A 288,358-nucleotide genomic window follows, 5' to 3' on the forward strand; every position below is an offset into this window, starting at 1 on the left:
TCCTGCGTGTATCTCCTTTCTTTGTCCTGACTCTTGCCTTCTCTTGGAATCCACGACCATCGGTTACCTTGACTTCGCATTACATGCCCTGCCCATGCCTATTCCTTCCTATTGCTTTCGACTAGGATGTCATTTCAAATCATTTTGTGCGACTACCCTCTTGTTTAATAATCAGCTGATATGATCGTATTCTACTTCAGGGTGCAGCCGCGATGCGTACGGAGAGAGAGCCCATATTACAGAGCGGGAAGTGGTGCGATGTATGTCTGATTTCCAAACAATTTGGCCGCAAGATCGCAACTTGTCGTCCTCATAACCTTCCTCGCAATTGCTCGTTACGTGCTGAGTGCAGTTGGCTCGTTACATCTCGTATTCTCATTAGAAAGGCTGTTAGGGCAACATTCACACTATTTGTATCTGACGCTCGTGCCAGCGTCTTACCCTCTGCCGGAGGCAACGGTTAAGAGGCTCCCACAAGAAAGAAAAAGGATTCCGGTTACTGCCCCATTTCTCAAGTGTTTGGGGTTCGCTGACTCGAACTCGCCGTAAACAAAGAGAAAGGCACTTATCGAACCGCTGCGAAAAGAATAAAAGCGGCACTTTGTCTATAGGCATCCATATAACAAACAATGGCAATGTTTATCTGTTGTAACAACACGTAAACCGCTTCTAGGATTTCTAATCGATTTATCAGTATCCTTCAGCAGGGAATTTTCGAATCTAATCATGCTACCTAAGATGCTGAGGGGGATATGAAGCGCAGCGGAATGGCGTGTATGATATTGCGCGCTGCTGCAGTGAAAACAGCTGTGAATCCATAGCCTTGATGGGGCAGGCACTCCACCGTACAGTCACGTCGACTGCCGTTTTTTTTTTCACATCAAGTTCTCGTAGATAAATTATGTAAGCAACTCTGAAAATGTAACAGTTAAAATAACTTGCTCACTTTTTCATAGTTTAAACGTGTTAGGGATGATGGTACTTCGTCGACACGCAGAACGTCGAAGAGGACGACAAATCAAGTGAATAAAGTCCTATGGACCGAAGAAATTAGCCTCTCATCCTGCCAGTATTTTAAGAAGACAATATAAGGAAACGAAGAAAGAGTGTGGTACGTGAGGTTGAATTAACCACCAAATGGTATACACGTGTGCCATCAGGGGCGCAGTGCTTGTGGGGTACCGATTAATTTCGAGCACCACTGTAAACAAGAACACGCCTATATGGGAGTAAAAAGGGGAGTAATCTGTCCTCTAGCGCACTCTCTTTTGGGGGTAGGGTATGGTGCCCAAGTTCAGGAGGAGATCCCACTGCAAAGCATAATAACTTAATGTAGTTAGCAGTAGGATGACGCTTTTACGTACATACGTCGACTGCGGGATCCCTCCAATTAACCATGTGCTATGCCAGCTGCGGCCACCTTATCCCCGCAGACTTCTTAATCTCATCGCCCCACCTAACTCTCTGCCACCCCCTGCTACGCCGGCCTTCTCTTGGAATCCACTCTGTTACCCTAAACAACCATCGATTATCCTGCCTTCTCATTACATGCCCTGTCAATGCCCATTTCTTTTCCTTGTTCAACCAGGCTACCATTAGGTCTCACGTCCCTTAACCACTCTGCTCTCTTCCTGTCTCCTAGCGTTACACCTATTACTTTCCTCTCCATATCTCGCTGCGCTCTCCTCAATTCAAGTTCAACCCTTTTCGTTAGTGTCCGCGTTTCTGCCCCATGGCTGAATCCTGGCACTCTGAGTACAGCGGGTTTTTCCACACAGCTGCGCGTACTGAAATAAAAATTAGAAGAACGCTCAGGGATCACAGGAAAGCTCTAATTGCCTAGATTTGAGTTGCTGTTTAGCGTAAACAAAAGTAATCAAAGCGTTGCAACTGCGAAAAATAAAACCATAACGGGAGGAAGCGGCACACCGCACGAGGATGGTGAGGGCCCGATTGCGTCTGTGACTATATTGTTATACCCTGTGGGAAGATGCACCTCATGGCGCCACCTCTCACCTTACAGCATGAAATGGCAACCTCTATACGCGGTCGCTACAAATTGTGTACCAGCTTAGCAACACGCCGCTGCTTCCCACCTGGTTCCAGTGCTGCCCGGTGTAGGTCTTGGCAGTGCCGCAGTTCGCGTCCATACCCGTAGAGCGGCTCCGGTCGTGTACGCGCCCGAAAGCAGGAAACAATGCGCGCGACCGGTGCGCAGCCACCGCACAGAGGGCCGGGATATCGCCGAAGCTGGGCGAGCAGCTATCGCGTTATCTTCGCTTGATTTGAGGAAATGCCCTCTTAATTGGAGAGCTCGTGAACTTCGCATCGCAACCAATCCGCAAACACAACTCGTTCCTCCCAGATAGAGTTCTCGTCAAGAACGATTATCGAATGCGGCAAACAAAACTTGTTCGTGAGCAAAAAAACAAAAACGCTCCGTTGCCCACCGGTCTTCGGAGACAAAATGAGTCAGGGATGCAAGATACAGAGAGAGAGAGAGAGAGAGAGAGTTGGCAGCGAAAGTCGGCTTGTACAATTAGGACTGTACGGTATATCGCAGTTCAAGGATTAAGGTTCGGTTAACTTCTCATTATACTCCGGTGCCGAAACCGAGCAGTAACTTCTGAAGGTTAATTTCTTTCAAATACATAGGCTGACAAGGGAAGAGAAATTAGGGAAATGACGGAAGGGAAATATGTAGTGAAAAGCTCAGTGTTCATTGCATCGTTATGGGCCGCGAACAGGACATGACAGGCTGTGAGCAAGGGCAAAGAAGACGCGCGAGTTTATTCATCTGTAGCTTGTATACATAAAGTGGGAAAGGGTGCGAGTCCCTCAACGTGACAAGCGTGTTGTTTACGTCATGAACAATGCTGACGCGTGGCGCGCCAGATACGACACTCATCAAAAAGCTGAGGAAGGCGTTGTTTAGTTCACCAACTGCAGTAGTGGGGCCTAAGAAGCTGAAAATAAGTATAGACCATTGGCAGTAAGAATTTCCTATAAACAACCACAGTATTATTTATAATAAGACAAAATTTAATCGAGCCCTATTTTGCAAAGATGTAATCACTAAAGCAGGTGCATTTAGTACGCTGCATTCATAACTTATTTGCATTTATTTCGCAAAGAACCAAAGACAAAAAATGCGAACAATGCACAAGTTCATTCGGTGATTTCTAAGGCGTTTCAGCAGCTTCTTGTGAAATTGTCGCTGTTTACTACGGAAGCGATACTGTCAAGAATCGACCAACTGAGCTTTTTTGACTTGCCCTGACGTCAGAAGGCATGAGGGCGGCAATAAAATTATCCACAATGATGAATATCACACAATTATGTACAATTTTCGTCAGAGACATACGCACAACCTTTGTTGGAGTTATCCACAATGCTCAGATACACAAAATTATTGCCTCCCGCATGCCTTCTGACGTCAGCGCAGGTCAAAAAAGCTCGGTTGGTCGATTCATGACGGTATCGCTTCCGTATGCAAACAGCAATAATTTGACAAGAAGCTGCTGAAACGTTTTAAAAGTCACCGAATAAACTTGTGCATTGTTCGCATTTCTTGTCTTTGATCTTTTGTTGTACTTTGCCGCTTTCTTTTTAAGATTCCGTGATACTTGCATTTGTTAGCATTGTTTAACGATGTACTATCGGGGATAAAAGTAATTGACCCCTGCTCCAAATATGCAAATAGATAGCAAAGTCGGCAATCACGGCAGAGTTATTTCTTGCTGACTGTAACGAGGGAACGATGAGAGAAGTGCTTCGTCAGGTGGCGCCCACATGCAGCGGGGCACGGTTCGGAGCTTCGAGGGGAGCTCAGTTACTTTTGTCCCCGATAGTGCTTTGTTTACATTTCCTATCCATTTTTTTTTTTGCAACCTGATAAGTTGTTCTTGCACTTTGCAGTAAATAATAACATGTTGCCCCCTAATGACCTAGCGAGTCTTTGAGGCGCATTAAAAATTTTCCTTTAGGGTCGTTGCGTATATGAGGAAATTCAGCGGGAGCAAATACAAACGTTGTCATTTTTTTTATCCCTGCCACTATCCCCTCTTGTTTGACCCCTCCCACCACGAAACGACCCACTGTAACACTGCCATTGAGCTATTTATTTCCTTATAACTACTTGAAAACCACTACACAGGTGCATACTCTGTGTGACTTCGGCAGAACTTGGACACGCGTGCCTCCATTAATGCTACGAATCTAGTGTGAAGCGCCACCAGCGCGGACAGACTCGGACACGCGTGCCTCCATTAATGCTACGAATCTAGTGTGAAGCGCCACCAGCGCGGACAGGCGATACTGCTATTGAAGAGTTTCACGCACTATGCGCCATAGCGTAAACCTTGTTTGTGAAATGTGTGGGCTGCACGTTAGCGGATAGCGTCCTGAGAGCATGCACCTGTGCTCATTAAGCTACATGTTTGAGGGTTCTCGCCTCCCGGCTACGTGCAGCATCCGATAGGCGTTTCGTAGCGTTTGTTTGCGTCATTCTGCTGCGCGTCCCGGTCGGTGACGACAAAGGCTGCGCGAAGCACTAAGCTCGGGGTGCGTTCAGGGGGTGGTCACGTGATCATGCGGGAGCGTGCACACCGTCCGAAGACAACAAAGGTAGCGCTAGGCACCACTGCTCTCACCCCGTGTTTTCCCTCACCCGCGATGCCATCCACTACGGCATCTCTCGTGGGGGTGGTGGCAGCAACTTTTATCTGTTATCTGAAAGAAAAATATATAAGGGTGGGCTCCTATTTGTCCAGGAGTCCATGGGCCTGTGCTTCACGGAGGGCAGTCATATTTGGCCAGTTGGTTGAGCAACCCGCAGAGCGACCTCCCATGAGAAGAGGGATGGGTTGGGTGGGGGGGGGGGGGGGGGGGGGCACTGCCATGAGTTGGGGACATTCCCACAGGTACTGTAAGAGGGTGGCCTTGGCCGCCCCACATGTGGAGCAGAGTGGAAGGGTCAAGGTAGGGTGGGAGCGATGATGGAGGTGGAGTGAGATGCAGAAGTTTGTCTGCAGTTGTCGCCAAACCGCACTGTAATTTGAACCTAGTGTGCGATGAGGTGGTGGGAGTGTGGCACGGCTGTGTTTGTAATGGGTAGTGCGTCGGGTAGGCTGTCCGATATTCCGGGGTCGGGAGGTATAGTTCTCGGACCAGCACATGAAAGCGCTGATTACCGGAGATCGAGGCAAGCTCAGGAACCCACTTGAGGATTATCTCCGGGGTAAGGGTGTGTCCGGGTGTAAGAATGAGTCGGATGGCTGAGGTGATGATACCTTTCTGATATTCGTGGTACACCTATTAAAAGTCGGTGCAGATTTCCGGTGGCGTTGTTATCTTGGGTAGCGTGTATGAGCGCCAAGGCGATGGCCACGCCCTCAGCCTCCGTATAGGGTTGTGGGCGGTGAGTGTGGCTGCGGCCCCGGTGGTGTCATCATCGTACACGGCGATTCCGGTATAAAATCCGGGTTGGGTGTGCTGGGCCGCGTCTACGTAGATGTCGCTTCTGCCTCTTTAGTGTTTGTTGCAATATTCAGTTCGGGTCTTGCGTTTGGCCGATGTAGCTGGGGGTCCATGTTTCTGAGTAAGAGTTTGAGGCGTAGTTGGCCCTGGTGCCAGGTGGCATGATTTGATAGTTGGGGGCAGGTGAGGAGGCGATAGAAGTCAGGTGGAGATGCCGCAGGAGGTGTTGCCCGGTTTCTCTGAAGGAAAGTTAATGTTATTTGGTTGCTTCCCTGGGCTTCGAGTAGTTCCAAGAGAGTATGGTATGTGTACGTTGCGAGTAAGAGATCTGCGCGAACCGATTGTGGTCAACATGCAGCGTCGGGCCGTTAAACCCTAAATACGCGTACCATACCACCCCACACATGTGGCGACTTTCCTTGCACCATCCCGTTACCTTAACTAACAAGGGAGGGCGCCCGTGTCACAGCGACACGAGCAGCACAGACGGCATGAGTACTGCGCGCGCACGGGAGACAGCTCGCTCTCTTCGGCTGGCGAACTCGACTCGCGCTGACGTTCCGGCGCGGCGCTCCGCTCACCGCCAGCGAGGCGAGGCCTCGTGGGAGCTTTTTCCCGCGAGCTCGTCCCGTCCGGCCTCGGAATTTCTCCCCTGGCCTAGCGTTGGCGAACATTGGCTCGTACCCTTGCTGGTGAGCCAGATGACTTCGATCGTATGGTGTTGCTAGCTGCCGTCAATGTTGTTTCAGCAATAAATGCCATTTTGTGTCAGCTAGTGTCGTTCCTTTATTTCCCTCCGAGCAAGGCCCGCTTTGGATGTGCGTTCGGTAGCGCACGCCTTCACGGGGTGGGGATCGGCGCCTTTTAACTGTCAGCTGCGGTTAAGCGCTGAGAACGTGTTTACCCCTCTGTTCCAACCCCGCACACCATACCATATCGTAAGAGTGACCAGGTATGTTAAGTGGCAATGAACAAAGCTGCTGTGAAGAGTGAAATGCCATTCAAGTGGAAATATGCGGACCAGTTAGTATAATGAGTCACGCAGTTTGGCTCAGTAACGTGCTTCTTCTATGTTAGCTTCACCCAAAGTAAAACCAACAAGTACCATCTCTCGACTCATTGAAAGAGGCAATTATTATCTTGAGTTTTGTATTTTTGATTTTCAATATCATGTATATGTTTTTAGAGGCGTTCACACTTAGCTGTTTAACATGGAACCAGAGTGTTGATTTTTACTCTTGCCTCCGCTGTTTTATAAATCCTAATTTCGTTCTGTGTCAAAATGTTCATACCGCCGTTATACAGGGTGTTTCACCTATGATTTTTCGCACTGCTTAAAGATAAGGTTTTCAGTTAGAAGAATGCTTTTTCGGCATAACATTGTCAACGGTATAGTACGTCAGAATACAGCTGAGACGTGCTACCTAGCAGGCTGGTTAACTAATAGTGAATAGTTAACTTTTTAACTATTAGTATTGGACTCATTACTTATTGAGAGGCGCGTAGCCCGCCATAAGTAATAACCATATATGTTTTTTAGAATTTCTAACATGCGGTTCCCGTCAGCGCTGTGGCCCAACAAATTTTGTCTATTTCGACGAGTTACGTGCAATGGAGAGGTTGTTTCGCCTGCAAAATTACCGAAAGCGCATGTATTATGGCACGATGTATCCAAAATTTGTTGGGCCACAGCTTCGAGGGTAACCGCTGTTTCTAAATTGTAAAAGCTGATATGGATATTACGGTGGGCTACACGCCTCTCTATAATTAAGGAGCCTAAAAGTTATACTTAAAAAGTTAAATATTCTATATTATTTAACCAGCCTGCTAGCTAACATATCTTAGCTGTATTCTGATGTATTACATCGTTGACAATGCAATGCCGAAAAAAGCGATCTTCTATCTCAAAAAGCCTAATTTTAAAAATTGTATAAAGTCTTAGGTGAAACACCCTGTATAAGACACATTCTTGACTGAAGTGCGCTGTACTTCAACCTGTCGGGTAGTTGAAGTGCGTCAGAATAAAGGTACAAAAGAGCAGTCTACGAAGTATTGACCTCTGTGTTATTTTTCTACCATACCTGATGGTTAAAGCAGATAAGGGTGAAATCTCATGAAACCGTACAGAGCGCGAGAAGATTGGTTTCATACAGCAGTAGTTCAGGATAGCCTCCCCTGCGTTCTTTTGTTCTAATGGGCTGTGAAGAGAACTGTCGAGGAAAAATCGGGACGAAAAAAAAATAAAGGAAAGCCGCGAGACATCAAGCAGTAAAACAGACGATTACACTAAACCAAGTTTGCGCCCCAACAGCTTCAAAGATCGCAGGTTATGTGTTCAATGTAAACGTATGCAAAATTTCTTGGAAAAATGATTTAAATTACGAGCACGTAATAGAAAAAGGTACCTTCGCACGCGATGTCCTGGCATTCAACAAAATAAGTTTTGCGCCAAATTCGAAACAAGTACTGCTTCCTTTGGCCTCCAGTGGTCAGGTTCGTGCCGTTTGCCGAGCTACTGTGGAACTGCGCGATCAGCTGACCTCTTCTTCGAAAGAGGCACGACATCAGACGCAGTGTTGGTGGGGGCCGAAGATGACGCCCGGAAGGACTCCTCTTTCCCTTCGCGCACGCGGATGCTGTCAAACACCGAGTCCACTCACTCGACATGAACCGTGAGGGACACAGGTAAACGAAACAATTGTTTCAGTGTTGTGAGTACTTACTTTACTTGCAGTACGTTGACTCCCGATATAATGAGCGGGCCCCTGGATGTCTTCTTTATAGCCATTGTACCGTTACTGCCGTAGCTGACTTTGGCCAAAAGTTTCGCATGCGTGCAGTCTTACGTGCCACCGTGCAGACCGAGAACAACCTAACTAGTGTTCGGCATGCTACCGATATGTGCTGAGGAAGCCTTGAACACCCGCACCGAGCGCTCCCAGCGATGCCGAATACAAGTACACCAACGGAATCTCTGCCTTTCCAACGCGCGCCCATTTTTTCCGCAGTCCGCATTGCCTTCAGCGCCCATAAAACGCGCCTCGTAGGAATTACATCGTAGATGAACGCAGGAAGCGTATTCAGGATATTCTCCGTTTCCTAACCGGTGAAGCCGATAAGGGCTGCTTTGGAAGAGGGCATGCAGCGACGATTTGGGCTCAAGTACCCGCTTTGGTTGGCTTCGCCGCAAAACTGAAAAGCACGCATTTCGCTACACTTCACTGCATGACTGCAGTGTCTTGTGGAGGTGGGCACGCCAGACAGGGGGTTAAAGAAAACAGTTAAAAAAAAACTCAAATGCTTCGATTACAGGGAATCTCAGCTTCTTTCTGCTTCATTTGATACAGCGGGTAGCGTAGTTTTTTATTGCCTCTTAGTTGCCGAGGATTGTAGACAACGTGCTCACAGCTACGTCAAAGTCCTTCGCCGTCTGCTGTTTCTTCTCACCCGATGCAAATACTTTTATTATGAGCAGCTTCTGGTCAGTGGAAATCGGTTTGGTTTGGTTTGGTTTGGTTTGGTTTGGTTTGGTTTGGTTTGGTTTGGTTTGGTTTATTAGGATTTACCGTCCCAAAGCGACTCAGGCTATGAGGGGCGCAGTAGTGAAGGGCTCCGGAAATTTCGACCACCTGAGGTTCTTTAACATGCACTGACATCGCACAGCACACGGGTCTCTAGAATTTCGCCTCCATCGAAGTGGAAATCGACTTGCACCGCTGTCGCTAATGTCGATACCGTCAAGCGTATCAAACAGCCACACCATACAACCAGTCCATGAAAACGGAATCGTATACTGCACACGTCGCCTCAAAGCGCAGTACGCTTGCAGCGAGGAGGTTAGAGATCAAGGAAAGTCCAGTTACCTTGGCAACCTTCGATGCGCAGCCGCGCAGCATCGCACAACACGTCGTTCAGCGAGCCGCGTACCCGAGTTTCGGCGAAGATAGCTTCGGTGTCAAAATTTTGTCGCGCCGAAGCCGACGAATCGTCCGAAGAAGCGCACCACGCGAGCCTCGCTAGAGGGGGATAAAGTTTTTATGAGCGTTTTGTATGGTGCTCCATAAAGCGGATTATGCGCGGTTTTGCAATCTGCCGCGTCAAACGGGTGCGGAAGTGTTCATCGTCGTCGGAAATCAATGTAGCCTACTCAGCGCGGAATGGCCAATGGGGTTAGTTTGGGGTTCGTTATGCATGTATATTGTAACGACGAAGAAGTTCCTGTTCAAGCGAAGACGACGACGAACTTCTGACCGTTGTGTTGAGCGCCATTGCCATCGATTTGGGTGTGTGCTCGTGGTGCTCGACCTCTGTGTCTACGAGGCCTGTGTCTCTGTGTCTACCGCCGGCGCACAGTACTGTAACCATCCCAGTACCCATCTTACATTATATATATATATATATATATATATATATATATATATATATATATATATATATATATATATATATATATAAGCTCTGCCATATATATGCAGCTCCTCGCAGCTCTGCCAGAGCTTCGAGGAGCTGCGCAAACAGCGGTTACTGACTCGGCAACACCAAGCCCAGGTTGAATCGCTTTCTGGACTGGCGCCTGCAGCTGACAACACCTCTATGCTGCAGCAAATCAAAGATTTCGTCCGTGAAGAGGTAGCTCGGCAACTTTCTCTTCTGCCTAGCCCTCAACAGGCGCCGCCTTATTTGTCCCCGGCTCTTCGACAGGCCATACAACACCAGGTTACTGAGGCGCTTCCATCCTTCCATCCTCCGCCACCTGTCGCCGCACCCTTGATTTACGCCGATGCTGCTCCAAGGTCTGTCACCAGTCGTCGTCCTATCCTACAATGTACGTGCCTGTGCAAGCGTCTTCACCTTCCATGCGACCAGCTAGAAGAGCAAGCAATCCGTGGCGCACGAGTGACAACCGTCCTGTATGCTACACTTGCGGAGTGCCTGGCCACGTCGCGCGCTACTGCCGTCGCCATCTCCAAGCGCCAGCACCACGCGCGCAATCTTCGGGGTACTGGCCTCCAACCCGTCAATATTCTGAGGCTGTCGACCAAACGCCAAGTCGTCCTTACTCCCCTGATCGTTCAGCCCTCTCCAGCCGCCGCTCCCCTTCGCCACGACGCCGCTCTATCTCCCCCATGCGACGTCGCTCTAATTCTCCTCAGCAGGGAAACTAGGCGCCGCAGTTACGGAGGCAAGAACTGCGCCCCCGTCGAAATTTCGAAGACCTCATCGATCACCTGCGAATCTTATTGATGTTTTTGTTGAGGGCGTGTCTGCGATGGCTCTGATAGACACCGGTGCAGCGATTTCGGTAATGGACGAAAAGTTATGTACTTCTTTAAAGAAAGTTAAGACGCCACTTTCGGGACTAACGCTGCGCACGGCCAGCGCACAGCCGATTACGCCGTTAGCAACATGCACCGCTCGAGTTCGAATCCAGGACACACTATACTACATCGAGTTCGTCGTGCTGCCTTCTTGCTCACATTCTTTAATTTTAGGGTGGGATTTCCTGTCGCGTCACGAAGCTGTCATCGACTGCGCTCGCGCAGAAGTTGGGCTCTCCGCTTTGCCTAATGTCTCGCCAGACGCTGCTCCTTCTGTTCCCTGCGCTAAAGCCGTCGTCACCGAAGACATCGTCCTTCCTCCCAGCTCCACTGCGCTTGTAAGCATCTCTTGTGACTCTGTTTGTGATGACGTTGTTCTCTTCACGCCGGCCTGCACTTTCCTGCGCCGCAAGTCCCTCCCGCGGCCCTACGCTGTGCTCACTATTTCTGCTGGCCTCTCCGTGCTATGGGTCTCTAACCCGTTTTTCTTTCCTACTGCATTGCGCCATGGCGAATGTCTCGGCAGTGTACAATCTATTGCGTCCATTCTCACCTGTGAGGACCCCGCCGATTCGCCTCATATAGCCATGACTGCGCTCAGCCCTCCATCTTCTGCGCCTGATTCCTCCGCTACAGACCTCTTGCTTCGCTCTATCGCCACCGATCTTCCTTCCCCGCAACGGACGCAGCTTCTTAACCTCCTTCACCAGTTCCGCTCCTCCTTCGACTGTCATCGGAGTTCCTTGGGCCAAACTTCAACGGTCACCCATCGTATCGACACCGGCAACCACGCACCAGTGCGGCAGCGCCCCTATCGTGTATCTGCCACCGAGCGCCATGCTATCGAAGAGCAAGTTGATAAAATGCTCCAAGACGGCGTGATCCAGCCCTCCAGTAGCCCTTGGGCTTCGCCTGTTGTGCTGGTCAAGAAGAAAGACAGCTCCATCCGATTTTGTGTCGACTACCGCCGCCTTAATAAGATTACGCGGAAGGATGTCTACCCTCTTCCGCGCATCGATGACGCTTTGGACTGTTTGCAAGGGGCCGAACCATTTTCTTCCCTCGATCTTCGTTCCGGATATTGGCAGGTCCCCATGGAAGCGGCCGATCGCCCCAAAACCGCTTTTGTAACCCCCGACGGCTTATACGAATTTACAGTTATGCCATTCGGCCTTTGTAATGCGCCTGCAACATTTGAGAGGATGATGGCCACCATTTTGCGGGGATTATAATGGAAGGTATGCCTCTGCTACCTCGACGACATCGTCGTCTTTTCTGCGGATTTTGACACCCACCTCCATCGCCTGAGGCACGTCTTGAACTGCCTTTCTGACGCCGGTTTGCAGCTAAACTTGAAGAAATGCCGTTTTGCCGCTCGTAAGCTCACTATCTTAGGGCACGTTGTCTCCAAGGAAGGCGTTTCTCCAGACCCAGGCAAACTTCGTGCGGTCGCTGCTTTTCCCAAGCTTACATCTGTCAAAGAACTGCGCAGCTTCCTTGGCCTGTGTTCCTACTTTCGTAGGTTTATTCGAAACTTTGCATCGATTGCTGCCCCTTTAACACAACTCGTATCCAGCAGCTCCGACTTTTCACAGTGGTCACCCGCATGCGACAACGCGTTTTATACCTTACGCCGCATCCTCACCGCACCACCTATCCTGCGCCATTTCGACCCGACGACCCCTACCGAGGTCCACACCGACGCCAGTGGTGTTGGTCTCGGGGCTGTACTCGCGCAGCGCAAACCAGGCTTTGCTGAGTACGTTGTCGCCTATGCAAGCCGCACCCTGACGAAGGCAGAGTCCAATTACTCAGTAACGGAAAAAGAGTGTTTGGCTATCGTTTGGGCTCTTACCAAATTCCGCCCTTATCTCTATGGTCGTCCCTTTGACGTCGTGACGAACCACCATGGGCTTTGCTGGTTATCCTCACTGAAAGACCCCTCCGGCCGCCTCGCAAGATGGGCTCTTCGTATACAGGAATACGACGCCCGCGTAGTTTATCGCTCCGGACGCAAGCACCAAGATGCCGACGCCCTTTCTCGCTGCCACTTTCCGGTTGAGCTCGCCGGCCTCTCAACACTCGAAGACTCCCCTCCGCTGCTTCACATCGACGACATGCCTTCAGCGCAGCGCATGGACCCTTGGATTGCGTCTCTGCTTGATTTCCTCTCTAACCCTACGGCGGCTTCTCCATCACGCGCTCTCCGTCGCCAAGCTCCTCACTTCGCCATTCGTGATAATCTCCTTTACCGCCGCAACTACAGCGCAGATGGTCGCAAGTGTTTATTAGTTGTTCCTCGCCATCTCCGCTCGCAAGTCTGTGATTATTTCCACGCTGACCCACAATGCGGACACGCAGGAGTCTTCAAAACATACAATCGGATCCGGCTGCGTTACTACTGGCGCGGAATGTATAACTTCATCCTTAAGCACATCCGCTCATGCCTGCCCTGCCAACGTCGCAAGTACCCTGCTCACCATTCTGCAGGCGAGTTGCAGCCGCTACCTTGCCCACCGCGCCCATTCGACCGCGTAGGCATTGATTTGTATGGACCTCTTCCCTACACTGCAGCCGGTAACCGTTGGGCTATCGTCGCCGTTGACCACTTGACGAGGTATGCAGAAACCGCCGCCCTTCCATCCGCCTCTGCGTCTGACGTAGCCTCCTTCATTTTGCGACGGTTCATTCTTCGCCACGGCGCACCGCGCGAACTGCTGAGTGACAGAGGCCGCGTTTTCTTATCGGAAGTTGTCAAAGCCTTGCTCCGCCAGTGCAACATCATTCACCGATCAAGCTCTGCCTATCACCCGCAAACTAACGGCCTTACAGTAAGATTTAACCGTACCCTCGGTGATATGCTCTCTATATACGTCTCATCAGACCATTCCAATTGGGATCTCGTCCTTTCTTATGTGACGTACGCCTACAACACCGCAACGCAGTCGACTACCGGCTTCTCACCGTTCTATCTTCTTTACGGCCGTCATCCTTCTGCTCCACTCGATACCATTCTTCCATACCAGCCTGACGCATGTGAGTGTACTCCTATTTCGCAAGCTGCACGACACGCAGAAGAGTGTCGCCAAATCGCCCGTTCTCTCACAACTGAGGCCCAATACCGTCGGAAATCCCGCCACGACAGCCATCACACGTCCCCGCACTTTTCTTCTGGTAGCCTCGTGTGGCTCTGGATTCCATCCAGTACTCCGGGCCTCTCCTCGAAACTTCTTTCAAAGTTTCACGGCCCCTACCGAGTTGTGGAACGCACCTCGCCCGTCAATTACGTGGTGGAACCGCTGATACCGTCTCCTGATCTTCGCCGGCGCGGACGCGAGACTGTTCACGTCCAGCGCCTAAAGCCGTATTATGACCCGGCCATCCCACCTACGCCGTAAGTCGCCAGGGTGGCTCCTCTTCTCCCCGGGGGGCAGTTGTAACGACGAAGAAGTTCCTGTTCAAGCGAAGACGACGACGAACTTCTGAGCGTTGTGTTGAGCGGCATTGCCATCGCTTTGGGTGTGTGCTCGTGGTGCTCGACCTCTGTGTCTACGAGGCCTGTGTCTCTGTGTCTACCGCCGGCGCACAGTACTCTAACCATCCCAGTACCCATCTTATAATATGTAGGAAAATTTTACTTCGTAAAAACGAGATTTCAAATAATATCAAGTATATGGACTTCTATGGGAGCTTCCAAGGAGGATAACCATTCCTTCCTTATGTCCATTATTTGTTTATAAACCGTTTTGTTATATCGAGGCTCGACTGCATATCCGAACATAGAGTTGGTTATGAGCAGTGTGTTTTGATTTGACCTCACACAGTGGTGGGTGTTGGATACATGACCAGATTAGCTGGAGCATAGTTGTTTTGGTTGGACCGAACGCATTTGTGCATTATGGACTCTATGCGTAAAGAATAAGTGCGTAAAAGGTCATTCACAGACAAAAAAAAAGAAACTACTAACTTAACTGCAATGTGGACACCGTGGTAAATGAATGTTACCGATAATGACCTCTAATGAGAAACAGCTGTGGCAGGTGTACGATGCCACTGCACGATTTCAGTCGTCCGAGAAGTGCACGCAATGTTCCGTTATTGTACGACATGTCACCGACACATACGTGTATGACAAAACGTGATGAGAAATACGCCAGTAATTCATTGCCCATGGGTATGCGATAAGGAACTACTGGGGCAAACAAAGAGCGTGCAAGTTCCTGACGTGGGTACCTATCAAGATACGGCCTGGTTATCTTCGGTGGTCGTCAGATACTGTGACTCGTGGATCAGATTTGCTGAGTCATTCAGAACCGTTCCTGCGTGTTAAGCAAAGTTCGCCGCATAAAGTCCCCTACTGGTATCCCATAATGATTGCTGTGAAAGTTAAATGAAGACAGGAAAAAGCGCAATCGTGTGGCTGATTTACATACATCTCGACACCACGGCTTCGTGCATACAGCCTACGCTTTAGTTGTAAAATCACTTGTGCTTCAAAAAATATTCGAAAACTCCTCGTGAAACACCTCCCTTAAAAGCCGTTGCTGGTACCCCCCTTTAGATTTGCATTATATTCGGTTTTAATATGTACACTTTACCGCACAGACGCGCCAAAAAAATAAACTTTCAAAGAACGGAAAAAAGCACCGGAGCCCAAACAATCCACGCCGGCTGTTTCACGGAGGTCATGAGCCATCGGCTTCTCGCAGGCGAGTAATGGTCGCTGGACGCCGCGAAGATGCGCGAAGCAGACGAAAGGACTCATTTCGGAAACAAACGAAGGCAGACTGCATCGCTAGTTAGTTAGTTGGGACTTTAATGGCGCAAAGTTGACTGAGCTCAAAGAGCGCCAAAGAAATGTTCAAGTTTGTGTTATATTAGGTGAACCGACTGGATAATTATATGCTCTGTACTAAAAACTAGACTAAATATCCAGTGTAAACGGCTGAAATTAAATAAAGGGAATCTAAAATGACATAAATGCAGCGTTGTGAGCTGGGCATAAAAAATATAAAGCATAAAATTTAAATGGCAGTTAATGGCTGGGTTTTGCCACGAGCAAGAGGGCGAGGAGTTCTCTTCCACCGTGCTTGGCGACGGCGTCCACTTGTCAGTGCCAGGCAACCCTTTTCAAAAGTTATGCTGACCAAAAATTAAAATTTTCTATGCCCATAAAATTACGATTCTATTTAGTACGCTTGGCAGCGCGTCTTCCGCCATTTTTTTTGGTGACAGATTTTGCCAATAGTACTAATGCTTATTCTTTTTTTCTTGATTTCTTGCTCCTCAGTGCGCTGGCTACACTGAGAGGGGACAGAAGTAATAGCGCAGGGCCGAGTTCGACCTCCGGCTGTCCACAGCTCCTACAACGAGACCAAGATCACCACTTCTGAAGTAACGAGGTATTCGGCGGAGTCAGAACCGGAGGAATGGTGGAGTGGGACAAGACGGGGCCCTCAGAAGGAATTGGCGCACTCTTCGCCACCCTTCGGTGAAAAAGAGTGACAGCGGCTTGTTAACGGCCCTTTGCAGATGGTACGCGTTTCCAAGCTTCTCTTCAGCAACGAGTTCGATGGTCTAGCCATATGCGTGGCAGGCAACGAAACGCGAGGCAAACTCCGATAACGCGTTGCCGGAGCATGCTATGGAAAGAATAAATGGGATAACACGCTATCCTATTAAGGGTGCTTCACCGTCCTGTCAGTGCCCTTCCTTTCTTCTGTGTTCGTCCCGTAAAGTGTAGCGCATAATAAGCATCATGCACAACCAACTAGGCCCCGACCTCACCCGCTTAGAATACACTTAGCAATATTTAATGTTTTTTTTAGTTAGCAGGATGTTTTCTTCGGCATCATTTAGTCAACTGTTGCAAACAATAGAAACCGCTAAAGCGTGTTAATAGCAAACTGGTTAAGTGGAACCTGATTTCAACCTTTTAACCCATTTTCGGCAGGGGTGGGCAGTTTGCACAAAATAACGATATTTTGTTTGTACTTCAACAGTGAAGTTCAAAATGTCTAATAGGTATTGACCGTACAGAAGAAAACTATTCAGAGCAAAGAAAAAGGTGTGCTTCTTGATTGAAAGCGAGTGATATGTTCCATTTCATTATGGTGCTGTACCTGTACATTTAAAAAAGGGGTGTTTCTTTTTTCTTTTTTTTTCTGGGGGGGGGGGGGGGGGGGGGGGTTTATAATCGATGGCCAGTACGTTGCATAACCTCGAGGCAAACTGTATTTGAATGCAGTAATGTCAGCTGGTGAGTGCAAATAACGGCTGCCTGCGTGCGAGTACAACGTGATTCGAGCTTCTGTCAGGACCTGCAAAGCTTAGTATCACAGTTACACGCATATGTGTAGTATTTAAAACTGCGCAATGATGCTGCAGGCAAACGTAATGACAACAAAAGAATGAGCCTGCCTGGATTCGAACCTGGAATCTTCTGATCCGTAGCCAGACTAGTTATCCTTTGCGCCACAGGCCCCTTTTTCTTCCTTTACGCATGGCATTTATTACACTGAAATTATGTTCTGGTTTCATGGCTTCATGGGATTTAACGTCCGAAAGCAACTCAGTCTATGAAGGACGCCGTAGTGCAGTGCTCCGGATACCTGGGGTTCTGGTATATGGCAGTACACGGGCTTCTAGCATTTCGCCTCCATCGAAATGCCACCGCCGCGGCCGGGACCGAACCTCTATCCTTCGGGTCAGTAGATGAACTCTACAACCACGTAGCCACCCCGGCGGCGCCGAAATTATACTCTGGAAACATGAACTAGCCTCCATTTTTTTGTATGTGTTGCTGGTTATTATCGGAAAAGACAGGGGTGAAAATGGGAGCGGTTTACCTAGTTTCCCTTCGCAGGGTTCACTTACCCCTGCAAAAGAACATAGAAAGAGTAAAGAAGAAAGAGAGGGCGGAGAAGAGAGGAGAGGTGCTTAAAGACAAGTGCACCAGCTCCACACGGGCGCAGGCGGCCCTAGAAGTAGATTTTTTGGCTTTTGTGGGGTTTAACGTCCCAAAGCGACTAAGGCTATGAGAGACGCCGTAGTGAAGGGCTCCGGAAATTTCGACCACCTGGGGTTCTTTAACGTGCACTGACATCGCACAGTACATGGGCCTCTAGAATTTCTCCTCCAAAGAAATTCTAGCCGCCGCGGCTAGAAGTAGAGAGGGAACTTTATCGCATAAAATGTCAGAAGGGATTACCATTGTGGGAAATGGCAGCGCTAGGAAAACGGCGAAGACATCTAAGAAACATTGGCACCGATCCTGCGGCCAGCGCCTGTCCTGTGGTCTATGTTTTCCGATGTCGCCCACGTTCCCTCTGCGCTGCCATTTTTCATGATGAATGACTGACCAGCCAAAACGAGGAAACTAAGGGATTAGCATTACTCGCTCAACGCGTCCCAGACGTAATGTGCTAGGAGCGGCAGGAGGCATATGATTCAGTCCGCGGAGTTAGAGCGAGTCGGCTCACCCAGTCCACGGGGTGCGTCGCCGTACGCACTGCCTACAGGGGCTGTAGGGGATAAACTTTCATCACTTGATCGCACCCCCACTGCTCTCTGCGCTGCGTTGCTATGGCGACAGAAGTCGCGCGTGGTTTGCTTCACACGGCGTAGCGGCCGTCGCGGCCCCAAAGCCGTCAGCAGTGCTAGTATGCGCTGCAAGTTCAAGTTCTCGAGTATTCTGCTTGAGCAACGTCACAGGAGAAGGCGGCAAGAGTGGAGTCGTCTGCTTCCATGGTGGCTTTAACTAAATATGCACCTGTGTAGCGAGCGTTGCCGGATCGCATAGATGGCTTTGCAACAGCAGTGACGAAGGTCTACGCAGTCCTCCCTCTTGTCGCCTCGGCGCGCGCATTTGTTTTGTTTTGATTTGCTTTCGTTTGCATTTCTTTGCGAAAGGCAAGACTGCGTTGCTCCCCTCTAGCACTGAAAAGCCGCGCGGTCGCAGCGTCCTGTCGCTAAATAATCGCGCTTGTGGCACACTGTACGAGCAGCCGAGGTGGGACGACCGGCTGCATATCGTCCGAAGTATCACAAACGAAGCGCGGGGCAGAAAGCCGAAATTTCCTAACCCTAGGCGACTGACTGACTGAGGCCCCGCAGTCCAGCGGGCCTCCTCGCTCCGCACCCTTTCCCCGGGTGCTCTAGCAGAGAGGAGAAAGGGCAGGACCGGTTTCACCGGTTTTGAAGACGGCAGCACGGCTGTGTCCTCGGCGCGCGGATGTAGGTCACTGCGCTTTTTTTTTTTATATCCATGCTGTTATTTTTACCAATGAACTCGTAAAATTTCGATGGTGGCGCCGCACTGCGGCGGTGGCAGCGATTGGCCGTTGCTTTGGCGCCAAAAGCAGTAGGTCTTGGCCAAAAGTCTGTTCTTGGCGGTCGGTGTGCGCGGGCAGCGCGGGCATGGGCGCTCAATGGAAGTGTAGCGGCGTGCGCGAAAGTGGCTGTAGTTTCGCAGGCAAGCAAAGGATCCCATTCCGGTGTCTCACGTTTTCAGGTAAGCGATCATTATTCTAACACGTTGTTGCAGGAGCTGCCGTTTGAGCTCAAAAGTATATGCCTTCCGCGGGCGTTATTAATGAACTTGCGTGTTGATGTACTAGGAATCTTCCATGCCTCGCTTATCTGACGCTCGCTGCGAATTAAGTTTGCAAGCGTTAGCTCGAACGTGTTCCAAGCTCCCGATATAGTTACTTCGTGGCAGCGAAGCGTTCAAGTATTATCTACCCTAAATGAAAATGCGTGCGCGCTGTTTTGTCAGATGGCATGTTGTCCCCCGTCGCGACGTGCATTGACGACCCACTTCAAAGTATGTGAGGTGTTATTAAAGGTGGCACCAAAATTTGATTGTGTTGTCTCTCTGTGATGGTACGCAAGACATGAGTGAAATGATGCCACGTTGCGACTTTTGCATGCACATGGATAAGTGGCTACTTGCGCATGGTATTCGACTGCACTAGTGAAATAATTTGTTCTCACGAGCTGTTTCTGTTCCTGGTTTCGCGACAGTATCTCTTAATTGTTATTACTACGGCTTATAGGGCAGGCTGTAAGAGTCGCAGTGATTTTAAGTTTGAAAGATGCCGCGTTTTAGAGCGCAGCTCTTTGGCGTCCGTTCCTGGGTTTCGCGTCGTCGTGGGCGTTGTCGTCGGCCTCGTAACCAGCTCCGCCCCCCTTTCATCCGCAGCTGGGTTTGACTCACTATCGGCGTCAGCGGCATCAGTCAGTCGCTGCTATCTCTTCCCTCCTCCCTTTATCGTGTTGTCCGCTTGCTGCGCGCGCTTCTGCCCCCATCGTTTGCCGCTGGGTGTACACGCCGCCCCCCTCCCCCCTCTTCCTGCGAGTCTCCGGTTGTCAAAGCGCCGGCTCGAACTTAATTCCTTTCTTCGCTCCTCCTCCAATGCAACCCCTGTGCGGTGGCAATCAGAGAGCCAGATCGGTGGCGGCGGATCTGTATATGTGCACCGCCCGAGCCGAAATTGCCGCTGCCGTTCGCCCTGTGCGGTGGCAATCAGAGAGCCAGATCGGTGGCGGCGGATCTGTATATGTGCACCGCCCGAGCCGAAATTGCCGCTGCCGTTCGCCACTGCGAAATTATCTGCCAGTTCTTTCTGAGCCATGAGCGAGACGACCGATGGAAGTCCTCCGTCTGCTAAAAAAAAAATTCTGTGATAGCGCACACATGTGTTGCTCGATTTCTTTGCCTCAATCTATCGAAAAGGTGAAACAGCTTATTTGCTGCGCTCAAATTTCGCATTAGGAAGTAACGTAATCGTCGGTAATTTTTTTCGTTTTGTTTTTCTCTCACGCAACCTAAAGTCCAAGGAGTGATATTACGGACACATTTTAGCTGTCGAAACCGAAATAGCATGTAAAAATATATATATATATATATATATATATATATATATATATATATATATTCACCGCGCGTATGCGGAGAACATGTCGTGATTCATGCACCGTATATACTCGCATATTAGCTGACTCGTTGTATGGGTCGCTCCTGTTGCTTTCCGCGCTATCTGGGATTATACTGGTAGGGTTATGCGGAATGTATGCTTGTCATTATGCTTGTGCAGTGCTGTACCCATGCTCATCTTCGGAGATAATCAGAAGAATTGAGACCTTCATGCATATGTCACTTCTATTCTGCGCTTAGTCTTATCTTTGCTGTCACATTGTACTTTGTTATGCCATTTCGTCAGGCATAAAGTTGCCTCTTTTCAAAAGCCTACTCAGCCTAGTGTGATATGAGTGTTGGGAACCTAACTGTACTGTACGTATGCGCGTCAGCGCAATTTTCCAATGAACTTGCATATGCATGTGTTGCAGGTTGTGCATGAGGCAGCTTTCCAGATGCAGCACTGGCCCCAATCGGTCACACGATGGCTTACGGGAACCCAAGACATGGAGGGTGTTCGTAATAAATAAAGACAGTGCCAGGACCAGCAGCGGTAGCACAGGATAAAGCTAAGTAGCCCCAGACTCTTCCAGCCTCAAGCCCAAAAAGAGTGTCACTTTTTGTGTGCAGAACCGTCATATTTTTTTTTTTTTTTGCATAAGTGAAATGTTCTTGCTTAATATGTTTTAAAAAAACTGTTAAGTATCTAATATGCAAAAGAACCAAGCAATGAGTTAAGCAAAGAAAGCATCGACGAATGTATTTTACGCTCATGCAGATGAGAGGAGGGAGTTAGTCGCATGGCCATTTCGATAGAGATGATTTTACACAAAGTAGAAAGAACAACCAAGTGGTTTGAGTGGGATCCACACCCATTGACCTGCACTTGTTACTTGTGGGGCTCAACCACTTTAGGTAGAAGGCAAAGCAGCCGCCACCTTATTTCATGTTGGCCTAGCACTGCATGCAGCGAGCGTAGGTCATGGGTTTAGATTCCACCGGTGCCAGGTGGCTGTCTTAATTTTTTATGGAAAATTATCTCCTCTTACGCGACAGCGTACACAGTTCGTTCGTTCGAAAAGCCGTCGGCTTCATATATAGCTGTCGGCACCGCGCGTCGGAAAAAATCGCATCAAGCCAACTGTTTGCCGCAGAATGTTCCGGGTAGTGTCATACGATTCAGCGTTTCGTGCCGCATAAACTGGCTAGTTAAGTTAGAACCTAGCTCGCGCAGGGATTCGAACCTGCGACCTATAATCGGGGACTGTGCATCAAGCGCGGTTCGAGCGTCCAAAACAGGTTAGACTGTTAATGCGACATTTCCTTTCCTAAAAAAAAAAACAACAATTTTCGATTTGTCCTATGGGCAAGGCGTCGCGCCGAACGGGCAGTGGCGTTCCATGGACTCCCTGGCAGCGCTGCAAGACTCTGTCGCTTTCTACTCTTAAAGGCGAACCTTAAGCGTCCTCCAAATTTTAATAACGCTTATCAATCAGCACTTTCGTTAAATAGCAATCCTCCGTGCTTTCCTTGCTTTCTATTGCTGATAGCCTCTTTTGTATACATATATCATAACAAACCCTTCACTTCCATGTCATTGTCTCCTGCTGTGTGTTCTTCATGTGCATTAAAGAGGCTTTTAAAGCCACTGGGGTGTTTATGGAGGAATATTTCGTTTAGCATTGTATATAGTTCCATTTGTAAATGTGCTAGTGTTCTATGTCGTGAGTGCCTTTTATAGATATGTTTTGTGGTTCAGTCCTTTAAATGGTGCAATCTTCTTACAGGTAATCATATTTGGAGCCGTCAATAATTGTTTGTTGATGCTGCTGTTTTTCTATTCTTTGATATTGAGCTTTTTTAGTTGTGGTTTCTTTTCAAATATTTAGGACACATCTGGGGCATTAATGTAACAGGTTTTTAATGTGTACATTTTGGAAGTCTGCAGCTGGTGAGAAAGACGTACTTGCAGATTAAATCCTAATCACCCAGTTCTCCCATACTGCTCTGCTTCTGCTGCTGGTGTATGTAGACTGTAGTCACTGAATTTCCCCAGGTTGTTTTTGCTGCTACTTAGTTGTAAGCCTTCTTTTCCACACTTGGTGCTCCCTTTTTTGTGGCTGGTGTGTGTACATTGTGTGATTCAGTGCTAACAGGATTGTGTTCATTTCAACAGTGTATAACATGAAAGCATATTTCTTTCTGGTGCATCATAACTTCCTTTTTATCCCAAATATGACTTTAGAACTTTGGCTATTTAGTGACCCATTATATAACTATAATTGCACTACAGGTGGGACCAACAGAGTATAAACGTGCTCCCTATACTGCGGCTGGCGTGTGTGCATTCCAATTATACAGTGCTCAGCATTATATTCACTGTTTGATGCTAATATCATTTAATTGCATTTGAAAGTGCAGTTACTTGTTACCACTATTAATTAAAGCATGTATTCGAGTCATCCAGTATGTTTCAACTCAAGCTGTTCTGATTGACATGTGGTTGTGCTAGTCATTGTAAGTGTGTGTGGTTGTATTTCGAAAGCTCTGTGGCCCTTAGTTTTATGGCGCGTATGGTCCAGGTCTGTTCAAATAAAACTTTCGAAACAAAAGAATCTTGCTGTTATTTGAACCGTTGCTAACCAGAGTGGAATTACTGAGGTGGCGCTGGTAAACTATGAGGTCCATGTTTACATTTTGCGTAATCATCATCTGATACTCAAGTGATTAACAAATCTAAGTTCCAATCAAATACCATGTATCTGCAGTACTGAATGCCAGAACAAGGCACGCGCTAGGGGGCGGGCCGTCTCTACCCCGCCACTGGGCCATGCACCGCCAAGAGAGAGAGAGAGAGAGAGAGAACAACTTTATTGCCACTTGAGGGTTGGGAGTTAGGGCAGGTGGGCTGAGTGTGGCCCCCAGGTGGGGGCGCCCAGGCACGGCCACGGTGCTGGCCCGATGCCCATTGCCAGGCGGCTGCCGGTCATCGGCAAATGATAGGCCACGAACAAAAACCAAGCACTGCGCGGGAAAAGCAGCCAATTGAGTTCTCCAGTGACTGTTGGTTCAGATCTTTCCCCTCTCACCCCTCTCCACCACTAGACCGAACATTAAACAATCCACATCCAACGGCACGGGGACAAAAGCCCATATTCTTCCTTTTCCTGGCTAGCCTCTGCGGCATTGCCAAAAAAGTTATCCCTGAGTGTAGTACCCACAGGGAGGAAGGGATTGCTGAAAAACTGTGGAGAAGGCGTGATGGCTTAGTGAGCAGGCGCAAACTGCTGCCGCTGATAAAACAAAAGGGGGGGGGTATAGTGGGAATGATGGCACTGAGGTGCGGACTGTGACTTGGACGCGACAGCAGGTCGCGCACTGAGAAGCTGTGGAAAGTGGGAATACGCAGGGAAGCGCGTGGTCACTACGGCTGTGTAGGCCAACAAAATGGGGATGAGCTGCGGCGCAGCGCAATCCAGAACAGGGTGGAGGAACTCCACTGTGTGCCCCAGGGCAATTAAGCGCGCGCTCGATGCAGGAGCTCGATGCAGGGCGAAAGCCTTTCCGCATCCGTCGATTCCGACTTCTGCAAGGCTTCTGGCGAGAGAGCACTGCGCCCGACAGTGGCGCCACCTTAGCGCATGCGCAGTAAGCCACCAACGAGACGACTGCCGTAGGCACACACGAGGCGGCTATGGGGCGACTTTGGTTTGGTTTGGTTTATTAGATTTCACGTCCCAAAGCGACTCAAGCTATGAGGGACGCCGTAGTGAAGGGCTCCGGAAATTTCGACCACCTGGGATTCTTTTAAAGTGCACTGACATCGCACAGAACACGGGCCTCTAGAATTTCGCCTCCATCGAAATTCCACCGCCGCGGTCGGGATCGAACTCGCGTCTTTCGGGCCAGCAGCCGAGCGCCATAACCACTGAGCCACCGCGGCGTCTATTGGATAGTCATGACTAAATTCATGATCCATGACTAACTAGTCGTGAATGGTTAATAACTAGTCATGACTGGTTAATAACTACTCATGACTAACCTGTCATGACTGCTTAATGACTAGTTAGCCATGACTAATTAGTTGACTGGTTAATGGCTAGGTAGGCATGACTTGTGGCTAGTAATGCTTAGTTATGCTTTCACTTCAGATCTAACGGACGGACAGTCATGGCCGCGAATATGAGCCAATAAAGGCTTTCGCTTTAAAAAGCAACAGCATATAGAAAGGGGACAGGGTTGAAAGGAGACAGACATGAAAGCTGAGAGGAAGGTGAAAGAAAATGAGCATAAGTGCTGCGCTACCCCAAGTGCGCAGTAAAGGCAGAAATGGGGACGAAGAGTACGGCGACGCCGTTACAAAGATTTTGAAAGTTGCGGCCAATCAGCGTCGTGCTCACCTACGCTGGAACAGCCAATCACGACAAAGCCCTGCAAAAAAAAAATTTGCTGCGGACTAGTCTGGCGCATCCGTTATGAGCGAAGCCAATTGCGAGACATTCTTGGACGCTTCGTGAGCTCAAGGACGATGGCCAGCGGGAGCAGAGGGTGAGTACAGTGATTAAATGCGCTTGTTAGAAGGCTTATGTGCGCGAATTCGTGGCCTCTGCGCTACATACATAACGGCTGTTAGCGGTGCTTGAAAGTCGGCGCCAAGCATGTTGGTTACGATGTCCAAAGCTTGCCAAAATGCCGAACTCGTTAGACTAGCACTGCTGACTGAGCCTGAAGTTTCTGACAGCTTTGCTTTTAGCCAGCTTGTTAAAAAGCCCTGCGTACGCGGCTAGGCTTTGTGCCACCTGACGCCAGCCAGCACTCGCAATTTCTGGCGGTCACGTCGTTGAGCCCTACGAGTCGCTCAGTTGACCGCCTCGGGACGGTGACGCCTTGAGGATGACCACTTTATGCTTAGCCTACAAGTTCTCAGGCGCGGGTTAACTTTAGCAGAACGGTGAACGAAATACACAATCATGGCGAGCAGCTTGATTCCCCTATTCGGCAACATAATTTTTGCTGCTAAGTGACCGTCACAGTCACTAGCAAAAATTTATTAGCCCTTTGCGGCCGAAACGGGAGCGAGCCTTCGACTCGATTTTGACTAAGCTATAGGCAACTAGCTCAGATCAGCGTTGCATTTGTTTGTGCGACGGGAAGGCCCCACGTCGTCTGAAGTAAGGTAACGTTAGGGCCAAAAGCATGGTGCTTGCGTAAACATGCTGCTGTGGTAGGCGCTGCATTTTTGTGCGTACTATATGTAGAAGAATAGTTCTCGACTTCTGCATGTCACTCCGCCGTCTTTCGCCTCCCTCGTAGGTGATGCGCGGCGCTGGTTAGTGCGTCAGGGTTTGCGTTGGCCGTGACGCTTGAAGAACATCCGCCAAGTGATTTGCGTGTGCTACATATCATTCTTCGCTTGAAGCAACACCTCGGCTGCCAACTTACGTCAGTAAGACGTTTATTACTGACGTAAGGCCGCCATATGTGTCAATCCGGCTCGTGATGGGGGAGTATGGTGGAAAGGAAAATACGTGTTCAGTAAATACGTTTGATCACCTATGTATTGAACCATGCTCTCAGATATGAGCACACGAGCATTCTTGCCTTCGCTTCCATCAAAATGTGGCCTTCGCGGCCGTAGATATATCGATCACGAATTAGCTTTCCAGTACGTAGGACGCCACAGTTTAATACCGGCCTCGTTGGCCGAGTGGTTTTGGCGCTCAGCTGCTAAGGCTTCGGTAGCGTGTCGAATACCGGCTGCAGCGGCGTGTCCTGTGCGATGTCAGTGCGCATTAGAAAACCATAGCCGGTTTAAATTGATCCAGAGCACGCGATTACTGTGTCCCTTGCTGCCACGGTGTCACTGGAACTCTGATTTCCAGTGACTTTAGGGGGCTTTAGGGGGCCTTAAGTAGAGCATTTCTGTGAACTTCGCCGCCGCGCCACGAACCCTCGCACATCCTCCCCGCCCGTGTCTCTGCTCGGCACTTTTCTGAACGATGATTGGCCCCTTCCGGTAGTCGCCCTGGAAACGCGCGCGCGGAAGATTCGTTTTTCTTCGCCGCCATGTGCAGGCCGTCTGTCCGTGCTGCACGTCGAGCTCCCTTGAGTTGCGCGCTGGAAATTCGAACTATACTTTTAGTGCCGCGTTATACCCGTTTGCAGCGCATTGCAGTGCACAAGCCGGCGTGAAAATGGCTTCGTACTGTTCGCGATTTTTCGAGAAAAAAGTGACATCAGCCGCAGAATAAAGTGAATCTACAATATCGGCCTTGACGACTTCATTCCGACTAAGTACACAGTCATCTGCTAGGTGCTGGACATTTCTTGGTATGGAAAGTGTAGTGTGTCTACTTGAAATTTTTTTCGAGGTCATCGGGAAGCTGATAATCTTGCTTAATTCGCTAGTCATTGTGTGCATTTTCGAACGCTATTCCTTCCATTCGATGGCATTGCTCTGCGTGTTCTATTCGCGATTGTTGGCGTATGTAATGCGCATTTAATAGTCGCTTTAATTTCTGTATCTCAGGGTGTGCTTCCGCGAAAAACGGATGTATCGTAGACATTAATTTTTTGTTAGTAAACACGCGGGCTTCTGATGTGGCGCGGAATAGAAAACATGTTGATTTTCGTAGCGTATACGCGGTATCTCCCGTGTGCCCAAGAGCTCTAGTGTACTAGTAGCTGTAACGACGTTATACCATCGTCTGGTTAGGGATGATAGGAGTTGATAATCTTTAAAGCAATTAAGGTGCTCGTTCGAACGCCGCGACTGCGCAACTCTACCACGATTCTGAGGTCTATGATGCCACGCGAGGAGCGAGTAACAGAAAAGATGTTTTTTAATGTGAGCTTTGACTTGTCATGGGTGAAATCGTTATGATATACAACAGGGAATGATGTTTTCAAACTACCACACCAGATACTTCAACTTCATACTTTATAAAATAGTACGGATTGTTTCCGTGAAGTTGATTCTGTCACACGATGACTACATCGTTTCCGATCGTTATTTACAGTGCTGAATATTGATTCAGCATGGGCATTAGAAGCACTCCTTAAATTCCTTTGGGGAACTATTCTAGATGAGTCATCGAGAGAGCATCATCTCTTGGCTCCAGCAGTCATCCAGAAATTTTAAGCCAACCCTGGCCAGGCACACTTCTGCAGTAGTCAATAAAATTAACGAAAAAAAATAGAAAATAAAACTGTCCTCTTTCAAGTAGCCGTGAAATTTGCATTCACCAGGCAATAACGCCGCTGCATGTGCATCACTCCAAGGAGCCAAGCTTAAATGTTTCGGTCCTAGACTTTCTTAAAAAATGCATACTGCGCATTAAAGAAAATGTCCCAGCATTTTCGTAGCCATTATCGTGCTTCTGAGACTTCTCTCGTGAAACGACATCTTTGACTAAATTACCAGAATCTTTGCTTTGCTCGATTGCAAAAGAACGGCGTCGTAAACAATAGTTTCTCCAGAATGCAGCGCTAAGTAAAACCTGCTTTTAGCGGAGTGTCATTGTGCCCAAAAATATTGAAGAATACATATCTAACGTTACTTTGGTCCTAATAAAATGTGTGCCGTATTTAGGAGGACGGAGTGCGCTTTGACTGTTCTTGCCGCAAGCGCTCCCGTTTAGCGCTGTCATTGCTCAAACGAGAAGGTGATAACTGTGGCTCGTGGTAGAGTCAAGCATGTCGCATCACTTTATGGTGATTGTGTTTAATAATAGACCGTGAAAAAAAGCGCACACTTCATCACGTTCACGTGTACAAGCGTACACATTGGGACGGCGAGCGCGCGCGATAGCCTTCAAAGCGTGCCGTGCGCAGCGCGCACAGCCGGCGGGCGAGGAGAATCGAGGAGGAAAGCGCGGGAGTGGAGGAGAGTGTCGCTACTTTCAATATCACGGGGTTTTAGGGGGCCTTGGTTAGCGCTGCCTGCACCGGTTACAGCACATGTGGGCGCGTATCTTCAGTTTTGTGCGCGTTGCTTTCTCGACAAGCATGCAATTGTTAGCAGAAGTGTTCCTATCAGGTACCTATCAAGGTACCTGTTGAAAGACTGCAGTTTCAAATACGTCTTAATCGGAAAATTTAACCAAGACGTGCTCGAACGCTTCTGCGGTGTTATCCGGCAAGCTGGAGATCAAAATGGCCATGCGTCTATGCCCACATTTCTGCAACTTTACAATATGCTATCAGTCTATAGCACCGTGCTTGCCGCTCAACATTGTACAGGTGGAGGTCGAGGGGCGACGCGTGCTGGGGGTGGACGTTTTCCATCTTTCCGCATTACTTAAACCGCGCAGTGGAGTAGATATTTCCAACTGCACTACGCCGCACTGTACCGAAGCTTTTGTGGGATGCGTTGCTGTATGCGCGTTGTGCGATAATTCATGTGACCTTTTTCAGTGAACCCATACCGTGGTCTGGTAGCTATTCCTTTGAACAAAGCACAGCATGAGTTGAGTTTTCCGTGCAAAAGGTCGCCATAATTTTGACAGTTGCCGTTTTCTGCATGTAAATGTGGCGCTATAATGTACATAGATTTTCATGCTTGGTTCGCATGTGTGCCAATTAGACTGCATTCGTACCCGTTACGGTGTCAATACTGCAGCTGGCAATTTGAATGGGAAAGCACACGGGAGAATTTGTAAACGTTTCTGTTGGCAGCGATGCCAAAGTGCCACGATGGATGCTTACCCCAGCCTGTCCTGCCTGCAGGCGCACGCTCGAGTATTGGTTGTCAGCGTTTAGTGCAGGGCATTGTCACGTGCCTAGCCCATTTCCCAGTGTCGGATACAACTTAAGTCTGCAGTGAAGCTCCGCCCAGATTCAGCCTCCGCGCACAGGATTCCTCCACGACAAAAAAGTAGTCCGCTGCTTAAACGTTTCTTGTTACCTAAATAACAAACTTTTCACGCGAAAAAAATTATGAGCTCTAGAATTTTGATACACGGATTGTTTGATATAGTCAAGCATTAAAAAGCTTATTTCGTTTACTGTTGCGACTGGCCAGCGAAGTAATACAAGACGCCGCGGACCGTCGCCAGTGCAACTGCTGTTTTTTTTTAAGTTGTATCCTACTATAGACATTAGTGAAAGCTGAGCAAGTTACTCACGCAACAACGTTTCTAGATAAAGACAGTTGGGAAACTGCGCCGGCGAGCCAGAGAGCAGAGCGGCCCCACGCGATCGCCGTCTAGGCGGTGGCGCTGCAGTCGCTTTAGGATGAGCGCGTCGTCTGCTACTCCCAGCTCAACGTTTTTAGATAATATTATCAGCATAAACTACGAGGAGGCAAGCGGCACGTCATGTTTCTCTAAACCGCGGAAAGAAGGGCTTCCAGTTTTTTCCGATATTTACAGCCAGAAGCTCAACCTCGAGCATCCTGCCCTCACATACCCCAGACGTAGAGCGCACGCGGACTTCGCAATTCGTAGATGAGCGTCTAGAAGCAGCCGCCCCCCCCCCCCCCCCCCCCCGGCGCAGACGATGCGAGGCGCGAGCTAACGGTAATCATTCGCGCAGCAAACTGTGACCAAGCGCAGCCAATGGGCGCCGCGGCGAAGAGAAATCGTGGCCTCTGAGATCAAGCGCGACGATGCTCGAGCTGGTCACGGAGGCCATGGGAAAACAAACGCGGTACTCCTACTAACCGAGAGATGGCGCTGGCATCTCTTTGAGATGAAATCGGCGACAGAAAGGGGCCGCATACCCGGAGCAAGTTTTCCAACTGTCTTTATCTAGAAACGTTGTCACGCAACTCATCCGAGATACAAGTACTCGATGCCCTCAGAAATATATATATATATATATATATATATATATATATATATATATATATATATATATATATATATATATATATATATATATATAGAGAGAGAGAGAGAATTTTTATTGTCTAGCTTTTTTGTGTCGATTTCAGCTGTTTTTGCTTTTAAAACTTATGAGTTTATGGGCGTACCAAAGGATATGCGTCGGGTTTTTACGCAACAACGTATGCACTTCGTTCGATCGAAAAGCCATAGGCGAAGTCGGCTCCGCGTGTCGGAAATAATCGGGGCTGCGTAAAAAAAAAATCGTATTGCCAACCGTTTTTCGCAGAATATTCCGGATGGTGTCATACAATTCAGCCTTTCGTGCAGCATAGTAGAGCTTTGCATCGCGGCAGGGATTCGAACCGACAACCTATAACTGGGGGCTGCGTTAAAAAAATGTGTCATGGTAATATGTGGTTTTAGTGATTGATGATTGATTGGTGTGTGATAGGCGATGACGAGTTAATGAAATCATTGTAATTAATTTATTTATTCAAGAAATTAAAAAAATTGAAAAAAGGGGGTTCAAAGGCGTCAAAATGCTCATAATGAAAAGCCAATGCTTGATGATGATAGTTAAGAAAATTTACAGTATGTAATTCAATTAATTAATTGAACAATATGAAAAACGCATTGAAAGGTGTCAAACTGCTCAGAATGGAAAGCCTAACCCGTGTCATACCCTTAAGGCAGAGCTTAAGTGTCCTCTCCAATTTTTAAAAAAATTTTAGTCTATACAGATTTTTCAGTGTGCTAACACTAAACCTTCCACTCAACTACTTAGCCATTGTCTGTGCAGTCCCTCAGTGTGGGTAGGTTGTGATGACGGCACAAGGTCACGTGACCTATAGCTGGCCTACCAGCTACGTAGGTTACTGCTCCGGGGATTTTAGTACGCTAGCACTAGAGCCCCCTTTTGCCGATGTTTGTATGGTCCCTCTGCGACCTTGAAAAGCTGGTTGGAAGGTGGCCCACCGTGTCACGTGACCTTGTGACGTCATCACAACCTGCATACCAGATTGTGAGCAAACTGCCCATCATGGCAGGTGGCAGCTCAATTAATCGTTAGTCATGAGAGGTTGCTTGGGATATCACCAGCCGCACTGGTGGCAGCACCTGCCATCGCAGAGCAGTGGCACATCGCTTAACCACTGCACCCCTGCGCCAGGAGTGGTATGAGGGCTCTCAGGAGTCTAGAATAGGTAGAAAATTATCAATGAGAGAATGAAAACCAAAATGCTAGCGCATCTAATTCGCATCTGACCTAACCGCGCTAAATTGTCCATTTCTTTTTTTCTTTTTAGCCATTACAATCTGTACAGGTGGATTGCATGCAAGACAGCTATGTAAAGTTCGATTAAAAGACGGTTAACTACAATTAATTATTCACCTTTTTAATTTCTTTTTTGTTGTTCTAGGGTGCAAGGTTATATTGCAAAATTGAAGGCTGTCAACCCTGAAGGCAAGAGCATTCTTTAATTAAAAACTTCCGATGTCCGATTAACACGGACATATTTGCCTAATTGTTGTTTTCATACCTGGTTTTAAATGTTTTTAAGTGGTCATTCTGATGTATCTGACCTAGTGTGCGCTCGTTTAGGCCACCTGGCTGTTGAGGCACACTCAAATAAACATATCTATCTACCTATAACGATTTTGAAAGCTCTTTAAGCTGGCTTTCCCACGTTGCACATTGATAAAATGACGCCGCTGCATGTGGTACATGGAGGAAAAAAAACTGAGGAGGGAGCGTCCGGCGACAACCTTGAAGCCTAGTCTTTACAAGTAAAGATATAGCAAAAAAAAAAAGAGTGTGTGTCCCCCCGTGATCGCACCACGTGATAGCGTGCGGTAAAGTCTGACTCGGAGAGCGAAAAACTGAGGGAGAACACGACTTCAAAACACTCGGCTTGCGAACGCTGGCCGCGTGACGTCACGCTCCCTCCTTAGTTTTTTTCCTCCATGATGTGGTATCATCAGGGGAATTACGTCAGCATCTTCTACATCATAAAACACATGAACTGCATCTGTATTTCCTGCATTAAAAATTCAAGCGCCGCCGATTGTCATTCAGCTTGCACGTGCGGCTTGCCCACACGCAGTCTCGACGTCTCGACAGCAGCAGGCTGCTATCAATACAAGCGTGTGCTTGTTCCATTTGTTTGAATTGTTGCGAGAAAAGATTGCTCCAGCCACGTTGTGCAGTGTCTGATTTCGGTGGTGCGCCACTTGCTCGTGCAGCGTCCCCCAGGAAAGCCAGCAGCGTGCACGTGCGGAAGACAGTTTGTTGTACAGTAGCAGCAGCAGCAGCAGCAGCAGCTCCCAAGAGGAAGGCCAGGGCTGCTCCCATATATTTCATGATTTCCTTCTGCCAAGATTGATTAACTGTTGTTTTAAAGATGACTTATCATGGTCAAGCGTTGAAAAAGGCTCATTCCGAGTGAGGAAAGAGCCACTTCCCGCCGTGAAGGATCATTCCCAGCCCAACCAGAGCCTTTTTATGGTGACTCATGCACTTTCATGCTCACTTGCTTGTGGGGACAGCATGCACTTGCACATTTTGTGGGCGTTGTGCATCCTGGTAACTCGAAATAGCCAGGCAGATGGGGAAAAAAAAAAGAAAAATAGTGACAGTTTAGACATCAGCAGTTCTGCTGAACATTTAGTGTATACAGAGCTGAATTGCGCGCGCAAACGCACGCAGTAAAGGCCCCCTGACTTCAAGCAAGTTGCCATTGCGCTGTTGTTACCTTTGGCCTTCTTAATTTCTTTGAGCAACTGCTTTAATATATTGAGGGGGGAGGTAGGTGGTCTAACCTAGTTCAACCGTACTGCTGCGACCAAAGTGTACAAACCAATTCGACTACAGGCTGCTTCATACTAACATTGATAGAAATTCTCTGCTGTTAAAACTATAAAAACAAGAAAAACTTGATGATTGTGCCGCCTCTGGCATGGATCAAGCTGTTTTTTTAATTCTTATTAATAATGATCACTTGCCGCACACTCCCTTCAACTATTCGTGTACTCCGATGTCACCGCGGCAGCTAGGATGTGGGTAGCAATGTTCTCATCTTGGTGTTTTCAGCAGGTATTCTGCCACACGTAGTTTCCGGCCACTCTGTTATGAGCGCGTAGCAGATGTGCACGGACGCTCATGTCATGAGACTGGTACAGACGTACGATGGCGGCGCATTCTACCCATGCTCGATCGTGTGAGACGCGCGCACTGAAGAACTGCGCTGAACCATCCAATATACATACACCGCTAGCACATTCACCCGTGCACTGTCGAGGTCCTGCTAGCACTTATACCATCTATAGTACACAGCTGGCAGCATATTCTACATGCAATAGCCATACTTCATCTCATGGTTTTCGTGGGAGCCACTTCCTCATGGACGCAGAGTTCTGCGCGTGCTTGCATGCGTATACAGAAACAAGCAAAGTAATAGGGCTCTTGAGAATGCATACAAAAAGCTCAACAATCTCTGAAAACAGCTGAAGTACACAACACTTGCTGTTATCTGTTTATCGAAGGGCTCAATTCTTTCCCTAAAAAAAATCTACACTTTTCTTGGTTTCATAAACAGTTGGCTGCTTTCATAAATGTGTATTTATTAATGTGTGTGTGCACCTAGATGTATATATTTGCAACAAAAGCTTGGTTTGGGCTCGTTCATTTGTGCTTCTAGGAAACATAGCACAAAAAAAAGGCAAGGATGACACAAAAGACAGGACTGGAGCTAGTCCTGCCAGTCCCATCTGTGGTGCCGTCCTTGTCTTTTTTTTGCTGTTCCCTAGATGCATAGTACGTGTGTATATGCAATATATAGGTCCGCAGAAGTTTTGTGGCATGAGAGCTGCAAAAAAGCTTCATTTCCTTGAAGTCTAAGCATGCAGCCGTAATCTGAAGGGTGCGCTCTGCCCTGCATACCTGCACAGTGTACCTCTCATAGTGAGGCCACACCTCAGGCAGCAAAGAGTCCACTTTTCTGTGGCTTCCGTGTTCTACATAAAGCAGTTGAACCTCTAAACTAGTGAAAATCCGGATTGTCGGCAAACTGTCCACCGTGGGAGGTGGCAGTTAAATTAATGATTGGTTGCGAGTGGTTACTCCAGAAGAGCAGCCAAAGTTGGGTGGATGAGTGGATGGAAGATTGGAGCGGCCTTTTTGAAATGGGATGGTGGCAATGGCCGCCATGCTTGGCTTTTTTCCTTTTTATTTCTTTAATGGTGTTTTAAATCGGTCTATAGGTTCGCCATTTTCTTTAAATCCATTTTTAATCCTACACTTCTAACCTTATATGTCACCTCTCTGCTTTTCAGCCACCAATCTTCCAATCGCTTTTTGCCAACTTCCACCACAGCTTTATTTACATCACCATTGTTATCTCTAGTGACTGTGTCTGCGTTGACATCCATATATGGATACCGTCACGTTCGAGTATAAGATGTTCAGTTGTTTCTAAGATTTACCACACACTGGACATGTGTCACCTTCTTGGTTAAATTTCTTTTTGTAGCTTCGCGTTTTAAGACACTCTGATCTAGCTTCAAAGAGTAGGGCACTGCCGAGTTATCGTAGAAAAATTCTTTCCTAATCTGCCTTTTCCAGTATCGACATAGTTCTACACTGTGCTTCTTTTTCATTGAATTAATCCAATTTTTAACTTCCGCGTTTTTACAAAACGGTCGTTTAATGCTCTTTCTTTCTCCGTCCTCGTGTCCGGCATACTTACTGGTTAGTTTCCTAGCTAGTTCTTTTCTGCCACTGTGAGTCAACGCTCTTTCTGTATAAGTATTTAAATATCTTAGCTGCCAACCTGTTATCGTCCAATTTCCTCCAGCGTTCTTCATATAGTATTTTAATCTTAGCTTCCCATGATTCGAACAATGCCCAGCCCATATCCCCTTGTACTGCCTCGTTTGTGGTTTTGCTGTGGGCACCTAGTGCTAATCCTCCAACAGCTTTCTGATTTACGTCTAATCTTGACTGAACTTCTGCCCTTAGGCATAGAACCGCATTCCCGAAAGTAAGCCCCCGGCACCATTATTCCTTTCCAGATACCTCTTAGTACTTCATATTTGTTGTACCCCCATAACGCCCTATGTTTCATTATCCCGGTGTCTCTTAGCCCTTTTGCCCTAAGAGACTGTTCATGCTTTTCCATGTATATCTGCCCTTCGTTTAGCCATATCCCGATGTATTTGTATTTGGCCACTCTTGGTATTTCATGGCCTTGTACTGTAAGCACCTGATCAGTTGTATCGTTGAAAATCATCACACCTGACTTAGTTGCGCTAAAACTGAAACCTAGAACGTCTCCTTCGTCTCCACAACAATTAACCAAAGTTTGCAAATCGTCCTGGCTATCTGCTAACAGTACAATATCGTCCCGGGAGAAGCTGCTCAACTACATTTCCGTCCAATCTGTACGACAGATTATAACCCAGATTACTGTCTTTTAGCCTTCTTTCCATGAGAGCATGAACAGCAGCAGTGATAGAGGACAACCCTGCCTTACTCTTGCTTGCATCAACAGTTGTACTTCTTATCCCTTCCCAGTAATTTCAACTTTATCATCTCAGTATATTTCCTGTAGGAAATCAATTATCTCTTCATGACCAATATCTTCATCTTTTAGTATGTTCCACAGGAGTTCCCTGTTTACATTGTCGTATGCACCGATTATGTCCAGGAAGGCTAAATACAGAGGCCTATTTTCTGCCCTATTTCTATGCATCGGGTAAGCATAAACAGGCTATCATATATAAGCCTACCACTCCTGAACCTGTTCTGAGGTTCTCAGCGCATCTTATTACTTTCTACCCATGACTGCATTTTTAATTTCACCACCTGCATTGCCAACCTGTATATAACAGATGTTATTTGTAATCAGTCTGAAGGAGTTTATGTGCATCCTATCTCCTTTATAAATCAAATTAATTTTACTCTGTCACGAGCGGTCCAGAATTCGCTTATTTGTTATAACTGTTTCCAATGCTTATAAGAATGTTTCCTAGCTTCTTGGACCAAGTTTATTAATCACCCTGATAGCAATTTCGTCTGTCTCTGCGAATGTGTATTTAGGCATATTTGCTTCAGCCTTTTTCCAGTTAAGTTTGGTCACTTCTAAGTTGCTTTCTATCATGCTGTCCTGTGTTGCTCCCTCATTTGGGGAGACCTCAGATCTAACTGATGCAATGTAGTTCACAGCATTGTCTTCCTTTAAGCATTTTCCTCGGCAGCTTGAATTTGTTCCTGCTTTCTTTGATTCTTTTCACCCAGCTAGTTTATGTGGTTCCAGAATTTTCTTGGTCCACCTTTAATTGCACTACAAACTTCAGCCATCCAGTGATCAGTGGAGTGCTTTAATTTACCCTGGACAAGGACCTGTACTTTCAATTTCTTTTGTCGATAAGATTTTCACTTTTGGTCTATTTCCTCTTGAGACAACTGTGCCTTTTTTGCCTCTCTGTGTTCTCTTAAGGCCACAATTGTCATTGTTCGATGGCCTCCTTAATTTCCTTATTCTACCAGCTTCATGGCTTTCTCTTTCCTTTCCTGTGGTTCGCCATTTTTACTTGTTGCATTTTCGTACTGCTGAGTAATTCTAAGTGATTATAATCCCACTTTTCCATGGAGCACTTCTCTATTGTTCCTCAATGCCTGCTGATATTAGTGCTATTTGTTTAATTTTGTGTTCCATTTTTGTCTTTCCTGCGCTTCTCTATTGATCAGAGCTCCCATCTGCAGACTAATACATTTATGATCACTTCCCAGACTCCACTCCCCCTCTTCATCTATTTCCATTTTTGCGAGCTTGCTATAGATTCCTTGTGACATTAGGCAGTAGTCAATGGTTGTCTGCCTGTTCCGGAATTCCTACATGATTTGTCTCCCATATTTAGTTTTTCTATTTACAATAGCTAGGTTGCACCGCTCACAGAAGTCTAGCAATAATTTCCTGCTACAATCTGTATATCCATCCAGATCCTTGATGTGGCTATTAATTCGAGAAGAACTCTAGTTTGGGCGAGTTGGTTCATGGATTCACAAAGAAAACGGCGTGAAATACGGGGACAAAAGAGAAACATCGTACACACCTATTTATGTTTGAAGCAGCCACCTGCCGGGGCAGTGGCACATCGCTTAACTGCTGGGCCACTGCTCCAGGAGTAGTGCGAGGACTCCCAGTGATCCGAGCTTAAATGTCCCCTCAAGAGTTTTATTTATTTATTTATTTAATCATTCTGAGTGCACTTTGCAAGACAGCTTAAGCATCGATGTGATGAATCCAAGGTACCGGGGTTCTCTGGGTGATGATGTGCAACTGTGCAATGTCTCTAAGGTGGGTGCAGCAGGGTTCTTTAGAAATCGAAAGAAGGACAATCGTGAAGCGGATTTTTATTTCGTGTTACTTGGTGGTTTGTTCACAATTTCGAACAGTTCAAGATCCTGGGATGCTGCATGTTTCTCATGCAGCACCTTGCAGATGCAAATAACTATGTGAAAATGTTCTTACTCCTGACACCTCTTTCAAACATGCATCAAGTCATCCCGTACCTTGCGTGCACAGCTTGCATCATGGTGATTCCCAAGTGCAAAGCTGGGGACTCTTGCAACTTTAATGCTTTCATGGTAAAAGCTTGTTGCATCATCAGAATTCAAATTATCTTAGTGCAGCAAAAGAGCATCTTTGTAAAGAATCTTTGCGTAGGAGGAGGGAGGAATTGGTCCTCTCTTGAAACCATTGAAAGTACGAGAAATGTAATCAAACTTAAGCAACTGAAAGTGCGAGAAACATAATCAAAATTAATCAACTGCAAATCGTTTGAAACTAGTGTTTGCAAGTGGTTTCAACAGTGTTTTCTACCTTTCAATGTTTTGCCTTATCAGGCCATGACATCAATTGCTGCAGGTTGCCTGCAGTGTATGTTCCATTTTGAGCGACACATAGTCACAATATTGGAAATTGGTGGACTTCTTAGTTCAGGACTCTGGTGGATTGCGCTTTTGTCTTTACCCGTCAGGTGGTCTGACATTGGTGCTCCTCCAAATCATTGCTGATCAAGGCTGTGTCCAACTGCTTTTATGAGGTTCTTATGTTGGATGGTTCACTCATTATTGCTGCACAACCCATCCTCACGAAGAGTCCAGCATGCACCACAAGTCGCAGGGCGTGTCCACAATAGTTGTCGCACATCTGTCTTTGAGGGTGGTGCCACAGGTCAGTTGTAGGTAGAACTGGCTGTACCATAGTATGATGGGGTCGGGGGCAGGATTTCTTGCTTCGTAGAGTTTTGGAGAAACAGACTGAAGAACTGCAGTTTCCTATACATTTGATAATAAACTTCATCACAGTCAATTACGCCAGCGCCAGCTTTCTTCAAGCCCCTGAACTCAAATTATACCCTACCATAAAATCAGCATTCAGTTCCCTGTGTTGCCACTTCATCTGTACAACCTTTGCTCTTTGACTTCTGTTTGTCTTTTTGTTTTGTACTGAGTTTGGTAATTCATTTACATTTTTGAAAGAGTTTATAATCCGTCTGTAAATTTTGAATAGTTAGCATACTATGGAAATGTTTTTACTGCTCAGTGTTTTCTACACACTGAGAGTTTAAAATCTTTTTAATTTTTCAATTGCTGGGTTTTTCTGGAAATGTTTCTATTGCCTATAGTGGTTTTTACAAATGAAGAGTTTATAATGAGTTTTTTTAATAATTGAATTTTTAGCTTGTTGTGGAAATGTTTGTGTTGCCCAGTCTTTTCTCTCAGTTCACTCTCACTCAGTTCTCTCAGTTCAGTTCACTCAGTTTCTCTCAGTTCAATTAAGGTCGTTATAAATGCCTACCAAAAGTTTATGTAATTTTCAGTTTCTTCTGTTCATTAATTTATTTAGTATCTTAAGAACCATGGGGTAATTTTTTTTACATATTCACTTGACTAGAGACAAATAAAACTGATGTTTACGTATGTAGCATCTCCACCTGTGTATATAAGAAGCATGCGGGGGAGAGGGGGGTGCAAAGGAACGAATGAAAAGAGATGGTGCTAATCAATCCCAGCCCCCCCCCCCCCAAGCAGAATGATAACTCAACGACTATGGTGAATCATCTCAAAACTGAGCCATTCTGGGCAGACCCTCTCCACTCTAGTAAGATTGTAGGGAAGCCTAGGGGGTAAGTGGGTGCCATACACTGGCTGAGGGATACAGAGGATGTTAGATGAGTAAGGAGTGGATATGTAGGGAGGCAGTTGGGGACGATAGAGGGATATCTGGTTTACGTGAAATAGCATTGGCTGCGATGTTCAACTCTGTGAGCCTGCACCCAGTAAATAGATTTGGCAATGGGGTACGAGCAGCAAGCAGCATGAATTTATTCCACAGCTGTACCAAGCTTGAGTGCCTCTTGAGAATCAGCGAAGAGATGAACTTGGTGACATGGAGGATTTGCAGGTAGAACTGTGATAGTTTATAAAATTTCATGCTTGCAATTACAGGGCAAGGAAGTCTCAATGCTGTAAACTTAGTGGCTATTTAGGTGACAGTGTGTAGGGCTAACAAAAGCACTAGAACCTTTTGAAGTGGTAAGCTTAGCATTCGTATAAAGAGCACAACCATCACTGCATTTAATTCTGATCAGAATATTTTGGCTAAGCTGGGCAGCAGCAGCACCCATTTGTTTACTTTCAGATGTTCTTTCCGCATGGCATGTATGAACATGTCTCCATTGTAAAAGAAACCTGAGCTTCTTGTCGCACCTTGAAACAGGCTGTATTGTCTGGTGCTGCCGCTGAGTTTACCGTGCTTGAAGGGCAGCTAAGGAATGAGGAGAAACCACAAAATGAAGTGCATTGAAATAGGGAGGTTGACAATGTAGCTATGGAGTGCTATTGGTTCCTTGGATTTTGATACACTATGCAAACCATACAGTCGTGGGATGTTTTACAGCACTATAGGTGTGTTAGTCTATAATTCTGCCTGTTTTGCATCGTCATAGTCGTCCTGTCCACATGCCCCATTCCTTCCAGTGTAAAATGCACCAGCGCTGGAAGACTGAGAGCAAAAAGATGGGCAACTACTATATAAGCATGTGCAAAGCTGCCAGATCAGGGGTACACACTGACAAGGGCCAGCTTTGGTGATCAGATTGAAACCAGAGGCCCTAATCTGGATTATATTGGAAAGTATACTTCACCTGCTCAATCAGTCATGGGCTAGTGTGGCTACTTGTGCTTGATCAGTGGCAGTTAAGTGGCAATGCAAAGGAGTTCAGTGTCAGTGGCAGCCATGCCCACATTGGAGTTATCATTTTGTTAATGATTTCGCAAACCAGCTAGTGGCGATCACTTGTCATACCTTAAGGATAAGTGGCTGGAACTTTTTGATGTAGAGGTGACTTGAAACAGCTTTTGCTCTGTCCTGTCTTAGATGCATTTTCTCGTGTAAGTTTGAGTTGAGTGCATTTTAGTGATGGACAGTATATGCAGTGCTTGAAAAAATTTTTTAAATCTTAACTTGAGGAATTCTTTTCGTCTGTGTATAATTACTTGATAAGTCGTCCGTATGCTTTCAGTACTATGCTCTTGACTGCATTTTTTTCTTGACCTAGGATTGGATGGAAGAAAACTCGCTGTGGAATGAAGAGGATCCCAACATCATTACAGAGGCAGGAAAAATCCTCCACTCAGCACTGACAGAGGACTGTTGCATTGTACTAAGAACCGCTTCAGAATTTTACCTGTTCTTTCAGGTTATATGCCCCAAACGTGAGTTTTGAAATATCGGCATGCATACTTTTTCCATTTCCCAAATCAGTAACAAAATAAACTTTAAAGTTAGCTTGCCTTTATACACCTGGCAGTGCAGAGGAACATGAGGTGGCTATGTTACTAAAGGTATCAGTTCCGTTTGCCTCTGATTGCTGTTTTAGAGAGAAGATGCAGTAGCAAAAGTCGCCAGAAAGTCACTTGTACTATCGGCAACAAATTAAATGCGAACAAGACATGGAAAGTCACGAACAGACACATGAGAAGATATTAGCCAGGGAAATTTAGCTCAGTACTAGCGCAGGTTAATTTTGCTTCGGAGGCGTGAAGACTGTCCTTTAAGAGTGTTAATCAGTGTGACTTTTATTTTCTGTCCAGGAGCTAGTATGTTTGTATTTTTGTGTTGGCAGTTCAGTTATCTTGCTCACATTTCATTTTTTGCTGATAATACACTCATGAAAAAAACAATACATTTAAAATCCCACAAGGCATCTTGAACTGGGTTTGTATGCAACTTAACAGCACTGCTGTTGTATGAGGGTCACTTAATTTGGTTTGGTTTATGGGGGTTTAACATCCCAAAGCAATTCGGACTATGAGGGAGGCCTTAGTGAAGGGCTCCTGCAATTTCTACTACCTGGGGTTCGTTAGCACGCTCTGACATCGCACAGTACACAGGCCTCCAGAATTTCGCGTCCATCGAAATTCCGCTGACACGGCCGGGATCAAACCAGCGTCTTTTGGGTCAGCAGCCAAGCCCCATAACCACCGAGTCACCGTGGCAGCATACGTTAATTTAAACACTGCTGTTGAATCTCTTCAACTTCAGCTAATTCAAACCTGGGTTTATTCAAACTTATGTCCCATCAACATCGAGTGCATTAAAAAGGGTCCCCTCAATTTGAACGTCACATAATTCAAACAGTTTCAGTTCAAATTATCAAGAGTCAACTGTACATCAGGTACAAAAAGTGTGACATTACTTTTTTTCATAATGCCCTCCTCACCTGACACTTCACCACTCATTTTTTTAACATAAGTAACATCAGTGGCTATGCATTTTCACCAGTGATAAACACACCACGTTGTGCTGGTAAAATGTGCGCAAGTAAACAGTACCCATCACTTTACAGCATGCGTGATGGCTTTGTTGCCAGGAAAATGGTCCCCACACACTGAGAGCTGGATGTTTGGCTAATTCGGTACCATCCAATGTTTGTGTCCTCCATGGCTTTCCATCCTCGTTTGTGTATTATAAAAGGAAATGCCCCTGATTTTAGTTCGCTACAGTGTTTTTTTTTCATTACTCTGCGGAGACCACAAAATGGCTGTGTTAAAAATTTGGACCAGTTTTAAGACTGTGAGTGTGGAGAACAGTCCAGCCAAAATTGGCAAGTGCTGCCTGGTCTTAAAACTGGTATCAGGCCTGGCATCTTTTTCTGCAGTGTTTCCACTGCATGGACTACCATTCTGACTTAAGGTTGCAGTGGTGACACCAGACTCTATCTAGAAAACTCCCACCCTAGTCAGGTATGGGTTAGTTATGAGCCTGGGAATGTGTTGTCAGCCCTGGAGAACTTGCTTGCATTGTTCTACCTGCTCCTGTGTGAGCATCTGGGGGATCCATTTGTCAGAGTCTTTGCAGTATAGCAAAGTTTGCAACTCTGTTTCCATTCCATTGGTGCTCTACTCATAATCCACTGATATGTACGGATAACTTGGTTGAGATGCTCTTTATTTTATGGTGTGATGCCCCTGATTGTGGCACATATTTCATGTCACTGTTTTCATTCCTAAAGCATGCTGCTGCCCATTTTCTCGCTGCCGAGATTCATCATTTTCCCCCTGTGAACATTACACTAGTGTTGGTGAATGTCAGGAGGTGAATTATGTTTTCTGTGCACCTGAATCTATATTGCACTTCTTTGCATTGTACACGTTTTGAGTCAGCATTTTATCACACTGCCTCTGTGCTGCCGACTATTGTTGGGAAGGTTCCATCCCTGCTTCCAAACTACCAACACTGTCTGTGGTGTTTTAGAACAACAATAAAATAGGAGGTATTGTTTCATAATGGAAACAATCCAGTCCACTCAAGATAGGGGACAGGTGCCTGTGCTGATGTGTATTCCTCTTGCATGTCCTCTATCTTGAATGTGCTGGTTTGTTTCTATCTTGAATTTAAACCTAGCCCCACCTACAGTTGTAGCACAGGCTTGAGGCATTACTTTCACAGCGATCCTTAATTGTACCATGTTTATGATGCAGTGTTATTGATTGCAAGCTAGAATTGCAGTATGGTTAAAAATGCAGTAGGGCAGTTCACTCTTGGCCATTTGTACTGGCAAACCACTGCAGTGGAGTGTATCTGTTTTTGTGGTTGCAGCATCAGGAGGTAAAAGTGATATGTGTCGTTGGAATGAAAATGGTCAGTTGTCTGTCAGGTACAGAACATGTGGTCTGCACATCAGTTGTTTCTGTGAGAACTGAAATTTTTCTGCATTCCTCTGTGGTGAATAGCATGTGGTGCTTGTGAAGAAGGTTAGCCAATTGTGCATGCGATTTAATCTAGGCACATGCATTAGAAGGGGACACAGCAAATTTAATGGTTATTTGGTCAGAATTTTTATTTTATTTTATTTTAATTTTTTTTTTCACATTGCTCGGGTCTTCACCTGTGTTGTGCAAAAAAATATAAGGAAAATGCAATAACAATTTAGAATATTTTTTTATGCGTGATCATCAAAAATTGTATCATGCTTCTGATGGTTTTGGCGCATCGCAGATTTTGCAGATTTCCAAACAAGGAGCAGAATCAGCATAGCTGCATTATGAAGAGGAAAGATCAGAGCTTCTGCTTCTACTATAAATGAGGCAAATGAGGGATAAACGTTAGGGTTCATTTTCTCAGCATTCATTTTTTCTGGGATTGCTATCACTCATTCCTTAGGCATTTCGTAATGAATGACAGTGGAAAGGTTCTGGTTCTTGTGCATGAAATCCGAGACGCAGAGAAGTGGACAAAAGCGCTCTATTTTTTTTTGTGTGTGCAGCTGTGCAATAGTTTTTGAAAGTTATTTTGTAGCGAGAGCTATGCTAGGATAGTGCTGTGAGCCCCTGAATGACCTTGAAACGACCTTGAGATTAGTAATAGTTGCACATCTGCCTTACCGTGTGTGCTCCACCTTGGTGCTGCACCACTTGACCTTTGACTTTGACCTTTCCAGTTGTCGGTAGAGGGCCGTATAAGAAGCCAAGTGGTAATCCCGTGGTGTCACGTGATACAATTTTAACTTCAAGGAAGAAGGCTTAGGCGACCAGATGAAGCAAGAATTTGACTTTAATCTAGTCTCGGATCCTGACATTCAGACCACACAGTGGGGGAACGACTGATTTGGTTTACCGACGAGGAACTTGCAAGTCTAAATTCGGTGTGTCCATGATTGAAACGGCAGCCAACTACAGACCATCGATCAGTCTTTGCTTTTGCTACGTGAAAACTCAGTTCAGCAGAGTTGAACCACTGCCTAACTTTTTTTGTAGGAAGCGTTTGCATGTAATTATGCATGCTGGAGTTCAGATTTTATTTTGATGAGTACTGGGCTTTTAAAAAAAAAAGAACTAATAACTTTATTGCACAGAACAGGGCTTTGTGAACGTGCTGATATCAAGAACTTGTGCACTTTCTCGTTACTTTACTTACTCTTTACTTCACAAGGGTGTTAGTTACAATTACTCAGAAATGCCAACAGCTTAAAATAAAATAGTTATGAAATCAACATACTGTCACGTTGTAGTGACGGCAGTCCAGCGGTCAGGAAGACACCAACCAGTCTTGGAAACGAAGCTCTTTATTTGGGCTGACTTGCGCCCACAAAAGAACTGAATCACTCGGCGGCGGCGTAAGCAACAAACGTGCTCATCGGTCGTCGAACTACGAATGTCCGCCACTCGCGGCATCGCTCAATTTAAAGCCGGCAAGGAAACTTCCAGATAACAGGTCAAGATCATCTACGGTAATCTGGAAAAACCTAGATGCAGCCTTTCATGGCTGCGAACAATCGAGATTAGTCTGGTCGCTTCTCGCGCCACGAACAAAAGTGATAACGACCCTTTCCTGCTGCTTTGAGCGCGAACGAACACACACTGCAATGATACGTGGCATTACCCCCCTTCCAAAGAAGCATCGTCTCGATGCTTTGAAATGAAAATAAACACGGACAATGAACACTTCCAGTCCTTTAGCGTTCATAATATGGCTTCAGGCGTACGACATGTACGACTTCCGGGCGTATGCGGCGTCGCTGAGATGCTGTCGTGCCGTTGGGGATGACTTCGTAGTCGAGGTCACCGATGCGACGGAGAACCTTGTACGGGCCAAAGTAGCGTCACAGCAACTTTTCACTCAATCCACGGCGGCGAACTGGCGTCCATATCCAAACACGATCACCTGGCTTGTAATGCGTGTCTCATCGGCGCAGATTGTAGCGTCGGGCGTCGGTGTGCTGCTGGTCTTGAATGCGAAGTCGCGCAAGTCTTCGGGCTTCCTCGGCGCGATGAAGGTAGGTGGCGACGTCGAGGTTGTCTTCGTCAGAAACGTGCGGGAGCATTGCGTCGAGTGTTGTCGTGGGCTTCCTGCCGTATACCAGCTGGAATGGGGTAAACCTGGTTGTCTCCTGGACGGCAGTATTGTATGCGAAGATCACGTAGGACAGAATGGAGTCCCATGTCTTGTGTTCGGCGTCGATGTACATGGAGAGCATGTCTGCGATGGTCTTGTTCAGACGCTCTGTGAGACCGTTGGTTTGTGGATGATAGGCAGTTGTCCTCCGATGGTTGTTCAGAACAGTGCTAAAACTTCGGAAGTGGTTTCTCCGTGCTCTTTAATATGGGTTTCCTGAGTGCTGTCGTTTCAATTACTATGTTGCCCTGCTCTTGTGTTGCCAATTTCAGCTTGTCGCACTATTTTACAATTTTTTACTTATTCGCTGTAAAGATTTTCGATAATATGGCAGCATATGGCGCCTACACAGCATGCAACAGTCACAAGATTACAACGTAATGCACTGTGTAAGCCAAAAGTTTTCAGGACAACATTCTTCAAGAATTGTGACATGCTCTAAATTGCCGACCTGACTGATATTTAAAGGCACTGGGTTTTCCTAATCTAGCCTTGTAATGCGCGCGATGCGAATTTTGGTAAATTTGCTTCTTGCTCTGAGGTTGTCTCAGGACAATGTTCATGAGGACTTGTTATGAATCTTATGAAAAATTCTTCCCAAATTTCTCTGTGCCACTAACTACTTGATTTAGCCAGGGCAAAAGTGCATGTTAACACAGGTTCACATTTGTAATTTCTGCAGTGTACTGAAAGGCTTCTCACTGCTGTGTCCAACTGCTCATGTGCATATCTGTGGTGTTTTAGTTGTGGTGGCAATGTCAAAAACAGGTCTACTTGTGAGCCACATGTACATGAATGCACACATTTTCTGTGCAGTCATTGTAGTATGTTAGTTCCATCATTAAAGGACAACGCTTGCAAATGATGACACATACGTACAGCTTTGACTGCGACAGTGCCCTACACTAAGGGCTGATGCAGGGATGTATCACATTGTCTTTTTTTTTTTTACGACAGATTACTATGCTGAGAACTTCTACTTGCTGAGAACTTGCTGAGAACTTCAGTCATGTTTCTCAAGTGTTGCAATCTCATGAGCCGCTCTATTTTTTGATGCAGTGCAAGGGTACATCAACAGGAAGATGTTGGAACAAAAAGAAATGGGTCCAGTCGTCATTGACTGTTGGCAATGTCGCATAAAAGACAAAGGTTTCTCAGTGGACAGTGGGTGTAGGTGCTGGCTTGGCAAGAATGCATCACCGCTTGACTTTCCAATGGATGACATTTTCCGGCAAGAAAGCACTAATATTCGTGATGCTTACGAGATCTTCAGCACACAGGTAATTTTATGACATGGCATTTTCTTAACGAAAGCTCAAAAAAGATTCATTTTATGTGCTAAACTTTCCTTGTCAAGTTTTTGGAGGAAATGTGCATTCATTTGCTGAATAGTGGTAACTGAGGAATGGAGAATATAGGTCTACAAGAAACTTTTGAGTTTGCCATATGTTACGCTTTCTTTTTTTTACATGTGAGGGGCGTTCACTGTTGTGCCTGACATATGATCTCACTTAGGGAGACCTAGGCCCTTTGAGCTTAAGCCTTTCGCAACCTGAACACAAAATTTTGTTGAAGCGTATGTGGAACAGACATCACACAAGTAGAACACAGAAAGTGTTGGTGTAAAGAAGCCCAGTCACTTTCAAGCTACTTTGCATAGTTTCATCTGGAGTCTGTCTCCCTTATGAAGGCAAATAAATTAAGATCCCTAGTTTTCCACAGTTCCATGAAAATTCATGGATCTTGGCACTTTCGTGGGATTGCGTGTCAGTAGCGACATCCTTTTTACTGCGTTAACATTAGAACTCCCGGTAGGAAAAATCTGACCATTCATCTTGGCAGGTGTGCAAAATGGAGAGGGAAATCCCCCTCCACTTTTAAAAGAGAGGGGGAGGGAAAACAGAGGGTGGGGAGGTGGTTGGTGCTGAAATGGAGAGGGAAGGCAGAGAGGGTGGTAGGCTGACAGCGCTGATTGGCGGACTGGATCATGGGTCACTCGCACATTTTGAACCTGCCAGCAATGACGGCTCCTCTGTCTGGGGGGAACATTATAGCCAACATATACTCTGTGGCATCAAATGCATTGATCGTGTATTTTTCTTTTTTTTTTTTATCATGTTGCGTTTGTGGACTTCAACAGGAATAATACAATTACATAATTTGTTTATTCAGTTGTCTGAATTGTCTTTAAAGGCTAAACTTATTAACCTACAAACTTCTGTGGATATGCCTTTGCATGCTTGCTCCCCCATACACTCAAGCAAGCTAACACATCAAGCGCTGTGGCTTGGACCAGCAGCATGTCTACACACATATGTAAATAGTCACGGTACTAGTGCCTGTTGAAAGCAATATTAGCACGAATTTAACTGAGCTTTCTCGTCAAATTGCCTGCTTCAGAGAGCACCTCACAATGTATTTGAAACCAAGGTGCAAATATCACACTTTTTTTTTTCGCTGTTTGTTGAGGTAGTCACAGTGAGCTCATCCACCGGGCTCATCCACCGTGAAAAAAAGCAATCTTCTTGGCAACCTTGGGTCATTGAGGCAAAGTGCGCGGCATGCATTGGTGAGACAGAGTTCCTACAAACGTGGAAAGAAGGCAGTGCAGGCTGTTGAGAAGCAAGAGGAGGTAGTTCAAGAGATGCGAGGAATAAGGAAGGAAAGAAGGGGTGAATGGGCGCTGAACTATGCAGTACGAAACACAAAGCACCGAGGCGAAAAGAAGCAGCATGGGAGCCACTGCTGCGCTAAAGGCATCTCATAGAATATTGCAGATCCTCTGTTGTCAGTTCACAGAATTTAAAATTTCCTGCCACAGAAAATTGGCAGCCTTACTCATTACTCATATGCACTGCTCATAATGGAAATAGCTTTGAAGTAACGTTCATTTAAGAGCAGTTTTTGCCACACGTGGAAGGCGCTATGCATAAGCACTGCTGGAAAGTGATTACCTCATATGAATGTTAAACAAACCATTGAGTAGCAAAGTTTTATTTACAGAGGCTTACTTTTATTCTTTTTTTAAAGCAGATGTGAAACACACTAAGAAAGTTGCAAAATAGTTTCAGCATAAAGTGGCACTACCTGAGTCGCCTACACTGAGTGTTTGAAAACTTTAAGAATGAGCTGAGTCATCAGTGATCAAAAGCTGCTTCTCAGTGCCTGCGAGTCTCTCCTTATTGTCATTCTTATTATGCTGAAAGCTATGCATCTATAATTTGTGTTACTCAAGCTATAATTTGTGTCACTCCTGGGACATTTACAGTGCACATTAATGTCTATTTCTAATCTAAGGTCTGTTTTGATCTAAGTCTAGTTTCATGTTTGTATTTGGATCTATGTGGTCCCAACAGACACAAACTAGTTTTGAGTCGGGCATTGTATTTCCAGCTGAGAAACTGCTGGTTTTTATTTGGGCATGCCAGTCCCGATAAAGAAAACTGGTTTGATCTGGGATCTGGGTTGAATTAATTTCAAGTGCTGCATCGCAGTGATTTTGTATGCTTTACACAGCAGTGATGGTCACTAACAGAATTTTCCAATTATGCTTGCTGCAAATTGCACATATACTGGTAAAACTTAATTATAAAACTTTGCTTCTTAACACTGCACCAGCAACACCTGTGGAACACTGTTCATGTATGGTCATACTAAGCATGAGCCCATAGTATCATTTGGAAAGCAAGCATGAGTTTCAAATATTGTGCTGGGTTTTAGTATGTTCTGTTGCCTTTACTGCAGCTTGCTCCTTGCAGAGTATATATTGAAATTGGATGCAGGCAGGGCCCCCAGATATGGTTCCGCAGGGCTACTTTACTATTGTAGCAAATGTTGTACATGGTGTTTGTTTTGTGGGTATTTAAAAGATTTAAGAAATTTGACTCTGAAGCTTACTGTTTTCAAAACATTCTATCTTGCTAGTTTGCAAAGGAGGTCTGTTAGAGTTCTTTTTAAGCTCAGTACAAAAGTTATATAGAAGCAGTAGGCCTTTCCCTTTTTGCAAACGTGACATCAGGGAATTAAGCACGTTGGTAAGGGGGCGCGGTGAAAGAAAGCAGGCTTGGTTGGCAAAAGTGACCTTTCCAATCTGTCTACCTGCTGTGTGTAGCATCATGAGCTGTCCAACGTGTACTTTCTGCCTGAAACTGTGCATTATTTAGATAAGATCAAAGTATGCGGCACTCCAGTGCCCACACCTATTAGTGATTGGCAACTGGGAAAATGGTTTCAAGTGCCCAGCAAATGTGGACTTCGGAGATATTTTCGAGTACCTAGTTAGAACAAGCCTAGCCCATGCAGTACGCCGGTACTGAAATCCTACGAACCGCTTGAAGAGTATGGGACTTCGCAATGGAAGAGCATGTTGGCAAGAGGGTTATTTCAGACCTTGGTACTGGTTACTGCATTCTAAGGGCCCTTCACAGAGGCGACTGCAGAGCCCTGCGAAGTGCAGGTGGGTGCTCATCAGCGAAGACAGCAGCATACGCACGAGCACCAGGCTTGGCTGGCTGATATTTATCTCAAGTACAGACATTTCTAGTTTGTCTTGCTTAGATACATTCTGCTTGACAAACATACACCATCCAGGGTAAATGCAGACAACCAGTGCGATGTGCATTGGTAAAGCGTACTTATATTTAAAAGCACACCTAAATGATGCAAACAGCACAACTTTTTGACTCTGAAACAACCGCGCTTGATCAAGCGCAGTATGTTGGTTTCTGGTTTGGAATGGAGATGTGCTTGAGCGGCCAAGGTACTGGCAGGCCCTTGTGAGCCATTTCGTGACTGAAGCTAGCTTCTTGAACACAATCTGCTGCACTAGAATAAACTACAAATGCCTATCTAGAACTTCTTAGAGTACTTCCGGCAGTCACATGCCATCTGGACCTTGAGCGCTTGATTGGTCATGATTTCAGTACAATTCATTTGGGAGAAAAATAAAGCAAACTAAGTGCTTCCTTGTTCACGCAAAAAAGACATGGGCGCATGAGTAACCGAGTAAATCTTGCAATCACGTGCATGCTGCAGATCCTGATGGCGCTTGATGTATGTCACTTTGCTCTTTGCACGGCTCCAAAACCCATTTTTCGCCGGTTTTCGTTACTTGGAAAGTGGAGGGAATATATGCAGCTGGTCTTCGATCGACTAGTGCATTCCACCTTGCAACAACTCGACGGCATTGAGAAAAACACAGTAAATTGTCACTACACGAGACCAAATCCACTGCACCATGCCGCTAGTAGTGAAATGTTTTGCCAACCAAGCGTAGCCACGCCCTTCGCCCCTCCTTTAATTGAAACGTCATCTGACTATTTAGGCCAGGAAAGGTCTATTCCTACTGCACACCTGAGAAAAATGTCTGATAAGGAGCCTGAGAGACCTAAACGTCAGTAATGCTTTAATGGGGCTAGTTGGCTATCCATATTAACTCATATGCGCACTCATATGTTAATAAACCTGAGAGAAATTAAAAAGATATGCATTGAAAAAAAAAAACTCTGCATGCATTGCAGCATGCAATATAGATCTCATGCGCAAAACTAAAACTGGATGTGCAAGGAAAGTCCAGTGCATAAAAAAAAAACACTACACCGCAACTTACGTGTCTTGTGAACAAAATTACTGGATGTGCAAAGGATGTCCGTATTGTTGCAACAGCAATATTCATTGCATACCCACCACGTAAACTTCCAAGCAGAACTTATTATAGATTTTATGTCATTTTGTGTATCAAACGTGTGCTTCTTTCAGGTAAATTTAATGAATATTTGTGGTTTGCTGGGTGATCATTTTGTACCTAATGTGGCATAGTTGGTCCATGCACGCAACTTTCCTTATTTGCTCAACCTACTTTCTCTATTGCTTTGCCTACTGTGGCATCTGTCTTCCATAATGCTGAAGGAATCCAACCAATAGCAGATATTCAGCCAAAATGACTCAGTAAGTCATGAAAAATCGCAGGGATTTCAAACAGGTGCAGGGGTTGTGTAGCTATATATCTTCCAAGTGATACAGAAAAACCTGCCCTGTTCTGCCTCATTATTCGCAAATCTGGATAATTTGGACTGCAGGCGGGGTCCCACCAACGCTCATGTATGTTTGTGGCGTCAGAAGCTTGACAGTTCAGACGCAGCTGAGTTTACACTATTTAATTCAGATGGACTCATGATGGAATGCCACATCGAGGTATGACTGGCACTGTTGGAACCAACTGGGAACTGTTCCATAAACCATGCAGTTAGGACAGAATTTCACCTGGGCGCCATTAGTACGTGGCTAAGTAGCCCTCCTTAAACCTGAAATTCATGGTGCAGTCTTGCCCGGGCACCTCAGACTTGCATGCAGCTGTGACGACGCTAGGAGGTCATGTTGCTAAAAAATAGTGCGGCCACGTAGTTTCGATTTCAGCCAGGCTGCGCGTCTGACGGCCAGCTGAGTGCAGTTTGCGCAGTTTCAGATGCTGATTGGCACGTTGCTGATTTTTCCTTTTCCCAGCAGAAGGCATTTCGCCATTCCAGAACAGACGCAGTTCCCTCGCTTTCATCTGCATGGTTCTCCCGTTGTTCCTGCGTGGTCGTCATGCGCTGTTCGCAAGTTTATGTAGCATAGCTTCATCACACGTGACAACATTGCTTGTGACGAGGCTGCTGCCGCGTCGCACCATGAAGGAGGCCACGGCAGCCTTTACCTATTTGGAGCAGTTCTGTGCTGACATTTCCTACAGTGCGCACACAATAGAGCATCTTGTGCAGCATCGAAAAATAGCCATTGGCACGCATTTTTACCTCAAAAGCAGATGACCAACTCCCTGGATTTACCAAATGTTTTCTGTGATGAAAACTATTTTTTGCCTTGTTTTGGAGCCATACGTTATTCAGAGCTCGCAGTAAATAGGTTCCCTATGTGTAAGGAGATGCTATATGTTTCTTAGCTGCTTATCAGTGCATAATTTAACTCTAGTTTATCTGCAATTTTCAAAAAGTGTTCAAAGCCCCTTCGATGCAAGCTTCCCTGAACTTGCATGCCACCTCATTCATGCTTTTATGTGGAACACGCGCACGCACACACGTGCACGCACACGCACAGGGACACAACTGCTGAAGCTTTTATGCAGATGCACCTTATTGTCTTTTATTACTCATAATCGCACTAAGTGAACAATGTTTTCAAGAGGCCTAATGTGTGGAATTCTCCCAGAAGAAATTAAGCACATATTTGGAGTCTGTGAATGAAGTTGGTTGTGTGTTGAAATGCAGCTGTGTTTTAAGCTGCACTACATTTGCACTTGTTGTGGGGCTTGCTATTTCTTCCAGACTTACCCTTATGGGACCTGCTGGTATACGGTATGTATTGCATTATGCTTTTCTGTAGCCTTGTATTTAAGCTTTTTTGACAGAATTCATAATAGGAACATGAGCCCTGCTAGCCAGCTTAGCATAAATCCCTGACATGTTACAGTGGAATTATTTGCAGTGTTCTGTATTATGTGGGTAGCTTATCCCACTTACTGAAGGCAGTGTAAATATCACCAGTACGTAAAATTTTGTTCGCCATCACAAGCTGCTTAGTATTTGTTCAGCTAGTTCTTCATAAATAGTCAGCAGCACTGAATTAAAACCCTACAAATTTAACAGCATACAAGTCACTACAGTGGCTGTAGAGGAGTTCACGTTTCATTTGTGTCGCTAGAAAAACAGTAATTTTTTAAAAATGACACACAAAATATTACAGAGGACAGTAGCAGGATGGCTGCAGTAAATAAGTTTTGAAGAAAAAAGTTATGTATTGTGATGTCATATCTGGCCTGATAAGCGTAGATCTGCCCAGCTAGTAAGCCCAGCTAGTAAGCAGGGGAAAAGAAAGGAAGTTGGCAAATGATTATAAAAATAGAGAATCGAATCAATGAGAATATGTGAAGTTCAAGTTCGATAGCAACCATGTAGACCACAAGCGTTCCATTACACTGCAAAGAATTGCCACACATGCTATCAAAAACACGAGCATCCGGCTGACAGCATAATGATGATTATGTAGTCCGCACCCATCATCCCTATGGAGCCATGACTACCAGGGGATACTTCCCAAGCTGACAAAAATGGCAGGCAAAAGATGGATCCTACAAATCTGACCACTTTGCTGAAGTCAGCTACCACGTTTTGTCCAGCTCTGGAGTGCAGGGATGGCGCTAGAACCCTGGCGGCGGAGTGGCGCAGAGGAGAAGTGGGGTTGGGGCAAATGTTGGGTAGGCATGAGTAGCATTATTCTTCATAAAAATAAAATAACTAAACCAAATGCAATGGGTCTCAGTGTGGTCTCGCTGTGGAAATTTGGCAGGTTTCTCTGTGCCTAGAAAATTTTGGCGATGGCAACTGCCATCCTCACCTCCCATTAGGGCCGTCACTGCCCTGAGGTTTCACACTCACTTGAGACTGCATGCCGAGAGTAAGACATCATTGTACTTAGGATGAGGCGATGTTATGGTGGTTAGAGATGCAAGCCAGTCGCGCGCTTTTGGTTGTTTTAAAGATTGAAGGTATGCCCCATCGTGCAAGGGGGGGTGGTCGCCCCCCCCCCCCCAATTTTTGCAGAGCGGCCAGTGCCCCACCGGACTCCCACCTGTTTGTGTTATTAATGTAGGGCATCATGTAGCTGATCTAGTTGGCTAAATTTCATATAGTCAGTCTTAAAGGGAGCAAACACTGAATTTTTTTTTTGGCATAATGAAAAGCTTGCTGCCTAAGATGCTCGATTCCACTACGGTTTTGTTGGAAACGCTGCAGAAGATTTTTACTGAGAATTTTTAAATCAGTGCATGCATCTGTTTTTATGTACTTCGATACTGCAAACCATTATCAGCAAGCGCAATGACGATTGTACATCATCAACAGTGCTGCACCAAAAACTGATATAATTTTACCTGCCAGACAGTAATAAGGCCTTTTTACTATAGAGTAGAGTCCATTTGTTCCCGTACTCTGAGCTGTTGCGACACAGTGATATACGCCTTGCTGAAGAAAGTTTCAGTGGATCGTGGTTGATGCTCCATCCAAGAGATTCTAAACACTGTGGCACCATCTAGCAATGAAAGCTAAAATCATTGCTTTCCATCGAAGGACGCACTGTCTCTCTCGAGAGTGTAAACTATAATTTAACATGAGACTCCTGAAAGATGCACTTAAAACAAATAAGCGATATTTTACCGAGATGTGGTCACGTTGTGGGCTACACTGACAATGATGGGTTTCATGCAAGACGGCTTTTTATACAATTTTAAGTGTCAGATTAAAATTATAAATCCTCGCTTCTTTGATATTGTAGTGCTCAGTGCTTACAATATGAGGCACGGTCTTTTCATTTTAGCCATAATCTCATGATACGATTTAGTCAGTGTTCAGAACCTTTAAAGGTTTTTCTTTGAGTAACCTAAACCAATGATGTCCCAGCAGAGGTCAATGATTGGCTGGCCCCTGTTCATGACCACAATTAGCAGAGTTTGAAACGGACGGTGCGCCAACTTTTTCAATGCAGTTAATCACTTCAGATGTATGTATGCTTATAAAGCTGACCATGCCGTAGCTCAGAGGCAGAGCACCGGACGCATAATTCGGAGGTCGTGGGTTCGGATCCCACCAGCGGCATGTGGTTGTTTTTTCTTCTGCTTTTCTAATCAATTAGCTTTAAGCGTTGACATATTCAGTAATATTCTAAATTGATCAACACCACAAAATAAATAAATTAATTTTAAAAAAAATCCCCTGTGCCCCTTGGTTTCTGTGGCTGTTGGCTTCTGTCATGTCATTATGAGTATCATATAAATTAAACAAATACGCCTTTGAACAGCACAGGTAATAAAAATATTTAAAAAATTCAACTACTTAAATATATAACATTGAATAAATAAAAAAGAAATTCGAAGTCTTGCCCCCCTTCCCCAACTAAAAAAAGTTCCAGGTCCCTGGCATAGTGCGATAAAGAAATATACAAAAAAAAAGTTTTTATGCCGAACTCAACAGTGTAACACATGCCAAACTTAGTTTTTGCTCCAGTTTAGACACCTACAGTCATTTACGCCCATACGAGTCTGTAATGTGCGTAGTTCTTATGCCGAATCAACTTCCTGTTATTTCTGCAGTAATCACATTGGCTGACATTCTGCACTCATGCATTACAAAAAAATCTAATCTGCTTAGAGGCTCCACTTTAAAGCTACTTTAAGTTTGCTCAGTCTCCTGCCTCGGAACAAGTTTTATTTGACCTTGTGTTCCAACGTGTGACAAAAAGCACTGAAAATTCATTACAACTCCCAAGGCTGACCGACATGGTCAGCAAACAAATACATGCCTACCTTTGCCCACCGCATTTCTCTGTCAAAAAAAGAAAAGTAAAATGACCACAGTATATCTCTTTCGAGACCCTGTTTGCATGTGACACCAGTTCCACCTTCGTCATGTTCACTCGAAGGTCATTACTAGTTGCAGTCTGTCAGTTACTTAACAAGCGGTGCCCTCGCTGGCAAACAAATTTGGGATCCTTTAAATTCTCGTCACCATCTTTCATATATAAACGTGGGTTTCATCCCCGTTCTTCCAGCACCCCTTCAATGTCGCATTATGCCGGTTGTTTCACCTAACGTGTTTTGCAATTTTTAAAAAAGGGCTTTTAAGTTAAGAATGCTTTTTTGGCATAGCATTGTCAGTGGTTTAGCACATCAGAATACAGCTAAGACATGATAACTAGTAGGCTGTTTTACTAATACTGAGTAGTAGACTTTTTAACTATTACTGTTAGTCTCCTTATTCATTGAGAGGCGTGTAGCCCACCATAAGTGATATACATATCAGTTTTTAGAATTTCGAAAACACATTTACCCTCAGCGCTATGGCTGGACAGATTTTGCCTACATATATACATGTCAAGATACATGCCAAGGTAGATGCGCTTTCGAGAAGCTTTCAGGCAAAGCAACCTCTTCAGTGCATGTAACTCGTCTAAATAGCCAAAAGCCTATTTTTTTAAAATTGCAGAACGTCTTAGGGGGAATACCCAGTATGTGAGCTGGAGCCACCATCACATTTGGAAGCAGCAGCATTGCTGTTGGCAGGCTTATGGTTCCTGCCACAGTGCTGCTACTGCATAGGTGTGGATGTTCAGGATATCTCGTGTTGCTGGTTAATGAGATTAATTTGATGCAACATGAAGCTGTGGAGCTGTGCCAGACTCCGAGGATGACTTGTAATGCTCCTAGCCTTCATACGCATGATCGCCTGTCTCACGTGACAAAATAGTAGTTTCGTAGACGAGCTCTCGTTCCAAATGCAAGTGTCCTTTGTTAAACGCCTAACCTGCCAAACAGGAAATACCAGAGCACAGGCCAACCCTAAGCATTGCTTCAAGTCAAAAAAGGCCATTATAGTATGTTAAGTTCACACAGATTTTTACGTATGTATGAAAGAATTTGGCTTTTCATACACGATGCAGCCTTTCTTCTACTAGTTCTCCAGAGCTACCCTAGAGTTGTTCAATGGATATACTTACGGTTTGCCTCAAAAGTTTACAGGCGCAGGGCGCGGGAAAAAAATAGTATTTTGGCACCACCATGCAGATAAATTGAAATCTGTGCAGGTATTAGGGAACGCGCATGCTCCATTCGCTTATATTTGTACTAGGAAATAAGGTTGCAAGGTAGCACTACAATAAATTTGTTCTTGAGTGCATTGATCCCACAAACGTTTGCTGCCGACTCCATTTCTAGAACATCTGGGAAGTTTTTAGTCTGTCTGAATAGGAGTGTGCGAAAAAGGACTTTTTCAAAACTGAATAGAATTGTTTAGTTTTGATGCCAAATTGAATACGAATAGTGTAGCTAACAACTGAATCGAATACAAATTGGATGTTTTCATGAATATTCACTACTTAAGCGAATGTTCATACAAACCAAATATTCATGCAAAACAGAGAAAGCTGTAGTGGTGGCACAATAACTGATCGGGTTAAAGCTCCAGCTGCCGAAAGATGCAACCCTGATTTCGACTATGGGGCACTGTACAAGAAGTCAGTATATTAACTCTATGAGCGTCATGTCATAAGCGCAGGAAAATAACCTTTTGAACCTGATGACGACAGCAAAAAAAAGTGCCACATCTCGGTTCATGAGAGAGACAAGAGTTATGAGCCATGGCCTACTAGACTGGGTGTGAAGGTAGAGTTTTACCAATTCATAGTGCTGTGGCACCACAAGGACAAGGACGTAGACCTTGTTGTGGTGCCACAGCACTATGAATTCGTACCAACTCGCCCAATTCACAACCCTTTTGAGTTTTACCAAACCTGGCTGAACCTTGTTGCGTCACCCAGTCTTGAAGGCATGAGCATTATTAATACCGTCGCACCACTGGACCGCGTCCCGGTGCTAAACCCGCCTTCCCATGCAGGCTGGTCGTGGCAGCATGCTACGAGGAGTCTGAGTGGGCCCTGTTTTTGAAACAGTCATTGAAAAAAAACTATGGCGTGCCTATTCCAACTTTGCACCGGTTATTCGAAAACTGTACGAAAACTATTCAATACGTTTTGAATAATTTTGAATATGCACTATACTTGATTCGTTCAGCAAATTGAACAGGAGAGTATTCGATTCGGTATTCGAAAATTTCGAATATTCGCACGCTCCTCTACTTATACTGATACTTATACTTGCTGCTCCCACGTCTGAAGATTTTTAATTACTGCTGCTTTTGTCTTGAGTTATTGCATGGCTTTGGTGCGAGTGCATAGCAGCAAATTAGTCATTGTCAAAAATTGTTTATGTGCACCTACGTATGGGCAGCAGCCTCAAGGATGGCGTACTGTCTGTCTATGGCACGTCTATATAGACACTACTGTTAAACTTTCTGCTTTATCTCTGTCTGCTTGTGATAGCTGGATGACAATGGAGACCTGCATATGACAACGTAAAGGTGCGTCTCACTTTACCAGTATCACTTTCCCATTCTGAAATTCTAGTACCCTCTAATTTTTTCTGCCTTTTTTTTTTCACCTCAGGGTACTTCGCCATCAAGAGCCTGGTCATCGCATGAATCAAGAGTGGCTTTGTTTTATTAGCGCAAGCGAAGAGCATGTTGAGCTTTTTTTCTTGGCCACGTTGCAATCGACAATTGATCATTCCATGCTTCAATAGCGGTTTCTTTTGTTAGGACAGGCAAAGCACATTTTTAGTTTGTTTTTTTTCATACTTTTTAATTGTGCGTGTAAGATATTGTAAGATATATTTTTAATTGTAAGATATAGTGCATGACCATTTTATATGAAAGGTTGATTATGAATAAAATGTTCAAGTGAGTTTCTGATGCACTGCGTACTCGTACCCTTCTCTTCAGTTTCACTGTTGCAGAATCACCAAGTAGTAAATACTGGTTCGTGTCGTTCAACTACAGAGGACGGCTTAGTGGAAGCTTTAGACTGGGGCTGTACAGTTGTGAATTACTTCAAATACAAGCTGTGTGCACTGCATACAGAAAAAGGTACCTAAAGCTAGACCACTACACGCGATCGGTAAATACGTTAACGGTGCTAGAACACGAAGCACCACATCCTGCTCAGTGGAGCCAATGGTGCATAGCACTTTGACAATGGTAGGAACCTATTCAACTTGTCCACGGAGCCTGCTTTTGTTAACGGATCGAATGAGCTGTTATTTCTAAGAAATTAAATTAAAACTGGCATATCATGTTTTTTATTTATTTATTTATTTTGACCATAAAGGATATTCATTGGAACATGATATTTCACTGGTTAAAGTTACGCATGCAAACTTCAGCTGTGGAAAAATGCATGACTGCAGCAGTGCCATGCGGCAGCTCCCACCCACAACCGGCTTTGCTCCCGCCCAACAGCGGTCCTAGCTGCCTCCAGTGATTGTCACAGGTAGCCAGAGCGGAACTGGCTTACGTAATGGGACCCCCTCCCCGCAATGGAAAAAGACAAACTGTAGCAGTGAAAGATGCGAAGGTCCAAAAATTCCCAGTTATTATTCTTCAGGTAATTGGGATTTCAACGACAGGGCAATGTGAAATGATGCCAGTTGCGGATGCATCTTCAAAGCTGGCATATCTATCACGACAGTTAACATCGGCGGCACACGCTGTAGTTCCTCAAAGCGCTTGCAATGAAGGTGCTTTATTAGGTCTCGACACAAGACAACGCATCACCGGTTACCCTCTGCGATCCACCCGATGTAAGACTTTATCCCTGACAGCCGCATTCCTATGCGGCAGTTCGAATTCCGAAGATGCCTCTGTGGCTTTTCCTGGCCCATGCATTCACTGTGGCAAACAGCGTGGAGGAGGAGAGTCAAGAAAAGCAGTACACTGGATGAATGCTAGTGTTTAATCCTCTGCGCTGTTTGGCGCACAGCTGACCCACGAAACACAAAAAGTGCTTGTAGAAATCTACAAGTCATCTACACGAAGATGTTTTGACGCCTTATAGAAGCATAGTCGAGATTTTATATAGCCGTCCAAAGTCTTGAAGACCTCCTGTAGCCTAGGCTAATGCAACGCTATCTGTCGGCTACAAGAGGTTTTTGTTGACATCTTGTAGACTTCTAGCTGATACCTTGTTTAGCTGTAAATCAGTTTTTAGCTCTTCTGTAGCTGTGGTATCCGATGCTAGTAGTTGGCTAATAGAGGTCTTACCTAGCTGTATATAGATGTATTTTAGGTGTTTTGTATCAGTGCTAATGTAATGCTGTTCAATGAAAGGCACTTTACGAAGAGCCTGTCCTTGACGCCTCACAAGCAATAAGAACTGAAGAAAGCACAAACATTTTCCATGTTTGGGGTACAAAATGTGGATTGAGGGTGCGCGAAAACTTGTTGCTTTGGTGTCTCTTGCCCCTCTTGTCTGACATTTGGCTTGTTGTCTGCAGACTAAAAGTATATTTTCTTCAGCAGAAGTCTAGGTACCAGATAATTAATTCATGGATAATGCAGCAGGATAATTATTTGCAAGAAAATTTTGCATATCAAGAGTGCAAAAGAAACTGCTGCATCATTTCATGTATTGACTGCCTGGTAGCTAGACTTCTGTTAAATGCAAACACTCCTTTAATCTGTAGACAACTGGCCAAATGCATCAAGAAGGAAAAGAGAGCACACAGCAGCAACTTTTCTCCCAAGCGTGCAAGAGATTTGTACCTTCTCTTAAACTGAGCTCTTATTGCTCATGAGACATCAAGATGAGGTCTTCGTAAAGCACCTTTAACTTTGGCTGCTGCATAAATATAAGTAAATTGTGCAAATCTGAGTCTTCCAATGCTTACTGCAAGATGAGGTCTTCGTAAAGCACCTTTAACTTTGGCTGCTGCATAAATATAAGTAAATTGTGCAAATCTGAATCTTGCAATGCTTACTGCAAGATGAAAGCTTTCGGCAGGCAAACTGTCTTAATTAAATTCATTCATAGTTGAACTACAAGCAAAATTCAGACTAAAGAAAAAAAAAGAGCCAATGTAGTTGGTTCTTAATGCAGGATCTGTTCTGAGCGCAAAAAAAAAGAGCAAGAAATGGCTTCAATCCAAGAATCAAACATTTTATTGCCTCAGTAATACATACCTGCTTCTTAGGATTAAAAAAATTACACATTGAATCAAAACACATGACAAATACCTCAAGAGAACAAAAAGTGCCACATGGCAGGAACAGTTGACACCTGTCTGCCATATACATGGTAGGCACCAGGCAGTCTCCCATGATGACTCCAACAAAGATGTTTGCAGTCGCACTCCACAGCGGGCATAAAAAAGGCCATGGTTACTGGGTGAACAGAAAAATTAATGTCAATTTCCAGCACTCAATATTTTTTTCCCACTTAAGTGCACGTAAGCAGACGAAAAATACATAAGACAGCCAGCAACTAATAACTGTATATCATTCACAAGGATAGAAACTTGGGCGAGTCGGTAACGGTGATCCATAGTATGAGAGGTAGCGCAAAATGGGACAAGGGACAGAGAAAGAAGCACACAACACAGGCGCTAACTTCCGACTGACAGAGCCCAAGCGACCAAGACGAACGTAAACCGTGAGGGCAAACAGGCGCATGCGCCCGGAAAAAAATGAAAATCAGGTGAATGAGGAACTACGGACACGTACACCTCAGCGATTGTTTAAGAAGGCCAGTTCTCTTTTGGACAGGGAGATAGATGGTTTGCTGACACATTTATCTTCCAAAGCAGCGCTACACGCTACTTCAATAATTTCATATGTTCACTGATTCCGGTGTCTGGCCACGATCGAGCACTTATCCAAAAATGGCACACAACCCCACTCCTTACAGTGCAAAACCAGATTACTGCCAGTAAAAGTTTTCAAGTTGTTTTTGTGTTCACGAAGCCTCTCATTCAAGCAACCACCAGATTGACCAACATACTGCTTGCCACAAGAGAGTGGGATGTCATAAACAATGCCTTCAGTACATTTCACAAATTTTTTCTTGTGATTAATGGTGCCCTGCAGCTTTTGCGGATGTTTACTGGCGGGCAAAGTTTTTTTGGATAGCGCACTTAGTTTTTCAAAGGCTGAAAAAAGCACGCGTACATTCGTTTTAGTCCCAGTTTTCTTGAGATTGTGGGACAGGCAATGAATGTAGGGAATGATGGCAATCCTGCCTTTCTTTCTTTCTGAAGGCACAGACAGCAGTTGATCTTCCTGGCGCTTCTTCTTCAGTATGCCTTCAGGGACAAAAACACAGATATCAGCTGGGTAGCCTGCTTCACTGAACCTTGCGAGTTGTTCGTGAAAGCTCTGGCTGATGAGGTGGGGGCTTGACTTTTCCAGTTCATTTTTCAAACATAAATTAATAATGCCTAATTTTACGAGTTTAGAATGTTCAGAAGTGTAAGGGTGTGCAGGCTGAAGGTAGGTTATTTCAGTGACGACTGAAATAACCTATCTTCAGCCTGCACTCCCCTACACTGCTGCACATTCTAAACTCTTAAAATGAGGCATTATTTTTTATGTTTGAAAAATGAACTGGAAAAGTCAAGCCCCCACCTCATCAGCCAGAGCTTTCACGAACAACTCGCAAGGTTCAGTGAAGCAGGCTACCCAGCTGATATCTGTGTTTTTGTCCCTGAAGGCATACTGAAGAAGAAGCGCCAGGAAGATCAACTGCCGTCTGTGCCTTCAGAAAGAAAGAAAGGCAGGATTGCCATCATTCCCTACATTCATTGCCAGACCCAAAATCTCAAGAAAATTGGGACAAAGCGAATGTTTTTCAGCCCCTCAAAAAAAAGGTGTGCTATCCAAAAAAACTTTGCCCGCCGATAAACGTCCCCAAAAGCTGCAGTGCACCATTAATCACAGGAAAAAATTTGTGAAATGGACTGAAGGCATTGTTTGACATCCCAGTCTCCTGTGGCAAGCGGTATGTTGGTCAATCTGGTCGTTGCTTGAATGAAAGGCTTCATGAACACAAAATCAACTTGAAAACTTTTGATGGCAGTAATCTGGTTTTGCACTGTAAGGAGTGTGGTTGTGTGCAATATTTGGATAAGTGCTCGATCGTGGCCAGACACTGGGATCAGTTAACACGTGAAATTCTCTCTGTCCCTTGTCCCATTTTGCACTACTTCTCATACCATGGAACACTGTATACTGTGTTCCATTTATGATTTTTATGCGTGCTGCTGTAAGTAGAGTGAAAGAATAAAATAACGGAAATTTTGCTTTACTTCTGAAACTTGGATGAGATCAGTCGAAATGCCCTCGCTTTATAAACCACTGTTATTTCTGAAAGGCTTACATATTTGACTTCTCTTAGTTGAGCCATTATAATGACACTGCTATTATCCCTTCAGTATTCCAGTTATTACTATCTAAAAACTCGAACAATGTAAAGTTAAGTTTCCAGTGTTCATAATCTGCTGGCATGCATACCTGTGCTCATGCAGGAATTCATTCAGACAGGTTCACATAGGCACAGTTTTCAATCTGGCCCGGGGGGGAGGGAGGCAATTACCGCTTTCTCTCTTTTCCGTTCCTTCCTTGAAATTAACTAAAGCCCTTGCTCATTTGGCAAACTATACCAGGTCTAACAAAACCAAAAGGTCAGGTCAAGCAAACAACAGAATTCGTTAAATAAATTTTTGCTAACAGCTGGCACCTATACAAGAAAGCATCAAGTGAAGGGGGAAAACACTGTCAGCTGTGAAAAGTGCTTACCGAAACTTTAGAAGTTGAGCAGGCCAGGAGGTTCCCTGGAAACCACTGTTGAACAACTTCTACCTAAAAAGAAATGTACAGGGTGAATTCATCTACAACACCAGCTGTGCACACTGCAATGACAAAACCAAAAGGTCAGGTCAAGCAAACAACAGATTTTGTGAAATAAATTTTTGCTAACTGCCAGCACCTATACAAGAAAGCATGAAGTGAAGGGGGAAAACACTGTCAGCTGTGAAAAGTGCTTACCGAAACTTTAGAAGTTGAGCAGGCCAGGAGGTTCTCTGGAAACCACTGTTGAACAACTTCTACCTAAAAAGAAATGTACAGGGTGAATTCATCGACAACACCAGCTGTGCACACTGAAATGGCTTACGAAAAAATTCAAGGAGGCCTGCCTGCCAAGGGGCTACTTCCTTACATTGTCAAACAGCCAGCACACATACAGAGCAGTACCACCGAGTAGGTTTCCTCAGTGTCGTAGCTATCAATCATAGTGAAACAAACGCTTGACAGATCCAACAAGTCTATGCAGTAATGCATCGGGATTTTCATGGTTCCCTCAACTCCATTATTTTTTCTCTAAGTTCACAACCAACTGCAGACCTAAGGCAAAACACAACAATTCCATAATCTTTAGCAACAAGGCATATACAAGTGCAAACAGCAAATGAAATAGCTCAGGGTAGCCCTGCTCAAATAAACAGAAATCAGGTAATCATAGTTAACTGACAAAGTATTATTCCATATTTTCATGAAAACCTGGAACAAAACAAGCCATCGACAATATATTATGCAGGCAGTCACTGAATTTCATGAAACCAATACAATTTCCGCCACATGATTACTTGTAAACTGCGGCTTTTAACGCCCAGAAGTGATATATGAGCAACGAGGGTCGCCGTAGTGGAGGGCTCCAGATTAATTTGGACGAATAAGGGTTCTCTAACGTGTGCTTACTTAAGACAGCACACAGGCGTCTTTGTATTTTGACTTTAACGACGTGCGGCCGCCTCGGTCGGCGTCAGATAGCTTGCGAACGGCAAACGAACGCACAGCCACACAGCCACCACGACGAGTTTCATGATCACTTCATGATAATGGGCACTGCACATTCTATTCCGCCATTATAACCATAACCAACGCCTTCTTAACCCGAGTGTCACTGGTAGTCATCGAATAAGTTCAATGCGAACATTCGCAAGGACAGAACAGAGTGGTTTGCAACAATAAAATTCCTAAAGGGATGCAATCGAGCACACTTCAATGTGTACAAAAAAATTCGCGCCTTTCCTACCCGTGTTTAAACAAAGCGTGGTCGCTTTGAAGCTATGTCACAAATGATGACACTTGATTTTTCTATGGTTCCAATTTATGGCCGACTTTCGTAAGAAAGCAGCTCATAAAGGATGATGCAAGAGCAACATGGTGGTACCCACTGAACGAGAACTGAAACGCTTGGAAACGCCCTGTTTTCGAACATCGAACGTTATACACTTTGGTATGAAAACACTGGCTTGCTTGAATGTTGACTCATGGGTTGACAGAAACAATGTGACCTCGAGCGTGCTTGCTTTCTTTGAGCTTGAAATGAATTCTTGCCAAGCAGCGTCTTTATATCGTAGACGATGTGAAATCTGCGCTTGCATCAGGGTAAGACTGCAAGCTCGCGAGCTGGAGTGGCAACCTCGATCTCTACCAAAACAGCGCACTAATTTTACACCATGCGCCGTGTTGTCAGATGCAGACACAAAAAAGACACATGACAGTGAAGAAGTGCTGACAAACAAATGTCAGCTAGCTGGTACTCTCGTGTCGCATTTTGTCAACACAGCGCGCACAGTGCAAAAGTGAACTACCTAGCCCAGTTTGCTGCCTTATGAGCGGCCGTTTTAACAGTCTACGACCCCTTTTGTGCAAAAGAACAACTGCTCTAGAGTGGTAAGGCTTCTCAAGTCCGGTCATGTGTATGCGTTGTGTGCAGAGGGCTCCCACACAAAACATAATCGGCGCCTTTTGTCTGAGATTTATCCAAAGTGCTCATATGCACGGCAGACGCACCGCAGCTATCAGGTGGCTCCGAGTCACCAATCTCTAACCCGCGAATGTGCCTGAACATGCGGCTCTCCAGTTTCACAGAATCACTGGTGTCATTGACCACTACCCGAGCTTCAATTCCAGAATCGAGAACCAAACCCATTACCAACTTTCGTTGCTGCGCCTGTTTTCTCAGCTGGTTTGAGCAGCACTAATAAAAGCAGTTGCCCAATCAAAGTGGCAGTTGTTTACGACGTAGTTACGTGCAGCTATCACGCCCAGCGACTTCCGGTCGAATCTTCGCTGCATGCAGATGCCAGCGACCATAGGCCAGCGAACTCATGAGTGGACTCACTCGGGCTCCCTTACGATCACGATCTGAGTCGTGAGTGAGCCCGGTTTCTGATCCGGGGATGATCTGAGTTGTGAGTCCGTACTTAGTCATGTTCAGATCATGATGTGAGTTGCGGTGAGAGTGTGTGCACATTCAGACCGTGATCTGAGTCCAGTAAAGTGTAGGCCTATCAAATCAAATAAGTCCGTGACGTGAGGTTGAACAACCCCACAATCCCAAGTGAATCCATGACACCGTTTGTGCACGAGTTTGTGACGGTCATAAATGAATTTCCTGTGCACTAGCAACACTGAATACGCTTTCGGTTGAGATGATGATGTAGAGCAATTACATTGTTTTATGGTATACAATTTTTGTGGCTGCTGTACTGTAGAACATTACTAAAAGGCAAGAAAAGTTGATTAGTCACCGGGCTAGGTCTCGTCAGATATTAGCTGCGGTTTACTGTATCGTGGTTGCTCTAGTTCTTCCTTTGCTGTTTTTTAATTGATTGCAGGACACATGCAGCGGCCTTAGATCTTTACCTCCCGCGAGTGGCAGCTACAGTCCTCTAAGCCTCTGAGCCAGGCCTGGCTACAGGCTAGCTGCAGTTACGAGCTCATCGCATCGCCGTGTTTTAGAGCGAAAGCTCCCACAAAACACAAAAAGTGCTAGTAGAAATCTAAAATACAGCTACAGCAAGATGTTTTGATGTCTTGAAGTATAGCCAAGATTTTATATAATCGTCCGATGTCTTGAAGACCTGTGGCTTAGGCTAATGCAATGCTATCTGTCGACTATAAGAGGTTTACCCGGACGTCTTATAGACTTCAAGGTGATACCCAGATTCCTGCAATATTCCTGCAATGCCTGCTCTGAGATGAAAGCTTTAGGAGGGCAAACTGTGTTAAATGAAATCATAGTAGTACTTCAAGTAAAAATCACACTAGAGAAATAAAAAGAACCAATGCAGGCACTGTTCTCAGTGCAAAAGAAAAGCAAGAAATGGCTTCTATTAAAGAATTACACTCTTTATTGCCTGTACAAAACATGCCTGCTACTTAAGACTGAGAAAAAAAGTTAAACGCTGAATGAATCAAAACATATGACAAATGATCTCAAGATAAGAAGAAAAGTCACTTGGAAGGAACAGTTGATGTGTATCTGCTGTACATGGTAGGCACCGGACCCCATGAAGACTCCAGCACAAATGGTGCTTGCAGTCGCTTTCCACAGAGAGCATGAAAAAAGCCCATGGGTACTGGGCGAACAGAAAAATTAATGTCAATTTTCAGTAGTCAATATTTGGGTAAACAGACACAAAATACACAGAACAGCTCACAACTAATAACTGTTCATCATGTTTCATTCATGATTCTTATGCATGCAAGCGAAGCAAGTACTGTGCAAGCTGCACAGCTGGCTTACCAAATGTCAGGGGCCCAGCCAGTCAGGCGACTTTTGGAAAGCTTCAAACAACCTGCACACACACACAGCAGCACCACTGAGGCCAGGAGAATAACCAACATACCAAAAGCTGATCTTGAAACAGATCACTTTGTTGCTGGAACTTTCAATACCAATGAAGCAAAAGTCAGACAAATGGCCCACGCAGTAATAGCAGGAGAACTCAGACAGTATATACAAAATGTTCACATAAGCTTCAGGAAAGAGGTATGTAAATCAACAAACAACAGATAAATTAGCCCAAAGCACTCGCATACGATGAGCTCCTTAATCACACTATGGCAGCATTGCTACTACCATGTTTTCCTATCACCTTCTACAAAACAAGCCATCAACATTAAATGCCTTGTGTTCTTGGTTTGCTCTGGCATGTGCTTTAGGTATGCAGTGTCATTTAACAACCATGCACATGCTGCCGCAATGAATCTGCATGAAACAGCGGAAGCCCTTGCTCTTCTGGCCAACTGTAGCAGGCCTAACAAAACAAAATATCAGGTCAAACAAATAGGGTCTGTGAAACAAATTTCAGCAAACAGCCTGCTTCTACACAAGAAAGCATGAAGTGACAGGAAAACAGTACCAGCTCTGAAGACTGCTTACCAAAACTTTACAAGTTGAGCAGACCAGGATGTCCTCTGAGGACCACTGTTGAAGAGCCTGTGCCCAAAAGGAAATGTACAGTCAGGGACAAAAGTCTCCGGACCACGCGTTCCTCTATCGAAGCCGATAGCTCTGCTATTAGTCGGCGGCTGGAGACCACACTTGTGGAGGTAAAAGGTAAATTTTTCTTCTTTCATCTGCACAAGTGCGGTCTCCAGCCGCTGTCTGATAGTAGAGCTATCGGCTTCGTTTGAGAAACACGTGGTCCGGAGACTTTTGTCCCTGACTGTACAAAGTGAAGCAGGGACAACATCACCTGTGCACAGTGCCATGGTTTGCCAAAAAAATTCAAGGAGCCTTGCTTGCAAAGGGGCCACTTCCTTACATCGTCAAACAGCCAGCACACATACAGAGCAGCACCACTGAGTAGACAACTTCAGTTCCGGAGCTCTCAACCGTAATGAAACAAAAGCTTGACGAGTCCATGTATTAATGCACCCAGACTGTCACGATTCCCTCAGCTCTCTTATTTTTCCCCTGCATTCATAACCAACTGCAGGCCTTAGGAAAAACACAAAGCTTGAATAACCTTTAGCAACTAGGCATATAAAAGGGCAAACAGCAGATGATATATCTCGGGGCAGCCCTGCGCAAATAAACTGAAATAAGGCAATCATAGTTAATCAACAAAGTATTTTCATCATGGCCTGCTGCAAAAACAAACCATCAACAATATATTGCTTGATTTCTTGGTTTGCTTAGTTTATGCATGCAGTCACTGAATTTCATGAAACCAATACAGCTTTCGCTTCATGATTAGTTGTCAGTTGTAAATTGCAAGCACCCGGAGACACGACTTTACTGTTTTTGGCGAATATCTCAAGTTCTACTGAGCACAAACGATTCAAAATTTGCACACCTATTTAAATATGTTTTTACTTGTTCCAAATGAAACCTCGAACAAAACAGTCGAATAGCATAAATTTGATGAAAATAAATCAATTTTTTTACTTCGGTCAAGGAACATTTAAAAAATAACTATTTGTTCTGGAGCGACAAAAGTGCTCTCACATCTTTTTTTACAACACAGGGTTTTGACTGAACCAAAAGAAATAAATTTACTAATTGCATTCCTGAAATACAATCTTTTTTTATGTTTTACATTCTAGTTAGGGGGCTTTCGGATGGAGAAAGTAGCAAATAAAATGTTTTCATTGAAAAGTTATGTTTTTGGTTCAGACTCTGCGATTACCACTAAGAAATTATTGATAGAAGTTTCAAATCAAAGCATTTATTCACTGCAGAGAAAATGTTCCTTATACAAGTCAGAACAGGTTTACCAGAAATCTTGTTTTTAAGATTTAACTGCTTGACCATCCGTCTAATATGCACCTGGGGCGTAGTCTGGAGGATCATCTGCATCAGTGCCATACATCACTTCACCAGTTTTACGAGGTTTTCACTGTAAAATTATGAAGTCGAATTCTTCACTTAACAAGTAATATGAGGCCTGGTCCTGTATATACCTGATCCTATACTTGACTATCACTCAAAAGCAATACCTTTTCACCTATAATTCCATACTATGCCGCTTGTTCAAGAGTGTATTGTCAAGAATTTCATCACCGCTGCTCTCCATCTACTTACTGTCTCATACAGGTGATGTTACTTAGGTTTGCCAAGTGTAGAACTCAAGCAACTGATAAATAGCACAGCCTCTTCATTTACCATAGCTTTTTTTTTTCTACTTGTGAATTTAAGGAGTCTAACTGTTGGCCATAGCACCACCACCACATAATGGTCAGCCAAACGACAAAGCCGCTAGGCCACCGCGCCAGGTCACAAGCAGTCACTGAAGTGAAGCACAATCAATATATGAACCAAGAATCTTGTACTACACAGTATGTCAGATGGCATTAAAATGCTGTTAGTACAGAAGTGGCAAATAAGAACTAGATAATATAGGTAAATGGTTTAGTTGAATCCATACTGTTAAACTGCACTAAAACAAATTATTAAGGGCGTAATTACTGAAACTATATCTTTGCTTCCTTATAAGAACAGGTGCTCTGTAATTTTGAAAATAGGCACCGATGAACTTCTCCACACTAAACCACGCTGGTAACATGGTGTGAAGTTACGCTAGACTCATCATTACAGTTCAAGGAACACATTTCTAATACCTGCTAGAAAATTCTCGCTCCTCCCCAATCTGTTCATATCCTCGAGACACTAAGGCGGCTCTATCAGTTTCCTTCGCAACTTGCTACGCCTTCTAACTGCTCAGCTCCTGAGGTTCCTACCTCTTCCCACTCCTGCAGGATTGTCTGCATGGCTGGGCACACTGCCATTTTCAGTAGCAAGCATGCTTAAGTGTTGGTATGAAAACTGCGTTGCCATGTTGGACTGATTGGATCGGCAGTGCCGCACCGTGTAGCTCTGCACTCCGCAACAGACGATCCACTCGCACACTCCCGGCTGAGCAGAGCGTAGGCACAAATACACTCTGCTTGAAGTCGTTCAAATATGGAATACAGTAGAACCTCGTTGATATGTTTCCGGTTCACACGCTCAAAATTGTGGGTAATACATTCCCAGCTAGTACAATACCCCAATAAGTATGTTCATACTTCCATCAAATTCTAGTCATATTGATACAGCTCAGAAGTGGACGAAGAAGTGCTTCGCCATCTCGCTTGTGACGAGGAAGAAGAAGTGTGATAAAGGAAGAAGAAGTGGTTCGCAGACTGGAATAGTTCTTTTATTTGAGAGTCTGTTCAGTAGATTTAACAAAAAAAATTTACCTAGGAAACACTGAAAAAAAAAAACGGAAGAGAACCTTCCATGGAGATCTCTCAGTACGGTGAGTACTTTTCAATAAACTCCTGGGAAATAAACTTGTCATGATCGCTGCTGAGACTCCTCCTGAGCTCCAAGATATACTCCACGGTGAATTCAAACACTGTGGCCTTGTCCGTTTTTTCGCTCAGGCCTGGAACTAGCGAGCGGAGAGTCTCACAGGCGTTCTTAATGCGAGTCCTCCTCTTTCTCTCCTTCTCGTTATGGTCGTCCCGTGCATTGAACGGGACGTAGCACGGCACGTTGTCCAGAGGCCCGACCATGTGCTGAATCTGTCCCATGTTGGCCACGCGGGCCACCCCCATGATGTTGTTGGCGCCGTCCGCTGAGGCCGCCGCCGCGGCGGCGCGCCCGAAGTCTCCCGCCGCGTCGTCTCCGCCCAGCGCGGCGTGCAGGGTGCCGTCGGTGGCTGCGGCTACGCTGGTGCTGGGACCGGCGCCGAGGCTGGCGGCCGCGCTGCCCGCCGCGCGACTGGGCGCAGGCAGTGGCAGGTAGGCCGCCTGCAGAGCAGGGGCACTGTGAGGGCGCCCCGCCGGCAAGCCGCCGTTATGTGGGGGAGCCTGGCGAACCGAGATGGGGGGCGCTTTGCTCGGGCTGCTGCCTCCGAGGTGTCCACTACAGCGAAATGATGCATGGTGACCCCCGGGAAGACCTCCAGGATGGTAATTCTGCTTTAGGTTCATCTGATCAGAAGACCGCGTGTTGGAGATTCCCGGGATGGGGGCCCACGTTGCCCTACTCCACACCAGGTACTGCCTATGGTGCTGGGGCCGCGCCACGTGCACCCGCGGCGAATGCTGTCGGTAGCCCAGGCTGTCGTAGCCGCCCGTGTGTTGCATGTGGCTGGCTGCCGCAGCCCCTGCTGCGTCATGCGTCCGTGGCTGCTGGACGACCGGCATGAGACTGGTGTACGTCATCTTCTCGCCGCCGGAGCAGTCTGCGCTCTCGAAGTCCATCTCCAGCCTCGTGTCCGGTTCTTCGGCCTTTGACACGGCCACCGTTGTCGCGTCGAACGTGGCCATCATGTTCTGCTCCAGGCCGAATGCGTCACTAGGGATCTCCTCCCTGGAAACCACGCCGGCCATGGCTTGGACCGTGTCTAGGGGCACCGACGTGTCTTGCTTGCCGGCCTTCATGTTCACCATGGCACTAGCGTCCACCTCGGTGTAGAACTGCGGCTTGCTGCCACTTCCTGTGTGCTGACTTCCGGTCCTCTGACGGGAACGGTTTGGTTTTGGTTTTGGTTTTGTGGGGTTTAACGTCCCAAAGCGACTAAGGCTATGAGAGACGCCGTAGTGAAGGGCTCCGGAAATTTCGACCACCTGGGGTTCTTTAACGTGCACTGACATCGCACAGTACACGGGCCTCAAGAATTTCTCCTCCAAAGAAATTCTAGGCGCCGCGGCCGGGATCGAACCCGCGTCTTTTGGGTCAGCAGCCGAGCACCATAGCCACTTGCCGACGGTGGCGTGCCTAGATTGTTCACAGTAGAATTACTGTATATATGGTAACTAGTCCACAGAAAAACGCAGTAGTCCTGGCGGTAGTCGATCTTGGATGCGGGGTTGCTGGTCAGACCTGCTCCTTCCGGGTCTGGCTCGGTCTTGTCGCACATGGCAGTCGGATGATGATGATGATGAAAACTTTATTTGAACAAGGGAGTTTTGGACACGTCGGTCCTTGGGCCCCCGCACGACCCCGCTGCACTCAAACGTTCATGTCCCGGAGGCTCATGACGCTGGCAGCCCGGCATGTGGCGATGGTTTGCTTGGCCGGGTCCTCGGAGCGCAGTAGGGTCTCCCAAGCCACCGTTTATAAAGCTTTTTTAGTTTCGAAACGAAACTCCCGAAGCGGCCGCGATTTGCGCCCAGCCACTGAGATGGCGCTGCAGTCAAAGTTTGCGCCATGGTGGTGGTGGAAAACATTTATGTACAGGTATAATACAGGAGGTTATGCATGAGCTGACCCAGAGGGGGCCAGCCCTTACAAATACTAGGTGGAGGTCCCTAGTTCGGGACCCCAGTGGCATCGGCCGCCGCCCGGGCTCGCGCGACCAAGGCCCGTTGGGCCTGCAGGTCAGAGCAGCCGAGCAGGGTCGCCTCCCAGTCCTCCCGGGTGGGGTTGGGGTGAGGGGGGATAGCAGGGTTGGAGGGGCAGGCCCACATCATGTGGTAGATGTCCGAAGACTTCTCCGCACAGTGCGGACAGCTGCCCGAGAAAGAAGGGTCGAAGTGTTTCAGAGCTGCCGGGCACAGCAAAGTATTAGTATACAGGCGGAGCAGAAGCCGCTCCTCCGCCTTTGACAGACCTTTACACGGGCGGGGATAAAGACCATGGCCAGATTGATAGAGTAAAACGATGTCTTTGAAGGTGTAAGCTGGAATAAATTCGAGTTCCTGATCGTCAGGGTCGGAGGGGAATGTCCGGTGAGAGAGCGCGCGGGCGGCGGCGTCAGCTGCCTCATTTCCCTCAAGGCCCATGTGAGCGGGAGCCCAAACGATACGCCGGTGAGCGGGGTCCCCGGTGTAGACGATGTTTTGAAGAATGCGGTAGGCTAGATACGGTACCCAGCCCTGCTCGACGTTCCGATATGCCCCTCGCGAGACGGAAATAATTGTTTTTGAATTGGAATCAGATGCAGCCAACGCAATGGCTACCTCCTCTGCGTGTGTTATGTCACGGGCTCGGAAAGTAAGGCCGTTCACTGTTTTGGATTGGTGGACGACTGCGGCTGTGTACCATCCCCCATGGTGGGGGCCTGAGGCATCCACGTAGAATACGCCGGGTTTCGATCCATAGTGGCGGGCCAGGGCTTCCGCCCGCGCCAGGCGCCGGCCATTATGGTCCTCACGATTCATGTTCGCGGGAAGAGGGCGCACGTGGAGGGCGCATCTCCACTGGGATGAAATACGTACGCGCTCTTCCATGAGAGTGGTGTGTTGGATGTGTAGTCGGGCAAGGAGGCGGCGACCCGACGATGTCTTCGAGAGACGTGTGTATTGGTTAGTCAAGTGGGCTTCCCGGAGCTCCCGAAACGTGTTCACCATGCCTAGCCCCAGGAGGCGCTTGTTGGAGGTGGTCACGGGGAGGCCTAGAACCCGCTTAATAATTTTGCGGAGGATGACTTCGAGTGAATCCTCGTCTTGCTTCCGCAGGTGGAGGTATGGAGTCGAATATAGAATTCGACTGGTTACAAATGCATGCGCCAGCCGCAAGGCGTCCTTACATCGTAACCCCCCGCGCTTGTTAGAAACCCGGCGGACCAAGCGGCCCACCTGGTCCGGGCCCCCACCTGACGGAGTTTGGCCAATGTTGTTTCTGACCGTCTGTCTTGATGTATAAAGAGCCCCAGTACCCGGACTTCGATATTTTCAGGGATTGGACCTGTCTCGAGAGACAATGAAATTTTGGCTGTGCACTTTGGTGAGGGGTGTATGTGCACAAATTCAGACTTTTGGGTGGAGCATTGGAGGCCGCAGCGGCGAGCATAACGGTCCACTATGGTCGCCGCCTCCTGCAGGTTAGCCTCAATATCTCCAAGGGAACCCTGCGTGGCCCACAGGGTGATGTCATCAGCATACAGCGCATGCTGCACACCGGCGACAGCGCCCAGCTGGGCTGGTAGGCGCATCATAGCCAAATTGAATAAGAGGGGAGAGAGCACCGCGCCCTGGGGTGTACCCCTGGTTCCTAAATGAAAAGGGCCATGTTCTTTATCCTGGATCCGAATGTAAGATTGTCTGTCGGTTAAAAATTGCCGAATGTATTGAAAGCCATTTCTGCCGCAGTTAGTTTGAGAGAGGTGGGTGAGAATGATCTCGTTGGTAACGTTGTCGAATGCACCCTTCAAATCCAAGGCGAGTACGACCTTGTCATTGTGAGGGCATTCCACGGGGTCGAGGACAGCCCGATTGAGTTGTAGCAGGACATCTTGTGCAGATCTGTGTGGGCGAAACCCGTACATGTTGTCTGCGAAAAGGTGTTTGGATTCCATGAACTCGGACAACCTGTCACGTACCATCGTCTCCATGAGTTTGCCCGCACAGGAAGTCAGAGAGATGGGGCGGAGGTTGTCCGTGTTGATGGCCTTGCCAGCTTTAGGAATGAAGGTGACCAGGGCGGTCTTCCACTCGATGGGTAGGGGCACTTCCCCAAGCCAGATTGAGTTAATGTAATTCAATAAAGACAGGTATGCTGGGTCGGGGAGGTTGGCTAACAATTTGACTGTAATTTTGTCCCGACCAGGAGCGGTGCCGCGTTTCATTTTTGCCAGGGCCGCCTTCAGGTCGTGGAGCTGGAACGGTTGATCCAGCTCAACGTTCTCAGAACCTGCATAAGAGTACGCCGGCCCGCGGGAGTCCTGGGTGGTGCACAAGTACTGGTCCCGGATCTTGTGCGCCAATTGATTTGTGTTGCCCTGAAAGCTGTGTATTGCTCTTTGGAGGTGTTTTTGAGTTTCCGTGCGTGTTTGCGTTGGGTCAATTAGGGCGCGAAAGAGTCGCCACGTGTTCCGGCTGGACATTTGCCGCGCGGCCGTATTGCATCGGGCCACCCAGTTGGAGTCGGCGAGTTGGGCCGCATACTCAGCCGCTCGTTGAGTGAGCTCGGCGATGCGAGCTTTAAGTTTCCGGTTGTGCTTTTGCCGGCGCCACCGACGGACGAGGCAATGCCGGGCCTCCCAGAGGTGGAGCAGGTGGTTGTCCACATCCGAGACCGCCTCTGAGAGCTGAATTTGAGTTTCTGAGGAGCGAAGGCCACGCTCGACGCCACATTCCACGCTCGACGCTAGCTAGCCAGGCTAGGGTGGCTAGGCTGCGGTGCAGCAACGTTGCTGACATTCCGGTAGTCGTGCGCATTTGCGTCGCGTTTTCTTGTTATCAGGTGATCTTGTCGTTATGAGTTGAGGGTTTGTGCACTACGCTTCAGCAGCCTTCGGTGTGTGGTTGGGTGCGGACGCTCATGGTGTGGGCCCAACCTGCAAGTAGCGTGGGCTGCCGAATGTTCTCGAACGCCAGGTATTGGATTTTTCCGCTGTCAGAGGGTAGGTGGTGTGCGTCATTTATCTTCTTTAGAATGTGCTAGGACTGGCCACCAAATGCCAACGTGTTTCGTGCCGGGATGTACCAGCGGGTACCGGCGCAACACGGAGAAGAGGCGCTTCTTTTCTCTGCCGACCGATCCAATTCTCCTTGCAAAATGGTCGAGAGCGATACCCCGTGCAGACAAGGTGTCGGGGAAAACATGCAAAGTGCGCGACGCCCACTTCCAAGAAGGGGACATTGTGAGGTCATATAAGCATGTAATCAATGAAGAAGTGATTGAAATCGAGCGCGGTGTATGGTCTCTAAGGAGTGATGCAATTCCTACCATATTTCCTAATCTCCCCCTATAGTTCTCCTCAAATCGTAAACGGCGAAAATCTCCGAAAAAGAGAGCAACCGTCTCAAGAAACGCAGTGGCAACGCAGAGCGACGCTGCAGAAGATATCGATATCGAGCGAGAGCAACCAGAGCCCGTGCAAGTCAGCTGCTTGCATGTTAATGAGCTGGTGGAGAAGAGCGCTTCTTTGAGGTTACCTCGTCAGTGGAGATCGGCAGTTCTTGAAGATAAAAATGGGCACCGATCACAGATTGTTTCTTTACAAGGCAGGATTGGAGGCAGATGTATATTCAGTACTCAAGAGTGTCGTAGTTCGCGAAGACATGAGTTATGTTGTATCTGCCCGCGGAAAACTGGTGCCGACGCTGCCCATGGATTTGGCAATCACTTCGTTAGAAGACGTAGAGGCAATTGCGCAGGTTGTACAAACTGTGCAAGCCTGTCATAGTTGCACCTCTAGCAGGGGAGGAACTGTATACCACAAGCAGTGCAGAGTTCTGACTGAGGCTGAAAAAGGAGTCTGTATAAAAGTGTGCGAAAATGACGAAGGACCTCAAAAGAAGAACTGGACTGAAACTAACAAAAGGTGTGCCTTGCAGCACCTGTTTTGAGCAAGAGGCTCATTCGTGCCGCTGCAGCTCGGGAGCAAAAGAAGAAAGAAATTAGCCAACTCAGTAAAAAACTGAAGAAAGCGTTTTCAACAAGTCTAGGTAGTGTGTTTGAGGAGCTTTAATAAACTATAATATGCTAATGAAACTCCACTAAAGGCGTGTGTGTGATTTTTTTTCATTCTATAAGTATTTACCAGAGGCAGCAGAAAAATGTCAGCATGATATCTATCGGGCGCCTCTCTATATGTGCCTTGAAAACTAAGAAGTCGCTTTATGGAACCTCTCGAGACTAGTCTGAGGGTTCTTCTAATCTTTAATAAAATCGAGGCAGACGTTCAGGCTTTGAAACTTCAATTATTGTTAAATCTTGTCTCGCTCAATTTCGCATTTGGAAAGCAAGAGTAAAAATTACTCGCGACCAATGGGATTGATACAGAGGGGTAAGGTCACCGTTCAAGCGCAATGCGATGGAAACGCCGCATTCTACAGACGCACGAAAGCGACTATTCTGCCCAAGACGAAACGTAATCACTGATGCCCATCTTTTTCTAAAGCACTGGTCGCTTCTACGCACACGTAGTTCAACTCCTTAAACTTACGAAGCGCAGATAATAACGCCACGAAGCGTGAGCAATGTCTTCGGTTAAACGCCGTGCGGGAGGACAGCGGAACGGTACGCGTCTGTAGCAGACGACGCACTTCCTTGGCGCAAACTTCGACAGCAGCGCCGCGGTGGCGGGCGCGGCGGCGGGCCGCATGCTGCCTGTTGGCGCGGCGAGGAGATGCGGAACTGAAAAGGATTTATAAACGATGTCCCAAGCCTCCCAAGTGGTAAGGTGCTCCAGGCCCCGCGGGGGAGGATCCGCCGGGCAGAGGAAAAGAATATGGTCGAGAGTGGCTTTGGGGTGGTGGCAGAGGGTACAGGAAGGGTTCGTGTGGACTGGATGATATCCATCCGATTGAGGGCTACTTCGCAAAACACTCCCGGTTCGATACCTAAGGCCTCTAGAACTTGCTTTTTTGCTTTGCTGTCATCACTGTAGGCGCTAACTGCGTCATACACAGCTGCTTGTACTGTGCAAAAGCCTACACATGTTTCGGGGCACCAGATCACCTCCTCCCGCGCTTTTTGTGCGCATCGCAGTACCACTAGCGGCAAATATTTCAACTACTGAAATAGAACAAGTGTCTTTCATTCATTAATTTTAAGACTATGTAAAAAATCGTTTTTATGAGTTGTAATACTTTATTTAGAGCGAAAAATTTGAATGTAAACAAACATTTTAGAAACCGCGCTCACTTTCATGAGCGGGCGTGTACCAGGGGCGCGATTCTTGAATCGCTTGGGAAGCAACTACGAGCACGCCACTTGCTGGACATGTTCTCCATATAGGGAAGTATTTTTGGTCCTAGTTAAAAAAAGCGGTTTTGGGCCCATTTTGGGTACCATCCCACCTTACCATCCCGAAGCGATACATGGTCAACAACGGGCGCCGTAGTGGGGGGCTCCGGATTAATATGGACGACTAGGGCTTCTTTAACGTGCGCTGACTTCGCACAGCACAAGCGTTTCGACCTATGGACACACGGCTGCCGCGGCCGGCATCGAATAACCCGCAACTTTGGGATCACCAGCCGAACACGAAAGCCGCACAGCCATGTGAGTTTCATGATCATTTCAATGAAGACCGCACATTCCATTCCGCAATTATAAGCATAATCGAAGCCTTCTTAACACGAGTGTCACTAATAGCAATCACAGCAAGTTGAATTGTAACACTAAAGAGGACACTGGAGAGCTGCTGGCAAGAATAAAATCCTGCCAGAATGCAATCGAGCAGACTTCAATGTGTAGAAAAAATTAGCGCCATTCTTAACTGTGTTTTAGCAAAGCTGGCTGCTTTGAAGCTATGTCACGTTGTCAGTACAAATGATGACACTTGAATTTACAAGGTTTCAAATTTATTGACAGCTTTCGTAAATAAAGCAGTCCATAACAGACGCTGTGTGAGAGCAACCTGTACCCATTTAACGAAAGCTCAAACACATGCAAACGCACTGTTAACACATCCAACTTTACACTTTGGTATGTAAAACACATGGCTGCATGAGCGTCCGGAAGTGGGGGCAAGAGGGGGGTTCCCCCCCCCCCCCTGGAATTATGGATATTATTTATGCCCTAGTAGAAAACAACTACAAACCTACCGCCTCCTCCATCCCCTGTCCGTGCCCCCCCCCCCCCCCCCCCCCTCTGGAAAAAGTTCTGCGGACAACCTTGCATGGCTGATACTGCTCTGTGATGCTCTGTGATTTGCACATCAAAGGAGCGACAGACTAACCAACGGTTCAGTCGGGGGCATTAGCGGCTTAGCCGCAGTAAGGCTGATGAAGCTTTCACTACACAAAAGAAATGGAAGCTGGCTTACTTTTGCGGAAAAAGAGGTTCATATCACAGCGCAGCGCTGGTAGTAAAAGATATCGCGGGAAAACAGCAAACAACACCGTGAAGCGCCAACCAACGCAAAACAGAGCACGGTAAATACGGACTTCACAGAAAGCGAAGTACACTTTGCAATTCACGAACTCAACAGTAACTCTGCAGCAGGCCCTGATGGTATCACAAATCGGGCTCTCCGAAATTTAGAGGACAGCTCGGTCACGTTCCTAACGCAACAAATCAACGAAGCCTGAAAAATTGGCCATCTTCCTGCCGATTGGAAACATGCAAACACTGTCCTCATCCCAAAACCAGGCAAGCCGCTGGGCCTACAAAACCTAAGGCCCATCTCACTAACGTCCTGCCTAGGAAAGCTAGCTGAACACGTCATACTTATTAGACTATCGGAATACGTAGAAGAAAAGGAGTACTTCCCCTCAAATATCATAGGCTACAGGCAAGGTCTCTCAACGCAAGACGCTATGCTAAGAATCAAGAAAAGTCTGTTGGACCGCCCCACACGAGACACCAAGGCGCTGCTGGGACTCGACGTGGAACAAGCTTTTGACAACATCCAACATCAAGCCATTCTCAAAGCCATATCTGACCACAATCTCGGAACACGCTTCTACCGCTACGTCAAGGCATTTCTGGAGGATCGAACGGCAACTCTCCGGATAGGCGAGCACGTCTCGGAGAGCTTTGAACTGGGCGATAAGGGAACACCACAAGGCTCAGTACTTTCACCATTCTTATTTAACTTGGCCATGACAAAGCTTTCTCGCGCACTGGGTGAAATTGCTGGTGTGGAGCACACCATATACGCAGACGATGTCACCATCTGGAGTACCGGTGGCAGCGACGAGGAATTGGAAGCTCGCATGCAAGAAGCCATCACGGTTACCGAGGCCCATCTCGCCCCAATGGGACTTCGCTGCTCTTCCAGAAAATCGGAGCTGCTCATATACCACCCCCCAAGACCAGGGCGCCCGTCCAACGACTGGCGCAGACACCCCACTCCATGCATAGTTACACGACAGATATGGAAATCGCATACCGGCGGTTGACAAAATACGAATTCTAGGACAAATCATCGAAAGCAACGGGTCCAACTCGGCAATGTTGGACAGCATCACGATCAAGATTGCAAACGCGATCCGGATGCTTCGGCGCATCATGAATAGGCACAGGGGATTGAGGGAGGACAACGCCATTAGAATGGTCCACGCTTTTGTACTCTGTCACATCACATACGTGGTTGCGATGCTCAACTGGAAAAAAGTGCATCGGAAAAGGCTCGAAGTACACATACGTCGAGCTTTCAAGACAGCGTTGGGGCTTCCCGATAATGCCTCCACTGATCTTCTCTTGCAGCTAGGAGTGCACAATACCCTTGCCGAAATCATCGAGGCACAGCACACGGCACAGATCGCACGCCTATCAAGCACTAAAGCGGGCAGAGAGATTCTCGTCAAGCTCGGCCTGAACACCATAGCAGAAAGGGACAACGTCCTGCAGTTAACTAAAGTCGTGCGAGAAGCAATTAAAGTGTTCCCCTTCCCAAGAAACGTGCACCCGATCCACAATCAAGGAAGAAGACTCGCCCGCGCCAAAGCCCTCGCTGCGGACGCGGCAAGGTTTCCAGACCAGACAGCTTTCGTGGATGCAGCGTACATACCGGGAAAGCATGCCTACTCGGTAGCAGTAGTCGACGGACACGGGCGAACGCGTAACTTACTCACACTTTTCACGAAGAAACCAGAGGTAGCTGAACAAGCAGCGATAGCACTAGCTCTCAAAGACTCGAGCTTCACAACTGTGTACAGCGACTCTAGAGCAGCCACTCGAGCTTTCGCCAAGGGCGGAATAGACAAGACGACGCTACGAATTATAGGCGGAAGTAACATCACCGATCACTCGATCGTATGGTTCCCGGCACACATGGGAAGCTTAGGGGGTGGCCTGCGGAATCTCAACGCGATCGCACACGAGGCGGCGCGAGGGTTCATCGGCCGCGTCCCTCCGGTTCCCCCCGCTATCGAGTACAGGGATCAATTATTCACGTACAACGAGCTCACTAAGCACTTTTATCTAGGCAGACGAGCGTTTCCCCTCCCGGATAAGAAATTAACCCGAAGCCAGTCGGTCACGTTACGCTTACTCCAAACGAACTCATACCCCAACCCCTGGCGCATGAAGCACAACGACCCAGACTACGACGGACAACAAGTGTGACCAGTGCAGTGAACGTGTAGACTTGACCCATATGCTGTGCGGTTGTGCATCAAGTGACGCCTACGCCCAGAACAAGGAACATTGGGACAAAGTACTAAAAAGTGCTTCACTTCACGACCAGCTTCGGGCTGTCCAGGAGGCCCGCGCGGCGGCGGAGAGCTTCGGGCTCTCTGTGCCTACGTGGGAGCTGCCCTCTACACCCGGCGCCTAGCCGAGTGTCCTTCAGGACCCCTACTATGGGAAATAAAGTTTTACCACCACCACCACCACCACCAAAACGTTCGCCCCATGTTCCCCACCGTTCGCTTAGCGCGCGTTGCAAGTGATTGCAACTGCTGCGACTACAGCGCCAAATGGCTAAATGAAGTGCTAAATTTTTAAAACTCAAAACAAGCTAAACTACAACATAAAAACAATCAACAAACTCATCTGATACTTCTTTTGTAGCTAGCACAAGGATTTATATTTGCTTGAAATGGTTAAAACAACGCTGACATAGGCTGTATCGCCATAGGGTGCCTTGATGTCCGCGCGCCTCCGCTTTCAGGGTGGGGACACCCTTTGTGTCCAAATGTGCCCACCCCGCGCCGCCGTATCCCCATGGAGGAAAAAAATTGGTGTGGTTTAGCTCTGGTTAAACCTGGTTGGTTGCGAAAGCAACAGAAGCAGTAGCGCAACTAGATTCAGATATAGACCCTTTGTCGGTGTCTTCCATGGCGAGACTCCTCAAGGAGCGCGGCATGACCAGCTGCTCCTGGCTGCGGTGGAGAGAGCAAGCTGACGTCACGCGTCGCCATAGCAACGGAGAGGCTGACGTCACACCACCTGTTAAGGCCGATTCACAACGCAGCACCAGTCGCTGCCGCCTCCATTAGGAGTAGAAACATAGATACGGCCGAGGAGGTCGCAATAGCGCTTGCTTGCGCCGGAACCAAGGCTAGTTTGATTCTTAGTGACAGCAAAACAGCAATCTGCAACATCGGAAAGGGCAGGGTCTCGCCAGAAACGGCTCGAATTCTGTCCGCAGCTAAAATTGATCGCAAGATCACCTTAATTTGGGTCCCAGCACACACATCCGTCCCCGGTAACGAGGCGGCCCACATGTTAGCCCGAGATCTCTACTTCCGGGTAACTGTAGAGCCGCCCGACCGCCAGGGGATGGACGAACGTTTGCAAACGTACGCGGAAATCGCCGTGCACTACAGGTTAGGCAGGCGTCTAATGCCACCACCAGATCCAAACTTAACCAATACAGAGGCCATCGCCTGGCGACGATTACAGGCCGGAAATTTCGTTAACCCTGTCTGGTTATTTCAAACCACGTTAGACGATAAAAAAGGTGACAAATGTAAGACCTGCGGAGCGAGAGGGACCCTCGATCATATAATTTGGCAATGCCCTGGATCCCCGGGTGCTGAGGACAACATTAAAAGTAGAGAAGCCTGGGAGGCCCTTCTGCGAAGCGAGGTCCCCGCCGACCAGAAACGAGCTGTCCGCCTGGCGGCTGAAGCCGCGAAGAGACAATGTATCTTCGCCAGTCTTTAGTCGCGGAGGTCCCGTCCCCCGTCCCCTAGGCCTGCGTGCCAGGGACGGGGAGTAGGGGACCTCCTAAATCGGTGGAAATAAAAGTTATCAATCAATCAATCAATCAAGGCCGATTCACACGACGGTCCGTTCGCCCGCAACCCGCGCACTACGTGTTCATGCGTCAGCACATTGAGAGGCGCGCTGACCAGGCAGCGGGCCGACAGCGCGCCTCTCAATGTGATGACGCATGAGCAAGTAGTGCGCGGGCCGCGGGCGAACGGACCGTCGTGTGAATCGGCCTATAGGCGCGGCGGCGGCTCCTCGAGGAGCAGGGGGGTCCACGGACCACGCGAAGAGCGGTTAGCTGGCGTAGTATTGCTTTCGCAATAAAAAACTGAGGAGGGAGCGCCCAGCAACAGCCTTGAAGCCTAGTCTTAACAAGCAAAAATATAGTAAAAAGGAGAGAGTCAGACCCCCGTGATCACGCCACGTGATAGCGGGCGGTGAAATCTAACCCTGCTGCGCGCGCGCATGCGCCGACCAGCGCGGCAAACCAACACTGTAGATCAACCTCCTTGCTGTAGATGCCCCGCGTCACGGACCGCTCAGACGCGCGCACTAAAACGTACCAGAACCAAAACATAAAGGACTGACTGGAAGAGCGAAAAACGGGAGAGGGATGGCTTCACGAGCACTTGGCTTGCGAAGGCTGGCCGCGTGGCGTCGCGCTCCCTCCTCAGTTCTTTTAGTTTTTTTTTTCTCCATGCGTTTCCCCCTCGCAGCGGCATATTGGGGCCCACGCGCCGGTCGCATACAGTGCGCTATGCGTGTGCATATTTTGTGTGCGGTTGCGTGGTGACTGGAATAATGCGACTGAACTGGAAATATGCAGTACATAGTTGTTTCGCCCGTAGCAATAATATTCTGGCACTTTTGAGTGTTTATTATGCATGGCGCAGTCGCTCTAATCACACAGCAAGCGAAAAGTAATGACGGACTGCTATGTTCCCCAGTCATTGGCTGCACTGAAAAAGGACAGCGGCTATTTGGTGTTTCTTCGTAATTATAGTTTAGAGTGTCATGGTCACTGAATTCAGTAGGATTATGCTGCATTTGTTGTTCGAACATAAGGACTGTTCACAGGTTCTCAATTTTCTCGGGTATGCCAGCTGCGCGGAGGATGACTTGCCAAATATAACCATTTATACGTAGTTAACACCCACTTTTTCAACATTCTTTCGGATACCTTCGTTTTATTACTGCACCATATGGGGAGAATTCCACGCAGTAATGGCAAATTTCTCTTCCAAACAGTCCGTCGCCACACTGCTCTGAGGTGCCCAGCTGTGACATGTCTGAACCCTGTTGGTCATACTTTCTCAACAGCTTATTTCGCAAGAGAGTCATGCAGATGGTTGAGTTTCCCTCTGAATTATGTTGACTACATGTGGATAGATGATACGATGAGACGACGTTTCGCTGATTCGTAGTTGCTAAGTAGCCTTATTCCAGGACAAATTTAACTGACACATTTACTTTTTCTTTTGAAAACTCTAACTAAAAAATCATTAAAAGCGACAGATTCACAAAGTAACCGCACAAAATCTCTCTCTGATAACCACTTCGTTTGAATCCCATTATCCCTGCCAAGCTAAACAAAAAAAAGGTTGCGTTCGGATCCCACCGGCGGCAGGTGGTTGTTTTTTCTTCTGCTTTTCTAATCAGTTATCTTTAAAAACGATAACATATTCAGTAATATTCTAAATTGATTACCACCACAAAATAAAATAACTTAAAAAAAAAATCCCCTGTGCCCCTTGGTTTCCGTGGCTGTTGGCTTCTGTCTAAGAAAAGGTAGTCGGAGCAACGCAAGCCGCCTTCCTCGCTTCCGCGGAACCGTCTGCTCCAGCTTCCAAAAGACGCTGGCTTGTGGCCTCACTCAGTAGTAACAAAACATTGAAGGACTATGGCAGTAGTATAGTAGTAGGTATAGGTCTGGGCTAGTTGGAAAACCGTGTTTGGCGTAAAGCGCGCAACAAGACACGGAGGAGTCAACAGGACCAACAAGCTCTCATCCCCTCAGCTGTCATCAAAAGAGGCAAAATTAAACGTAAACTCTAGGAAATTCCTGCCCAGAAACATGCATGACGAATATTACTGATGTGGCTGCGTGACGCCAACGAAACGAGCCTTTTTTCTTTGTAGTGGAGAAAAAAAGGCTCCTCTCGTTGGCGTCACTCAGTAGCGACTTCTTTGCTTACTGACGCGCAAGATGTATAGGTACGCCACCAGGATAGACGTAGTGAGCTGGCGCAAAGAAGTAGAGGGATGGGGGAGTTGGGCTTCAGAATGCCTTCGTGGCATAAAGATAAATAAATAGAACGAAATATTTGACGAGAGCTCACATAGCGAGAGCGCGCCTAAATAATATGGATGCCTTACTGGGAACCGTCTTTGTGGTCAGGTTCTGTATGAAGCACTCGTCAAATTTGGATATGGCCTGGGCAGTTTTATTCCTCACCTCCCTAGGACGATTAGAGCTTTCCCGACCTACGTCATCGGCGCACGTGCTAGTGGTCTGGAGAAAAACATGCGACTTCTGACAGCACAGTGCACAAGGTTCGATGTATACTGAGGCTGCTACACAGCGATCTTTAAGGAACGAAACAGCTCAACTGAAACGAACGACCAGAAAAAACCAGAAGGTCCTTCGTTTTAGTTGCGCTGTTCCGTTCCTTCAATATGCAAAAATTCAGGGGGGCACTTTGTTGACCTGAAGTGCGGTGAGGCGATAGCCTTAAGCGCAGTGTTGCTGCTTGTGTCACTGATGTGTGGTTAAGATGTTAAGCTTGGCCTCCAAGAGTGGAACGCGACAGCGTCTTGCAACGCTGCCAAAGAGTCGACAGAATGCCATCACCTATTCGGCTCTAAGCCTTGCTCGACGGTTAATTGGTTTTTGAGAAAAGGAAATGTATCTATCTTGCATATCTCGGTGGACACCTAAACCTCGCCGTAAGGGAAGGGAGGAAGATGGGAGTGAACGAAGACGCCGTATTAGGTAGACGCGCCTTTGTTCATTCCAAACCATCGAGCTGGCATGGCGGAGTGATTAGGGTGCTCGTCTCGCACTCCGGAGGCCCTGGTTCGATTCCCCAACTCGACCAATTTCCGACTCGGTTATATTTATTTATGTGGTTTGACTAGAAAGGTTAGTTAGGCTAATTGGTGTTTACCATTTTTCCAATGCCATCCATCATGTCCTGTCACACCTGTCAATTGATGGAACTCTAAAATGTTCGACACAATGTCGATGAAACGTCTAGACACGTTTAACTATTAGTAATGGTTAATAATAGCTAAGCATGACTTGCACATTTTGTGATACTAGTTAATTCCTATGCGGCAGTTCGAATTCCGAAGATGCCTCTGTGGCTTTTCCTGGCCCATGCATTCACTGTAGCAAACAGCGTGGAGGAGGAGAGTCGAGAAAAGCAGTACACTGGATGAATGCTAGTGTTTAATCCTCTGCGCTGTTTGGCGCACAGCTGAGGGGCAGCGCTGCGGTGCGCCGCCACCAGCCGCCATGACTGAGGTGCACGTAGCAGACGAACTCCTGCAAGCATGTTTTCTTCACATGTCGCATTCAGACTGCCGTTTGGAATGCGCGTGCATCGGAGATTCGGCCAGTAGTCACTGGGCGCATTAGCCGCTCGCAACTACATCGTAAACGAGACTGCTCGAGCCTGATAAGGAAAGAGGCGCAGCGACGAAAGGTGGTCGCGGGTTTGGTTCCTCTCGATTCTGGGATAGAAGCTTGGATAGTGGTCAAGTGACAGCAGCGTTCTGTGAAACCACAGAGCCGCACGTAGTTGAGCACATTCGCTGGGAAGAGATCAGTGACCAGGCGCCAGTACATAGTTGCGGCACGTCTGTGGTGCTCCTTGAATAACTGTAGATTGCATATTCCTGCGCAAAGCCGTTGATTTCCGAGCTTTACTATACATATCTTACCTTGATATAATGTTTCAGATTTTAATCTTCGGTTGTCCTGTGAAATTTCTGGACGAAGCGCGTCCTAAACAAGTTCAGGACTGACACCAAAGTTTGCTTGAATGTTGACTCATGGGTTGACAGAAACAATGTGACCTCGAGCGTGCTTGCTTTCTTTGAGCTTGAAATGAATTCTTGCCAAGCTGCGTCTTTATATCGTAGACGATGTGAAATCTGCGCCTGCATCAGGGTAAGACTGCAAGCTCGCGAGCTGGAGTGGCAACCTCGATATCTACCAAAACAGCGCACTAATTTTACACCATGCGCCGTGTTGTCAGATGCAGACACAAAAAAGACACATGACAGTGAAGAAGCGCTGACAAACAAATGTCAGCTAGCTGGTACTCTCGTGTCGCATTTTGTCAACACAGCGCGCACAGTGCAAAAGTGAACTACCTAGCCCAGTTTGCTGCCTTATGAGCGGCCGTTTTAACAGTCTACGACCCCTTTTGTGCAAAAGAACAACTGCTCCAGAGTGGTAAGGCTTCTCAAGTCCGGTCATGTGTATGCGTTGTGTGCAGAGGGCTCCCACACAAAACATAATCGGCACCTTTTGTCTGAGATTTACCCAAAGTGCTCATATGCACGGCAGACGCACCGCAGCTATCAGGTGGCGCCGGGTCACCAATCTCTAACCCGCGAATGTGCCTGAACATGCGGCTCTCCAGTTTCACGGAAGCACTGGTGTCATTGACCACTACCCGAGCTTCAATTCCAGAATCGAGAACCAAACCCATTACCAACTTTCGTTGCTGCGCCTGTTTTCTCAGCTGGTTCGAGCAGCACTAATAAAAGCAGTTGCCCAATCAAAGTGGCAGTTGTTTACGACGTAGTTACGTGCAGCTATCACGCCCATCGACTTCCGGTCGAATCTTCGCTGCATGCAGATGCCAGCGACCATAGGCCGGCGAACTCATGAGTGGACTCACTCGGGCTCCCTTACGATCACGATCTGAGTCGTGAGTGAGCCCGGTTTCTGATCCGGGGATGATCTGAGTTGTGAGTCCGTACTTATTCATGTTCAGATCATGATGTGAGTTGCGGTGAGAGTGTGTGCACATTCAGACCGTGATCTGAGTCCAGTAAAGTGTAGGCCTATCAAATCAAATAAGTCCGTGACGTGAGGTTGAACAACCCCACAATCCCAAGTGAATCCATGACACCGTTTGTGCACGAGTTTGTGACGGTCATAAATGAATTTCCTGTGCACTAGCAATACTGAATACGCTTTCGGTTGAGATGATGATGTAGAGCAATTACATTGTTTTATGGTATACAATTTTTGTGGCTGCTGTACTGTAGAACATTACTAAAAGGCAAGAAAAGTTGATTAGTCATCGTGCTAGGTCTCGTCAGATATTAGCTGCGGTTTACTGTATCGTGGTTGCTCTAGTTCTTCCTTTGCTGTTTTTTAATTGATTGTAGAACACATGCAGCGGCCTTAGATCTTTACCTCCCGCGAGTGGCAGCTACAGTCCTCTAAGCCTCTGAGCCAGGCCTGGCTACAGGCTAGCTGCAGTTACGAGCTCATCGCATCGCCGTGTTTTAGAGCGAAAGCTCCCACAAAACACAAAAAGTGCTAGTAGAAATCTAAAAGACAGTTACAGCAAGATGTTTTGATGTCTTGAGGTATAGCCAAGATTTTATATAATCGTCCGATGTCTTGAAGACCTGTGGCTTAGGCTAATGCAATGCTATCTGTCGACTATAAGAGGTTTACCCGGACGTCTTATAGACTTCTAGGTGATACCCAGATTCCTGCAATATTCCTGCAATGCCTGCTCTGAGATGAAAGCTTTAGGAGGGCAAACTGTGTTAAATGAAATCATAGTAGTACTTCAAGTAAAAATCACACTAGAGAAATAAAAAGAACCAATGCAGGCACTGTTCTCAGTGCAAAAGAAAAGCAAGAAATGGCTTCAATTAAAGAATTACACTCTTTATTGCCTGTACAAAACATGCCTGCTACTTAAGATTGAGAAAAAAAGTTAAACGCTGAATGAATCAAAACATATGACAAATGATCTCAAGATAAGAAGAAAAGTCACTTGGAAGGAACAGTTGATGTGTATCTGCTGTACATGGTAGGCACCGGACCCCATGAAGACTCCAGCACAAATGGTGCTTGCAGTCGCTTTCCATAGAGGGCATGAAAAAAGCCCATGGGTACTGGGCGAACAGAAAAATTAATGTCAATTTTCAGTAGTCAATATTTGGGTAAACAGACACAAAATATACAGAACAGCTCGCAACTAATAACTGTTCATCATGTTTCATTCATGATTCTTATGCATGCAAGCGAAGCAAGTACTGTGCAAGCTGCACAGCTGGCTTACCAAATGTCAGGGGCCCAGCCAGTCAGGCGACTTTTGGAAAGCTTCAAACAACCTGCACACACACAGCAGCACCACTGAGGCCAGGAGAATAACCAACATACCAAAAGCTGATCTTGAAGCAGATCACTTTGTTGCTGGAACTTTCAATACTAATGAAGCAAAAGTCAGACAAATGGCCCACGCAGTAATAGCAGGAGACCTCAGACAGTATACAAAATGTTCACATAAGCTTTAGGAAAGAGGTATGTAAATCAACAAACAACAGATAAATTAGCCCAAAGCACTCACATACGATGAGCTCCTTAATCACACTATGGCAGCATTGCTACTACCATGTTTTCCTATCACCTTCTACAAAACAAGCCATCAACATTAAATGCCTTGTGTTCTTGGTTTGCTCTGGCATGTGCTTTAGGTATGCAGTGTCATTTAACAACCATGCACATGCTGCCGCAATGAATCTGCATGAAACAGCGCAAGCCCTTGCTCTTCTGGCCAACTGTAGCAGGCCTAACAAAACAAAATATCAGGTCAAACAAACAGGGTTTGTGAAACAAATTTCAGCAAACAGCCTGCTTCTACACAAGAAAGCATGAAGTGACAGGAAAACAGTACCAGCTCAGAAGACTGCTTACCAAAACTTTACAAGTTGAGCAGACCAGGATGTCCTCTGAGGACCACTGTTGAAGAGCCTGTGCCCAAAAGGAAATGTACAAAGTGAAGCAGGGACAACATCACCTGTGCACAGTGCCATGGTTTGCCAAAAAAATTCAAGGAGCCTTGCTTGCAAAGGGGCCACTTCCTTACATCGTCAAACAGCCAGCACACATACAGAGCAGCACCACTGAGTAGACAACTTCAGTTCCGGAGCTCTCAACCGTAATGAAACAAAAGCTTGACGAGTCCATGCATTAATGCACCCAGACTGTCACGATTCCCTCAGCTCTCTTATTTTTCCTCTGCATTCATAACCAACTGCAGGCCTTAGGAAAAACACAAAGCTTGAATAACGTTTAGCAACTAGGCATATAAAAGGGCAAACAGCAGATGATATAGCTGAGGGCAGCCCTGTGCAAATAAACTGAAATAAGGAAATCATAGTTAATCAACAAAGTATTTTCATCATGGCCTGCTGCAAAAACAAACCATCAACAATATATTGCTTGATTTCTTGGTTTGCTTAGTTTATGCATGCAGTCACTGAACTTCATGAAACCAATACAGCTTTCGCTTCATGATTAGTTGTCAGTTGTTTGGTTTGGTTTGGTTTGGTTTATGGGGTTTAACGTCCCAAAGCGACTAAGGCTATGAGAGACGCCGTAGTGGAGGGCTCCGGAAATTTCGACCACCTGGGGTTCTTTAACGTGCACTGACATCGCACAGTACACGGGCCTCTAGAATTTCTCCTCCAAAGAAATTCTAGCCGCCGCGGCCGGGATCGAACCCGCGTCTTTTGGGTCAGCAGCCGAGCACCATAGCCGCTGAGCCACCGCGGCGGCAGTTGTCAGTTGCAAATTGCAAGCACCCGGAGACACGACTTTACTGTTTTTGGCGAATATCTCAAGTTCTACTGAGCACAAACGATTCAAAATTTGCACACCTATTTAAATATGTTTTTACTTGTTCCAAATGAAACCTCGAACAAAACAGTCGAATAGCATAACTTTGATAAAAATAAAGCAACTTTTTTACTTCGGTCAAGGAACATTTAAAAAATAACTATTTGTTCTGGAGCGACAAAAGTGCTCTCACATCTTTTTTACAACACAGGGTTTTGACTGAACCAGAAGAAATAAATTTACTAATTGCATTCCTGAAATACAATTTTTTTTTATGTTTTACATTCTAGCTAGGGGGCTTTCGGATGGAGAAAGTAGCAAATAAAAAAGTTTTCATTGAGAAGTTGTGTTTTTGGTTCAGACTCTGCGATTACCACTCAGAAATTATTGATAGAAGTTTCAAATCAAAGCATTTATTAGGTCTGTTCAATTCAGAACTGGTTCTCTGCACTAATTCTGAAAAAGTTCCGTTGGTGCCGGCGCGGTGCAATTCCAGTTTCTTGGTGCAGGTGCAGCACGTCAGCAGCGTCACAAATTATTGGTGCGGAGATTTTCAATCGAGCGCGTGCACGCACAGGCCTTGTCGTCTGCTATCCGGTTCTCGTCCGTCGTGGTGTGTTGTGTTGCGGTGCGTCGCGTCTGTTTTTCGTGCCTCGTGGAGTCATGGACTACGACATCGCCGAATCCACTTTTATGGAATCTTCTGAGTCGTCAGACAGCGAAGATGAGGAAGCCGACGTGGTGCTTTCTTTTGCAGCAACACAGTTCGGACAGACCGCAACAGAATCCCCAACTACTACGAAAGCGTAGTAGCTAGGTATTTCAGCTTCGAATTCAAGAGGCTGTTCAGGCTGTCGCGAGAAACGGGAAAAACTTCCTTTAGTTGGCCATTGATGTTAACAAACAAAACGTCGGCTGCGCGCGTCGTCTACTTACGCCGTCAAACACGCGCACCACTATCCTGCACCTCCGTCTCTGACGGTGCCGCGGTTCTTTGCACCGAAGCGGCAACACGACTGCACCAAAATCAATCGCGGACGGTGGTGCAGGGGGCGCTATGAATCGAGCGCTTTGGTGCAGCGCACCGTGAACCGGTTCCGGCGGTGCAGAGAACCACGGCTGAATCGAATGCAGCTATTGACTGCAGAGAAAATGTTCCTTATACAAGTCAGAACAGGTTTACCAGAAATCTTGTTTTTAAGATTTAACAGCTCGACCATCCGTCTAATATGCACCTGGGGCGTAGCCTGGAGGATCATCTGCATCAGATTTCTTTGCGAAACCTTTTCTGGCGCTTACCTTGGCCTTCCGTCGTTTGCTCTCAGCATAGACCCGAAACTCAGCCTTGACTATTCGAGCATCGTCCATCCGATTGAGGGCTACTTGGCAAAACACTCCCGGTTCGATACCTAGGGCCTCTAGAACTTGCTTTTTTGCTTTGCTGCCATCACTATAGGCGCTAACTGCGTCATACACAGCTGCTTTTACTGTGCAAAAGCCTACAAATGTTTTGGGGCACCAGATCACCTGCTCCCGCGCTTTTTGTGTGCATCGCAGTACCACTAGCGGCAAATATTTCAACTACTGAAATAGAACAAGTGTCTTTCATTCATTATATTTAAGACTATGTAAAAAAATCGTTTTTATGAGTTGTAGTTCTTTAATTAAAGCGAAAAATTTGAATGTAAACAAACTTTTTGGAAACCGCGCTCACTTTCAAGAGCGGGCGTGTACCAGGGGCGCGATTTTTGAATCGCTTGGGAAGCAACTACGAGCACACCACTTGCTAAAAAAAAGCGGTTTTGGGCCCATTTTGGGTACCATCCCACCTTACCATCCCGAAGCGATACATGGTCAACAACGGGCGCCGTAGTGGGGGGCTCCGGATTAATATGGACGACTAGGGCTTCTTTAACGTGCGCTGACTTCGCACAGCACAAGCGTTTCGACCTATGGACACAGGGACAGCCAACTCTGCGACTCCGAAACGCAGCGCGGCCAGAGTGGGACAGAATGCGGGTCGTTCGCCAAACCGAGCGGCGGAAGTCACAGTTCCGTCTAAGAGCAAGCCGACATTTGGGAAGGACGCCGCCGCTGCCAAGAGGCGTCCGCCAAAAAAGGCCTCGGATGTCCCAGGCAGTGAAGATCCCGGGCCTTCAGCCACTCAGACGAAGACCACGGCTGCTCGCCGCAAGGCAAGTCCTTCCCCTGCGGGTTTTCCATCTGCCACCACCGGCGGCAGTGCGAGGCGCCACCGAGGAAGGAGCGTATCTCGGAGTACTGCAGTGGGCAGCCAAAGCGATGGAAGCAGTCACCGGTCGCGCCGCGGTGGGGGCAAGAAGCGTCGCTCGAAGTCGCGTGGGCGATCGCGTTCAAAGTCCTCAGGCCCCAGTGCATCCGGCAAGAGGGCTGGCAGGAAGCGGCGCCGGTCCCGATCGAAGTCCTCAACGCGCAGCGGTGGGCGGAAGCGCGGAGGAAGGCGTCGCCACCGTTCCAGGAGCCACTCTTCTGAAGGTAGCGCCGCAAAGGGCCGAAAAAAGGCCCGGCGCTCCAAGTCTGGAGGAAGCAAGCGCGGAAAACGGGGGGCCAAGAACTAAAGGCGGTAGGCTCCTGGATGAGTTATTCCATCCGACGCAACCAGCCGTACGTTCCTATGGAAGATCAGGCAAGACCCCGGAACAACCCCGCGATGTTTCGATCAATCTATTTTCCTCTCGAGCCTAAATTAATCGCGTGTCTAGCAAGACGGCCAGCAAAACGGACTGCTCTGATTCTCCTATTCACGAGGATTCCTACGAGAATGAAGATTTCTTGCAGCAAAACTCGGGGCCCAGTGATAAGATCTCAAGCTATGCGGGGCCTCCGGATGGATTTGGCGGATGAGAAAGAAAATTCCTCGTTAAACCGCTGAGCTGTTATTAAATTGCTATTTCCTAACTCTAAAACTTGTTTCATTTTTTCATTGCCTTTGTACGGTTTCCATCCAAATTCCGGCCATTTTCATAACGTTGCTCCAAAAAACACTTCCACTGATAAATTTTCCCGGTAACAAGATGCTCTTTTAAGCGATGCAACTGTGCGAGCTGTCACTAGCGCTTCCTTACCGATTTTTTTCCCAAGCTACGGATTTCGCGGCGTTTTGCAAATGAGCCTAACACAGATCGGAATGTCATCCGTTAGAAAGGATGGCGAAAGAATAGCACAGTTGGGAAGGCACACGGGGCTAGAACAGACAATCGAAGCTGGCAGAAGAGTTAAATGTTTGTCCTTTCGTGCTCGCCTTCCCTAAGAAATATCGCGACGGGAGTAGTATGGGGACCACGCAGTCCTGATAATTATTGGATTTTAATCGGGACAGAACAGCCTGACGATAGTGATGTTTTTGTCCACTCGAGATTGGATCAAAAACACGTTATCGCTAGCATTTTACCCCAGAAAAACTGAGCACCAGGGCCGGGGAAAGCTTCTCTCACTGGCATGCAGCCATCGCCCTCGTTTCAAAGAAAGGTTGGCGGAAGGCAGTGCCGTCTAAGGTCTTTAATGCAGTGTTTATTCCGTCAAGGAATGAAAAGTTGAGTGGGCGGGAGGGGTTTTCTTCCGAACATGTGGAAGCAATTGTTTAGACAACATTGTTGCGGTGCAAAAGAGAGGCAACTTTTTATGTACCCACAACAGAGTTTATCTTTAAATAAATAATGCAGAAAATGCGCGATTTAGGGCAACTCCGATTCATAAAACCGTGCTTTTTGGCCCCGCAATCACTGTCGCTCTTGTTGCTTTCTCCACCAGAGTCTTTAAGGAAGACCGTACCCGCATACTACCACGTCTGTGCCGACGTAACGCGGTAAAAGAAGAAGCACTCTGTGAGCAAAAAGAAAAGAAAGAAGCGAAGTGAAGAATGGGACGTGTTGAAAGAGGCTGTTGCCGCCTCTTTTCAGAAACAATAATCATGGCGGGATTAACAGTCCTCCAGTTCAATTCTCGCTCATTCGCATCTTCCTTACATGATTTACAGCAGCTCTACTTCAGCATAGCCCAGACATTGTTTTACTGCAGGAAACCTGACTCTCTCCTAATCGGTCCTTCCACTTAAGAATATCCGCGTGTTTAGAGCTGATCGCACGAACGGCAGGGGCCGGGCTTTGTTAACATTGATTTGATCAAAATTGTTTCATCACGCAAATGTGTCACAAAAAATCTATAACATAAGAGTAGCGCAAAACCAGGACAACGGACAAAAGGGGAGAGAACACAAACCCACAACATAGGCGCTAACTTCCGACAGACGAAGAAAGCCGAAACCAACCAAGTGAACGGAACCTGAGCAAAAGTAGCGCATGCGCGCACCTAAGAGAAAAAATGAGTACACCGACAAAAAATACACCGTCCATTTCATTGTCTAAACGAGAGCTGGCCTTCTTGGGTTCAAAACATCCGTGATCTCTCACTTTTTATCGCATCTTTTTTCAATTTATTTTTTCTCTCAGGTAAGCGCATGCGCTACTTTTGCTCAGGTTTCGCTCACTTGGTTGGTTTTGGCTTTCTTCGTCAGTCGGAAGTTAGCGCCTGTGTTGTGGGTTTGTGTTCTCTCCCGTTTTGTCCGTCGTCCTGGTTTTGCGCTACTCTTATGTTATGGATCAATACCGACCTGCCCAAATTTTCACCCTGGTGTCACGAAAAAGTTATGCGCGCGGATTGCGAGATCCTTGCAGTTGATACCCTTGTACCGCAGCCTGGCGCTCTAGCAGTTGCGAATATTTACTTCCCTGCTGACATCCGTTGGATGGAATGCTTGGATGCTTTATTAAGGCGAAAGGCTTTACAAGCTCATACTCGCGGACATCACTCTGCCCGTCCGTTTGTTACATCTGAAGTGAAAGTCATAACCAGTCATTACTAGTCATCAGTCGTTGCTAACCAGTCATTAACCAGTCATCAACTAATTAGTCATGACTAGTAAGGCATCGGCCAATCATGACTAGTTAGTAATGACTAGTTATTCATGGCTAATTAGGCGCGACTAGCCAATAAAACTCGCCCCATCGCCGCCTCATGTGTGCCCATGGCCATGCAGCCAAACTAGCGAGGAAAGCCTTTCGTCTCGCGCACTTTAGATCGTCAAAGTGCCCCCTGAATTTTTTGTGCAATAGCTCCAAAGTTGTTTTTACTGGAGACTACAGTTGGCATCATGCTATAATGCCCATTGGCCGTGCTATAACTATTATGTGGGCTCATTCGCGTTCGACCATTCGTTTGATTTTCGCTGTTAATGGGGTTGGGATATCTTCATAGTCGCCAGTTTTTACTGTGGTACGTCGAGTGATCACTACCCGGGAACTTTCACTATAGTGTGCAGTACCCTTGGAGTGACCGGTCCCATTCAAAAGTTCGTACACACTTTACAGTTTAAGAAATTCCTCTTTCAGGCGCTTTCCTCTCCTAACCCCTCGCTTAGCTCGGATCGGGCACCCCGAGTATTAACTTCTAAGGTAGAAGCCACTCACCGTTCTGTGTTTACGGTTAATCAGGCTGTTAAGAAGAAGATTCCTTGGTGCTGGTGGAATGAAGACGGCGAAACCGCCCGTCGTCGCCGGAAGGCCGCATCGAAGAGCCTACCAGTCCCCACACGATTGGATAAATTAAAAATTCTTTGGTGCATCGTTTAAAAGGACTACAGCTAAAGCCTATGATAAAGTTAAGGAGGAATACAATGCTCATTTAAATAACTATTTTTCTTGCCCAGAAAATCGAAAAACTTTGTACAGATTTATGGAATACACTAACTCTCTACCTGCCAGTCCCGTAACCCAGTCTACAGTTCTATCTCCCCAACAAGCACAAATAAACACATACGCACACACACACGCACACACACGCACGCAAGAACACGCACACACGCGCACGCACACACACACGCACGCACACGCGCGCGCACGCACGCACGCGCATGCAGGCACGCACGCACACGCACACACACACACACACACACACACACACACACACACACACACACACACACACACACACACACACACACACACACACACACACACACACACACACACACACACACACACACACAGAGGTCTGGAAGCCGCCGCCTCGCACTGCAGTGTTTGCCACTCCCCTAAAATAAATTTTCCGAAGCAGTCAACACTTTTTTTGGGGCCTATTACAAAAAATTTGCAAGGAAGCTAGTCAACATAAAATGATCATCACTAGGTACTGACAAAAATTCGAACAGTATGGCCCGGTAAAAAACATTTGTTACAAAAAAAGCATGTAGAGGAAACCCGTTACAATAAGTGAATCGGGAAGCCCTTCACCCTCAATATTTTGTATTAGCTGTATTTTAATCAGCAGGTTGCCCCTAAGCCACACAAACTATTTTCTTCGTGTTAAATGCTCGGTCACATCTTCACTTCCCGGTGAGGCAGCTAAGCAGCAGACGCTGCTCACTTTGCGGTGCACTCGCAACACCAACCTGTCACGGGAATGCTGAATGTGCTCGTAGGCGTTACGCTGCGGTGGAGAATCTATTCCATCGAAGGATGCTTGGCTAACATTTCTTGAAACATCTTGCCAGTTTCTCTAGCTGAGCAGAAGGCATTCAAAAATTTCGCTTGGCCACTTAATCCTAGGCCCGTTCATTCATTTTCCTCTGACGCTCAGAGTTCATCGATTTTGTCGCAGTCACAATCAAGGAAGCTACATCAGTAAAATTTACTCTATTTTTACTTCCAATCAATTCTAGCTCGTGTGCCCAAACCAACAGTTTACTTCTTGATATTCTGTCCTCGAAGCCATTCCTCCTTACTCAATGTTCTAGCTCCCAAGAATAATTTCTATTTCAATATAATGGCATCTTTCACGGCCGATTTACAGTTAGGATCTCGTTTTTGAGCCCTGTGTCGTCAACACTCAGTCCTAAGCCACTCGCCATTACATTACATCAGCCGTTTCTCTTGCGGGGTTAGCAACTGCAACAAGCAGTAGGTAAAATACTTCTTGCTTCTCCTTTATTCCCAATTTTCCTCCAGAAGCGGGGCCTCATCATCTCAGCTGAGGTAGTTTTTCTACGTACGGCTCCTTCATAAACAGCAGAATATATCTGCTGCACTATGCAGAACTTCGTCGCAGAATCGATGCAGCCACCATTTCTAATTTTATTGTAGCTTTGTTTTCTTTCATTTATATATCTGAGGTCCTCAAAATAAATCTTTTTGTTTTTCATGTTTGTCTTTCCAAAGCTCTGAGCCTAACTTGATTATTCCTATATTTTACAAAATTCAGTTTAGACCTTCAAATGATGCCCTCTTTAATTTTTCGTTGTATTTTGCGACCTTTCGCTCGACCACTACGTCACCCTCACCCGATTTGAGGTCATTCACCCGCGGTTGATCGAAAATATTTATAATCTGATAGACCTCAACAACAAGCGAAGACCAACATGTCATTTCATTCATGGCACTTATATCACCTTCCTAGTTAATTCGATTTTCTTGATTTATGTATGCAGTTTCTTTAAATACAGTGACTTCAGCATTTCTTCGCACTATGCCCTCGCTGGCATGTGAGCGCGAGCAGAAGACAAGGAAGCGAGCAGCGATCGCCTGCCACGCGCAGTACCGCCCTGCAGGCCCCGAGCTACGACGTTCGCTCAGGCCCTCGGCAGCCGAGCCCGCTTCCCCAGAGGCTTGCGCTGACCGGCTGCCGCTTCTGCCGGCCCCTGCCATGCGTCACCAGTGGAAGCAAGGCTAGCCGTGGCTTAGGACCCTGGGGCAACCACGAAGACCACCGGCAGCAGCGTCGACTCTCGGTTGGAAGGGACCTCGAAGGCGCACAGCGGTCCGGAGCTTCCCGCACCTTTCGAACCGAAATCCGGTGCCTGGCTTCCCCCGACCACCGACAGCCCCAGCCGTGGTATCCCAGAGAGGCATACCAGACCGACATCATGGACAGCGACCCGCCCGAGAACAAAAGGCAAGGGTCAAAGCAGAAGCTGGCCCCAACTGAGGAAGACACTGGTGAGCCGAACGCAAGGCGGGGCCGGAGGAAGCCAGCTGTGGCCCCAGGGACAGCCGACTCTGCGACTCCGAAACGTGGCACGGCCAACGTGGGACAGAAGGTGGCTCGTTCGCCTAACCGAGCGGTGGAAGTCACCACTCGGTCTCAGATCAAGCCCACACTTGGGAAGGACGCCGCCGCTGCCAAGAGGCGTCCGCCAAAAAAGGCTGCGGATGTCCCAGGCAGTGAAGATCCCGGGCCTTCAGCCACTCAGACGAAGACCACGGCTGCTCGCCGCAAGGCAAGTCCTTCCGCTGCAGGTTTTCCATCTGCCACCACCGGCGGGAGTGCGAGGCGCCACCGACGTAGGAGCATATCTCGGAGTGCTGCAGTGGGCAACCAAAGCGAAGGAAGCAGTCACTGGCCGCGCCGCAGTGGGGGCAAGAAGCGTCGCTCGAAGTCGCGTGGGCGATCGCGTTCAAAGTCTTCAGGCCCCAGTGCTTCCGGCAAGAGGGCTGGCAGGAAGCGGCGCCGGCCCCGCTCGAAGTCCTCAACGCGCAGCGTTGGGCGGAAGCGCGGTGGAAGGCGTCGCCACCGTTCCAGGAGCCACTCTTCTGGAGGTAGCGCCGCAAAGGGCCGAAAAAAGGCCCAGCGCTCCAAGTCTGGCGGAAGGAAGCGCGGAAAACGAGCGGCCAAGAACTAAAGCCGGTAGGTTCCGGGATGAGTTATTCCATCCGACGCAACCAGCCGTATGTTCCTATGGAAGATCAAGCAACACCCCGGAACTACCCCGCGATGTTTCGATCAATCTATTTTCCTCTCGAGCCTAAATTAATCGCGTGTCTAGCAAGACGGCCAGCAAAACAGACTGCTCTTATTCTCCCATTCACGAGGATTCCTACGAGAATGAAGATTTCTTGCAGCAAAACTCGATGCCCAGTGATTAGACCCCAAGCTATGCGGGGCCTCCGGATGGATTTGACGGAGGAAAAAGAAAATTCCTCGTTAAACCGCTGTGCTGTTATTAAATTGCTATTTCCTAGCTCTAACACTTGTTTCATTTTCTTCATTGCCTTTGTATGGTTACCGTCCAAATTCCGGCCATTTTCATAACGTAGCTCCAAAAAAACACACTTCCACTGACAAATTTTCCCCGTAACAAGATGCTCTTTTAAGCGATATAACTGTGCGACCTATAACTATCGCTACCTTCCCGATTTTTTCCCGAGCGGCGTATGCACTGGGGAGAGACTGGAGTTTCACGGCGTTATGCAAATGAGCCAAACAAAGATCGCAATGTCATCCGTTAGAAAGGATGGCGAAAGAATGGCACAGTTGGGACGGCATTCGGGGCTAGAAGAGACATTCAAAGCAGGCAGAAGAGTTAAATGTTTGTCCTTTCGTGCTCTCCCTAAGAAATATCACGACGGGAGTAGTATCGGGGCCACGCAGCCCTGATAATTATTGGATTTTAATCGGGACAGAACAGCCTGACGAAAGATGTTTTTGGCCGCTCGAGATTGAATTAAAAACACGTTATCGCCGGCATTTTACCCCAGAAAGATTGAGCACCAAGGCCAGGGAAAGCTTCTTTCACTGGGAAGCAGCCACCGCCCTCGTCTAAGTTTTTTAATGCAGTGTTTATTGCGTCAACGAATGAAAAGTGGAGTGGGCGGGATGGGTTTTGTTCCAAACTTCTGGAATCAATTGTTTCAGACGACATTGTTGCGGTGTATGCAAAAGAGAGGCAACTTTTCATGTACCCACAACAGAGTTTATCTTTAAATAAATGATTCACAAATTGTGCGATTTAGGGCAACTCCGATTCATAAAACCGTGCTTGGCTCTGCAATCACTGTCGCTCATGTTGCTTTCTCCTCCAGAGTATTTAATGAAGACCGCACCCGCAGACTACCACCTCTCTGCCGACCTAACACGGTAGAAGAATAACCGCTGTGTGCGCAAAAAGAAAAGAAAGAAGCGAAGTGAAGAATGGGGCGTGTTGAAAGAGTCTGTTGCCGCCTCTTTTCCAAAACAATAATCATGGCGGGATTAACAGTCCTCCACTTCAATTGTCGCTCATTCGCATCTTCCTTACATGATTTACAGCAGCTCTTACTAGCCCAGACATTATTTTACTGCAGGAAACCTGGCTCTCTCCTAATCGGTCCTTGTCACTTAAGAATTTCCGTGTGTTTAGAGCTGATCGCACGAACGGCAGGGGCGGGCGTTTGTTAACATTGTCATCACGCGAATGTGTCACAAAAAAAAAAAAAATCTGCGGTGGATTGCGAGATCCTTGCAGTTGATATCCTTGTGCAGCAGCTTGGCGCTCTAGCGGTTGCGAATATTTACTTCCCTGCTGGCATCCGTAGGATGGATTGCTTGTATGCTTAATTGCGCAATAATTCCAAAGTTGTTTTTGCGTAAGACTCCAATTGGCCTCATGCTATAGTGCCAACTATAACTTTTATGTGGGCTCATTCACGTTCGGCGATGATTTGAGTTTCGCTGTTAATGAGGCTGTGATATCTTCGTAGTCGCCAGTTGACTGTTGTACGTCCAGTGATCACTACCGGGTAACTTTCACTATAGTGTGCAGTACCCTTAGAGTGAGCGGTTCCACACTTTACCGTTTAAGAAATTGCTTCGTCAGGCGCTTTCCTCTCCTAACCTCTCGGTTAGCTCGGACCGGGCCCCCGAGTATTAACTTCTGAGTTAGAAGTCACTCATCGTTCTGCGTTTGAGGTTAATTCAGCTGTGAAAAACAAGACTCCTTTGTGCTGGTGGAATGAAAACGGCGAAACCGCCTATTGTCGCCGGAAGGCCGCAAGGAAGAGCCTAGCGCATCACGAGTCCCCACACAATTGGATAAATTACCAATTCTTTGCACCATCGTTTAAAAGGACTATAGCTAAATCTAAGGAGGAGTACAATGCACATTTGAATAAGTATTTTCCTAGTCCGGAAAATCGAAAAGCTATGCACAGATTTATGGAATGGACTAACTCTCTACCTCCCAGTCCCGTAACCCGGTCTACAGTTCTGTCCCCCCAAACAAACAATAGACAATCTGAATTGCATAGCTCAGGGGCTCGCCGCGCGTGTTCATGCACGCAGTACGGTTTCTTCGATCTTACCGCATTAGCGTGCAGACTTCACTGAAGTCATTCCATCTCAGTTAATGTGTATAGTTAGTGGTCTGCAGTCTGCTGCCCCTGGCGTTGACGGAGTCACAGTTGGCATGTCAACGGCATTAGCTCAAGGCTTTACTCAGGATATGCTACATATTGTGAACTGGTCTTTGAAAAAACCCTGGATTCCACTAGACTGGAAAACAGCGAAAATAATTTCATTGCTGAAAGACCCGGGAAAAGAACCTAATCTTTAAAAAAATACCCGGGCCATTTCACTCACTTCAAATTTGGTCAAACTTGTGGAACCGTTGGTACACAGCCGCCTCACGAATCATGTATCCACTCTACGTGCCCTCAGTGAGGCTCAGATTGGTTCTCGTCGTGCATGTCCGATTTGATCCGCACACATAGACTGGGAAAGCCGAATTAAGGTTGAAATGAGGCAGGAGGGGGTCTCAGTTCTAGTTACATTGGATATTGCAAAGGCGTACGAAGTGTTGAGCACAGTATTTTGCTTCATAAGCTAGCTGACCTGAAACCTCGCCCGTACCTCCTTGCATGGATAAGAGAGTTCTTAAACGACAGGCATATCTTTTGCCCTTATCGCCATTACAATTCCAACACATACGCTCAGTCGAGGGGCATCCTCAATGTTTGGTGCTCTGGCCATTAGTGTTTAATATACTCGTTCGAGATGTTCCTCTCCACCCGGCTGTCATGGTCTACGTGAACGCGCACGACAATCCATCTTCTCTTCTGCGACGGACGTCCACACTTTGTATCATATTTTGCAAGCATACTATTGCGATGTAACGAAACGCGAAAAACACGGCGCTTATGCGCTCCACTGTTGGAATTTCTTTTCATCGCGCGTTTACCTGGGTCGTAAGAAAGTGACGTTTCAGTAGTCATAGAATGCATCAGGGACGACTTTTGCGTCTTTTTTTCTACCACCCAAGTAAAGGCGCGATGAAAAGGAATGCGAATAGCGGAGCTGCCAGGCTCCGCTTTGTTCGCATTTCTTTCCATCGCCCCTGTACCCCAATGGTGTGAAAGTCTGACTGGACAGCATAAGGTTAGTTTTAAATGTTAATAACAGTGCTCTCCTCTTCCATTCCACCGCATGTTAAAGAAGTGGGCTTTCACTGGATACCTGATCGTTGCTGCATTGATATTTATGTTATGGCTGATTTTTGAGCAAAGTGTGCCTTTTGCGGACCTGTGGTACCATTTACTCCAAACACTGTGCAATTGACGACAGCCCGCTTCCAATGGTTCCTGCTGCTGCATTCCTTGTGTCATGAGCCTCTCCTTCCTGCCGCGAATTTTCGACATTCAGCGTTCCCTTGGAGTGTGCAGACCCTCTTGCGGTGCAGAATTCCAGGACTAAATCTTTATTTGTTCCGATCGGGGTTCTCCCTGTCGAACCTTTGTGAAGGATGTAGTGAAATCGAAACAATACTTGTGGCAAACTTGCGGCAAGCGCCAGGGTATATGTGGTATATGCCCTAAAACCAGTGTGCGATTATCTTGATATTTTCATCATTGCACCAGGGGGTCTCCTTTGTTAGTTATAATTAACAATTTTTTTCGCACAAAATTCAACCTCGAATACCATAAAACCGTCAATGTTTCACCACTGTTTGACTGTACAATGCACCCTGGCCAGTAGCCCGCTGCGGGTATGTGCCTCTCCAACAGAGGCCAATAACAACAATGGGTGTGAGTGTCGAAATACTCCCGTTTTACGCAAACATGGTACAGTCATATCGCTCCCATTTATTCACAAGTTCAAGGCGCAAACCGTGGATATTTAGCAGCATTTCGAGGCAGTTTTTCACAGCGGTAACCCGTCGGTAAATTCTCTTGTCTCCCGGTCGTTCTTATTGCAGTAGGTTCAGGTAGAAACACAGCCAAAAAATTATTCGAAATAAAATCTCTTTTTGCGTTACCTTCTTTCCACAATGATGCTCGAATACAGTGGGGATGTTATGCGCACTCGTGGCAGTCTTCAGTCGGGCACTCACCGGTGGAAAGCACAGCTCTAGCTGGGAATGACAAAGGGCTTGTTTCAGGTCATCCGGGAGCGTTTTCACGCACTGTCACAGTCATGGGCACAGTGTTGGATCTTACTCCCACAACCCCAGAACCTGCTGCCCTGAAAGATCGTGTTTAAGCCCCCTTTGACTGAACGCTGGCTGTAACATGAGGCACTTAACAAACAGCCCAGAAAGAGGCGTGGCACCAATGTTCGCGCAGCTTTTTAGACACTGATAATGCTTTTATTTCATTGGGCGAAATAACACCAGAAGAAAAGAATATGCACGCACGCAGGAAACTGGGAAGACGACCGGAATGAGGCTGGTTCCTGTCGCCTTCCCACTTTTCTGTGCGCGTCCTCTTTTGGCTGATGTCATTTTTCATAATGCAATGCACCGACTAGCCCAACAACGTGCAAATGGAATTTTGAAAACGCGGCACTTATTCAAAGCAGGCAGAAGGGTTAAATGCTTGTCTTCGTACACGTCATTCGCTCTAAATATCGCCACAGTGGAGTATGGGAACCGCGCAGCCGTCAAAATAATTATTGGATTTTATTGCCTCAAGCAAAGTAGCCATCCCTTTCCTTTCAAGGAAAGGTCGGCAGAATGCAGTGACGTGTATATGTAGGGAATGTTTTTGCTTTCTTTAATTTGGTGCTTATTTCCTCAATGGAGAATGGTTAGAGAATAAAGGGGAGGGTTTTTTTTTTCTAAATGTGGCGCAGAAATTGTTTCTACATCATGGTCGTGGTGTATGCAGAAGACGATCAACTTTTCATATGGCTGTGTGTATAAATAATGCCCAGAATGTTCGATTTGCAGCACCACTGGCGCAGAAAACCGTGCTTAGTTCCGTAATCGTTGTAGTTCTTGTTGTTTCGTCCTCCGTATCTTTAATAAAAACCGCACCCGCAGACAACCACGTATACCTGCCGACATGAAGCACAGTGTGCAGCACAAGAAGAAAAGGAAGAAGAAGAAGAAGAAGAATGGCTGTTAGTGCGGAAATACTGCTGTTTTACTGGAGGACGGTACAGTCATATCGTTCCCATTTCTTCACACCTTCAGGGCACCGACCGTGAATATTTTACACCATTGTGCCGCTATTTTTCGCACCGGTGACCCGTCGGTAACTTCTGTTGTCTCGCGGTCGGTCTTATTGTCCCACTGCAGCAACATGCAGAAACACAGGCAAAAAAGTTCTTCGAAAGGAAATGTCATTTAGGGGCTACCTTGATTCCACAATAACGCTCGAATGCAACGGGGATTGTTACGCGCAGTACTGGCAGTCAAGCACACCTCTAGCTGAGCATGACAATTGGCTTGTTTCAGGCAATCCACGCGCGTTTTCACGCACTGTCACAGTCATGGGCAGTGGTGGTTATTACTCCCACAACCCCAGAACCTGCAGCTATCGAAGATCGTGCTTATGCCCGTGTCGCCTACGCTGATTGGACCTTCCGGAACTTTACAAGCAAACAGCCCACAAAGATGCGTGGCACTGCTCGCGCGCCTGTTTGGGCACTGATAATGCTTTTACTTCTGTGGAATATTTTTTTTAGTGCGTCTGGAGCAATTACCCTGTACCCTCTCAGCATATAAAGACAAGCGCAACTACACGCGCGAATAGCAGTAAAGACTGTGGAAAACCTTTCACCCCTTCCGTCTCGACGCGGCCGACCATCATCGTGATCGGGCGTCGGGACTGAGCGGGCTTGGCGAAGGGTGAGCTCCCTCGTGGGGGAAGCGGTAGCAGCGACGGGTGTGTCGCCTCGAAGGCTACGCGGAATTCCGCGGAGCCAGTGAGAAATTCTTCGTTTTCCGGCCAGCATCACGAGCGGTTGCGGCCGCATGCTCTTGTCGCATCGTCGCCTCTCGGGGTATGCGCATGGAAGGTCCGTGGCGCCCCGCCGCCGGACTTGTAGTTCGGGGCAGCGAAGCAAGCGCAGCAAACGCGCGCTCTCGTCGCCTACCCAGGAATATGCCCCTGGATAGCTTTGTCTCATGAATGCGGCGCGCACGAGAAGATCCAACCGCCATTCTCTCCACGTGCAAACGTTCGCCGCCGATAGCTCTGAAGTGGCGCCCCTGCCCAAGCCGGTAAGTCGGAAGCCCCTCCTACGCAGCCTTCTACTTCCGAGGAGTGCCTCGTTGTAGCTAGCTGGCTCGCTCTGTGTATTATTTGCAAGTGTAATAAATTGCGTTTGAGTGATCACGCTTTTTCGTCCCTCCCTTTGTTTCTTACGGCACGAACCACTCCGCGGTTAGCGAACGAAGGCGCTGCTGCAGTCTCCCCCTCCCCCCCCCCTCTCCCATTATGCACAAGATAAAAACATAACCGCTAGTGACCAATGTCGCCTTTTTTTTTTTTAGACTGAAGACCTAGCTACCTTTTTTGAAAGCAGAAAATGAAGGAATTAAAAATGCTCGGCAAGGAAGGACTACTACAATGTACACCAAGAAAAGGCAACGAAAAGAAAATCGTTCAATAGAGTGTCAAAATAAACGTTGTGCAAACGTTAAACAGCCAGCGCTAAGCTCACACTACTACAGTTGGGTACAACTCGAGAACGAAGCGACAAATGCTCTCAAAGTATGCCCACAAACCAATGGTGTCGACCTGTTGTCAAGACACCGCGGTCAACCCGTCTTACACCTGCTGGCATGGCTGGCAGGCGCGAATTTAGCGATTTACCGCGACGGCCACTTCGGTGTTTGTTGGGCCTCCTTTGTGGGGCATTTGCCGCTTCTTCCTTGAGTTGTACCCAACTAAAAAGCCTCTGAGGATGTGAGGAAGTTCAGACACGCCCATTTGATTTTTTTTTTCTTCTGCGTCCAGCAGATGTCTTTTCCCAAAATACTGAAGATTTTGTAACTCGAAAAGATGCGCGGTTCGATCGAAAGCACCGAAGGAGTCGAACAATGAAGACGAGCGCAATCGAGTTCGTCGTTCGTCTCCTTCGGTGTTTTCAGTCGAATACCACACGTTTTTTAGTTACGTATCCCCAAATGGCCGAAAAATAAACCCTGGTAAGATTTTGCCACGACTGATAAGCGTAGAAAGCTCGTTTTTTTTTTTTTCGCTCTTTCCGCTTATCGTTGTTGTGATGGTTGATTCGTTTACGTGCCAGTGTTGTCACCTGCACGCCTCCTTTTCAGACGTCCATTTCGGCTCCGTCTGGCAAATCGCGAGAAGAGGGCGCATCGCGCAAGGCTCCTTAGATTACAGTTGAACACTTTAAAGTCGCGCATCGGGCTCGAAATGTACGCGCGAAGCTAGGGGGGGGGGGGGAGAGAGAGAGAAACGGCTGATATATTAGCAGCGCCATGCGGATCAGAGCTGTCGTCTGTAACACGTGGTTTCTACTGGCAATGAAATCTCAAGCTGGACGCAGTTAAGAAGACCTCCAATCGCCTCAGATTAGGCTGCGTAGGCGTTTATTATCTGGCGGGCTCGCGTGGCGTTACTAACCTGTGTTACTAGCTTCCTTTAAAAATTAAACCTTTCATGGGCCGAAGGATTTCAAATATACAACGATATCATAGGATTGGCACCACGTTCAATTTCATGGTAGTAGCAATAAATAAAAACATTTCGCGTGCCCCTACAAAGGTCCAAATGAACCTATTTGGAGAGCTTGTAGCAACGGGAATGTAACTTGCTTGCGCAAGCCTCTATCAGCACTGTTGAATTAATTTGCTGCAGGCACTGTCGGCACCACATACCAAAGCTTGAAGAGTCATGTTCCTCAAGGTACATCATGAATTATTTAAAACTGCCCAAAAAGGAGAATGGTGGGATTACTACGACAATACAAAAGCGTAATAAGTAACACTGTCTATGTTTTGTTTTTGTTTTGTTTTTTACATCACACTAAGTGTGGCAAAACCCAGTGAGCTAACTCACTGCAATAGCCTCGTTCTACATTTTATTTTTCCCACTTCCAACTGGCAGCAACTTTCTCTCCTGGCCAGTGAAGCGTGCAAGAGCGGTCTTATTTAGATCCATTCAGTGGAAAATTTTAGCTCCAGAAGCAAAGGCACCCCGCCTGCCTGCCTAAAAACGGCTTGCGAAGGAGTAAGGCAGCAAAAGCTTTTGTTTTACTGGCGTGCGAGACGTATTCTCTGTCAACAACAAAGCCGCCAGCGTCGTGTTGTATGCAGTGCGCCGCTGACTACGACCCCGCAGACGTTTCGGGAAGAAGAAAGAGATCAGGCTATACTCCCGAGGCGTATGATGCTTTGACATGCATCGCTGCCGTACAGGGGCTCCTCGCAATGGGAGGAGCTCCTGTACATTAACTGATGACTAGAATTGTAACAGAATCGACGATTGTGTTTTGTACTCTAGTGAGCTATTTGAGGCAGTCGTCAGTCAACGCACCGAAGGATATTTTATCGAGTAATTTAATCGCCTGACCCCGTTCGTGGTCAGTGCTCTCGGAATTCTGTTGCGTCTTTACGGTGGCAATCCTAGCAACTGCCGCGTTTCACTTGATTTGCTCATGCAACCGATGTCGTTGTACTAGGCACAATGGCCGCTTCCTCTTTTGTTTTCTTGTCAACTCGGGCGCCCCAGAATACAGAAATGACGATGGGGGATAAGAATGCAGAAATGTCGTCATTATCTTTCGTAAAAACAATTGATAAAACCAGTGATAAGACCAGCAAGAGAACTGCGCTAACCGTGGCTTCAGTCAAAAGATTTCTGTATTTGAAATTTCAGTGTAGTCGACAAAATTTTGCATTTGTTCCTCATTTTACCGCAAGCGCCACAAATAGGTGCCTTCCTTGACGCCTTGCGTTTTCAGGGAAGATCCGTATGAACGCTGAGGCTGAGAAGAAACTCGCGATGCAAGGCTCACCCACGGTTCCCTGTCCCCCAACTAAAGAAAGAAGTGCCATCAGATATAGACTCAGGAAGTGGCCTCTGCGACGCGCGAGCGTTTCGAGCTTTCGAGCGCTACGGTGACATGCGCAGCGGAAACAGAGAGCGTGTGCAGAGACCGCTAGCTGTTATCGCGTTACGGCTCTCGCAGTGAGGACGAAGCTCGCCTCTCACTGCTATATAGCCACGCGAGAAAGGGTCTGGTTAACATTCGTGTTCCTTAGCTTAGCTCTGCAGCTACCCTTGGCAAATTCAGGGCTCTTCTACGGAGTGCCCCTTGAGTGTGATGCAACCCTCCCCGCCGATCCACTGAGAACAAAACACAACGATGTATCTTGGCACCCGCTCTAACTGCCGCACAACATAAGGCGTCGTCACGGTGGGATGGTGTCCCCTCAGATGTCGCTATAGAGTGCACGGAAGAGGCAGAGGTCTCGCGGTACCAGTAGTACAGCGAGCAAGGGGCGCGATGTTACAGTTCAAGGTCGCAGGTACCGAAACAGGAAGTCAGTGACCCGGCGCTCACACAAACGCTTTGACTCGCCTGAACTGAATGTCATTCCTCGTGCTGACCCCGTCTGACCTCGTTTATCGTGTGCGCTGTGCAACCGTGTCGGATTACGATACGAGAATGACGTTGGGACGGTTCTTTAACGAAATGCAGTTTCGATCTATACGCTCCAGCTCATCTACACATCTCCGAATGGGCTCTTACTGCATACGTGCTTCGTACGAGCCCAAGTACACACCGAGTGTGGTCCGGTCGTTAAGCATCGGATAGGCGGCAATCCTTGCAGCTGTTGATTTTTCTGAATAGGTCCGTAGTCTCCAGTCATGCTCATAGACGCATCCCCTATACTGAGGGCGGTGCTTGCCCCCCAAATGAAGGCGTCTTCTGAAATGGCTACGTTCATATAATGCCGGTGGAATCCGCGCGCACGGCCGTACTCGCTGCGAGTGCTATTGGGATGGGATTGGCGGAACAAGTGGAAAGATGCCTTGCTGCCCTGAAAGCGAGCGGTTCGGTGCGCGAAGGCCAAAAGCGTGGTTAACGATACAGCACAGCCGTCCCTCTCCATCTTTGCACGTGCACAACAATGACAGAAAATCCTGAACATTTAAAATTCGTGTTTACTAAGCGAGATAAAAATAGCGTGGAGACACCATTAATGAATTACTTATTTGCTCGCTTATTTGTTAGTCAAGGGGGTGACGAAATTTTGTCTGCTCAGGCAAAAAAAAAAAAAATCTGAGGGCACTTAAGTCTGCTTACGTGGAGGAACGCGAAAGCATGTGTTTTGAGGAAAGGAAAGGGCACAGTAGCTCTGAAATCTCTACATCTCAGTGGACACCTCAACCGCACCATAAGGGGTAGTCTCAGAAAGCATGCAATTGAAGGTGCATATGTCATTGGCCCGAGCCCCTGTCACAAGCTAGCCATCCCACTTGACTAAAACATGTAAGCTACGTGCAAAGAGAAATGATATAACATCACTCGTTACGCTGTACGACGAACGGTTGCTCAAAAATTTGTTGAATGTATTCGCGAACACTGCTACCACATTGAGGTAAACCAGTGATGACATCACTGGGATTTCGTCTGCACCTGCGATATCTATTGCTCAAACTAGCGTCGTCGCTTCGGTGCACGCGGTTTTGGGCCGCGCGTCTTTGTCTATCATTCCTCCTCACTCCTGTCTGCACTGCTGCACGTGGAACACGTGGAACAGTTTGTGATTCAGCTCGGGTGTGCCGTCATCATTCTTTAAATTCATCACCATGTCACGTTATCTCGCACGATGGCGGCCCTGGTTCGACTCCCAACTAGACCCCAATTTTCTTATTTTTATTCTAATGTCTCATGACTTACATGACACCCTATGACCGATGACGTCACAGAGGACCAACTTCCGGCGACGCATTTTGCGGACACTTCCAGCATCAACACAGCCATCTAATGCTTTCGCATTAATAATGGTTAATGGTTTATGGGGCTTTAACGTCCCAAAGCGACTCCGGCTATGAAGAATGACGTAGTGAAGGGCTCCGGAAATTTCGACCACTTGGGGTTCTTTAACGTGCACTGACATCGCACAGTACAAGGGCCTCTAGAATTTCGCCGCCATCCAAATTCGACCACCGCGGCCAGGATCGAACCCGCGTCATTCGGGTCACCAGCCAAGCGCCATAACCACTGAGCCACCGCGGCGGCTCAGGTAAAATAATGGAAACGGAGAATTCCACTCACTAACCGACTCAATGGCGATCGTATTGACGCTCAAAGTATCGGAGCCCATACAAGGAGCCCGTATGCGCTCCGAAACGTCAATGCCGTTGATCATTACCACGTGCTCCGTAAAAGAAGCAGATAACTCCGTTATTAGCTGCCAGTTGGAGATCACGCTTCTGGAGGCGCAAGTCAAAATCCATTTCTTTAACCCCTAAAAGTGTAGTACCCAGCCGGCGGCTGGTAATAGAGCTATCGGCTTCGTTTACGGACCACGTGGACCACAAACCTTTGTCCCCGACTGTACACTTCGTTTCTATCGCTTATTTGTTCTGTCGAAGACAGGCGACGTAAGGAATCAGTGCAGCGTTCTTTTTTTCTCCATTTGATGGATACTTCTTGATTAAGCGCAACATCGCAAATTCTAGTTTGAAGGCACTTGAAACTTGGTGTTGCATTACAGACCTTTTCTCTCTCCCTTTCTCTTTTACTGTGCAGTATTAAAGGCACCTTCATAGAGCGTTAAAAAAGTTTTCCTGACCAGGGCCTAAAAGGCGCGATAGCCCTAGATGAAGAACAATGCAACGGAGCGTAACGTAAGGCCAGAGGCTGGAGATTGGCTCACAAAAAAGTACAACAAAGGGCCTAAACCGAACAGCGACGGCTCGACACCCACAAAGCGATATATAAAGAGAAAAACAAGATTGTCTTTGCTATAGTGTTGGCCCAGCACTGATACGCGACGGAATACGCCACCTAGTGCCCTTTAGTTGTCAAAACGGGCATGTCAGTACTTGTTAGATCAAGGGGGAGTCTCAAACGGGTTGATAACGGGCCAAGAATGCATCTCAGCTGCCTCTGTTCTTCATTAATTGTTTCTAATTGCGCCTATACCCGGGACGTTTCAGGCGTAGTTCACTGGATACATAAAGAACAAATCCGACCAAGGTAAAGCAAACTAACAGCGTTTCTGTTGTTTTTTTTTCTTTATTATTCCTGGTGTCGACACGGCAAGGGGAGTAAATTGATCATTCTTACGTTTTGTCTAATGGAGTATAGGCAAGACTTTTTAAAACTGCTTATCTGAAGTATTTATCATCGTGATGGGTTACGCGATATTTTTAAAGTTTTAATAGCCCTGATGGCCCTCAAAAGGGCTTCCGATCAAGAGGAGGGGAGGAGGAAAAAATACCATACAAAAAAAAACTGGTACAATCATGGTCAAGAACTTCAAGAACGAACCCACTTCCCTTTACGTAGCATTAAATTTAAAAAGTAAGAAACAGAGTTCACATCATGCATCAACTAATCAACACCGAGCGCTCCCCAAGTACGCACTACACAGAATGGTGCCGCCGCGGTGTCTCGGTGGTTATGGTGCTCGACTGCTGACCCGAAAGACGCGGGTTCGATCCCGGCCGCGGCGGTCGAATTTCTATGGAGGCGAAATTCTAGATGCCCGTGTACTGTGCACATTAAAGAACCCCAGGTGGTCGAAATTTCCGGAGCCCTTCACTACGGCGTCCCTCACAGCCTGAGTCGCATTAGGGCGTTAAACCCCCATAAACCAAACTAAACCAAAGCACTACAAAGAATGAATGTTTCAGCATAAGCCGCTGGGCCACGGCGGCGAGTGACTAAGCAAGAAAGGTGGGGCTGATCATGAACATCATTTAATAACGTTGAGGAGTGCTACCCCACTATTTGTTTTCAGTACAGCGTGGCAATCAAGTAGAAGTAAAAACTGCCCACTCTGGACTTTTGCTTCTCCAAAGCTAAGCACCGGTTTCGCTATCGATAGTCTGTATGAATTCGTCATTTCCGGCGATACCGAGCGAAGGCTCATTCTTTATCCTCGAAAGAGGAGAAAAAATAACAGCACTTGTTGGATTTATCGGCAGTGCTTGTCGCGCTTTTATTCTTCCGAGCGCAGCAGGATTGCCCTGGGAGCCTCCCTGTTTGCTTCCGACCAGTCCCCGTCGTTCGACTCGGCGACGTGCGAGCCCAGGACGACGCAGGGTAAACAACACCGCCTTAGTGACAGCTGGATCGTGAGCGGTCGCGATTTCTTCATATGCCCAGACGCCACAAGTCCAAAGGGCACTGGTTACGTTGCGGTGGCACTCCAGTCGAGACAGAGCTGTTATTTTTCCAGGCTCGGCCAAGCTACCGCGCGCAAAGTTTCGCCTTATCTTCAACGCCGTAGATAGACTGCTCGAAATACACACAACGACTTTCGTCGCCTTCTCTCTGGAGGCCTTCGTCAGGGTGGCTTTGTTTTTGGCAGCGCACAGAAGGCCCCGTTGCATAAAGGAAGGAAGTTGTTCTGCTCTTTGGCGCCGGTGTACATCCTGTGGCGGTCGTTAGAGCGAGCCCTGTCCTCGTCGACACATTCAGCGCGTTCAGTCAGTAATCTTTAGACGGCAAGCCAGTCTTTGACACTTCGAATATTTATCTAAGATACGCCATCTTTACAGAGGCGGGATTACATGCAATGAACAAGGTGGCAATATACTCGAGAGAACTGTTCTCCCGTCCAAACGGGAAGCAAAATCGTCGTGATTTTGTTCATAATCCAAGACCCAAGAGACCACAAATATCGGCTGGACAAAGGAATTAGTGAATCAGTCATATAACAGTTCGTTCCGCCCCACCGCGGTGGCTCAGTGGTCATGGTGCTCGGCTGCTGACCCGAAAGACGCGGGTTCGATCCCGGCCGCGGCGGTTGAATTTCGTTGGAGGAGAAATTCTAGAGGCCCGTGTACTGTGCGATGTCAGTGCACGTTAAAGAACCCCAGGTGGTCGAAATTTCCGTAGCCCTCCACTACGGCGTCTCTCATAGCCTTAGTCGCTTTGGGACGTTAAACCCCATAAACCAAACGATAAACCAAACTTTCGAGCATATACAAAAGCACAGACTGATGCGCGAGTTGGCATTTCATTAAAGACAACGTACGAGCGCACACGAACTGGGACAGAGAAAGGAGCATACAACACAAGCGCTCACTTCCATCTAATCGTTTAGGGACACTAATACATGATATATACACCTTCCTTCATGACGTCACGCAACTGAAAATGCCGAGATCATGTGATCTCACTTAGAAACATTGATTCTTTGAAAGTCAGTGAAATGGGTGGTGCACCGACGCATGATCCATCCTCTTTTCTAATCAAATCTGCTTCGATTATCTCCCTTGCGTCATGGCTCCTATGCATAGCCAGTATACTGCACACTTCGAACAAAGGTTTTCAAGGCTTTTCATTTTTTCTTTATTTCACAGCCGTGGCAATACACAGAAAGGTGCCCGTTCCTGTAACTGCCGCCCTTCCTCCTGTGCTCTATCAATCTTTCATTTAGACAGCAGTCAGTTTGACTGATGTAACCGGATCCGCACGACAAACGAATTTCATACACTACTTCACATGAGCATGCAGCGTATGGATCACGATGTTTGATTGTGCAAGGATCCCTAGTTTTTCGTTCTTTTCTTTTGTTTTTTGGAATGAATTTGTCACCTTGCAAAGTTTTACCAGCTTCTCGGGCGCGGATAGCGCTACTCGGACGTTGCTGCGATTTCCGATCTATTTTAGGCGGTGCCAGTTGTTATTACGCCACGCACCTCGCAGGAAGGCCTATATGCCATGCATTTGTGTCAATAAAGGATTAGTTATAAGTGAGCGCTTGTATTGTCTGCGTCTTTCTCTGCCTTCCTTCGTTCGCGCTTGTACGTGATCTGCGAGCATAAACCCCTAACAAAATGCAAATTTAGTCAAATTCGCATTTAGTCGTAGTTAGTCGTGCACAGGCTGCCGTTCTCAGTCGCTTATTTTTGCTCGAGATCTCTCGGGACGGGAATTATCAGGCCACCCACACCGTGCACGGCAGTGCCATTCACTCCATATTCCAGGCTGCAACCATTTCCCTCATTCCTTGAACCCTCTGCCCATCCCCCAAGCGGGAACAGTAATAATGTTACCATTGAATGCTAACTAAATTAGTTGGTTGGTTGGTTGGTTGGTTTATGGGGTTTAACGTCCCAAAGCGACTAAGGCTATGAGAGACGCCGTAGTGGAGGGCTCCGGAAATTTCGACCACCTGGGGTTCTTTAACGTGCACCGACATCGCACAGTACACGGGCCTCTAGAATTTATCCTCCAAAGAAATTCAACCGCCGCGGCCCGGATCGAACCCGCGTATTTCGGGTCAGCAGCCGAGCACCATAACCACTGAGCCACCGCGGCGGCTAACTAAATTAGCGAATAAGTTACTCACTACTAAAAGCCACCATTTTATTGCTAACTCTTGAAAGCACTTTATCAAATTTCAATATTTTGTAACAGCTGTTATGAAAAATAATAAGTGTGCATTTTCTTGTTTTATTTTTATAGTGAACATAATGCGCGTTCTCTATACTGCCCAGCATGAGATAGCAGGCTTTGCGCCTGGCCGCGGCGGCGATGAATCTTCGGCGCTCATAAGAAGGCCCCAGGGAAATTAAATAAATCTGAAGCCTTTCTGCACGTTGTCCATCGCAGCTTGCTAGCTACCTTGAAAGTTTGGTTTGGTTTATGGGGTTTAACGTCCCAAAGCGACTGAGGCTATGAGAGACGCCGTAGTGAAGGGCTCCGGAAATTTCGACCACCTGGGGTTCTTTAACGTGCACTGACATCGCACAGTACACGGGCCTCTAGAATTTCTCCTCCAAAACCTTGAAAGTGTAAGGACACATTAGTCGTAGTTGCTTAGCTGAGTCAGAATTCGATTGAATCGCGGCGATTTTCCCGACGCCACGTCTCTCGACCGATACGTGCTTGAGGCGCCGCGGTGGCTCAGTGGTTATGGTGCTCGGCTGCTGACCCGTAAGACGCGGGTTCGATCCCGACCGCGGTGGTCCCATTTTGATTGAGACGAAATGCTAGAGGCCCATATGCTGTGCGATGTCAGTGCACATTAAGAAACCCCAGGTGGCCGAAATCAATCGCAGCCCTCCACTGCGACGTCCTCATAGCCTGAGTCGCTTTGGGACAGTAAACCCCATAAACCCATATGTGCCTGACTATAGAACTGCGCAGCTTGCGCCAATCTTATCATTCTCTTGTTACAGTCAGTCAGAAATAAGACTGCCATCATCGGCGACTTTGCTATCCAGTGGCATAGTTCTCATCCTCGTTGCGCTGTCCTTTTTCCAACGATAGATAGTGCCCGGCCATGCCTTGAGAAACGAAGTAAAATTCTCTGGAAGAGAGTACCTTTGTTTTGCTTTAAGGCAATTTCTCGCAAATTAATTCACTCAAGTCGACGCAGAGGAGCACGTTCCGACGCGTTATGGCAAAACAACCTGTTTGCTTAATCAGCACTTCATGAAAACTGCAGCAACTTAGCTGCAAACTTCAGCTCTGTTTAGTAAGTTTAGTTTGAAATAATACCTCTACGCCTTCCGAAAGCTGTTTTCTTTACGCTCCTTAGTTAATGTGAGCGCACCCTTGAGTTCCGCTTTAGTCTGCGCGACTCTTGCGCACTCGAGTTTAGCTACATACGCCGGAAGCAAACGGGGAGAGCACGTCTAGAACGCCACTGTAGCACGTGCTCTCAGCTCGTATGTTTTCAAGTAGGAACAGCTGACCTTGAGTGATACAAATGATTCGATAATCGACGCCCTGGTGAACATGCATTAGATAGCGCCTCAGCCTTCAGGTCCTGCGGATAAGCAGATTTTCCGGTGCGTGCCAATTAAGCCGCTTCCATGCAGCAACTGAAGGGCTTCTGGTAGCGGAGCGGGGAGAGGGCGGTGTGTGTTCATCGCGATCCAATCTGAAGCACCCCAGCTCGAACGTCTAGCCTACCCACGAGATCGGCATATCGAAGTGTTCTATACATCGGAAGATTGGCAGGGCCAATCGCAGATTCGCTTCGCGGAGTTCGCGATACTCGTTTCTTTGGACAGTTATCAATATGCACAGGTGATGTGCAATACAAGCGGTGTCCATATGCACCGGAGTACACAAACTTATCGTCTCCGTCCAGCTATCTTGCGCTGATATCGCTTCTGCGCTGAATGTGGACAATAATTGGGCTGGTTGAGAAATAAAGCGCCCGGATGTCGTGGTAGCCGTTGAAAGCTTACCAATTTGCGCAAAGTTGGCGTGGGTGTAACCATGCCTAGAGTCAGGTCTAAGATAACGAAACAGATCTTTTTTCCTCAAGGGAGCCCGCTGTGATGTGAATTCAACGGAGCAAAATCATATATTGTCCAAAAATTCTCCAAGTTTGCGCATTCGTGTGTGCGTGGGGGAGGTTCTGTATTGCGTGTCTCCGGGAATTTCAAGGTCGCTGTGCATCAGCGTGCGATGTTAGCACGTGGCTCTTTTTCAGCAGACTGCACACTACGTCCACTTCGAGTAGTTTTAATCCTGCATCATTCATACCGTCGTTAGCTGAATTATCTGCATCTAGTTTACGAGATACGGTTTATGCGGTTTTAACGTCCCAAAATGACTCAGGCTATGAGAGACGCCGTAGTGGAAGGCTCCGGTTAATTTCGACCGCCTGGGGTTCTTTAACAAGCACCGACATAGCACAATACACGGACCTCAAGAATTACGCCTCCATCATAATTCGACCGCCGCGGCCGGGATCTAACCTGCGTATTTCGGGTCAGCAGTCGAGGGCAATAACCAATGAGCCACCGCGGCGGTTTCTAACTACTTATAACACCCACACAGACGCGCGCAGAGCGCCCGAGAGGCGTTCCGACCGGAGAACATGTGATGAAATCCCGACCGCGGCGGCCGTGCTTCGAAGAATGGTTTAGGTAGGTTTATGGTTTATTGGGAGGTTTAACGTCCCAAAGCGACTCTGGCTATGAGGGACGCCGTATTTCGAAGGAGGCGAAACGCAAAAGTCGCCGGCGTGTTGTGCAATGTCAGTGCACGTTAAAGCACCCCAGGAGGAAGCAATTGCTTCGGAGCTCTCAAATAAAACGTCTTTCACTCTTCCTCATTTCCCTCCGTCCTTCATACCTTCCCTCAAGATGTGATTGAGGTGTCCAGTGAAGTGAGCCAGTTATTAAGCTTTTCCTTTCTATAAAGAGCAGTTTTTTTTAAGAGTCGTTTGGCGGCGTCTTACGACCGCGCATCCCACCCCATGCCAACGAAGGTTGCACTCAATGCTTGGCACCGAGTGGTCACCTGATCACGGGAAAAATCTACGAGTAGCCAGCGGGAGCTATATGCTGTACAGAGCTGCAGTGTGGACACCGAGTTCCTAAATTTCCTTCTCAACTAAGACTTCCGCGCCTGGCACCAGTGTGGTACGGCGTCTTGGCCCTCACGTTCAAAACTGCTGCCACCTACAGCAATATCGCAGCGCCATGTAACAGAGTCTGGCGAGCGAAATGGAGTAATTGTTACCTTAGCTGACGTGAGGCGCCCCTGCATAGAGGCACCCTAGCACCAACGAACTAATGGCCGAGCACATGATCCGGACGCGATCGTGAAAACTGGGAGCTGCAGGGGCTAGGAATGCATTTCTGCATTAAAACTACAATCGAATGAGAAGATCTGTGGGCAGTGAATATCACAAATGATTTTCTTGTAGGGAAGTACCAAAGATTGTTATATCCTACCCCTCCCCCCCCCCCCCCCCCCCCCCGTCCCCACATATGTGTGCCCCCGCTTGAGACAGCGACGATTGGGAAGACAGGGAGGTTGATGGGGTAATGCCTGGTTGGCTATACCCTACACGTCCGGACGGAGATAATGTGAATGAAGAAGACTATAGACAGAAAGGTGAGCATCAATGGTTGCTGTCCTTTTGGTGCGCTAACATTAGACGGGTCACTAGCGAGAAAACCGTTATGTGTCCCGGTGACGATTAGAGTAACTCGGTTAAGCTCCGGTAAGCTCGGAGGAACGTCGCACCGGCTGCAGCCAATGGGAGGAGGGCGTCAAGGCCAGCTGCAGCCGAGTGGATAGTGTCTGGGAAAATGAAGAGCGAGAAGCGCGGTTTCGTGCGCGGGCACATGCCAGAAAGAAGAGCCGAATGCTGAAGTCGCCCGGGGGAGCTCGCAGTGAAGAGGCGAGTACAAGTGGCTTCAGGAAAGGGGAAACGACGACTCAAAGCGCAAAGAGCAGCTCAGGCGGCTTATCGCAAGAGGAAAGCTGAGGAACGACTGAAAATAACACTTGGTGCAACTCGAACTTTCAAGCTCAGAAAAAAAGCTGAACAAAGCCAAAACAGGGCAAACGTGCTAGCGCACCTAAGCAGCGTTTAGCTAACCAGGTAAATCGGGGGCCATTTTTTTGTGATACATATAAATGAACAAAGAACGTCCGCAGTGGTTGTACAGACGGGCGCTCAAGCCTGGAAACCTTATATTTATACAATGAGCTTTCATTCTTTTCTGCGCTCACGGACAAGGTCTCTCATAAACGTATCACTGCAGGAACAAAACCTGTGTCCTAATATCGGTGTCGTATTTTGTTCTGCTTGATTATATTCTGAGCGCTCCATTTAGCTCAACCTGGCATACTGTCGTCCACACACTTGCCTGGAGCGCTCGAGGGGCGCGCTCTCTTGCGTATTTATGACAATCGTCCCTGCCTGACAGGCCCGACACATCTTAAGACACGATCCATGGCAATGTGCAGGCATGATAAGGCCTTGTTTTGAGCCTTAGGCTGCTCGTAAATAACGCCAGTGGTGCTCCCCGGTGCGGCCTTCATGCGCTCTAGACAGGTGTGTGGACGACTGTACGATAAATCCATTTCTTTACATTCCTCGGAGGTTCTAACGGAAGTGGTACGTATGCGAGCACATACTGTATACTACTGCAAGGTGTGTTTTGAAGAGGTGAGGTCATTAAACATTGCGTACCGACAAACCAGGAACTCTTGAACTCTTTTACAAGTGTTATCAACGAGCTTAGTATATTTTTGCTCCTTAAACACTTTTAGGGCGAAAAATAAAAAAAAACGCCTCAAGACAGGCCAAATCGAGAAGAAACACACAGAACCACTTTGTGTGCAAATTTTCTCTCTGCTCTGTCTGGCGCTTATTCTTTCTTTTTTTCATTTCGTGCCTTAAAACTACGAATTATCAAAACCATAAAAGACCCTTCCGATGAGTGATCTTCCGTTCTGGTGCCCTTGCAAACATAATATCTATACTTAATTGTCCACTGAAAAAAAAAAAGTATAAAACGTGCTGACGTACTAAAAGACTGGTGCATTTTGTGCGTCTATAGGTAAATCGCAAGATGTGTGGCAATGAACACAGAAATCAAGTCATCAAATTTCAACTCTTTGCACACCTTCATCGTGTCACTAAACTCCGACAGGATTGAAAGCACGGTCGCAGTGCGTTGAAAACGCAGTACGAACGCTCATAATGGATTCAAAATATGAACATACAAGATTCAAAAGCGAAACAAAGCCACGACGCGAAGCGGCGTGCAAAAATAACGCAAACGGCACAGAATACCGTGACCGTATTTATAGATCCTGGTCAGTACGGTGCCGTAAACAATGCCTTCGAACCAATCCACAGGCGGGTATACAATCGAAGCTATCGACATGGTCCTTCGGGAAAGGCTTGCATGAAGAGAGAATTAGGTGAGTGAGGTGCACAAACATTAAGCCCGCACGCCAACCGACCAGGTTTCTAGAACTTATAAAACACGAGCAGCCTTAATAGCCATCCAGTGGCACTGCCATTAGCCGTGAAATCGGTAGGGGAACGTAGAGCAAATGTGTCTGCTTTTCGATGCGCGTTCTAAGTATGACATGCGCTCAGTGAGAGCTAACTTTCAGCAGCAGCAGCTACTGATTTCAGTGAACACGAACGGGGCTCGGAACGTTCCTGGACGATGCCCTACCGGGGCTATTGAGACTGCTCGTGGACGTTTGACAGCGAGCTGCAGGGCGGCTGTACGCGGGCGTGCCGCTGTCAAGCGTGCAACGGGAAGCGCGTCGAGCGCGAGAGGAAGCGAGAGAGAAGTGTGCTTGCCTCAACGTCGTCCTTGCCGTAGTGGCCGCTGATGGTGGACACATGCTCGGCGCTGTGGTACATGACATCCACGGGCGCCGACACTGTCCGAAAACGTTTCTCGGTGACGCCCGCTGCCTGTCTCACGGGCACTGTCGAGGTCTACCGCCAAACTGCACGGCGAGCCGCGCTCGATAAGCAGCCGCTCGCGGCTCCCTCCCCAGGCAACGGGTCATGGAGACGGCCGTCGACGCCTCGATAAGGCCGCTGACACGCGCCATGCACCGGCGCAGCGCACCTCGCCGCGCTTCGATATCGTTTGATAGAGCCCCCTTTGTGTCGGCCATCGAAGCGAACGCTGGCCACGTCGAGCGGCAACTTCGAGCGACGCGCAGGTGGTCTACGCGAGGTACAACGTATAATGCGCACGCAAGGATAGTGACGTGGGTGGGACTTTCATGCAGACAACGACGAGGTTCCGAGACATGCATGCAGGAGCTGTCAGGGAGTCGTCCTTTTGGGAAATGATGCTTGTTTTATTTATTTTTTTTTTCGGGGGTTGCGGTCCAAACAGCGGGCGGGCCGAGCGCTCGCACTGCTTGGCTAGCACCATCTTCCCAGCGGCCTACAATTTTGTGTGTGTAGTGAGGGGGGGGGGGGCTCTATTATTTGTTTAAACACCGACAGGATGGTAGACAGAAGCAGACAAGCAGCCATCATCATCATCATCAGCCTGACTACGCGCACTTCAGGGCAAAGGCCTCTCCCATATCTCTCCAACTAACCCTGTCTTGTGCTAGTTGCATCCACCCTACCCCCCGCAAACTTCTTATTCTTGTGGATGTGTGGGGCATGCGCTTGTGAGCTGGGGTGTCAAACCTTGCTGCGTATTTATTTCTGTTCGTGCCAACAAACCACCAGTGTAAGTCAGCGTTCGTCCTGCGTGTATCTCCTTTCTTTGTCCTGTGTATTTCGAGCTGAAAAAAAAAATGCATTCTACGTTCTTAATCTTATCCGCCCAACTAACTTTTTGCCGCTCCCTGGTATTCTTGCCTTCTCTTGGAATCCAGTCCATTACCCTTAATGACCATCGGTTACCTTGCCTTCGCATTACATGCCCTGCCCATGCCTATTCCTTCCTATTGCTTTCGACTAGGATGTCATTTCAAATCATTTTGTGCGACTACCTTCTTGTTTAATCCTCAGCTGATCGCATTCTACTTCAGGGTGCAGACGCGATGCGTAGGGGGAGAGAACCCATAGTACAGAGCGGGAAGTGGTGCGATGTATATATATGCTGATTGCCAAACAATTTGGCTGCACGATAGCAACTTTTCGTCCTCATAACCTTCCTCGCAATTGCTCGTTACGTGCTGAGTGCAGTTGGCTCGTTACATCTCGTATTCTCATGAGAAAGGCTGTTAGGGCAACATTCAAACTATTTGTCTCTGATGCTCGTGCCAGCGTCTTCCCCTCTGCCGGAGGCAACGGTTAAGAGGCTCCCACAAGAAAGAAAAAGGATTCCGGTTACTGCCCCATTTCTCAAGTGTTTGGGGTTCGCTGACTCGAACTCGCCGTAAACAAAGAGAAAGGCACTTATCGAACCGCTGCGAAAAGAATAAAAGCGGCACTTTGTCTATAGGCATCCATATAACAAACAATGGCAATGTTTATCTGTTGTAACAACACGTAAACCGCTTCTAGGATTTCTAATCGATTTATCAGTATCCTTCAGCAGGGAATTTTCGAATCTAATCATGCTACCTAAGATGCTGAGGGGGATATGAAGCGCAGCGGAATGGCGTGTATGATATTGCGCGCTGCTGCAGTGAAAACAGCTGTGAATCCATAGCCTGGATGGGGCAGGCACTCCACCGTTCAGTCACGTCGACTGCCGTTTTTTTTTTTTCACACCAAGTTCTCGTAGATAAATTACGTAAGCAACTCTGAAAATGTAACAGTTAAAATAACTTGCTCACTTTTTCATAGTTTAAACGTGTTAGGGATGATGGTACTTCGTCGACACGCAGAACGTCGAAGAGGACGACAAATCGAGTGAATAAAGTCCTATGTGGACCGAAGAAATTAGCCTCTCATCCTGCCAGTAGTTTAAGAAGACAATATAAGGAAACGAAGAAAGAGTGTGGTACGTGAGGTTTAATTAACCACCAAATGGCATACACGTGTGCCATCAGGGGCGCAGTGCTTGTGGGGTACCGATTAATTTCGAGCACCACTGTAAACAAGAACACGCCTCTATGGGAGTAAAAAGGGGAGTAATCTGTCCTCTAGCGCACTCTCTTTTAGGGGTAGGGTATATGGTGCCCAAGTTCATGAGGAGATCCCACTGCAAAGCATAGTAACTTGATGCAGTTAGCAGTAGGATGACGCTTTTACGTACATACGTCGACTGCGGGATCCCTCCAATTAACCATGTACTATGCCAGCTGCGGCCACCTTATTCCCGCAGACTTCTTTATCTCATCGCCCCACCTAACTCTCTGCTACCGTCTGCTACGCTGGCCTACTCTAGGAATCCACTCTGTTACCCGAAACAACCATCGATTATCCTGACTTCTCATTACATGCCCTGTCAATGCCCATTTCTTTTTCTTGTTCAACCAGGCTATCATTAGGTCTCACGTCCCTTAACCACTCTGCTCTCTTCCTGTCTCGTAACTTTACACCTGTCATTTTCCTTTCCATATCTCGCTGCGCTGTCCTCAATTCAAGTTCAACCCTTTTCGCTAGTGTCCGCGTTTCTGCCCCATGGCTGAATCCTGGCACTCTGAGTACAGCGGGTTTTTCCACACAGCTGCGCGTACTGAAATAAAAATTAGAAGAATGCTCAGTGATCGCAGGAAAGCACTAATCGCCTAGATTTGAGTTGCTGTTCAGCGTAAACAATAGGAAGCAAAGCGTTGCAACTGCGAAAAATAAAACCTTAACGGGAGGAAGGGGCACGCCGCACGAGGATGGTGAGGGCACGAATGCGTCTGTGACTATATTGTTATACCCTGTGGGAAGATGCGCCTCATGGCGCCACCTCTCACCTTACAGCATGAAATGGCAACCTCTATACGCGGTCGCTACAAATTGTGTACCAGCTTAGCAACACGCCGCTGCTTCCCACCTGGTTCCAGTGCTGCCCGGTGTAGGTCTTGGCAGTGCCGCAGTTCGCGTCCATACCCGTAGAGCGGCTCCGGTCGTGTACGCGCCCGAAAGCAGGAAACAATGCGCGCGACCGGTGCGCAGCCACCGCACAGAGGGCCGGGATATCGCCGAAGCTGGGCGAGCAGCTATCGCGTTATCTTCGCTTGATTTGAGGAAATGCCCTCTTAATTGGAGAGCTCGTGAACTTCGCATCGCAACCAATCCGCAAACACAACTCGTTCCTCCCAGATAGAGTTCTCGTCAAGAACGATTATCGAATGCGGCAAACAAAACTTGTTCGTGAGCAAAAAAACAAAAACGCTCCGTTGCCCACCGGTCTTCGGAGACAAAATGAGTCAGGGATGCAAGATACAGAGAGAGAGAGAGAGAGAGTTGGCAGCGAAAGTCGGCTTGTACAATTAGGACTGTACGGTATATCGCAGTTCAAGGATTAAGGTTCGGTTAACTTCTCATTATACTCCGGTGCCGAAACCGAGCAGTAACTTCTGAAGGTTAATTTCTTTCAAATACATAGGCTGACAAGGAAAGAGAAATTAGGGAAATGACGGAAGGGAAATATGTAGTGAAAACCTCAGTGTTCATTGCATCGTTATGGGCCGCGAACAGGACATGACAGGCTGTGAGCAAGGGCAAAGAAGACGCGCGAGTTTATTCATCTGTAGCTTGTATACATAAAGTGGGAAAGGGTGCGAGTCCCTCAACGTGACAAGCGTGTTGTTTACGTCATGAACAATGCTGACGCGTGGCGCGCGCTGCGCCAGATACGACACTCATCAAAAAGCTGAGGAAGGCGTTGTTTAGTTCACCAACTGCAGTAGTGGGGCCTAAGAAGCTGAAAATAAGTATAGACCATTGGCAGTAAGAATTTCCTATAAACAACCACAGTATTATTTATAATAAGACAAAATTTAATCGAGCCCTATTTTGCAAAGATGTAATCACTAAAGCAGGTGCATTTAGTACGCTGCATTCATAACTTATTTGCATTTATTTCGCAAAGAACCAAAGACAAAAAATGCGAACAATGCACAAGTTCATTCGGTGATTTCTAAGGCGTTTCAGCAGCTTCTTGTGAAATTGTCGCTGTTTACTACGGAAGCGATACTGTCAAGAATCGACCAACTGAGCTTTTTTGACTTGCCCTGACGTCAGAAGGCATGAGGGCGGCAATAAAATTATCCACAATGATGAATATCACACAATTATGTACAATTTTCGTCAGAGACATACGCACAACCTTTGTTGGAGTTATCCACAATGCTCAGATACACAAAATTATTGCCTCCCGCATGCCTTCTGACGTCAGCGCAGGTCAAAAAAGCTCGGTTGGTCGATTCATGACGGTATCGCTTCCGTATGCAAACAGCAATAATTTGACAAGAAGCTGCTGAAACGTTTTAAAAGTCGCCGAATAAACTTGTGCATTGTTCGCATTTCTTGTCTTTGATCTTTTGTTGTACTTTGCCGCTTTCTTTTTAAGGTTCCGTGATACTTGCATTTGTTAGCATTGTTTAACGATGTACTATCGGGGATAAAAGTAATTGACCCCTGCTCCAAATATGCAAATAGATAGCAAAGTCGGCAATCACGGCAGAGTTATTTCTTGCTGACTGTAACGAGGGAACGATGAGAGAAGTGCTTCGTCAGGTGGCGCCCACATGCAGCGGGGCACGGTTCGGAGCTTCGAGGGGAGCTCAGTTACTTCTGTCCCCGATAGTGCTTTGTTTACATTTCCTATCCATTTTTTTTTTCCAACCTGATAAGTTGTTCTTGCACTTTGCAGTAAATAATAACATGTTGCCCCCTAATGACCTAGCGAGTCTTTGAGGCGCATTAAAAATTTTCGTTTAGGGTCGTTGCGTATATGAGGAAATTCAGCGGCAGCAAATACAAACGTTGTCATTTTTTTTATCCCTGCCACTATCCCCTCTTGTTTGACCCCTCCCACCACGAAACGACCCACTGTAACACTGCCATTGAGCTATTTATTTCCTTATAACTACTTGAAAACCACTACACAGGTGCATACTCTGTGTGACTTCGGCAGAACTTGGACACGCGTGCCTCCATTAATGCTACGAATCTAGTGTGAAGCGCCACCAGCGCGGACAGACTCGGACACGCGTGCCTCCATTAATGCTACGAATCTAGTGTGAAGCGCCACCAGCGCGGACAGACTCGGACACGCGTGCCTCCATTAATGCTACGAATCTAGTGTGAAGCGCCACCAGCGCGGACAGGCGATACTGCTATAGAAGAGTTTCACGCACTATGCGGCATAGCGTAAACCTTGTTTGTGAAATGTGTGGGCTGCACGTTAGCGGATAGCGTCCTGAGAGCATGCACCTGTGCTCATTAAGCTACTTGTTTGAGGGTTCTCGCCTCCCGGCTACGTGCAGCATCCGATAGGCGTTTCGTAGCGTTTGTTTGCGTCATTCTACCGCGCGTCCCGGTCGGTGACGACAAAGGCTGCGCGAAGCACTAAGCTCGGGGTGCGTTCAGGGGGTGGTCACGTGATCATGCGGGAGCGTGCACACCGTCCGAAGACAACAAAGGTAGCACTAGGCACCACTGCTCTCACCCCGTGTTTTTCCTCACCCGCGATGCCATCCACTACGGCATCTCTCGTGGGGGTGGTGGCAGCAACTTTTATCTGTTATCTGAAAGAAAAATATATAAGGGTGGGCTCCTATTTGTCCAGGAGTCCATGGGCCTGTGCTTCACGGAGGGCAGTCATATTTGGCCAGTTGGTTGAGCAACCCGCAGAGCGACCTCCCATGAGAAGAGGGATGGGTGTTGGGGGGGGGGGGGGGGGGGGGCCTGTCATGAGTTGGGGACATTCCCACAGGTACTGTAAGAGGGTGGCCTTGGCCGCCCCACATGTGGAGCAGAGTGGGAGGGTCAAGGTAGGGTGGGAGCAATGATGGAGGTGGAGTGAGATGCAGAAGTTTGTCTGCAGCTGTCGCCAAACCGCACTGTAATTTGAACCTAGTGTGCGATGAGGTGGTGGGAGTGTGGCACGGCTGTGTTTGTAATGGGTAGTGCGTCGGGTAGGCTGTCCGATATTCCGGGGTCGGGAGGTATAGTTCTCGGGCCAGCACATGAAAGCGCTGATTACCGGAGATCGAGGCAAGCTCAGGAACCCACTTGAGGATTATCTCCGGGGTAAGGGTGTGTCCGGGTGTAAGAATGAGTCGGATGGCTGAGGTGATGATACCTTTCTGATATTCGTGGTACACCTATTGAAAGTCGGTGCAGATTTCCGGTGGCGTTGTTATCTTGGGTAGCGTGTATGAGCGCCAAGGCGATGGCCACGCCCTCAGCCTCCGTATAGGGTTGTGGGCGGTGAGTGTGGCTGCGGCCCCGGTGATGTCATCATCGTACACGGCGATTCCGGTATAAAAGCCGGGTTGGGTGTGCTGGGCCGCGTCTACGTGGATGTCGCTTCTGCCTCTTTAGTGTTTGTTGCAATATTCAGTTCGGGTCTTGCGTTTGGCCGATGTAGCTGGGGGTCCATGTTTCTGAGTAAGAGTTTGAGGCGTAGTTGGCCCTGGTGCCAGGTGGGATGATTTGATAGTTGGGGGCAGGTGAGGAGGCGATAGAAGTCAGGTGGAGATGCCGCAGGAGGTGTTGCCCGGTTTCTCTGAAGGAAAGTTAATGTTATTTGGTTGCTTCCCTGGGCTTCGAGTAGTTCCAAGAGAGTATGGTATGTGTACGTTGCGAGTAAGAGATCTGCGCGAACCGATTGTGGTCAACATGCAGCGTCGGGCCGTTAAACCCTAAATACGCGTACCATACCACCCCACACATGTGGCGACTTTCCTTGCACCATCCCGTTACCTTAACTAACAAGGGAGGGCGCCCGTGTCACAGCGACACGAGCAGCACAGACGGCATGAGTACTGCGCGCGCACGGGAGACAGCTCGCTCTCTTCGGCTGGCGAACTCGACTCGCGCTGACGTTCCGGCGCGGCGCTCCGCTCACCGCCAGCGAGGCGAGGCCTCGTGGGAGCTTTTTCCCGCGAGCTCGTCCCGTCCGGCCTCGGAATTTCTCCCCTGGCCTAGCGTTGGCGAACATTGGCTCGTACCCTTGCTGGTGAGCCAGATGACTTCGATCGTATGGTGTTGCTAGCTGCCGTCAATGTTGTTTCAGCAATAAATGCCATTTTGTGTCAGCCAGTGTCGTTCCTTTATTTCCCTCCGAGCAAGGCCCGCTTTGGATGTGCGTTCGGTAGCGCACGCCTTCACGGGGTGGGGATCGGCGCCTTTTAACTGTCAGCTGCGGTTAAGCGCTGAGAACGTGTTTACCCCTCTGTTCCAACCCCGCACACCATACCATATCGTAAGAGTGACCAGGTATGTTAAGTGGCAATGAACAAAGCTGCTGTGAAGAGTGAAATGCCATTCAAGTGGAAATATGCGGACCAGTTAGTATAACGAGTCACGCAGTTTGGCTCAGTAACGTGCTTCTTCTATGTTAGCTTGACCCAAAGTAAAACCAACAAGTCCCATCTCTCGACTCATTGAAAGAGGCAATTATTATCTTGAGTTTTGTATTTTCGATTTTGAATATCATGTATATGTTTTTAGAGGCGTTCACACTTAGCTGTTTAACATGGAACCAGAGTGTTGATTTTTACTCTTGCCTCCGCTGTTTTATAAATCCTATTTTCGTTCTGTGTCAAAATGTTCATACCGCCGTTATACAGGGTGTTTCACCTATGATTTTTCGCACTGCTTAAAGATAAGGTTTTCAGTTAGAAGAATGCTTTTTCGGCATAACATTTTCAACGGTATAGTACGTCAGAATACAGCTGAGACGTGCTACCTAGCAGGCTGGTTAACTAATAGTGAATAGTTAACTTTTTAACTATTAGTATTGGACTCATTACTTATTGAGAGGCGTGTAGCCCGCCATAAGTAATAACCATATATGTTTTTTAGAATTTCTAACATGCGGTTCCCGTCAGCGCTCTGGCCCAACAAATTTTGTCTATTTCGACGAGTTACGTGCAATGGAGAGGTTGTTTCGCCTGCAAGCTTACCGAAAGCGCATGTATTATGGCACGATGTATCCAAAATTTGTTGGGCCACAGCTTCGAGGGTAACCGCTGTTTCTAAATTGTAAAAGCTGATATGGATATTACGGTGGGCTACACGCCTCTCTATAATTAAGGAGCCTAAAAATTATACTTAAAAAGTAAAATATTCTATATTATTTAACCAGCCTGCTAGCTAACATATCTTAGCTGTATTCTGATGTATTACATCGTACAATGCAATGCCGAAAAAAGCGCTCTTCTATCTCAAAAAGCCTAATTTTAAAAATTGTATAAAGTCTTAGGTGAAACACCCTGTATAAGACACATTCTTGGCTGAAGTGCGCTGTACTTCAACCTGTAGGGTAGTTGAAGTGCGTCAGAATAAAGGTACAAAAGAGCAGTCTACGAAGTATTGACCTCTGTGTTATTTTTCTACCATACCTGATGGTTAAAGCAGATAAGGGTGAAATCTCATGAAACCGTATAGAGCGCGAGAAGATTGGTTTCATACAGCAGTAGTTCAGGATAGCCTCCCCTGCGTTCTTTTGTTCTAATGGGCTGTGAAGAGAACTGTCGAGGAAAAATCGGGACGAAAAAAAAATAAAGGAAAGCCGCGAGACAACAAGCAGTAAAACAGACGATTACACTAAACCAAGTTTGCGCCCCAACAGCTTCAAAGATCGCAGGTTATGTGTTCAATGTAAACGTATGCAAAATTTCTTGGAAAAATGATTTAAATTACGAGCACGTAATAGAAAAAGGTACCTTCGCACGCGATGTCCTGGCATTCAACAAAATAAGTTTTGCGCCAAATTCGAAACAAGTACTGCTTCCTTTGGCCTCCAGTGGTCAGGTTCGTGCCGTTTGCCGAGCTACTGTGGAACTGCGCGATCAGCTGACCTCTTCTTCGAAAGAGGCACGACATCAGACGCAGTGTTGGTGGGGGCCGAAGATGACGCCCGGAAGGACTCCTCTTTCCCTTCGCGCACGCGGATGCTGTCAAACACCGAGTCCACTCACTCGACATGAACCGTGAGGGACACAGGTACGAGGAAACGAAACAATTGTTTCAGTGTTGTGAGTACTTACTTTACTTGCAGTACGTTGACTCCCGATATAATGAGCGGGCCCCTGGATGTCTTCTTTATAGCCATTGTACCGTTACTGCCGCAGGTGACTTTGGCCAAAAGTTTCGCATGCGTGCAGTCTTACGGGCCACCGTGCAGACCGAGAACAACCTAACTAGTGTTCGGCATGCTACCGATATGTGCTGAGGAAGCCTTGAACACCCGCACCGAGCGCTCCCAGCGATGCCGAATACAAGTACACTGTTAAGAACGGGCCACAATCCCACCGCTGGAACCAGTGTTAAAGATGGGGCTTCTATCCCACCGCTGGAACCAGTGTTGAAGACGGAGGGGTCCTGGAGATGACTAACTCGTTTAGCCCCGCAGGTACCGGCTCCGAAAGACGATGTCGGACTGCGTTATCGAGGAAACTGTACAGAAGGGTTTATTCTACATATTTACAGATGATAATGGAATCGAATCGAATGCTCCGATCACACAACAACATCCCGTTAAATACGGTTCGCGTTCCCCAGATCCCTGACTGGGGAACTTAGTTCGAATAACGTTGTCCAATCGGATGGGCCATTGATGACGCTGGCGGTACCACCCACGGCACGGGGCGGTGCTGAAGCTCTCTCGCTCTCTCACAGCTCGGGGGATGAGAAGGGGAAGACAGTCATCAAACACAGATGCGTCACCTTGTACACTGGGGCTAGTCTTCTGTGCGTTGCCGCCGCGGGAAAGGAGAAGCCTGCAGTTTCCCCGCAGGTGAATGACCTCCTCGATCTCCCCCGCCGGATGGCCGAAGCACGAGACCTCTTCGAGTACACAGCGTCTTTCAATTAGCAGCCTCGCTCGGCGTGACCTTGTGTAGCATCATCCCGTCCGGTGACCCGAAGGCCGACTCGGCCAACGTATACCGCTGCTTCCGCCGTACTTCCTGTGCATCTCTGCTTTCACCGTTGCTGCTGCTGTCACAAGCTCTCGCCGCATCTTTGCCTAACGACGACACTCGTCTGACAGTAATTTCTCCCAGGTCCGTGGGACACAGCGTCCTTCGATCGGTTCGGAGGTTCGGTGATTTGGAGTGCAACAACCCCGTCCGTCGTCGTCAATGCTTCTGCCGCCGGCGCCAGGCCTCATCATATCCCTTGCTTTGCGATGAGTCACACCCGGCTCCCAGGACCACGTTGTCCACTCTTAACAACACCAACGGAATCTCTGCCTTTCCAACGCGCGCCCATTTTTTCCGCAGTCCGCATTGCCTTCAGCGCCCATAAAACGCGCCTCGTAGGAATTACATCGTATATGAACGCAGGAAGCGTATTCAGGATATTCTCCGTTTCCTAACCGGTGAAGCCGATAAGGGCTGCTTCGGAAGAGGGCATGCAGCGACGATTTGGGCTCAAGTACCCGCTTTGGTTGGCTTCGCCGCAAAACTCAAAAGCACGCATTTCGCTACACTTCACTGCATGACTGCAGTGTCTTGTGGAGGTGGGCACGCCAGACAGGGGGCTAAAGAAAACAGTTAAAAAAAAAACTCAAATGCTTCGATTACAGGGAATCCCAGCTTCTTTCTGCTTCATTTGATACAACGGGTAGCGTAGTTTTTTATTGCCTCTTAGTTGCCGAGGATTGTAGACAACGTGCTCACAGCTACGTCAAAGTCCTTCGCCGTCTGCTGTTTCTTCTCACCCGATGCAAATACTTTTATTATGAGCAGCTTCTGGTCAGTGGAAATCGGTTTGGTTTGGTTTGGTTTGGTTTGGTTTGGTTTGGTTTGGTTTGGTTTGGTTTGGTTTGGTTTGGTTTGGTTTGGTTTGTTAGGAATTACCGTCCCAAAGCGACTCAGGCTATGAGGGGCGCAGTAGTGAAGGGCTCCGGAAATTTCGACCACCTGAGGTTCTTTAACATGCACTGACATCGCTCAGCACACGGGTCTCTAGAATTTCGCCTCCATCGAAGTGGAAATCGACTTGCACCGCTGTCGCTAATGTCGATACCGTCAAGCGTATCAAACAGCCACACCATACAACCAGTCCATGAAAACGGAATCGTATACTGCACACGTCGCCTCAAAGCGCAGTACGCTTGCAGCGAGGAGGTTAGAGATCAAGGAAAGTCCAGTTACCTTGGCAACCTTCGATGCGCAGCCGCGCAGCATCGCACAACACGTCGTTCAGCGAGCCGCGTACCCGAGTTTCGGCGAAGATAGCTTCGGTGTCAAAATTTTGTCGCGCCGAAGCCGACGAATCGTCCGAAGAAGCGCACCACGCGAGCCTCGCTAGAGGGGGATAAAGTTTTTATGAGCGTTTTGTATGGTGCTCCATAAAGCGGATTATGCGCGGTTTTGCAATCTGCCGCGTCAAACGGGTGCGGAAATGTTCATCGTCGTCGGAAATCAATGTAGGCTACTCAGCGCGGAATGGCCAATGGGGTTAGTTTGGGGTTCGTTATGGATATATATTGTAACGACGAAGAAGTTCGTGTTCAAGCGAAGACGACGACGAACTTCTGACCGTTGTGTTGAGCGGCATTGCCATCGCTTTGGGTGTGTGCTCGTGGTGCTCGACCTCTGTGTCTCTGTGTCTATATATGCTCTGCCATATATATGCAGCTCCTCGCAGCTCTGCCAGAGCTTCGAGGAGATGCGCAAACAGCGGTTACTGACTCGGCAACACCAAGCCCAGGTTGAATCGCTTTCTGGACTGGCGCCTGCAGCTGACAACACCTCTATGCTGCAGCAAATCAAAGATTTCGTCCGTGAAGAGGTAGCTCGGCAACTTTCTCTTCTGCCTAGCCCTCAACAGGCGCCGCCTTATTTGTCCCCGGCTCTTCGACAGGCCATACAACACCAGGTTACTGAGGCGCTTCCATCCTTCCATCCTCCGCCACCTGTCACCGCACCCTTGATTTACGCCGATGCTGCTCCAAGGTCTGTCACCAGTCCCATGCCTTGCGCTGACGTCGCCCCAAGACCTGTAGCCGGTCCTCGGACTTACGACGACGTTCTAGTACAGCCCCCGCCGTCGTCGTCCTATCCTACAATGTATGTGCCTGTGCAAGCGTCTTCACCTTCCCTGCGACCAGCTCGAAGAGCAAGCAATCCGTGGCGCACGAGTGACAACCGTCCTGTATGCTACACTTGCGGAGTGCCTGGCCACGTCGCGCGCTACTGCCGTCGCCATCTCCAAGCGCCAGCACCACGCGCGCAATCTTCGGGGTACTGGCCTCCAACCCGTCAATATTCTGAGGCTGTCGACCAAACGCCAAGTCGTCCTTACTCCCCTGATCGTTCAGCCCTCTCCAGCCGCCGCTCCCCTTCGCCACGACGCCGCTCTATCTCCCCCATGCGACGTCGCTCTAATTCTCCTCAGCAGGGAAACTAGGCGCCGCAGTTACGGAGGCAAGAACTGCGCCCCCGTCGAAATTTCGAAGACCTCATCGATCACCAGCGAATCTTATTGATGTTTTTGTTGAGGGCGTGTCTGCGATGGCTCTGATAGACACCGGTGCAGCGATTTCGGTAATGGACGAAAAGTTATGTACTTCTTTAAAGAAAGTTAAGACGCCAGTTTCGGGACTAACGCTGCGCACGGCCAGCGCACAGCCAATTACGCCGTTAGCAACATGCACCGCTCGAGTTCGAATCCAGGACACACTATACTACATCGAGTTCGTCGTGCTGCCTTCTTGCTCACATTGTTTAATTTTAGGGTGGGATTTCCTGTCGCGTCACGAAGCTGTCATCGACTGCGCTCGCGCAGAAGTTGGGTTCTCCGCTTTGCCTAATGTCTCGCCAGACGCTGCTCCTTCTGTTCCCTGCGCTAAAGCCGTCGTCACCGAAGACATCGTCCTTCCTCCCAGCTCCACTGCGCTTGTAAGCATCTCTTGTGACTCTGTTTGTGGTGACGTTGTTCTCTTCACGCCGGCCTGCACTTTCCTGCGCCGCAAGTCCCTCCCGCGGCCCTACGCTGTGCTCACTATTTCTGCTGGCCTCTCCGTGCTATGGGTCTCTAACCCGTTTTCCTTCCCAACTGCATTGCGCCATGGCGAATGTCTCGGCAGTGTACAATCTATTGCGTCCATTCTCACCTGTGAGGACCCCGCCGATTCGCCTCATCTAGCCTGACTGCGCTCAGCCCTCCATCTTCTGCGCCTGATTCCTCCGCTACAGACCTCTTGCTTCGCTCTATCGCCACCGATCTTCCTTCCCCGCAACGGACGCAGCTTCTTAACCTCCTTCACCAGTTCCGCTCCTCCTTCGACTGTCATCGGAGTTCCTTGGGCCAAACTTCAACGGTCACCCATCGTATCGACACCGGCAACCACGCACCAGTGCGGCAGCGCCCCTATCGTGTATCTGCCACCGAGCGCCATGCTATCAAAGAGCAAGTTTATAAAATGCTCCAAGACGGCGTGATCCAGCCCTCCAGTAGCCCTTGGGCTTCGCCTGTTGTGCTGGTCAAGAAGAAAGACAGCTCCATCCGATTTTGTGTCGACTACCGCCGCCTTAATAAGATTACGCGGAAGGATGTCTACCCTCTTCCGCGCATCGATGACGCTTTGGACTGTTTGCAAGGGGCCGAACTATTTTCTTCCCTCGATCTTCGTTCCGGATATTGGCAGGTCCCCATGGAAGCGGCCGATCGCCCCAAAACCGCTTTTGTAACCCCCGACGGCTTATACGAATTTACAGTTATGCCATTCGGCCTTTGCAATGCGCCTGCAACATTTGAGAGGATGATGGACACCATTTTGCGGGGATTAAAATGGAAGGTATGCCTCTGCTACCTCGACGACATCGTCGTCTTTTCTGCGGATTTTGACACCCGCCTCCATCGCCTGAGGCACGTCTTGAACTGCCTTTCTGACGCCGGTTTGCAGCTAAACTTGAAGAAATGCCGTTTTGCCGCTCGTAAACTCACTATCTTATAGGGCACGTTGTCTCCAAGGAAGGCGTTTCTCCAGACCCAGGCAAACTTCGTGCGGTCGCTGCTTTTCCCAAGCTTACATCTGTCAAAGAACTGCACAGCTTCCTTGGTCTGTGTTCCTACTTTCGTAGGTTTATTCGAAACTTTGCATCGATTGCTGCCCCTTTAACACAACTCGTATCCAGCAAGCTCCGACTTTTCACAGTGGTCACCCGCATGCGACAACGCGTTTTATACCTTACGCCGCATCCTCGCCGCACCACCTATCCTGCGCCATTTCGACCCGACGACCCCTACCGAGGTCCACACCGACGCCAGTGGTGTTGGTCTCGGGGCTGTACTCGCGCAGCGCAAACCTGGCTTTGCTGAGTACGTTGTCGCCTATGCAAGCCGCACCCTGACGAAGGCAGAGTCCAATTACTCAGTAACGGAAAAAGAGTGTTTGGCTATCGTTTGGGCTCTTACCAAATTCCGCCCTTATCTCTATGGTCGTCCCTTTGACGTCGTGACGGACCACCATGGGCTTTGCTGGTTATGCTCACTGAAAGACCCCTCCGGCCGCCTCGCAAGATGGGCTCTTCGTATGCAGGAATACGACGCCCGCGTAGTTTATCGCTCCGGACGCAAGCACCAAGATGCCGACGCCCTTTCTCGCTGCCCCCTTCCGGTTGAGCTCGCCGGCCTCTCAACACTCGAAGACTCCCCTCCGTTGCTTCACATCGACGACATGCCTTCAGCGCAGCGCATGGACCCTTGGATTGCGTCTCTGCTTGATTTCCTCTCTAACCCTACGGCGGCTTCTCCATCACGCGCTCTCCGTCGCCAAGCTCCTCACTTCGCCATTCGTGACAATCTCCTTTACCGCCGCAACTACAGCGCAGATGGTCGCAAGTGGTTATTAGTTGTTCCTCGCCATCTCCGCTCGCAAGTCTGTGATTATTTCCACGCTGACCCACAATGCGGACACGCAGGAGTCTTCAAAACATACAATCGGATCCGGCTGCGTTACTACTGGCGCGGAATGTATAACTTCATCCTTAAGCACATCCGCTCATGCCTGCCCTGCCAACGTCGCAAGCCCCCTGCTCACCGTTCTGCAGGCGAGTTGCAGCCGCTACCTTGCCCACCGCGCCCATTCGACCGCGTAGGCATTGATTTGTATGGACCTCTTCCCTACACTGCAGCCGGTAACCGTTGGGCTATCGTCGCCGTTGACCACTTGACGAGGTATGCAGAAACCGCCGCCCTTCCATCCGCCTCAGCGTCTGACGTAGCCTCCTTCATTTTGCGACGGATCATTCTTCGCCACGGCGCACCGCGCGAACTGCTGAGTGACAGAGGCCGCGTTTTCTTATCGGAAGTTGTCAAAGCCTTGCTCCGCCAGTGCAACATCATTCACCGAACAAGCTCTGCCTATCACCCGAAAACTAACGGCCTTACAGAAAGATTTAACCGTACCCTCGGTGATATGCTCTCTATATACGTCTCATCAGACCATTCCAATTGGGATCTCGTCCTTCCTTATGTGACGTACGCCTACAACACCGCAACGCAGTCGACTACCGGCTTCTCACCGTTCTATCTTCTTTACGGCCGTCATCCTTCTGCTCCACTCGATACCATTTTCCCATACCAGCCTGACGCATCTGAGTGTACTCCTATTTCGCAAGCTGCACGACACGCAGAAGAGTGTCGCCAAATCGCCCGTTCTCTCACAACTGAGGCCCAATACCGTCGGAAATCCCGCCACGACAGCCATCACACGTCCCCGCACTTTTCTTCTGGTAGCCTCGTGTGGCTCTGGATTCCATCCAGTACTCCGGGCCTCTCCTCGAAACTTCTTTCAAAGTTTCACGGCCCCTACCGAGTTGTGGAACGCACCTCGCCCGTCAATTACGTGGTGGAACCGCTGATGCCGTCTCCTGATCTTCGCCGGCGCGGACGCGAGACTGTTCACGTCCAGCGCCTAAAGCCGTATTATGACCCGGCCATCCCACCTACGCCGTAAGTCGCCAGGGTGGCTCCTCTTCTCCCCGGGGGGGCAGTTGTAACGACGAAGAAGTTCCTGTTCAAGCGAAGACGACGACGAACTTCTGAGCGTTGTGTTGAGCGGCATTGCCATCGCTTTGGGTGTGTGCTCGTGGTGCTCGACCTCTGTGTCTACGAGGCCTGTGTCTCTGTGTCTACCGCCGGCGCACAGTACTCTAACCATCCCAGTACCCATCTTATAATATGTAGGAAAATTTTACTTCGTAAAAACGAGATTTCAAATAATATCAAGTATATGGACTTCTATGGGAGCTTCCAAGGAGGATAACCATTCCTTCCTTATGTCCATTATTTGTTTATAAACCGTTTTGTTATATCGAGGCTCGACTGCATATCCGAACATAGAGTTGGTTATGAGCAGTGTGTTTTGATTTGACCTCACACAGTGGTGGGTGTTGGATACATGACCAGATTAGCTGGAGCATAGTTGTTTTGGTTGGACCGAACGCATTTGTGCATTATGGACTCTATGCGTAAAGAATAAGTGCGTAAAAGGTCATTCACAGACAAAAAAAAAAAAAAGAAACTACTAACTTAACTGCAATGTGGACACCGTGGTAAATGAATGTTACCGATAATGACCTCTAATGAGAAACAGCTGTGGCAGGTGTACGATGCCACTGCACGATTTCAGTCGTCCGAGAAGTGCACGCAATGTTCCGTTATTGTACGACATGTCACCGACACATACGTGTATGACAAAACGTGATGAGAAATACGCCAGTAATTCATTGCCCATGGGTATGCGATAAGGAACTACTGGGGCAAACAAAGAGCGTGCAAGTTCCTGACGTGGGTACCTATCAAGATACGGCCTGGTTATCTTCGGTGGTCGTCAGATACTGTGACTCGTGGATCAGATTTGCTGAGTCATTCAGAACCGTTCCTGTGTGTTAAGCAAAGTTCGCCGCATAAAGTCCCCTACTGGTATCCCATAATGATTGCTGTGAAAGTTAAATGAAGACGGGAAAAAGCGCAATCGTGTGGCTGATTTACATACATCTCGACACCACGGCTTCGTGCATACAGCCTACGCTTTAGTTGTAAAATCACTTGTGCTTCAAAAAATATTCGAAAACTCCTCGTGAAACACCTCCCTTAAAAGCCGTTGCTGGTACCCCCCTTTAGATTTGCATTATATTCGGTTTTAATATGTACACTTTACCACACAGACGCGCCGAAAAAATAAACTTTCAAAGAACGGAAAAAAGCACCGGAGCCCAAACAATCCACGCCGGCTGTTTCACGGAGGTCATGAGCCATCGGCTTCTCGCAGGCGAGTAATGGTCGCTGGACGCCGCGAAGATGCGCGAAGCAGACGAAAGGACTCATTTCGGAAACAAACGAAGGCAGACTGCATCGCTACTTAGTTAGTTGGGACTTTAATGGCGCAAAGTTGACTAGGCTCAAAGAGCGCCAAAGAAATGTTCAAGTTTGTGTTATATTAGGTGAACCGACTGGATAATTATATGCTCTGTACTAAAAACTAGACTAAAAATCCAGTGTAAACGGCTGAAATTAAATAAAGGGAATCTAAAATGACATAAATGCAGCGTTGTGAGCTGGACATAAAAAATATAAAGCATAAAATTTAAATGGCAGTTAATGGCTGGGTTTTGCCACGAGCAAGAGGGCGAGGAGTTCTCTTCCACCGTGCTTGGCGACGGCGTCCACTTGTCAGTGCCAGGCAACCCTTTTCAAAAGTTATGCTGACCAAAAATTAAAATTTTCTATGCCCATTAAAATTCCGATTCTATTTAGTACGCTTGGCAGCGCGTCTTCCGCCATTTTTTTTGGTGACAGATTTTACCAATAGTACTAATGTTTATTCTTTTTTTCTTGATTTTTTGCTCCTCAGTGCGCTGGCTACACTGAGAGGGGACAGAAGTAATAGCGCAGGGCCGAGTTCGACCTCCGGCTGTCCACAGCTCCTACAACGAGACCAAGATCACCACTTCTGAAGTAACGAGGTATTCGGCGGAGTCAGCACCGGAGGAATGGTGGAGTGGGACAAGACGGGGCCCTCAGAAGGAATTGGCGCACTCTTCGCCACCCTTCGGTGAAAAAGAGCGACAGCGGCTTGTTAACGGCCCTTTGCAGATGATACGCGTTTCCAGGCTTCTCTTCAGCAACGAGTTCGATGGTCTAGCCATATGCGTGGCAGGCAACGAAACGCGAGGCAAACTCCGATAACGCGTTGCCGGAGCATGCTATGGAAATAATAAATGGGATAACACGCTATCTTATTAAGGGTGCTTCACCGTCCTGTCAGTGCCCTTCCTTTCTTCTGTGTTCGTCCCGTAAAGTATAGCGCATAATAAGCATCATGCATAACCAACTAGGCCCCGACCTCACCTGCTTAGAATACACTTAGCAATATTTAATGTTTTTTTAGTTAGCAGGATGTTTTCTTCGGCATCATTTAGTCAACTGTTGCAAACAATAGAAACCGCTAAAGCGTGTTTATAGCAAGCTGGTTAAGTGGAACCTGATTTCAACCTTTTAACCCATTATCGGCAGGGGTGGGCAGTTTGCACAAAATAACGATATTTTGTTTGTACTTCAACAGTGAAGTTCAAAATGTCTAATAGGCATTGACCGTACAGAAGAACACTATTCAGAGCAAAGAAAAAGGTGTGCTTCTTGATTGAAAGCGAGTGATATGTTCCATTTCATTATGGTGCTATACCTGTACATTTAAAAAAGGGGTGTTTCTTTTTTTCTTTTTTTTTCTGGGGGGGGGGGGGGGGGGCGGTTTATAATCGATGGCCAGTACGTTGCATAACCTCGAGGCAAACTGTATTTGAATGCAGTAATGTCAGCTGGTGAGTGCAAATAACGGCTGCCTGCGTGCGTGTACAACGTGATTCGAGCTTCTGTCAGGACCTGCAAAGCTTAGTATCACAGTTACACGCATATGTGTAGTATTTAAAACTGCGCAATGATGCTGCAGGCAAACGTAATGACAACAAAAGAATGAGCCTGCCTGGATTCGAACCTGGAATCTTCTGATCCGTAGCCAGACTAGTTATCCTTTGCGCCACAGGCCCCTTTTTCTTCCTTTACGCATGGCATTTATTACACTGAAATTATGTTCTGGTTTCATGGCTTCATGGGATTTAACGTCCGAAAGCAACTCAGTCTATGAAGGACGCCGTAGTGGAGTGCTCCGGATACCTGGGGTTCTGGTATATGGCAGTACACGGGCTTCTAGCATTTCGCCTCCATCGAAATGCCACCGCCGCGGCCGAGACCGAACCTCTATCCTTCGGGTCAGTAGATAAACTCTACAACCACTGAGCCACCCCGGCGGCGCCGAAATTATACTCCGGTAACATGAACTAGCCTCCATTTTTTTGTATGTGTTGCTGGTTATTATCGGAAAAGACAGGGGTGAAAATGGGAGCGGTTTACCTGTCTCCCTTCGCAGGGTTCACTTACCCCTGCAAAAGAACAGAGAAAGAGTAAAGAAGAAAGAGAGGGCGGAGAAGAGAGGAGAGGTGCGTAAAGACAAGTGCACCAGCTCCACACGGGCGCAGGCGGCCCTAGAAATAGATTTTTTGGTTTTTGTGGGGTTTAACGTCCCAAAGCGACTAAGGCTATGAGAGACGCCGTAGTGAAGGGCTCCGGAAATTTCGACCAACGTGCACTGACATCGCACAGTACACGGGCCTCTAGAATTTCTCCTCCAAAGAAATTCTAGCCGCCGCGGCTAGAAGTAGAGAGGGAACTTTATTGCATAAAAGGTCAGAGGGGATTACCATTGTGGGAAATGGCAGCGCTAGGAAAACGGCGAAGACATCTAAGAAACATTGGCACCGATCCTGCGGCCAGCGCCTGTCCTGTGGTCTATGTTTTCCGATGTCGCCCACGTTCCCTCTGCGCTGCCATTTTTCATGATGAATGACTGACCAGCCAAAACGAGGAAACTAAGGGATTAGCATTACTCGCTCAACGCGTCCCAGACGTAATGTGCTAGGAGCGGCAGTAGGCATATGATTCAGTCCGCGGAGTTAGAGCGAGTCGGCTCACCCAGTCCACGGGGTGCGTCGCCGTACGCACTGCCTACAGGGGCTGTAGGGGATAAACTTTCATCACTTGATCGCACCCCCACTGCTCTCTGCGCTGCGTTGCTATGGCGACAGAAGTCGCGCGTGGTTTGCTTCACACGGCGTAGCGGCCGTCGCGGCCCCAAAGCCGTCAGCAGTGCTAGTATGCGCTGCAAGTTCAAGTTCTCGAGTATTCTACTTGAGCAACGTCACAGGAGAAGGCGGCAAGAGTGGAGTCGTCTGCTTCCATGGTGGCTTTAACTAAATATGCACCTGTGTAGCGAGCGTTGCCGGATCGCATAGATGGCTTTGCAACAGCAGTGACGAAGGTCTACGCAGTCCTCCCCTCTTGTCGCCTCGGCGCGCGCATTTGTTTTGTTTTGATTTGCTTTCGTTTGCATTTCTTTGCGAAGGGCAAGACTGCGTTGCTCCCCTCTAGCACTTAAAAGCCGCGCGGTCGCTGCGTCCTGTCGCTAAATAATCGCGCTTGTGGCACACTGTACGAGCAGCCGAGGTGGGACGACCGGCTGCATATCGTCCGAAGTATCACAAACGAAGCGCGGGGCAAAAAGCCGAAATTTCCTAACCCTAGGCGACTGACTGACTGAGGCCCCGCAGTACAGCGGGCCTCCTCGCTCCGCTCCCTTTCCCCGGGTGCTCTAGCAGAGAGGAGAAAGGGCAGAACCGGTTTCACCGGTTTTGAAGACGGCAGCACGGCTGTGTCCTCGGCGCGCGGATGGAGGTCACTGCGCTTTTTTTATATATATCCATGCTGTTATTTTTACCAGTGAACTCGTAAAATTTCGATGGTGGCGCCGCACTGCGGCGGTGGCAGCGATTGGCCGTTGCTTTGGCGCCAAAAGCAGTAGGTCTTGGCCAAAAGTCTGTTCTTGGCGGCCGGTGTGCGCGGGCAGCGCGGGCATGGGCGCTCAATGGAAGTGTAGCGGCGTGCGCGAAAGTGGCTGTAGTTTCGCAGGCAAGCAAGCGATCCCATTCCGGTGTCTCACGTTTTCAGGTAAGCGATCATTATTCTAACACGTTGTTGCAGGAGCTGCCGTTTGAGCTCAAAAGTATATGCCTTCCGCGGGCGTTATTAATGAACTTGCGTGTTGATGTACTAGGAATCTTTCATGCCTCGCTTATCTGACGCTCGCTGCGAATTAAGTTTGCAAGCGTTAGCTCGAACGTGTTCCAAGCTCCCGATATAGTTACTTCGTGGCAGCGAAGCGTTCAAGTATTATCTACCCTAAATGAAAATGCGTGCGCGCTGTTTTGTCAGTGCATGGGCGCCGCAGTCACTGATGGCATGTTGTCCCCCGTCGCGACGTGCATTGACGACCCACTTCAAAGTATGTGAGGTGTTATTAAAGGTGGCACCAAAATTTGATTGTGTTGTCTCTCTGTGATGGTACGCAAGACATGAGTGAAATGATGCCACGTTGCGACTTATGCTTGCACATGAATAAGTGGCTACTTGCGCATGGTATTCGACTGCACTAGTGAAATAATTTGTTCTCACGAGCTGTTTCTGTTCCTGGTTTCGCGACAGTATCTCTTAATTGTTATTACTACGGCTTATAGGGCAGGCTGTAAGAGTCGCAGTGATTTTAAGTTTTTCGTTTTGTTTTTCTCTCACGCGACCTAAAGTGCAAGGAGTGATATTACGGACACATTTTAGCTGTCGAAATCGAAATAGCATGTAAAAAAAATTATATTCACCGCGCGTATGCGGAGAACACGTCGTGATTCATGCACCGTATATACTCGCATATTAGCCGACTCGTTGCATGGGTCGCTCCTGCTGCTTTCCGCGCTATCTGGGATTATACTGGTAGGGTTATGCGGAATGTATGCTTGTCATTATGCTTGTGCAGTGCTGTACCCATGCTCATCTTCGGAGATAATCAGAAGAATTGAGACCTTCATGCATATGTCACTTCTATTCTGCGCTTAGTCTTATCTTTGCTGTCACATTGTACTTTGTTATGCCATTTCGTCAGGCATAAAGTTGCCTCTTTTCAAAAGCCTACTCAGCCTAGTGTGATATGAGTGTTGGGAACCTAACTGTACTGTACGTATGCGCGTCAGCGCAATTTTCCAATGAACTTGCATATGCATGTGTTGCAGGTTGTCCATGAGGCAGCTTTCCAGATGCAGCACTGGCCCCAATCGGTCACACGATGGCTTACGGGAACCCAAGACATGGAGGGTGTTCGTAATGAATAAAGACAGTGCCAGGACCAGCAGCGGTAGCACAGGATAAAGCTAAGTAGCCCCAGACTCTTCCAGCCTCAGGCCCAAAAAGATTGTCACTTTTCGTGCGCAGAACCGTCAGATTTTTTTTTTTTTGCATAAGTGAAATGTTCTTGCTCAATATGTTTTAAAAAAACTGTTAAGTATCTAATATGCAAAAGAACCAAGCAATGAGTTAAGCAAAGAAAGCATCGACGAATGTATTTTACGCTCATGCAGATGAGAGGAGGGAGTTAGTCGCATGGCCATTTCGATAGAGATGATTTTACACAAAGTAGAAAGAACAACCAAGTGGTTTGGGTGGGATCCACACCCATTGACCTGCACTTGTTACTTGTGGGGCTCAACCACTTTAGGTAGAAGGCAAAGCAGCCGCCACCTTATTTCAGTTGGCCTAGCACTGCATGCAGCGAGCGTAGGTCATGGGTTTAGATTCCACCGGGGCCAGGTGGCTGTCTTAATTTTTTATGGAAAATTATCTCCTCTTACGCGACAGCGTACACAGTTCGTTCGTTCGAAAAGCCGTCGGCTTCATAGCTGTCGGCACTGCGCGTCGGAAAAAATCGCATCAAGCCAACCGTTTGCCGCAGAATGTTCCGGGTAGTGTCATACGATTCAGCGTTTCGTGCCGCATAAACTTGCTAGTTAAGTTAGAACCTAGCTCGCGCAGGGATTCGAACCTGCGACCTATAATCGGGGACTGCGCATCAAGCGCGGTTCGAGCGTCCAAAACAGGTTAGACTGTTAATGCGACATTTCCTTTCCTAAAAAAAAACAACAATTTTCGATTTGTCCTATGGGCAAGGCGTCGCGCCGAACGGGCAGTGGCTTTCCATGGACTCCCTGGCAGCGCTGCAAGACTCTGTCGCTTTCTACTCTTAAAGGCGAAGCTTAAGCGTCCTCCAAATTTTAATAACCCTTATCAATCAGCACTTTCGTTAAATAGCAATCCTCCGTGCTTTCCTTGCTTTCTATTGCTGATAGCCTCTTTTGTATACATATATCATAACAAACCCTTCACTTCCATGTCATTGTCTCCTGCTGTGTGTTCTTCATGTGCATTAAAGGGACACTGAGGAGAAATTGAAGTTGGCTTGTATCGACAGAATACCAGCTCCTGATTACAAAAACGCCACTCATACTGACAACAAAGCTCTTGTAACGTAGAAAAGAGCAATAACCAAAATACAGGTATCGCCGCCACAGGCCAAACTCGCAAGTACAAGCGTCATGACGTCATATAACAAAACAGTGTTGCTAGAACCAATGGTTCTAGCAACGCTAGGACACGAGAAGCACAAATCACTGAGGCGCAGCCAATGCATGCGCAAATCTCCTTGACGTCGCCAGATGGCGCCACGTGCCGGGCAGCTACGCGCTCGCCTGAAGCATCGGGACCAATCAGCGCCTGCTCGCCGGCGTTAGGCGGGCTCCCGGTATTCCGCTAGCGGTATCAAGGTACACGGTATGCTAAAGGTGTCTATTTGCGAGAACTTCGTTGACGACTTCGAGAACGAGATCCATCGTAACGCTCGCAAAACGCCGGTGCAAACGTAAGCGAAGCGACTGTAGCGACGGCCGCAATAGCCGATAGATGCCTTCAACGTGCGGCCGGCGGTAGCTTTCTTTTCTGCTGCTGCTAGGCCGCACTGCTGGCCGCCAGAAATCACGGAGTCTGCATCACGTCATGTCACGTCATGTTTCACGTCACTTAGTCCTCTGTCGTCATAGCCGAATCCCAAGTTTGAATCACAGCGGCGGGAAAAACCTTTTCAACTTCGAATCCAAATTTCTTAGAAATCAATGCATTTTTCGCTGCCGGCCAAGTGGCAACAAAGCCATGACATGCCGAACTATCGGATTTTGCTATAAAAAATATATTAATAGTGCTCTCCTCAGTGTCCCTTTAAAGAGGCTTTTAAAGCCACTGGGGTGTTTATGGAGGAATATTTCGTTTAGCATTGTATATAGTTCCATTTCTAAATGTGCTAGTGTTCTATGTCGTGAGTGCCTTTTATAGATATGTTTTGTGGTTCAGTCCTTTAAATGGTGCAATCTTCTTACAGGTAATCATATTTGGAGCCGTCAATAATTGTTTGCTGATGCTGCTGTTTTTCTATTCTTTGATATCTCGCTTTTTTAGTTGTGGTTTCTTTTCAAATATTTAGGACACATCTGGGGCATTAATGTAACAGGTTTTTAATGTGTACATTTTGGAAGTCTGCAGCTGGTGATAAAGACGTACTTGCAGATTAAATCCTAATCACCCAGTGCTCCCATACTGCTCTGCTTCTGCTGCTGGTGTATGTAGACTGTAGTCACTGAATTTCCCCAGGTTGTTTTTGCTGCTACTTAGTTGTAAGCCTTCTTTTCCACACTTGGTGCTCCCTTTTTTGTGGCTGGTGTGTGTACATTGTGTGATTCAGTGCTAACAGGATTGTGTTCATTTCAACAGTGTATAACATGAAAGCATATTTCTTTCTGGTGCATCATAACTTCCTTTTTATCCCAAATATGACTTTAGAACTTTGGCTATTTAGTGACCCATTATATAACTATAATTGCACTACAGGTGGGACCAACAGAGTATAAACGTGCTCCCTCTACTGCGGCTGGCGTGTGTGCATTCCAATTATACAGTGCTCAGCATTATATTCACTGTTTGATGCTAATATCATTTAATTGCATTTGAAAGTGCAGTTACTTGTTACCACTATTAATTAAAGCATGTATTCGAGTCATCCAGTATGTTTCGACTCAAGCTGTTCTGACTGACATGTGGTTGTGCTAGTCATTGTAAGTGTGTGTGGTTGTATTTCGAAAGCTCTGTGGCCCTTAGTTTTATGGCGCGTATGGTCCAGGTCTGTTCAAATAAAACTTTCGAAACAAAAGAATCTTGCTGTTATTTGAACCGTTGCTAACCAGAGTGGAATTACTGAGGTGGCGCTGGTAAACTATGAGGTCCATGTTTACATTTTGCGTAATCATCATCTGATACTCAAGTGATTAACAAATCTAAGTTCCAATCAAATACCATATATCTGCAGTACTGAATGCCAGAACAAGGCACGCGCTAGGGGGCGGGCTGTCTCTACCCCGCCACTGGACCATGCACCGCCAAGAGAGAGAGAGAGAGAGAACAACTTTATTGCCACTTGAGGGTTGGGAGTTAGGGCAGGTGGGCTGAGTGTGGCCCCCAGGTGGGGGCGCCCAGGCACGGCCACGTTGCTGGCCCGATGCCCATTGCCAGGCGGCTGCCGGTCATCGGCAAATGATAGGCCACGAACAAAAAACCAAGCACTGCGCGGGAAAAGCAGCCAATTGAGTTCTCCAGTGACTGTTGGTTCAGATCTTTCCCCTCTCACCCCTCTCCACCACTAGACCGAACATTAAACAATCCACATCCCACGGCACGGGGACAAAAGCCCATATTCTTCCTTTTCCTGGCTAGCCTCTGCGGCATTGCCAAAAAGTTATTCCTGAGTGTAGTACCCGCAGGGAGGAAGGGATTGCTGACAAACCGTGGAGAAGGCGTGATGGCTTAGTGAGCAGGCGCAAACTGCTGCCGCTCATAAAACAGAAGGGGGGGTATAGTGGGAATGATGGCACTGAGGTGCGGACTGTGACTTGGACGCGACAGCAGGTCGCGCACTCCTGAAACGGCCCGGTGCATCGGTTCACGGGGCCGCCACTGAGAAGCTGGGGAAAGTGGGAATAAGCGCAGGGAAGCGCGTGGTCACTACGGCTGTGTAGGCCAACAAAATGGGGATGAGCTGCGGCGCAGCGCAATCCAGAACAGGGTGGAGGAACTCCACTGTGTGCGCCAGGGCAATTAAGCGCGCTCGATGCAGGAGCTCGATGCAGGGCGAAAGCCTTTCCGCATCCGTCGATTCCGACTTCTGCAAGGCTTCTGGCGAGAGAGCACTGCGCCCGACAGTGGCGCCACCTTAGCGCATGCGCAGTAAGCCACCAACGAGACGACTGCCGTAGGCACACACGAGGCGGCTATGGGGCGACTTTGGTTTGGTTTGGTTTATTAGATTTCACGTCCCAAAGCGACTCAAGCTATGAGGGACGCCGTAGTGAAGGGCTCCGGAAATTTCGACCACCTGGGATTCTTTTAAAGTGGACTGACATCGCACAGAACACGGGCCTCTAGAATTTCGCCTCCATCGAAATTCCACCGCCGCGGTCGGGATCGAACTCGCGTCTTTCGGGCCAGCAGCCGAGCGCCATAACCACTGAGCCACCGCGGCGTCTATTGGATAGTCATGACTAAATTCATGATCCATGACTAACTAGTCGTGAATGGTTAACTAGTCATGACTGGTTAATAACTACTCATGACTAATCTGTCATGATTGCTTAATGACTAGTTAGCCATGACTAATTAGTTGACTGGTTAATGGCTAGGTAGGCATGACTTGTGGCTAGTAATGCTTAGTTATGCTTTCACTTCAGATCTAACGGACGGACAGTCATGGCCGCGAATATGAGCCAATAAAGGCTTTCGCTTTAAAAAGCAACAGCATATAGAAAGGGGACAGGGTTGAAAGGAGACAGACATGAAAGCTGAGAGGAAGGTGAGAGAAAATGAGCATAAGTGCTGCGCTACCCCAAGTGCGCAGTAAAGGCAGAAATGGGGACGAAGAGTACGGCGACGCCGTTACAAAGATTTTGAAAGTTGCGGCCAATCAGCGTCGTGCTCACCTACACTGGAACAGCCAATCACGACAAAGCCCTGCAAAAAAAAATTGCTGCGGACTAGTCTGGCGCATCCGTTACGAGCGAAGCCAATTGCGAGACATTCTTGGACGCTTCGTGAGCTCAAGGACGATGGCCAGCGGGAGCAGAGGGTGAGTACAGTGATTAAATGCGCTTGTTAGAAGGCTTATGTGCGCGAATTCGTGGCCTCTGCGCTACATACATAACGGCTGTTAGCGGTGCTTGAAAGTCGGCGCCAAGCATGTTGGTTACGATGCCCAAAGCTTGCCAAAATGCCGAACTCGTTAGACTAGCACTGCTGACTGAGCCCGAAGTTTCTGACAGCTGTGCTTTTAGCCAGCTTGTTAAAAAGCCCTGCCTACGCGGCTAGGCTTTGTGCCACCTGACGCCAGCCAGCACTCGCAATTTCTGGCGGTCACGTCGTTGAGCCCTACGAGTCGCTCAGTTGACCGCCTCGGGACGGTGACGCCTTGAGGATGACCACTTTATGCTTAGCCTACAGTTCTCAGGCGCGGGTTAACTTTAGCAGAAAGGTGAACGAAATACACAATCATGGCGAGCAGCTTGATTCCCCTATTCGGCAACATAATTTTTGCTGGTAAGTGACCGTCACAGTCACTAGCAAAAGTTTATTAGCCCTTTGCGGCCGAAACGGGACGAGCCTTCGACTCGATTTTGACTAAGCTATAGGCAACTAGCTCAGATCAGCGTTGCATTTGTTTGTGCGACGGGAAGGCCCCACGTCGTCTGAAGTAAGGTAACGTTAGGGCCACAAGCATGGTGCTTGCGTAAACATGCTGCTGTGGTAGGCGCTGCATTTTTGTGCGTACTATATGTAGAAGAATAGTTCTCGACTTCTGCATGTCACTCCGCCGTCTTTCGCCTCCCTCGTAGGTGATGCGCGGCGCTGGTTAGTGCGTCAGGGTTTGCGTTGGCCGTGACGCTTGAAGAACATCCGCCAAGTGATTTGCGTGTGCTACATATCATTCTTCGCTTGAAGCAACACCTCGGCTGCCAACTTACGTCAGTAAAACGTTTATTACTGACGTAAGGCCGCCATATGTGTCAATCTGGCATGTGATGGGGGAGTATGGTGGAAAGGAAAATACGTGTTCAGTAAATACATTTGATCACCTATGTATTGAACAATGCTCTCAGATATGAGCACACGAGCATTCTTGCCTTCTCTTCCATCAAAATGTGGCCTTCGCGGCCGTAGATATATCGATCACGAATTAGCTTTCCAGTACGTAGGACGCCACAGTTTAATACCGGCCTCGTTGGCCGAGTGGTTTTGGCGCTCAGCTGCTAAGGCTTCGGTAGCGTGTCGAATACCGGCTGCAGCGGCGTGTCCTGTGCGATGTCAGTGCGCATTAGAAAACCATAGACGGTTTAAATTGATCCAGAGCCCGCAATTACAGTGTCCCTTGCCACCACGGTGTCACTGGAACTCTGAGTTGCAGTGACTTTAGGGGGCTTTAGGGGGCATTTCTGTGAACTTCGCCGCCGCGCCGCGAACCCTCGCGCATCCTCCCCGCCTGTGTCTCTGCTCGGCGCTTTTCTGAACGATGATTGGCCCCTTCCGTCAGTCGCCCTGGAAACGCGCGCGCGGAAGATTCGTCTTGGTTGTGTTTTCGTTTTTCTTCGCCGCCATGTGCAGGCCGTCTGTCCGTGCTGCACGTCGAGCTCCCTTGAGTTGCGCGCTGTAAATTCGAACTATACTTTTAGTGCCGCGTTATACCCGTTTGCAGCGCATTGCAGTGCACAAGCCGGCGTGAAAATGGCTTCTTACTGTTCGCGATTTTTCGAGAAAAAAGTGACATCAGCCGCAGAATAAAGTGAATCTACAATATCGGCCTTGACGACTTCATTCCGACCAAGCACACAGTCATCTGCTAGGTGCTGGACATTTCTTGGTATGGAAAGTGCAGTGTGTCTACTTGAAATTTTTTTCGAGGTCATCGGGAAGCTGATAATCTTGCTTAATTCGCTAGTCATTGCGTGCCTTTTCGCACGCTATTCCTTCCATTCGATGGCATTGCTCTGCGTGTTCTATTCGCGATTGTTGGCGTATGTAATGCGCATTTAATAGTCGCTTTAATTTCTGGATCTTAGTGTGTGCTTCCGCGAAAAACGGATGTATCGTAGACATTAATTTTTTGCTAGTAAACACGCGGGCTTCTGATATGGCGCGGAATAGAAAACATGTTGATTTTCGTAGCGTATACGGTATCTCCCGTGTGCCTAAGAGCTCTAGTGTACTAGTAGCTGTAACGACGTTATACCATCGTCTGGTTAGGGATGATAGGAGTTGTTAATCTTTAAAGCAATTAAGGTGCTCGTTCGAACGTCACGACTGCGCAACTCTACCACGATTCTGAGGTCTATGATGCCACGCGAGGAGCGAGTAACAGAAAAGATGTTTTTTAATGTGAGCTTTGACTTGTCATGGGTGAAATCGTTATGATATACAACAGTGAATGATGTTTTCAAACTAATTTCAGATACTTCAACTTCATACTTTATAAAATCTATAGTACGAATTGTTTCCGTGAAGTTGATTCTGCCACACGATGACTACATCGTTTCCGATCGTTATTTACAATGCTGAATATTGATTCAGCATGGGCATTAGAAGCACTCCTTAAATTCCTTCGGGGAACTATTCTAGATGAGTCATCGAGAGAGCATCTTCTCTTGGCTCCAGCAGTCATCCAGAAATTTTAAGCCAACCCTGGCAAGGCACACTTCTGCAGTAGTCAATAAAATTAACGAAAAAAAAATAGAAAATAAAACTGTCCACTTTCAAGTAGCCGTGAAATTTGCATTCACCAGGCAATAACGCCGCTGCATGTGCATCACTCCAAGGAGCCAAGCTTAAATGTTTGGGTCCTAAACTTTCTTAAAAAATGCATACTGCGCATTAAAGAAAATGTCCCAGCATTTTCATAGCCACTATCGTGCTTCTGAGACTTCTCTCGTGAAACGACATCTTTGACTAAATTACCGGAATCTTTGCTTTGCTCGATTGCAAAAGAACGGCGTCGTAAACAATAGTTTCTCCAGAATGCAGCGCTAAGTAAAACCTGCTTTTAGCGAAGTGTCATTGTGCCCAAAAATATTGAAGAATACATAAATTTAACGTTACTTTGCTCCTAATAAAATGTGTGCCGCATTTAGGAGGACGGAGTGCGGTTTGACTGTTCTTGCCGCAAGCGCTCCCGTTTTGCGCTGTCATTGCTCAAACGAGAAGGTGATAAATGTGGCTCGTGGTAGAGTCAAGCATGTCGCATCACTTTATGGTGATTGTGTTTAATAATAGACCGTGAAAAAAAATTGGCCTGGCTTAGCTTATGGTTAAGCCTAGGATGCGAAGCATACCGCCGGCGGAGGCTGCGCGTCCGCAAGCGAGCGCACGAGTTGAGCCCCAGCTTTCACAGCTGTTGTGACGTCATATCACGTGGTGCGCCGATGTAGGTCAAGTGGTAGCTACGCGGCCGCGCGCGGCGCAGCAAGGAAGAGCTCGGTTGTGCGGCTAGTATGCTTCGCATAAAAGCGCAAACTTCACGTTCACGTGTACAAGCGTACACATTGGGACGGCGAGCGAGCGCGATAGCCTTCAAAGCGTGCCGTGCCAACACCCTCTAAAGAATTTTGACAAGGCCTGAGTCGCCGTGCGCAGCCAACACCCTCTAGAGAATTCTTTAGAGGGTGTTGGCGCAGCGCGCACAGCCGGCGGGCGAGGAGAATCGAGGAGGAAAGCGCGAGAGTGGAGGAGAGTGTCGCTACGTTCAATCAAGGGGTTTAGGGGGTCTTGGTTAGCGCTGCCTGCACCGGTCACAGCACATGTGGGCGCGTATCTTCAGTTTTGTGCGCGTTGCTTTCTGGACAAGCATGCAATTGTTAGCAGGTACCTGTTGAAAGACTGCAGTTTCTTATTTTATTTTTATTATTTTTATTTAGTACATACTGCTAGCCTCATGCCGAGGCTGTTGCAGGATTGGGGCATATTATACAAAGGGAGAAAACAACAGTAAAAAAAGTACACTTAAAATATTGTTATACAGTTCTAGTTGGCATAGTGGAACAAAAAAAGAAAAAAAACTACAGTCAGAGATCATAAGTCACACAAAAAAAAATGCAGGAGGGCAAAAGTAACGAATCGACAACATTCTGCAGTCAGGGTACAGTTGACAGCTTTGAAATAAAACTTTCCAGGGACGGGCACTTGACCACGTCATCAGGTAAGGCATTCCATTCACGGACTGCTTGGGGGAAAAATGAGTACTTAAAAGTGTTGCTGTGTGCCCGGAATTCGATTAAATGCTTGGAGTGTTGTGTTCTAGTGCTGCGGTGAGCTGAGCGGGAGATGTAACTCTCACTGTTGATCTTAAAGGCTCCAGACAAGAGAAGATACATATATTTGATGCGTGTATGCTTGGCGCGACTACTAATAGTGCTGAGACCAGCCTGGGTGAGAAGTTCGGATGGTGACTCATGGCGGCGATATTTGTTATAGATGAACCTGACTGCCTTGCGTTGTATGTTTTCTAATTTGGTAATTAAATTATTTGTGTGTGGGAACCAGCATATTATGCTGTATTCTAAAATTGGTCGCACGAGGGATGTATAAGCAAGCAATTTTGTGTCGGGTGAGGCGAAATTGATGGAGCGCCTTAATGAGCAAAGAGCGGAAAATGCTTTGGATGTTACGTATGCTATATGCTTGTCCCATTTTAAGTCTGAAGAAATGATTATGCCAAGGTACTTATATTTATCGACAAATGTTACTATGTTACCTCCAATTTTATACGGGAAAGTGAGTGTTCTTTTTTTCCTTGACACGGTCATCCCAACTGTTTTTTATAGATTTAGTGTCATCTGCCATTCCTGGCACCACTTTGATATTACTTCGAGATCGGTGTTTAATCTGATCTGGTCTTCTTTACTATTAATGTTTTTATATATTATGCAATCATCCGCAAACATGCGAACAGTAGCGTCAATACCACTTGTTATGTCATTTATATATATTAGGAATAGAATCGGCGCTAATACCGTGCCTTGAGGGACCCCTGAAGTAACTTTTACGCACTCGGATGAACATCCTTCAAACTGAACAAACTGTTTGCGGTCAGAAAGATATGCTGTTATCCAGTCAGTAGTCGTATTAGTACCGAGAACGTTTTCGATTTTGTAGATGAGTTTGGGATGGGACACGCGATCAAAAGCCTTTGAAAAGTCGAGGAAAAGCATATCGATTTGTCCGCGCATGTCAATTGTCGATGCCAAGTCATGTATGGTTTCCAATAGCTGCGTTGTTGTGGACAGACCCTTTCTGAATCCATGCTGGTTATTGTTCAGTAATTCATTCTGTTCACAATAGGTTACAATGTGTTTAAGTATAATATGCTCTAGGATTTTGCATACTGTACAGGTAAAGGAAATTGGGCGGTAGTTTGCAGGGTTATTAACGTCTCCAGTTTTATGAATTGGAATTACTTTTGCAACTTTCCATTCACTGGGTACATTGCCAGTATCCAAGGATTTATTGTAGAGAAGGAGAAGATATTTGGACATCCACTCTGCGTACCTTTTCAGGAACTGGTTGGGGATATTGTCGGGGCCACTAGATTTCTTTCCATCAATGTTTAACAGTAAAGACAGTATGCCTGGTTCAGTTATCAACAATTCGCCTAAATGGCTGTTGCCATTTTGCCGGCTTGGAAATTGAGGCCTTATGCTATTATCCACCGTAAAAACGGACGTGAAGTAATGAGAGAACCTGTTCGCTTTTTGTAACGATTCTATTTCAGGTGTGTCACTCTGTCTGGGTTTGCGTGGGTTTAGGTAGTGCCAGAACTTACTAGGAGCTGATCGTATAAAGTTGTTTAAAGTGACGTTTACGTATTTATACTTAGCAGTATTAACAGCACTTTTTAGGGCTCGTGATAGTTCATGCATTTTGTTATTGTAGGCAATTTCTGGGTGCTTGTTTTTAGATTTCCTCAATCGCGATATTTTACGCTTCAGGTGAATAATTGGTCGGGTGATCCACGGGTTTGTTTTTCGAACTTTTTTTAGTTTTTTGGGCACATAGAGCGACAGGCATTGTTCCACTGTAAGCTTAAGCCGGTTCCATAGGTCGTTTACAGTAACTGAGACGTCGGCAGAGAGGATCGAAAATTCTGTATACTCATAGGCTAAATGATCTAGAATAGACGCATCGTCAGTACCTTTCCAATCGTAAATCAAGGATTGTGTTTCTTTCGGTTTGCGACACGTAGAGAGTTTTATAGAGCATATAGTTGCTTTGTGGTCACTGATGCCCTCAGCAATTTCCCATAAAATATTTTCTGAGGGAATAGCGTCACTTTTGAACGTCAGGTCAAGGATGCTGCTACTAGTCGAAGTAACCCGTGTTGGTTCATTTATGATTTGGCTCAACCGAAAATTAAACATCAAAGCAAGAAGTGCATCAGCGCTATTCCTATCTGCGGGCCCACAGTCAAGCGTTTCCCAAGATATGCCAGGCAAATTGAAGTCGCCAGTTAGGATAATCTTTTTAGATGCCGGCACGTGGTGTTGCATATACTGCTCAAGCAGGTTTAGAGTGTCTGCGCTTGCGTCGGGTGGACGGTATAAAGTGCCAACGAAGAATGCGGCTTGGTCCAGCGCTACTTTGCACCAAAGTGCCTCTATACCATCAACGGCAGGCAGCAGTGTACACGATAGGTTATCTTTGACTAAAATTGCAACACCTCCGCCACGTGTAGCTCTGTCTTTGCGTAGTACTATGTAGCCCGGGGGGAAGATATGATCGTCGGGAATGCATGAAGACAACCAGGTTTCCGTGAGCGTAATCACATCGGGTTCGTGTTCTATAACGAAGGCCTCCAAGTCAACTGCTTTGTTAACTATACTGCGAGCATTTATATTTGCTATTGTTAGCTGTTTCTTTGTCTCAAATACGTTTTAAGAAGTGTTCCTATCAGGTACCTATCAAGGTACCTGTTGAAAGACTGCAGTTTCAAATACGTCTTAATCGGAAAATTTAACCAAGACGTGCTCGAACGCTTCTGCGGTGTTATCCGGCAAGCTGGAGATCAAAATGGCCATGCGTCTATGCCCACATTTCTGCAACTTTACAATATGCTATCAGTCTATAGCACCGTGCTTGCCGCTCAACATTGTACAGGTGGAGGTCGAGGGGCGACGCGTGCTGGGGGTGGACGTTTTCCATCTTTCCGCATTACTTAAACCGCGCAGTGGAGTAGATATTTCCAACTGCACTACGCCGCACTGTACCGAAGCTTTTGTGGGATGCGTTCATGTGACCTTTTAATTCATGTGACCTTTTAATTCATGTGACCGATAATTCATGTGACCTTTTTCAGTGAACCCATACCGTGGTCTGGTAGCTATTCCTTTGAACAAAGCACAGCATGAGTTGAGTTTTCCGTGCGAAAGGTCGCCATAATTTTGACAGTGGCCGTTTTCTGCATGTAAATGTGGCGCTGTAATGTACATAGATTTTCATGCTTGGTTCGCATGTGTGCCAATTAGACTGCATTCGTACCCGTTACGGTGTCAATACTGCAGCTGGCAATTTGAATGGGAAAGCACACGGGAGAATTTGCAAGCGTTTCTGTTGGCAGCGATGCCAAAGTGCCACACGATGGATGCTTACCCCAGCCTGTCCTGCCTGCAGGCGCACGCTCGAGTATTGGTTGTCAGCGTTTAGTGCAGGGCATTGTCACGTGCCTAGCCCATTTCCCAGTCCTATGACCTAGACATTAGTGAAAGCTGAGCTAGTTACTCACGCAACTCATCCGAGATACAAGTACTCGATGCCCTCAGAAATATATATATATATATATATAGAATTTTTATTGTCTATCTTTTTTGTGTCGATTTCAGCTGTTTTTGCTCTTAAAAATTATGGGTTTATGGGCGTACCAAAGGATGCGCCGGGTTTTTACGCAACAACGTATGCACTTCGTTCGATCGAAAAGCCGTAGGCGTAGTCGGCTCCGCGTGTCGGAAATAATCGGGGCTGCGTAAAAAAAAATCGTATCACGCCAACCGTTTGTCGCAGAATATTCCGGATGGTGTCATACGATTCACCCTTTCGCGCAGCATAGTTAGAGCCTTGCTCGCGGCAGGGATTCGAACCGACAACATATATAACTGGGGGCTGCGTAAAAAAAACGTATCATGGTAATATGTGGTTTTAGTGATCGATGTTTGATTGGTGTGTGATAGGCGATGACGAGTTAATTAAATCATTGTAATTAATTGATTTATTCAAGAAATTAAAAAAATTGAAAAAGGGGGTTCAAAGGCGTCAAAATGCTCAGAATGAAAAGCCAATGCTTGATGATGATAGTTAAGAAAATTTACAGTATGTAATTCAATTAATTAATTGAACAATATGAAAAACGCATTGAAAGGTGTCAAACTGCTCAGAATGGAAAGCCTAACCCACTACGCTATCGTGTCATACCCTTAAGGCAGAGCTTATGTCCTCTCCAATTTTTTAAAAATTTTTAGTCGATACAGATGTTTCAGTGTGCTAACACTAAACCTTCCACTCAACTACTTAGCCATTGTCTGTGCAGTCCCTCTGTGTGGGTAGGTTGTGATGACGGCACAAGGTCACGTGACCTATAGGAGGTATTCACTGAGGCCGCGCTACCAGACGGCGCGAGCGTCGTCACGGCAGGCGCGCCATGTTTGCGGTCGTTTCAGGCCAGCTCGTGCAGTGTCACGGTGCGCCGTGAGGTACCCGGCCTGAACTATTAATGATCCGTAACATATTTGTACGTTGATGAATACGTCAGCGACCACTTATCTTTGTGGAGCGCGTACTGTGCATGAAGTTTGCAGCAAAATTCTTCTGCGCCGTGATATAACCGAGTTGCCTCAACTCGGCAGCAAAACTGACTGGCTGCGCTGCACGCAAGAACGTACACGACTTGCAGCTTTTAATATCAGTGAGTAACTGTCAGCTAGTCATGCAGGGCACATCGTGGATAAACAGCCCGACTAATTACCGAAATTCCAGAACTGCCACCGCAGAATTTGATAATTCAAGCGCCTAGCTGTAGTCCGCGAACTGCTGACGCTTCTCAGACGTACGGTCTTTCAGCAGAAAGGCAAAGCGTCATAGCTGCCTTATTTACCCGACAGAACGGCTAAACAAATACTGCCATGCGCTCGCAGCACGAACGGCAGACACAGCGAGAATGTTTTGCAGTTTTGATTGTAGCTACGTAGCGCTGCTTCGTATGCACAAGACCGTTTTCGCAGCAACGCAGTGTGCAGCCATTCCGCTAGATTCAGTTGTAACACGTCACTTTCAGCAGGTAGAGATGACAAGTTAAGCTACAGCTAAGTGAACAGACCCTTCGAATTACTCACCTCTTCAAAAATGGCATTTCGGCCGTCCGCACCGCGGACGTCGGCACCCACAGCACGGCTCTTCGACTCACCCGCTTGTCAAGTAATTGCACCCTCTCATAGGTTTATATCCTTCAATTCCTTGGCCTGCCAGCAAACTTAAGCCGTGCACAAGGTGGGCCTCGATACGGGTGAATTCAACGCGCGGCAGCAGTCTTGTATACGTCGCACACCATGCCGGTGCCTCCGCATTCCTACGGGGGGTCGACCTTTTCACAAAGTAGAACCTTCTGAGCGTGCCCGCTCTTTTCTGCTTCGCACAGTTCACGGAATATTCACTCAGTCACGCGGCGGCACGGGTCGGACAGAAATTACGTGCGGCGAGACGCGGAATACATTCACATTTCACCCATCACCAGCTATTCAAACGCTGCGGCTGGCTGCGGCGGCCGCGCGCGCGACCACCAACATGGCGAATGCCGCGCCGGCCGCTAGCGCCCCTTGCGGATGACGTCATGTGAATACCTCCTATAGCTGGCCTACCAGCTACGTAGGTTATTGCTCCGGGGATTTTAGTACGCTAGCACTAGAGCCCCGTTTTGCCGATGTTTGTATGGTCCCTATGCGACCTTGAAAAGCTGGTTGGAAGGTGGCCCACCGTGTCACGTGACCTTGTGACGTCATCACAACCTGCATACCAGATTGTGAGCAAACTGCCCATCACAGGTGGCAGCTCAATTAATCGTTAGTCATGAGAGGTTGCTTGGGATTTCACCAGCCGCACTGGTGGCAGCACCTGCCATCGCAGGGCAGTGGCACATCGCTTGACCGCTGCACCACTGCGCCAGGAGTGGTATGAGGGCTCTCAGGAGTCTAGAATAGGTAGAAAATTATCAATGAGAGAATGAAAACCAAAATGCTAGCGCATCTACTTCGCATCTGACCTAACCGCGCTAATTCGTCCATTTCTTTTTTCTTTTTAGCCATTACAATCTGTACAGGTGGATTGCATGGCAAGACAGCTATGTACATGATAAAGTTCGATTAAACGACGGTTAACTACAATTAATTATTCACCTTTCTAATTTCTTTTTTGTTGTTCTAGGGTGCAAGGTTATATTGCAAAATTGAAGGCTGTCAACCCTGAAGGCACGAGCATTCTTTAATTAAAAACTTCCGATGTCCGATTAACACGGACATATTTGCCTGATTGTTGTTTTCATACCTGGTTTTAAATGTTTTTGAGTGGTCATTCTGATGTATCTGACCTAGTGTGCACTCGTTTAGGCCACCTGGCTGTTGAGGCACACTCAAATAAACATATCTATCTACCTATAACGATTTTGAAAGCTCTTTAAGCCGGCTTTCCCACATTGCACATTGATAAAATGGCGTCGCTGCATGTGGTACATGGAGGGAAAAAAACTGAGGAGGGAGCGTCCGGCGACAACCTTGAAGCCTAGTTTTTACAAGTAAAGATATAGCAAAAAAAAGAGTGTGTGTTCCCCCGTGATCGCACCACGTGATAGCGTGCGGTAAAGTGTGACTCGGAGAGCGAAAAACTGAGGGAGAACACGACTTCAAAACACTCGGCCAGCGAACTCGGCTTGCGAACGCTGGCCGAGTGACGTCACGCTCCCTCCTTAGTTTTTTTCCCTCCATGATGTGGTATCATCAGGGGAATTACGTCAGCATCTTCTACATCATAAAACACATGAACTGCATCTGTATTTCCTGCATTAAAAATTCAAGCGCCGCCGATTGTCATTCAGCTTGCACATGAGGCTTGCCCACATGCAGTCTCGACGTCTCGACAGCAGCAGGCTGCTATCAATACAAGCGTGTGCTTGTCCCATTTGTTTGAATTGTTGCGAGAAAAGATCGCTCCAGCCACGTTGTGCAGTGTCTGATTTCGGTGGTGCGCCATTTGCTCGTGCAGCGTACCCCAGGAAAGCCAGCAGCGTGCACGTGCAGAAGACAGTTTGTTGTTCAGTAGCAGCAGCAGCAGCAGCAGCAGCAGCAGCAGCAGCAGCAGCAGCAGCTCCCAAGAGGAAGGCCAGGGCTGCTCCCATATATTTCATGATTTCCTTCTGCCAAGATTGATTAACTGTTGTTTTAAAAATGACTTATCATGGTCAAGCGTTGAAAAAGGCTCATTCCGAGTGAGGAAAATTCCACTTCCCGCTGTGAAGGATCATTCCCAGCCCAACCAGAGCCTTTTTATGGTGACTCATGCACTTTCATGCTCACTTGCTTGTGGGGACAGCATGCACTTGCACATTTTGTGGGCGTTGTGCATCCTGGTAACTCGAAATAGCCAGGCAGATGGGAAAAAAAAAAGAAAAATAGTGATAGTTTAGACATCAGCAGTTCTGCTGAACATTTAGTGTATACAGAGCTGCATTGCGCGCGCAAACGCACGCAGTAAAGGCCCCCTGACTTCAAGCAAGTTGCCATTGCGCTGTTGTTACCTTTGGCCTTCTTAATTTCTTTGAGCAACTGCTTTAATATATTGAGGGGGGAGGTAGGTTGGCGTACCTAGTTCAACCGTACTGCTGCGACCAAAGTGTACAAACCAATTCGACTACAGGCTGCTTCATACTAACATTGATAGAAATGCTCTGCTGTTAAAACTATAAAAACAAGAAAAGCTTGATTGTGCCGCCTCTGGCATGGATCTAGCTGTTTTTTTAATTCTTATTAATAATGATCACTTGCCGCACACTCCCTTCAACTATTCGTGTACTCCGATGTCACCGCGGCAGCTAGGATGTGGGTAGCAATGTTCTCATCTTGGTGTTTTCAGCAGGTATTCTGCCACACGTAGTTTCCGGCCACTCTGTTATGAGCGCGTAGCAGATGTGCACGGACGCTCATGGCATGAGACTGGTACAGACGTACGATGGCGGCGCATTCTACCCATGCTCGATCGTGTGAGACGCGCGCACTGAGGAACTGCGCTGAACCATCCAATATACACCGCTAGCACATCCACCCGCGCACTGTCGAGGTCCTGCTAGCACTTATACCATCTATAGTACACAGCTGGCAGCATATTCTACATGCAATAGCCATACTTCATCTCATGGTTTTCGTGGGAGCCACTTCCTCATGGACGCAGAGTTCTGCGCGTGCTTGCATACGTATACAGAAACAAGCAAAGTAATAGGGCTCTTGAGAATGCATACAAAAAGCTCAACAATCTCTGAAAACAGCTTAAGTACACAACACTTGCTGTTAAGCTGTTTATCGAAGGGCTCAATTCTTTCCCTAAAAAAAATCTACGCTTTTCTTGGTTTCATAAACAGTTGGCTGCTTTCATAAATGTGTATTTATTAACGTGTGTGTGCGCCTAGATGTATATATTTGCAACAAAAGCTTGGTTTGGGCTCGTTCATTTGTGCTTCTAGGAAACATAGCACAAAAAAAAGGCAAGGATGACACAAAAGACAGGACTGGAGCTAGTCCTGCCAGTCCCATCTGTGGTGCCGTCCTTGTCTTTTTTTTGCTGTTTCCTAGATGCATAGTACGTGTGTATATGCAATATATAGGTCTGCAGAAGTTTTGTGGCATGAGAGCTGCAAAAAAGCTTCATTTCCTTGAAGTCTAAGCATGCAGCCGTAAACTGAAGGGTGCGCTCTGCCCTGCATACCTGCACAGTGTACCTCTCAAAGTGAGGCCACACCTCAGGCAGCAAAGAGTCCACTTTTCTGTGGCTTCCGTGTTCTACATAAAGCAGTTGAACCTCTAAACTAATGAAAATCCGGATTGTCGGCAAACTGTCCACCGTGGGAGGTGGCAGTTAAATTAATGATTGGTTGCAAGTGGCTACTCCAGAAGAGCAGCCAAAGTTGGGTGGATGAGTGGATGGAAGATTGGAGCGGCCTTTTTGAAATGGGGTGGTGGCAATAGCTGCCATGCTTGGCTTTTTTCCTTTTTATTTCTTTAATGGTGTTTTAAATCGGTCTATAGGTTCGCCATTTTCTTTAAATCCATATTTAATCCTACACTTATAACCTTATATGTCACCTCTCTGCTTTTCAGCCACCAATCTTCCAATCGCTTTTTGCCAACTTCCACCACAGCTTTATTTACATGACCATTGTTATCTCTAGTGACTGTGTCTGCGCTGACATCCATATATGGATACCGTCAAGTTCGAGTATAAGATGTTCAGTTGTTTTTAAGATTTACCACACACTGGACATGTGTCACCTTCTTGGTTAAATTTCTTTTTGTAGCTTCGCGTTTTAAGACACTCTTATCTAGCTTCAAAGAGTAGGGCACTGCCTCTTGAGTTATCGTAGAAAAATTCTTTCCTAATCTGCCTTTTCCAGTATCGACATAGTTCTACACTGTGCTTCTTTTTCATTGAATTAATCCAATTTTTAACTTCCGCGTTTTTACAAAATGGTCGTTTAATGCTCTTTCTTTCTCCGTCCTCGTGTCCGGCATACTTACTGGTTAGTTTCCTAGCTAGTTCTTTTCTGCCACTGTGAGTCAACGCTCTTTCTGTATAAGTATTTAAATATCTTAGCTGCCAACCTGTTATCGTCCAATTTCCTCCAGCGTTCTTCATATAGTATTTTACTCTTAGCTTCCCGTGCTTCGAATAATGCCCAGCCCATATCCCCTTGTACTGCCTCGTTTGTGGTTTTGCTGTGGGCACCTAGTGCTAATCCTCCAACAGCTTTCTGATTTACGTCTAATCTTGACTGAACTTCTGCCCTTAGGCATAGAACTGCATTCCCGAAAGTAAGCCCCCGGCACCATTATTCCTTTCCAGATACCTCTTAGTACTTCATATTTGTTGTACCCCCATAACGCCCTATGTTTCATTATCCCGGTGTCTCTTAGCTCTTTTGCCCTAGGAGACTGTTCATGCTTTTCCATGTATATCTGCCCTTTGTTTAGCCATATCCCGATGTATTTGTATTCGGCCACTCTTGGTATTTCGTGGCCTTGTACTGTAAGCACCTGATCAGTTGTATGGTTGAAAATCATCACACCTGACTTAGTTGCGCTAAAACTGAAACCTAGAACGTCTCCTTCATCTCCACAACAATTAACCAAAGTTTGCAAATCTTCCTGGCTATCTGCTAACAGTACAATATCGTCCCGGGAGAAGCTGCTCAACTACATTTCCGTCCAATCTGTACGACAGATTATAACCCAGATTACTGTCTTTTAGCCTTCTTTCCATGAGAGCATGAACAGCAGCGGTGATAGAGGACAACCCTGCCTTACTCTTGCTTGCGTCAACAGTTGTACTTCTTATCCCTTCCCAGTAATTTCAACTTTATCATCTCAGTATATTTCCTGTAGGAAATCAATTATCTCTTCATGACCAATATCTTCATCTTTTAGTATGTTCCACAGGAGTTCCCTGTTTACATTGTCGTATGCACCAATTATGTCCAGGAAGGCTAAATACAGAGGCCTATTTTCTGCCCTATTTCTATGCATTGGGTAAGCATAAACAGGCTATCATATATAAGCGCCTACCACTCCTGAACCTGTTCTGAGGTTCTCAGAGCATCTTATTACTTTCTACCCATGACTGCATTTTTAATTTCACCACCTGCATTGCCAACCTGTATATAACAGATGTTATTTGTAATCAGTCTGAAGGAGTTTATGTGCATCCTATCTCCTTTATAAATCAAATTAATTTTACTCTGTCACCAGCGGTCCAGAATTCGCTTATTTGTTATAACTGTTTCCAATGCTTATAAGAATGTTTCCTTGCTTCTTGGACCAAGTTTATTAATCACCCTGATAGCAATTTCGTCTGTCTCTGCGAATGTGTATTTAGGAATATTTGCTTCAGCCTTTTTCCAGTTAAGTTTGGTCAGTTCTAAGTTGCTTTCTATCATGCTGTCCTGTGTTGCTCCCTCATTTGGGGAGACCTCAGATCTAACTGATGCAATGTAGTTCACAGCATTGTCTTCCTTTAAGCATTTCCCTCGGCAGCTTGAATTTGTTCCTGCTTTCTTTGATTCTTTTCACCCAGCTAGTTTGTGGTTCCAGAATTTTCTTGGTCCACCTTTAATTGCACTACAAACTTCAGCCATCCAGTGATCAGTGGAGTGCTTTAATTTACCCTGGACAAGGACCTGTACTTTCAATTTCTTTTGTCGATAAGATTTTCACTTTTGGTCTATTTCCTCTTGAGACAACTGTGCCTTTTTTGCCTCTCTGTGTTCTCTTGAGGCCACAATTGTCATTGTTCGATGGCCTCCTTAATTTCCTTATTCTACCAGCTTCATGGCTTTCTCTTTCCTTTCCAGTGGTTTGCCATTTTTACTTGTTGCATTTTCGTACTGCTGAGTTATTCTAAGTGATTATAATCCCACTTTTCCATGGGGCACTTCTCTATTGTTCCTCAATGTCTGCTGATATTAGTGCTATATTTGTTTAATTTTGTGTTCCATTTTTGTCTTTCCTGCGCATCTCTATTGATCAGAGCTCCCATCTGCAGACTAATACATTTATGGTCACTTCCCAGACTCCACTCCCCCTCTTCATCTATTTCCATTTTTGCGAGCTTGCTATAGATTCCCTGCGACATTAGGCAGTAGTCAATGGTTGTCTGCCTGTTTCGGAATTCCTACATGATTTGTCTCTCACATTTAGTTTTTCTATTTACAATAGCTAGGTTGCACCGCTCACAGAAGTCTAGCAATAATTTCCTGCTACAATCTGTATATCCATCCAGATCCTTGATGTGGCTATTAATTCGAGAAGAACTCTAGTTTGGGCGAGTTGGTTCATGGATTCACAAAGAAAACGGCGTGAAATACGGGGACAAAAGAGAAACATCGTACACACCTATTTATGTTTGAAGCAGCCACCTGCCGGGGCAGTGGCACATCGCTTAACTGCTGGGCCACTGCTCCAGGAGTAGTACGAGGACTCCCAGTGATCCGAGCTTAAATGTCCCCTCAAGAGTTTTATTTATTTATTTATTTAATCATTCTGAGTGCACTTTGCAAGACAGCTTAAGCATCGATGTGATGAATCCAAGGTACCGGGGTTTTCTGGGTGATGATGTGCAACTGTGAAATGTCTCTAAGGTGGGTGCAGCAGGGTTCTTTAGAAATCGAAAGAAGGACAATCGTGAAGCGGATTTTTATTTCGTGTTACTTGGTGGTTTGTTCACAATTTCGAACAGTTCAAGATCCTGGGATGCTGCATGTTTCTCATGCAGCACCTTGCAGATGCAAATAACTATGTGAAAATGTTCTTACTCCTGACACCTCTTTCAAACATACATCAAGTCATCCCGTACCTTGCGTGCACAGCTTGCATCATGGTGATTCCCAAGTGCAAAGCTGGGGACTCTTGCAACTTTAATGCTTTCATGGTAAAAGCTTGTTGCATCATCAGAATTCAAATTATCTTAGTGCAGCAAAAGAGCATCTTTGTAAAGAATCTTTGCGGAGGAGGAGGGAGGAATTGGTCCTCTCTTGAAACCATTGAAAGTACGAGAAATGTAATCAAACTTAAGCAACTGAAAGTGCGAGAAACATAATCAAAATTAATCAACTGCGAATCTTTTGAAACTAGTGTTTGCAAGTGGTTTCAACAGTGTTTTCTACCTTTCAATGTTTTGCCGTATCAGGCCATGACATCAATTGCTGCAGGTTGCCTGCAGTGTATGTTCCATTTTGAGCGACACATAGTCACAATATTGCAAATGTTGGACGAGTCGATGGGTGGACTTCTTAGTTCAGGACTCTGGTGGATTGCGCTTTTGTCTGGACCCGTCAGATGGTCTGACATTGGTGCTCCTCCAGATCATTGCTGATCAAGGCTGTGTCCAACTGCTTTTATGAGGTTCTTATGTTGGATGGTTCACTCATTATTGCTACACAACCCATCCTCACGAAGAGTCCAGCATGCACCACAAGTCGCAGGGCGTGTCCACAATAGTTGTCGCACATCTGTCTTTGAGGGTGGTGCCACAGGTCAGTTGTAGGTAGAACTGGCTGTACCATAGTACGATGGGGTCGGGGGCAGCATTTCTTGCTTCGTAGAGTTTTGGAGAAACAGACTGAAGAACTGCAGTTTCCTATACATTTGATAATAAACTTCATCACAGTCAATTATGCCAGCGCCAGCTTTCTTCAAGCTATTACAGCCCCTGAACTCAAATTATACCCTACCATAAAATCAGCATTCAGTTCCCTGTGTTGCCACTTCATCTGTACAACCTTTGCTCTTTGACTTCTGTTTGTCTTTTTGTTTTGTACTGAGTTTGGTAATTCATTTACATTTTTGAAAGAGTTTATAATCCGTCTGTAAATTTTGAATAGTTAGCATACTATGGAAATGTTTTTACTGCTCAGTGTTTTCTACACACTGAGAGTTTAAAATCTTTTTAATTTTTCAATTGCTGGGTTTTTCTGGAAATGTTTCTATTGCCTTTAGTGGTTTTTACAAATGAAGAGTTTATAATGAGTTTTTTTAATAATTGAATTTATAGCTTGTTGTGGAAATGTTTGTGTTGCCCAGTCTTTTCTCTCAGTTCACTCTCACTCAGTTCTCTCAGTTTCTCTAAGTTCAATTAAGGACGTTATCAATGCCTACCAAAAGTTTACGTAATTTTCAGTTTCTTCTGTTCATTAATTTATTTAGTATCTTAAGAACGATGGGGTAATTTTTTTTTACCATATTCACTTGACTAGAGACAAATACAACTGATGTTTACATATGTAGCATCTCCACCTGTGTATATAAGAAGCATGCGGGAGATGGGGGGGGAGTGCAAAGGAACAAATGAAAAGAGATGGTGCTAATCAATCCCAGCCCCCCCCCCCAAGCAGAATGAAAACTCAACGACTATGGTGAATCATCTCAACACTGAGCCATTCTGGACAGATCCTCTCCACTCTAGTAAGATTGTAGGGAAGCCTAGGGGGTAAGTGGGTGCCATACACTCTCTGAGGGATACAGAGGATGTTAGATGAGTAAGGAGTGGATATGTAGGGAGGCAGTTGGGGACGATAGAGGGATATCTGGTTTACGTGAAATAGCATTGGCTGCGATGTTCAACTCTGTGAGCCTGCACCCAGTAAATAGATTTGGCAATTTATTTATTTATTTACAGAATACCTGCGTCGCCTCGAAGGCATTACCGCAGGGGAGACAGTTTCAAAACAACGCATTCATTTTCACACAAAAAGCAACAAGAACATTAAGCGAAGTTAACATCAAAGTAAAACAAAACAATAAGTGAACATTATTAAAGGTAACAGAAATCTTGAACAATAGTAGGAAAGGATTAGATTGTCAGGAATACAGTCGACAGTAAAAATCGCGATTATCAAAGACTAAAACACACTCTTCCGGCAGCAAGTTCCAGTCTTTCACAGTTTGTGGAAAGAATGATTTAGAAAAACTGTTTGTGTTAGTATTGTATTCGCGCACCTTCTTGGAGTGGTCGTGCCGAGTCGAGACGTAAGTTGGTTCCAAAAGGTAGTTACGGCTATCAATTCCTGTTTGATTATAGAAAATGCGGTGGAAGAATTTAAGTCTCAAATTTTTTCTTCTGTTGTTTAACGGTTCCCAGCCCAGCAGTGATTTTATCTCAGTGATACTTTGGAAGGGGTTATAATTATTGGATACGAAGCGTGCAGCCTGATTTTGGAGTTTTTCTATTGCTTCAATCAAGTATGCCTGATATGGGTCCCAAATAATGGAGGCATAATCGAGGATAGACCTGACGTGCAAGAAATAGAGTGTTTCTTTAACATCTTTTGATGCTGATTTGAAATTTCTGCGAATAAAGTAAAACATTTTACTTGCCTTAGATATTGTCTGCTGTATGTATGTGTTCCATTTAAGAGTCTGCATAAAATAAACACCAAGGTACTTGCACTCTGAGACGCTTTTTATGGTTATGTTTTCAACAATGTATTGTGTAGGATGTTCGAACTTTTTATTTGAAAAATGGACGTGATTACATTTTCTAATATTCAGATTCATTTGCCAACGCTGACACCAATTTACTATTTTATCAAGGTCGCTCTGCAGGATAGATACATCTGATGGTGAATTTATTTCCCTATAAACAACGCAGTCATCCGCAAATAGTTTTATGGAAGACTGTATGCCATCTACAATGTCATTGATATATATCAGGAATAAGAGTGGCCCCAGGACACTGCCCTGGGGCACTCCTGAAGATACGGTTATGTATGATGAGCTACAGCCATTCAGAACAACACACTGTTTACGATTGTTTAAGTAATTACATATCCAGTTATGGGTTTTATTGTGTATGTTCAAAGAGTTTAACTTGATATTTAACAAGGGGTGCGAAACTGTGTCAAACGCTTTCTGGAAATCTAGGAATAATGCGTCTACATGTTTATTCTTGTCGAGGGAGTTACCTACAAAGTGCTGAAATTCGACTAATTGTGTGTTGCATGAGTGCCCATTACGAAAACCATGCTGTGAAGCAGTAAAAAAGTTAATGGATTCGAGGTATTTAAATAACTGACTGTGCAATATATGCTCAAAAATTTTACAGGAAACTGAAGTCAAAGATATAGGCCTATAATTTTCCACCAGTTTCTTGTCTCCAGATTTGAAGATCGGATTGACAGCCGCGACTTTCCAGTCCTGTGGAACCAACCCGGTCTCGAGCGAGGCTCTAAATATGATACAGTTTAAGTAATGGGGTACGAGCAGCAAGCAGCATGAATTTATTCCACAGCTGTACCAAGCTTGAGTGCCTCTTGAGAATCAGCGAAGAGATGAACTTGGTGACATGGAGGATTTGCAGGTAGAACTGTGATAGTTTATAAAATTTCATGCTTGCAATTACAGGGCAAGGAAGTCTCAATGCTGTAAACTTAGTGGCTATTTAGGTGACAGTGTGTAGGGCTAACAAAAGCACTAGAACCTTTTGAAGTGGTAAGCTTAGCATTCGTATAAAGAGCACAACCATCACTGCATTTAATTCTGATCAGAATATTTTGGCTAAGCTGGGCAGCAGCAGCACCCATTTGTTTACTTTCAGATGTTCTTTCCGCATGGCATGTATGAACATGTCTCCATTGTAAAATAAACCTGAGCTGCTTGCGCCACCGCGGTGGCTCAGCGGTTATGGTGCTCGGCTGCTGTCCCGAAAGACGCGGGTTCGATCCCGGCCGCGGCGGCTAGAATTTCTTTGGAGGAGAAATTCTAGAGGCCCGTGTACTGTGCGATGTCAGTGCACGTTAAAGAACCCCAGGTGGTCAAAATTTCCGGAGCCCTCCACTACGGCGTCTCTCATAGCCTTAGTCGCTTTGGGACGTTAAACCCCATAAACCAAACCAAACCAAACCAGCTTCTTGTTGCACCTTGAAACAGGCAGTATTGTCTGGTGCTGCCGCTGAGTTTACCGTGCTTGAAGGGCAGCTAAGGAATGAGGAAAAACCACAAAATGAAGTGCATTGAAATAGGGATGTTGACAATGTAGCTATGGAGTGCTATTGGTTCCATGGATTTTGATACACTATGCAAACCATACAGTCGTGGGATGTTTTACAGCACTATAGCTGTGTTAGTCTATAATTCTGCCTGTTTTGCATCGTCATAGTCGTCCTGTCCACATGCCCCATTCCCTCCAGTGTAAAATGCACCAGCACTGGAAGACTGAGAGCAAAAAGATGGGCAACTACTATATGAGCATGTGCAAAGCTGCCAGATCAGGGGTACGGCCATATTCTACCCTAGTTTCCACACACTGACGAGGGCCAGCTTTGGTGATCAGATTGAAACCAGAGGCCCTAATCTGGATTATGTTGGAATGTATACTTCACCTGCTCAATCAGTCATGGGCTAGTGTGGCTACTTGTGCTTGATCAGTGGCAGTTAAGTGGCAATGCAAAGGAGTTCAGTGTCAGTGGCAGCCATGCCCACATTGGAGTTATCATTTTGTTAATGATTTCGCAAACCAGCTAGTGGCGATCACTTGTCATACCTTAAGGATAAGTGGCTGGAACTTTTTGATGTAGAGGTGACTTGAAACAGCTTTTGCTCTGTCCTGTCTTAGATGCATTTTCTCGTGTAAGTTTGAGTTGAGTGCATTCTAGTGATGGACAGTATATGCAGTGTTTGAAAAAATTTTTGAAATCTTAACTTGAGGAATTCTTTTCGTCTGTGTATAATTACTGGATAAGTCGTCCATATGCTTTCAGTACTATGCTCTTGACTGCATTTTTTTCTTGACTTAGGATTGGATGGAAGAAAACTCGCTGTGGAATGAAGAGGATCCCAACATCATTACAGAGGCAGGAAAAATCCTCCACTCAGCACTGACAGAGGAATGTTGCGTTGCACGAAGAACCGCTTCAGAATTTTACCTGTACTTTCAGGTTATATGCCCCAAACGTGAGTTTTGAAATATCGGCATGCATACTTTTTCCATTTCCCAAATCAGTAACAAAATAAACTTTAAAGTTAGCTTGCCTTTATACACCTGGCAGTGCAGAGGAACATGAGGTGGCTATGTTACTAAAGGTATATGTTCCGTTTGCCTCTGATTGCTGTTTTAGAGAGAAGATGCAGTAGCAAAAGTCGCCAGAAAGTCACTCGTACTATCGGCAACAAATTAAATGCGAACAAGACAATGGAAAGTCACGAACAGACACATGAGAAGATATTAGCCAGGGAAATTTAGCTCAGTACTAGCGCAGGTTAATTTTGCTTCGGAGGAGTGAAGACTGTCCTTTAAGAGTGTTAATCAGTGTGACTTTTATTTTCTGTCCAGGAGCTAGTATGTTTGTATTTTTGTGTTGGCAGTTCAGTTATCTTGCTCACATTTCATTTTTTGCTGATAATACACTCATGAAAAAAACAATACATCCCAAAGCAATTCGGACTATGAGGGACGCCTTAGTGAAGGGCTCCTGCAATTTCTACTACCTGGGGTTCGTTAGCACGCTCTGACATCACACAGTACACAGGCCTCCAGAATTTCGCGTCCATCGAAATTCCGCTGCCACGGCCAGGATCAAACCAGCGTCTTTCGGGTCAGCAGCCAAGCCCCATAACCACTGAGTCACCGTGGCAGCATACGTTAATTTAAACACTGCTGTTGAATCTCTTCAACTCCAGCTAATTCAAACCTGGGTTTATTCAAACTTATGTCCCATCAACATCGAGTGCATTAAAAAGGGTCCCCTCAATTTGAACGTCACATAATTCAAACAGTTTCAGTCCCTTTCAAGTTCAAATTATCAAGAGTCAACTGTACATCAGGTACAAAAAGTGTGACATTACTTTTTTTCATAATGCCCTCCTCACCTGACACTTCACCACTCATTTTTTTAACATAGTAACATCAGTGGCTATGCATTTTCACCAGTGATAAACACACCACGTTGTGCTGGTAAAATGTGCGCAAGTAAACAGTACCCACCACTTTACAGCATGCGTGATGGCTTTGTTGCCAGGAAAATGGTCCCCACACACTGAGAGCTGGATGTTTGGCTAATTCGGTACCATCCAATGTTTGTGTCCTCCATGACTTTCCATCCTCGTTTGTGTATTATAAAAGGAAATGCCTCTGATTTTAGTTCGCCACAGTGTTTTTTTTTTCATTACTCTGCGGAGACCACAAAATGGCTGTGTTAAAAATTCGGACCAGTTTTAAGACTGTGAGTGTGGAGAACAGTCCAGCCAAAATTGGCAAGTGCTGCCTCGTCTTAAAACTGCTATCAGGCCTGGCATCTTTTTCTGCAGTGTTTCCACTGCATGGACTACCATTCTGACTTAAGGTTGCAGTGGTGACACCAGACTCTATCTAGAAAACTCCCACCCTAGTCAGGTATGGGTTAGTTATGAGCCTGGGAATGTGTTGTCAGCCCTGGAGAACTTGCTTGCATTGTTCTGCCTGCTCCTGTGTGAGCATCTGGGGGATCCATTTGTCACAGTCTTTGCAGTATAGCAAAGTTTGCAACTCTGTTTCCACTCCATTGGTGCTCTACTCATAATCCACTGATTTGTACGGATAACTTGGTTGAGATGCTCTTTATTTTATGGTGTGACGCCCATGCAAGGCCACCCTGATTGTGGCACATATTTCATGTCACTGTTTTCATTCCTAAAGCATGCTGCTGCCCATTTTCTCGCTGCCGAGATTCATCATTTTCCCCCTGTGAACATTGCACTAGTGTTGGTGAATGTCAGGAGGTGAATTATGTTTTCTGTGCACCTGAATCTATATTGCACTTCTTTGCATTGTACACGTTTTGAGTCAGCATTTTATCACACTGCCTCTGTGCTGCCGACTATTGTTGGGAAGGTTCCATCCCTGCTTCCAAACTACCAACATTGTCTGTGGTGTTTTAGAACAACAATAAAATAGGAGGTATTGTTTCATAATGGAAACAATCCAGTCCACTCAAGATAGGGGACAGGTGCCTGTGCTGATGTGTATTCCTCTTGCATGTCCTCTATCTTGAATGTGCTGGTTTGTTTCTGTCTTGAATTTAAACCTAGCTCCACCTACAGTTGTAGCACAGGCTTGAGGCATTACTTTCACAGCGATCCTTAATTGTACTATGTTTATGATGCAGTGTTATTGATTGCAAGCTAGAATTGCAGTATGGTTAAAAATGCAGTAGGGCAGTTCACTCATGGCCATTTGTACTGGCAAACCACTGCAGTGGAGTGTATCTGTTTTTGTGGTTGCAGCATCAGGAGGTAGAAGTGATGTGTGTCGTTGGAATGAAAATGGTCAGTTGTCTGTCAGGTACAGAACATGTGGTCTGCACATCAGTTGTTTCTGTGAGAACTGAAATTTTTGTGCATTCCTCTGTGGTGAATAGCATATGGTGCTTGTGAAGAAGGTTAGCCAATTGTGCATGCGATTTAATCTAGGCACATTAGAAGGGGACACCGCAAATTTAATGGTTATTTGGTCAGAATTTTTTATTTTATTTTATTTTAATTTTTTTTTCACATTGCTCGGGTCTTCACCTGTGTTGTGCAAAAAAATATAAGGAAAATGCAATAACAATTTAGAATATTTTTTTATGCGTGATCATCAAAAATTGTATCATGCTTCTGATGGTTTTGGCGCATCGCAGATTTTGCAGATTTCCAAACAAGGAGCAGAGTCAGCATAGCTGCATCGTGAAGAGGAAAGATCAGAGCTTCTGCTTCTACTGAAAGACAAATGCAAATGAGGCTATAAATGAGGCAAATGAGGGATAAACGTTAGGGTTCATTTTCTCAGCATTCATTTTTTCTGGGATTGCTATCACTCATTCCTTAGGCATTTCGTAATGAATGACAGTGGAAAGGTTCTGGTTCTTATGCATGAAATCCGAGACGCAGAGAAGTGGACAAAAGCGCTGTATTTTTTTTGTGTGCAGCTGTGCAATAGTTTTTTAAAGTTATTTTGTAGCGAGAGCTATGCTAGGATAGTGCTGTGAGCCTCTGAATGACCTTGAAACGACCTTGAGATTAGTAATAGTTGCACATCTGCCTTACCATGTGTGCTCCACCTTGGTGCTGCACCACTTGACCTTTGACTTTGACCTTTCCAGTTGTCGGTAGAGGGCCGTATAAGAAGCCAAGTGGTAATCCCGTGGTGTCACGTGATACAATTTTAACTTCGAGAAAGAAGGCTTAGGCGACCAGATGAAGCAAGAATTTGACTTTAATCTAGTCTCGGATCCTGACATTCAGACCACACAGTGGGGGACCACGACTGATTTGGTTTACCGACGAGGAACTTGCAAGTCTAAATTCGGTGTGTCCAGGATTGAAACGGCAGCTAACTACAGACCATCGATCAGTCTTTGCTTTTGCTACGTGAACACTCAGTTCAGCAGAGTTGAACCACTGCATAATTTTTTTTGTAGGAAGTGTTTGCATGTAATTATGCATGCTGGAGTTCAGCTTTTATTTTGATGAGTACTGGGCTTTTAAAAAAAAGAACTAATAACTTTATTGCACAGAACAGGGCTTTGTGAACGTGCTGATATCAAGAACTTGTGCACTTTCTCGTTACTTTACTTACTCTTTACTTCACAAGGGTGTTAGTTACAATTACTCAGAAATGCCAACAGCTTAAAATAAAATAGTTATGAAATCAGCATACAAAATGACATATTTGTGCCAACTTTGGTTAAATTTCATGCATAAGTAATGAAAATACTTTTAATTCCCACGTCCCCTCTTAAATGACTTCGGACAGCATTATTGGCAATTCTATGTAGTTACTTAGTTACTATGCAATTACTATGTGCACTAAAGATAACTAAGTTTGTATAGTTTACCATTGTAAAAGTGCTCGTACAAACCTTTAAGAAATAAATATGCCTTAAGTTGTTATTATTTCATACCAGTTCATACCATTTGGTGCTGGAAGTAGTAAGAGAATACGTCTATTTAGGGCAGGTAGTGACAGCTGATCCAGATCATGAGAGGGAAATAACTAGAAGAATTAGAATGTGGTGGAGTGCATATGGCAGGTTCTCTCAGCACATGAATGGTAGCTTACCAATATCCATGAAGAGAAAAGTATATAACAGCTGTATCCTACCGGTACTCACCTATGGGGCAGAAACGTGGAGGCTAACAAAGAGGGTTCAGCTTAAGTTAAGAACAACGCAGCGAGCTATGGAAAGAAAAATGATAGGTGTAACGTTAAGAGATCGGAAGTGGGCGGAGTGGTTGAGAGAACAAGCGCAGGTTAATGAAATCCTAGTCGATATCAAGAGGAAGAAGTGGGCTTGGGCAGGGCATGTAATGCGAAGGCAAGATAACCACTGGTCCTTAAGGGTAACGGAGTGGATTCCAAGAGAAGGAAAGCGTAGGAGGGGTGGCAGAAAGTTGGGTGGAAGGAAGAGATTAAGAAGTTTGCGCCGATATGGTGGCCGCAACTGGCAAAGGACAGGGTTAATTGGAGAGACATGGGAGAGGCCTTTGCCCTATAGTGGGCGTAGTCAGGCTGATGATGATGACCATTTGCACTTCATTTGTATGCAAAACATGTACTCTGAGTCGAAAAGGCTGCAAGTAAGGAATAAATACATGTCTATATTATAACTATGCATACGGTATGGAAGGAACATTTTTTTCCTTAATGATGCTTTATATGCACTGAGGTATAAACATTAATATGTGCATCTCTTCAGTAATAATATTAGCTCTCTCCTAACCAGAGTCATTTGCAGGAAAGTGAGAAAAATCTGGTTATGAAGTAATACATTTTTTCAAGCCGCAGTGTGCTATATCATGGAGTTTCCAAGGTTCTTTCTTTTTTTTTGTCAGTATTGCCGCGTATCACGTTGATAATGGGCCACTAGGCAGCAGTGACGTCGAGAATGATTGTGCTCCTTGCATAAACATGTTGACCGAGAACAACCTTTGTCATCTTACTGATGGCGCATCACAACGGTGAAGATGACTATAACGATATAGCACGGCTATAACAAATTTTTGGCTGGATAGAACCGTTTCAAAATATTTTAACAAACGTATGCAATTTTTATTTCCTATACCGAACATGGTTGGATGGTAAAACGGTTATATCGAACTCTGCAGCACCAGGCGATGCCTGCTCCGCTGGCAGGCTTCACCACATTACACAAGCAGCTGGTAGTGGAGCCGAGGGCTCTTAATCAGATGGTCGGCATGTGTTCACACTCCTCGCACTTGTGGGCAACGCCCCAGAAGCAGCGGCATGTACATATTTGTAGCCTTGACTAGCTGCCCTAAACAACGGCTGTCACGGAGGTCGTGAAGATGGCAGTGGCTTTTGACCTGATGTACAGTTTTCCACGTGACACTACTGTAATGCAAAGAAGCCACCCTAAGTGGCATTACACCTGTGACCTTTGTGTGGCGAAGATGCTGTGCAGAGAAGCCAACCTAACTGTCATTAGACACTTTTTCGCGGGCTCTGAAATGTCCATGAACGCCTTCAGAACGGTGCTAAAACTTCGGAAGTGGTTTCTCCGTGCTCTTTAATATGGGTTTCCTGAGTGCTGTCGTTTCAATTACTGTGTTGCACTGCTCTTGTTTTGCCAATTTCAGCTTGTCGCACTATTTTACAATTTTTTACTTATTCGCTGTAAAGATTTTCGATAATATGGCAGCATATGGCGCCTACACAGCATGCAACAGTCACAAGATTACAACATATTGCACTGTGTAAGCCAAAAGTTTTCAGGACAACATTCTTCAAGAATTGTGACATGCTCTAAATTGCCGACCAGACTGATATTTAAAGGCACTGGGTTTTCCTAATCTAGCCTTGTAATGCGCGCGATGCGAATTTTGGTAAATTTGCTTCTTGTTCTGAGATTGTCTCAGGACAATGTTCATGAGGACTTGTTATGAATCTTATGAAAAATTCTTCCCAAATTTCTCTGTGCCACTAACTGCTTGATTTAGCCAGGGCAAAAGTGCATGTTAACACAGGTTCACATTTGTAATTTCTACAGTGCACTGAAAGGCTTCTCACTGCTGTGTCCAACTGCTCATGTGCATATCTGTGGTGTTTTAGTTGTGGTGGCAATGTCAAAAACAGGTCTACTTGTGAGCCACATACATGAATGCACACATTTTCTGTGCAGTCATTGTAGTATGTTAGTTCCATCATTAAAGGACAACGCTTGCAAATGATGACACATACGTACAGCTTTGACTGCGACAGTGCCCTACACTAAGGGCTGATGCAGGGATGTATCACATTCTGTCTTTATTTTTTTTACGACAGATTACTATGCTGAGAACTTCTACTTGCTGAGAACTTGCTGAAAACTTCAGTCATGTATCTCAAGTGTTGCAATCTCATGAGCCGCTCTATTTTTTGATGCAGTGAAAGGGTACATCGACAGGAAGATGTTGGAACAAAAAAAAATGGGTCCAGTCGTCATTGACTGTTGGCGATGTCGCATAAAAGACAAAGGTTTCTCAGTGGACAGTGGGTGTAGGTGCTGGCTTGGCAAGAATGCATCACCGCTTGACTTGCCAATGGATGACATTTTCTTGCAAGAAAGCACTAATATTCGTGATGCTTACGAGATCTTCAGCACACAGGTAATTTTATGACATGGCATTTTCTTAACGAAAGCTCAAAAAAGATTCATTTTATGTGCTAAACTTTCCTTGTCAAGTTTTTGGAGGAAATGTGCATTCATTTGCTGAATAGTGGTAACTGAGGAATGGAGAATATAGGTCTACAAGAAACTTTTGAGTTTGCTATATGTTACGCTTTCTTTTTTTTACATGTGAGGAGCGTTCACTGATGTGCCTGACTTATGATCTCACTTAGGGAGACCTAGGCCCTTTGAGCTTAAGCCTTTCGCAACCTGAACACAAAATTTTGTTGAATCGTATGTGGAACAGACAACACACAAGTAGAACACAGAAAGTGTTGGTGTAAAAAAGCCCAGTCACTTTCAAGCTACTTTGCATAGTTTCATCTGGAGTCTGTCTCCCTTATGAAGGCAAATAAATTAAGATCCCTAGTTTTCCACAGTTCCATGAAAATTCATGGATCTTGGCACTTTCATGGGATTGCGTGTCAGTAGCCACATCCTTTTTAATGCGTTAACATTAGAACTCCGGTAGGAAAAATCTGACCATTCATCTTAAGCCTTGGTTGGCAGGTGTGCAAAATGGAGAGGGAAATCCCCCTCCACTTTTAAAAGAGAGGGGGAGGGAAAACAGAGGGTGGGGAGGTGGTTGGTGCTAAAATGGAGAGGGAAGGCAAAAAGAGGGTGGTAGGCTGACAGCGCTGATTGGCGGACTGGATCATGGGTCACTCGCACATTTTGAACCTGCCAGCAATGACGGCTCCTCTGTCTGGGGGGGGGGAACATTATAGCCAACATATACTCTGTGGCATCAATTACATTGATCGTATATTTTTCTTTTTTTTTTTATCATGTTGCGTTTGTGGACTTCAACAGGAATAATACAATTACATAATTTGTTTATTCAGTTGTCTGAATTGTCTTTAAAGGCTAAACTTATTAACCTACAAACTTCTGTGGATATGCCTTTGCATGCTTGCTCCCCCATACACTCAAGCAAGCTAACACATCAAGCGCTGTGGCTTGGACCAGGAGCATGTCTACACACATATGTAAATAGTCACGGTACTAGTGCCTGTTGAAAGCAATATTAGCACGAATTTAACTGAGCTTTCTCGTCAAATTGCCTGCTTCAGAGAGCACCTCACAATGTATTTGAAACCAAGCTGCAAATATCACACTTTTTTTTTTTCTCGGTGTTCGTTGAGGTAGTCACAGTGAGCTCATCCACCGGGCTCATCCACTGTGAAAAAAAGCCATCTTCTTGGCAACCTTGGGTCATTGAGGCAAAGTGCGCGGCATGCATTGGTGAGAGAGAGTTCCTACAAACGTGGAAAGAAGGCAGTGCAGGCTGTTGAGAAGCAAGAGGAGGTAGTTCAAGAGATGCGAGGAATAAGGAAGGAAAAAAGGGGTGAATGGGCGCTGAACTATGCAGTACGAAACACAAAGCACCGAGGCGAAAAGAAGCAGCATGGGAGCCACTGCTGCGCTAAAGGCATCTCGTAGAATATTGCAGATCCTCTGTTGTCAGTTCACAGAATTTAAAATTTCCTGCCACAGAAAACTGGCGGCCTTACTCATTACTCATATGCACTGCTCATAATGGAAATAGCTTTGAAGTAACGTTCATTTAAGAGCAGTTTTTGCCACATGTGGAAGGCGCTACGCATAGCACTGCTGGAAAGTGATTACCTCATATGAATGTTAAACAAACCATTGAGTAGCAAAGTTTTATTTACACAGGCTTACTTTTATTCTTTTTTTAAAGCAGATGTGAAACACACTAAGAAAGTTGCAAAATAGTTTCGGCATAAAGTGGCACTACCTGAGTCGCCTACACTGAGTGTTTGAAAACTTTAAGAATGAGCTGAGTCATCAGTGATCAAAAGCTGCTTCTCAGTGCCTGCGAGTCTCTCCTTATTGTCATTCTTATTATGCTGAAAGCTATGCATCTATAATTTGTGTTACTCAAGCTATAATTTGTGTCACTCATGCATCCCTGGGACATTTACAGTGCACATTAATGTCTATTTCTAATCTAAGGTCTGTTTTGATCTAAGTCTAGTTTCATGTTTGTATTTGGATCTATGTGGTCCCAACAGACACAAAGTAGTTTTGAGTTGGGCCTCGTATTTCCAGCTAAGAAAATGCTGGTTTTCATTTGGGCATGCCAGTCCCAATAGAAAGAAAACTGGTTTGATCTGGGATCTGGGTTGAATAAATTTCAAGTGCTGCATCGCAGAGATTTTGTATGCTTCAGACAGCAGTGATGGTCACTAACAGAATTTTCCAGTTATGCTTGCTGCAAATTGCACATATACTGGTAAAACTTAATTATAAAACTTTGCTTCTTAACACTGCACCAGCAACACCTGTGGAACACTGTTCATGTATGGTCATACTAAGCATGAGCCCATAGTATCATTTGGAAAGCAAGCATGAGTTTCAAATATTGTGCTGGGTTTTAGTATGTTCTGTTGCCTTTACTGCAGCTTGCTCCTTGCAGAGTATATATTGAAATTGGATGCAGGCAGGGCCCCCAGATATGGTTCCGCAGGGCTACTTTACTATTGTAGCAATTGTTGTACATGGTGTTTGTTTTGTGGGTATTTAAAAGATTTAAGAAATTTTACTCTGAAGCTTACTGTTTTCAAAACTTTCTATCTTGCTAGTTTGCAAAGGAGGTCTGTTAGAGTTCTTTTTAAGCTCAGTACAAAAGTTATATAGAAGCAGTAGACCTTTCCCTTTTTGCAGACGTGACATCAGGGAAGCACACTGGTAAGGGGGCGCGGTGAAAGAAAGCAGGCTTGGTTGGCAAAAGTGACCTTTCCAATCTGTCTACCTGCTGTGTGTAGCATCATGAGCTGTCCAACGTGTACTTTCTGCCTGAAACTGTGCATTATTTAGATAAGATCAAAGTATGCGGCACTCCAGTGCCCACACCTATTAGTGATTGGCAACTGGGAAAATGGTTTCAAGTGCCCAGCAAATGTGGACTTCGGAGATATTTTCGAGTACCTAGTTAGAACAAGCCTAGCCCATGCAGTACGCCGGTACTGAAATCCTACGAACCGCTTGAAGAGTATGGGACTTCGCAATGGAAGGGCATGTTGGCAAGAGGGTTATTTCAGACCTTGGTACTGGTTACTGCATTCTAAGGGCCCTTCACAGAGGCGACTGCAGAGCCCTGCGAAGTGCAGGTGGGTGCTCATCAGCGAAGACAGCAGCATACGCACGAGCACCAGGCTTGGCTGGCTGATATTTATCTCAAGTACAGACATTTCTAGTTTGTCTTGCTTAGATACATTCTGCTTGACAAACATACACCATCCAGGGTAAATGCAGACAACCAGTGCGATGTGCATTGGTAAAGCGTACTTATATTTAAAAGCACACCTAAATGATGCAAACAGCACAACTTTTTGACTCTGAAACAACCGCGCTTGATCAAGCGCAGTATGTTGGTTTCTGGTTTGGAATGGAGATGTGCTTGAGCGGCCAAGGAACTGGCAGGCCCTTGTGAGCCATTTCGTGACTGAAGCTAGCTTCTTGAACACAATCTGCTGCACTAGAATAAACTACAAATGCCTATCTAGAACTTCTTAGAGTACTTCCGGCAGTCACATGCCATCTGGACCTTGAGCGCTTGATTGGTCATGATTTCAGTACAATTCATTTGGGAGAAAAATAAAATAAACTAAGTGCTTCCTTGTTCACGCCAAAAAGACATGGGCGCATGAGTAACCGAGTAAATCTTCCAATCACGTGCATGCTGCAGATCCTGATGGCGCTTGATGTATGTCATTTTGCTCTTTGCACGGCTCCAAAACCCATTTTTCGCCGGTTTTCGTTACTTGGAAAGTGGAGGGAATATATGCGGCTGGTCTTCGATCGACTAGTGCATTCCACCTTGCAACAACTCGACGGCATTGAGAAAAACACAGTAAATTGTCACTACACGAGACCAAATCCACTGCACCATGCCGCTAGTAGTGAAATGTTTTGCCAACCAAGCGTAGCCACGCCCTTCGCCCCTCCTTTAATTGAAACGTCATCTGACTATTTAGGCCAGGAAAGGTCTATTCCTTCTGCACACCTGAGAAAAATGTCTGATAAGGAGCCTGAGAGACCTAAACGTCAGTAATGCTTTAATGGGGCTAGTTGGCTATCCATATTAACTCATATGTGCACTCATATGTTAATAAACCTGAGAGAAATTAAAAAGATATGCATTGAAAAAAAAAAAACTCTGCATGCATTGCAGCATGCAATATAGATCTCATGCACAAAACTAAAACTGGATGTGCAAGGAAAGTCCAGTGCATAAAAAAAAAAAAACACTACACCGCAACTTACGTGTCTTGTGAACAAAATTACTGGATGTGCAAAGGATGTCCGTATTGTTGCAACAGCAATATTCATTGCATACCCACCACGTAAACTTCCAAGCAGAACTTATTATAGATTTTATGTCATTTTGTGTATCAAACGTGTGCTTCTGTCAGGTAAATTTAATGAATATTTGTGGTTTGCTGGGTGATCATTTTGTACCTAATGTGGCATAGTTGGTCCATGCACGCAACTTTCCTTATTTGCTCAACCTACTTTCTCTACTGCTTTGCCTACTGTGGCATCTGTCTTCCATAATGCTGAAGGAATCCAACCAATAGCAGATATTCAGCCAAAATGACTCAGTAAGTCATGAAAAATCGCAGGGATTTCAAACAGGTGCAGGGGTTGTGTAGCTATATATCTTCCAAGTGATACAGAAAAACCTGCCCTGTTCTGCCTCATTATTCGCAAATCTGGATAATTTGGACTGCAGGCGGGGTCCCACCAACGCTCATGTATGTTTGTGGCGTCAGAAGCTCAACAGTTCAGACGCAGCTGAGCTTACACTATTTAATTCAGATGGACTCATGATGGAATGCCACGTCGAGGTATGACTGGCACTGTTGGAACCAACTGGGAACTGTTCCATAAACCATGCAGTTAGGACAGAATTTCACCTGGGCGCCATTAGTACGTGGCTAAGTAGCCCTCCTTAAACCTGAAATTCATGGTGCAGTCTTGCCCGGGCACCTCAGACTTGCATGCAGCTGTGACGACGCTAGGAGATCATGTTGCTAAAAAATAGTGCGGCCACGTAGTTTCGATTTCGGCCAGGCTGCGCGTCTGACGGCCAGCTGAGTGCAGTTTGCGCAATTTCAGATGCTGATTGGCACGTTGCTGGTTTTTCCTTTTCCCAGCAGAAGGCATCTCGCCATTCCAGAACTGACGCAGTTCCCTCGCTTTCGCCCGCATGGTTCTCCCGTTGTTCCTGCGTGGTCGTCACGCGCTGTTCGCAAGTTTATGTAGCATAGCTTCATCACACGTGACAACATTGCTTGTGACGAGGCTGCTGCCGCGTTGCACCATGAAGGAGGCCACGGCAGCCTTTACCTATTTGGAGCAGTTCTGTGCTGACATTTCCTACAGTGCGCACACAATAGAGCATCTTGTGCAGCATCGAAAAATAGCCATTGGCACGCATTTTTACCTCAAAAGCAGATGACCAACTCCCTGGATTTACCAAATGTTTTCTGTGATGAAAACTATTTTTTGCCTTGTTTTGGAGCCATACGTTATTCGTAGCTCGCAGTAAATAGGTTCCCTATGTGTAAGGAGATGCTATATGTTTCTCAGCTGCTTATCAGTGCATAATTTAACTCCAGTTTATCTGCAATTTTCAAAAAGTGTTCAAAGCCCTTTCGATGCAAGCTTCCCTGAACTTGCATGCCACCTCATTCATGCTTTTATGTGGAACACGCGCACGCACACGCACAGGGACACAACTGCTGAAGCTTTTATGCAGATGCACCTTATTGTCTTTTATTACTCATAATTGCACTAAGTGAACAATGTTTTCAAGAGGCCTAATGTGTGGAATTCTCCCAGAAGAAATTAAGCACATATTTGGAGTCTGTGAATGAAGTTGGTTGTGTGTTGAAATGCAGCTGTGTTTTAAGCTGCACTACATTTGCACTTGTTGTGGGGCTTGCTATTTCTTCCAGACTTACCCTTATGGGACCTGCTGGTATACGGTATGTATTGCATTATGCTTTTCTGTAGCATTGTATTTAAGCTTTTTTCACAGAATTCATAATAGGAACATGAGCCCTGCTAGCCAGCTTAACATAAATCCCTGACATGTTAGAGTGGAATTATTTGCAGTGTTCTGTATTATGTGGGTAGCTTATCCCACTTACTGAAGGCAGTGTAAATATCACCAGTACGTAAAATTTTGTTCGCCATCACAAGCTGCTTAGTATTTGTTCAGCTAGTTCTTCATAAATAGTCAGCAGCACTGAATTAAAACCCTACAAATTTAACAGCATACAAGTCACTACAGTGGCTGTAGGGGAGTTCACGTTTCATTTGTGTCGCTAGAAAAACAGTAATTTTTTAAAAATGACACACAAAATATTACAGAGGACAGTAGCAGGATGGCTGCAGTAAATAAGTTTTGAAGAAAAAAGTTATGTATTGTGATGTCATATCTGGCCTGATAAGCGTAGATCTGCCCAGCTAGTAAGCCCAGCTAGTAAGCAGGGGAAAAGAAAGGAAGTTGGCAAATGATTATAAAAATAGAGAATCGAATCAATGAAAATATGAGAAGTTCAAGTTCGATAGCAACCATGTAGACCACAAGCGTTCCATTACACTTTCAAAGAATTGCCACACATGCTATCAAAAACACGAGCATCCGGCTGACAGCATAATGATGATTATGTAGTCCGCGCCCATCATCCCTATGGAGCCATGACTACCAGGGGATACTTCCCAAGCTGACAAAAATGGCAGGCAAAAGATGGATCCTACAAATCTGACCACTTTGCTGAAGTCAGCTACCACGTTTTGTCCAGCTCTGGAGTGCAGGGATGGTGCTAGAACCCTGGCGGCGGAGTGGCGCAGAGGAGAAGTGGGGTTGGGGCAAATGTTGGGTAGGCATGAGTAGCATTATTCTTCATAAAAATAAAATAACTAAACCAAATGCAATGGGTCTCAGTGTGGTCTCGCTGTGGAAATTTGGCAGGTTTCTCTGTGCCTAGAAAATTTTGGCGATGGCAACTGCCATCCTCACCTCCCATTAGGGCCATCACTGCCCTGAGGTTTCACACTCACTTGAGACTGCATGCCGAGAGTAAGACATCATCGTACTCAGGATGAGGCGATGTTATGGTGGTTAGAGATGCAAGCCAGTCGCGCGCTTTTGGTTGTTTTAAAGATTGAAGGCATGCCCCATCGTGCAAGGGGGGGTGGTCGCCCCCCCCCAATTTTTGCAGAGCGGCCAGTGCCCCACCGGACTCCCACCTGTTTGTGTTATTAATGTAGGGCATCATGTAGCTGATCTAGTTGGCTAAATTTCATATGGTCAGTCTTAAAGGGAGCAAACACTGAATTTTTTTTTTGGCATAATGAAAAGCTTGCTGCCTAAGATGCTCGATTCCACTACGGTTTTGTTGGAAACGCTGCAGAAGATTTCTACTGAGAATTTTTAAATCAGTGCATGCATCTGTTTTTATGTACCTCGATACTGCAAACCATGATCAGCAAGCGCAATGACGATTGTACATCATCAACAGTGCTGCACCAAAAACTAATATAATCTTACCTGCCAGACAGTAATAAGGCCTTTTTACTATAGAGTAGCGTCCATTTGTTCCCGTACTCAGAGCTGTTGCGACACAGTGATGTACGCCTTGCTGAAGAAAGTTTCAGTGGATCGTGGTTGACGCTCCATCCAAGAGATTCTAAACACTGTGGCACCATCTAGCAATGAAAGCTAAAATCATTGCTTTCCATCGAAGGACGCACTGTCTCTCTCGAGAGTGTAAACTATAATAAAACATGAGACTCCTGAAAGATGCACTTAAAACAAATAAGCGATATTTTACCGAGATGTGGTCACGTTGTGGGCTACACTGACAATGATGGGTTTCATGCAAGACGGCTTTTTATACAATTTTCAGTGTCGGATTAAAATTATAAATCCTCGCTTCTTTGATATTGTAGTGCTCAGTGCTTACAATATGAGGCACGGTCTTTTCATTTTAGCCATAATCTCATGATAAGATTTAGTCAGTGTTCAGAACTTTTAAAGGTTTTTCTTTGAGTAACCTAAACCAATGATGTCCCAGCAGAGGTCAATGATTGGCTGGCCCCTGTTCATGACCACGATTAGCAGAGTTTGAAACGGACGGTGCGCCAACTTTTTCAATGCAGTTAATCACTTCAGATGTATGCATACTTATAAAGCTGACCATGTCATTATGAGTATTATATAAATTAAACAAATACGCCTTTGAACAGCACAGGTAATAAAAATATTTTAAAAATTCAACAACTACTTAAATATATAACATTGAATAAATAAAAAAGAAATTCGAAGTCTTGCCCCCCTCCCCCCAACTAAAAAAAAGTTCCAGGTCCCTGGCATAGTGCGATAAAGAAATATACAAAAAAAAAGTTTTTATGATGTAACACATGCCAAACTTAGTTTTTGCTCCAGTTTCGACACCTACAGTCATTTACGCCCATACGAGTCTGTAATGTGCGTAGTTCTTATGCCGAATCAACTTCCTGTTATTTCCGCAGTAATCACATTGGCTGACATTCTGCACTCATGCATTACAAAAAAATCTAATCTGCTTAGAGGCTCCACTTTAAAGCTACTTAAGTTTGCTCAGTCTCCTGCCTCGGAACAAGTTTTATTTTACCTTGTGTTCCAACGTGTGACAAAAAGCACTGAAAATTCATTACAACTCCCAAGGCTGACCGACATGGTCAGCAAACAAATACATGCCTACCTTTGCCCACCGCATTTCTCTGTCAAAAAAAAAAAAGTAAAATGACCACAGTATATCTCTTTCGAGACCCTGTTTGCATGTGACACCAGTTCCACCTTCGTCGTGTTCACTCGAAGGTCATTACTAGTTGCAGTCTGTCAGTTACTTAACAAGCGGTGCCCTCGCTGGCAAACAAATTTGAGATCCTTTAAATTCTCGTCACCATCTTTCATATATAAACGTGGGTTTCATCCCCGTTCTTCCAGCACCCCTTCAATGTCGCATTATGCCGGTTGTTTCACCTAACATGTTTTGCAATTTTTAAAAAAGGGCTTTTAAGTTAAGAGTGCTTTTTTGGCATAGCATTGTCAGTGGTTTAGCACATCAGAATACAGCTAAGACATGCTAACTAGTAGGCTGTTTTACTAATACTGAGTAGTAGAGTTTTTAACTATTACTGTTAGTCTCCTTATTCATTGAGAGGCGTGTAGCCCACCATAAGTAATATCCATATCAGTTTTTAGAATTTTGAAAACACATTTACCCTCAGCGCTATGGCTGGACAGATTTTGCCTACATATATACATGTCAAGATACATGCCAAGGTAGATGCGCTTTCGAAAAGCTTTCAGGCAAAGCAACCTCTCCAGTGCATGTAACTCGTCTAAATAGCCAAAAGCCTATTTTTTTAAAATTGCAGAACGTCTTATGGGGAATACCCAGTATGTGAGCCGGAGCCACCAGCACATTTGGAAGCAGCAGCACTGCTGTTGGCAGGCTTATGGTTCCTGCCACAGCGCTGCTACTGCATAGGTGTGGATGTTCAGGATATCTCGTGTTGCTGGTTAATGAGATTAATTTGATGCAACATGAAGCTGTGGAGCTGTGCCAGACTCCGAGGATGACTTGTAATGCTCCTAGCCTTCATACGCATGATCGCCTGTCTCACGTGACAAAATAGTAGTTTAGTAGACGAGCTCTCGTTCCAAATGCAAGTGTCCTTTGTTAAACGCCTAACCCGCCAAACAGGAAATCCCAGAGCACAGGCCAACCCTAAGCATTGCTTCAAGTCAAAAAAGGCCATTATGATATGTTAAGTTCACACAGATTTTTACGTATGTATGAAAGAATTTGGCTTTTCATACACGATGTAGCCTTTCTTCTACTAGTTCTCCAGAGCTACCCTAGAGTTGTTCAATGGATATACTTACGGTTTGCCTCAAAAGTTTACAGGCGCAGGGCGCGGGAAAAAAATAGTATTTCGGCACCACCATGCAAGCTGATAAATTGAAATCTGTGCAGGTATTATTGAACGTGCATGCTCCATTCGCTTATATTTGTACTAGGAAATAAGGTTGCAAGGTAGCACTACAATAAATTTGTTCTTGAGTGCATTGATCCCACAAACGTTTGCTGCCGACTCCATTTCTAGAACATCTGGGAAGTTTTTAGTCTGTATGAATAGGAGTGTGCGAAAAAGGACTTTTTCAAAACTGAATAGAATTGTTTAGCTTTGATGCCAAATCGAATACGAATAGTGTAGCTAACAACTGAATCGAATACAAATTGGATGTTTTCGTGAATATTCACTACTTAAGCGAATGTTCATACAAACCAAATATTCATGCAAAACAGAGAAAGCTGTAGTGGTGGCACAATAACTGATCGGGTTAAATCTCCAGCTGCCGAAAGATGCAACCCTGATTTCGACTATGGGGCACTGTACAAGAAGTCAGTATATTAACTCTATGAGCGTCATGTCATAAGCGCAGGAAAATAACCTTTTGAACCTGATGACGACAGCAAAAAAAACAGTGCCACATCTCGGTTCATGAGAGAGACAAGAGTTATGAGCCATGGCCTACTAGACTGGGTGTGAAGGTAGAGTTTTACCAATTCATAGTGCTGTGGCACCACAAGGACAAGGACGTAGACCTTGTTGTGGTGCCACAGCACTATGAATTCGTACCAACTCGCCCAATTCACAACCCTTTTGAGTTTTACCAAACCTGGCTGAACCTTGTTGCGTCACCCAGTCTTGAAGGCATGAGCATTATTAATACCGTCGCACCACTGGACCGCGTTCCGGTGCTAAACCCGCCTTCCCATGCAGGCTGGTCGTGGCAGCATGCTACGAGGAGTCTGAGTGGGCCCTGTTTTTGGAACAGTCATTGAAAAAAAACTATGGCGTGCCTATTCCAACTTTGCACCGGTTATTCGAAAACTGTACGAAAACTATTCAATACGTTTTGAATAATTTTGAATATGCACTATACTTGATTCGTTCAGCAAATTGAACAGGAGAGTATTCGATTCGGTATTCGAAAATTTCAAATATTCGCACGCTCCTCTACTTATGCTGATACTTATACTTGCTGCTCCCACGTCTGAAGATTTTTAATTACTGCTGCTTTTGTCTTGGGTTATTGCATGGCTTTGGTGCGAGTGCATAGCAGCAAATTAGTCATTGTCAAAAATTGTTTATGTGCACCTACATATGGGCAGCAGCCTCAAGGATGGCGTACTGTCTGTCTAGGGCACGTCTATATAGACACTACTGTTAAACTTTCTGCTTTATCTCTGTCTGCTTGTGATAGCTGGATGACAATGGAGACCTGCATATGACGAAGTAAAGGTGCGTCTCACTTTACCAGTATCACTTTCCCATTCTGAAATTCTAGTACCCTCTAATTTTTTCTGCCTTTTTTTTTTCACCTCAGGGTACTTCGCCATCAAGAGCCTGGTCATCGCATGAATCAAGAGTGGCTTTGTTTTATTAGCGCAAGCGAAGAGCATGTTGAGCTTTTTTTCTTGGCCACATTGCAATCGACAATTGATCATTCCATGCTTCAATAGCGGTTTCTTTTGTTAGGACAGGCAAAGCACATTTTTAGTTTGTTTTTTTTTCATACTTTTTAATTGTGCGTGTAAGATATTGTAAGATATATTTTTAATTGTAAGATATAGTGCATGACCATTTTATATGAAAGGTTGATTATGAATAAAATGTTCAAGTGAGTTTCTGATGCACTGCATACTCGTACCCTTCTCTTCAGTTTCACTTTTGCAAAATCACCAAGTAGTAAATACTGGTTCGTGTCGTTCAACTACAGAGGACGGCTTAGTGGAAGCTTTAGACTGGGGCTGTACAGTTGTGAATTACTTCAAATACAAGCTGTGTGCACTGCATACAGAAAAAGGTACCTAAAGCTAGACCACTACACGCGATCGGTAAATACGTTAATGGTGCTAGAACACGGAGCACCACATCCTGCTCAGTGGAGCCAATGGTGCATAGCACTTTGACAATGGTAGGAACCTATTCAACTTGTCCACGGAGCCTGCTTTTGTTAACGGATCGAATGAACTGTTATTTCTAAGAAATTAAATTAAAACTGGCATATCATGTTTTTTATTTATTGTGAGACGAGAGGCAGAGCGCAGGATGGAGCGACCTTTAATGGCACCCGCAAATATGGCGACCAACCCGTCGAAGAAGATGAGCGATGATGATGGATATGTACAGATGAAGACGAAGGTCGCATATCGTGCTTACACTATGTCCCCTCGCGTACGAAAGCGACTGGCCCGGGCGCAGGTTATAGCACAGGAGGGCGATGGGCGAAGGGCTTTAGGCGGGAAACATGAACAATCTCGGCACCTCGGCAACGACGATCATTAACAGGATGAACAGGGGCAACGCGATAGTTCACCGGGGACGTTTGTTCGAGTACAGTATACGGACCAATATAATGGCTCAAGAATTTTTCACACAATCCCGGGGTACGCACTGGAGTCCACAGCAGTACCTCATCACCAGGGTGAAAAAATATGGCACGGTGGGAGAAATCATAGGTGTTTTTCCGGGAGGCTTGGGAGGCGTCGGTATTCAGGCGGGCAATGGTACGGCAGTAGGTAAGACGAGAAGTAAACTGTTCGTGAGAGAGTCTGGAAGAGGTTGAGGGGGCGGAGAAGAAAGACTCTTCGAGGGTGAATGTCGGTTGACGTCCATACACAAGGAAGAACGGGGAGAAGCTGGTGGTTCTTTGCACGGCAGTATTGTATGCAAAGGTAACGAAGGGAAGCATAGTGTCCCAGTTGGTGTGGTCGGGCTGGATGTACGTGGCTAGCATATCGGACAGCGTGCGATGAAAGCGCTCTGTGAGCCCATTGGTCTGAGGGTGATAAGCTGAAAAGGTTTTGTGCACGGTTCTGGAGGCGTGAACAACTTCGGCAAGGATGCTGGAGAGGAAGGACTTGCCGCGGTCACTAATAAGGACACGAGGAGCTCCATGGCGCAGAAGGAGGGCGTTCAGGAAGAAATGGGCGATCTCCGAAGCAGAGCCGGAAGGAACAGGGGCCGTTTCAGCGTATCTTAAGTGGTCGATGGCAGTGACGATCCAACGGTTGCTCGTTGGCGTTAATGGTAAGGGACCGTAGAGGTCAATTCCAACGACTTCAAAAGGGGTGAAAGGACAGGGGAGAGGCTGTAGAAGGCCCGCAGGGGCAGACGTGCTCCGTTTGCGACGTTGGCAAGCGATGCAGGACGCAATATATTTTCCAACAGCGGTTGAGAGGCCAGGCCAAAAGAAACGGCGCTTGATGCAGTCATAAGTTTTCTGAAAGCCTAAGTGGCCAGCCGTGGGGTCATCGTGAAAGGCCTGCAAAACTTCTCGGCGAAGAGAACGGGGCACAACAGGCACCCATGAGTCACCGAAGGGGCTGTAATTGTGCCAAAGAAGGATGTTGTCGACTAGCTTGAAAGAGTTAAGTTGGCGACGTAGGCGGGCATTCGGTGGCCGCGTAGCACCGCTCAGACGGTCGATAAGAGTCCGGCAGTAAGGGTCGGCCCGCTGCGCTGAGGCGAGATCGCCAAGACTGGGATCGGGCATCAAGTCAATGGGTGCGGCGGTCAAGGTTGAGATAGCCGTCGAAGGGGTAGTTTGGCAGTTGGAGGATGCGGAGGACATGCACGGAGGTTGGGTTTGGGCGAGAGGACAACGAGATAGCTCATCGGCGTCCTGGTGTTTCTTACCCGATTTATAGGTGACGGTAAAGTCATATTCCTGGAGACGGACAATCCAGCGGCCGAGGCGCCCGGACAAGTTTTTCTGCGAGGACAACCAGCACAGGGCATGATGGTCAGTGACAACTGTGAACTGGCGGCCGTACAAATAAGGGCAAAATTTCTGAATGGCCCAGACGACAGCGAGGCACTCTTGCTCAGTTATCGTGTAGTTCTGTTCCGCTGCAGTCAATGTACGACTGGCGTATGCGATGACTTGCTCGCACGAGGAGTGCTGCCGCTGCAGAAGAACGGCACCAATGCCATGTCCACTGGCGTCCGTATGTAAAATCGTTGGAGCATTGTTGTCGAAATGTGCCAGTATCTGATCAGATGTGAGAGCCTTCTTTAAGGTAGTAAAAGCGGCCTCACAGGTCTCAGACCAAACAAACGGCGTGCCAGCGCAGAGGAGCTTATGCAAAGGGGCCGCAATAGAGGCAAAGTTGCGTATGAAGCGCCGGAAGTATGACGCTAGCCCCAGAAAACTGCGCAGGTCTTTGACGCGGGATGGGCGGGGAAAATGCAAAACGGCAGCCACTTTGTCGGGATCAGGCTTTACACCCTTCTGACTAACGACGTGACCGAGGATCTTGATAGAAGTGGAAGCAAAGCAACATTTCTTGGTGTTTAACTGAAGGCCGGCCTCAGAAAGTGCGCTTAACACTTCATCGAGACGAACAAGGTGTTCAGAAAAAGTCGAAGAAAAAAGTAACGATGTCGTCGAGGTAGCATAGGCACGTTTTCCACTTCAGGCCTCGGAGAACGGTGTCGATCATGCGCTCGAACGTGGCCGGAGCATTGCATAGGCCGAACGGCATAACGTTGAATTCGTATAATCCATCGGGAGTGGCGAAAGCAGTTTTTTCCTTGTCGGCCTCGTGCATCGGTATTTGCCAGTATCTGGATCTTAAGTCGAGACTAGAGAAAAATTGTGCACCTTGGAGACAGTCGAGGGCGTCATCAATCCGAGGCAGCAGATAAACATCTTTTCTAGTGATCTTGTTAAGGGCGCGATAGTCAACACAAAAGCGTACTGAGCCATCCTCCTTTTGAACCAGCACAACAGGCGAAGACCAAGGACTCGAAGAAGGGCGTATGTGGCGCTTGAGCATGTCGGCTACGTTATCTTGAATAACCTTGCGCTCACTAGACGATACACGATACGGGCGACAGCGAATGATGCCCGAACCAGGAGGGCAGGATGGAGCGACCTTTAATGGCACCCGCAAATATGGCGACCAACCCGTCGAAGAAGAAGATGAGCGATGATGATGGATATGTACAGATGAAGACGAAGGTCACATATCGTGCTTACACTATTTATTTATTTTTACCATAAAGGATATTCATTGGAACATGATATTTCACTGGTTAAAGTTACGCGTGCAAACTTCAGCTGTGGAAAAATGCATGACTGCAGCAGTGCCATGCGGCAGCTCCCACCCACAACCGGCTTTGCTCCCGCCCAACAGCGGTCCTAGCTGCCTCCTGTGATTGTCACAGGTAGCCAGAGCGGAACTGGCTTACGTAATGGGACCCCCTCCCCGCAATGGAAAAAGACAAATTGTAGCAGTAAAAGATGCGAAGGTCCAAAAATTCCCAGTTATTATTCTTCACGTAATTGGGATTTCAACGACAGGGCAATGTGTAATGATGCCAGTTGCGGATGCATCTTCAAAGCTGGCATATCTATCACGACAGTTAACATCGGCGGCACATGCTGTAGTTCCTCAAAGCGCTTCCAATGAAGGTGCTTTATTAGGTCTCGACACAAGACAACGCATCACCGGTTACCCTCTGCGATCCACCCGATAAAAGACTTTATCCCTGTCAGCCGCATTCCTATGTGGCAGTTCGAATTCCGAAGATGCCTCTGTGGCTTTTCCTGGCCCATGCATTCACTGTGGCAAACAGCGTGGAGGAGGAGAGTCAAGAAAAGCAGTACACTGGATGAATGCTAGTGTTTAATCCTCTGCGCTGTTTGGTGCACAGCTGAGGGGCAGCGCTGCGGTGCGCCGCCACCAGCCGCCATGACTGAGGTGCACGTAGCAGACGAACTCCTACAAGCATGTTTTCTTCACATGTCGCATTCAGACTGCCGTTTGGAATGCGCGTGCATCGGAGATTCGGCCAGTAGTCACTGGGCGCATTAGCCGCTCGCAACTACATCGTAAACGAGACTGCTCGAGCCTGTCAAGGAAAGAGGCGCAGCGACGAAAGGTGGTCGCGGGTTTGGTTCCTCTCGATTCTGGGATAGAAGCTTGGATAGTGGTCAAGTGACAGCAGCGTTCTAAGAAACCACAGAGCCGCACGTAGTTGAGCACACTCGCTGGGAAGAGATCAGTGACCAGGCGCCAGTAGATAATTGCGGCACGTCTGTGGTGCTCCTTGAATACCTGTAGATTGCATATTCCTGCGCAAAGCTGTTGATTTCCGAGCTTTACTATACATATCTTACCTTGATATAATGTTTCAGATTTTAATCTTCGGTTGTCCTGTGAAATTTCTGGACGAAGCGCGTCCTAAACAAGTTCAGGACTGACACCAAAGTTTGCTTGAATGTTGACTCATGGGTTGACAGAAACAATGTGACCTCGAGCGTGCTTGCTTTCTTTGAGCTTGAAATGAATTCTTGCCAAGCAGCGTCTTTATATCGTAGACGATGTGAAATCTGCGCCTGCATCAGGGTAAGACTGCAAGCTCGCGAGCTGGAGTGGCAACCTCGATCTCTACCAAAACAGCGCACTAATTTTACACCATGCGCCGTGTTGTCAGATGCAGACACAAAAAAGACACATGACAGTGAAGAAGCGCTGACAAACAAATGTCAGCTAGCTGGTACTCTCATGTCGCGTTTTGTCAACACAGCGCGCACAGTGCAAAAGTGAACTACCTAGCCCAGTTTGCTGCCTTATGAGCGGCCATTTTAACAGTCTACGACCCCTTTTGTACAAAAGAACAACTGCTCCAGAGTGGTAAGGCTTCTCAAGTCCGGTCATGTGTATGCGTTGTGTGCAGAGGGCTCCCACACAAAACATAATCGGCGCCTTTTGTCTGAGATTTACCCAAAGTGCTCATATGCACGGCAGACGCACAGCAGCTATCAGGTGGCGCCGGGTCACCAATCTCTAACCCGCGACTGTGCCTGAACATGCGGCTCTCCAGTTTCACAAAAGCACTGGTGTCATTGACCACTACCCGAGCTTCAATTCCAGAATCGAGAACCAAACCCATTACCAACTTTCGTTGCTGCGCCTGTTTTCTCAGCTGGTTCGAGCAGCACTAATAAGCGCAGTTGCCCAATCAAAGTGGCAGTTGTTTACGACGTAGTTACGTGCAGCTATCACGCCCAGTGACTTCCGGTCGAATCTTCGCTGCATGCAGATGCCAGCGACCATAGGCCGGCGAACTCATGAGTGGACTCACTCGGACTCCCTTAAGATCACGATCTGAGTCGTGAGTGAGCCCGGTTTCTGATCCGGGGATGATATGAGTTGTGAGTCCGTACTTAATCATGTTCAGATCATGATGTGAGTTGCGGTGAGAGTGTGTGCACATTCAGACCGTGATCTGAGTCCAGTAAAGTGTAGGCCTATCAAATCAAATAAGTCCGTGACGTGAGGTTGAACAACCCCACAATCCTAAGTGAATCCATGACACCGTTTGTGCACGAGTTTGTCACGGTCATAAATGAATTTCCTGTGCACTAGCAATACTGAATATGATTTCGGTTGAGATGATGATGTAGAGCAATTACATTGTTTTATGGTATACAATTTTTGTGGCTGCTGTACGGTAGAACATTACTAAAAGGCAAGAAAAGTTGATTAGTCACCGGGCTAGGTCTCGTCAGATATTAGCTGCGGTTTACTGTATCGTGGTTGCTCTAGTTCTTCCTTTGCTGTTTTTTAATTGATTGCAGGACACATGCAGCGGCCTTAGATCTTTACCTCCCGCGAGTGGCCGCTACAGTCCTCTAATCCTCTGAGCCAGGCCTGGCTACAGGCTAGCTGCAGTTACGAGCTCATCGCATCGCCGTGTTTTAGAGCGAAAGCTCCCACAAAACACAAAAAGTGCTAGTAGAAATCTAAAATACAGCTACAGCAAGATGTGTTGATGTCTTGAAGTATAGCCAAGATTTTATATAATCGTTCGATGTCTTGAAGACCTGTGGCTTAGGCTAATGCAATGCTATCTGTCGAGTATAAGAGGTTTACCCGGACATCTTATAGACTTCTAGGTGATACCCAGATTCCTGCAATATTCCTGCAATGCCTGCTCCGAGATGAAAGCTTTAGGAGGGCAAACTGTGTTAAATGAAATCATAGTAGTACTTCAAGTAAAAATCACACTAGAGAAATAAAAAGAACCAATGCAGGCACTGTTCTCAGTGCAAAAGAAAAGCAAGAAATGGCTTCAATTAAAGAATTACACTCTTTATTGCCTGTACAAAACAAGCCTGCGACTTAAGATTGAGAAAAAAAGTTAAACGCTGAATGAATCAAAACATATGACAAATGATCTCAAGATAAGAAGAAAAGTCACTTGGAAGGAACAGTTGATGTGTATCTGCTGTACATGGTAGGCACCGGACCCCATGAAGACTCCAGCACAAATGGTGCTTGCAGTCGCTTTCCACAGAGGGCATGAAAAAAGCCCATGAGTACTGGGCGAACAGAAAAATTAGTGTCAATTTTCAGTAGTCAATATTTGGGTAAACAGACACAAAATACACAGAACAGCTCGCAACTAATAACTGTTCATCATGTTTCATTCATGATTCTTATGCATCCAAGCGAAGCAAGTACTGTGCAAGCTACACAGCTGGCTTACCAAATGTCAGGGGCCCAGCCAGTCAGGCGACTTTTGGAACGCTTCAAACAACCTGCATACACACACAGCAGCACCACTGAGGCCAGGAGAATAACCAACATACCAAAAGCTGATCTTGAAGCAGATCACTTTGTTGCTGGAACTTTCAATACTAATGAAGCAAAAGTCAGACAAATGGCCCACGCAGTAATAGCAGGAGACCTCAGACAGTATACAAAATGTTCACATAAGCTTCAGGAAAGAGGTATGTAAATCAACAAACAACAGATAAATTAGCCCAAAGCACTCGCATACGATGAGCTCCTTAATCACACTATGGCAGCATTGCTACTACCATGTTTTCCTATCACCTTCTACAAAACAAGCCATCAACATTAAATGCCTTGTGTTCTTGGTTTGCTCTGGCATGTGCTTTAGGTATGCAGTGTCATTTAACAACCATGCACATGCTGCCGCAATGAATCTGCATGAAACAGCGCAAGCCCTTGCTCTTCTGGCCAACTGTAGCAGGGCTAACAAAACAAAATATCAGGTCAGACAAATAGGGTCTGTGAAACAAATTTCAGCAAACAGCCTGCTTCTACACAAGAAAGCATGAAGTGACAGGAAAACAGTACCAGCTCTGAAGACTGCTTACCAAAACTTTACAAGTTGAGCAGACCAGGATGTCCTCTGAGGACCACTGTTGAAGAGCCTGTGCCCAAAAGGAAATGTACAAAGTGAAGCAGGGACAACATCACCTGTGCACAGTGCCATGGTTTGCCAAAAAAATTCAAGGAGCCTTGCTTGCAAAGGGGCCACTTCCTTACATCGTCAAACAGCCAGCACACATACAGAGCCGCACCACTGAGTAGACAACTTCAGTTCCGGAGCTCTCAACCGTAATGAAACAAAAGCTTGACGAGTCCATGCATTAATGCACCCAGACTGTCACGATTCCCTCAGCTCTCTTATTTTTCCCCTGCATTCATAACCAACTGCAGGCCTTAGGAAAAAAACAAAGCTTGAATAACCTTTAGCAACTAGGCATATAAAACGGCAAACAGCAGATGATATTGCTCGGGGCAGCCCTGCGCAAATAAACTGAAATAAGGCAATCATAGTTAATCAACAAAGTATTTTCATCATGGCCTGCTGCAAAAACAAACCATCAACAAACCATCAAGCTTGAGTTCTTGGTTCGCTTAGTTTATGCATGCAGTCACTGAATTTCATGAAACCAATACAGCTTTCGCTTCATGATTAGTTGTCAGTTGTAAATTGCAAGCACCCGGAGACACGACTTTACTGTTTTTGGCGAATATCTCAACTTCTACTGTGCACAAACGATTCAAAATTTGCACACCTATTTTAATATGTTTCTACTTGTTCCAAATGAAACCTCGAACAAAACAATAGAATAGCATAAATTTGATGAAAATAAAGCAATTTTTTTACTTCGGTCAAGGAACATAATACAATCGTTATTTATGTTTTATATTCCAGCTAGGGGGCTTTCGGATGGAGAAAGTAGCAAATAAAATGTGTTCATTGAAAAGTTATGTTTTTGGTTCAGACTCTGCGATTACCACTAAGAAATTATTGATAGAAGTTTCAAATCAAAGCATTTATTCACTGCAGAGAAAATGTTCCTTATACAAGTCAGAACAGGTTTACCAGAAATCTTGTTTTTAAGATTTAACTGCTTGACCATCCGTCTAATATGCACCTGGGGCGTAGTCTGGAGGATCATCTGCATCAGTGCCAAACATCACTTCACCAGTTTTACGAGGTTTTCACTGTAAAATTATAAAGTCGAATTCTTCACTTAACAAGTAATATGAGGCCTGGTCCTGTATATACCTGATCCTATACTTGACTATCACTCGAAAGCAATACCTTTTCACCTATAATTCCATACTATGCCGCTTGTTCAAGAGTGTATTGTCAAGAATTTCATCACCGCTGCTCTCCATCTACTTACTGTCTCATACAGGTGATGTTACTTAGGTTTGCCAAGTGTAGAACTCAAGGAACTGATAAATAGCACAGCCTCTTCTTTACCATAGCTTTTTTTTTCAACTTGTGAATTTAAGGAGTCTAACTGTTGGCCATAGCACCACCACCACATAATGGTCAGCCAAACGACAAAGCCGCTAAGCCACCGCGCCAGGTCACAAGCAGTCACTGAAGTGAAGCACAATCAATATATGAACCAAGAATCTTGTACTACGCAGTATGTCAGAGGGCATTAAAATGCTGTTAGTACAGAAGTGGCAAATAAGAACTAGATAATATAGGTAAATGGTTTAGTTGAATCCATACTGTTAAACTGCACTAAAACAAATTATTAAGGGCGTAATTACTGAAACTATATCTTTGCTTCCTTATAAGAACAGGTGCTCTGTAATTTTGAAAATAGGCACCGATGAACTTCTCCACACTAAACCACGCTGGTAACATGGTGTGAAGTTACGCTAGACTCATCATTACAGTTCAAGGAACACATTTCTAATACCTGCTAGAAAATTCTCGCTCCTCCCCAATCTGTTCATATCCTCGAGACACTAAGGCGGCTCTATCAGTTTCCTTCGCAACTTGCTACGCCTTCTAACTGCTCAGCTCCTGAGGTTCCTACCTCTTCCCACTCCTGCAGGATTGTCTGCATGGCTGGGCACACTGCCATTTTCAGTAGCAAGCATGCTTAAGTGTTGGTACGAAAACTGCGTTGTCATGTTGGACTGATTGGATCAGCAGTGCCGCACCGTGTAGCTCTGCACTCTGCAACAGACGATCCACTCGCACACTCCCGGCTGAGCGGAGCGTAGGCACAAATACACTCTGCTTGAAGTCCTTCAAATATGGAATACAGTAGAACCTCGTTGATATGTTTCCGGTTCACACGCTCAAAATTGTGGGTAATACATTCCCAGCTAGTACAATACCCCAATAAGTATGTTCATACTTCCATCAAATTCTAGTCATATTGATACAGCTCAGAAGTGGACGAAGAAGAAGTGTTTCGCCATCTCGCTTGTGACGAGGAAGAAGAAGTGTGATAAAGAAAGAAGAAGTGGTTCGCAGACTGGAATAGTTTTTTTATTTCATACTGCATAGTCTGTTCAGTAGATTTAACGAAAAAAATTTAACTAGGAAACACTGCAAAAAAAAAAAAACGGAAGAGAAGCTTCCATGGAGATCAGTACGGCGAGTACTTTTCAATAAAATCCTGGGAAATAAACTTGTCATGATCGCTGTTGAGACTCCTCCTGAGCTGCAAGATATACTCCGCGGTGAATTCAAACACTGTGGCCTTGTCCGTTTTTTCGCTCAGTCCTGGAACTAGCGAGCGGAGAGTCTCACAGGCGTTCTTAATGCGGGTCCTCCTCTTTCTCTCCTTCTCGTTATGGTCGTCCCGCGGATTGAACGGCACGTAGCACGGCACGTTGTCCAGAGGCCCGACCATGTGCTGAATCTGTCCCATGTTGGCCACGCGGGCCACCCCCATGATGTTGTTGGCGCCGTCTGCTGCGGCCGCCGCCGCGGCGGCGCGCCCGAAGTCTCCCGCCGCGTCGTCTCCGCCCAGCGCGGCGTGCAGGGTGCCGTCGGTGGCTGCGGCTACGCTGGTGCTGGGACCGGCGCCGAGGCTGGCGGCCGCGCTGCCCGCCGCGCGACTGGGCGCAGGCAGTGGCAGGTAGGCCGCCTGCACAGCAGGGGCACTGTGAGGGCGCCCCGCCGGCAAGCCGCCGTTATGTGGGGGAGCCTGGCGAACCGAGATGGGGGGCGCTTTGCTCGGGCTGCTGCCTCCGAGGTGTCCACTACAGCGAAATGATGCATGGTGACCCCCGGGAAGACGTCCAGGATGGTAATTCTGCTTTAGGTGCATGCGATCAGAAGACCGCGTGTTGGAGATTCCCGGGATGGGGGCCCACGTTGCCCGACGGCACACAAGATAGGGCGTATGGTGCTGGGGCCGCGCCACGTGCACCGGCGGCGAATGGTGACGGTAGTGCAGGCTGTCGTAGCCGCCCGTGTGTTGCATGTGGCTGGCTGCCGCAGCCCCTGCTGCGTCAAGCGTCCGTGGCTGCTGGACGACCGGCATGAGACTGGTGTACGTCATCTCGCCGCTGGAGCAGTCTGCGCTCTCGAAGTCTGTCTCCAGCCTCGTGTCCGGTTCTTCGGCCTTTGACACGGCCACCGTCGTCGCGTCGAACGTGCCCATCATGTTCTGCTCCAGGCCGAATGCGTCACTAGGGATCTCCTCCCTGGAAACCACGCCGGCCATGGCTTGGACCGTGTCTAGGGGCACCGATGTGTCCTGATTGCCGGCCTTCAGGTTCACCATGGTATAGTGTACTAGCGTCCACCTCGGTGTAGAACTGCGGCTTGCTGCCACTTCCTGTGTGCTGACTTCCGGTCCTCTGGCGGGAACGGTGGCGTGCCTAGATTGTTCACAGTAGAGTTACTGTATATATGGTAACTAGTCCACAGACAACGCAGCAGTCCTGGCGGTAGTCGATCTTGGATGCGGGGTTGCTGGTCAGACCTGCTCCTTCCGGGTCTGGCTCGGTCTTGTCGCACATGGCAGTCGGATGATGATGATGATGAAAACTTTATTTGAACAAGGGAGTTTTGGACACGTCGGTCCTTGGGCCCCCGCACGACCCCGCTGCACTCAAACGTTCATGTCCCGGAGGCTCATGACGCTGGCAGCCCGGCATGTGGCGATGGTTTGCTTGGCCGGGTCCTCGGAGCGCAGTAGGGTCTCCCAAGCCACCGTTTATAAAGCTTTTTTAGTTTCGAAACGAAACTCCCGAAGCGGCCGCGATTTGCGCCCAGCCACTGAGATGGCGCTGCAGTCAAAGTTTGCGCCATGGTGGTGGTGGAAAACATTTATGTACAGGTATAATACAGGAGGTTATGCATGAGCTGACCCAGAGGGGGCCAGCCCTTACAAATACTAGGTGGAGGTCCCTAGTTCGGGACCCCAGTGGCATCGGCCGCCGCCCGGGCTCGCGCAACCAAGGCCCGTTGGGCCTGCAGGTCAGAGCAGCCGAGCAGGGTCGCCTCCCAGTCCTCCCTGGTGGGGTTGGGGTGAGGGGGGATAGCAGGGTTGGAGGGGCAGGCCCACACCATGTGGTAGATGTCCGAAGACTTCTCCGCACAGTGCGGACAGCTGCCCGAGAAAGAAGGGTCGAAGTGTTTCAGAGCTGCCGGGCACAGCAAAGTATTAGTATACAGGCGGAGCAGAAGCCGCTCCTCCGCCTTTGACAGACCTTTACACGGGCGGGGATAAAGACCATGGCCAGATTGATAGAGTAAAACGATGTCTTTGAAGGTGTAAGCTGGAATAAATTCGAGTTCCTGATCGTCAGGATCGGAGGGGAATGTCCGGTGAGGGAGCGCGCGGGCGGCGGCGTCAGCTGCCTCATTTCCCTCAAGGCCCATGTGAGCGGGAGCCCAAACGATACGCCGGTGAGCGGGGTCACCGGTGTAGACGCTGTTTTGAAGAATGCGGTAGGCTATACGGTACCCAGCCCTGCTCGACGTTCCGATATGCCCCTCGCGAGTCGGAAATAATTGTTTTTGAATTGGAATCAGATGCAGCCAACGCAATGGCGACCTCCTCTGCGTGTGTTATGTCACGGGCTCGGAAAGTAAGGCCGTTCACTGTTTTGGATTGGTGGACGACTGCGGCTGTGTACCATCCCCCATGGTGGGGGCCTGAGGCATCCACGTAGAATACGCCGGGTTTCGATCCATAGTGGCGGGCCAGGGCTTCCGCCCGCGCCAGGCGCCGGCAATTATGGTCCTCACGATTCATGTTCGCGGGAAGAGGGCGCACGTGGAGGGCGCATCTCCACTGGGATGAAATACGTACGCGCTCTTCCATGAGAGTGGTGTGTTGGATGTATAGTCGGGCAAGGAGGCGGCGACCCGACGATGTCTTCGAGAGTAGTCAAGTGGGCTTCCCGGAGCTCCCGAAATGTGTTCACCATGCCTAGCCCCAGGAGGCGCTTGTTGGAGGTGGTCACGGGGAGGCCTAGAACCCGCTTAATAATTTTGCGGAGGATGACTTCGAGTGAATCCTCGTCTTGCTTCCGCAGGTGGAGGTATGGAGTCGAATATAGAATTCGACTGGTTACAAATGCATGCGCCAGCCGCAAGGCGTCCTTACATCGTAACCCCCCGCGCTTGTTAGAAACCCGGCGGACCAAGCGGCCCACCTGGTCCGGGCCCCCACCTGACGGAGTTTGGCCAATGTTGTTTCTGACCGTCTGTCTTGATGTATAAAGAGCCCCAGTACCCGGACTTCGATATTTTCAGGGATTGGACCTGTCTCGAGAGACAATGAAATTTTGGCTGTGCACTTTGGTGAGGGGCGTATGTGCACAAATTCAGACTTTTGGGTGGAGCATTGGAGGCCGCAGCGGCGAGCATAACGGTCCACTATGGTCGCCGCCTCCTGCAGGTTAGCCTCAATGTCTCCTAGGGAACCCTGCGTGGCCCACAGGGTGATGTCATCAGCATACAGCGCATGCTGCACACCGGCGACAGCGCCCAGCTGGGCTGGTAGGCGCATCATAGCCAAATTGAATAAGAGGGGAGAGAGCACCGCGCCCTGGGGTGTACCCCTGGTTCCTAAATGAAAAGGGCCATGTTCTTTATCCTGGATCCGAATGTAAGATTGTCTGTCGGTTAAAAATTGCCGAATGTATTGAAAGGCATTTGTGCCGCAGTTAGTTTGAGAGAGGTGGGTGAGAATGATCTCGTTGGTAACGTTGTCGAATGCACCCTTCAAATCCAAGGCGAGTACGACCTTGTCATTGTGAGGGCATTCCACGGGGTCGAGGACAGCCCGATTGAGTTGTAGCAGGACATCTTGTGCAGATCTGTGTGGGCGAAACCCGTACATGGTGTCTGCGAAAAGGTGTTTGGATTCCATGAACTCGGACAACCTGTCACGTACCATCGTCTCCATGAGTTTGCCCGCACAGGAAGTCAGAGAGATGGGGCAGAGGTTGTCCGTGTTGATGGCCTTGCCAGCTTTAGGAATGAAGGTGACCAGGGCGGCCTTCCACTCGATGGGTAGGGGCACTTCCCCAAGCCAGATTGAGTTAATGTAATTCAATAAAGACAGGTATGCTGGGTCGGGGAGGTTGGCTAACAATTTGACTGTAATTTTGTCCCCACCCGGAGCGGAGCCGCGTTTCATTTTTGCCAGGGCCGCCTTCAGGTCGTGGAGCTGGAACGGTTGATCCAGCTCAACGTTCTCAGAACCTGCATAAGAGTACGCCGGCCCGCGGGAGTCCTGGGTGGTGCACAAGTACTGGTCCCGGAGCTTGTGCGCCAATTGATTTGTGTTGCCCTGAAAGCTGTGTATTGCTCTTTGGAGGTGTTTTTGAGTTTCCATACGTGTTTGCGTTGGGTCAATTAGGGCGCGAAAGAGTCGCCACGTGTTCCGGCTGGACATTTGCCGCGCGGCCGTATTGCATCGGTCCACCCAGTTGGAGTCGGCGAGTTGGGCCGCATACTCAGCCGCTCGTTGAGTGAACTCGGCGATGCGAGCTTTAAGTTTCCGGTTGTGCTTTTGCCGGCGCCACCGACGGACGAGGCAATGCCGGGCCTCCCAGAGGTGGAGCAGGTGGTTGTCCACATCCGAGACCGCCTCTGAGAGCTGAATTTGAGTTTCTGAGGAGCGAAGGCCACGCTCGACGCCACATTCCACGCTCGACGCTAGCTAGCCAGGCTAGGGTGGCTAGGCTGCGGTGCAGCAACGTTGCTGACATTCCGGTAGTCGTGCGCATTTGCGTCGCGTTTTCTTGTTATCAGGTGATCTTGTCGTTATGAGTTGAGGGTTTGTGCACTACGCTTCAGCAGCTTTCGGTGTGTGGTTGGGTGCGGACGCTCATGGTGTGGGCCCAACCTGCAAGTAGCGTGGGCTGCCGAATGTTCTCGAACGCCAGGTATTGGATTTTTCCGCTGTCAGAGGGTAGGTGGTGTGCGTCATTTATCTTCTTTAGAATGTGCTAGGACTGGCCACCAAATGCCAACGTGTTTCGTGCCGGGATGTACCAGCGGGTACCGGCGCAACACGGAGAAGAGGCACTTCTTTTCTCTGCCGACCGATCCAATTCTCCTTGCAAAATGGTCGAGAGCGATACCCCGTGCAGACAAGGTGTCGGGGAAAACATGCAAAGTGCGCGACGCCCACTTCCAAGAAGGGGACTTTGTGAGGTCATATAAGCATGTAATCAATGAAGAAGTGATTGAAATCGAGCGCGGTGTATGGTCTCTAAGGAGTGATGCAATTCCTACCATATTTCCTAATCTCCCCCTATACTTCTCCTCAAATCGTAAACGGCGAAAATCTCCGAAAAAGAGAGCAACCGTCTCAAGAAACGCAGTGGCAACGCAGAGCGACGCTGCAGAAGATATCGATATCGAGCGAGAGCAACCAGAGCCCGTGCAAGTCAGCTGCTTGCATGTTAATGAGCTGGTGGAGAAGAGCGCTTCTTTGAGGTTACCTCGTCAGTGGAGATCGGCAGCTCTTGAAGATGAAAATGGGCACCGATCACAGATTGTTTCTTTACAAGGCAGGATTGGAGGCAGATGTATATTCAGTACTCAAGAGTGTCGTAGTTCGCGAAGACATGAGTTATGTTGTATCTGCCCGCGGAAAACTGGTGCCGACGCTGCCCATGGATTTGGCAATCACTTCGTTAGAAGACGTAGAGGCAATTGTGCAGGTTGTACAAACTGTGCAAGCCTGACATAGTTGCACCTCTAGCAGGGGAGGAACTGTATACCACAAGCAGTGCAGAGTTCTGACTGAGGCTGAAAAAGGAGTCTGTATAAAAGTGTGCGAAAATGACGAAGGACCTCAAAAGAAGAACTGGACTGAAACTAAAAAAAGGTGTGCCTTGCAGCACCTGTTTTGATCAAGAGGCTCATTCGTGCCGCTGCAGCTCGGGAGCAAAAGAAGAAAGAAATTAGCCAACTCAGTAAAAAACTGAAGAAAGCGTTTTCAACAAGTCTAGGTAGTGTGTTTGAGGAGCTTTAATAAACTATAATATGCTAATGAAACTCCACTGAAGGCGTGTGTGTGATTTTTTTTTTTATTCTATAAGTATTTACCAGAGGCAGCAGAAAAATGTCAGCATGATATCTATCGGGCACCTCTCTATATGTGCCTTGAAAACTAAGAAGTCGCTTTATGGAACCTCTCGAGACTAGTCTGGAGGGTTCTTCTAATCTTTAATAAAATCGAGGCAGACGTTCAGGCTTTGAAACTTCAATTATTGTTAAATCTTGTCTCGCTCAATTTCGCATTTGGAAAGCAAGAGTAAAAATTACTCGCGACCAATGGGATTGATACAGAGGGGTAAGGTCACCGTTCAAGCGCAATGCGATGGAAACGCCGCATTCTACAGACGCACGAAAGCGACTATTCTGCCCAAGACGAAACGTAATCACTGATGCCCATCTTTTTCTAAAGCACTGGTCGCTTCTACGCACACGTAGTTCAACTCCTTAAACTTACAAAGCGCAGATAATAACGCCACGAAGCGTGAGCAATGTCTTCGGTTAAACGCCGTGCGGGAGGACAGCGGAACGGTACGCGTCTGTAGCAGACGACGCACTTCCTTGGCGCAAACTTCGACAGCAGCGCCGCGGTGGCGGGCGCGGCGGCGGGCCGCATGCTGCCTGTTGGCGCGGCGAGGAGATGCGGAACTGAAAAGGATTTATAAACGATGTCCCAAGCCTCCCAAGTGGTAAGGTGCTCCAGGCCCCGCGGGGGAGGATCCGCCGAGCAGAGGAAAAGAATATGGTCGAGAGTGGCTTTGGGGTGGTGGCAGAGGGTACAGGAAGGGTTCGTGTGGACTGGGTGATATCCATCCGATTGAGGGCTACTTCGCAAAACACTCCCGGTTCGATACCTAAGGCCTCTAGAACTTGCTTTTTTGCTTTGCTGTCATCACTGTAGGCGCTAACTGCGTCATACACAGCTGCTTTTACTGTGCAAAAGCCTACACATGTTTCGGGGCACCAGATCACCTGGTGGTGGTAGTGGTTTATTTAAAAAAAAAAGTGAAGCAAAAGAGTTGCCGGCCGCGGCAATTGCTATCTAATATCTTAAGCACCCGAGCTGCAGCCGGCGGAAACGAAAGGGAAAGGAGAGTGAGGAGAAGTATAGAGGGGAGCGACAGCAAGAAAGGACAGGGGAGAGCTTTGTACACTATTTACAAAATACAAAAGTAATCAAGTTCGCGCGCTAATGTCCAAGCATTGTCCGAAAATAAGTGCGCTGCTACCGCGCTTTTTGTGTGCATCGCAGTACCACTAGCGGCAAATATTTCAACTACTGAAATAGAACAAGTGTCTTTCATTCATTATTTTTAAGACTATGTAAAAAAATCGTTTTTATGAGTTGCAATACTTTATTTCGAGCAAAAAATTTGAATGTAAACAAACTTTTTAGAAACCGCGCTCACTTTCATGAGCGGGCGTGTACCAGGGGCGCGATTTTTGAATCGCTTGGGAAGCAACTACGAGCACGCCACTTGCTAAAAAAAAGCGGTTTTGGGCCCATTTTGGGTACCATCCCACCTTACCATCCCGAAGCGATACATGGTCAACAACGGGCGCCGTAGTGGGGGGCTCCGGATTAATATGGACGACTAGGGCTTCTTTAACGTGCGCTGACTTCGCACAGCACAAGCGTTTCGACCTATGGACACACGGCTGCCGCGGCCGGCATCGAATAACCCGCAACTTTGGGATCACCAGCCGAACACGAAAGCCGCACAGCCATGTGAGTTTCATGATCACTTCAATGAAGACCGCACATTCCATTCCGCAATTATAAGCATAATCGAAGCCTTCTTAACACGAGTGTCACTAATAGCAATCACCGCAAGTTGAATTGTAACACTAAAGAAGACACTGGAGAGCTGCTGGCAAGAATAAAATCCTGCCAGAATGCAATCGAGCAGACTTCAATGTGTAGAAAAAATTAGCGCCATTCTTAACTGTGTTTTAGCAAAGCTGGCTGCTTTGAAGCTATGTCACGTTGTCAGTACAAATGATGACACTTGAATTTATAAGGTTTCAAATTTATTGACAGCTTTCGTAAATAAAGCAGTCCATAACAGACGCTGTGTGAGAGCAACCTGTACCCATTTAACGAAAGCTCAAACACATGCAAACGCACTGTTAACACATCCAACTTTACACTTTGGTATGTAAAACACATGGCTGCATGAGCGTCCGGAAGTGGGGGCAAGAGGGGGGGTCTCCTCCCCCCCCCCCCCCCCCTGGAATTATGGATATTATTTATGCCCTAGTAGAAAAAAACTACAAACCTACCGCCTCCTCCATCCCCTGTCCGTGCCCCCCCCCCCCCCCCCTCTGGAAAAAGTTCTGCGGACGCCCTTGCATGGCTGATACTGCTCTGTGATGCTCTGTGATTTGCACATCAAAGGAGCGACAGACTAACCAACGGTTCAGTCGGGGGCATTAGCGGCTTAGCCGCAGTAAGGCTGATGAAGCTTTCACTAGACAAAAGAAATGGAAGCTGGCTTACTTTTGCGGAAAACGAGGTTCATATTACAGCGCAGCGCTGGTAGTAAAAGATATCGCGGGAAAACGGCAAACAACAGCGTGAAGCGCCAACCAACGCAAAACAGAGCACGGTAAATACGGACTTCACAGAAAGCGAAGTACACTTTGCAATTCACGAACTCAACAGTAACTCAGCAGCAGGCCCTGATGGTATCACAAATCGGGCTCTCCGAAATTGAGAGGACAGCTCGGTCACGTTCCTAACGCAACAAATCAACGAAGCCTGGAAAATTGGCCATCTTCCTGCCGAATGGAAACATGCAAACACGGTCCTCATCCCAAAACCAGGCAAGCCGCTGGGCCTACAAAACCTAAGGCCCATCTCACTAACGTCCTGCCTAGGAAAGCTAGCTGAACACGTCATACTTATTAGACTATCGGAATATGTAGAAGAAAAGGAGTACTTCCCCTCCAATATGATAGGCTACAGGCAAGGTCTCTCAACGCAAGACGCTATGCTACGAATCAAGAAAAGTCTGTTGGATCGCCCCACACGAGACACCAAGGCGCTGCTGGGACTCGACGTGGAACAAGCTTTTGACAACATCCAACATCAAGCCATTCTCAAAGCCATATCTGACCACAATCTCGGAACACGTTTCTACCGCTACGTCAAGGCATTTCTGGAGGATCGAACGGCAACTCTCCGGATAGGCGAGCACGTCTCGGAGAGCTTTGAACTGGGCGATAAGGGAACACCACAAGGCTCAGTACTTTCACCATTCTTATTTAACTTGGCCATGACAAAGCTTTCTCGCGCACTGGGTGAAATTGCTGGTGTGGAGCACACCATATACGCAGACGATGTCACCATCTGGAGTACCGGTGGCAGCGATGAGGAATTGGAAGCTCACATGCAAGAAGCCATCACGGTTACCGAGGCCCATCTCGCCCCAATGGGACTTCGCTGCTCTTCCAGAAAATCGGAGCTGCTCATATACCACCCCCCGAGACCAGGGCGCCCGTCCAACGACTGGCGCAGACACCCCACTCCATGCATAGAGTTACACGACAGATATGGAAATCGCATACCGGCGGTTGACAAAATACGAATTCTAGGACTAATCATCGAAAGCAACGGGTCCAACTCGGCAATGTTGGACAGCATCACGATCAAGATTGCAAACGCGATCCGGATGCTTCGGCGCATCATGAATAGGCACAGGGGATTGAGGGAGGACGCCATTAGAATGGTCCACGCTTTTGTACTCTGTCACATCACATACGTGGCTGCGATGCTCAACTGGAAAAAAGTGCATCGGAAAAGGCTCGAAGTACACATACGTCGAGCTTTCAAGACAGCGTTGGGGCTTCCCGATAATGCCTCCACTGATCTTCTCTTACAGCTAGAAGTGCACAATACCCTTGTCGAAATCATCGAGGCACAGCACACGGCACAGATCGCATGCCTATCAAGCACTAAAGCGGGCAGAGAGATTCTCGTCAAGCTCGGCCTGAACACCATAGCAGAAAGGGACAACGTCCTGCAGTTAACTAAAGTCGTGCGAGAAGCAATTAAAGTGTTCCCCTTCCCAAGAAACGTGCACCCGATCCACAATCAAGGAAGAAGACTCGCCCGCGCCAAAGCCCTCGCTGCGGACGCGGCAAGGTTTCCAGACCAGACAGCTTTCGTGGATGCAGCGTACATACCGGGAAAGCATGCCTACTCGTTAGCAGTAGTCAACGGACACGGGCGAACGCGTAACTCACTCACACTTTTCACGAAGAAACCAGAGGTAGCTGAACAGGCAGCGATAGCACTAGCTCTCAAAGACTCGAGCTTCACAACTGTGTACAGCGACTCTAGAGCAGCCACTCGAGCTTTCGCCAAGGGCGGAATAGACAAGACGACGCTACGAATTTTAGGCGGAAGTAACATCACCGATCACTCCATCGTATGGTTCCCGGCACACATGGGAAGCTTAGGGGGTGGCCTGCAGAATCTCAACGCGATCGCACACGAGGCGGCGCGAGGGCTCATCGGCCGCGTCCCTCCGGTTCCCCCCGCTATCGAGTACAGGGATCAATTATTCACGTACAACGAGCTCACTAAGCACTTTTATCTAGGCAGACGAGCGTTTCCCCTCCCGGATAAGAAATTAACCCAAAGCCAGTCGGTCACGTTACGCTTACTCCAAACGAACTCATACCCCAACCCCTGGCGCATGAAGCACAACGACCCAGACTACGACGGACAACATGTGTGACCAGTGCAGCGAACGTGTAGACTTGACCCATATGCTGTGCGGTTCCCATGGAGGAAAAAAATTGGTGTGGTTTAGCTCTGGTTAAACCCGGTTGGTTGCGAAAGCAACAGAAGCAGTAGCGCAACTATATTCAGATATAGACCCTTTGTCGGTGTCTTCCATGGCGAGACTCCTCAAGGAGTGCGGCATGACCAGCTGCTCCTGGCTGCGGTGGAGAGAGCAAGCTGACGTCACGCGTCGCCATAGCAACGGAGAGGCTGACGTCACACCACCTGTTAAGGCCGATTCACACGACGGTCCGTTCGCCCGCAACCCGCGCACTACGTGTTCATGCGTCAGCAGATTGAGGCGCGCTGACCAGGCAGCGGGCCGACAGCGCGCCTCTCAATGTGATGACGCATGAGCACGTAGTGCGCGGGCCGCGGGCGAACGGACCGTCGTGTAAATCGGCCTATAGGCGCGGCGGCGGCTCCTCGAGGAGCAGGGGGGTCCACGGACCACGCGACGAGCGGTTAGCTGGCGTAGTATTGCTTTCGCAATAAAAAACTGAGGAGGGAGCGCCCAGCAACAGCCTTGAAGCCTAGTCTTAACAAGCAAAAATATAGTAAAAAGGAGAAAGTCAGACCCCCGTGATCACGCCACGTGATAGCAGGCGGTGAAATCTAACCCTGCTGCGCGCGCGAATGCGCCGACCAGCGCGGCAAACCAACACTGTAGATCAACCTCCTTGCTGTAGATGCCCCGCGTCACGGACCGCTCAGACGCGCGCACTAAAACATACCAGAACCAAAACATAAAGGACTGACTGGAAGAGCGAAAAACGGGGGAGGGATGGCTTCACGAGCACTTTGCTTGCGAAGGCTGGCCTCGTGGCGTCGCGCTCCCTCCTCAGTTCTTTTAGTTTTTTTTTCTCCATGCGTTTCCCCCTCGCAGCGGCATATTGGGGCCCACGCGCCGGTCGCATACAGTGCGCTATGCGTGTGCATGTTTTGTGTGCGGTTGCGTGGTGACTGGAATAATGCGACTGAACTGGAAATATGCAGTACATAGTTGTTTCGCCCGTAGCAATAATATTCTGGCACTTTTGAGTGTTTATTATGCATGGCGCAGTCGCTCTAATCACACGGCAAGCGAAAAGTAATGACGGACTGCTATGTTCCCCAGTCATTGGCTGCACTGAAAAAGGACAGCGGCTATTTGGTGTTTCTTCGTAATTATAGTTTAGAGTGTCATGGTCACTGAATTCAGTAGGATTATGCTGCATTTGTTGTTCGAACATAAGGACTGTTCACAGGTTCTCAATTTTCTCGGGTATGCCAGCTGCACGGAGGATGACTTGCCAAATATAACCATTTATACATAGTTAACACCCACTTTTTCAACATTCTTTCGGATACCTTCGCCTTATAACTGCACCATATGGGGAGAATTCCACGCAGTAATGGCAAATTTCTCTTCCAAACGGTCCGTCGCCACACTGCTCTGAGGTGCCCAGCTGTGACATGTCTGAACCCTGTTGGTCATACTTTCTCAACAGCTTATTTCGCAAGAGAGTCATGCAGATGGTTGAGTTTCCCTCTGAATTATGTTGACTACATATGGATAGATGATACGATGAGACGACGTTTTGCTGATTCGTAGTTGCTAAGTAGCCTTATTCCAGGACAAATTTAACTGACACATTTATTTTTTCTTTTGAAAACTCTAAGTAAAAAATCATTAAAAGCGACAGATTCACAAAGTAACCGCACAAAACCTCTCTCTGATAACCACTTCGTTTGAATCCCATTATCCCTGCCAAGCTAAACTAAAAAAAGGTAGTCGGAGCAACGCAAGCCGCCTTCCTCGCTTCCGCGGAACCGTCTGCTCCAGCTTCCAAAAGACGCTGGCTTGTGGCCTCACTCAGTAGTAGCAAAACATTGAAGGACTATGGCAGTAGTATAGTAGTAGGTATAGGTCTGGGCTAGTTGGAAAACCGTGTTTGGCGTAAAGCACGCAAAAAGACACGGAGGAGTCAACAGGACCAACAAGCTCTCATCCCCTCAGCTGTCATCAAAAGAGGCAAAAGTAAACGTAAACTCTAGGAAATTCCTGCCCAGAAACATGCATGACGAATTACTGATGTGGCTGCGTGACGCCAACGAAACGAGCCTTTTTTCTTTGTAGTGGAGAAAAAAAGGCTCCTCTCGTTGGCGTCACTCAGTCGCGACTTCTTTGCTTACTGACGCGCAAGATGTATAGGTACGCCGCCAGGATATACGTAGTGAGCTGGCGCAAAGAAGTAGAGGGATGGGGGAGTTGGGCTTCAGAATGCCTTCGTGGCATAAAGATAAATAAATAGAACAAAATATTTGACGAGAGCTCACATAGCGAGAGCGCGCCTAAATAATATGGATGCCTTACTGGGAACCGTCTTTGTGGTCAGGTTCTGTATCAAGCACTCGTCAAATTTGGATATGGCCTGGGCAGTTTTATTCCTCACCTCCCTAGGACGATTAGAGCTTTCCCGACCTACGTCATCGGCGCACGTGCTAGTGGTCTGGAGAAAAACATGCGACTTCTGACAGCATAGTGCACAAGGTTCGATGTGTACTGAGGCTGCTACACAGCGATCTTTAAGGAACGAAACAGCTCAACTGAAACGAAGGACGAGAAACGAAGGACGAGAAACGAAGGACCAGAAAAAACAAGAAGGTCCTTCGTTTTAGTTGCGCTGTTTCGTTCCTTCAATATGCAAAAATTCAGGGGGGCACTTTGTTGACGAGGCGATAGCCTTAAGCGCAGTGTTGCTGCTTGTGTCACTGATGTGTGGTTAAGATGTTAAGCTTGGCCTCCAAGAGTGGAACGCGACAGCGTCTTGCAACGCTGCCAGAGAGTCGACAGAACGCCATCGCCTATTCGGCTCTAAGCCTTGCTCGACGGTTAATTGGTTTTTGAGAAAAGGAAATGTATCTATCTTGCATATCTCGGTAGACACCTGAACCTCGCCGTAAGGGAAGGGAGGAAGATGGGAGTGAACGAAGACGCCGTATTAGGTAGACGCGCCTTTGTTCATTCCAAACCATCGAGCTGGCATGGCGGAGTGATTAGGGTGCTTGTCTCGCACTCCGGAGGCCCTGGTTCGATTCCCCAACTCGACCAATTTCCGACTCGGTTATATTTATTTATGTGGTTTGACTAGAAAGGTTAATTAGGCTAATTGGTGTTTACCATTTTTCCAATGCCATCCATCATGTCCTGTCACACCTGTCAATTGATGGAACTCTAAAATGTTCGACACAATGTCGATGAAACGTCTAGACACGTTTAACTATTAGTAATGGTTAATAATAGCTAAGCATGACTTGCACATTTTGTGATACTAGTTAATTCCTATGCGGCAGTTCGAATTCCAAAGATGCCTCTGTGGCTTTTAATGGCCCATGCATTCACTGTGGCAAACAGCGTGGAGGAGGAGAGTCGAGAAAAGCAGTACACTGGATGAATGCTAGTGTTTAATCCTCTGCGCTGTTTGGCGCACAGCTGAGGGGCAGCGCTGCGGTGCGCCGCCACCAGCCGCCATGACTGAGGTGCACGTAGCAGACGAATTCCTGCAAGCATGTTTTCTTCACATGTCGCATTCAGACTGCCGTTTGGAATGCGCGTGCATCGGAGATTCGGCCAGTAGTCACTGGGCGCATTAGCCGCTCGCAACTACATCGTAAACGAGACTGCTAGAGCCTGTCAAGGAAAGAGGCGCAGCGACGAAAGGTGGTCGCGGGTTTGGTTCCTCTCTATTCTGGGATAGAAGCTTGGATAGTGGTCAAGTGACAGCAGCGTTCTATGAAACCACAGAGCCGCACGTAGTTGAGCACATTCTCTGGGAAGAGATCAGTGACCAGGCGCCAGTAGATAGTTGGGGCACGTCTATGGTGCTCCTTGAATAACTTTAGATTGCATATTCCTGCGCAAAGCCGTTGATTTCCGAGCTTTACTATACATATCTTACCTTGATATAATGTTTCAGATTTTAATCTTCGGTTGTCCTGTGAAATTTCTGGACGAAGCGCGTCCTAAACAAGTTCAGGACTGACACCAAAGTTTGCTTGAATGTTGACTCATGGGTTGACAGAAACAATGTGACCTCGAGCGTGCTTGCTTTCTTTGAGCTTGAAATGAATTCTTGCCAAGCAGAGTCTTTATATCGTAGACGATGTGAAATCTGCGCCTGCATCAGGGTAAGACTGCAAGCTCGCGAGCTGGAGTGGCAACCTCGATCTCTACCAAAACAGCGCACTAATTTTACACCATGCGCCGTGTTGTCAGATGCAGACACAAAAAAGACACATGACAGTGAAGAAGCGCTGACAAACAAATGTCAGCTAGCTGGTACTCTCGTGTCGCATTTTGTCAACACAGCGCGCACAGTGCAAAAGTGAACTACCTAGCCCAGTTTGCTGCCTTATGACCGGCCGTTTTAACAGTCTACGACCCCTTTTGTGCAAAAAAACAACTGCTCCAGAGTGGTAAGGCTTCTCAAGTCCGGTCATGTGTATGCATTGTGTGCAGAGGGCTCCCACACAAAACATAATCGGCGCCTTTTGTCTGAGATTTACCCAAAGTGCTCATATGCACGGCAGACACACCGCAGCTATCAGGTGGCGCCGGGTCACCAATCTCTAACCCACGAATGTGCCTGAACATGCGGCTCTCCAGTTTCACGGAAGCACTGGTGTCATTGACCACTACCCGAGCTTCAATTCCAGAATCGAGAACCAAACCCATTACCAACTTTCGTTGCTGCGCCTGTTTTCTCAGCTGGTTTGAGCAGCACTAATAAAAGCAGTTGCCCAATCAAAGTGGCAGTTGTTTACGACGTAGTTACGTGCAGCTATCACGCCCATCGACTTCCGGTCGAATCTTCGCTGCATGCAGATGCCAGCGACCATAGGCCGGCGAACTCATGAGTGGACTCATTCGGGCTCCCTTACGATCACGATCTGAGTCGTGAGTGAGCCCGGTTTCTGATCCAGGGATGATCTGAGTTGTGAGTCCGTACTTATTCATGTTCAGATCATGATGTGAGTTGCGGTGAGAGTGTGTGCACATTCAAACCGTGATCTGAGTCCAGTAAAGTGTAGGCCTATCAAATCAAATAAGTCTGTGACGTGAGGTTGAACAACCCCACAATCCCAAGTGAATCCATGACACCGTTTGTGCACGAGTTTGTGACGGTCATAAATGAATTTCCTGTGCACTAGCAATACTGAATATGCTTTCAGTTCAGATGATGATGTAGAGTACATTGTTTTATGGTATACAATTTTTGTGGCTGCTGTACTGTAGAACATTACTAAAAGGCAAGAAAAGTTGATTAGTCACCGGGCTAGGTCTCGTCAGATATTAGCTGCGGTTTACTGTATCGTGGTTGCTCTAGTTCTTCCTTTGCTGTTTTTTAATTGATTGCAGGACACATGCAGCAGCCTTAGATCTTTACCTCCCGCGAGTGGCAGCTACAGTCCTCTAAGCCTCTGAGCCAGGCCTGGCTACAGGCTAGCTGCAGTTACGAGCTCATCGCATCGCCGTGTTTTAGAGCGAAAGCTCCCACAAAACACAAAAAGTGCTAGTAGAAATCTAAAATACAGCTACAGCAAGATGTTTTGATGTCTTGAAGTATAGCCAAGATTTTATATAATCGTCCGATGTCTTGAAGACCTGTGGCTTAGGCTAATGCAATGCTATCTGTCGACTATAAGGGGTTTACCCGGACGTCTTATAGACTTCTAGGTGATACCCAGACTCCTGCAATATTCCTGCAATGCCTGCTCTGAGATGAAAGCTTTAGGAGGGCAAACTGTGTTAAATGAAATCATAGTAGTACTTCAAGTAAAAATCACACTAGAGAAATAAAAAGAACCAATGCAGGCACTGTTCTCAGTGCAAAAGAAAAGCAAGAAATGGCTTCAATTAAAGAATTACACTCTTTATTGCCTGTACAAAACATGCCTGCTACTTAAGATTGAGAAAAAAAGTTAAACGCTGAATGAATCAAAACATATGACAAATGATCTCAAGATAAGAAGAAAAGTCACTTGGAAGGAACAGTTGATGTGTATCTGCTGTACATGGTAGGCACCGGACCCCATGAAGACTCCAGCACAAATGGTGCTTGCAGTTGCTTTCCACAGAGGGCATGAAAAAAGCCCATGAGTACTGGGCGAACAGAAAAATTAATGTCAATTTTCAGTAGTCAATATTTGGGTAAACAGACACAAAATACACAGAACAGCTCGCAACTAATAACTGTTCATCATGTTTCATTCATGATTCTTATGCATGCAGGCAAATGCAAGTACTGTGCAAGCTGCACAGCTGGCTTACCAAATGTCAGGGGCCCAGCCAGTCAGGCGACTTTTGGAACGCTTCAAACAACCTGCACACACACACAGCAGCACCACTGAGGCCAGGAGAATAACCAACATACCAAAAGCTGATTTTGAAGCAGATCACTTTGTTGCTGGAACTTTCAATACTAATGAAGCAAAAGTCAGACAAATGGCCCACGCAGTAATAGCAGGAGACCTCAGACAGTATACAAAATGTTCACATAAGCTTCAGGAAAGAGGTATGTAAATCAACAAACAACAGATAAATTAGCCCAAAGCACTCGCATACGATGAGCTCCTTAATCACACTATGGCAGCATTGCTACTACCATGTTGTCCTATCACCTTCTACAAAACAAGCCATCAACATTAAATGCCTTGTGTTCTTGGTTTGCTCTGGCATGTGCTTTAGGTATGCAGTGTCATTTAACAACCATGCACATGCTGCCGCAATGAATCTGCATGAAACAGCGCAAGCCCTTGCTCTTCTGGCCAACTGTAGCAGGCCTAACAAAACAAAATATCAGGTCAAACAAATAGGGTCTGTGAATTCTGGTATGGAGTGATTGTGTTATTCTTTGCCATCTCTGTTAAACTACTATCAGTCACTGAATTTTGATTTATTTAGTTGTTCCACTCTTAAACTTAGAGACATGTTTGCCGATTGACTAACCTGATTTTATCTATTCTGATGTTTGTTTTACCTAGCTCAGGACTTTTTTCCTTTATTCTGCACTGATGAAGTGTCTTGATTTGTTTATTGTTTTTTTCATTATCTGGTGCTGTCTACACGCTGCCTTATATTTGGGGCTGCGGACTCGTCAAGTTGCCAAGTGGCAGCTTTTTTTTTTCCGTAGCCCTCCATCTGTAGCACCGATGGAAATAAAGATTTGAAATTTCAGCAAACAGCCTGCTTCTACACAAGAAAGCATGAAGTGACAGGAAAACAGTACCAGCTCTGAAGACTGCTTACCAAAACTTTACAAGTTGAGCAGACCAGGATGTCCTCTGAGGACCACTGTTGAAGAGCCTGTGCCCAAAAGGAAATGTACAAAGTGAAGCAGGGACAACATCACCTGTGCACAGTGCCATGGTTTGCCAAAAAAATTCCAAGGAGCCTTGCTTGCAAAGGGGCCACTTCCTTACATCGTCAAACAGCCAGCACACATACAGAGCAGCACCACTGAGTAGACAACTTCAGTTCCGGAGCTCTCAACCGTAATGAAACAAAAGCTTGACAAGTCCATGCATTAATGCACCCAGACTGTCACGATTCCCTCAGCTCTCTTATTTTTCCTCTGCATTCATAACCAACTGCAGGCCTTAGGAAAAACACAAAGCTTGAACAACCTTTAGCAACTAGGCATATAAAAGGGCAAACAGCAGATGATATAGCTCAGGGCAGCCCTGCGCAAATAAACTGAAATAAGGAAATCATAGTTAATCAACAAAGAATTTTCATCATGGCCTGCTGCAAAAACAAACCATCAACAATATATTGCTTGATTTCTTGGTTCGCTTAGTTTATGCATGCAGTCACTGAATTTCATGAAACCAATACAGCTTTCGCTTCATGATTAGTTGTCAGTTGTAAATTGCAAGCACCCGGAGACACGACTTTACTGTTTTTGGCGAATATCTCAAGTTCTAACGAGCACAAACGATTCAAAATTTGCACACCTATTTAAATATGTTTTTACTTGTTCCAAATGAAACCTCGAACAAAACAGTCGAATAGCATAAATTTGATAAAAATAAAGCAATTTTTTTACTTCGGTCAAGGAACATTTAAAAAATAACTATTTGTTCTGGAGCGACAAAAGTGCTCTCACATCTTTCTTACAACACAGGGTTTTGACTGAACCAGAAGAAATAAATTTACTAATTGCATTCCTGAAATACAATCGTTATTTATGTTTTATATTCTAGCTAGGGGGCTTTCGGATGGAGAAAGTAGCAAATAAAAAAAGTTTTCATCGAGAAGTTGTGTTTTTGGTTCAGACTCTGCGATTACCACTCAGAAATTATTGATAGAAGTTTCAAATCAAAGCAGTTATTGACTGCAGAGAAAATGTTCCTTATACAAGTCAGAACAGGTTTACCAGAAATCTTGTTTTTAAGATTTAACTGCTCGACCATCCGTCTAATATGCACCTGGGGCGTAGCCTGGAGGATCATCTGCATCAGATTTCTTTGCGAAACCTTTTCTGGCGCTTACCTTGGCCTTCCGTCGTTGTTTGCTCTCAGCAGAGACCCGAAACTCAGCCTTGACTATTCGAGCATCGTCCATCCGATTGAGGGCTACTTCGCAAAACACTCCCGGTTCGATACCTAGGGCCTCTAGAACTTGCTTTTTTGCTTTGCTGCCATCACTATAGGCGCTAACTGCGTCATACACAGCTGCTTTTACTGTGCAAAAGCCTACAAATGTTTTGGGGCACCAGATCACCTGCTCCCGCGCTTTTTGTGTGCATCGCAGTACCACTAGCGGCAAATATTTCAACTACTGAAATAGAACAAGTGTTTTTCATTCATTATATTTAAGACTATGTAAAAAAATCGTTTTTATGAGTTGTAGTACTTTATTTAGAGCGAAAAATTTGAATGTAAACAAACTTTTTAGAAACCGCGCTCACTTTCATGAGCGGGCGTGTACCAGGGGCGCGATTTTTGAATCGCTTGGGAAGCAACTACGAGCACGCCACTTGCTGGACATGTTGGTCCTAGTTAAAAAAAAGCGGTTTTGGGCCCATTTGGGGTACCATCCCACCTTACCATCCCGGAGCGATACATGGTCAACAACGAGCGCCGTAGTGGGGGGCTCCCATGGAGGAAAAAAAACTGAGGGAGCATGACGTCACGCGGCCAGCGTTCGCAAGCCGAGTGTTTTGAAGTCGTTTTCTCACTCAGTTTTTCGCTCTCCGAGCCGGTCCTTTATGTTTTGATTCCGGTATGTTTTAGTGCGCGCGTATGCGCGACCCGCGGCGCGGGCGTCTACAGCAAGGAAGTTGATCTACAATTAGTCTGCCGCGCTAATCGGCGCATGCGCGCGCGCAGCGGGGCTAGACTTTACCGCACGTCATCACGTGGTGCGATCACGGGGGGGACACACTCTCTTTTTTTTTGCTATATCTTTACTTGTTAAGACGAGGCTTCAAGGTTGTCGCCGGACGCTCCCTCCTCAGTTTTTTTTCCTCCATAGGGGCTCCGGATTAATATGGACGACTAGGGCTTCTTTAACGTGCGCTGACTTCGCACAGCACAAGCGTTTCGACCTATGGACACACGGCTGCCGCGGCCGGCATCGAATAACCCGCAACTTTGGGATCACCAGCCGAACACGAAAGCCGCACAGCCATGTGAGTTTCATGATCACTTCAATGAAGACCGCACATTCCATTCCGCAATTATAAGCATAATCGAAGCCTTCTTAACACGAGTGTCACTAATAGCAATCACAGCAATTTGAATTGTAACACTAAAGAAGACACTGGAGAGCTGCTGGCAAGAATAAAATTCTGCCAGAATGCAATCGAGCAGACTTCAATGTGTAGAAAAAATTAGCGCCATTCTTAACTGTGTTTTAGCAAAGCTGGCTGCTTTGAAGCTATGTCACGTTGTCAGTACAAATGATGACACTTGAATTTACAAGGTTTCAAATTTATTAACAGCTTTCGTAAATAAAGCAGTCCATAACAGACGCTGTGTGAGAGCAACCTGTACCCATTTAACGAAAGCTCAAACACATGCAAACGCACTGTTAACACATCCAACGTTACACTTTGGTATGTAAAACACATGGTTGCATGAGCGTCCGGAAGTGGGGGCAAGAGGGGGGGTCTCCTCCCCCCCCCCCCCCCCCCCTGGAATTATGGATATTATTTATGCCCTAGTAGAAAACAACTGCAAACCTACCGCCTCCTCCATCCCCTGTCCATGTGCCCCCCCCCCCCCCCCCCCCTCTGGAAAAAGTTCTGCGGACGCCCTTGCATGGCTGATACTGCTCTGTGATGCTCTGTGATTTGCACATCAAAGGAGCGACAGACTAACCAACGGTTCAGTCGGGGGCATTAGCGGCTTAGCCGCAGTAAGGCTGATGAAGCTTTCACTAGACAAAAGAAATGGAAGCTGGCTTACTTTTGCGGAAAACGAGGTTCATATTACAGCGCAGCGCTGGTAGTAAAAGATATCGCGGGAAAACGGCAAACGACAGCGTGAAGCGCCAACCAACGCAAAACAGAGCACGGTAAAACGTTCGCCCCATGTTCCCCACCGTTCGCTTAGCGCGCGTTGCAAGTGATTGCAACTGCTGCGACTACAGCGCCAAATGGCTAAATGAAGTGCTAAATTTTTGAAACTCAAAATAAGCTAAACTACAACATAAAAACAATCAACAAACTCACCTGATACTTCTTTTGTAGCTAGCACAAGGATTTATATTTGCTTTAAATGGTTAAAACAACGCTGACATAGGCTGTATCGCCATAGGGTGCCTTGATGTCCGCGCGCCTCCGCTTTCAGGGTGGGGACACCCTTTGTGTCCAAATGTGCCCACCCCGCGCCGCCGTATCCCCATGGAGGAAAAAAATTGGTGTGGTTTAGCTCTGGTTATACCTGGTTGGTTGCGAAAGCAACAGAAGCAGTAGCGCAACTAGATTCAGATATAGACCCTTTGTCGGTGTCTTCCATGGCGAGACTCCTCAAGGAGCGCGGCATGACCGGCTGCTCCTGGCTGCGGTGGAGAGAGCAAGCTGACGTCACGCGTCGCCATAGCAACGGAGAGGCTGACGTCACACCACCTGTTAAGGCCGATTCACACGACGGTCCGTTCGCCTGCGACCCGCGCACTACGTGTTCATGCGTCAGCACATTGAGAGGCGCGCTGACCAGGCAGCGGGCCGACAGCGCGCCTCTCAATGTGATGACGCATGAGCACGTAGTGCGCGGGCCGCGGGCGAACGGACCATCGTGTGAATCGTCGAGGAGCAGGGGGGTCCACGGACCACGCGACGAGCGGATAGCTGGCGTAGTATTGCTTTCGCAATAAAAAACTGAGGAGGGAGCGCCCAGCAACAGCCTTGAAGCCTAGTCTTAACAAGCAAAAATATAGTAAAAAGGAGAGAGTCAGACCCCCGTGATCACGCCACGTGATAGCGGGCGGTGAAATCTAACCCTGCTGCGCGCGCACATGCGCCGACCAGCGCGGCAAACCAACACTGTAGATCAACCTCCTTGCTGTAGATGCCCCGCGTCACGGACCGCTCAGACGCGCGCACTAAAACATACCAGAACCAAAACATAAAGGACTGACTGGAAGAGCGAAAAACGGGGGAGGGATGGCTTCACGAGCACTTGGCTTGCGAAGGCTGGCCGCGTGGCGTCGCGCTCCCTCCTCAGTTGACAGTTGTGTTGTGCGGACGTGCGTTTTTTGGTGCTCTTCGGATCACGCGTGGAGACCGGGACCGGACAGACTGCGAGAGCGACTGCGTAAAATAGATGAGTACTTTCCTTTAATAGTTTTCAAAGTGCGTTTAGTTTTTTAGGCTGTTAGGGGAAGTGCAGGTTAAGGAATAGAATTTAGGTCAGTGACCTAATTTCGGCCAGGACTATTTGGCCGACAGTTTGTCTCAGTGTTTCTTTTTTTTGTGCGTTAACTTTTAGAGAGATAGCTATTTTTTTCCAAGTGATTGATCGGCATTTGCGGTAGCCAGACTTTTATTTTAATTTTGCACGTGTTTTCAAGTGTTTTCGTCTTGAGCGTGTAGATATCTGGGCATTTGGTGCAAGCAATAATCGAGTGTTGCTACGATGGTTAAGGTACTGAAGGTTAGATGTATGGAGTGTGAGGAATCGGTGAATTTAAAAGAAACGCGGTTCGATTCAGTGGAGGAGGCCGAAGGCGCAGATTTTATGGGCAAATTCTCCGTATTAGGTGCACGCCTGGACAGGGCTGAACAGGCGAACAGCGAACTAGTGCTAAGGATGGATGCTCTAGAAACAGAGTTACAGATAGAGATGGCAGAGAAGCGTAAGCTTCAAGTACAGTTATCTCAGATCGAGTCAAAAACGGCTGACACCGCCATTGGAAGCCACAATGGCGGGAATTCCAGCGCCAGCCACGTGGATGGGGCTTGCACTGGCATGGACAGCGAGGGGCCAGTAGGTCAGACATGTTCAGGCAGGAACAGCTATGCACAGGTGGCAGCTGGGAATTCGAGAGGCGGTACTGAGAAGGGGTCCGAGCTATTTCCAGGAAATGAGGGCACAGTCGCTGATAAGAGCCAGCAAGATCCGGAAGTTAGGAGGGAGTGGCAGAGTACCCTAGTGCTTATCGCTGGTGACTCAAACATGGGGCGCTGCAAAAGAGCTATTCTGGACCGGGTGAAGGGTGATAGGCGGGTAGCAGTCGGGGTGTTTCCAGGAAAGACAATGGATGATGTCCTGAGAGCGACTAAAAGTGAACTTTCCGAGAAGGCTGCAAGGCGTAACTTGGTAGTGGTAGCGGCGGGGCTAAATGATGTCCTGAATGGTAACGCCGCACAAGTAGGGAAAACATTAGCTGAGGGAGTTGACGGTATAAGGGCGATAGCACAGCAAGCGCAGATCGTGGTGTGTACAGTGCCGGAGGTACAAGGAAGGAATGTAGAGGTTGCTAAAGACGTTGTGAATCTTAATCGCGAGATAAGGCAGTTAGGCCTCGAGAAAGGCTTTGAGGTGGTAGAAATAAACAGGGAAGTGCACAGGGCAGGTTCGGGCAGAGACTTTGGACGAGATGGCATCCATTTCAGTGGAAGGGTAGGAGAAGAGATAGGCAGGCGCCTGGGAGGCCGAGCGGTAGCTTTTTTAGGGGGTCCACGGTGGCTCAGTGCGTAGGGGTAGGTAGAAGCGATGTAAATGTAACAATGGCGGCTGATCCCAACAAAATGGCCACTAGGAGGCCCAGAAAGAAAACTACGAAAAAGAAATTTAACGCCAGGATCAGTTACATAAACATGCAAGGGGGTAGAAAGAGAGCGAAATGGCTAGAAATAGAACAGCAGTTAAAGGACGAAGCAGTAGGTGTGTACGCTCTATGCGAGACACATCTGAGGGATCTAGAAGATCCACCTTTCATCGATGGCTATGTCTGGGAAGGGTGCAACAGAACAACAACGGAGAAGAAGGGAGGAGGAGTAGGTATGCTGATACATCAAGGAACAAATTGGCAAAGAATAAAATCAACTTGCAAAGAACATGTCTGGGTATCAGGTACAATTGCTGGCAAAAGGACATGGCTAGGGGTAGTTTATTTAGGGACCGGGGACAAATGCAGGCAAGAAAACAAGGATCTAGTTAAGTGCCTCAATGACGATATAAAGCAGATTGGAGACGGTGTCGATATTATTTTGCTTGGAGACATGAACGGCCACATCGAGGATCTGGATGGATACACAGATTGTAACGGGAAGTTAATGCTAGACTTGTGTGAGCGGCACAACTTAGTTATTGTCAATAGAGAAACTAAATGTGAGGGACAAATCACGTGGGAATCCCGTAACAGGCAAACAATCATTGACTACTGTCTAATGTCGCAGGGCATCTATAGCAAGCTCGCAATAATGGAAATAGACGAAGAGGGGAAGGACAGCCTAGGAAGTGATCATAAACGTATTAGTCTACAGTTGGGAGCCCTAGTCAAAATAGAAATGCAACGAAGTCCAAAAGACAACGCAATATTAAATGATGAACAAATAGCGCTAATATCAGCCGATATAGAAGAAGTAATTGAGAAACGCCACATGGAAAATTGGGATTATAATCAGTTGGAACTGCTCATCGCTACAAAAATGAAACAAGTGAAAGGAGTTAACCGCTGGAGAGGAAAAAAGGAAGCCACGAAGCTGGTGGAATATGGAAATTAAGGAGGCCATCGAACAACGACGGGTGGCTTCAAGGGAACACAGAGAAGCAAAGAGGGCGCAGTTATCTGTAGAGGAAATAGGAAAAAAATGGGAATCTTATCGACAAAAGAAACAGCAAGTTCAGGTCCTAGTCCAGACTAAAATAAAGCAGTCCTCTGATAAATGGCTGGCTGAAGTTCGCGAGGCAAATAAAGGGGGGCCAAGAAAATTCTGGAATCATATAAGCTGGTTGGGAAAAACAAATCAAAGAAAGCAGGAACAGATTATAGATGCTGAGGGAAAATGTTTAGAGGGAGACGATGCTGTGGACTACATTACGTCATTTATAGCTGCGTCTTTTAGCGACGCCAATGGGGTAATCTCCCCAAGTGAGGCGGCAACACAGGACAGCACAAAAGAGAACAGCTTAGAACTGACTAGTCTTAACTGGGAAAAGGCGGAAGCGAATATTCCTAAAACCACATCCGCAGAGATAGACGAAATTTCAATTAAGCTGATTAATGAACTTGGCCCAAGAAGCAAGGACGCGCTGATAAAAGCATTTGAGGCAGTCATAACAAATCAGCAAATTCCGCACAGCTGGAGACAGAGTAAAATGAATTTGATTTATAAAGGGAAAGGAGATAAGATGAACATAAAATCCTTCCGTCCGATTACGATAACATCTGTTATGTACAGGCTGGCAATGCAGGCGGTGAAATTAAAAATGCAGTCATGGGTAGAAGGGTATAGGATACTCGGAGAACTTCAGAATGGGTTCAGAAGGGGTAGGCGGTTAGATGATAGCCTGTTCGTGCTTACCCAATGCATAGAAATAGCTAAGGCGGAAAATAGACCTCTGTTTATAGCCTTTCTAGACATAAGCGGTGCATACGATAACGTGAACAGGGAACTCCTGTGGAGCATATTGAAAGATTTAGGTATTGGTGATGAGGTAATTGATTTTCTACAGGAAATCTACCGAGATGCAAGTCAAAAACCTGTAAGCCTTACTTTGATAAAAGTCTGGTAATAGGAAAAAGTAGAGAAAGGTTAACGCGCGAAATCATTGAAGCCGAAAAGATAAATAGGTCAGGAGGCTCGTGTGTAAGCACACCTTCCATTCTCCTCTCAGATAAAGAGCTCGTTTTTCTAAGAAATTGATACTGTTCGCACGTGTGATTAATGTTTTCTGGTGTATAAAAGTGTGATGCTTCAGGAGAATAAAGTTTGTTGGAAGTTAGCGCTCGTGGTGTTCGTCTCTCGTTTCTTGTGTCCTCGTCTTTTGCTGCGCTACAGTGTCTTTGAAGTATGTACCAACAAGCCCAAAAAGCCACGCTACTGAGATAATGAAGTTGAAATTACATGGGAAGGGAAAAAAAGTACCACAACTGTAGGGGTGCACAAAGGATTAAGGCAAGGTTGCCCTCTATCACCGCTGCTGTTCATGCTTTACGTGGTAAATATGGAAAGAAGGCTAGAAGAAAGTAATCTGGGTTATAATCTATCGTACAGATTAGGCGGAAATGTAGTTGAGCAGCGACTCCCGGGTTTAATGTATGCGGACGATATTGTACTGTTAGCAGATAGCCAGGAAGATTTACAAACTTTGGTTAATTGCTGTGGAGACGAAGGAGACACTCTAGGATTCAGTTTTAGCGCATCTAAATCAGGTTTGATGATTTTTAACGATACAACTGATCAGGTGCTTACCATACAAGGCCACGAAATACCCAAAGTGGCCGAATACAAATACCTCGGGATATGGCTAAACGAAGGGCAGATATACACGGAAAAGCATGAACAGGCTCTTAGGGCAAAAGGACGAAGAGACGCCGGGATAATGAAACATAGGGCATTATGGGGGTACAACAAATATGAAGTACTAAGAGGTATTTGGAAAGGAATAATGGTGCCGGGACTTACTTTCGGCAATGCGGTTCTGTGCTTAAGGGCAGAAGTTCAGTCGAGATTAGACGTAAATCAGAGAGCTGTTGGAAGATTAGCACTAGGTGCCCACGGCAAAACCACAAACGAGGCAGTACAAGGGGATATGGGCTGGGCATCGTTCGAGGCACGGGAAGCTAAGAGTAAAATACTATATGAAGAACGCCTGAGGAAATTGGACGATAACAGATGGGCAGCTAAGGTATTTAAATATTTATACAGAAAGAACGTTGACTCACAGTGGCGGAAAAGAACTAGAAAACTAACCAGTAAGTATGCCGGTCATGAGGACGGAGAAAGAAAGAGCATTAAACGACAGGTTAAAAACGCGGAAGTTAAAAATTGGATGAATTCAATGGAAAAGAAACATAGTGTAGAACTATATCGATTCTGGAAAAGGCAGATCAGGAAAGAATTTTTCTATGATAACTCAAGAGGCAGTGCCCTACTTTTTGAAGCTAGATCAGGGTGTCTTAGAACGCGCAGCTACAAAAAGAAATTTAACGAAGAAGATGACACATGTGCAGTGTGTGGTAGATCTGTGGAAACAATTGAACACCTCATACTCAAATGTGATAGTATCCATCCGGACGTCGATGCAGGCACAGTCACTCTTCCGGAGGCCCTAGGGTTTAAAGATAACAATGGTCATGTAAATAAATCTGCAGTGGAAGTCAGCAAAAAGCGATTGGAGGATTGGTGGCTGAAAAGCAGAGACGTGGCATATAAGGTTAGAATAGTAGGAAACCGTAGGCAAAGGTGATGGAGAATCTTAATGAGAATTGCCAACACAGTAAACAAAAAAAAATAAATAAAGAAAAGCTGAGCATGGTGGCAATTGCCACCACCCCGTTTCAAAGGGGGCGCTCCTATCCATCCATCCATCCATCCATCCATCCATCTTTTAGTTTTTTTTCTCCATGCGTTTCCCCCTCGCAGCGGCATATTGGGGCCCACGCGCCGGTCGCATAGAGTGCGCTATGCGTGTGCATGTTTTGTGTGCGGTTGCGTGGTGACTGGAATAATGCGACTGAACTGGAAATATACAGTACATAGTTGTTTCGCCCGTAGCAGTAATATTCTGGCACTTTTGAGTGTTTATTATGCATGGCGCAGTCGCTCTAATCACACGGCAAGCGAAAAGTAATGACGGACTGCTATGTTCCCCAGTCATTGGCTGCACTGAAAAAGGACAGCGGCTATTTGGTGTTTCTTCGTAATTATAGTTTAGAGTGTCATGGTCACTGAATTCAGTAGGATTATGCTGCATTTGTTGTTCGAACATAAGGACTGTTCACAGGTTCTCAATTTTCTCGGGTATGCCAGCTGCACGGAGGATGACTTGCCAAATATAACCATTTATACGTAGTTAACACCCACTTTTTCAACATTCTTTCGGATACCTTCGTCTTATTACTGCACCATATGGGGAGAATTCCACGCAGTAATGGCAAATTTCTCTTCCAAACGGTCCGTCGCCACACTGCTCTGAGGTGCCCAGCTGTGACATGTCTGAACCCTGTTGGTCATACTTTCTCAACAGCTTATTTCGCAAGAGAGTCATGCAGATGGTTGAGTTTCCCTCTGAATTATGTTGACTACATGTGGATAGATTATACGATGAGACGACGTTTTGCTAATTCGTAGTTGCTAAGTAGCCTTATTCCAGGACAAATTTAACTGACACATTTACTTTTTCTTTTGAAAACTCTAGGTAAAAAATCATTAAAAGCGACAGATTCACAAAGTAACCGCACAAAATCTCTCTCTGATAACCACTTCGTTTGAATCCCATTATCCCTGCCAAGCTAAACTAAAAAAAGGTAGTCGGAGCAACGCAAGCCGCCTTCCTCGCTTCCGCGGAACCGTCTGCTCCAGCTTCCCAAAGACGCTGGCTTGTGGCCTCACTCAGTAGTAGCAAAACATTGAAGGACTATGGCAGTAGTATAGTAGTAGGTATAGGTCTGGGCTAGTTGGAAAACCGTGTTTGGCGTAAAGCGCGCAAAAAGACACGGAGGAGTCAACAAGACCAACAAGCTCTCATCCCCTCAGCTGTCATCAAAAGAGGCAAAAGTAAACGTAAACTCTAGGAAATTCCTGCCCAGAAACACGCGTGACGAATATTACTGATGTGGCTGCGTGACGCCAACGAAACGAGCCTTTTTTCTTTGCAGTGGAGAAAAAAAGGCTCCTCTCGTTGGCGTCACTCAGTCGCGACTTCTTCGCTTACTGACGCGCAAGATGTATAGGTACGCCGCCAGGATATACATAGTGAGTTGGCGCAAAGAAGTAGAGGGATGGGGGAGTTAGGCTTCAGAATGCCTTCGTGGCATAAAGATGAATAAATAGAACGAAATATTTGACGAGAGCTCACATAGCGAGAGCGCGCCTAAATAATATGGATGCCTTACTGGGAACCGTCTTTGTGGTCAGGTTCTGTATGAAGCACTCGTCAAATTTGGATATGGCCTGGGCAGTTTTATTCCTCACCTCCCTAGGACGATTAGAGCTTTCCCGACCTACGTCATCGGCGCACGTGCTAGTGGTCTGGAGAAAAACATGCGACTTCTGACAGCATAGTGCACAAGGTTCGATGTGTACTGAGGCTGCTACACAGCGATCTTTAAGGAACGAAACAGCTCAACTGAAACGAAGGACGAGAAACGAAGGACGAGAAACGAAGGACCAGAAAAAACAAGAAGGTCCTTCGTTTTAGTTGCGCTGTTTCGTTCCTTCAATATGCAAAAATTCAGGGGGGCACTTTGTTGACGAGGCGATAGCCTTAAGCGCAGTGTTGCTGCTTGTGTCACTGATGTGTGGTTAAGATGTTAAGCTTGGCCTCCAAGAGTGGAACGCGACAGCGTCTTGCAACGCTGCCAGAGAGTCGACAGAACGCCATCGCCCATTCGGCTCTAAGCCTTGCTCGACGGTTAATTGGTTTTTGAGAAAAGGAAATGTATCTATCTCGCATATCTCGGTGGACACCTGAACCTCGCCGTAAGGGAAGGGAGGAAGATGGGAGTGAACGAAGACGCCGTATTAGGTAGAGGCGCCTTTGTTCATTCCAAACCATCGAGCTGGCATGGCGGAGTGGTTAGGGTGCTCGTCTCGCACTCCGGAGGCCCTGGTTCGATTCCCCAACTCGACCAATTTCCGACTCGGTTATATTTATTTATGTGGTTTGACTAGAAAGGTTAATTAGGCTAACTAGTGTTTACCATTTTTCCAATGCCATCCATCATGTCCTGTCACACCTGTCGATTGATGGAACTCTAAAATGTTCGACACAATGTCGATGAAACGTCTAGACACGTTTAACTATTAGTGATGGTTAATAATAGCTAAGCATGACTTGCACATTTTGTGATACTAGTTAATGTATGGTTAGTGATAGTGAACGTGACCTTAACTAGTACACTGATTAATTACTGTTAGTTAAGGTACAGGCGCAGTGCACAGTCCCACATGCCACTTCTTAACTACTACTAATTACCAGTTAGTCATTTAGGCATTAAGTACCATGATATAATGATGGAAACCCTTTATATCATGTTCCGATGTGTTTCGACTGCACTCGGTTAAGTATCGATTGGCTATTGATTAGCATATGCCCATATAAGGCATGCATCCGAAACGTGGACACATTTGCTAACACGTCCTGGTCACGACAGTATGAGGCATTAAAGGCTTTCGCCTTAATACCAACTCGCCCACTATGCTATGTTGCTACACGATGATTCGTCTCCAATCGGGAGAAGAAAAGCAGCGGGGAACGCTCGAAACATGCAAAAAAAACGATACGCAAGTTCGCCCATTGGGCCACGTACGCTTCTTTGCTTGAAGTGAGCTCGTGTTGTGAGCGTGATGCAGCAGTCGGAGATCAAGCTATAAGGGACTGTTGTGTGCCCGTACGTTCTGCTCACTCAAGAAAAGGGCAGCGGTTATCTCGCTTTGCTCGGGAAGTGGGCGGAGTAAAAAAATGGGAATCACTTGTCAGGTGAGTCGGCTGTAAACCAACAAAACTGCAAAGTATGCGAGGCAAGGCCCGTGAAATGCTTGCATTCCAAAACAATGTTTACCTGGGGCGGAGTTATAATGCGCAACTTTAACATTTCGTCCTCGTAAACTGCTCGCACTCGCGGCGAACGAGACGCTGTTTGAACGGCAGTCTTTGGCGAATATGTAAATGTAGCTCGAAATAAGTAATCCTATTTGTTTGCAAAGTAATGAAATCTAAAGCATCCGGGTAAATAGATTCCACTGGAGTATGCAACGCTCGTTGTAAGAATGTAACGACTGTTCACAAGGCGCCGAGTTTCAAGGCAGATTAGCTGCGATAGAAGATATATTTTTGCGTAACTAACTTTGATCCACTTTTAAAACAACATATGGCACCACCCTGTCTTGGGAGGACACCAGGTTTGCGGAATTTCACGCGGTATAGGCAGTTTTCTGTTCGAAACAGCCCACCGCCGCGTTGCTCCCAATGTAGCTGAACGGGAGAGTGAAACCCAACATGCCTCCGTCGAGAGCGGTGTCCTCACCCTGATATCGCCACCGAGCGGAGCGACACCAAGCAGTAAGCTGCGGCGTGCAGGACGCAAGGAAGAATGCGCGCTTGAAGGCGCCGATGGCAGCATACTGATATATTTGTCGATGCTAGAAGCGTGTCCCACCAGGCATCGGGTCCAGGAGCACCGCCGCAGTGCCGAAGGAGGAAGGAAACGTGGGCCGGAGACGGGGAGTAGGGGAAGAGAAGGAAAAAACTGTATTCACATATTTACATTATTTACATAGAGCGGGTCTGAGAATGGCTCTCAGTGGAAGGGGAACGTCTTCGTCAACCGTAGTCGACTGGAGCTAGCAGGCTTCTCTCGGCCACACTCACGGCCGAGTTAAATATCGTCCGGTTTCCCCAGATCCCTGGCTGGGGAATAATGGTCGACGAGCACTGTCCAATCCGATGGACCGAAGGGGACGTTCTTGTCACCACCCACGGCTGGGCAGGTGCGAGCTTTTCCACTCTCCCACAGCTGGGCCGATGAGAGGGGGAGAATGCTGACTCATCCAGCACTGCGGGAAAGGAATCTCCCGAAGTCCTCCAGCAGGGGAATGAACTTGCCTCCCCGCCGATTGCCCAGAACGCGAGTCGGGGACACAGAATTCTTCAATTATCCGCCAGCGTGACCGGCGCCGCCAGGTCGCCTCCGCATTCACGGTGGTTGCTCGGACAATAGCTCCTGGGCCTCGCCTGCCTTCGTCGCCGCTGCACTCTGCTCAAGGAATTTCGCTGGGATTACTGCTGACAATGGCCTTTGACATTCCTGCTACACTAATCCGCTGAGGCTCGGAGGGGCATTCCAAGCATCCAACTTCCCATGGTCGTCGCGAGGTTGTCGACCTCGATGAATGTTCACGGTAGCTGCATGATCGGGCCCACGTGGTCCGAGTGGACACAGGTGTGACGGGAACACACAAAGAGAGTTAAGGGGGGGGGGGGGGGTAGAAACACAACAGCACGTCCGCCGCCCGAAGAGGTCTCGTAGTGGTTGCAGCCAACGCTGCTGCGCGCAGAGACCTGGAGTTGTGTCCGTTCGGCCTTTGGTCACAGCTGGGCCCAAAGGTTCTTCTTGCTTCGTTGACAGCTGTAACGAGCTCAACCAGCAAAGTCCAAAGCCCAACAAGCAGAAAGCGCCAAACTGACTTCAAGAACTGCCAAGCTGTTTTCGGTCGACAAAGTCTGTTTAGAAAAAATGAGCTGTCGCGTGAAATTTACGTCCTCCTCCGAAAGTTTCCAAGTTTGACCAAACCAGAATACACAGAGCTTGATTAGTCAAAAGGGAAAAATTTTCTAAAATTTTGGGGGGGTGCCGTAGCACGGTGTATGTCACAGAAAGCCACCGCCCGTGAGAGCACAAAGGGAAGGTGGAGCTGCTGAACACACATACAAACAGACAAAAATGATTCTCGCTAAAGCAAAAGAACAATACAAATTTGCATAGCGGAATAACGTCTGGGGAGTCATGAAAGGGCATTACACGGGAAAGCTTCGGCTGAGGCCATCAGCGTTTCCATTACCTCGCACTTTACTGCAACGCATGTAAACTGAGTCCCGCAATGCCAAGCTCCAAAATTTCACTCTCATTTCGCATAGGAGAGTGTAATGAACAAAAGACAAAAACAAGCATTAAACTCAATATGAGATTATGCGTCATATCCGCCCCTTGCGCGGCCGTGGTCCGACAGCTGCTTTAGCAGATAAGACATTACATAATGCTAGGAATTTCAGCTTGCATTTCTGTACAGGAGAGTTAAATGAACAAAAGAGACAAGCATTCAACTCAAGAACGGGTTATTCCTCGAACCCGCCCGCAAACAGCGGTGCGACTCAGGGAATTTACTGGTTCCTATTTTTCAGCCGCCCCCTGCGCGGCCGCGGTCCGATAGCTACTCTAGCAGGTGCAACAGGACACAAGGCTAGGAATTTCAGCTTGGGACCCTTAACTGTTCCTCGTCCAAGTCTCGCGGTTCTGAAGTTTGGCTGACGCTCAGAAAGCAGAATGCGAGAAGGGAACGAACGGGTGCGAATGCCGTGCCAGCGTATCCGTCTCTCTCGGATTGGGTTCGCGCGTTGCGTCCCCTTAGCTTGTGTTCCCTTCAAGCGGCGCGTGCGAACTCTTGAGCGCTGAGGTGCCAAATTGGGGCGGGTAACCGGTTGTCCGGTTTTCTGTGCAGCAGTCAACATGAGGCGCACTTTCCCCTTCATTAACATTCCCCGTTTGGCCACCTCTATACGCCGCCGCTCTGTGGAAACCCTCGCTGTTGGTTTGCGGGGCGCGTCACTAGCCATCGCGGAACCGTCACAGGTTAAGTCGTCGGCGTTCGCCTCATTGTCAGTTTGTGATCCAGCCTGCTCTGGCTCACTACCGTTAGAGTTTATAAGGCTTACAGGGCCACGTTTGCCCTCTTCACCCGCGTGCTCTGCTGGCTCTGCGAATTCTGGAGCCTTCGAACTGGTAAGGACCTGCGCAGCATTATTTCCAAAACAAAGGCCTTTTTCTTTGGGCAGCATATCCAAGCGATTTGATAAAATCGAGGGATACTGCATAGGCAGGTTTTGGGAGACGGCTGCCTTGGTCAGACGCAGCTCGAGCGGGCTCTCGTTCGCGACGCGGGCAGTAAGTTGGTCGTATTGGATACCTTTCCTATCCTTATACTGGCGGTACAGCAGGCCAGAACGGAGCTGGAAAGGTATGTTCTTCCGTGACACACCTATGTCACTTTGGTGACTCAAGTAATGTAGAGTCTGGTCTTTCTCTTGCTCAGCGGTGAACGTTTCTCTGTCCACACGAAGGAGTTCGAGAAAGCCATCTGAGTGGGGCAACACAAGATTGGTATTCAATTCCTCACCTAGCCCCAGCTCATCACTTGCGCCTGCTTCGGAAGACTCACTACAGCTTGCACTACTATCGGTGCTCTTTATCCCTGTGCTAGAAGTGAGTAAGTCCTGTGCTGACTCGTCATTAGGTAACGCGGAGCCGTCACGGGTTAAGTCGCCGGCGTTCGTCTCATCGTCAGTCTTTACTAGAGATTGCTCTGGCTCGTCACCGCGAGAATTTACAGGCTTCGGGCTTACAGGTTGAGGTTTGCCCTGTTCAACCACGTGCTCTGCTGGCGCCGCGACCTCACGCGCCTCCGAAATGGTGAGGACCTGCGCAGCGTTATCTCCAAAACAAAGGCCTTTTTCTTGGGGCAGCATATCCAAGCGATTCGAGAAAATCGAGGGATGCTGCTTAGGCAGGTTTTGGGAGACGGCTGCCTCGGTCAGACGCACCTCGAGCGGGCTCTCGATCGCGACGCAGGCAATTGGCAAAGACACGCAGTTTTCATTGCCGACTTTAATTTCTTTTCGCGCCGAAACCTCCTGATTTAATGTCGAATTCCTGTCGGCGCGCTTCGCCTCTAAAATTTGTTGCAACTCCAAACGCATTAGAGCAAGTTGCCTTTCATCGGCTTCCTTGAGACGAAGACGTTCTTTCTCTATCCTGTCAGCCTCCTTCTTAGCGGCTTCCTTGCGGTAAAGGCGCTCTTTTTCAACCCTGTCGGCCTCCTCCTTAGCGTTCCTGATTCCCTCCTGTATGACTTCCCAGGTCTCCCAAATTTTGTCACCCTCCTCCTTAGCACCACATTCCTTAATAGCCTCAATCAGCTGCGGCTTTCTGTGACTTTTCCTGGCCTCAATACCCAGCTTCTCACACAGCAACATCAACTCTGGCTTCTTTAGCTTGCTCAAATCCATGGCAACTTCCGAACGAGGACTTTCATAAAATAAGCTGCTACGTGAAATGCTTAAGCGAGCACGTGCAGAAAAAACAATCTACAGGAAGTGATAAATTTCCAGAGTTATCAAGCCTGGCAGATTCTTAAAGAAAGTCAAGCGCTCACCACTGCTGAAGCCAGGACCAAGCGTGGAAGACCCCACCGCTGCCACCAGTTGATATATTTGTCGATGCTAGAAGCGTGTCCCACCAGGCATCGGGTCCAGGAGCACCGCCGCAGTGCCGAAGGAGGAAGGAAACGTGGGCCGGAGACGGGGAGTAGGGGAAGAGAAGGAAAAAACTGTATTCACATATTTACATTATTTACATAGAGCGGGTCTGAGAATGGCTCTCAGTGGAAGGGGAACGTCTTCGTCAACCGTAGTCGACTGGAGCTAGCAGGCTTCTCTCGGCCACACTCACGGCCGAGTTAAATATCGTCCGGTTTCCCCAGATCCCTGGCTGGGGAATAATGGTCGACGAGCACTGTCCAATCCGATGGACCGAAGGGGACGTTCTTGTCACCACCCACGGCTGGGCAGGTGCGAGCTTTTCCACTCTCCCACAGCTGGGCCGATGAGAGGGGGAGAATGCTGACTCATCCAGCACTGCGGGAAAGGAATCTCCCGAAGTCCTCCAGCAGGGGAATGAACTTGCCTCCCCGCCGATTGCCCAGAACGCGAGTCGGGGACACAGAATTCTTCAATTATCCGCCAGCGTGACCGGCGCCGCCAGGTCGCCTCCGCATTCACGGTGGTTGCTCGGACAATAGCTCCTGGGCCTCGCCTGCCTTCGTCGCCGCTGCACTCTGCTCAAGGAATTTCGCTGGGATTACTGCTGACAATGGCCTTTGACATTCCTGCTACACTAATCCGCTGAGGCTCGGAGGGGCATTCCAAGCATCCAACTTCCCATGGTCGTCGCGAGGTTGTCGACCTCGATGAATGTTCACGGTAGCTGCATGATCGGGCCCACGTGGTCCGAGTGGACACAGGTGTGACGGGAACACACAAAGAGAGTTAAGGGGGGGGGGGGGGGGGTAGAAACACAACAATACTGCGCCCGTCCAGCCGGCCGTTGCCACCAAGGCATGCCAGGTAACGAAGCCGCCCATGAGGCAGCCCGCGCACTCACTCACCGGGCACCAGGCGTCCCTTGGGAGGAGCTTAACCCAAACCACAGCCCTCTCCTTTCTTTTAAAGAAATTACTGAGCACTATCGTGCCGAACACCGGCGATACCCAATTCCTATGAAAGGACTGGGTAAAGCTGGCGAACGAATTCTCCTCAGGCTCTTTACAAACACCCTGCTGTGCCCGGCGGTTCTCAAGCACTTTAATCCTTCTTTTGACGGCCGCTGCTCATTTTGTGGGGAGGTGGCCGACACCTTCCACATGGTTTGGGCCTGCAGAAAAAATTCTTCTCTCCCCCCAATCACCCCTTCCCCTACCCGAGAGGACTGGGAGGCGGCCCTGCTCAGCTGCCAGGAACTATCGGCCCAACAGGCCCTGGTTCGGCGGACTTGTGTAGCGGTCTCGACCAACGGGATCCCGGAATGAGGGACTCCGACTAGTATTGTAAGGGGTGAGACCCATTAGGGGCCTCTCCCCGAGCACCTCTCTGTACATTACAAAATAAATGCTTTTCTCCTCCTCCTCCTCCGGCCAGCCGAGGCGGAACTAAGAGGCGTTCGCAACACGAAGCAAATTTCATCACTTGTGTAACTACCGTCGGCTTTCAAGACCCGCATGCTGCCTAAGTCCAGCCTTACGAGTGGGTTAGCTGTACTCGAAGTGGACCGTGATTAACGTGATTTCGGACTGCGGACAAAACGCGCTTTGAGAATTTGAGTACCAGTTTAAAGCGCGGTCTTTTCACCGGTGCGCCTGCTCTTCAAAATGTTAAGTGCAAGCATCGGATTCACGCAGAACCATCTAATAATTTGTGTGCCTTACTTGCGTATGTCTTATTCAATGGCCGGACTAAAACATGCGGAGGTTTAAAAGGGTTTCCATGATCTACATGATTTTTAATCCACGGCAGCAGTTTTCTGCCAATTGCATGAACGTATAGGTGCGTCTTTTTGATGTGGTCTTGAGTTAGGCATTTTAGAAAACTTTCTGAAGAAACGTCTTACTGTAGACGACTTAGAGAAGTTCCTGAAAAGCTTGCTGCAGACGTCTATGAGATGTTTTGATCTAGCACAAACGATGTGAAGCCATTTCGAGCTATTTTAGGACGTTTCTAAGACGTTTTGTGGGACGTGAGGTACAATCTCGGATTTGGCGTCGGTTCGTCGCTGTGACATTCAAAAACTAGCAAGATCAAACTAGGACAGTCATTCTGCCATAGCCATGATATACAAAGTATGGTAGGGGGTATAACTAATGACTAACTAGAATGACTACTGACCAGGAGTCATGTGACCTTTGACCTTGGACTTGATCACTTGTTTCGTGATATGTTTAAGTTGACATCAGCGATGACTTGTGTTTCTGACGTCATAGTTGTCACTTGTAAAACCAAAGTAAAGCAAAGCAAAACCAAAGTATAACAGAGCTTTCGCTCGTTTAACTAGTTCAAATCACGCTTAAGGCCTGCCTACCTTCTTTAACACCTTTTTTGGCATTATAGGCGCGTAACTTGAAAACGATTCAGCTGTGCGATGCGTTAGCTTGTAGGAGTCATGTGTCAACGCGAGCTTGGGTGAGTCATGAGTTCAAATGTGCAAGTGAGCCCGAATGAGTGAGCGCAGATGAGTTGCTAGCCGAAATGAGTGAGTAGAGGTGAGTCGTGAGTCGAAATGAATGATCCCAGGTGAGTCGTGAGCACAGATGAGTCGCGAGTAGAGTGAGCGAGTACAAATGAGTCGCGAGCTGAAATGAGTGAGTGAGCCTAGATGAGTCGTGAGTCGCTATGGGTGGTTGACCCTGGATGACTGGTGAGTGTGAGTGAGCCCAAGTTAGTAGTGAGCCTAAATGAGTGAGTTCGAGTGAGCCTAGGCCTCAGTGAATGTGGCTTTGAGTGAGCCCGTAAGTTGACCAAACTTGTGAGTAAGCCTGAGTGAGCACTCGTGATTTTGCCGAGGTATGAGTGCGACACGTGGAGAAAACATGCTCGCGGAGCAGGAGTTCGTCTGCTTTGTGCACCTCAATCATGGCGGCCGGCGGCCGGCGGCGTTGCACCACAGCGCCGCGGCGCGGCGCAGCTGTGCGCCAGTAGTGTACTGCTGAGCTGCATCAGGATCCCGCTGGAAACGCAGTATGCTCATAGAGTTCCTTACTATTACCTAGAGGGAAAGCTGACGGCGATGCATTTCAGCTACCGTGGACGCTCAAAGCATCATGGGCCGGTGACAGAATAGCAAAACTTTTAATGTCCAACAGAAAGAGGGCAGCTAGAGGGCTCCCCGCCTAGACGACGGCCGAAAGGTCTTGGCTCTCGGCGGCGGCTTCGGCAGTCGGACGAGTTGTAGTTGAGTCTTCGGGTCTGATCTCAGTACTAGTCCTCCCATTGGTCTTTCAGCATTATGTGTCGTCCCTCTAGGGGGTCATGAGGACACTCCCATAGTATGGGGTCCAAGGTGGCCCTAAGTTCGCAGTTTGCGCATTTTTCTGAAAACTGCCGGGGAGCTACCTGGTGCGAGACAGTCGGATTTTTTTTTAGGGAAGACAGAGTGGCATTACTGAAATGTCCCATTCCGAAAACGCTGTTCTCCATGTGGGTGCGCGCATACGTGCTGCTTCAGAGAAGAGCAGATGTATCAGCTGCTCTTTAGGATCGTGTTGGAAATGTCTTAAGCGACAGTTATGTTACCGGAGTTGAAATTTTCCCGCCGATTTCGAAGCCGAGCGGTGGCCGCCCATTGCATGCAGACGCGACTTTATGAATTCACGGAAATACCGGCATGCTGTGCAGTTGTCAACATACACGCCCGGCCCCTACTTGAGGTAGGACAGGTTTCCGCTTCGTACTTTATATTTCTATTTGCGAAGTCCGTACGCGCAGCGCCAAGACATGGTAAGGGCCGTCAAATGGCGCGCCCCACGCGCAGACGACTTTGGCGCGAACGTAGTGCGCAAAAGTCATAGTAGCGAAAACGCAACAGCACACGACGCCAATAAAAGGAGTCTCTCTTCCGAAATGTCATTAAAAAAAACCTCTTAAAGTGTTCAAGCAACAACATTTTTTTAAACATCTCTTTTTAAAACTGCGCGGGTTAAGCACGAATTATTCGTTTCTGTGATGTGCAATAGCCATCTCTTATTTTGGGCAAACTTTGCATTTACATGGTTTTCTGGTCCTTTCTTGCAATTTATTCACAGGATATTGAACGTTAGGGCATTCTTGATTGTCGAACAACGTTTATTTTTGCATTATTTTTTTTGGCCAAAAGTGGTTCTGCAGTTTGTAGCGTACCGGTTCATGATGCTTAGAGCGCCAATGGTGGCTGAAATTGTCTTGAGGAAGCTCCATGCAAACTCCCATAGACGGGCCGCCAGCTTTCCCTCTAGGTAACAGTAAGCATGGTAGTAAAAAACTGCACGGGTGTACTAGCTCCATGGTTCGTCCGGCGCTGCTACTAAAGCTACTAAAGGATGTATCATGAAGGAAGGAAAAGGCGGCGGCGCGGTGCATTGTGGGTGAGCGGCCATCTTGCAGTACTCCTTAGCAGACGCCCGCTACAGTCACCGCAGCCGCTACAACAGACAGCCTGCTGCGTGATAACTGCTCGTAAGTGACGCGCTACAGGGAGCCTAACTGTTCGCAAAGAGGACGGCTGTGGTTCCTGGAGATTACGCAGCGACGCTATCGGAATGCAACTCACGAAGTTATGAAGAGGAAACAAAAACACGCTGCGGGCAAGCGGCTGAGTCCAGCACATAGGCTTGTGGCCATGCGTGGATGCTTCGGACGCACACGAATTCTTGGTGTTGGGGACGAGCTTCACCACTCGTAAGCAAACAGAAGTCGCGGAAGGCACTGGAGGACCACAACTTTGAAACGAGCGGCTGGGTGCATGAGCCGTCGGTGAAGAAAGCGTCGGCCGACACCGTAGTCATGATAACAGTGGTAAGACTGCTGATTTTGCAATTTAACTGTAGAATTCTAGTTCACTATAATTTTAACATGTGCTGACTGCGCGGTTTATTCGCAGGTAAATCATTCGCAAAGCATGAACCAGGCTCCGCTAACGGCGAGGGGAGGGGGGGGGGGGGGGCTATTCAAGAGCGACGGCGGCCCTGCGTCCTGTGCGCACGTGTTTCTTCAGCATCCTGTGCGCTGAAGAAGCGTCGACTTGACAGTGAAAAGGCACTTCAGTTTGTATGCCGACTGCGACTTCCACTTTTTGCACGTGGGCTTAAGCCATACGTTCGCGTCGTCGGTGCAAGAAAGCGTTTGCCGCGGCGAAGAAAAGGACGACAGCAACATTTTTTTTTTTTTTTTAACTACGAAGTTTCTGAGAAAGCTGTATAGCTTTCCTTTGTAGCCTCATGGCTGCGCTCGGGTGGATGCCAATGAGTAATTACTCCCTTCTTACAAAATCTACTCCACCTTGGGGGATTCCCCTAAACATTTGACCAACATGGGAACACACTTCGTGGTTCAGGTGCAGTAAACAGTGATTGTGTCGCCGTCCCTCTAGGTTAGAACGTACCCACGCTGTTAGAGCAGCCTGGTTCAGGCTTTGCGAATAGTTTACTTGTGAATAAAATGTGCAATCGGCACTTGTTAAGATGCAAAACAAGCCGCCTTATTTTTGTGATCATGACTGCAGTGTCGGCCGACGCTTCCTTCACCGACGGCTCGTGCACCCAGCCGCTCGAAGTTGTGGTCCTCCAGTGCCTTCCGCGACTACTGTTGCTTACGAGTGGCGAAGCTCGTCCTCAACACCAAGAATTCGTGGACGTCCGAAGCATCTACGCATGGCCACAAGCCTATGTGCTAAACGCAGTCGCTTGCCGCCAGCGTGAAAGGGTCCATCCCGATTGTTTTTGTTTTCTCTTCACAACGTCATCTATCGCATTAGGATAAAATCGCTGCATAATCTTGTTGATGTTGCCCACCAAATTATTTTGTTTTATGGGGTTTAACATTCCGAAACAACTGAGGCTATGACAGACGCCGTAGTGGAGTGCTCCGGGTGATTTCGAACACCTTGTTCTTTAACGTGCACTGGCACCACACAGAACAAGGGCCTCTAGCATTTCGCCTCCATCGAAATTCGACCGCCGTGGCCGGGATCGAACCAGCGTCTTTTGCACTGTGCCATTTGAGTGACCTAGATCACCGTGCCAAAAAACTACCTCCAATGCTCCTTACTGCGCTTTAATGCAGCTCGTTCAAGACATGCTGGGAGATTAGTAGGGGTCCCGTGCTAGGCGTTGGAAATAAAAACAAAAACATGGGGACAGGAGGAGAAAAAATTTTAAGTTTTTGATTTTATGAACGAACATAGGATGTGTGGAACTCCATGCCATGTCATATAGGCTGTATAGTCTTCATCGCGCACCAGTCACGCCTAATGACAAATAAAAAGAATTCAAGCGCTGCAAGTCTTTTATATTTGTGTGCAAGAGGATATTCGGCCAAGTTGGGACTAATAGGCTGTAAATGCCGCAAAACAACTTAAAAAAAAAATACAGTCGAGCCCACATATAGAGAGCCTGACGGTTACACCGACTGCGTTCGTTGTATCCAAAGTTCGTAGTAAGCGGACTCACTGTGTTACAGCCAAAAATGCACTTAGTCAAAAGCGGCGTTCATTAAAAAAAATGTTGTACACGTCTGTTTCTTCAGCGCAGACCCGCTCAAGCCGCTTTCAAAGTCCTCCAGCGCAATCATGTGCTGCTGGACGAGCTAGGGACGCGATAATACCGATAGCGATTGAGCAATTCACAGTAACTGGTGATATACGTCGGTAGCCTCCTCTTCGATCCTTGACCAAGTTGTGAGGATGCAGCGAAGCTACCACAGCGCATGCACGCGCAGAACGTATACGTCTACCGGTAGTATGCGCGCTGCATGCACGCCGCGGCAGCGCAGGTGGAGATGCGTTGGGGCAGGCGACGCACGCCACGTGACCGGATGGGCCAGCAAGGTCAGTCTTCCTGATATTTAAACTTTTCATATTTCAAAGGCTGTGCGCTAAAAAGACGTTCACAGACGTTCACAGGAAAAGACTGATCCTGTCAACGTGTTTTGAGCGCACAGCCTTTGAAATATGAATATGACCAACTAGCCCGTCAAAAAGCCTTACTTAAACTTTTCAGATCGCTGTCATTGTTGATCGCTGTCATTGTTGATCGCTGACCGTGAGCAGTAGGTTTTGCTTTAAAAACTGCCCGTCTCACGCTTACCTCGCTTGGACTTCCACTTTCGACGTTTTGTCCAGCCGGCACACGCGCACGCAGAAATTGAACTTGCAGCCTATCGGTGTCACCGTTTTTGTGTGTGTGTGTGTTTTTTTTTTTTTTGGGGGGGGGGGGTCGACACTTTCTTAGAGGGTGAGGGGTGGGATATCACGGGAGCTGGAAGCCGCTTTTCGGTCATTATGCTGCTGGCAGTGCGCGTTTTTCGACTGCGGGGGCAAGTTTACGCCGCCTCCCCGTTAGTTACAAGCGAATAATGCTGCCATGATTGTTCGTTACATCTGAGACGCAGCGTTATAGCCGTAATACATATTTTCACGGCAGTTCCACCCTCCTTTGTAATAAGCGAGCGTTTGTTGTAACTGCACAGTTATAAGTGGGCTCGACTGTGTTAGAAGGACGTGTCTGTAAAGCGTATTTCTTTCCGTAATAGAAAAGTTTGCGCCCGGCTTTTCGAAGCGTGTGCATATTTTCTTCGCCTTCCAATAAGGTGCCTGCTGTACTGCATGCTGTTCCAAGCATGAGACACGCCCAAGTTTCCTTCCCGATTCAGGCTTTAAAGGCCGGCACTCAGCTACTAGCTCACCATGGTGCGCTGGCGTGAAGGCTGCATACGCGCAGGCACACTGTTGCTATCACTGTCCAGCTCTGCTGGCTTGCTGGCGCTTCGAAAACCGGATTCCGGACAAAAGTGGAACATCGGTCCTCGGAGAATAATAATTAGGTGCAGGGGCCGCTTATCAGCCTTTATCGATATTCTTCCTCACTGCGCACGCATTTACACGCACACACACACACATACACACACAAAAATAAATATGTAAAAAATACGGGAATTGTGACGTAGTTTTGCGATGTTCAGAGTCACGCATATGCATATAGATTAAATTGCGTGATTCACACTGAAAAGGAAGAAGTATTTGGCAAATCAGTTTGCTTGTTCGCGCCCCGTACCACAACTATGATACATTTAGAGACAGGTTAATGCACGATACACTTCACTTTTTATTGAACACTACAGCGACAACAACAAAATTGCACAGCTTGAAGAAACACCGAATGGGGATGTACGTCGGTTGTAAGAGCTTCGTATAAAAATCTTATGTCTGGTGTCACCGTGTAAGCCCGACTTAGCGTAGTTGTGATGTACAGAAAAAAATGATGCTAACCCGTCCTGTGCAACAGCCTGCTACCGAGAGAAACATTGACACCATAAACAGCTGTCAACGAATGAACGAGACTCAGATTGAACGCTATAGGTTCCCACTTTCTGAAATTGCAGATAGGCAGTTATGGAAGGAAGCACGCTTAACCCACGCCCCAAACAGTTGCATCCCATTTTTTTTTTTTGTCTTGCCGATAGCGTCTACAGGGCGTGGCTCAGTTTGGCAACAAGAGAGGTTTACTGCAAGAATGCGCATAGCAAAATGGCTGATGCTTTTCTAATAGCGCAGAAAACGCTTAAGTATCAAAAAGGTGCTTTGTATCGACAGTCTGTTTCTCTAGCGATTCAGGAATGCTTCCTTCGTTCAAATCATCAGCTATTTCAGCGAACAGCCTGGTGTACATACTTGCTTACTAACTTTCCTTAACCTAACTCGCGACCTTCCAGAAAGTGAGACCACAGGCTGCAAGCATTGGCAGGCGTCTGCTCGCAGAATTTAGCGATAGCGACACAGCAAGCAGACACGGGGCAGTGGCTCCATCCACTGCTTGGGGAAGGAGACGATGATGCGGACATCAGCACATCAAGTGCTTTGTGCTGAAAGCGTTTCTTTTTTACTTCAGCTGACAGTCGTGCGCCGGACAAAAGCTGCGGAGTAGTTCTCGGGCCTACATTTCCCCAAAGAGAGTACGAAGTCGCTTAACCAAAGAAAGTTATCTGTCGCTCGGATAGGTCGAAGAACTACTGAAGCGTAAAGTGTAGCTTGTGGCACCTCATAAGCCTGTGACCTTTACCAGCGCATTCCGCGTTCAGTCTGGCTTCTGTGCTTACGCCGAGTGCATCGGCGCAACTTTGTCGTATCACTTCAACCGCTTTTTGAGGAAATGCGCCCCTCGGTAACCTTTCCGGGCAAGACGCGGGTTTCTTGTCAGCCGATGCCTGCAGTGAGCGCTACGCTGATCCCTGCACCGAACTGCTGAGGCCCAATAAGCGTGAATCACAGTTTCAAGACAAACAAAAATAAAAGAAGCGAAAGGGCATCGTGTGCGTCGCCGGACAGGGCGCGTGATGCGAGAGGCGCGCGAGCAGGCTTGTGGACAAGCGGACGGGCGACGCATGTGGCCCTGGCCCTCCGCGAAGCCTGGCGGACGCCTTCAGTGGGTCTTGTTGTAGTTGCCCTCGTCCTTGTAGCCGCTCACGTAGCCGGAGTCCGCGGCGACGTCCTGGCGGCCCTCCTTGCCCCGGCCCTTGCCGGCCTCGTCGAAGCGTTGCTTGTGGGTGCCCGTGTACTTGGTGTGGTCCGTTAGCCGAGCCACGGCGCCGCCAGTCGCTACCGGCTGCGAGGGATGGCACACAAGTCTCGTGAGGATGGCCGATACTCGTGAGGTTGAGCGTCCAGTATGTGGCATGGCGGAAGCAAAAGTGAAGACTGGACACAGGAACACGTTCCCACTAGACAATAGCTGCGTTTCAACGCCCGCATGTACAGTCTGTTGCAAAAGTTTACCGCGCCATAGAAATAAACGGCGCGGTGGGCTGTAAACGTTTGCAACAGACGGTACGCCTCCTGTCAGTGTGCTCTTCCTGTGCTCGGTCTTTAGCTTCGCTGCTACCGCACGACATACGACACCCCTAGTAACTAGCCAAACTGTAAGCTTTATTTATTCCGGCCATAATCGTCGAGGCATGCCTTGAGGCGACACAGCAACCCCTATCGTCGATTGAACAGGGCGCCACGTGCGTGTCGAAAAACGCCCTTATAGAAACAAAAAAAAAACGGAAACCTAGTGTAACCACATGCTGCGCCGTAGCGAACTGAAATGCAAATCACGTGGAGACGAACAACATCGCGACTTCGTCGTTCCGTGACGAAGCCCTCCACAGAGCCTTTCGACGTCTGAGACGCGCTTGCCGTGGACTGCAGGCACCTTTCAACTATTGTTTCTTATATTCTAGTCTTGCAGTGATGTGAAGGCGACACGCAGAGGATATTACTCTAAGTGCATGAAAATAAGGAAAAAATGACTCAAAATATCCGACCTTCTTGCGTGCTGCCAGTTTTGCGAATAAGAGTGGCAGATTTTGAGGCCTGTTAACTGCGAACGTGTCAAAACAGCAAATAAAAGACCTGTTTGTTAGTACGGCTAGATGAGCTTCATGTAGGAGCAAGGACAGCATATATCGAGAAACCACCGAAAGCGCAGAACTTAATCAACCAGTCTCTAACAATGACGATGAAATTGACAGTCTATATTACTCAGATCTAATGAGAACGTTCTTTTTCCAAACCTGAGCTTTGTCACCTCTTTCTTGAAACACACTCGGCAGCATGCCCATTTCTCCCCGTCTTTACGTGTTTTTGACCAGAAGACACAGCTGATCACCTTATACAGGGCGTCTCAGCCAACTTGTTCCGAGCTTAAAAAAAAAAAAAAAAAACCGACATTACACTGTACGAAGATTCCGACTTGTGCACGGTTGCAAACGGTCATCTTGACCAGTTCAGCATATTAAATTGGCCTGATTCGCTAATTAACAAAGATACAATAGCTTACTTTTCTATGGTCAACTTTAGCTTAAACCTTTTAATTAAAATGTTGTAGAGCATATGTAGAGAAATGTCCACTTTAGTTGTTTTCATCCTAGTATATTCAGGGTGATTCCTTTTCTTGCAATAAGCATTTCTCAGCATTCTCTACGTTTCACACTGAAAATTTTGAGATGAAGTTAATTGTACAAAGTAAGCTAATTCATTAAGGGAGTAATTACTCGTTAGCATCCGCCCAAACGCAGCCAAACAGCTACACATTAAAGCTTTTCATTGCAGCCCTATAGTATGGCTGCGCTTTTGTGGCTGCTAATAATGACTCCCTTATTACAAATATACTCCACCTTGGAGGATTCCCCTAAACATTGGAAGAATAAGATAATTTATCCCGGTTAGTTAGCAAATCAGGCACACTGAAAAGCTATGCTGACTTGGTCAAGACGACTGCTTACAACCCTGCTCAATTAGAAAGTTTGCACAGCGCATTGTAGTTTTTTTAAGGCTTGGCAAAAGTTAGGCGAAACATCCTACAGACGCTTCGCAAACTCAGGAGCAAGTGGTTTAGCGCAATTTGATTAGCTGCAGCAAAGAGCCGGCAGAAATAGGCCATATTTGTTGTGGTCTGGAGCGGCTTTGGCGTCATGCGACGATGGTGAGTGTTTTTAATGGCGCAACGGCAGCTGAAGCCAAAGAGCGTCATGGCTCAAGGTGTTTTAATTGGTCTACTCAAGATGGGGTCAGAGTCCCATTTTCCAAGCATTTCAGCTCAGAAAACCCAAGAACCAGGCCACCGGTGTGTACGCGGCGGTCCTCACGCGCTGCAGAACAGAAGACTGGATTTCGTATAAATGAGTGGCATTTACTGATGCAGTGAACTGCGTGCAACAGTAGCAGCTGTCCGAACTTTCTAAAAAGTATTTAACGAATTTGGACAAGTTGCGCTAATCAGTCGTCACAACTTTTTTTTTTTTTAAAGCCTGGCGTGATATATGAACGAGCTTCACTAAAAAAGAAAAAGAGCCTCATTCCTAAGCATCAATTGGACTACGGCAAACTGTCCCTTCTACTGCAGTTCAGACTACGCATGCAACTCCAGAACGGTTACTATTGCAGATGTTTCGCGTCTGATGCTGTGCTTCAGTTAACACCGTCAAGGCTATGACACACTTCGTATTGTTACGCGCCAGGTAGTCACTGTCGTACGGATTTGACAGGGCAACGCCCTTGTCTTCCCCAGTTCGCGTGCATAGTGGTGACACGTCGATTTTCCTTACCTTTTTTTAAAGTTCCACGTTTAGGTTCAAACCTCACAGCTACCATTCCTTCACGCTGTCGTCTCTTCTTTTGCTTTTCTTCCCTAATGAAATTTTTGCCAGCCGAAGGGCACCTGCTGAATACATTGAAGTTAAATAGCTGTCTCTATTTAGCTTTTCGCATCGTTTTACGATGAACTTCTTAATTCTACAAATCAGCTCAGTAATTTGCGTCAAATATCAGTTATGAGAGGAATGTTTCGCTTTCAATTTCACCAGCGCAATATGCACGTGTCAGGCGTAAGATCATCAATCGATAGCAGAGATCGCAAGCGTGTTAGCACGTCAGAACAGTTTGCATGGTGATCGCCTTAGCTCTCATGTCGCTCACCACCTCGACTAAGCAGAGCGGGGGCGCCAACTAGCCACGGGTCACTGCTTACTCGCAAGCCACTGTGCGAATCCGTCCCCCGATCAACTGACACTGCAGCCCGAACTTCCGTCGCGTTGCGTAATAGTAGTGAGACAAAATTAAGGACAGGCCCTTACGCAAAAAAAATTTAAACTTCAGAAACTATCGTGCTTTCCCACCTGCAGTTGTTTTTGTTTTTTCTGCCTAGGATGTTACTTTTTATTCGGAGGCGCGATTTTATCGGAACATGCAGCTGCGGACGCACTTCGCTGGCCGGTCTAGCAGGCGTGCATACGCTACAGGGGGCGAAGCTCGGACGCCACGGGGATAGGGAGGGGGGGTAGTGTGCACGCTGTTCTCACCGTGGTGCGCGTGGTGGCTGGAAGGCCACAGGTGCTCAGCTTGTCCTTGATTTCTTCCACCTCAACCTTCTTGTTTTTTCCTATCACCTCCAGGAACTGCTGGTACTCTTTCAGGTTCAGCGCCTTCTTCGTCCTGCCCCCGGTGACCAGGGCGGTCGGCGTGCAAAGAGGAGCACAGGTCAGCGCGCAGGTCACTGCGGAAAGCACTTTCAGCGAGCACGTACAGTGGGGACAACGACGAGACGTAGCCACACTACGTCTCTCACACGTGACTGCAGAGTACGCGTATTCCTACCGATATATTTCCCCCAATTTTATAGCGCACACATTCAAAGCAAAGCTTCCCTTCGTCCACGTGCAATCGGCACGCTCTTTCACATAGTTCCTTTGATAGAGGCAACCACCGTGATAGTTGGACCGAGGGGTGATATAAATTGCGTTTCGTTTTTCGTTCCATGGGGTTTAACGTCCCAAAGCGACTCTGGCTCTGAGCGACGCCGTAGTGGCGACCTCCGGATAATCTCGACGGCTGGGGTTCTTTAAAGTGCACTGTCATCGCACAGTACACGGGCCTCTTGCATTTCCCCTCCATCGAAATGCGACCGCCGCAACCGGGATCGATCCCGCGTCTTTCGGGTCAGCAGCCGGACACTACAACCACGGAGCCACCGCGACGGCTAGCACATAATGCAATTAGGTCTCACTGTGAATTTTTGTTGCACAGAAACCTGCTGAAACACTGCAACTGAACCATCTACCATCCCCGGTATACTGTTCAGTGACCCCCACTCTCAGGTTTTTCTACGAGCACGCTCGTATTTTCGAGCGGTCGAGAGCTCTGGCCAGCGGCACCTTCACGCATCTATAAGTTTCAGAAACCGAAAAGAATCCACGTCATCAATACACACGCCTGTCTTCAGACAGGCGTGCAGTTTCAGACGTATGCTTTTCAAAGGGACAGAGTGTTGCCGCTTATACAATGACGTCTGTATAAACCATCTCTGGGGCAAATTACGATACCGTCGGCGTCGTAGTATGTCGTGACCAAAATCGCCACCTGCTGCCCGAAGACAATGTTGCCCGCTCTCGATAACGTGCCGCCTATGGTCACGCGGTTCGGGTGAACCTCGGGATATGAGCATTCATATTGGAGAGGGACGGGCTGCTATCCCTCCTTCAACCTTGATGGCGAAAGGTAGGCGTTTCATTCCTCTCGCCAGAGCGTATTATTTCGGCTAAATGCACCTTATTACACTCCATTCTCGCAGGTTACTGTTTTGTTGTTGACAAAGCAGCGGTTGTTTCGCCGAAAACCCGGCTGTATACAAAAGAACAAGACAGCTGTTTTGTCCCGTTATGTCGGCAGCATTACGTTTATAAGTCGCTCATATCCAAGGCCACTGAACGGCAAGTCGGCAACCGACTTTGAGTAACGGACCAAGTGAAACAGCAGTTTTGGTAATCGTTGTCGCTTTGGCGAAATCCACGGTTCTAACCAGGGACGCATCCATGGAGAGGGTGTGCGGGCGGAAGTCTCCACTACTTTCCCCTCAAAAGCGGCCGGTCCAGTAAAATAGAAAGCAAGCAGATTACCCTCCAAACCCTTCCCTCACGAGACGAAAAATTGTCTGCTCGAACCGAAAAAAGTTCTGGCCTTGCCGCTAGTTCTATACCGTGTCGCTATCTGTGACAGATTTTGGGTAAAGCCAACTCGCAATTGCCTTTATTCTGCACAGCAAATTTAAAATGTCGAAGCTAACACTACAGCCATCGAGATAAATTCTAGACTGCCTGCTTCAAGGAAGTCTGTAGAACACCGAAAGACTGCGGGTATTTTGTGTGCTAGTTCGACCTACTTTCTAGGAACTATAAGCTCAACTCCCGAGGACTATTTCAAAAGTGTAAATGCATATTTGTGGCACTCGGAATTTTCTGCCCGTTTGTTCAGTCGTTCAAGTTAGCCAAGGAATTTGAAATTCATTAAGTTAATTTGCATTTTGCGCTATAGAGGTGGAATCCTTGACATCAGTCGCTGCGTCACGAATCCGCGCGCCATCATTAATCCAGCTAACTGTGGCAACACTACTAGCGACTTGTTTTTTCGTCGTTTACGTGCTTTTAGCGCTTTGTTACTTCTCACTGTTTACAACGCTAAGCCAAATTGCTCGTCCTAAAATCGTCATCCTGCGTAGTGCGGGAAAATGCTCCATGAGTCGCCAGTATATTAACTGACATTTCCGTAACTCTTACTCACTAAACAAGGCTCTATTTGTAGGGAAATTTTCCTTTCTTACTGCTGTGAAAGGCAATCTGGGCTCCCTTCATACTGGGTTTCATAGTCCCTTTAAGAAATGAGCTTGCCAAAACGTATCAACGATGGTGGCATTTTAAAATGCTGCAAGAAACTAGGCTAATGTTGTGGCTCGGCCACATCACCGTAACACCCGCCGCCACGGGTACAGCGGCTCCTTCATTATGTATCGCAAGCGAATCGGCCGCGATACCAACTGCAGCTTCAGGCACGCGCGACCAGCACTGCCGCCTTTTCAAGAAAACATCTCGTCTGAACCTGCGCAGGTCTCGGCTCACGTTTTGCCGGAATACTGCCACTCACTTGGCGACCTGCTTGAAGTAGATGCCGGTGTCGGTGGTGGTGATCTTCTTGCCGTCGATGACCTTGGCCTGCTTGAACCACTTGTCACTGTTGGAGAGCGTTATGGCGTCACCGGTGCTTTTGCTGTCGCCGAACTTGGCGAACGCCTTGAACTGGCCGTCGAACGAGGTCGGCGGCACCGGCGAGCCCGGCGCGGGCGATTCCGGCGGCGTCGCCATCTGCGCACCCAACGAGGAGGAGCCGTTTGAACGATGCGCTCGTCCACCGGGCGTACGCGCGGCAACACGAACGCGACCGGCCGCGGGCGTGGCCACCGCCCGGCGTGACTCCGGAATATCGGCTCCGCTTCGCTGGCGTGCCGGAAGGACATCGCGAGACAAAACGCGCTAGGAACTGACAACTGACTCGCTCAAAACTTCACCATGCTGGTCCCTTTCCCAGTTCCTGTCCCAGTTCCTTCCCGTTGTACGTGCCCCAGTTCATGCCAGCCTTTTCCCGCTTAATTATTAAGCGACTCTCTTTTTCAGAGGTTACGGTAAGGCGGTGTGCCATTGACTAGGTTGTCACACTTACCAATGTGGGCTGTGCCCCCGACGATCGACGCCCCGCAAGGTAAGAAGCACTCATGGTCGAAGGGTGCCAAAAAAAAAAATGAACCGAGCTCACGCAAACGCGTCTTCGTTTTCTTTGTCCCTTCTTTGTCTTCTTGACAATTCTGGACCACGAATGCGCACTAACTATCCCAACTGTCTAGTTTGGGTTAGATAAACACTGGCGAGACGCAGTTAACGTTGGTACACAGCGACCTCACTTCCGACCTCATGGCACAGCCTTTTGCACAGAAGTCTGAGGGTCCTCTCGCCGTCAGTACCGGCTATAAAGCCCATAGGAGTGTCTCTCAATTGGATGTTTTCATTGCTAAGAATAATACTTTCATAGACTGTTGTAACTTGCTGCTGAGCTAGTTTTTAGATTTCTCGCGATTTGCGAATCCCCATACACAGCAAGACGAAAGCACGCCTTTTTCAGGACTTTAGACTCGCAAGGTGGCGCGACATTGGGGCCACGATTCTCGCTATCACTCATCCCTCTCACCGTTGGACAATGACCCAAGGTCATGGCCCCCTTTCTCTACACCGCGTTGTTTGAAGACGGTTAATAGCAAAATTCTTTTTCCACAGACGTCATACTAGACGTCATTGAGCGCACAAGGAACAATAGGCGTTATTCGTCAGGCCCGCGCACAAAGGCACCATTTCTTGTCTGTTTTGAACAGCCTAAACTGAACACGCATTCACTCTGCGGTGACGTGTTCAGACGAGTAGATGAGCAAGAAAAACAGTCTCTAAAGCGCACTTTGCACTGTCATCGGAGGCAGGCAAGGCGGAGTACGGCCTGCATTAGAGTATGCCGAATGTGGCCTTGCTTCAATAATTGCTTTATTCGTGCTTGAAGTTTCTTCCAAGCGGTACGTAATACAAGTTCGTAACAAGCAGATGGGATTACGCACGCGAGGATTCTTCGCGCGCAGTCGTTGTGCGACGAGAATATTGAAAGAAAACGCTTTATGGAAGTGCAGATGCGAGCGTGGTCAGTGCCCATCTCCATCGACGTCCAGCGAGCGTTTACTTTGAAACTTTGCATTTTACTGACAGTAGTTTGTTAAGCAGTGGATCGCCCATGACGGCTGCTCTTGCCCAATCATTATGCATACTATGGCAACGATATCTGTACACGCAGGTTTGGGCATAAAGGGCACGCGGATGTAATGTGCAAAAAAAAAAGGGGGGGGGGGGGGGCGTTTAGCCTTTCTTGCAATCTTAAATTCTGCCGCCTGCGGACGACAGGATACGCAAGATAATCAGGTTATCACGTTTGCATGGTGCCTACAAAAATGGCGCTCGCGGTGGGTGCTGGAAAGAGCACGTATATGCATATATCATATTGGTCAGGCGTTGTTCGCGCCGCTGACAAAGCAAACACTTGATACCTGCTACTTTTTTTTTCTTGCTTACACAATTTCCTTTATAATATGTAAAACTGACGAGATATCCTAACGTTATTTATAAAAAGTGGGCACGTGCGTTCACGTTGACTCGGATATTCAAACGTGATGGCTGAAAATATGTTCTATTCGCGTTGTCGAATTCGTTTCAGCCCAGTGCCTTGTGACAACTTTTACAGTCGCTTAAGCTCATCATTTCCGTTGCAGCGTCGATACTCGAATTTACTTTACAAGACGCTGGAGGCGGTTACGACGACTCTTGTGACTTCTTCGGGCGGTGAAGCCCACGATCGGCATTTGTCCGTGCTTGGTCCCAAGACTTCTGAGCAGACTGCCCGGTTCCAAGGAGCAGTTGCGCCTGCATTCATACACTTATACTCACGGACATGCGCATCTCGTAGAACTCTTCCCTCATCACCCTCCGCACTTCATCCACGATGCGCTCCTGGAGGATCTGGAACTGTTCCTGGAGCACGCCCAGGGGCCAGTGCACGTCGTCGTCGATGCTGGACCTGCAGGGCCGCTCGTCAGCCACGTCCGAGCAGTTCTCGACGTCCGAGTCCGAGGCGCCGTTGTCCGCCTCCCGGCGACGGTTGTCTTCTTCAGCCGACTGCGGCGGCACGTCGAAGTCCTCAACCATGAGCACTTGCATGCGACGCGAGTCACGCCTGCCGGCCACCGCGTCGCTCTTGCGCAGCTTGCTCATCGCTTGACCCGTCAGCGACCCGGAGGCCCAGAGAGTCTGCCCTAGCCAGCTGCGGGGACGGCGGCCCAGCTGCGCACTGGCCGCTTCGGACACTCGCAGCGCGCGCAATAGACGCCGCCCTGGGTCGCTCGCTGTCTCCACGCACGAGCTGATCGTCCACCCGCGGGCCACTCGTCGAGAAAGGCACGCGGCGCGTCGGCGGAGGGCCACCCAGCCACTGAGCCCCCTATCGTCCGTATCGCCGTCTATGAAGACGCGTGGCCGTGCGATGTATGCAAACGCGTTTTTCACACTTGAAGGTTCAAAACGAACCTCCCCCCTCCGCTCTCCCTTCTACAGCACGCCTTTCGCGGTCGTGTCGTGCGTCTTCGCGTCGCCTCGCTTTCCGCTTCCTTCTTGGTCTTTCGGAAGGGGCCGATTCAAGGAGAGCTGGCGCAGGCGAGAGCGTTTGGTTGCACCGGTTAGCCGGGCAAATTTCGATTGGCGGACGAGGCCAGGGCCGCCGTAATTACGCCTCTGTCACGCTCGTCTCGTCGTCTCAGTTCCACACAAATGTGCTATCACGCCCAGCATCGGAGCACGACTTGCGTGACACGGGGGACGAAATTAGTCAAGAGAAACGAGCGGGAGAAAAGCTCCACATAGCTTAGCTACCGTTACTACAAGGCCTTTTGTGGCGTACGCAGCAAACGTACCGGCGTTATCTGAGCGCTGAGCTGTGACTTGAGGCCCCTCCCTTCCGGAGCCTTCCTTTCTTGCTCCGAGGAAGGATGTAGTAAAGCTCCAGGATTGCCACTATCAACCAATTTAGCTTCCAACTTGAAAAGGCTGCTCCCTTCGAACTTCACTGTTTTTTTTTATTTAATTTCCAAACTTCACTATTTGCTTCGCATTTCTAAACCGTTTGACCGCCATTAACAGCCATGTTGCGGTCGCTATACCTCGTTCCTTTCGGCGCTTTCGGAAGACACGTCAAACGGCTGAAGTGAACACCGCCACTTGCAGTGTTCTGTTTTAGTAGGCTTTTCCGCATGACACACTTATGTTGCAACAGAGCCTGCTTTAACGAAACTGACAGAACGGGATGCCCTACAAAAGACCAGGCGTTTTCCTAGTCTACCGTGCCGTGGCCCGCGACGAACTACGACTCTTCATAGGAGTGAATCCTAGCAGCAACGAGCCAGATGTGGTCGGTGACAGCGTAAACATGGTCATCAATGTAGAAGGGGCGCAAACCTCCAGGATGCTGACACCTCGGGCTTCAAATCTGACGGATCTTGACGTTACAAAACAAATATATATATATATATATATATATATATATATATATATATATATATATATATATATATATATATATATATATATATATATATATATATATATCAAGTAGACGCATTGTACAACTGGCAGTAGGCTCTCGAGGGTCTACGCACTTTTCTCTCAGATGACCCCAAAGATTGTTGTGACCAAGAAGAATAGTTCCGCGTACAGGCTGGAGTGGTTGGTCTGATGATAGTGAAAACACTCAGTTTTGCTTTCTGCGGCGGACAGGATGCTCAGGACTGAAGCTCCAAGGTGCCATCATTTATATTCTTGCATATTCGTTTGCTCGCGGGAAGAGCGACAAAAGCCAGCAGGCCTGAGAGATATTTCCCATACTTTCTTCCTGTTCTTCACGTGCTGCGTTCCCTCATAATTTCACGTCTCACTTGTTCGCGTTCATTTCCGACCAATTCAGAGCCCGACAGTAATGACAGTGACCAACGAGACGGTAATGCGCTAACCAAACTTCCGCCAGACGTATCACGTTCAAAAATAAAGGAGGAGAACACAGAGGGAGGAGAGGAAGACGGCGGACACCTGGTGGGTCGCGCCCTGCGATTCGTGAATCACGACGACCGGCTCCGAGGCCACCGCGGCGAGACGTCACGAGCCGCGACGCTCTCGAGGCGTCGCTCGGATCACGACTGTGTGCGTACACGCCACGGGAAACCGGTCGCCGCCTCTGCGCGCGTGTTTACTATGCGGCGGCCGCCGCCTGAGCGCCTCGATCGAAAGCATGCGCGTTTAAACGGCGCGTGCTCTGAACAATGCGGCTTGGCGACAACAGCTTTCGCCTGTCCGACTAAACGAAAGAGCAGAAACGGCGTTGATTTGTAGGCACAGTGCGCAGCACGTAACACGTAACGGGTGGATCCGCCCTTTAGGAACAAGGGGGACTTTGGTGCTGGTAAACGGGCGGGATGTCCACTGGTGCTTTTGTTACACGGGCACGGTGTACCTGTGTCTAAGTGTGGAAACGGGGGAAAATTAGCTTTTTTTTTACGCGGCAGTCACCCCCCCCCCCCCCCTCATGCCACCTTGCATCTGCCACTGGTATGTACAACAAGGGTGTCTAATATGTTGCTTGCATCAAGACGAACGATATCATTAGGGCGAGCCTTATATATCCTATTAGCACAAAATCTGCCGTCCGCCGACGTCCATGGCACGAAATTCCTAAGTGACGTCACCATGCCCTCGCATGACGTCAGCAGTAGACGATAAGATAGTGACGTCTACAGGAAAGAAGAAAAAATGAAACATCTTCCGAAGATGCGGGAAATTGAACCAAGGGCCTTCAGATTGCGAGGCTAGCACGCAACCCATAGGCCACAAAACCACTTTTTTATGCGAAGCATACTACTTTAGCTACCACTTCAGCCCTTCACCGTGGTTATGCGCCTCCAAATCACGTGATACATGACGTCACACCACGTGACACGATGACGTCACGACAGTAGAGAAACGGGAGCCCACCTCGCGCCGTCGCTGTGGTTGTGCGCCTCCAAATCACGTGATACATGACGTCACACCACGTGACACGATGACGTCACGACAGTGGAGAAACGGGGGCCCACCTCGCGCCGTCGCTGTGGTTGTGCGCCTCCAAATCACGTGACACGATGATGCCACACCACGTGACACGATGACGTCACGGCAGTGGAGAAACGGGGGCCCACCTCGCGCCGTCGCTGTGGTTGTGCGCCTCCAAATCACGTGATACACGACGTCACACCACGTGACACGATGACGTCACGACAGTGGAGAAACGGGGGCCCACCTCGCGCCGTCGCTGTGGTTGTGCGCCTCCAAATTACGCGACACGATGATGCTTCGCATTATCGTGTCGCGTAATTTGGAGGCGCACAACTTACGCGACACGATAATGCGAAGCATCATCGTGTCGCGTAAGATGATGCTTCGCATATTGTGTTTGGCGCATGATAGCCTTAGTTGCTTATGCGCCATAAAACCCCATATAACTAACAAATGCGTCGCATTCTCCAGGCTTAACCAAGTTAAGACTCAGCCATTTTTTTCTTTATTGCATGGGAATGTTGCCGAAAAGAAAAATCTGAGTATGCTTATTGAACAAAACACCAGGCTGCGCAATACGAGCTCTCCGTACTATCATACGTCCCCAACTTCCCAAACATCAAAATTCTGGGAGGCACACCCCGCACCCAAGCGCACTGCTCGCGGAACAAAGATTTCGATGACCGCGGTGATTCGGCGTGGTATTCCATCATACGGCTCTTCCAGAGACTAAATAGTCCCACCAGCATAAATATATCACATGGAATAACACATTTTTCCTGAACATACAAAAAATAGATACTGTAGGGTGCGTCTTTTTCTTTTCCAAATCGCCAAACCACCCCTTTTTAGTAGCTGCGCTTATTATGCGTCTCAGTGCTCATTTACCTTTCCTATTCACACCGACTGGACAGGCTCGTGAGGGGTCTTTGTGGAGATTCCTTTAGGAAGTTGCTGACACCTTCAATTTCCTCACTGTGCGCTTTTCTTTGGACTACTTGTATAGCCTCTCCAGAAGGCAGATGACACAGGTACTTATTGAGATACCGTTGTATCTGGAGTCTTTTCACATTTTCTGGAGTCTCTTCACACCTGTTTTAAAACGTGTTAAGCGAATATGCATTTCACCTGCTGCAAGAACGTTCTTCATTAAACTGCACACATCGAAGCTGTCTGTCAAGGCATGGCTTCATGCTAAGTAGATGTTTGCGCCATGGAGGGTGAATTTCCGCCTGTGCAATACGCCACGACCATTGTTTTATTCTGTGTAATGATGCTATGTTCTTCTGGGACATAATACAGCGAACACTTAAGAAGGACATTGATAGGCCACAAAATCACGTTACTTCTTGGCTAGTAAAGGTGAACCTAGTATATGCGTTTTCTTACGACTGTATGCTGATGAGTAAATGTGTCATTAGAGAGGAAGGAATCTTTAATGAATCTCGCAACAGAGCTCACAGTGAGACAATGATTTCACATTCCAAGCACGTAAGCAGTCTTAAGCGCCCTCCGTATTTCTTTTTTGTTCGAGAAGGTCTCGCGGAGAGTGAGAGCACCATTATTAGTGCATCGACACATTCACTGATTTGTTACTGTTGTAACGAAAGCTTGAATAACTCGGAGGCAGGTCAGGCATCAGCTGAACGTATACCATATCAGCGCATAGCGAGTCTTGAGGAACGCCGAATGCGCAGTTATGGAGTACTCTTTTCCGCTAAGTTCTATCTGAAAAGTTGCGCACAGTATCAAGGATTTCCATCTCACTCTTTGGACCTCCAGAGCGCTGGGACCACACAGGAGAGAACCACAAGGACACAAGGACACAAAGACAAAAACACGACTCCTCGTGCTTTTTTTCTTTTTTTGTCTTGCGGCCAGCTTCTCTTGCGCTTGCTCTTCTATGGCATCTACGCAACACAACATCAGGAGCATAGCGAAAGAGAGGAAAGAGCGGCTGACAGAGCTGAACAATGCATCATCCTGTCTCTCCCCCCCCCCCCCCCCCCCTCCTTCAAAATCGTGCTCGATTTTACGCATGCAGGGCACGCTTGCCTACTCATAATTTCACCCTCTTCTAAGTCGGAGCACATTTCAGCTCTTTCTGAAAAATAAATTATGGCGCACTACTGCCCGACAGCAAGATCTGCACTACCATTGAACGGCACGCGGTTTTGTGATCGGCGATGGCGTCCGGGGTTATTGAAAAGTCGAAGGCTGAGTATGTTTTCGCTTGCTCTAAAGCGTCGCACTGAAACGCTCGCACACACTCGCACTGCACGCGTCTTGGATATTACAAGGCCACGCGTCAGTGCGCTTTCATCCTGAAACGGTTTTGAGCTTACATTTTGGCGCTACTTGTACACTGTTTTGTGTGGTTCGTAGTGTGCAAACTAATTCTCGCGTCGACTACATCTTGTCATTTTTTAGTGCGCTAGCACTAGAGCCTCCATTCAGCGGCTTAGCCGTTGTCTGTGCGGTCCCTCTGTGTGGGCAGGTTGTGATGACGTCACAAGGTCAGGTGACTCATCTGGCTCACCTGCCACCTAGGTGTCTTCTCTGAGGAATCTAATGCGCTAGCGGTAGCGCCCCCACTCGCCGATTTCGCCGATGTTTGTCCGGTCTCTGTGTGACCTTGAAGAGCTGGGTGGAAGGTGGACCACCTATGTCACGTGACCTCATGACGTCATCGCAGCCTGCCCACCGAATTATGAGCAAACTGCCCACCATGGCAGGCGACAGTTCGGTTAATGATTAGTCGCTAGAGGTTGCTCGGGAAGAGAAACCTAGGTCTCACAATCGTTTTCAGTCGCAGCACCTGCCGTCACGCTGCACCACTGCACCAGGAGTGGTATGAGGACTCCCAAGGATCGATTAATGTAGAGAATGGTTAATGAGAGATTGAAAACCGAAATTCTAGGGCACCTAATTTGCGTCTGGCCTAACCACGCTAAATAGTCCGTCATTTTTTTTTTTACTCCTTCGATACACAGTTCGAAATGTCTCCACACTGACGGTAATTTATTTCAATAAATAGAATGGTGTTCCTCTCACCGTGCATCCAAATATCTGTCATCCAAACTCTGAACTCAGCGTAAACGTAATCTTCACTAAACCTCACAAGAGTCGTTTTGAGAGTTCCGAAATAGAGGTTAGAGTGATACCGGATAGCAAAGCGGTGGTCCTCCCCCGGAGAACTTTTGTGTCGCGGAGAAACGGGCAAAAAGGAAACAAAAAAACGACTGCGCCACCGTCTGCCAGAGTAGTTCGACGCGAGGTCTTAGGGCGTTCCTTCGACTGAAAGGTTTATGCGTCTGCAGGAAAGTATAAAAGCTAGACTTCCCCGAATATGGAGCCCTTTTAACTATTTACGAAACCGGCGCTTTCACCTTGCTTTGACTCGATACTGGCGTGCTTACAACTAATATCGTACTTGTTTGCTTTTGCGGGTTTCGCCATTCTCCAACTCTCCACATGCAGTAATACGGCTGACTGCGCAACCGTTCATGACTAATTTGTTCTTTTCTCTTCTTGTTTTTACTAAGTAACGAAAGACTAGAAAAATGTATCAACACTCAGCAGCATGTACTGAAAGCAAAAATAACGAAAGCCGAAAGCCGCTGGCTTATGCGAGCATGTGGGCACCATCACCCTATCCCCGTCTTTGAGCCCTAATTTCCCATTTTTGGGAAACCACCTACTCCTCCCTTGCTGCCGCTGGGGAGACAGAACAGCCGTGAATAGAGAAAAGTGTGAGGCGTCATCAAATCCGACATCTTCCCTTGCTGGACTTATTGTTACATATGCCTCAAGTGAATCGCAATGGTAGAATTTGTTTACCACTGAAAAAAAAAAATTGAAAAGAGGATGAAAAGAGGCACGCAAAAACGTTAAGGCACGGTTTTTGCACTCTTCATTGCGGTGTTGGACCTGAAAACAGCAGCAAGTAGGCGATTGCCTGACAGCACTGCAGCGTACAACTTTCTCCTGCAGTGGGCGTAATTTGGATGATTATAGTAATGCTGGTCGTAATTATGGCAATGATGATGATGCTAGGTAGTCAAGGGCGCGCAAAAGCAACACGAATGCCCCGAGGCCGCCAGTACTTCCTGAACCTGCTGTTTCATATCCGAGCCTTGTAATGCTTTTCTGGAAACTTTTAATGGCGACGATGATCGGCGGTATTTATTGGCGCAAGGCAATCTAAGGCCAAAGAGGGCCAGAAACTGACATGGAAACTACATTACTATGAAGTGAGTAAAGCTGCAAATATGGGACTAGTTGATTCATATTTAACTTCATTAGTGCGCTACTCCTGGGAACCAACAACACTGGACGCAAAAACCACACACAGACAGGGCGCAACACTTGATGAGTGACACTGATAAAGTGTTAACCGCCTTTATCAAACTGAACGAGCATAATCTCGCCCGACACACTGCTTGTAACCGCAAAACAGCGCCAAGTGCGCAGTGACGAGTCAGTTTAGCGACCCCCCCCCCCCCCCCTCGTCGAGGCTCTCGGGGCAGTCGTACGCTTCCCGAGGGAGTCGCCGACCGCTCCTTATCGCAACGAACGCTTCCTTGCGCGGTCCACGCGCCCCCAGTCACGACATGGCCCATTGGCGGCGAACGGTCGTATCGCGGTCAAAGCGTCGCGCACGGAGCCCGGAGCGCGGCCGGGGCGTTGGGTAAGGACAAACTCGTTGGACACGGTCGCACCTGGAAGGGGTCTGCCCACGCGGTGCCGTGCGGTTTGGACTTGGTGGAAATCGCCTTTAAAGAAACGGAGACGCCAAATTATGTCCGTCCGGGCAAAAATAGCCGCCACGTCCGGGTCACTCGGGGCCCCATCGCGGGGGCGAGGTTCGCCATCGTGGTTGTGCGCGGACGGGGAACACTGAAGGCGGACACTTGGCGCTGAGGACCGACATTTGTTGTTACTTCCGCATCTAACTTAAAAATCCATTAACTGTACCGTGTTTCTGCGAGAAAACTGTTCGGAAGAAAAAAAAAAGAGGTATGCTCGTCACTAGTGCTTGGAGAGCAATCGCTGACTGCTATAGAAAAGAGCCAGCATAAAAGTGACTTAACCGAGAGTAGGAAGCTGTGTGTTTCGGCTCCCCAGCTGAGCGAAATCTGAGAAAAAGTTATTTCCACACTTTTTTTTTTTTTCAGCCGGCATGCAACAGCTGATGCAAGCTACGCACGGTCAAAAGTCGCACTCAGACGGAGGCAGCCGCTGTCGTAACTTGCACCACGCTCTCTGCAACATCAGTAAATCCCATCACGTTGGACGGCGGACATCAGCCCAATTCCCAAGCTAGCGAAATAAGCAGGGCTGCTTTGGCCACCGTGCAGTGTGCTGTTGTCTGAGGATGTCGGCATCTCTCTGGGCTGTTGTCTGGACATCGATGGGGTCCTTGCAAGACCATCGCTTCCCGAGAAAAAATAGCGCAACGTTTACGTTTTACCGGGTGGTGCGCTAACTTAGCTTAAGCTATGAAGCATATGCGCACTGTATAGCTTTTCGCGGCTTCGAGTGACATCTGCGAACGCCATCTACGCTAGAATCAAGGCTACACAGCCTGGGCCTCCCTTCCCAGCTTCCATCATGTCGGGTCAGGCCGGGCGCTCCGAAGCTGTGATTCCCATCCCTCCAAGCTTCAGCCCTCTCCCCCCCCCCTTTCCCCTCACCCTAGGACTGCCGACGCACGTGCCTTGAAGGACGTCTCATATGCGACTTTCACTGCAGTACATAATAAAACGCAAGGTGGACTTTTCATTTAACAACACAGCACCCTCTTCGAACTCACTACTGGTGACGAAGTCCATGGTAGAGAGAGGGTGTGGTAGATGGTCCTTGGCGATCACAAAATGAACAAGGGAGGGGAAAACCTCAGGTTGCTTGAGCCAACGTTTCGACAAGGGGACTTGTCTTCGTCTGGGCAAAGCGTTCATCATTGGCAGGGATTAAATAGGGCCTTCGCTCCGAGGAGGAAGGCCCCGGGGGTGGGGAAGTTATCTCTAGCAGACACGTGCTGGTTACACTTGTTTTGAAAGAAGAGTTCTCAGTTTTATCAACGCTACTGATAACAAAAAACGTTCTGTGTCGCAGAACAATTTTTGTTGACTGCTATAGCAAATTCATGGTTTAGGGAAACAAGGTATTAAACGCTAGCGCCTTGGCAGCCTTGATCCTTTCGTTTATCATCTCTGAAATAAAAACGCATTGTATCACTGAAGAGTTTTGTGCACGCAGAACTGTAGATGTAATTGGGCACTCGGAGAGGAGTAACCAGCCTCCTACCAGGGATTTTATACTCTTCCGGCACGACATTTTTATATTTTAGAATGATGCATCAACACCTTCTCCCCCCCCCCTCCCCTTTTTTTTCGGAGGGGGGGGGGGGGGGGGCGGGGTCGTGCGCACGCAAGGCCACGAATGATGCTTTCGTTGCGTCATCGGCATCGACGTTGAATGCGCGAACTACGTTCGTGCCTCCTATGACTTTCCTATCCGCTGCCTACATATTACCGCACAATGACGTAACACTCGACACTCAATGAAATGTTTCGTAACCCACTTCCTGTCAGGCTGCCGTTGGCACATTTCCAAATCACTGATACATCCCTCTCCAACGCTGCTTCATTACTATGGCTTATGTGACCGATTCCCACCGTTTATCGCACGAGCTCTGCTTGTGGTGGCCGAGCGAGAGTTTCGTGAATGCCGTTAAGCTCCGCAATCGATCGCTTGGAGAGGTTACCAGCTAACGAACGGTTTACGATTAAGGGAAACCGAAGTAGTTGCGTCGTGTGCTGAGTTATTGTGACGGCTTTCAGTCGACAGACGAGCATTCGCATGGATCCCCTCCGAAGAACGTTAGTGCGCGGCGTTCGATCGAGTGTGCTCGGTCCGTTTGTAACGGCCCCGTAGAAGCGGAGTGCGCGAGAGAGCAGCCCATGTTTGGCCGCCGCGCCCAGGCCTGTGCGCGCCCGAGTCTCGTCACCGTAAACAAACGTGCGCCGCTGGCGGGGTCGACGCAGCGGCAGCACCGGCGGCGGCGAGCCACGGACGGCTGCGCCTCTGCGGTGCGCCCTTGTCACCCGTTCATCGGCGTGTCCGGCGACCCAGATCCGAGGCGCGCCGGATATAGTGTCCCGCGGCGTGTGACAGACGCGCCGAAGGTCCCGCCCGGCTTGAGCCCGCCGCCGCTACTGTAGCACCGCTGCTTGAAACGGAGGACAGTGCTCGCGGGGATGTAACTAACGCTACTGCATGTGTCGCGAACGGCATGGCATACGGGAGAAAGATCGCTTATTGTATGCAGATATCCTGTACAGATTTCCTTCTGCCTGGATCGGCGCTTAGGATGCAACCTTCTTTATGTTCTGCACCGTTTTCTTTTCCCAACTAAGGCCATGTTCTGTTGATTGGAATTTTGATCGAGGTTCACCGAACAGGGCGAGCTGCAAAGTCGCGACTCGACCACTCAGCCATTCCACGCAGGTCTCGGCTCCACCCACGTTCGTCGGCTCACCACGTACGCTTCGCGCCCCTCCCGGGAAAATCTGGTCGGAAGCTCACAGTTTCGCTAGCAGCACATGTTCCCTTTCATTCGGAATTACTTCCATCCGCCCTGTGGCGCTTATTGCCGCGAGACGAAGCGCGAGAGTGCGGTAATGTCAATGAGCTAACTCTGCCGTCAGAACAGGTTTGACGAGGGTTAGGTCGTTAAAGAATAACAGGCTGCGAAGACCAGCGCCGCTAAAAACGGAAACGGGAAAGGGACACGAGTCATCAATTAGAAGGTCGGAAAGAGACAATTGCCGCGCTCGTACAATGCGCTTCAAAGTGTTTTGGAGTCGTTTGCTGTTGCCTCCCAGGTTCGATATACAGCTTTTCTGGGCATCAAAGCGAGAGAGAAGCGGGGATTAGCCTGAAGAATAAACCGTGATCCATACTAAAGTTCATGCATGATAGGATATTTTTTTCGAGCCATAGGTAGCTCGTAAATGACCGTACCGCACTCCGCAGTGCACTGCTCATGCTGTGCAGATAAATACGAAGGCTACACCACTGTTTAGAGCCGTCCAATAAAGCACAGCCTTTTACTGAGAGTTCAACTTTCGGCACCAGTGACAGACAAAACTTAAGGCAATAAGGACAGAGCTATGCGCAACCTGTTTCAATTAACGCACGCTGTATACATCTCAACCTTGAAGAGGAAAACTACCTCAGAGAAAAAGTTACGCTCAGCTAATATGCAGTTGTTAAGGAGAATACCTCAATGCAACCTTCCATGGTAGCCTTCTGAGCTAGGAGGGAACGGATTGTGCGGAACGTGTCAAGACGATCGCTGTTTTTCATTGTTAAAATAGCTGCCGGAACGGTGTCCCGTTCAGCAAGCTGGTCCTCTCGACTCGCATCTACCCCCATGCTCACTCCATGCATGCAAATACGAAAACGTCCATTCACATGATAGCCGACTAAAGAAAACTACTCCATTGTGTTCGTTTAATGGCAACCGTCCAGTCTTATAATCTCGAACAACGCCCACAAGTTGCCGCGAATAGATTGCTTCACGCACCACCGCGGTACCGACACACACGACCCAGTGTATCGCATAGCAGCGTTGAATAAATGTCTTTCAACCTAGAATTATGACGTTTATACTCAATTTATTAGCAAATAATCTTCATTGCTGAGAGGACAGCCCGCTGTGCAGTACGGACGCGCGAATGGCGAATATCCTAACGATGAGGCCGACGTATACCTAAAAACCATTGTTTCGAACGCTCGCGTCTTAGACGTGCTCGCATAACATGCGCATTTACGTTCGTTTATCTTGTACCAAGAGTGCCGGAAGTTGTAAAATGAAAAAAAAAAAAAGTTGAATGAAATGCTCATCTGCATTCAAGAGTACCAGCTGTCTTAAAACGCAGAAAGGGCTAGTGGTACGACTAAACAGCGCTGACGGACGGGACGGAAGACGACGAGACAGACACATGCCCTCTCCTTGGATAAATTGCAACCCCGTTATGTTAGCGCTTTGTGTTGCTGCAATGCACACTCTATACGGTCTGCTCTCGCAACTGCGGTGGTGCCTATTGTTTGCCCGCAATGAACCTGGCGGGCATTGCATTTCTAGCATTCGCTATCAGCCAACTACGGGTCGCTACACATACCAGCGCCACGGGTTATCTTTACACGAGCAGTCCGAAATTCCGCAGCAATGCTGCATTTTTCTCTGACAAGTCACTTGTACGTTTGGTGTGTCCTCTGGAATGGTTTCAGATTTGCAGAGCGATACGGAATCAAGTGAAGAACGATTACCAATGCAATTAGACAGAAGCCGCTCGCTCTAACTACAACGTGAGCGATGCAATGAAATGACAGTACTATAATGTAGGTGTCGCACCCCAGTGACGAACATCAGCTCATGAAGGGCGCGCATCTCCCCAGACGCATGAGGCGATGCGCTGGCGGCTCGCGAGTTCGCGTGGGTACAGGCTGTATCCACCAGGTAGCTGCGAAGTACAGCACTGACCTCAGGGTGCAGCTTAACGGCACACCATTAGTTATGCTTACTAATACCACCTGAGGCCAAAAAAAAAAAAAAGCACGGGCTACGAAGACCGCCACAACCTAAGTGGGTCGGGATTCATTTTGAACATAGCGAAGAGTTCTTTAGCATGCATCGAAGTACTACTTTCGGTGCACAGCGCCTGATAAGAACATCACTGCTGGCTCGATCGTCGAGGAAGCGCTTATCGCGAAGGTCGCGCTGCGAGCGCTTATCTGGGGAATTCCGAGTTGCGACTCCGTTAGGCAAGAGCAGGCGTGCGATTACACGCAACCCGCTCAGAGGGACTCGGCACGCTGTACGTGTGCAGCTCTGCGCACGTACAGGGGAGATGGAAAGAAACGCGAACAGATCGGAGCATAGGCGCTCAACTGTTTGCATTTTTTGTTTTTCATCGCGATTTTTTAACTAAAAGATGCTAGAGTCGTCCGTCATGCATTTTCATGAGCACTCACTTACTCCCCTTTTCGCCAAAACTAACAGTTTTAAATACAGTTTTTTCCCTAGAACAGTGCACGATTGGAATTCGTTACCGGCATCTGTTTTTTCCTCGCAAAATTTTTCTGATGCGTTAAATCGTCTATTTACCTGCTAATACTGCTTATATGTATGTTTTGCATCCGTGCGCTGCTAATATTGTAGAAGTTTATTCTTTTGGTTATGTAACAATATAAGTTCACTCCTGCTTGGGCCAAGCAGTGGCCTGCAGTATTCTGAAATAAATAAATCAATCAAATAAATAAATAAATTTTAGGATAACTAAAATATTTCTTGCCAGCTATGTAGAAGCGTGAATAAAAAGAAATGCGAACAGCGGAGCGCCTAGGCTCCGCTCTGTTCGCGTTTCTTTCCATCGCGATACTACTTACCCTTGCAGTGCTATATGGATAACCAAAATTGTCCAGGGTAAACGGCGTGAATGGTGTGCTAACCACAAAATCCCCAGGCACTACCCAGGAAGGCAGTGTCGTCCAGGTGGGCCTGAACCATAGCGACATGTGGTCCGGTGAGTTGGGAACTTTAGGGAATGTCCCACCTCCGGTTATGCTGTCCAGGTCAGTCTGGAAATGGCTGCTGATGCGGGTGCGATGAGGGTGAAACTCATAACAGTTTATTTGATATTCCACTTTGGGCTACTTACAAGTTACATAATAATAATAATATATATATACTGGTTGCACACGGTTATATATATACACACTCAAAAAATTTCAAATATAGGCTTTTTGGGGTAAAGATATGGTTTTTGCGGCATAGTATGACCAGTGTTGGCGGACGCTAGAAAACCGGTGAATAGTCTTAAGTAGTAAGCTGGGTAACTAATTTTGGATAATGAACTTTTTAACTATTTGAGTTAGGCGCCTAGTTGCAATTAGAGATTTGTAGTCAGTGGTTAGTAATAGTTGTATCAGTTTCTAGAATTTCGAAAACGTGATTACCCGCGGCGTTCTGGCTGGACAAAATTTTGCTTTTTCGACTACTTACCGCGCACTGAAGCGGTTGCTTTGCCTGCATGCTTTCGAAAGCGCACGTATTTTCGCCCGACGCAGCCAGATTTTGTCGAGCTACAGGGACGACGGCAATCGCGTATTCGAAGATCTAAAAACTGATATAGCTATTACTAACGACCGGCTACAAATCCCTAATTGCAACCAGTCGCCTAACTCTATTAGTTAAAAAGTTAATTATTAAAATCAGTTGACTAGCTTACTACATAAGACAATTCGGCGGTTTTCTGGTTTCCGCCAACATGGGTAATACTATGCCGCAAAAGCCATAGTTTTACCCCAAAAAGCCTATTCTTGAAAATTTTTTAAAGTGTTCGCAGAAAACCCCGGTATATAGGGCTGCACATGCAGCGATAAGACAAAGTGATCAAGACGGACTGTACCATGTACACTTTTATTTATTTATTTTATTTTTGCTCAGCAGCAAGTGTGGTGTTGCTCATGTGAAACATGAACAACCGTACCGCAACAGGCTTCTACTATGGAATTCAATGCGTTATCCCATGGTTCAAAAGATAACGGCGATGCCAACTCCCGGAGTTTGTGCCAACTATTCACCACTGACGGTAAGCGGTATAGATGAGAAAATAATGCGCAATAGGGGAATGTTCCTAGTCGCCAGTGTGCAACAATATACTGCTGGCACGAAAGCTGTTTGAGCAAACGCTGATGAACGCAACACAAGCAAAATATACGATGGAAAGCGATAAATTCGCCGTGGGTCTCCATGTTTTTGTATCTCACTTCTCACTGCATTAGTCGAAATCATGCATATGGCCTTTGTAAAGATGATGCATAGACCCCCTGGTGCCATTGACACGCTGTTTGAGGGCCGAAATTTTTACTACGTGCACTTGCTACCACGGTGAATTACGTTGGTGGCTCTGGAAAACCGTTTTCAATGTCGAATCGAGGCCTGAAGGACGGATCCCCGTCGGGCCCCTTGTGCTGAGAAGAGCGGCTGGAAGGACAGCGCGCATACTTCGCGCGCCCAGAGCCGCATCCGTTACCTTTTGGGAAAGGAGGTTGTGGCATGCGGATCCGATTCCAGTAAAGGCTCGAAACCAGGCAGTTGCTCAAAGCGACGGACCATGCGCGTTGCTTCTCGGGAAAAATAAAAAATGCGAAAACTAGAAAACCCGCTGGAATTTCGTATCACGTTCCCCTCGTAGTAAACAAATCCGAAACACTGCGTGTTCATTTACTTTTTAGTCAGCGGCATGTTCGTGAAAACTTTGTACTGGATAGTTTTTTTTTGTTTCTTGCTTTACGCTTGCCCTGTAGTGACGCATATAGTTTGAAACACGAATGATGTATCAAACCATTTTTTTCCCCCTTTGTCGTCCCTTTTTCTCATTGTTATATTGTGCCTTAACGTAGGCTGTCATCTTTACTCCTGCGTTGTTTTGTTTTGTGAACAAGCTTTTTACGTGTTAGTACTTTGCTGATATCAGGCACTCGACAACCTAAAGCAACCTGCTATACTGCTTTCGCTTGGGGGCTTCCCAATCTTAAAGCGAAAAATAAAACACTCGTTGCGACTTCGACATGTGACTACCCGGTGGCAGGTGTAGCCACTACCTTCTCAGAGTTATTTTTTCGCGCTAAAAGAACTCTGAAAATGCATTGGATCAACTATCCCCACAACGTATTTAACTGTAATAGCCACTACGTTGAATACATGGTCATATTACAAACATGACAGAATGTTACTTTTGCCACCCCGGTTCAGATAGGAGAGTCAGCCTAACGAGATGATGTGCGGCTTTCAGGGTGACTTGGGCAGCACAGAAAGCATGTACCGTTGAACACAAGTGCACAGAACGTCACAGGCCGACTTGTAACATGTCGCAATAAAACGTAGCTGTCAGCAGAGAATAGAGAAAACTGCACATGCAAAACGCTAGTCACCATCGGTCTTCTAAGTGAGTTGGACGCTGTTGTACTATAAAACTTTGGGCTATAAAGGCTATAAAACTTTGGTTTGGGGCTAGTTGGCACATTTTCCAGATTTCAAAGTTTGGCGCGATCGGGCGTCGGCACTGCTGGTGTGTGCAAGGCTACCGTGAGCGACCAGCGCGCGAACCATACCGACACTGGCGAACTGTTTTGTCAGTCCAGTCGTAGCTGTTCTGTTTAAAACAGCATTTCTTCCCCGTGATCACAAACCTGGTGCAGTTATCCGTTAGTCAAGGTGCTGTTCAGAAAGGGTCCCAGACCTAAACACAAATGCATCAATGGCACTTTTGGTGTAACGTAATTCAAAATGGGATCGGATTATCTTACTTTTGCTCTCGGGTGCTGTGAGCTGACATAAGTCTAATGCAATCTATGCAGAGGTGGCTCTATGCCCTTGTTTGGCACCATCGAGGAAAGCCATATGGCTCTTCAGTTCAAGGGGCGGAGCGCGTGTTCGGCTTCTTCCTTGGGCGTGCGCATGACTGACTGCGCTAGCTACGCAGGCAGGCAGCGGCACGAGACAGCGACGACTAAAGTGGCCGGCTCAAAGTGCAGCGCGGTGGCGCTCTTAATGATTTGCACAGCGCGGCGGCGGTGCCCGCACGTACGCGCGTCAGCACGCCTCGCGCGAGCGCCGACCAAGCGTGAATCCTCGAGATTCCTCGCCGGCGTGTCGTCACCATCTCGGCTGTCAAGCAGCGACAGATAGGCAGTTTTTTTCCCAGACAATGTTTGCGCGGCTTCGCGGCCGCATCCGCCTCGCACGCCCACACCGGTCCTGCGGCTCTCCTGGCAGAGTGCATGTGCGCCTCGTGTGCGTGGCCGAGGGGCGAGACAGCATCGAACGTTCCTCTCTTCGGTCTGACTTGGGCTGTGTCTCGGCATCTCTCGGCGCTGCACTTAAACGGCCTTGCATACGAAATTAAGTAGTCAACACTCGTTAAAACCAAGGGAAGCAGATGTGGTAACGTTACCTTTTTTCTGCAGTAGGGGTTGATTAGTGCGGGAAATTTGTTCTACAGTCGTTTCAGATGGGAGATAATTGTGCACAGACTAAAAAAGAATTGTCTTCTGCACTCTTTCTAAGATAATCTCCTACCCAGAACGACTACGCAAATAATTTCAAGCTCTAATCATAATACTGCCCCAAAGAAAAAAAAGAAACATTCCTCTCTGCTTTCCTTCACTCCAGCGACTGTTGGCCTCGTCTCGCATAGGTATCCAAACGAACCACTCATCTCTCGACCCTCTTGTGCGCAGCGAAGCTGTTTAAAATTAAATCATCCAACAGAAACTATACAGTGGGCGCGTAATAAATTTTCATGACTGCTGCTGCGATTGTTCATTCCGAGCAGCGCCTGCTTGACGTGGATAACGGCTGTGTTACATTTTATATTTGCTTCTTTAAAACATTTTTCTGATATAGTTTGCAGCAAACTAACATATTATGGCAAACTACTCAATCAAACAGGATAGGGTTTGCTTCTCACAAACTTATAAAGAGATGTAAGGGCGCGGACGAGTGAAAGGAGCACGGCATGATGATGATGATGATGTCCTCAGGCTTAATGGCACATACAACCATGCGCATGTCATTTCTTTTTTTCTCACGGGCATCTTTACGGCAATATCTTTCGCAATTTCTGTATTCAAACAGAGTGAGGAATTCGCGCATGCCTTGCACTAGATCAGTGAACACCTGCGTATATTGTAATAGATTCTTTCTCTGAGAAATGTAGTACAGCTGCATAATTCTGAGTTTATATGTCCTCACATGTGTATAGTGGCTTACAGTATAGTCGGTAACTTTCCAGGCTCAGCCCTGTGAAAAGCTTCAGGCTCGTGTCAAACTATCCACCGTAAACTGGCCAGCCTCTAGTTTTGGTAGGACACAGTACTCGACTTGCGCGTAGCTGGCCGGTAGCACGGCCACGCACCTGAAAAAAAGCGTTTAGTGACTGCTCTCGCACGACTTCTTATAACAAACGCAAAGCTTCTGCACCTTCCTCGGATATCACTCTTAATAAGCTAGCATGCTTTCGTCGCTAGCGTGGGATTTTTTTTTTCCGCGAATTAGATTAATAGATCTGAGATGTAGCTGTCTACGTCTACAAGGCTCTCGTTACTTTGGGACGTCAGCATCGTGGGAAATATATTCTCGGAGCGAATTTCTCAGGGGCTGGGAAATTCCCGAATTTTGAAACAAAAAATAAGTCGCCTTCGCTACACACAAGTCTTCCTGCAATGAAATGACGATTTCACGGGAACAAGCAAACATTAATATGCCATTGACTAAGCTTGTGAGGGACACCGCATAAATTCAATGCGTAGTTGCCCTCGCGATGGAGAGACAGCGAACTGCGGCAAAATAATACTCGCGATTAGGTTGCGGTTTTCTGCAAACGTGCACGGACAAAACTGCTTTGTTGGAGCAGTATGTCGGCAGAACTCCGAATGCAGCCAATGCATATCGTGCGAAAAGGCTGCAACTTACGAACTCTTATCGCATCAGGGCTTCCTGAGATGGCGCGTTCTCTCCTACAGCATGCGCCTAGTCTCTCGTTACTTAATTGGCACAAGCTTTTGCGCTACCAGCGGCGTGCAGCGGAAACGTACGAGGCCGAAGCCACAATACAAACGACACGTTCTCACGCGTGACAGTTGATTTAATTTTTCCTTCGGAAACCTCCGAGCGTTTTAAGGAGAGAACATCGCTTCTTGTCTCCATAATTGGAGAACCTTACTATAACAGCAGTCAGTCATAGAGTCGGAGTCTTGGAATCAGATACTGTCGAATAGAGTAAGCTAAAAACTCTTCTGAAGTAAGACTTCTGCGGGCTAGTTGGTTAATGTCTGAAAAATATTCGCGTTCAAGATACACTCTTGGCGCCTTCACTAAAGCGCAGCTTTTTTCTTCTAAAAACTTTTGAATTGGCTTTCGAAATTTGTTTTGGGCATAAATTTCGCACCCTGAGCGTTGTCATCACGATAAGCTGCCTTTGCGGGGGTGGTCGATCTGTGTTACGAAGAGCTGCGAGCGCTTGAATCGCGCCTCATAGGATGCGGTATATATCTTGAGGGGCGAACAAGAACGAAGTGAGGGAAGGGAGGCTTTGTTATCGGAAGCCTCTAGAAAATTGTAGGGATCGCCAAGCTGCCTCATTCTCGCTGCTGGGGCGTTTATCGGATGTGCGGAATGCTTCCATTCACATCTCAGCGGCTCGTTGTCGTCTGTTATCAGCCCAATACACGCGACCTCCGGCTCGAACATGCGAACGGCTGTGTTCCAGTGCCCGAAGAGTTCGGCGTGGCAACCGTTAATCAAACTGAAGCCGCCTTCGAGTTCTAAATAAAACAACGCGATTGCTCGGAGTGCATCGGGGGCGTGGAAGTTTTTCCTGCCCTCCCACGTTCCCGTCTCGGAAGCCTGAGCCTAAATCCTATGGTTCTGAACGAGCAGCCCCACTCGTGGCTTCTTCGAGCATCTCAGTGATTTTTCTCAGTCGTCGAGAGGCGTTACTGCCACTGCCGAGTGTCGACAGTCGACTGAAAGAAACCACCCTAAAGAACATGTACTGTTAAATTTTTGGCTGCTGCTTGCCTAAGAATAAAGTTTTCGGGCCAACAAATGCGTAATTTTGCTTTCTAATGGCGCCCTTCTCAGTATGCGTGTCGCTTTGCCTTCACACCCGCCTATATTTCGCTGTCCACAGGGAGGTAGCGAAGTTACGGCATTCAAAGCGCTCAAAAGAAGTTTTTGTCATAAGCACGCCGCTCGCGGTATTACTGCAGAGAAAAGAAAATGACTACGTTTTTAAAAGATGACCCAAAAATACCGACGGGGTGGCATATTCGAATGGTATTCACCAGTGTCCCGCATCCCTGTTGCGTCGCCGGCACTTGCCCCGCCCCCCCAGTAACACGAGGGTGGCGCAATTAGGGACCACGCCAGCGCCAAGACATGCGCCCCGTGACTGAACTGGACTCCGGTCTGGGATCGATAGCGAAAGGCAGGGGCGCTGGTGGCCACGGCGGTTAGGGCGCCAAAAGTGGCGGAGACACGCGAACGTGCGTCGCCAAGAGAGCAGTGGCGTGGCACATAGAGCCACGGCGTTGTCCGCGTCGAGCCACGGCGGCGTGCGTACGAGCGCAAAATAGTTACGCGCACATTACTGCGAGGCGAAAATAAACCGCGCTTGCAAAGCAGGTCTGAGCTAGCGAGTGCCGGCCTGATCGTCGCGCGCCAACTCCGGCTCCGCACGGCGAAGTGCGCACGCGGCTGCTCCCACTGGGGAAAGAGCCCCCACGCTGGGATCCCACGATCGGCGGCCCGGAAGGCCCCCTGGCTTGACCGATGCGTTCCCGAGCTCCGGTCAAGAGGAGGCATCCCGCGCCGCGGGACGCAAGACGTCTTCTCCGCATCGCACCGCCGCGTCCAGTGCAGCACGACTGGCAGCCGCGGCGGCGGCGCGGGCGTTGTTCACCGTTATCTTTTTTTTTCCTCCCGCGACCAACGCTGTCTAGCGCAGCCGAGAAGGTCCGTTTCGAGGCAGCTCACCTGGAACGAGGACTTCTTTCACTCCGAGCAGCCTTGGGTCATCCGAAACGACGCCGATGCTGATTCCCCAACGAGCTTCTCTGCTTTTTTTAACCGCGAAAACTAGGTCGTTTGTTACGCAGAGCTGCCCGAGAGATATCCCGCCTCCCGGCGCCAGTGGCTGGTGATGGTGAGGCTGGCGCTTGCCTGCGCCGCCGCTGGATGGCGGCAGGTGTCACGCGAGAGTAAAGCTCCCTGGTGGCCGCGGCAGAGGCTGTAGTGTGGCAGGACGCCGCCGCACGAAGTCACGCGTGCTTCGTGAGCGGGCGCCGGGCTCTCGCCGGCGTTGGCCCCGGAAACGAAATAACAAGGAACCAACCGAGAGCCGGAACTCTTTCTGCTTTCGCCGGCGTCTGCGGTTTAGCTCGGTTTATATTTCAAGCGTCAAAATGGCAGGCTATTTTCGCATCCCCAGCTCGTATCCTGTTACTCTGACTTTCTCCTCCTCCTCCTCACATCACTTTTTATTGCTCTCTTTTCATTCGGCGCGCCAGCGCAGCTCTTTCCGCTGCGGTGCGGTTTGGATAGAATTCAAACGTATTATACGATTAAATTTGGCGCACGCTCACGAGTCCCCGAGTCGGCTGGCGCTCGCCAAACGTGTTGTGAAAAAAGGTTAGCTGCAATTGCGCGCAAAGGCCTGTAGTAGCTGCTTCCCCTCAGAAGGCGCCAACTAATGACAAAACACTGGACTCGGTCAGTATCAAGACAAGCTCAGGGCTGTCTAACGCAAGTTTATGCACGCTGTCATTGCCTCTAATCATTTTTTCCTCGGCTTGTTTTAGACTTCCCTCATAGAATAAAATTACTAGCAGAGGAATTTTAATGATTGCGTCCCCTGTTCCTCACACACCCACACACATACCACGAATTTTCTACTATCCGACCGCATATTTACTAACCCCTCTAGGTCAGACATCCCCCACCATAAGTCTTTAAATATCCATGTGCTTAATTGCGGGAGAATGCGCGGTAGTTTTATTTCGCGTGTGTGTGTGTGTTGGCGGGTGGTGGGGAGGGCAAAAAAGCAGCAAAATATTTTGTTAAATATTGTCCAATAAAGTAGGACGCAGAATAACAGGAATAAACCACTCTCTCAGTTAGCTGCCGCAGCACTGCCTATACTTTCTTATAGTACCAAGCAGCCAGACATATCACAAGGGAACTTAGTGAACGGACAGTGGTACGACATCCTGTATCAAGTTGCGCACGGAAGTGCAGCTTTCTACCATGAGCTCGGCAGCAATAAATTCCTGCTTTATTAAACGGCATATTTTCTGGAATTTCATTTATTTGAGAGCAGTTACTTTCGTTTCTAATGATATATCCACGTGTCAGCGGGAATATCAGCCCTAACGAGCTGCATTCCCAACCGCATTTTACTTCTCGTTAGCGGTGCTTTCTCCTTTATGCAGCAGTGCGCGCGGGCAAAGTGTACTACTTACGGAATTGATTGAAAACTTTATTTAATTAATGGCAATTACCGGAGCCTTGGATGGTCCGCCTATTCCGGCTGTTCATTGGCCTGTGCCGCAGCGTGGGCCCTGCGAAGCAGTCCTCGTTGCTGTTCGGTGTCCTCGCTGTGCAGAATGGCCTCCTGCTGCTCCATATTGGGATTCGGAAGTCTGTCTATAGCAGGATTGAATTTGCGTTTCTTCTATAGTTCGGTCTGAATACATGCTGCAGCGCATGATGCTTTTCATATCGTTCTCCTTACATTCTAAAACAACGTTTATTCACCGGATGCTTTTTTTTTTCAGGTACAAACACACTAATGCCCTTGTATTCTTTTTCTTGCCAGAGGCATGCAAACAAGAAGCAAACAGCTAATCAGTCGTTGATTGCTTTCTCAAAGTCATCTTTCCGGATCCCCCTTCTCCACATATTTTAGCTCTCAACAGTCATATAAACATTAATCCTTGTCTCTTTGGCGTTTTTGAGCGCTGTAAACAGGAATCTCTAATGAGTACTGCCATGAGGAAAACCGCAGTTTTTAGGGCAACACTCGCGCGGATACACACTCACGCACACGCACCCGTTCCTGCAAATATTACATCCATAAGTTCAACACCACTGCTCATCTGCCGTTTCTTTTGGCGAATCCGTGTCCGTGGATCGACCGGTACACTTCGACGGCCGCACTGCCGCCAGGGTAAGGCACGTGCACGTGACTGTACGAGTCGACGTGCGCGTCGTCGTCGTAATGGCCGTGCGGATCGTAGACCTGGTAGCTCTCCGCGCTCGAGGCCAGCTGGCTCTTGAGCTTCTTGAGCAGGCTGCAGTTCTTGAGCATCTTGATCTTGCGGAACTTGCGCTGCTTCTTGGACAGGCGCTCGATGACGTACGTGGGCCGGATGACCTCCCTAATGACCTGCACCTGCCGGGGCGGCTCGTGGAAGGGCGTAACCGTGGCGAGCGGCTGCACCAGCGCGGTGGGCACTGGGGCGGGCAGTACGGCCGGCGGCGGTGGCGGCGGGGCCTCCTGCACCAGCTTGGTGTGCTGATGCACCACGTGTACCACCCTGGGCGGTGCTTCGTCCAGCTTGGTCGGCACCACGGCGTGGTGCACCAGCCTGGGCTGCAGAGGCACGGCGGCTAGCGCTGGCCTCGGCTCCTGCACCACGAACAGCGGCTGCACGGCCGGCGGCGGCGGAGGCGGTGGGGGCGGCGCAGGGAGGGCCGCGGGGGCGGGCGCGTGCACCAGCACCGACCGCGGAGGTGCCGCAGCCACCACGCCGGACACGACTAAGGGGTGATGGTGGTGGTGCGTTACTTCGGGATGGTGGTGCGTGACTACAGGATGGTGGTGCGTGACTACAGGATGGTGGTGCGTGACTACGGGTTGATGGTGCGTGACTACGGGATGATGGTGGTGCGCGAACACGGGAGGAGGCGCCAGCCTGGTAGGGACCAGCACAGGAGGCGGCGCCACCAGTCGCGGCTGCAGCAGCGGCTGCACCAGCGGCTGCACCAGCACCTGAGTCGGTGGTGGCGCCGGCCTGGGCGCTGTTTGTATCACCACCGTCGAGTGGATGGGCGGCGGCGGCGGCGGCGGCAGAGGCCGCGGTTGCACAAACAGGGGCTGCACCAGCGGCCTCGGGCCCACCAGAGGCGCGGGCAGTACCAAAGGCCTGTGCGCTATCGTGGTGTGATAGATGGCCGGCACTGCGTTCACGGTCGGCTGCAGGTGCTTCAGGTAGTGCAGCTTGTGGCAGGTAGCCCCGGCCACTAGCAGAGCCACCACCAGGTTTGCAAACGCGCCCTGCGAACGAAGAGACATTGCGTGAGCAGCAGTCGGCGGTCGCGCGAGGTCAAGCAGTGGCCAGAGGCAGGCGTCGACACGGAGTCTAATCTCGAGTTGGCGTATAGGGGCGCAAGGCTGTGTCGTCACATGCCGACAGAAGCCGAGCTGTCCTATACAAAACATTTAGGATCGGCTCCCTTGAAAGCTCGCATACTTGTCCATGACAGAACTGCGACTGACAGAAAAGTATGGGCTGCTCCTAATTATTTCAATTTTTTTAGAATTGCAGTTTTAAATCAATCCCGCCGATGAGTGAGACGTCCCGAGGTGCCGCCGCTCCACGGTCGAGCTGCCCTTTCCTGCCAGAGCGCTTCGCCAAAGCCCCATGGTGAATTACGTATATTCTTCCGTGAGAACCAGACAAACTAACTCGTATCTATGGCGCGTCGAGGTCACATTACGCCGCGCTTGAGACAGCTTTGAGGGAAATCTAAACTCAGATCTTATGGCGAATCTTTCTTCATTTTTTTTTCTGAGTTAGCCTATAATCTGTCCACATACGTCTGAGTGATGTTTAATGGATGCAGTCGACTGGTCAGGCATAAATATTTATTAGGGCGCAATTCGAGAAGCTCGCTTGATGCGATACCAGCTCGCGATCGGCTGGTGCCCCTGCCCTGTCTAGAGGCGATCGGCTTATCCAGGCAGCAGCCAAGGCACCAGCCAAACACGGAAGAACCTAATGAGGGAAAATGCTTCGTGAATTAAACCTCTGAGGTTTATTAAGGCTTCCCTTTGTGTTGGTGGTCGAATAACCGAAAGTAGTCGAAGTCTTCCACTGCATTGTCTCATATCCTACAGTGCGGCTCTCAAACTTAAAAAAAAAATATCAGTTAATAAATCACTAACTCGTCGATCTTAATCCCACTGTTGCAGCACAACTTTTAGCTTTTCTGCGGTGCCGATAAAAGAAAATTTGCGCTTTTGATCGTCTTCATCATGCATAACTGTTTAAAGCGGCTGGTCGTGAAACTTCGAGATAAATTTCCGCGTCTTTAACCGAAGCCGTAAAACAATTACACCGATTTTTCTATCAATGCGCGCTAACTATCACTTGAAGTTGCCGTGGCACGAAGCTTGTGTACATTCAGTGACTGTATCTCTTAAGAGAAAAAAAGTACTAAAAGTAATAAAATTTTCGCACTTTCTCAGAGTAAAGTGGTGACAGTAATAGCTCTTAAGGCAGAAAACTGGGCTAGTTGGTGCTTAGATATAGAGAGGACATATCAGTAGCGCTAAATATCAGGGACGAAAGGAGAGACGCGTTTGTGTTGTCTTCTCTCCCTTCGTCCGTGTTACTTAGAGCTACTACTATGTCCTCTCTAGCAATAGCTCTGCCTGATTGTACTTGCGAAGTAGCTGGCATTCGTGGCATAGTTTGGAACTACAAAGAAGCATCATTCTCCTGCTCTAAAAAAAAAAAAAAAAAAGCACGAGAACCACGCAAGCAGGGTGCACCCCAACCGAGAACGCAAAGGAACTGGCGAGGCCTGACACCAGTTCCTGAGTATCGACTAATGCACTCATCGTCTACTGTGCTGTCACAAAAATGAAGTGTGCATGACGAAACGATGACGTAGCGCGAGGGCCGAGAGTAAGGTTTCCCTGGGCTTTCCTGGGGAGCCGTCTTTTGCATCGCATCTACTGAGCATATTACAGCACGCCACGTTTTGCTACCACCCGAATAATTAAAATCCCTCGTCACACTCGCTTCCCTATGTGCGGTCAGAGCTATGCGCGGTCTTGTACAGACAGGTTTATCGGAGCCGATTTGCGGCTAATCCACTCTGCGCCTGCTACATCCGTGTGAGGACAGCGTTGCTAGCATGCTCAGTGAAAGTAAGAACGAAGCGCGAAGCCTCTTCGGCTCAAGAAAGCTCAAGAGTGTACCTCGTGCAACATGCATCGATCTGTCTCATCATTCCGCTTCCTCAGCCCGAGCAGTGTACATGTCCCCGCTATCTTCACTTCTAATTGTTTCAGGAACCCAACCGACCTTGTTAACGGGCTACGCGAGAAGACGTTTCTCGTAAAACGCGCGTACAACAGTTATTAACCCATGACTTCGTTTCTTGCCTTTTCTTGCTTCCAAGAGAACGGTAAAAGGAAAGAATGTCCGCAGAAAGCCACGCATCGTGCTGAAGCTAGTAGGCACCCGGCCGAAGCCAGAGACCGGGCCCACGAGCCTCACTACGATGCTAAGACCTAACTTTTCGCTGCGCTGAGGATACGATAAACCGGTTTCTCTATAAACATATTTTTTTAGTTATCCTTCTGCCAAACTACTCTGAGAACTAAACTTATGTAGGCAACTAAGGTTTTGACAATCACAAGCGTGCTAAGTCGATCGATTACTGATCCAGTACAAATAGGCGAACGCGGTCGTTCTGAATAACGCTGAGGCGAAATAAACAGATCGAAACTCGGCTAGTCGGGTAGGAGCGTGAGGGCGTTCGCGCAGGGAGAGACCGACGAGCACGACCTATTCCCAGGCCCGAGCGCATTCGCCGCGCAGAGTCACCCACCTTGATCGGCATCCTGCACCACCAAGCGCACACAAGCGACGCTCTCAAATGGGCCCGCCGCGGCGCCTTATGTAGACTGCGAGCGGGGGCTGGGCCGGGCCCAGCCCCGAATTTTTTTTCAGGGCAAAAAATCGCGCGGCGGAAGAGATCGAAGTCAGTCGCGCGATTGACCTATTCGCGACCCCGAAATCTTGAGCGACGCTTCTTTTTTTTTTTATTCTTCCTTCTTTTTTCCTCGCGTCCTCGAGCTAGGCCGCGTATGGCGCGGCGAGACTTCAGAGCGAAAGTAGAAGAGTGTTTAAAACGGGCGGCGAAGGAGGCCGAGTGCGCGCCTGTCTGTCGTCGACGAATACCGTGGCGCCAGCCGACTGTGTCGATGTCAATGACTCGCGTGCTCGGAGTGATGAACGAGGTTGCGCGCTGCCGCCGCCGCTTAACGCGCCCTCGCGAAGACGCGACTCGTGCGTCGCGTTCAGTCAATTGGCGACGCATGTTTACGTGAGGTAACGGCAGTTACGGGTGCGGAAAGCCGCGGGCGACTAGTGCTCGTTTTCCGCAACCGTGTGTAAGCGCAGTTACCGCGCGCGAGAATATATGCAACGCCGCCTCGAGCGCGAAGTGAAATGAACGAGCTGAGGATGTCTGGCGCATAAAAGACCAGCACTGCGTCGCAGGGAAGCAGAGAGAAGGTTGCATCTTCCGCTGAGCGAAGGAGCAGGGATAAACTTTTTTTAGTGGGGAAAACAATGAGTAGCTCCTGTACCCCGGGAGGGCTCCTAAAAGTCCAGGAGTCCTGTGGCCTCCGCTTCGCGCCTCGCCCGGGTGGATGTCTGCATTGGAGTCGGCCACTTTGCTTCGTAATTCATCTTTCACACGTTTGCACGAAGTGACCCAAACGTACTTCGGCTTGACATTTCAAGGCGACGAGGCTAGCTCATCGGGCACCAGTCATCAACACCAAGACATTAGTATCAAGACGCTTTATAAACCATTTATGATAGCTTCACCTACAGGCTAGGACAGCTGCCCCGACGACACGTCTTTTACATTAATCCTGCGGAGGATATGTAAGGGGCATAAATACTGGCATTGAAAGAGAAGTGCCCGCCGCGACGGCTTAGTGTCTGCGGCGTTCAGCTGCCAAGCCGAAGGACGTGGGGTCTATTTCCGGGCGCAGTGGCGTCATTTGGATGGATGTGAAATGATAAAACGCCCGTGTGGTATGCAATGTCGGTGCATTTTAAAGAATCCCAGGTTGGGGAAATTAATCCGGAGCCCTCCGATGCGTCGTCTATCATAGCCCTTGTGTCCCTTTGGGACGTTAAACCACATTCTCTATGATACCATTGAAAGCATAGTAAACAAAAAAATGGCTGTTGTTTAGCTCTGGTTAAACCTGGATTGACGCGATAGCTACAGCTGGCCGAGTGGAACTCGCTGAGTCGAATTGCAAAGTGAGTCTTTCGCCGCTGCGTTTCGCTGGGCGTTCCTTCTTCTTTTTTTTTTTTAATGCGATGTTGATTGCCTCAGAGCATAAAACGGTATGTAATGATAGATGAGGATGCCTAAATAAATGATAAAAGGCTCGCTGATCTAATAAAATCGAGCAGTGAACGATGATGAGGTCCTTGTGTCCAAGCGATGTATGAAGCACTATTGTCGGGCGAAAGACCCGCTGCCGTCAGGTGCCGAATTCTTGTCGGCTTCAACGCCGGGCAAACCCATAGCAGGTGGTGAATGTCGGCCTCAAGATTTCGGTTCTTGCAGACTGGACACCCGGGGCGGGGATATACACCTTCGAATTGCGGCCACTTTCGTGTCACGGCTGGTGTGAGGGCAACCCCGACCCGGGGCCCGGGTCCTCCGAGGCGCAACCTCCTCTGCACAGGTAAGACCACGGGAGAGGGTTACCGCACACGGAGGGATTAGAGCACGTGTGCGGCACCGGAGGTGTTCCTTTCTTGTTAAAAGGAGGGTAGTGTCATCCAAGGTAAGAGGACTCGAGGCGAAGACGAGGTTGGGGTCACAAGGTGGATCGCAGAATCTGCACGGCTTTGCGAACTCAGGAGGTCTCGTGGGACCCACTCAATTCGGATTGGCTGCGGGATGCGTGCCGTGAGACGATGGATGTCCTAGCAAATGCTTGGGGTGCGACTGACGCGTCGCAGTAGGCGTATGACGTGAAGGGCGTTGGTGCGGATGACGATGCGAGCCGTAGGTAGTAGGGGAACGGCGGCCACAGAGCAAAGTGCCTCTTGAACGGCAAGCATCTCCGCACAGAAGGAGGAAGGAGGTTCTGGGAAGTGAAAGCTGGACGTTTTGTTCAGGGAAGGCTTGCAAGGGCAGTAAATTGCAGTAGTGGTTTCGCAAGCCTGGTTGCCTGCGTCAACGTATAAAACGATGGAGCCATGCGGCAGATGGGCGTCTTGGTGTGTAATTCGTTCGCGAAACGGCGCCGCCGCGGGGGTAGATGATGGCCGACGTAGATCAGTTGGTTTGATATCGCTTAGCTGCGCAAAATGCCAGGGAGGGAGAACTGGCGGAGGCGGCTGAAGAATGGAGTGCGAGGAAGCATACGCCCCGAGTGCACACGTTCCGTGTGTAAGGTTAGACTTAAGCCGGCGAGCATCACGTCTTCCCTGGACGTCTTCCCGTCGTCCCTGGACGGGGATTCACTCCCTCCCCCTCTCGGTTTCGCTAGAGTCGGCAGCTGCTCCGCACCACGTGACCAACCACGTGATCAGCGACGGCGCCGCCACGCTGAAGGCTCGAAATGCTAGAGGCGCGCGGCGCGCACACCAGCTGCGTGCTCTGACGTCACTCCGCGCATGCGCACACGGCTCAGGGCGCAGCCACGCTGACCTCGCGAAGCGGCTGGCGTAGTGTCGCTGTCGCTACAAAGCGCCTTCGAGCGTCTTTACGAGACGACAAGACGACGTTCAGTGGTGTAGATTACTCAGCTGCTCCGAAGCGGTTACCGTGTTGTCTTAACGGCCTAAAGCTTTTTGTCCATGTACGCTGCGGCATAGACAAAAAAACGCCTAATAAAGTTTGCGACTTTATGTCCGGGGGACATCCTCTGGTGCCATGCAGCGCTCCTTAATCACTTTTGAGATCGCGTGTAAGCGAGTGGTATTTTCAAGTCAATCTTTTTTTTCTGGTTTATTTTCACCAAATACGTGTGCCCGTTAGCAAGCGGGAACGCGAAGATCCGAGCGCTGTCGCACGCACGATAGCGCAATATGGAACCGGCGCTAGACGCGAGCGTAATCAACCATGACAGGCGAGACAGGCCGCAAGAAGGCGGAGATCAAACGCGGCCAAAGCAGCGAGCGGGAGTGTAGGAATGTTGTTCACGATGCGCCGCCGTGCATGACGATATTGACCCGCGTTGCGCAGGAACTTCAAGGATAGAAAGCAACGTGTCCCTTGCGTATTGAGAGCGCTCTGCGATGATGCCACGAGCAGGCATAACGGTATTACCAAGGTAGTTTCTTTTCTTCTTTTTTGCTCATCGGGGTGTTTTCTAACTTCGTCAAGGCGTGAAAAGAAAGCCTATATGGCATCCGCGCTCTCTCGCAGAGAGAAGAAATGGAGATGACATGCGCATGCAACTACTCCTTCAGCGATTCGTCGACTTCGGCTGCGATTATGTGGCCAGGAAAAAAACAATTAGTGCTTTTTGAGGAAAGGAAATGGCGCAGTAACCGTCTCACTACTCGGTGGACACCTCAACCTCACTGTAAGGGAAGCGAGGAAGGTGGGAGTGAAAGAAGAAAGAGAGAAGCGTGTCGTAGTGGAGGGCTCTGGAGTAAGTTCGACCACCTGGGGACCTTTAACGTGAACTGCATCGCACAGCACACGGGCGCCTTTTGCGTTTCGCCTCCAACGAAACGCAGCCGCCGCGGTTCTCCGAATACTCCGGCTGCTGAGATGGGTAGTCCGGCTCAGTAGCCGAGCGCCCTAGTCACTGAGCCACCGCGGCGGGGTATTTGGCCAAGAGTACATGTTATGCGCAGCTAATTTTTTCGCCACTATAGGGAGACTGCAAATCTCCTGTTCTTTTATGTCCCCTGTGTGTGTTTCAACATATGTAACTTCTGCCCATGTATCCATTTCACAAATGAACAAACTCTAGGCAAGTGTTGTGTTTATTGTGGGAAAAAAAAATTGGACGGACAGCCTGACAGTCTGATGCAAGCAACGTGCGTAAGCAGTGGTGATTTTGTCTGAATGCTTTTATGATGAAAGCTTTTACAAATGATAGTTTTGCTTTTGGGGCTTTTCCCATTTTTTCGCTTCGAAATGCCTCAGTTTGCGTCAGATCCTTCCGTATTTCCTTTCGCTGGTTTAGCTGAACTGGCCGCAATAATGCATTCAGCTTTGTTCCTCGCTGGCGTCTGACATCCTTCCTCGCTGGAATACTGGGACTCGGCTGGTGGAGCGGGAGCTAGGAGACGGGAGCGCGCTAAATAGGGACTGGCAAAGAGCGCGGGCATGCGGTTCTCGGGAGCGAAAAGACGCTTCGGCAAGCAAGCAAGATCCTTAGAGCGCGAGCGGCAGAGGGACATCGCGGTTAACCCTTACGCGGCCGCGCATCTCGATTGACGTCATCTCTCGACTTTCCCCCTTATTGCCATCGCGTCTCGTTATCGGCGCTGCTTCGGGCTCTCGAGTGATATCGTTGACGCGAGTGCCGCCAGACGTTTATTGTCCTCTCCCCTAGCTACCTCGCTCCTAGCCTTGATCTCTTCGTCGCCTAGGCTAGGTGCAATAGGCATCACTTCATCCTAACAGCGGATGTCCGAAGGGGGTACAGTGCAGTGCTTTCGTGCTAAGAAAAGTGAAAAGCAGGGATTCCGCTCCCATCAAAAGAAACTACTTAAAGATAAATTTGCACTTGCTTGCATCAGTATCATCAAAAGTTCACCTGCGACGCAGCAGATGTCACAAGATTCCCGACTTCTCAGTGAAAGCGGCAAGGTTGACAATGCCTCCTCGCGGGCTCGGTCGTTGCCGCGCGCATTGGCGCTGTCCGGGAGGCCAACGACTCTGTAGTTCGCAATGAGTTCGCACCGGGGTACCGCGCTTGGCTTGCTGCAGAGGAGATGGTCTAGAGCTCTACTTCGCCGCCATGGTGACCCGCGCTGTCCGTGGAGCGGCCGAGGCGCATCCGTCTTTTCACAGGCGACACACATTCGAAGCTTAAGCACAGGAACATTGCATGCGGCTGTCACGAAAGTGATCGCGCACAGTTCGCGTTAACGTGCAAATTTCCGTGCGCAGTTCGTGTCACGTCGCGTAAAATTTTCGTCCGATTGGCTCAGAAAAACTTGTTTAATTTCATCGCGCCACCGGCGGAAGTGTTTCCCAACAATACGACCATACGGACACGCGCACTGCACTTTGCACTCGTGACGAAGGCCTATGTACAGGCTATCGCCCGTACAGTGGCGTGCCGATAGCTCGGTACAACGATTCAAGCTTTTCTAATCGGCCACTTTCTTGCAAATTCGTAGAGAACTTAGTGCGTGAAATTTACTTCATTAACCCTCTAATTCCCGGCATATCGCGTACGGTATTAACCGTAAAAATGTGAATAGCTTTCATTTATGCTTTCAGATGTAGATCAGCTACGTTATGGTAGAAATGGTCTCTTTTAAACATATTCATGAAAGCAAGACCAAAGTGCCAGTCTTCGGAGACGCAGGAGACCTGCTTGAATATCATTTATGGCAGAAGCTAAAACTAACGGCAAGGCATCCGCCGCCACGGTGGCTAAGCGGTTATGGTGCTCGGCTGCTAACCCGAAAGACGCGGGTTCGATCCCGGCCGCGGCGGCTAGAATTTCTTTGGAGGAGAAATTCTAGAGGCCCGTGTACTGTGCGTTGTCAGTGCACGTTAAAGAACCCCAGGTGGTCGAAATTTCCGGAGCCCTCCACTACGGCGTCTCTCATAGCCTTAGTTGCTTTGGGACGTTAAACCCCATAAACCAAACCAAACCAAGGCATCCAAAAATTTCTGTGGTCGTAGGGCTACACTGACAGGCGGTGAAACAATTATGATTTTGCTTATTGATTTATTCAATGCGCCTGAGCAGATCTGCGCAGTTCTGTCGTTCTTAGACAAACAGAAATTATTGCAATTCAATAATTTAATTTACACAACAATAATTGTTTTCATAATTAATCTGCCAGTTTTTACATTTTTGCACTGTATACAGACCAATAGTGATGAAATACTGCAAGTTCGGTACTTTTATCTCACATTTTCGTTGGTTTAACCAGCGTATTTTTTATTCTGAACGCTTTTTCGCGAAGGCGTGTCATCGCGCGGAGTGTATACGCACCAGCTGCAGAAGCGATTCCTCGAGGACACAGCAGCCGCTCCTGCTTTTTAAGCACGAAATGCTTTTAGCTGAGGCCTGAGATGAAGCTATACTTATCCGAAAAATTCTGAACTGTTCCGCGAGAATAATTGCCACACACACAAAAAAAAAAAAACTCATCGAACTATAGCCCCGAGCGGGACTCGAACTAGCGCCGGCTAAACATAACAGCTGCGTCTTCCGATGCCTAACACCACTCGACCATCGCCTAAGTTTTTTTGTTTTTTTTTTCATGGTATTTATTCTACATTTTGGCGCATTTCAGAACCTTAGTGAGCCCTTTATCAGAAGACGATTGTTCTGTTATTAGCGGCTCTTTCACGCAGGAAGAGGTCGAACATGCAATTGATCAGTTACCTGCCTTAAGAACGCCTGGTTCTGATGGAATTTCAGACTTCTAAATCTCTCACTCCTGTCCTGCTGCGGGTCTTCACGGTGGGGTTCGATATAGGAGCCCTTCTTCAGTCTTTTACAAAAAGCTACACAGTGCTAATTCCGAAAACTACTGAGGAAGGAAAAATGCGCTCCGTAGAAGGTTATGGGCCCATTATATTGCCAAATATGGATTACAAAATTTTTGCTAACGTCTCATCAAATCGCCTGCAATTCGCAATGATGGTACTCATTGGATCTCACCAGACGTGCGGTTTGAGAGGCCGCTCCATTCAAAGTAATGTTCACACTGCGCGTACAATTCTTGAATATTCCTCCAGCTCTCATAAGCAGCTTGCTATGTTTCAGATCAACCTTGCGAAAGCATTTGAGCATGTTCGCCACTCAGGCTATGAGGGACGCCGTAATGAAGGGCTCCGGAAATTTCTTCCGCCTGGGGTTCTTTAACGAGCACTGACATCGCACAGTACACGGGCCTCTAGAATTTCGCCTCCATCGGATCCCGGCCGCGGCGGTCGAATTTCGATGGAGGCGAAATTCTAGAGGCCCGTGTACTGTGCGACGCCAGTGCACGTTAAAGAACCCCAGGTGGAAGAAATTTCCGGAGCCCTTCACTACGGCGTCCCTCATAGCCTGAGTCGCTTTGGGACGTTAAACCACCATAAACCATGAACCATTCCTTTCTGTTCTCACTTCTACAGCAAGCAAACGTGGGGTCTACTGTACTTAAGGAGTGCAACTTTGCTGCAGCAGCGGTTCAACACGATTAGTAATTAATGGCCAGCTCTCGAATCCCGTGCCAATCCACTCTTCCGTGAAGCAAGGCTGTCCGATGTCTCCTCTGCTTTTTGCTCTTTAGCTGGAACCGCTTTGTTTGAGTGTTTTGCGTAACAGTAACACCCATGGGTTCCCTGTTTTGGGTAATGAAGTCAAATTGCTAGCATATGCTGATGATCTTGCATTTTTCTGCATTGACAAGCCCAGCACCGATGATGTGTCGTCCACGATAGATCGGTTTGGCATCGTTTCTGGTGCTCAAATTAATCGCTCCAAAAGTTCTGGCCTATGGTTTGGCTCATGGGGCACAACTCCGCCCCTGTACGCTGGAATGAATGGTCTTGTGTTCCCCCTAATTATCCTGGTGTTCCACTTCATGCCTTCAAATCATGTGCGCATTACTGGAGAGAGCGAGCTCCGGCCGTTGAGCGTTATGCTCACACTTTTGTCCCACATCGGCTTTCAATTTTTGGCCGAGCCCAGGCTTGCAACACCTTTCTGGCAACAAGAATTTATTACGTACTCCATGTCCTTCACTGCGCCATACATTACATACAGCGTTTCCACCGTATATTTGCGACGTGTATTTGGTCTTCTAAATTTGAGCCCATGAGGCGTGATAACCTTTTCAGGCCTGTTTGTGCAGGAGAACTGGGCCTAGAGCACCTGTATGTGAGACAGTTGGTTGCCCGTTTCTTCTTTTTTCGTGATTGTTCCCATCCGATTATTAGACCGTTCTTGCAGGTTAACTTCATGACTCTACTTCCTAACTTAGTAGTTTCTTCCAATTTTACTGAACGCCCCTGTTTACTAGGCCTCATGCAGGAAGTTTATGCCTGCGTGCGGTTTTTGACAGTTCGGTTTTCAAATGAGTACTCATATTCTGTTTCGCGCAAAAATCTGTACAGGGATTTGATAACGACGCTCTTCCCGCCCCCACTGTATTGTTCTCTCTATTTTGGACTTGTGGGTCATGACGTTTTGAAGCGAGTGCGTAAAATGCCGATTTCTCCTTGCACAAAAACATTTTTCTATAAATTACACACCGAAGCTCTACCTGTCAACACGTGGCTTGATAGGAAAAACATTTTTGTTTCTTCTGTAAACTGCCGCTTGTGAAATGTGCCTGAAACAATTGAACATTGTTTTATAGACTGCAAAGACGCGATTTTTGTTTTCATTGCTATAAACCGGCGAGCGGAATGACATGCTTCAGAGTTGTACGTAGTTGACTGCTTACGTAGAGGTTGCGGACCATGGAGTTCTGAAGCTGGT

At 47.6% G+C, this 288,358-nt stretch overlaps 5 protein-coding genes, 2 long non-coding RNA genes and 1 pseudogene across 12 annotated transcripts; 2 read left to right on the plus strand and 6 right to left on the minus strand.

The window, feature by feature from the left end:
- The first annotated feature begins 16,255 nt into the window (after positions 1 to 16,255).
- LOC149350308 (uncharacterized) lies at positions 16,256 to 59,356 on the plus strand. Of its 4 annotated transcripts, none has more exons than XM_089579317.1 (6): positions 16,256 to 16,331; positions 41,166 to 41,322; positions 47,063 to 47,283; positions 53,323 to 53,352; positions 58,925 to 58,962; positions 59,048 to 59,356. In XM_089579317.1, exons 1-5 carry the CDS (start codon positions 16,329 to 16,331, stop codon positions 58,958 to 58,960), a joined length of 447 nt encoding a protein of 148 aa, XP_089435443.1. In that variant the 5' UTR covers positions 16,256 to 16,328; the 3' UTR covers positions 58,961 to 58,962; positions 59,048 to 59,356. The 4 variants fall into 4 exon arrangements, 3 of the variants coding, with proteins under 3 accessions (XP_089435443.1, XP_089435442.1, XP_089435444.1); XM_089579316.1 differs by lacking the exon at positions 16,256 to 16,331 and adding an exon at positions 32,804 to 33,045; XM_089579318.1 differs by lacking the exon at positions 16,256 to 16,331 and having other exon boundaries at positions 41,130 to 41,322.
- A 2,217-nt stretch (positions 59,357 to 61,573) lies between these two features.
- On the minus strand, positions 61,574 to 122,235 carry LOC149350309 (uncharacterized). Of its 3 annotated transcripts, none has more exons than XR_016290322.1 (9): positions 121,969 to 122,235; positions 90,735 to 90,791; positions 90,100 to 90,151; positions 89,812 to 89,932; positions 68,666 to 68,722; positions 68,027 to 68,078; positions 64,477 to 67,859; positions 64,228 to 64,290; positions 61,574 to 61,818 (listed from the first exon to the last, which is right to left on the minus strand). It is a non-coding gene; the product is annotated as an uncharacterized LOC149350309 (long non-coding RNA). The 3 variants fall into 3 exon arrangements; XR_016290323.1 differs by lacking the exon at positions 121,969 to 122,235 and adding an exon at positions 92,958 to 93,286; XR_016290324.1 differs by lacking the exon at positions 121,969 to 122,235 and adding an exon at positions 92,234 to 92,951.
- Positions 68,973 to 72,908, minus strand: LOC149350310 (uncharacterized). Its single transcript, XM_089579319.1, has one exon. It carries the CDS (start codon positions 72,871 to 72,873, stop codon positions 71,521 to 71,523), a length of 1,353 nt encoding a protein of 450 aa, XP_089435445.1. The 5' UTR covers positions 72,874 to 72,908; the 3' UTR covers positions 68,973 to 71,520.
- A 38,525-nt stretch (positions 122,236 to 160,760) lies between the features above and the next one.
- Positions 160,761 to 189,500, plus strand: LOC149350311 (uncharacterized). The gene is made up of 6 exons (XM_089579320.1): positions 160,761 to 160,870; positions 170,873 to 171,029; positions 177,478 to 177,698; positions 183,751 to 183,780; positions 189,123 to 189,160; positions 189,246 to 189,500. The coding sequence occupies exons 1-5, from the start codon at positions 160,868 to 160,870 to the stop codon at positions 189,156 to 189,158; spliced, it is 447 nt and encodes a 148-aa protein (XP_089435446.1). The 5' UTR covers positions 160,761 to 160,867; the 3' UTR covers positions 189,159 to 189,160; positions 189,246 to 189,500.
- Positions 189,501 to 196,001: 6,501 nt separating this feature from the next.
- Positions 196,002 to 219,070, minus strand: LOC149350312 (uncharacterized). The gene is made up of 7 exons (XR_016290325.1): positions 218,818 to 219,070; positions 217,573 to 217,629; positions 216,595 to 216,646; positions 216,306 to 216,426; positions 197,061 to 197,117; positions 196,424 to 196,475; positions 196,002 to 196,256 (listed from the first exon to the last, which is right to left on the minus strand). It is a non-coding gene; the product is annotated as an uncharacterized LOC149350312 (long non-coding RNA).
- Positions 199,480 to 203,476, minus strand: LOC149350313 (uncharacterized; annotated as a pseudogene).
- A 24,031-nt stretch (positions 219,071 to 243,101) lies between the features above and the next one.
- Positions 243,102 to 253,580, minus strand: ringer (tubulin polymerization-promoting protein ringmaker). The gene is made up of 4 exons (XM_089579321.1): positions 252,858 to 253,580; positions 250,471 to 250,688; positions 247,857 to 247,989; positions 243,102 to 244,618 (listed from the first exon to the last, which is right to left on the minus strand). Exons 1-4 carry the CDS (start codon positions 253,179 to 253,181, stop codon positions 244,436 to 244,438), a joined length of 858 nt encoding a protein of 285 aa, XP_089435447.1. The 5' UTR covers positions 253,182 to 253,580; the 3' UTR covers positions 243,102 to 244,435.
- Positions 253,581 to 275,773: 22,193 nt separating this feature from the next.
- LOC149350315 (uncharacterized) lies at positions 275,774 to 276,976 on the minus strand. Its single transcript, XM_089575520.1, has 2 exons — positions 276,576 to 276,976; positions 275,774 to 276,470 (listed from the first exon to the last, which is right to left on the minus strand). The coding sequence occupies exons 1-2, from the start codon at positions 276,974 to 276,976 to the stop codon at positions 275,774 to 275,776; spliced, it is 1,098 nt and encodes a 365-aa protein (XP_089431646.1).
- Positions 276,977 to 288,358: the final 11,382 nt, after the last annotated feature.

Source organism: Amblyomma mixtum, chromosome 3 (assembly GCF_055824585.1).
Source record: "Amblyomma mixtum isolate Tamu chromosome 3, ASM5582458v1, whole genome shotgun sequence".
In the NCBI taxonomy this organism is placed as follows: Eukaryota; Metazoa; Arthropoda; class Arachnida; order Ixodida; family Ixodidae; genus Amblyomma; species Amblyomma mixtum.

What these genes read in the sequence shown, in the direction of transcription:
- LOC149350308 (XM_089579317.1), top strand. An exon ending in TCAGGTTATATGCCCCAAAC is followed by an intron (nt 41,323 to 47,062) that starts GTGAGTTTTGAA and finishes TTTTTGATGCAG; the next exon opens with TGCAAGGGTACATCAACAGG. An exon ending in ACGAGATCTTCAGCACACAG is followed by an intron (nt 47,284 to 53,322) that starts GTAATTTTATGA and finishes TATTTCTTCCAG; the next exon opens with ACTTACCCTTATGGGACCTG.
- LOC149350310 (XM_089579319.1), bottom strand. Translation starts at nt 72,873, where the DNA reads ATGTCAGTGCACGTTAAAGAACCCCAGGTGGTCGAAATTTCCGGAGCC.
- LOC149350311 (XM_089579320.1), top strand. An exon ending in TCAGGTTATATGCCCCAAAC is followed by an intron (nt 171,030 to 177,477) that starts GTGAGTTTTGAA and finishes TTTTTGATGCAG; the next exon opens with TGAAAGGGTACATCGACAGG. An exon ending in ATGGGACCTGCTGGTATACG is followed by an intron (nt 183,781 to 189,122) that starts GTATGTATTGCA and finishes TGCTTGTGATAG; the next exon opens with CTGGATGACAATGGAGACCT.
- ringer (XM_089579321.1), bottom strand. Translation starts at nt 253,181, where the DNA reads ATGAGCAAGCTGCGCAAGAGCGACGCGGTGGCCGGCAGGCGTGACTCG. An exon ending in TCTACGAGATGCGCATGTCC is followed by an intron (nt 250,689 to 252,857) that starts GTGAGTATAAGT and finishes TTGGGTGCGCAG; the next exon opens with ATGGCGACGCCGCCGGAATC. An exon ending in TACTTCAAGCAGGTCGCCAA is followed by an intron (nt 247,990 to 250,470) that starts GTGAGTGGCAGT and finishes CACCGGGGGCAG; the next exon opens with GACGAAGAAGGCGCTGAACC.
- LOC149350315 (XM_089575520.1), bottom strand. Translation starts at nt 276,976, where the DNA reads ATGTCTCTTCGTTCGCAGGGCGCGTTTGCAAACCTGGTGGTGGCTCTG. An exon ending in CTGGCGCCTCCTCCCGTGTT is followed by an intron (nt 276,471 to 276,575) that starts CGCGCACCACCA and finishes CCACCATCCCGA; the next exon opens with AGTAACGCACCACCACCATC.